At 40.2% G+C, this 228,967-nt stretch overlaps 2 protein-coding genes and 1 pseudogene across 3 annotated transcripts; 1 reads left to right on the top strand and 2 right to left on the bottom strand.

Moving 5' to 3' along the window:
* The first annotated feature begins 4,875 nt into the window (after positions 1–4,875).
* On the top strand, positions 4,876–35,851 carry tnfsf10l (TNF superfamily member 10, like). The gene is made up of 5 exons (XM_060832728.1): positions 4,876–5,538; positions 13,518–13,673; positions 18,590–18,626; positions 18,710–18,820; positions 34,206–35,851. The coding sequence occupies exons 1-5, from the start codon at positions 5,359–5,361 to the stop codon at positions 34,658–34,660; spliced, it is 939 nt and encodes a 312-aa protein (XP_060688711.1). The 5' UTR covers positions 4,876–5,358; the 3' UTR covers positions 34,661–35,851.
* Positions 35,852–43,593: 7,742 nt separating this feature from the next.
* clcn5b (chloride channel, voltage-sensitive 5b) lies at positions 43,594–200,389 on the bottom strand. 2 transcript variants are annotated; one of them, XM_060832729.1, is made up of 13 exons: positions 200,198–200,389; positions 132,872–133,032; positions 112,853–113,004; positions 98,724–98,823; positions 86,472–86,659; positions 83,418–83,540; positions 80,766–80,972; positions 73,704–73,784; positions 72,211–72,756; positions 65,060–65,246; positions 55,944–56,342; positions 49,472–49,688; positions 43,594–47,737 (listed from the first exon to the last, which is right to left on the bottom strand). In XM_060832729.1, the coding sequence occupies exons 2-13, from the start codon at positions 133,017–133,019 to the stop codon at positions 47,647–47,649; spliced, it is 2,439 nt and encodes an 812-aa protein (XP_060688712.1). In that variant the 5' UTR covers positions 133,020–133,032; positions 200,198–200,389; the 3' UTR covers positions 43,594–47,646. The 2 variants fall into 2 exon arrangements, with proteins under 2 accessions (XP_060688712.1, XP_060688715.1); XM_060832732.1 differs by lacking the exon at positions 200,198–200,389 and adding an exon at positions 165,729–165,794.
* Positions 200,390–221,933: 21,544 nt separating this feature from the next.
* Positions 221,934–224,059, bottom strand: LOC132820262 (gelsolin-like; annotated as a pseudogene).
* Between the last annotated feature and the right edge of the window lie 4,908 nt (positions 224,060–228,967).

The raw sequence follows: 228,967 nt of genomic DNA on the forward strand, positions 1-228,967 counted from the left end.
GAAATTTTTCCATTAGGCGAGGAGACTAGGACCCATGGACACAGCCTTAAAGTTAGAGGGGTCAATTCAGAACAGAAATGTTGAGACATTTTTTCAGCTATAGAGTGGTGGGCCTGTGGAATTCATTGCTGCAGAGTGCAGTGGAGGCCAGGACGCTAAATGTCTTCAAGGTAGAGATTGATAGATTCTTGATGTTACGAGGAATTAAGCGCTACGGGCTATGGGGAGAATGCGGGTAAGTGGAGTTGAAATGCCCATCAGCCATGATTGAATGGCGGAGTGGACTTGATGGGCTGAATGGCCTTACTTCCACTCCTATGTCTTATGGTTTCGGGCATCAGGAATGTGGAGGAGGAAGGGGATTGGGAGATAAATAGGGAGGGGGTGAGGCTGAGGGCAAGGTTGCTGGAAGGTGATAGGCTGACACAGATGGGGATTAATTGAGATAAATCAGTGGGGAGGATGGAGCAGATAGCTGGGAAGGAAGATGACAGGTAGGACAGTTCAAGAGGATGGTGCTGAGTTGGCGAGTTGGATCTGGGTCACCTCTGTTTGGAGATATTTTTGCATAAGAAAATAAAAGGCTTTGCATTTTACAAACAGTTCAACACAACAACAAAGTCTGACAACAGTTTTATGTTTTTGGATGATTTCATGACATCAGCAGATACCTACTTAACAAATTGCTTTGGAGGCCTGTATACAATTGAGCAGAAGGATGCAATGTGGATATCCTGCTTTCCTATAATCAAACACAGAACCAAAAGCCTTGCAGGAAACCTTTATATCCAGAGGCTAATTCAGGTCCTTAAGTGGCCTCAAGAATGAATTAAGTACATCATTCTGTTGCTGCTGCTAATATTCAACCAGAAATGTTGACTTTCCATTGTCTGTTGAACTGAGCCCTGTCTGCTCTGTTGAATAGCCATAAAAGTTCATATGGTACTACTTGAATTATAACAAAGAATTAGTGACAAAGAATAACAAAGGGAATAACTTTTTGAAGAATACCAACCTTCTAGCTACTATCTATGCCTAATCAATACTACTAAAACCAGACAATCGTGTTATTATCACATTATCATTTGTGGTACTTTGCACAAATTGCTGTATTTTTATAGGACAGCAAAGCACTTGTTGAGAGGTATTGGACAATTTTATATTTTTATGCTAAGTTTAGACATCTAGGACCAAATTCTGGAATTCCCTCCCTATAACCCTTGGCTTCTCAACCTCACTTTCTTCCTTTAATGCAGCTCTTAAAAACTACCTTTTTGATTAAGCTTTTAGTCATTTGATCTATTATCTCCTTATGAGACTTGATTGTCATATGTTGTCTATTTTGCTCCTGTGAAATGCCTTGGGCACATTTCATTATTTTAAAAGCACTGCTATAAAAATGTGTTGTTGTAATTCTTTCTATTTGATATAAGGGAACTAACTTCAACAATTTATCCTTTCCTATTGATTTTAATGTAGAAATATATCCAATATCACTTTATAACAAGGCCCATTAGATATCCTACAGGACTTGGGGGGGATAAAGGGAAGATGGCCAGAGATATGGCTAATCTGTTATGTTCTTGATGATAGCAAAGAGGTTTCAGAGGAGAATTTTGGAATGTAAGATTTTAATGATAAAATACCACAGATGCTTTATAATATATGTACAGGAAATGGGGATGCTTTGTAGTCCATAATTCAGATTGTTGTAGTGTGATCAATTTTTTTTTCAGTTGTAATTATTTGTATTGAGTAAGCCAGCAAGCTGTGAAGTCTGAAACATTCAGAGAACTTGGTGATCCAATATTAATGACATTAGATTTTTCATAGAAATAGGGTTTGGGATTGTGCAAGGTATTCAGTGTAAAATAGTGGAAACATCACTGAAGAGCTGTTGAAGGTTAGATACAGGTAGTTTTATTAAGTTGGTTACAGAGATAGAAAGTAAGGAACAGGGTCCATGCAACAGAGATATTATGAGCCGAAGTGCTGAAAAGGCAGCTGAATATCACTAGCTGTCTGTATTTGGAGGTCAGGAAGATAACCCAGGGGCCATTTGATAGCTCCAAGTAATTATGACTCACAGCAGTTCCAGGAAGCTAGTAAGTAAAGGGAAGTTTAGAGAAAACCTCCTGGAAGTCGTGCAGGATCAGAAGATGCCTGTTAGCTATTAATAAGAACATACAAACATAGAAGTTTGGAACACAGGTTCAATGCGGCTGTCAGAAGGAGTGGGGAGAGGCTACAAACAGTATTCAGTGCAGTTCAACAAGATTAGAGCTTGGAGGAGCAATCCCAATTTGGTGAAGCTAACTGTCTATAAGTAAGTTAAAATTGTACCCATGAATAAATACTGGAGTCCACTTTCCAGAGTCCAGCACATCTCTGATTAGGCAAGTGAACAACCAGATTGCGAGCAGTTATTGAGACAGTACATGATACAGCAGCTGTGAGGGAGCTTCAAAGCTAGGTCTTTGAAAGAGAAGACTTGGAATCCCTTGTAAAGTTTTAATGAGATTTCATGACCCATAGTCTGGGGAGTTGCTAAGAAATCCATGAGATCTGTCCCGATTACATTTGCTAATTGATGTGCTCTGAAAACAGTTGTCTTACCCATATTTACCTCACATTAATTATGGATGGTAGATTATGCACTACATTGATTTTGAAGTTAACCGGTTTCTAGCTGAATTGTACATAAATTTGATCTGCTCCAGGATCATAACAAAAGAGTGTGGGATAGAATTGGGAAAAGTCAGGTGTTCTACTTATAAATGAGTACAAATTTCTTGAAATCAATGCACTGGAATGATGAGCCAGTTGAGATCTGTGTACTTCAGTGATAAGCACTTTATTATAGGAGAGATGTGCATTGAAATATTGGATATGTTTAAGTTTGTTTGTGGCATGATTTGGAGACTAGCCAGGAAGGCATTGAGGCTTTCAGCAATGGTGGGATGTCAGCAGAGGATTAAGGCATAAATGGAAAAAAGGTTAAGAAAACAAATCAGAACAGAATGAAAACAATGTTCCCTTTGTGTGTTTTTGTGGTGTGATTGGATATGTTTATGCCAGGAAATGCAAATAGATTGTAAGTGATGAAAATGAAGAAGACCCGATTTTAAAAGAGTCGAAAGAAGAAATGAGAAAATAGCATGAACAAATAAAATCAGAGAAAGCAACTTAGTCATAGAATAGTGGAAGGCACAGAATAATGAAAGAATTACAACACATATTTATCTAGCAGTGCATTTCACAGGAGCGCAATAGACAAAATATTACATTTAAATCTGCATCTGAAAGTATGACAGATTTCTGATTTAGCTAACAAAAGCCTCTTTCCCATTGTATTCAATATTCATTTACACTAAAAAAAATATATTTTCAGTACTCAAAAAATATCCCTCAAGTCCATGGACCCTTGAATGAACAATCAGCTTACCTACAGTTATCCACCCAGAAAGAACTAGCAGTTCTTGTCTCATCATTACAGCACATATGATTTCCACTTATTTACATGTTAGAAATTGATTGTTTGGTCCTCTGACTTGTAGTTTTACCATTAGTTATACTCATGCTTATTTGGATCACTGTTTTAAATACTTTAATTAGGCATCATTATAAATGCTGTTGATTCCAAGCTTTTCTGGTTTCGCACAGCCATCCTGTAATAAAGACCAATTATTATTCAAATATTCTTCATTGTTACTTGGCAATTGACATTAATAGATCTAATACACTTAAGAAAATGTTGAACCATATCCTGGCAGAGGTTATTGTTAATGGAGTAGTATTTCAAACAACTGAATTAATTATCCAGATAACGTCAATTAAAAAATTCAGCATGGCAATGTGAGATAAAATAGAGTGGAAGCTGGAATTCTGAAAACAAACAAGTAGTATTAAAAATACACAACAGGGCTAACAGGATCTGTGGAGAAAACAAAACAGAATTATTGTTTTCAGTCCAATATAAGTTTCTTAACACTTATCTTTAATCTTCAAGACTCAAAACATTAACGCTGCTTCTCCTCCATAGATGGAGCCAAGCATTCTGTCCATTTGCAGGACCTTTCTGGTTTTGTAAAACTTGTGAGAATTCAAATTCAGTTTAACAAAGAGCTGAAAATAAGGCTGTTGTAAAAAGCAAACTAATGCACTTAAATTCTTTAGGGAAGGAAAGCTGCCATTTTTATCTGGCCTGTGATTCATTTACTAAATAGTTAGCTCCTACAGCTTTGGAAGAAGTCTAACAAGACAGTCAGATGTATTCAACGGCAGTAGGTGTTCAAGAAGATGGTCTACTACCACTTTCCTAGTTCCACTAGGGCTAAGTAACAAAGGCCAGCCAGGCCTGAGATGCTGACGTCTGAGAATAAATAAATTTCGAAATGTGTGGATTTAATTACTATATTAATTACTATTACTGTATCTTTGGTACAGATATTTCACTGAATCATATGATGATGAAAAGACAGAAAATTACTTGACTCATTTAGTGCATGCAAGCCTTTTGCTAGATTATCCCATTACTCTGCTGTACCCTTTTTCTATATTATTGTAAATTTTGTTTCCTCGAGTATTTATTCAATTTGTTTGAGAATTTTACTATTGAATCTGTCTCCAGCATCCTTTTATGCAGTTTATTCCAGATCAAGACAAGTCGGTCTCTGTGAAAACATTGTTAATCTTGTTGTCTCAATTAACTGTGAATAATTAACTGCCTTTTGAACAACATACAAAAGTACCAGGCGAAAGTGAGGACTGCAGATGCTGGAGATTTGAGTCAGGAGTGTAGTGCTGGAAAAGCACAGCGGGTCAGGCAGCAGGAAAATCGAAATCAGGAATTCCTGATGAAGGGCTTTTGGCCGAAACGTCGATATTCCTGCTCCTGGGATGCTGCCTGACCTGTTGTGCTTTTCCAGCGCCACACTCTCGATATAAAAGTCCCAGTTATTCTTCGGCAGGAGGACAGAAAGAAGAACGGTGTACAATCCAAGTCTTAGTCACGACTATGGAGACTGCCAGACCTACTGAGATTGCATCAACACGGTCTGATATTTAAAGACATGCAAGGAAGTTTTGGTTAAAAAATAAAATCGGATCGTGCATTTGGGACCCGTACAATTCCGTGCTAATTTCCCTGTTGGAAGCAAGCCAGAAAGAAGCCAAAGGCAATATTGAACAGTTGAACTTTACAGCGGCAGTGATTTCCAGTAACTAGTAGAATGAAGCTGCTCCTATTCTGGACCCACCCACAGCCGCTGGAAGATTTTTTTTCTCTCTCTCTCTGGAGGTTATTTCCTTCCAGGCGGGTGGATGCTGTGAGTGTTGTTCTCGAACCCAGGGGATGTCATGGCTGGACAGTATTGCCGGTCTAGCAGCTCGGAATCCGCCGTCCCTATGATCAGGGCGAGCCCCAGGGCAGGAGCCTCGGCAAACTGCAAGCTGGCTTTGGTCGGCGGGGTCAGTGTGCTCTGCTCACTCGCCATAACTGCGGGAATGGTTGTGCATTTCACAAGAGAAATCGCCAAGGTAAATGCTGTCAGCGGGCGGGGGGAATAATCATAACTGTGTGCAAACCAATCGGATTGCTAACAAATAATGCGTGAACTTCGGGTCTGGTTGGGATCTAGAGAAAGTAGGGTTTTTTTAAAAAACTTTTCACAGCTGAGTGTTAGATATTTATACAGTCGATGCTGTGATTAAACGAGGAATTGTAATGTTTACAAACAAAGTTGCATAAACTTTGTTACTGTTTATTGGGATTGGGGGGGGGCGGGGGAGGAGGAACGTATCATTTTGAATAATTAAAGTTTCAACCAAGTTGAACCGAAAATGAAACAAAGTTTACACAGTTTGGACTTTAACAAGAGTCCAAGCCGGTCAAAACCTTCAGGTATCAGTGTTTAAATGGAAGCACTTCAAGAATTTAAACGGATTGTCTCTCTTATTGTATTCGGTAAAGGGAAGCGAGAATCATTAAAAATAAGTTTGAACATGCCACATCATTTGTTTGGACAGATCATTAAAGAAATCTGTGACTCCCTTGAATGCAGAGAGGAATCTCTAACTCCCATTACACGGGAACATGTTTAAGGTGATAATTGTGCCTGAAAGCAAATAAACAGCAACTGATTTCTCCAGGACTGTGATCCTTTTCACTGTTTCTGAACTTGGAAGCGTTTCAATGGTTGCCTTTCGCTTGGATTTGACCTCCTTTACACTGGGTAAGGAGCTGGAGGCTGCAGCGCCTGCCCCAGAAAGGGCGGTGTTTGTCCATCCGGAGCTTTTCCCACCAGAGACACAGACCAGAACTTCCCAAAAATGTGGTCACGCAGGTGGCCTGATCGTGGCTGGGTTCTTGGTACATCAGGTGCAGTGCCCGAAACATCTTAAACATCTCCAGCACGCCCTCTGTTTACACAAAGCTAAGGTCAGGCTATCGCTGTTGGGGACTGCTCAAGAGATTTACCAGGTCCTGCCCGGCTGCTCAGGGCTAGGTTAATAATACAGTCCCTGAGAGCACTGACCCTCACTGGGGGACTGACCCTCACTGGGGGACTGACCCTCACTGGACTCTCTCCCTGAGAGCACTGACCCTCACTGGGGGACTGACCCTCACTGGGAGACTGACCTTCACTGGGGGACTGACCCTCACAGGGGGACTGACCCTCACTGGAGTCTCTCCCTGAGAGCACTGACCCTCACTGGGGGACTGACCCTCACTGGGGGACTGACCCTCACTGGAGTCTCTCCCTGAGAGCACTGACCCTCACTCGTGTCTATACCAGAGGGCACTGATCCTCACTGGGGGACTGACCCTCACTGGGGGACTATCCCTGAGAGCACTGACCCTCACTGGAGTCTCTCCCTGAGAGCACTGATCCTCACTGGGGGACTGACCCTCACTGGGGGACTGACCTTCACTGGGGGACTGACCCTCATTGGAGTCTCTCCCTGAGAGCACTGACCCTCACTGGAGATGGGCCCTTTTTTTATAGAATTTCGACAGTATGCAAGCAGTCCATTCTGTCCATCTAGCTTCAGTCACCCCTACAAAGGCCATCCCACCCAGACCCTATCCATTCCTCTAATCCAACATTTCCTATGGCCAACCCACCTAACCTTCACATCTTTAGAATGTGGGAGGAAACTGGAGCACCCGGAGAAAACCCACGCAGACACAGGGAAAATGCAAACTCCACACAGTCGTCCAAGGGTGGAGTTCACGCCAGGCCATAGAGTCATAGAGTTATGCAGCTTGGAAACAGATCCTTCAGGCCAACTTGTCCATACTAACAACATATCCTACATAAATCTAGTCCCATTTGCCAGCATTTTGCCCATATCCCTCTAAACCCTACCTATTCATGTACCCATCCAGATGTGTTTTAAATGTTGTAATTTACCAGCCTCCACTACTTCCTCGGGCAGCTCATTCCATACATGCACAATGCTGTGCATGAAAAGATTGCCCTTAGGTCCCTTTTATATCTTTTCCTTCTCACCTTAAACCTTTGCATTCTAATTTTGGACTCGCCTACCCTGGGAAAAACATCTTGGCTATTCACCCTATCCATGCCCCTTATGATTTTATAAACTTCTGCAACATCACCCCTTGGCCTCCAATGCTCCAGGGAAAATACTGCTATTCAGCTTCTCCCTTTGGCTCAAACCTCCAACCCCAGCAAGATCTTTATAAATCATTTCTGCATTCTTTAAAGTTGAACAATATCTTTCCCATGGCAGGGAGATCAGAATTGGACACATTGATCTAAAAGTGGCCGAACCAATGACCTGTACAGCCCCAATGCCTATACTCAATGCACAGTTGCTGGTACTGTGAGGCAGCAGTGCTAACCACTGAGCCACTGTGCCTTCATGCCACCATGGTGCGGCTCTGCTACCTCACAGCATCAGGGACCTGGGTTCGATTCCAGCCTCAGGTGACTGTCTATGTGGAGTTTGCATATTCTCCCCGTGTCTGCAAGGGTTTCCTTCGGGTGCTTTGGTTTCTTCCCACAGTCCAAAGATGTGCAAGTCTGGTGAATTGGCCATGCTAAATTGCCCATAGAGTTAGGTACATCAGTCAGGAGGGAATGGGTCTGGGTGGGTTACTCTTCAGAGGGTCAGTGTGGACTAGTTGGGTCGAAGGGCCTGTTCCCACACTGTGGGGAATCTAATCTAATCACCCCAAACAGCTACCATGCTGCTCTTGACAACTAAGGAATTCTAATAAATGTCTGTGTAGAAGTACTAAGCCATTTGATTATACAAAGCTATTGATCTGATCTTTTTACTGTTAACTCTGTTCACCTATCATCCCTTGCAGGCTCTTTGTTCAATAATGTTTCAAATCTGCAGCCCTCATTATTATTTCAGTTTCCTTCCAGACATCATCCTTTCCAACTTTTCATCTCAAACAGCAATACAAACCTTTCAACTATCTGCTGTCCTTTATTTTAGTCCTTCTGTATCTCTGATTTTAATTGCTGCCCATTGGCAGCCAGACCTTGAGCTGACTCAGCCTGACCTTCTGAAATTCATCTCTTCTCCTTACAACCTCATTCGTCCTTTGAGGTTCTCCTTAAAACTTACCCCTTCATTCCCGCCTCAGGCGACTGACTGTGTGGAGTTTGCACGTTCTCCCCGTGTCTGCGTGGGTTTCCTCCGGGTGCTCCGGTTTCCTCCCACAATCTAAAGATGTGCGGGTCAGGTGAATTGGCCATGTTGAATTGCCCGTAGTGTTAGGTAAGGGGTAAATGTAGGGGTATGGGTGGGTTGCGCTTTGGCGGGTCGGTGTGGACTTGTTGGGCCGAAGGGCCTGTTTCCCCACTGTAAGTAATCTAATCTAATCTAATCTGAAACCAATGTCATCAATCCTGATATCTCCTGCTGTGGCTTGGGTTAAAGACATATGAATGCAAGTTGTTACTTTTGTTGTGTTCTTACTCAATGTCCAATGCAGGAACATTTTAGCTGGAGTAATGATTGTTTGGAGAATAGGATCAGTAACCTTGGCTGATATTCCTCTTGTTGCTTTGAAGTAATAGCCTCAGTTACAATGCCATAACTGTTATCTTCAGAATCAGTTAACTCAGCCCAGAGTAATCAGCAAACATGGGAGCTTCCTGAGCATGTCATAACAGCCCCTGGTTTACCTGTTTGCCAAAACATTCTGGGAAAGAGGTTTTTTTTGCATATGATGTACAAATTTCTTTGTTCTTCATATGTTTAAGAACCTTCTTGTTTAAGTTTTTGAAAATCCTTAGTTAACAAACAGCATTTGAAAAATACAAATTGATTTGCGGAAATGTTAGTTTTCAATGTGGTTTGAGACTGCATTTTTCGAAGATGATACATCCTAATTAACCATCTGCTCAGAAATCGAAGGAGGCGGCCAGTAAATGCAAGAAACCACTTTCTTCTGAACAAATCAAATCAGCAACATCATGTTGCATTGAGATATTAGAGGAATGTTTAGGATATGATGTTATACAGAGACATAGCAGAGGAGGAAGTATTTTGGATCATCATGTCTGTGTTCCACACCCCCATGTCAATGCTGGAATTTTTCTTTCTCAAATCATTGTTTAATTTCCTCTACAAAATTAATGTTGAAACTGTTTCCACCACCCTCTCAGAAAGTTCATTCCAATTCATTGGCACTGCATAATTTTTTATTTCCTCAAATTGACTCTGGTTCTTTTACAGCCTGTCTGTATTAGTTAGCTCATATTGAATCTCCATATTCTTCTCACGAAAATGATTCACTTTATTTGATTTATTGTCACATGCAATTTGTTACAAAATTTAGTGAGAAGTATTGTGTAGTGTTGCCATTCTTTGCACTATCTTAATACACAGAAAAATAAACTAAAACATAGAATATAAAGGCAGATAAATAAAGAAATTAAGTGCTCAAATTTGCAGTACTTCTTGTTAAGATTGGTTATCAGGCATGAGTCCCTTTCACTGTGTTGCCACTCTTCAGCTCCATCTCGCCTCCACTGATAACCTCACCACTATGTGTCCTGTATGGACCTTGCCATTACAGACGCCACTGGGTACTGCACAGTCCAAACGCAACTTCACCGCCACCACAAGTCCAATTTGAGCCCACCTCACTGATGCAACTGTTGCAGATGCCGTCGAGTCTTGTACTGGGCCCAAGCCCACCTCTGCTGTCACCTCCAAGAATCTGCATCAGACATAGATGCCATCAGGAACCCAAACTCACCTCCAACATGGCTGCCATGTGTCCACGCTGCTGGACTCACTTGCTACTGCTGATGCAGTCACTGTGACCGATTTGGCAATGCCAGCGTTGGACACTGGGGTGTATAAAGTTCAAAACACACAACAACAGACTATAGTCCAACAGGTTTATTTTGGAAGCACTAGTTTTCAGAGCGCCGCTCCTTCATCATACTCCACAACCACCTGATGAAGGAGCAGCGCTCCAAAAGCTAGTGCTTCCAAATAAACCTGTTGGACTATAACCTGGTGTTGTGTTATTTTTAACTGTGACTGAGCACTTCAACAAGAGGTTTAAAAAAAAGGGAAGAGTAAAAAAAGAAGAAAAGAAATGAAAAGAAGAAAAGGAAAGTGGAGGGAGTGGACGAGTCCCAGGCTCAGAAACCCTACTCACTGCCATCTTATTGGAAGCATTTAGAGAATTGAGCATTAAATATTGTTCACCATATGTTTCACATTTCATCCACCTGCCTGTGCTCACTTGAAGTATGTTGCTATCTTTGTAACTTTGCAAGTTTTGTGGCATTTACAATTTTTAAAACTTTCCCCTAAATGTTACCCAAATTTGGAACATTATTGATATCAAAATGATCCTGAATCTTGGGTCATGCCACTGCACATTGCCTTCTAGTTTGATAGATAACATCACATCCCCACACCTTGCTAATGAGTGCTTTCTTTTCCTTAGCCAGTATAGAATCCACATAGTCACTGTCTCTTTCACCTCATGGTCTTATGTTTTGCTAACCAGACAAATGTGGCATTTGTCAGATGCACTTCAAAAATCCACTACCTTTATCAACCATCCCCTAAATCAAAGAACTCATACAAGCTAGTGAATCACATTTGCATTTACTTAACTGCATTTATGCTGGTTATGCTTTATTAAGACAAATATATTTAATAGATGCTATTAAACATTGTTTGCAGTTCTTAAATAAAGATATCACCACACATTTAAGAAGGGACCAAATGAGTTGATCACATGGCTGTATAACCACGGTAACTTGAAGAGGTATTATAGCAGCCTGATTGTTGTACTTGAATGGTTTTTGTTCTAATCTATTTTAAAGTGCCTTGCTATATGACTTGAAAGCTGCCCAGGTGTGTCTGTGTGTAATCCAGAGGTTGCATGTAACCTTTCAGAACATAAATGTACCAATATTTTGTTCCAAATCACATTCCTTCAGCAATTAAGAGTGAAGTTTGGCTTAGAGTATCTTTAAGCTCATCTCCAGAATCTAGAACACATCACCTAATTAATGCTTCAGTGAAAAGCGAGAAAATGCTGCACTGTCAGACTTTGCTTCTTTTGGATGAGATATTAAATCAGGACCTTCCAAGTTGGATGCAAAAGATTGCATGGGGCTACTCGAAGCTGAGCAGGTGGGTTTTCCAAAGTGTACTTTGGAAGTGATATTTGTCTAATAATGTACAGCCAAAGCAAATAATAGGGCATTGTCATTTTTAGGAGCTGGTTGTGCACAAATAAGTTACCATGATTTCTACATTAAAACAGTTACTACACTTCACGACTACTTCATTAACTGTGAAGTGTTTTGGGTTATGAAAGGACAAATATAATTGCAAGTGCTTCTGTTAACAAAGATTTATTTCAGAGGTTCCCAATCAATTAATCTTCAACAGTTCAGTGACACTCATTATTGAAGCAATATATCATTAGTTGGAAAGCCACTCCTGTTATATTTTGTAAATGGGAAAATAAATTTCACAGTTATAATCTGAGTTTGTCTTTTTCTCTTGTTTATCCATAATTGCCCTTTTCTCATTTTGTTGACTCCTAGTGAGCGATGGTTTCATGGCTGTTTGCATCTATCCCTATGATAGTTCACCAAATGCAAGAATGAATTATTGACCTGGAAGTGAGGGGCACTTCAGCTAAACCTGATCCTAACCTTACCCAAGGTCTGTCACAATGTTGGGAAGGTCATGTAACGTAGCAGATGATCAGTAACCTTACCTGATATTTATCCATCCTTGCCCATTGAGACAAATTATAATGTCTTGACTTGTGTTCCTGTTTGTGTTAGTTAGCACAGCAAAACTGAGACAAGCAGAATTTATTTACAAAAAATATGAATTGTAAAAATTATAGATTTGAAATGAAGGGGAGGCAATGGCCTAGTGGTGTTATTGTTGGACTGTTGACCCAGATAACTGGGTTCGAATCCTGCCATGACAGGTGGTGAAAGTTGAATTCAATAAATATCTGGAATTAAGAGTCTAATGGCCATGAAAGTATTATGGATTGTCAGAAACCACCCATCTGGGTTCACTAGTGTCCTTTAGGGAAGGAAACTGCCATCCTTACCTGGTTTGGCCTATTAGATTACTTACAGTGTGGAAACAGGCCCTTCGGCCCAACAAGTCCATCCCGACCCGCCGAAGCGCAACCCACCCATACCCCTACATTTACCCCTTACCTAACACTACGGGCAATTTAGCATGGCCAATTCACCTGACCCGCACATCTTTGGACTGTGGGAGGAAACCGGAGCACCCGGAGGAAACCCACGCAGACACAGGGAGAATGTGCAAACTCCACACAGTCAGTCGCCTGAGTCGGGAATTGAACCCAGGTCTCTGGCGCTGTGAGGCAGCAGTGCTAACCACTGTGCCACCGTGACTCCAGACCCACAGGAATGTGGTTGACTCTTGGATGGGCAATAAAGACTGACTAGCTCATGACGCCCTCATGAATAAAGAAAAAAATATTCATTAAACTGAAGAATTTGTTAATGACCATATATCTTGTTGAAAAAAATAGAGCCCATACAGTTCTGTGCAGTTACACTGCTAATTACCGCAACCATTAACTCTCCGTTATCGCAAAATATCCATTTTGAAAGAGACAGAGAAGCGGTATGGAATTATGTCTGTATCTTAATTTTCTTAGCCTTCCTGCCCTGTAGTAACTTGTTCTAAAATACTTCCATTTTCAAGATCAGCAAAATGTGAGATCCACATCTGCCTATTCAGAACTTGATTGTGTTAATTCGCTCTGCTAGTTCTCTGTTTTGAATGATAAATGCAAATAAATTATAAAGTGTTATTTCAATCCACATTGCATTGCTGTTTATGGGATCTTGTTATGCATATTATAGCTGCCACAAAACAATAGAAATTGTACTTGGAGATTATTAATTGTGAAAAAATAATATTAAAGTCGTCAAAAATCCCAATTGTGTTGTTCTACGTCCAATCTCACAAAGCTTGTGTTCTGTTTTATTTAGATTAAAAATCAGAATGTTCCCCAGGATCTGTGGTGTCTGAATAATCCCACCAAATTTGAAGAACTAATCAGTACTGAGACTGAAGACTTGAGTGATCAGTTCACAAAAGATCCCTGCTGGAAACTCACTAACAATATTAAATTGCTTGTAAACAAGGTGATTGGAATAACCACTGTGTTGCTGTGTTAATTCTGAATTTGTTTCCCCAGCTTGCTTGTGTGATGCACTAGTTACAAACAGCCTGTTCTGCTCATTTTCAAAGAATTTCACTAATCCTTAGTTCCTCCAAAGGACATTTTAATAAAAGAAATAGGATTCCAATATAATAACTTCACATATTCTTCCACTCTGACTTCCAATTCAACTGAGGACCTGAAAAATTAGCTTAAAAATATTTGATAGTGTGTAAGCTATTACCATTTTCCGAAGGCCTACTAAAATAGCTTTATTAGAAATTAAGTGAGACTTGCTAAGCACACTCATATACAAAAGTTAATGGATAAGTCCAGAAACACCGGCAACCTAAAAAGACAAGTAACTTTAAACAGTCCTGAATAAAAGCCTGTGACTAAGGAATTTTTATTTTTATTTACTTTGGATTTCAGGATCTTAAATAGTGTTTTCAGCGCACATTCTACAATTGAATTTGTCTGTGAAAATTTAGATCTGTACATAGCATATGATTCACTAACAGGAAATTTTAAACTCCTGAAAACAAAGTAATGCATGAATGTATGTTTACTAATCAATAAGAACTACTAAATGGTCTGGGAGAAAGTGAGGACTGCAGATGCTGGAGATCAGAGCTGAAAGATGTGTTGCTGGAAAAGCACAGCAGGTCAGGAAGCATCCAAGGAGCAGGAGAATCGACGTTTTGGCCATAAGCTCTTCTTCAGGGCCTGAAGAAGTGCTTGTGCCTGAAACGTCGATTCTCCTGCTCCTTGGATGCTGCCTGACCTGCTGCACTTTTCCAGCAATACATTTTTCAGCTACTAAATGGTCTGCCCAAGCCACACAGAATGTCAATAGAAGCAGGTTGTCTGAATGAGTGTCAAAGCAGCCAACAATAGCAATGTGTTTTATTTGCTACATTTTATTGTTATAAGACCATAGCTCCAAGAAACCAATTTCTGCAAGTCTATATATGAAATTAGTAAGAACCATTTATGTGTACATTTAAATTTAATTAATTTCATCACTCATACTGCAGTAAAACAATTCCCCTGTAACTTGTTTGTCCTGTTGCATAAAGGGACATTAATTCTCTGCACTTCCCATTAAAATTCAACTCAGGTGGGACTTCAGTTATTATTGGTAGTACTGTATCAATTGATGATACGTACTTGTACAAGCTGACTGTAAGTCACCAATTTAAAGAAACACCATATACAAAATGCTGTACCTACATCATCAATGAAGGATTTCTTTGAATAAAGACACACTTAAATCAGCTGGTGAACGTGGATGATTTGCAAATCTTCCACTTTGAATCATTGTTTGAATGCAGCATAAAATATTGTTTTCTCTGTAACCCCCTGCAGATCCTACAAAATAAAACACCTTTTCCTCTCTCCTTTTATCCTTTATGTCATACATTAAACTGTTGACTGATCTTCACCTGAATACAGATGGCATGTCAGATGTGCCATCCCTCTTTGACACAATCCCCAGGACCTAGATTTGTTACCACGTAGACTTTGGCCGATGCAAATTATCTCAACAGAAGTAACAAAAAAAGTTTTCTAATGCAAAGTTTGCTAATTGTTGTTTAATGATGGATTGCTTCAAGAAGAGAGAGAAAAAAAAGAATCATTCCATACTTTTAAAGTTTGATTTGTCCTCTCTCCCAGTTCAACAGAGTGGAACACAAAATTGACATGGAGAATTGAAACTTGAATTAACCAACAAATCGTGTATGGTGATAGGTTAGAGGCTAATTTATGAGGATATAAATAGTAAAGGAGTAGTCCAAGGAAAGGCATGGTCAATTAGGGATCAAAAGACTAATCTTCTTCTGAAGCACAGCTGAGGTGCTAAATGAATACTTTGTATCTGTCTTCATTAAATAAGCAGATGTTGAAAACATCACAGTTCATGCAAAGGTGGTAAATAACATGGGTCAGATAAAAGAATAGGTAAAGAGGAGACACCTAAAGGGTTGTATCATTCTAATTGGAAAGACTGCTTGGTCCAGATGGGATATGACCTAGCTTGCTGAGTATGAGTGGAAATAATGAAAGCATTGGCCATAATCCTCTCATCTTCTTCAGATATGCAGAGTGCCAGATGCCACAGATTTAATGTAATTGGCAACAGAGTAAATCGACAGAGTAATCTGAATGATATTCCTGAAGGGCAATGAGAGAACAGGGGAGTGAACCCAGTTAATAGTTAGTTCAAAAAATGGACAGAATGGCCTCTTGCTGTCTTGCATCATTCTGTGATTCTACCTGGTAAAGGGATATTAGCAGTCATCAAAGACATTAATTAAATATCTAATTGAGAATAAACTCAATATGTGGCAGTATTAAAGTCTATTTCTTCTGTGATTGTGTATGTTCAGTAGAGACAGGAACAAGAAGAAAGGGCATTATGAGGAGTCACAAAATGAGTTAGAAGCAGCATGATTTTGAAATTCGGAGTTATTAGCATGAATTATAGAAAATAGAAAAATACAGCGCAGTACAGGCCCTTTGGCCCTCGATGTTGCGCCGACCCAAGTCCACCTAACCTACACTAGCCCACTACCCTCCATATGCCTATCCAATGCCGTTTAAATGCCCAGAAAGAGGTAGAGTCCACCACTGCTACTGGCAGGGCATTCCATGAAGTCACGACTCGCTGAATAAAGAATCTACCCCTAACATCTGTCCTATACCTACCTCCCATTAATTTAAAGCTATAAATTGAGCCAAGAAAACTGATCACCCAAAAGTAAATACTTGACAACTATGTGATTGTCTTTCATCTCAAAGTTTGAAATTAAACCACAAAACACTGAGGATCAAAACCAAGTACCCATGAATAATTAACAAAAATAATCTATAGTCTATGTCAGTAAAATAATTCTATGTGGGCACGGTGCAGGAGGGTAGTAAAAGAAATCTGAGTAATGACCTATTCATTGAGACATTTTCATGCTTCAACATGTCTCAAAGTTCATCAGGACCACAGAGCCCTGCTTGTTTTCAACAGTCCCATGGGATCTTTTTTGTCCATTTGAGAAGGTAGATTGGACTTGAATGATAGCATTTCAAAACCTGCAGCTCTTCCTCCGTGTAGTACTGAAGTGCTACCTTAGATTATGGCTTCAATGTTTGAATTGGGTCTTGAACTTATTGCCTTCTAACTCAGAGGCAAGAATCATACAAGTGAACAGTAGTTGACATACTAAATAAGGCAGTGAACAATTTTAATTGGATCCTCTCATGTTCTTGTATTAATTGGTGTAATTCATGAATTACAAATCTATAAAGAGTTATCAGGGTACACAGGGCTTTACAAACCAGTTAATCTGAGATCTCTCATTATAATTGAAGGTACTAAGGACATGCTGGAGCTCAGCAAAAGGGTCTGCTTGCAGGGCAAGAGAGATTCCGAGAGAATTTTAGGGACAATAACATAAAATAATGATTGTTTTAAGTTTTAAGTCTTAGAGAAACCAAAGGCCCATTGACTTTATAGATCAGTGAAGTCAGAAATCATTGAGTGAGTGGGATGTGGGATAGGATACAGGCAGCATCATTTTAGAAGAGGTGAGGTTTAGAGAGGGTGTAGAATGGGAGGTGAGTTAGATGAGCATTTAAATGGAAGTTTACAGGTGAAATGCATTTTGAAGATGTCAGCAGTAAAGGAACTAAGGTAAAGATAGATAATATTATGGAGATGGAAGTACAGAGTCTTTATAACAGAGAGATTATGGGGTTAAAAACTCAGTTTGAGATAAATAGATTGCCAAGTTTCTATGTGGCTGGGTCAGACTTCATCCACAGTATGGCCAGAAGAAACTGTGGCTCATTCAACACCGAAATTTAACAAATCAGTCAGACAACAAGAGGTAGTGAAGGGGATGAATGTTGTCCTGAGGTGTTAGAACAGACGTTCTCAATATGCAGGTCGATGTATACCCCATAACTACAAATAGCATCCTCAACCAGCAGCATATAGATGAGCAATGAGTGGAGACAAGGGCTGATTTTTGATGAAGCTGATGTAATTGTGTGGAGTTGATATGAAGACATTGGTGGGGTGTCATCTTATATATGTTACGCAAGGGTGGAATAAAGTAAAGACGGATACTGAGCTGGATGCCAGAGGAGAAATCTAAGGAAAAACTGGTAGTTGACTGTATCTAAAGAAGCGGATATATCATGGAAGGAAACTATAGATGGTCAGCATGTAAAACGTAACTTTTCCCAAAAGGAAGGACCAGTAAAACCAGGGAATGACGTGCATTGATCTGACTCACCAGCACAATTCAAAATGGAGGACCAGTGCAACTAGTGTGTTAATTTCCGGATTTTTTTTAAAACTGCCTTTCCCAATGTGTAGACCAATTTTGTTGTTGGGTACGATGGAAATTTGAGGGATACAAACCAACTGACAGAACATAGAACTTTTGGATTTGACATCATATTCAAGTATTTGAAAAGTAAGAGAAGATTGGCAAAGGATATTAGTTTGCAAGAACAAAGGGATGTGAGATGCATATACTTTAAAGAATGGGATGATGGTGGTTGCTCTGAAAGGGATGAAGACAGCACCTAAGGGGAAGAACATGTGTTAGCAACAACCACAAATTTGTTTTATAATGCCTTTTAGTTAGAAAACAATGGTGCTATCAACAAGAGCTCTGACTCAACTTGGAAGCAAACAGCTATAAATGCAGAAGATTGGAAGGATTTGTTGAGTTTCTGATGTTTTTTGGTAGTGTTGTTACTCTGATTTTAAAAAGCCTCTACTGAGCCAAAGGTCTGAATAGTTGGAAAATGCCATTTTTGTAAATTTATATGATATATGTTGGTTTGTGACACTTAAAATCTCAATTTTCTTCCCAATAATTTTGACTTCAGGTAGTGGACCATACAAACAAGAAACGAGTAATCAAAGGTGAGCTTGTTTCACATTTAATCGCATTGACGAACACCAACTAAAAAATTTCAGTTAAGATACACAATTGTTTTTCTTTTCAGATGTAATGGACAATTTACCTGTAGATGTCTTTAAAACTGCAGCAGAATTTGATGACAAACCAGCATACCACTCCTCTGCTCATCTCACTGTACAATCTGAGTCTCAGCAAGGTCAGTGCAGGCTTCTTTTGACCAGTTGTATTTTTCATGCAAAGGGCTTCTTTTCTTCCACCTCAAAGTTCTGGCTGACAGATAATAACATGATAGAAAATACACTGTGAAATGTCACAGTGCTGCAGGAACACTTTGGAATACTCGAGAATAGCACTATGAGGAAGGAATCTGAATATATACCTACCGTTTACCACTAATTTCCTGATCTCATATACATTGATATGGGAAAGTAGAAAAAAGATGGCAGGCAGTTCTCTTCAATTCGAAGGTGCATGGGAGACGTGCCTGCATGATTTACAGTGGCCAGAGTAGTGCTGGCAAAGATTGATCTGCATCACAATGTCTGCCTGCTACTGGGACCCAGTTCGGAAAAGCAAGGCTGTTCTTTAGAAAGAGGGACTTGCGTTCTTAACAGTTATCACATGTCTACGATGTCAATAAAAGAGTAACGTCGGTTATAGGAGAACACACTGTTAAATTTGTTACTTTCTCTATAGAATAGAAACGTGGTGAAAACGCAATGTTAGAATGCTAGTTAAAATACTTTAGCTGGTTTATATATACACAGTTGTTGCAAGCAGAAACAGAAAGTATATTTGTGTTTTAGAAAAAAATCTGTGAAAGCAGTTTCCTTTCCCTCTCTCATTTTCTCACTATTTCAAAATTCTTTATTTGAACTTCCAAGGCTGAGATGATGAGATAGTCCAATTTGCATGATTATGTATAAACCCATCAACCTTTGGCAGGAATTCAAACACCTTCTTGACATTCTCAAATTTCAGGTTACACACCTCCTTTCATTTTCTTGCAGTGTAATGGTTGAATAATTGCAAACGTCATTTCTTCCATTTCCTACAAGAAAAAAGTTCCTTTCAATCCTTCAAGCTTTATAGTTTTTATTCTTGTCAACCTATTATTATTCATTGATTTATTCTTTGAATGGAAACTGTGGTCCATTAAGTATCTCTTCTGGTTCTTAAAAGTTTGAAATAATCACACCTTTAAACTCAAAATGGGCAACTTCATCACATGCAGTGCTCCATATAGTTGGTAAACCAGTTCATTGTTCCTTAGTACGTATTGCAGTGCAGCAGTAAGTGTGGCACCATGGACAAACATCATGTAACAAGTTCCTAATTATTTATAAGTAATAATAGCATCCCTTTTTCTTTTAAAACAGTACCTCTTTAATAATATATCCGTTGTAATCATTAACTTTTTTTTAGATGATGTTGCTGATAGCCTTCTCTGCTTTTCCAGCTCAGGTGCTGGTTGAACATGAAATCTGTTCCTTGTCATTTGCTGATTGATCTTTGTCTCCATGATGTATGGCCCAGCAATCTTACCTTCACCAACAACTTTTACTGGGTTCCAGGATTTTACGATTGAATCCCTGACATGTAAAGCTAAGGCAGTAATGAACTAAGTTTGTTGAAGAGATGACCTCCATGTGGTTGGTGGACCAAGAAGTGACCTGTGCATCAATTAGTTGTTTTTCATAGTCTCGTGGTCACTTGCAGAAAGTATCTTACTTGACAGAGGTCTCTTAAACTTTCTTCAAGTTAGCAGCTCTGTCAGTGATTTCCAGTCAGTCTTCTGATGTGCAATTCCGAATGACAATAAGGCAAGCTTTGGCTCTTCCATTATCTGTTTCTGTTTTGTGAGGGTTCTTTTGATCATCTGAACATGTCTTTTTATAAACCCCTGTCCCCTAGGGATATTAAATCTGTATTGATTGGTGAATTTCTTAATATTTTTTAAGATGAATTGGATTCACATTAATTCACTCAAAGATCCCTTGCTCAGCAAACAAAACTTGTTCTGCTGAAATGAATTTGCAGCTCTCAGATCTTTTAACTTTTGGATGAAGTTTTTTTTTGAGTAGTAACCTGCAGCAATGAAATATCAATGAGAATAAATCGGTTCCCAATATTCTATAATCTGCATGGTACTTCATTAATTACTATCTCTTCTTCCCTTGCATGTTTCTGTACCTGGCATGTATTGCATGTAAAAACCTTTCAGGTTAGACTTCGATCACTTGATGGGAGAACATCTATATTGCTTCATCTCTACTGGTCTCACTTCTGACTTAGTTCAGTTATTTTATGCTCACTAGATGATAGATTTTTATATCATAATATTTTATCTCTTGAGTTCTCCTGTGATGATAAACAGGTTAGGGGATCCAATAGCACTATCTCTTTGCTCGTTTGTAAATCAGATCAAAACTGTAACTTTGAAACCTCAAAATATCTTTGCAATCTTGCTGGTGCTCGACACAAACTTTCCTTGACGATTTACTTTAGTGGGAAGTGATTACTCTCCACTGTGAACTTCCTCCAATGAGGAAACGTATGGAATTTCGCTCATCCATACACACCTGGTTAAAAGCTATTTGTTGCTCTATGTGTTCTTGGCTGCAGCTAGATATTTGGCTGTGAATGCTGTAAGTTTTCCCTCTTCTGCCGGCGCTGTTTCCAATCTTTTCGATGAAGCACTAATGTTCAGAATGCTGGTTTTCTTTCTGTTGTGGTATGATAGGTTGGGTCTCTTTGCATTTGAGTTTGTGGTCTTATCATGTGACTCTGACCGCTTGGTATGCTGTGTCATCTCTCATCAGTTCTTGTGGGTTCATTACGTGCTATGATATTAGAGGTTTAAAAGAACTCCTGTATTGGATCAATAAGAGAAACATCTCAACTCTTTCCTGCCTATTGAAGCTTCTAGCTCTGACACAGTTGCGACTTTTCTAGCACTTTTGCTTGACTCTGTCAGTTTTGTACATAATGCCAAACAACTGACATTCTATCACTTTAACAGTATGTTTTATGATGAAAGATATGTGATTTTGGTATACTTTCCCAAGTTTGTATTTCAAAATACTTGCATATAACAATTGGTTACTTTGTGAAGGGCTTGCCATAAAGGTAAAGACAGGAAGAGCCATTTCTAGAATATTGACCAAATCTAGTATGTGCCAGGGTGCAGGGTCACCTGGAGTATTAATAGAAGATTGTTTATGTCTGGCTGAGTTTATGACTGGGAGTGTAAACATTGAGACTATTAGCTTGTTCTGGGTTAGAATTATTGAGGATTAATTTTAGTTTAGGAAACCCAGAGATTGGAGATTTTTGGACAGTTTGGAGGAAATCTGATTGAAATGAGAAACATAATCTAATTTATTTTCTACAGAGGACTATTGAATAGTTCAAGAAATAAGTTACCCTAATAGAACATTAGCTGGTGCACCTTTCACAGCAGCAGTGCTTGGATAGAAATCTGTGGACTATCGAAAGCTGAGGTAGCTTACAATCTCAGTTTGTGAATATTCATGTAAGAAGTCATCACAAGTCACAGGAAAAAGTAGCTGGGCAGAATCAATTCAAGATTTGAAAAGAAGGATAATCTGTGTGGACTCAAATCACCATAATGTGGTAATGTTGGGAATAGATGACACTTTGTTTTGCTGTGTATTCTAAGATCTTTCAAACTGTTCTATGTTTGGATAGTTTGGTTTGTATAATAAACTTTTATTATATTGTTAAAGGAAATTGGCAGCCTTGTGTGCTTATGTTTCAGTGAATGACCACATTATATAGATAAAAAGAACACATTTCATTCTGGGATCAGACTCGTCCAGTCGTAACATTAGCCAGGATTTTAACTATTTGCCTGTGTTTAGCTTTACCCCAGCTTTCCTGGTAATCTCCATATCTTCACACAGATGGCAGGCAGGCTCTTTGTCATCTATACCCTTGATCTGGATATCATCAGCGATACCAACTGCTGCTTTGCATATTTGGTATACCTCATCTATTTTTTGCTGGAATATAATGTCACTCATTTTAAGGCCATAAGTTAGAAACTGGAATTTTTTAAAATCAGTAAAGGGTGCTTTGAAAAGTGTCAACAGTGAAAATTCCTCATCCAGCTTTATTCTCTAGTACAGTATTGGCTTCTGATACTGAGCTTGCTAAAGATCTTTGCACCTGGCAATGCTGATATCATCTTGTCCAATGTTAAACTCTTACAGTCCCAGTGACAAGTCAGATCTTGGAATGAAACTTGGCTTGATAAATCATATTATTTATTAGTTAGTTATAAGGCGGTTAGTCATTTCAAAGATATTCACATGATGCTGCAGATTTTCTTTGGCAACAGAAATTTACTGCACTAAATACATAAGCCAATTAGAATGATCTTTAAAATATGTAACAAAATAATGTTGCATCTCATTTCTTGACAGTATCTATTACTGAAACTCAAACTAGAGAAATTACACTTCTATATCTACACTGTTTCAGTGATGTTGGAGATGCAGTTGACATCTTTTCCTTTGCGTGGTCCCCTGGTTTCCATTCCTTCTACTGTTCAACCTCAGATTCTCCTGTATGCCTTCAGCATGATGTTGGCTGGTTTCAGGGCATCTTTCCATTTTCACCTACTCCTAAGCCTATCATCACATTATATAGGTAACTTTCAGGAGAGCTCAAAGATTCTCTCCTACTCTTAGTTATTATTATTTATTCAGCATTTCTTCTATACTTGCCTGCTATCCACAATCTCCTTGTTTACCTACTCCTTTCATATCTCTACTGCTCTCTCGTCTCCATCTCCACCTATTCACTCATCGTCCCCTCTACTATCCACCAACTTCGGCATCAGCATAAACATCGCATTTTCCTAGCTGTTAACAGTTCTGATAAAGACTCACCAGAGTTGAACTGCTAATTCTGTTTTCTTCCCATAGATGCTGACAAACATGCTGCATTTTGTCAGCATTTCTGCTTTTGTTTCCTTAAATAACTGTTTTATTTTCTCTGAAAACCTTATGGTGCAATCTTTGCAGAATGTGGTTACTCTGTACTCCAGAATCAAGCTTCAACTGCAATTTATTGTTGTGAACTTATTTCTCACACTCTTCCTGACCTGAATGATTGCATAAGTTTCTTTATTGTGGGAACTGTCATATCCACACATTATGTTTTTGTATGTCTATTGTGTTTCAGAAAGCAGCTGGAATTCTCCTCAGCATGTCATAGAGTTGTAGAGATGTACAGCACAGAAATAGACACTTCAGTCCAACTCGTTCATGCCGACCATCTAGTCCCATTTACCAGCACTTGGCCCATATCCCTCTAAACCCTTCCTATTCATATACCCATCCAGATGCCTTCTAAATGTTATAATTGTACCAGCCTCCACCATTTCCTCTGGCAGCTCATTCCATACACGAACCACCCTCTGCATGAAAATGTTGCCCCTTAGATTTCTTTTAAATCTTTCCCCTCTCAACCTAAACCTATGCCCTCTAGCTCTGGACTCCCCAACCCCAGGGAAAAGACCTTCCTTTTAGCCTATCCATGCCTCTCATGACTTTATAAACCTCTATCAGGTCACCCCTCAGCCTCAGATACTCCAGGGAAAACAGCCCCAACCTATTCAGCCCCTCCCTATGGCTTACATTTTGATCTTACATTTCCATCAGCAGTACTCTGAGATGATATTCACTGGGACGACATTGAGACCTGTACAGACATCTATGTAATCTTTTAACATCGATTCAATAGTCAATGGCATTGTGACTGAACAAATGCTGCAGATCTGCTCTGGCATGTTTAGGATTATTAGTCCAATCTTTAAGTAAAAAATGAGGTCTGCAGATGCTGGAGATCAGAGCTGAAAATGTGTTGCTGGTTAAAGCACAGCAGGTCAGGCAGCATCCAAGGAACGGGAAATTCAACGTTTCGGGCCAGAGCCCTTCATCAGGAATCCTGATGAATGGCACTGGCCCGAAACGTCGAATATCCCGTTCCTTGGATGCTGCCTGACCTGCTGTGCTTTAACCAGCAACACATTTTCAGCTTAGTCCAATCTTTAGACTTGCTTCAGCTTAAAGTAGATTTTGTTTAGTACCTACTATCTGGATTATTTCTTTTGACTTCTTGACATGAAAGATCAGTTAATCACAGAGTTTCAACCTAACTTTTGAGGGCTTCATTTTCCAGTCACCAGCTTGGATGACTTTATACAGATCTTCAAAGCTCATGATGTTGTCTGAAGCTCTGGTGTCTGACACTTCACATTCACTTGGCTCTCCTTTTAGTCATCATTTTAATAATGACAAACCATTTGTCATGTTTAGAGCCAACAATGCTACACTGTTGTATGATGTACAGTGATTTGCCAGCATCATTGGCTGACATCTGTCCAACTGCCATCTTTATAATCTTGCTGTGCTTCTTTCTAGCTAAACACTTGTCTGCAAAATGATTTAGCTTTTTGCAGTTAGAACACTGCTTCCCCCAAAGCTGGATGTGTTTTCCTTCATTTACTATGATGTTGTCTGCAATGTTTACATCCTTGCTCAGTAGTTTTTCTGCAAATATTTAATCAATTTATTCCCAATAATTTGCTCTCATTCAGCCAACAATGTCTATTATCATAATGCAAAACCTCGTTTGTCCTCCCACTAATACTCTCTTGCTGATGATTGGCCATCTCAGAGTTCTGCATATTCTGAGAGCTTTCTTGAGAGCAGATTTCTTCTCTGTTAGACGGTCTCACAGTAGTAGCTCTTATGCCTAAGATTGTCCCCATACTGATGAGATCCTCTCACTGTTGTTCAAAGCTGTAGGATTTAACTAAATGTATCCATGTGGTAACATACTGATCAATAGTCTCCCTCCTACCTTCAGTTCTGATGTTAAACACATACCATTGATACATAGGTATCCTCAAATTTAAAACATCTTTGAAGCCTTGCTTTAGTCATTATTAAAATGATGACTAAAGGGAGAGCCAAGTGAATGTGAAGTGTCAGACACCAGAACTTCAGGCAACATCATTAGCTTTGAAGATCTGCATAAAGTCATTCAAGCTGGTGACTGGAAAATGATGCCCTCAAAAGTTAGATTGAAACTTTGTGATTAACTGATCTTTCATATCAAGAAGTCAAAAGAAGTGAGATCTCAGCTACAATACAGTTTGGGGCACTCTTTCCTGAAGCAATGATAACCTTGTTATTGTTTTTACTTCTTCACATTTTTAAATTAATTCTGTGGTTATTTTTTAGCTTTGTCACTGAAAACGGAAAAAAAAAGTACAATTCTCTCTTGTATCTCCTGTGATTGTCACGGTATCAGGGAGGGTAAGCTGCAATCCTCTTCCCGACCTCTCCGCCCCCACCCCACTCCGGCCTATCACCCTCACCTTGACCTCCTTCCACCTATCCCACCTCCATCGCCCCTCCCCCCAGTCCCTCCTCCCTACCTTTTATCTTAGCCTGCTTGGCTCTCTCTCTTATTCCTGATGAAGGGCTTATGCTCGAAACGTCGAATTCTCTATTCCTGAGATGCTGCCTGGCCTGCTGTGCTTTGACCAGCAACACATTTGCAGCTGTGATCTCCAGCATCTGCAGACCTCATTTTTTACTCGAAGATTTTAACCTACTGCAAATCCTCTTACAAGGATGCCTTCCTTGAAGAAGCTTTGGGAGGGTTTAAACTAACTCCGCGGGGGCATGGGAACCAGGACTGTAGCTTTAGGGTACAGGACCTTGAGTGTAGGGAGGTTAGGAATAATGCAGCGATCTCTAAGGAGGGTGCCTGTAACCAGAAAGGTGGATTGAAGTGTGTATACTTCAATGCCAGAAGTATAAGGAATAAGGTAGGTGAACTTGCAGCGTGGGTTGGTACCTGGGACTTCGATGTTGTGGCCATTACAGAGACGTGGGTAGAACAGGGACAAGAATGGCTGTTGCACGTTCCAGGGTTCAAATGTTTTAGTAGGATCAGACATGGGGGTAAAAAAGGGGGAGGCGTGGCATTACTTGTCAAAGACAGTATCACAGCAGTGGAATGGACGATGGAAGAGGACTTGCCATCTGAGGTAGTTTGGGCTGAGGTTAGAAATAGGAAAGGTGAGGTCACCCTGTTAGGTGTTTTCTACAGGCCTCCTAATAGTCCTAGAGAAGTAGAGGATAATATTGCGAGGATGATTCAGGAAAAGAGTGAAGGTAGCAGGGTGGTTGTTATGGGGGACTTTAACTTCCCAGATGTTGACTGGGAGAGCTATAGCTCGAGTTCATTAGATGGGTCGGTGTTTGTACAATGTGTGCAGGATGGTTTCCTGACACAATATGTCGACAGGCCAACAAGAGGGGAGGCTATATTGGATTTGGTTCTAGGTAATGAACCAGGCCAGGTGTTAGACTTGGAGGTAGGTGAGCACTTCGGGGACAGTGACCACAACTCGGTGACTTTTACTTTAGTGATGGAGAGGGATAATCGTGTGCCGCAGGGCAAGAGCTATAGCTGGGGGCAGGGAAATTATGATGCAGTGAGGCATGACTTAGGATGTGTGGATTGGAAAAACAGGCTTCAAGAGAAGAACACTAATGAGATGTGGGGATTGTTCAAGGAGCAGCTACTGCGTGTCCTCGAAAGGTATGTACCAGTCAGGCATGGTGTAAAGGGCCTTGTGAGGCAGCCGTGGTTTAGTAAGGAATTGGAGTCCCTTGTGAAAGGGAAGAAGGCGGCATATGTAAAGATGAGGCGTGAAGGTTCAGTAGGGGCGATTGAGAGTTATAAGGTAGCCAGGAAGGAGCTAAAGAGGGAGCTAAGAGAAGCGAGAAGGGGACATGAAAAGTCTTTAGCTGGTAGGATTAGGGAAAACCCAAAGGCTTTCTATAGGTATGTCAAGAATAAAAGGATGACTAGGGTAGGTATCGGTCCAGTCAAGGATAGTAGTGGGAAGTTGTGTGTGGAGGCGGAGGAGATTGGAGAGACATTAAATCAGTACTTTTCATCAGTATTCACTCAGGAACAGGACACTGTTGCTGATGTGAATATGGAATCACAATTAATTAGAATGGATGCCCTGGAAATATGCAGGGAAGAGGTTTTGGGAATATTGGAAAGGATGAATATAGATAAGTCTCCTGGGCCTGATGGCATTTACCCCAGGATCCTATGGGAAGCTAGGGAGGAGATAGCAGAGCCATTGGCCTGGATTTTTATGTCGTCGTTGTCAACGGGAATAGTACCAGAGGACTGGAGGATAGCGAATGTGGTCCCATTGTTCAAGAAAGGGAGTAGGGATAGCCCGAGTAACTATAGGCCAGTGAGTCTGACTTCAGTGGTGGGCAAAGTCTTAGAGAGAATGGTAAGGGATAAGATTTATGAACATCTGGGTAGGAATAACGTGATCAGGGATAGCCAGCATGGTTTTGTGAAGGGCAGGTCGTGCCTCACAAACCTTATTGAGTTCTTTGAGAAGGTGACCAAGGAAGTGGATGAGGGTAAAGCAGTAGATGTTGTGTATATGGATTTTAGTAAGGCGTTCGATAAGGTTCCCCATGGTAGGCTAATGCTAAAACTTCGGAGGTATGGCATTGAGGATACATTAGAGGTTTGGATTAGGAATTGGCTGGCTGGAAGGAGACAGAGGGTAGTAGTTGATGGATTATGTTCATCTTGGAGCGCAGTTACTAGCGGTGTACCACAAGGATCTGTTTTGGGACCATTGCTTTTTGTTATCTTTATAAATGATCTAGAGGAAGGACTTGAAAGCTGGGTAAGCAAGTTTGCGGATGACACAAAAGTCGGTGGAGTTGTGGATAGTGAGGAAGGAAGTGGTAGGTTACAGCGGGATATAGATAAGTTGCAGAGCTGGGCGGAAATGTGGCAAATGGAATTCAATGTAGCTAAGTGCGAAGTCGTTCACTTTGGTAGGAATAACAAGATGATGGATTACTGGGCTAATGGTAGGCTACTTGGTAGTGTGGATGAGCAGAGGGATCTTGGTGTCCATGTACACAGATCTCTGAAAGTTGCCACCCAGGTAAATAGTGCTGTGAGGAAGGCATATGGAGTACTGGGCTTTATTGGCAGAGGAATTGAGTTCCGGAGTCCTGAGGTCATGTTGCAGTTGTATAAGACTCTGGTGCGGCCTCATCTGGAGTATTGTGTGCAGTTTTGGTCGCCATACTATAGGAAGGATGTGGAAGCTTTAGAACGAGTGCAGAGGAGGTTTACCAGGATGTTGCCTGGAATGGTAGGAAAATCTTATGAGGAAAGGCTGAGGCACTTGGGGCTGTTCTCATTGGAGAAGAGAAGGTTTAGGGGAGATCTGATAGAAGTGTATAAGATGATTAGGGGTTTAGATAGGGTAGATACTAAGAACCTTTTACAGCTAATGGAGTCAGGTGTTACTAGGGGACATAGCTTTAAATTAAGGGGTGGTAGGTATAGGACAGATGTTAGGGGTAGATTCTTCACACAGCGGGTTGTGAGTTCATGGAATGCCCTGCCCGTATCAGTGGTGAACTCTCCTTCTTTATGGTCATTTAAGCGGGCATTGGATAGGCATTTGGAGGTTATTGGGCTAGTATAGGTTAGGTAGGATTCGGTCGGCGCAACATCGAGGGCCGAAGGGCCTGTACTGCGCTGTATCCTTCTATGTTCTATGTTCTATGTAAGCTCTCTTCCTCCCTCTACAAGGATTTCAGTGAGTCCCTCTCTCACTGCACCCCCCAGGTCATCTCCTCTGCACAGAAACTCTTCAGCCACGTTCTCAAACAGACTCGTTACCACAGCCACATCTCCTTCCTCAGCACCTGTCTACGGAACCGACTGATCCCACACGGACTCCTCATTTCCCCTCCCCCCACCTTGTCTCAGTCGGTTCCCTCAACTCAGCACCGCCCTCCTAACCTGCAATCCTCTTCCTGACCTCACCGCCCCCACCCCACTCCGGCCTATCACCCTCACCTTGACCTCCTTCCACCTATCCCACCTCCATCGCCCCTCCCCCTAGTCCCTCCTCCCTACCTTTTATCTTAGCCTGCTTGGCTCTCTCTCTCTTATTCCTGATGAAGGGCTTATGCTCGAAACGTCGAATTCTCTATTCCTGAGATGCTGCCTGGCCTGCTGTGCTTTGACCAGCAACACATTTGCTGCAGGGGGAAGTAGGTGGCCATTTTGACTCACTCAAGTAATTCAAAAGTCACAGACTGCTTTTTGTTTCATCATTTCCTTGCTACTTGTTTCAATAGCTGGTTCTCTACAGCGTGAACATATACCGTCCTATCACATCACTGTTGAAATTAAGGCATCACACCTTTTTTTTTAAACCCTTTCTTTCTCAGGATCCCAAAATATGGATTTTAAAAAAAATATTTCTTCAGTCTTTATTCACACAAACTTCCAGTTTTGAAAACCTAAGTTTTGTGTCATCTCATGACTTATTTCTTGATGGTTAAAAGTCCCTTCAAGTCTGATGACATGATGATATTCTCTTTACCCATTCCTTAATTTGGACAATAAAATATCTTCTTCCTTTACTAGATTCTAGAAATCACATAAGTCTGGATTAGGATATTCTTTGACAAACTGTCGCTGAAATCAAAGTAGTGAATCAGAGGAAGAGAGAGTAAAGAATCAGAAATGAATCTTGTAAATGAGGGTGGAAATTGGAAACAAGGGGGCAGCAAGGTGGCTCAATGGTTAGCACTGCTGCCTCACAGCGCCAGGGACCCGGGTTCAATTCCTGCCTTGGGTGACTGTGTGGAGTTTGCACATTCTCCCTGTGTCTGTGTGGGTTTCTTCTGGGTGCTCCAGCTTCCTCTCACAGTCCAAAGATGTGCAGGTTAGGCAAACTATCCATTGTTTTAGGTGTATTAGTCAGGCGTAAATATAGCGTGGGGGAATGGGTCTGGGTGGGTTACTCTTCAGAGGGTCGGAATGGAATTGTTGGGTTGAAAAGCCTGTTTCCATACTGTATCGAATCTAATGTTAAAGGTTATTTTTCACTTCAAGGTGAAAGTACAAAATATCATCAAGAGAATCGGATATAGAGGGGACCTGAGGAGAAATTGGAACAAAGAATGTTCCACATATCCCGAAAATGGCAGGCATTGCTTAGGTCAATATAGATGCTCATAGCTGGAGGAAATGAGAGGAGTAAAAGGCATTGTTTTTCAAGAAATAACACAGTTAAAAATCATACAACACTAGGTTATAGACTGACAGGTTTATTTGGAAGTACAAGTTTTTGGAGCACTGCTCCTTTCTCAGGTAGCTCATGGGGCATGATCACAGGACACAGAATTTACAGTAAAAGATCGAAGTGTCATACAACTGATGTGATATATTGAACAAACCGAGATTGCTGTTAAGTCTTTAATCATCCAGAATAGGTTTGCAGGTTTCAATTCATTAATGTGTAAATCCCAGAACTTCTTTCAAGTTCCTTTCCTGAAATAACTTAAGGTTTTATAAAGAAAAGTGACATCCCAGCTCAGATAATGTATTAAAGGTGTGAAGTTAGAGCCTATCTGTATCCCAATCTTGAGTCCATCCGGTTCTGTTTCCAAAGTAGCAACTTACGGAATGGCACCTGGACTGACTGCCTACAGTTTGTGTGCTTTTTGAACAAAATAGAATGTATCTGCAAATACAAATCTGCAAATGCAAATTCACCTCATAGACTTATATGTGTGTGTGAGCAAGAGAGAGTGAGTGTGTGAGTGCGCATGTGTGTGACAGAGCATGTACTTTTGAGAGTGTGTGCACGTGAGTGAGACTGGGGGAGTGGTCTGAGTGTCTGAGAGAGAGAACATGTGAATGAGGGTCTGTGTGAGTGTGATTGTGTGTAAGACTGTGTCTGTATGTATGTAGTGTAGTGGGGTCACCAGTATTGTGACATGAACCCAACATTTTAGTTGACGCCATCCTCATGTGTCTATCAGCCTCTGTTCGGCGACTCTGTATTGTTGCATATCCTGAGGTCTGCCTTGGAGGATGGTCACCCAAAGATCCAAGGCCGAATGTCCTTCTCTGCAGAAATGCTCTCGACTGGGAGGGAACATGCCTTCTGGTGATTGTTGTGTGGTGTCTATTCATCTGTTGTCATAGTGTCTGCTTGGTCTTGTCAACATACTATGCCTCGTGGCATCCTTGCCTACAGTGTATGAGATAGACAACTTTGGCCAAATCACACGAATGCCTGCTGCGTTCATGGTGGGTGGTGTCCCCACGTATAATGGTGGTATCCGTGTTGACATTCTGACACATCTTGCAGAGATTGCTCTGACAGGGTTGTACGGTGTTGCGGTCAATGTTGTCCTGACAGTTGGGCAGTTTGCTGTGAACAATGGTGGTTGTTTAAAGGCAAGAAGTGGAGGCGAAGGGAAGATCTTGGTGATGTCCTTATCCTCATCGATAACATATTGCAGGCTGCGAAGAACATGGCGTAGTTTCTCTGCTCCTGGGAAATACTGGACAACGAAGGGTACCGTATCGGTGGTATCCTGTGTCTGTTTCTGGAGGACCACCTGTTTACTAGTGATCGATGAGTTGGGCATTATATCCTGTTCTTATGAGGGCGTCCTTCAGCATCTTCATGTGTCTGTCGCTGGTGCTGAAGGATACCCACGTAAGAACAGAATTCATCGACTGCCAGTTCCAACATGCCACAGAGAGAAACTGCAATGACCTCCTGAGGAGACAGACACAGAATATGACCAATACGGTACCATTCGTTGTCCAGTACTTCCCAGGAGCAGAGAAACTATGCCATGTTCTTAGCAGCCTGCAATATGTTATTGATGAGGATAAGCACCTCACCAAGACCTTCCCTTTGCCTCCACTTCTCACCTTTAAACAACTACCAAACCTTAGATAGACCATCGTTCGCAGCAAACTGCCCAGCCGTCAGGACAACATTGACCACAACACCGTACAATCCCGTCATGGTAACCACTATACGACGTGTCAGAGTGTCGACATGGAAACCACAATTACATGTATGGACATCACCAACCATGAACGCGGCAGGCATTCATGTGATTCAGCCAAAGTTGTCTATCTCATACGGTGTAGGCAAGGATGTCCCAAGGCATGGTACATTGGCAAGACCAAGAAAAGGCTACAACAATTGTTGTGTGGTGTTCATTCATCAATCACTAGATAGGCATGTTCCCTCCCAGTAGGTCAGGGAGATTTGTCCTCAGAACTTCGGGTGACCGTCCTCTAACGTGGACTTCAGGATATACAATAACACAAAGTTGCTGAGCAGAGGCTGCCCTCAACTGGGATCTTGGGTTCATGCCACACTACAAGTGACCCCACTGCACTTTGCGCATGTACACACACACACACACATTGTACGCAGACCCTCTCTCATACACAAGCTCTCTCTGAGACACAGAGATACAGTCTCTCGCTCCCTCACATGCACAGATATGGGGTGAATTTGATTTGCAGATTTTTATTTACAGATACATAAATTTCTAAACTTTGTCCACCCAGGTCCAGCATCGACACCTCCACACCCAAAAATAACACATTCATCCAAGTGGAAAAGCGTGGAGGATGGGGACTTTTTGGGAGAATATTGTTGAATTTAATTCAAGTACCTTTGTTTTGGTTCTGTCTATCCAATACTGAATTCATTAAGCTTAAAAGCTTTCTGTCTGCATGCTTAATAGAATCAGTGGAGGTATCATTTCTGAGCCCTGAAAATGAAGAGTCACTCACTAATTCTTTTTGAAGCAGTGTTTGATGTGCAAACTATTGGAAGAAACAGCTTATACTTGTCTATTTCAGCAATTATACATAATGTGTGGCATACACATTTCAAAGGTCTTGGAAGTATAAACTGGTCTTGTATTTTTCTCCCAATCTCCTCTACCTTTCTTTAGCCGCACTTATATTTTTACCTTAAATAGGTAGAACCTCTGCCTTTTCTTGACGTTTAGAGGGCAGCTTAACCTTTTCCAAACAGTTGACAATACCTCTGTATTCATATGCACTGGGATCTGTTCTCTTATTCCCATAAAAAACAAAGCTACCTAGGGAAGAGCTTGGATTCCATTTACTCTGCCCTGTGCCATGAGAAATCATGGTGCATCCATAATGAGGAAGAGTTCTATGAGCTTGCATCATCAACACCATGACAAAATTTGTGTACCAAGAGGAGCTTCGAAATGCTATTTTTTTCAGAACTAACCATGGAACCAATGTGATACAATTCCATTTCACTGTTTTTATAATCAGTTGACAAAATAATAAATCCAATCTCCTTTTGGCTTATTGTACATTTAGTGAATGTTCAGAAAAAAATACTGGTATAATTCATGTTACAGTAATTGTTTTGATGTAATAATTTAATCTGAACTTGCTACACTATAACAACATGATTATTTTATTTGATGAATGAATGGCTTTGCTTTTGCTACCAGCATATTAGTTCCTATGACACTTTATGAATTACTGAAATATTGCTGATTAACACATTTAACATTCACTATGTTTTGTATGAAAGATGAGAAATGTACTTGGAATTTTATATTCTGAATTCTTACTTTTTCCAACAGGTATGTCGCACTATGCAGACCAGTCATGCCGTCACCTTGTTAAATGGGGTTTTGAGAAAGGTTTAGCCTATGTTCAGAACATGACGATCAATCATGGAAAATTGCGAGTCAGTGAAACAGGCAAATACTACATTTATGCTCAGACTTACTTCAGATATCAGCACAAGGCTGTAGCTGATGATGCGGACTTTTCTGAAATACCTAATGAGCAACAACTTGTGCAGTGCATATACAGGATGACACCTATCTATGCATCGCCAATCCTCCTGATGAAAGGTGTAGGAACAAAATGTTGGGCAGCGAATGCTGAATATGGTTTGAATTCCATCTACCAAGGAGGACTTTTTCAGTTGAATGCTGGTGATGAAATATTTGTTACTGTTTCTGATATAAGATTAATGGATGATGATGATGGATCATCTAGCTACTTTGGATCCTTTAGACTGAGTGTGTAAGGGGTTCTAATGATCCCTGCTGACAATAATGCTGCACAAGTCAGATTCCAGAATGAAAATTGGCCTGAGAGACTTTTTTTTTAATTTTGCAGTTGGTTAATGTAGTGGTTAACCACTGAAATATATTAGACAGTTACAAACTTGTACTTCAAAGCAAAGTTCTCAGTTGTTTCTTAGCATTATCCATTACAGAGATTCAATCCCAGACAAAGATCACTGCTAAATTTATCTTTATTTAACTGACTCTCCCCAATTTATTTCTCTTGAACTATGAAGACAATCTTACAATTCTGTGTCTGTTGACATAAACCTCCAAAAATGCTGATGACCTAAAGTTTCTAAGTGGTCTTGGCTTGGAAGCTTTGCATATTAGAAACTACTTCCACTGACTGTAGATGGTTCCCCAGAAGTGACTGGAACAAAAAAAACATTTTTACCTTCTAAATTCTGTGTACATTTGAATTAAAACTTTGAACCATTTCCGTTCTGTATCAAATAAAAGTAATTGCCTTAATATACTTACACTGTCTGTCATAAGACCAACAGTATAAACGTTTTATCCATTAACACCCTTACTGGAATTCTCCTCAGCACTTAGTGCAGTCTCATGGTTTTTTTGGAACTGATGAACATAGGTCACCAGACTGTTCCAAACTGACTTGCTGACCTTTAGCAAAACATGTTCACAGGACTGACCCACATCATCTGCTTCAAGTTTAAAATCAAAGTCTAAATATCTAATATATAGATATAATACACTTTTCATCACATCACCACACAGTGGCAGCAGCGTGAACCATACACAAGATGCACTGCAGAAACTTATCAAGGATCCTTTTACAGCACGTTCAAAACCCATGACATCAATACCAAGAAGAACAAGGAGAGTATGGGTGTAAATACCACTGCCTGCAAGTTCCCTTTTCAACAGACCACCCCAATTCGGAAATGGATCAACATTTCTTCCGTCACCAAATAAATATTCTAGAATCCTCTTCCTAACAATACAGCAGGCATACCTACAACACAACCTCAAACAGATAAAAGATAGCAGCTCACCACCACCTACTTGGAAGCTTACAGGGATGTGCAATAAACTTTGCTCTCACCAGCAATGCTCACATCCCATGAACAAGTTAAATGAAAACTAAATTTTAATTTCAGATAATAAAAGTTTCCTTTCAAACAAAAGTACTGTTAATGGCTCTGTTGTTGTCATTTACAGCTTTTCAAACCCATCTTTCGTTTCTGTACTTATTCTATTTTCTTTCACCTTGCACCATCATCTTTCTACCCTACTTCACTTTTGTTATTTTCCCACTTACCCCTCATAACTCTGTCCAACACAAACAAAAACAGAAACTGATGGAAAAGCTGAGCAGCATCTGTGGATGAAATCAAATTAACACTTTGGGCTGAGTGACTCATACCTCTGTGCTTCCTGAAAACCTGTTAAATTTCTAATTTCTTCCAGTTCTAATGAAGTCCATTGATTTGAAATGCTAAATGTTTCTTCTCCTTCAGGTGATGCCTGACCTTTTGACCTGAATTTTCTACTTAAAACAATATAGTATGGAAATGGTGTATTGTTGAAATTAATTCAAGGGCAATGTTTGATAACTTAAGTCCAAGTAGATGAAAAAATTATAAATAGCTTCCCTTATGCACAGCAACTAATCAATATACTAGTTTAAGCACAGAGCCAAAACAAAATAATTTTCACAGATTATAAAAGATAATTAATGATGATGGAGATTGATGACGTCTGTAACAATAGCAATGCTACAGCTTGTATTTCCTTCACTGTCATCAAATTCTGCATGCCTTTCTCCAAATATCAATTTTTAAAAAATGGTTTGAATATTTATCACTCACGCTTGTTGCAGCATGTCTCATTATCATGGAAAAAGATCCAAAAAGTGTGTTGTTCACAGCAGAAATAAGCAGACAGGTTTCAGTGATGCAAAATCAGGTATTTGAACCTGCAACAATTGTCAGGCAGCTCCTTTGTAGAATATGCAAGAGATTAAAACTGTGTCACATATCTTTCTGTCCAGCTGCAATATTTTATGCCTAAATCACAGAGACATTGCTACATCACAACTTATATGCAAATTATTTATTTGATTATTTGCCAAATTTAACCTTTATTTTCAAAAATAATTAATTAGTTGTTCTCCACCTGACCCACTGGGTGGATGAACTTCTCATTGTGAAACTGAATCAGAGATGGAAATGATTCTAAGAATCATCCTGGTCTGCCCTAAGTTAACTGGTGGTAACGATGATGGCTGTCGCATAATATAATTGGTTTTATTATTCCAAACTGAGATGGGGATGTTGGGGGAGAGAGTGAAGACAGAATATTAAGTAAGATTCCAATTTACAGTTCATCCAGTGCATTAATGGACAAAAACAGTGTGTTGACTTTGCCATAAACCTATATCCTGCATTTCAATTCAAATAAATAAGCCTTGTCCAGAGTAATATGATGAGCGTAGCATGTTGCCAGAAATGGTGAATTTTAGGTATGAGGAAAGGTTGGATAGGTTGAATTTTTTGTCTGAATCAGATGAGGCTGAGGTAAATTTAATTGAAGTGTATAGAATTACGAGCAGCCTAGATACAGTGGAAAAAGAATGACTTATTTCCATTAGCAGAGGTCAATAATTTGGGGGGAGGGGCATCACTAATTTGAAGCGTATGGGTAGACAAACTGTGGGGTAACTCTTTCTGCTCAGAGAGTGGTGGGTTCAGAAACTCATTGCCTAAAAGTGTATTGGAGACCACAATCACAATTTAAAAATACTTGAAGCTACTGGACTTTGAATCAAGAGCCAGAAAGTGGTACTGAGCTAGAAAACATTTACTGAAATAGATATAAAATATCAAATGGCCACCTCCTGTGCAAGACATGTTTCTATATTTAAACAAGAGAGGATGCTGGTATTTAAAAACTGTCGACTGTAAATTATATAACTTTCCCAGCTGCCAGAAAAGATAAGGATATAGATCAGAAACGAAAGATTAAATTAAAAATTCAAAAATCTGGGGTATTTGAGTACTTATCAAGGTAACAGGGACAATAACCTGGACTCAAGAATTTATATTTGGCCTGAGAAGAGTTGTTTCTGAATTATTTTGTGGTTTTCTGGACTGTATCGTGAGATTACAAATAGTGAATGCTGTTTCACATTTACCTCACAAATTACAATTGTCCCTTTATTTCAATTGTTAAAATCTCACATCTAATGAAATAGTTCAAATTCCAATTAATTCTGTGAAGTATCATGATTGGAGGTTGCACAATTGCAATATTAAGCTGAAGCCTTCTATTTCTGCGAAAGGAACATCCATGGTATTATTCAAGAAAATGAAAACTCTCTCAGTAACCTGATCAACATGCTGAAGGCATTATAAAAATAAATTGGTCTTTCTTTGTATCTGCTGTTGATGGGATGATTTTTGACTTTGTAATAGGAATGTAACATGGAGTTTCATTTGAGATGTGTACATTCAGCTTTCAAGTCTAGGCAACTCAATCAATATTTGATGGATTATTCTCTTTGAATTTGGTGTTCTTGGGAAAAGGATGGTTTGTAACATTTTTGACCCACTCCTGGATAAATCCTAATCAGAGCATCAACATCATTTACAATCAAGAACTTGAGGTGGGAGTAAATTAATGAACTTTGTATTTTGAATTCTTAAATTACACACTTAACATTGATCACAGCTTGGATTTCAAACAACTAAAATAAATGTTGGAGCTTCAAAATTTCTTAATTGATTCTGTAGTGCTTTTAAGAGATCTTGAAGATATGAAAAAGCATAAATGAAATTTCACAGAGTAAATAAAGAAGACTGGAATATTCAATGTTTTACAAGGTTTTCAGTTAAATGATTACAATGCTGAAATTAATGATAATATGTGATTTGTTATGACTGAAATGGTAGAAGTGCACTGTTTATCTCTACTTCCACTGGCTAGATCACAACATAAATTTTATTGTTTTACCCAGTTCCTGATATGGTGAAATGTGTTAGTCTTAGAATAAAAATATCCATCAAACAGATTTCATTAATAAACATAAATTATTGATTTACAAAAAAAACTTATTCTACAAAGATGCAGAAATCAGAGTTTGTAACATGAAAATATATAACCCCTCCAAATAATTAACACACACACACACACACACACACTATCAAACAGGCAAAATACCTAGATTTTTCCCTGCAGGCATTAACGATGGGTATAAAGGTAAACATCCTTGGTCAATAATGGCTTGCTCTTGAAGAAAGTAAAAGAATGAGGTGTGGAATTTTGACCTAGTGTTCTGGCATACACAGGTTACTAGATTCAGAAGCTCTTGCTGGGGTCACGGCAGTTGCAGTTTGCTCAGGAAACATAGTTTGGAAATGTCTTCCAGTTGCTCTTTAAGTGGACAATCAAACTTCACACTGAAGTTACCATATGGGTATTTCAGAAAGAGAAGAGATAACTTAAATAGTCCAGTCTTCAACAGATTCCTCCAACTGAAACAAAAATGCTAACTCCTTATAAAAGACTTGTTCACCAAGACAGCCATAAAATCCAGTCACATGACCTTCAGGAAACATGTCCAGCAATTCGTGGAAACCACATAGCTTTCAAGAAATGCTTTGTTAATTAAAAAGTTCCAATATGTATTTTAATTGTTCTTTCAATAAATCCAAATATCTCCATATTCTTGAAAATGCTCAAACAAAAATTAAATAAGAATTCTTCCTAACACCCCACCATTGAAGAACTGAAATACCAAAATACAGAGAAAAAACAAAATACATACATAAAAATGTATAAAGACTGATGTATCTACTTATTCATAGTCACATTATTCATATGAATGTATGAACTTATCTCTGAGATAAAACAACTGCAGATACTGGAAATCTGAAACAAACAAAAACAGAAATTTCTGGGGAAACTCAGGAGGTCTGGAAGCATTTGTGAAGAGTAAACAGCATTAATGTTTCGAGCCCAGTGATTCTTTTTTAGAACCAGTTCTCCAGAAACTCATATTTCTCATTTAGGTTAAGGGATAGGGATGTCAACAAAAGTCTATATTTTCACTGCTCAACAGCCTTGGACCTTGCCCTCCTATATGCCCTAGGTAGGTTACACTGACCTTTGCAAATGCACTTACGGCAAGAGTTATTATCAAATCAGCAGATTATTTTGAAAATTACAAAGCTCTAATTGTTCTAAGTGGCCCTTCTACGTGTCATTTTATCTTTTTAGGAAATACAATCGAAAAGGAGGGATCATTCCTCTGTTCAAAAATAACCCTTTTCGTTGATTAGTTTTAGAGGACCTAATTTCTCATGTCCATTAACTAATGTAAAATGTCTAAAGCTTTATGAGATGACTTGAGGGTGCTAACCAAAGAAATTCCAGCCCTTTCTTCCAAGCAAGGGGATCGTCACAATTTTATATCTCATTGTCACTTTGAGGGTTTGGAGTTAGCTTTCTGAAGGTTCCTGAGTCGATGATAAAAAAAATTAATTGTGTTACACCCAGATTACCTAAAATTTTCCTGGTAAATATTAGGCATAACATTGAACTTGACCTGACTGGATCTTCATTTGCCCATTTTGAGGAAAGGACTAGTTTAACTCTTTTCAGCACTAGTTGTTTATGAGGAGATTTCCTCTGGTAATTGAATGGTTATATCCATAACAATAAGGAAATACTCATTTCCTGCTTTTTTATTATTGATCAAAGTCCCGCACATACCAGCACTCAATGAAATAGTTCCTCAAAAAAAAGGGTATGGGAACTAAAGGTGCCAGTTTGACAACAGGTTCCCCTTCTTCCACAATCTGGCATATATTCATGGGATGTGGGCATTATTGCCCTCCCTAATTGCCTTTGAGAAACTGTTGGTGAGCTACTTTCTTGAACTTCTGAAGTCTATGTGCTGTAGGTAGACCCACAATGCCGTAAGAGAATTCCAGGATTTTGACCAGTGATACTTTAGGAACGGTGAAGTCTAGATGGTGAATGACCTAGAGGAGAACTTACAAATGGTGTTGACCCATCTATCTGCTACTCTTGACCTTCCAGATGGAAGTCTTTAGGAGTTTGGAAGGTGCTATCTTGGACAATTTCTGCAGAGCATCTTGTAGATTGTACGCGCTGCTGGCCTGAGCATTGCTGGTGGAGGGAGTGAATACTTGTGGAGATGGCAACTTATGTGAGGTAGGATCTCCCAGTTTCCTACATATCCTGTTGTAGAGATTTCCACAGACTATTTTAAAATATTTTTAACACATTTGGGCAACAAAACTGTCTGGTGAACTACAATCTTCTTCTCAGCTGCAGGTCTATGAGGAGATCTGACTTTCTCATTGGAATCCTATACTTAATATAGTCCCATTCAAACATTTATTTGCTTCAGCTTCAAGTTAAGCCAAACAGCTTATTTAATTCTGGATTGACATGCTGAACTTCAATGAGAGATGGATTGGTAAATGTTTCCTTTGGATTATACGAATCCCCAATGAAGGTTTCAGACAACCAAATATCTGCGGTACCTAATTGAATTTCAATGATATACTTTATTTAGTCATTGCTCAGATAACTACAAATGAAGGAAAAAGTTCCTGGAGCCTCGTCTTATAAATACTCCATCTCTTTGATTTCTCTTAGCCTTTTGGTGAACACTGGAAAAACTACTTCCTTCACTCTGCAGTACGTCGATTCCATCTGTAAACAAACCACAGGAAATCCCTGTGAAAGACATTAGGTTACGCTCCAGGTATACCTAATAGAAAATTACGAGTATTCTCAGTCAATACCATTTACTAAAACCTTGTCATTTAACCTGCTCTCTGGTAGTTACGTTATGCCTTTCCTCAGCAAAATAATTTGTGTGGTTCCTTTATCCCTTTATAGAACTATAGGTTTACTGGCCTCATTAAAGGCATATGGGGTTATGTATCATTTTGATAAGAACTCACTGCAACTTAGTACCTTGCTTGCACTCCATGTACACTGTACAGCTGCAGTTAGAGGTATAACTTGGCCTGTTATATTCTCAGTCAAGACTCCTTTCTTTATGTTGATGTTGTGTACAATAACTCCAAATGATTTACCCTGCAACATCTAGCATTCTGTGCAAAGATGTCCATCTTGTGACAATTGAAACATGATCTGCAGACATCAGTTCCACTCTCAGCACTGGCCTTTCTTGGCTGAAGAGATCGGGACATTCCCAAGGGTCTCCTCTTAACTTGGGCTACTTGCATTCTTGTCATCTTCCTATCTTCTATCCTTCTTCAGTTTGCGAGTGTAATTGAAAGGAAGTTTGGATTCATGGACCATTTTCACATTCATCAGGCAGATATCTTAGATGCCTGCCTTGCTATTGCAATCCTCCCATTATCTGCACAAATTCATTTTCATGGAGGAAGTAATTTTTAAAGTTCTTCTAGAATTATTTCCTTGAAGGCCTCAAAATAGTGGGCGGCATGGTGGCACAGTGGTTAGCACTGCTGCCTCACAGCGCCAGGGACCTGGGTTCAATTCCCGCCTCAGGCGGCTGACTGTGTGGAGTTTGCACATTCTCCCCGTGTCTGCGTGGGTTTCCTCCGGGTGCTCCGGTTTCCTCCCACAGTCCAAAGATGTGCGGGTTAGGTGAATTGGCCATGCTAAATTGCCCGTAGTGTTAGGTAAGGGGTATATGTATGGGTGGGTTGCGCTTCGGCGGGTCGGTGTGGACTTGTTGGGCCGAAGGGCCTGTTTCCACACTGTAAGTAATCTAATCTAATGCATGTCTCATTTAACACATACAACCAACAGTCAAAATTATTTTGCTTTATCCTCAAATATTCTTGGTGTACACAGGATGCAACTGGATATTCTTGTAAGTCTCAGGGACCAACTGATGTGCATTGAGAATAGTCTCTATTGCCATCTCATTATTTGTTTTTCTTAAAAAAAAACTCCTTAGAAAGCACAATATAATCTCACAAGCTCTTATCAGCCCACTGTGCACAAATAATATCCAGTTTTTTTTCTGGCCTCATCAGATTTAGTTATCTTTTTGAAGGAGGTGTCAATTGCTTCTATGTCCCTTTCATAACACATTGGAACGGGTTACACAATTTTAATCATCTCCTCCAGGGGACTTGGTTGAACACAGACCCTTTCCCACCAGAAGGTTCCTCAGAATCTGAGTCAACCTTTTTCTATTCCAGCTTTCTATCTTCCTTTGATTTCCATTATCCTCTTTTTAAACTTCATTTTATTTCTTTGGTCAAGCCAATTGATCTGCAACTGAATTCCAGCTAATTCAATTGAACCATCAACCAAATTGGCTTACCTCTATTCCAACTTCAAATACAGTGCATTACCCCAATTATGACAATTTTCCCAGCTCTTCTTTCAATTTCAACTTCAACTTGCCCACCAATTCCAATGGCTGAATTTTTTTTTTGTACATCAATCAAGGATAAATCTTACACCTCCACAGGTCTTAGTAACTGTAAAAGCCACAATGGTTAGACAATGAATAAGAAAACTGATGTTTCATCTTTTTCATTATTATGCTTCATTATTTCACTTTTAATTATTATCATCTCAGTTCGAATTACAGGTTGGCAGTACCTATATTGGGTATCCTGTTGTGAGACCCTAATTTTACATTACAGCTGAGATGGAAGGAGTGCACCATCCTTCTCTCAACCCATTACTTGACGGTTCACAACAAAAATTTAATATGGCCTATTGTATGTCTTCTCTATATTAGAATAAAAAAGATCCAGTGACCAATTTTCTTTAATAATCACAAAGCTATTGATTTATTATAAAACAAAACTTATTGTACAAAAATGCAGAACTGGTCAATACACAGTTTGTAATTTACAAAACAAACATTCCCCTTGTAAATAACACAAAGCACATAAACCAGACATACAAGGTAAAGAGAGAAAGAAAATAGATTTTGCTTTGTAGCCATTCATTATGGGGGGAAAACATTTGGCTAATAATGGTTAATTCCTAGTGAAACAAAAGAATAAGACATTAGGAGGCCATTGGTCGAATATTAATGGTACATACAGACAAGTAGTGAGACATTGCAGTTGTCTCTAGGGTCTTGGCAGATGCAGGCTGTTCAGAAAACACTACCAAGAAATCTTTCAGCTGCTTTCAACAAGATAATTAGGTTTCACAACAAGGATGTTTCCGAACCCGGAGAGATGAGCTAGACTGCTTATTCTTCATCAGGCTTCTCATAGAAGTAAAATACTGTGATGCTGGAAATCTGAAATAAACACAAATTGCAGGAGAAACTCAGCAGGTTTAGCAGCATCTGTGGTGAGAGAAACAGAGTTAAAGGTGAGTCTGAGAAGAATCATCAGGTTCAAAGCATTAACCCTGTTTCTCTCTCCATCAATGCTGCAGACCCCTGCTGAGTTTCTCCAGTATTTTACGTTTGCTTCAAAACAACTCCAATTGCCTATAAGACACTTAAAACAAGACAGTTATAAAACCCAGTCAGGTGACCTCCAGCAAACAAGTTCGACAAATAGTATCAACTAGTGGTTCCAGGAAATACCTTGTTTTAAATAGGATTCCAATATATTGTTTCATTAATTACTTTTAAAAAACCCAGAGATCTCCATAAAACTTGAATTAAATCCTCTCAACCCACAATCAATCAAAACTCAAATGCCTAAAAAAACTCAAAATATGAAGCCTTCATAACAGATTATTTTAAAAATTCTGTGCAGATTAACATAACAAATGTTTGCTGATCAACAAAACAATGTTTGCTAGATATAACAACAATGTGCAACAATGACTTGCATTCTGGGCTCAGGGACAAAACTATATTAGAAAAGAATAACAGTAAAATCATTTTTATTTAATGATATAACTTGTACAACAGACGACTACGTTTAATTTCAAAAGCACTTGCCAAAAAGGCATGTGTGATAATCTACTCCAGAAAATACATATATTGGCATTTTGCCAGTATTTAAATCATTCATGTGCCTCAGCAATGTATTGGCTGCTATTTCTCTCCCCCATGTTATCTCTCTTCCCAGTATTGTGTGTGTGTGTGTGTGTGTGTGTGTGTGTGTCTCACTTCCAGAACAGTCCTACACTGAAGAGTCAGACAATACTAAGGGTTCAAATAGGTGGGATTTACAGAGACAACTATTTCATTCAGAGATGTGATGAGTTACCATTGTACCAAACCTGATTTGTGTGTGACTGGACAGATTTTGATTAACATCAGTGTATGCATTTACAAGTAAATAGAATTCACAACTCCAGCCAGCCAGTCTCCAATGCATCAAAAATAGAACCTGAGGATTATGTTTAAGATTTCTATTTGACTATAGCTTAGGTCACTGTTTAAGTTTATAAATTAATTTTTAAAATTTAGCTTTTCCTTCACATTTTGCAATTCAGAAGCCCCGCTCCCCCCACCACCGACACACTAACAATGGATTCCAACCTAACATGTTAAAAGGCCCATTGTATAAGAGTAATATTTCCATTTCTCCCATCATTAACTGTGACAATTTCTTTGACGAGTAGGAATTCGGATCAATTGTCAAATTATGGGTAATGCAAATTGCAACTGATGATTCAAGTATAGTTTTCTTATGATTTATCTTAACATCTAACTCGTTCCCTTCCTCAGTCTCATTCCCATTGGTCATGCATGTGGGTTTCTTTCTTCAATTTGCAATCTGCACAAAAATTGCTGCCAGGATTTCCCTGATGCAAAGCATTTTGACAGGATGAATAATTATATTTAAATAAGTGTTGAGAAGAAAATATGTAGTTAGAGTCCAGTAGCTGAAGCATTTCAATGGTGGACTCTTAACAAGAAGATTGTGAAGTGAATTTTCTTCACGGAGAAGTAGTGGAGAAAGGTCATCCTGCAGGAGATGTATAAAAGACATGATATTTGTGATTGCTTTCAATTGGAAACCTGTTAAGTCAGCATCATATACCAGTCTGCCCTCAGTGCTGAAGGAAGCACTATAACAATGAGTAACTGGTGTGCTTTTTATTTCAATCTTCCAGATTCAGCATGCACTACTGAGTTATAAATAAACAGAAAAAAGGAAAAAAAGTTCCAAACCTGGATAACTGAAATAAATCTCAAAAGATAGTCTTGAAACTCTTTGTAAACACAATTTAAGATTTAAGCAACCATTCTGAACAATGGTTTCTCTCCACCTGATACACAAAAATATTAGTGGAACATACATTCTGACAAGATGTGAAAATAAATGACACTATTTGGATTCATACAAATTCTGCACAACATCAGAATGATGATAGACTGCACACAAGTCCTTTAAATTCACTGAGATCCACCTCCTGTTGTGGAAGGGAAAAGCTGGCATCAGAGCCACGCTTAGAGCTGAACATGCTCAGTCATGAAAAGTATGGTAAGAACCATGGACCATGGGAATGTGCTTTCTTAACCTCTTAATTGCTGGTGGTATGTGCTAGTGAAATGAAAGGTTTGATGTCAGCATAGATTTCCAAAAACCCTCCTGTCAAGCTAGACTGCATCTCATGTTTTAGCTATAGGGGAAATGGAACGTTTAACATTTAAGCTTATTGAGATTTCTTTAGGTTGTTTTTAAAATCTACGACAGATGAGGTTGTCATATTAAAATCACTTTGTAGTGTCGTAGAAAGTAAAAAGATAAAGTGCTTACAAATGAATGCCCCAGAATAACAGGACAAAAAGCAAATAAATCTCAAGCTATTAGCATCAAAACTGCACCAGGAAGTAGTTATGAGATATCTTCTATATATCTTTACCGGAAGTCACAAAATGTTTTGAATGATGTTTGTGTCATAGATGCCCACATCCTTATTGTGGAAAAACAGAAAAAAGAAATAGTGAAAGTTATCATTGACTAGCAGCAAGCTACCCAATAATGTCTAGCTTGCATATGGGCAACAATCAAGTATTTCAGTGAAATTATCCAAAACCAACACACAATTAGTATATAATAGTTGGGACTTTTAGATGTGATCATTCCATTCCATTTAACAGAGCTTCTTTGGATAGTGATGTCTTCCAATACAGCAACAAAAGCTTGATCCTCTGTAATTTCCGAGGGTAGCATGTGAAAGGATCAATGAGTAACTGGAATTATTTCAAAACAAAAAAAAACCAGTCCCTTAGAACAACTGTATTTATTTACTGAACTGTTTATTTGATGGAAAAGTAGCTGATTTCTCTCATATGTACACCGAGCCCTGCACATTATATTTAACTAAACTAAGTTGCGCAGAATGTGATTATTTTTATTTGGTAGTCCTGTAAACATCAAGTTAAAACAGAGTTTTCTGACAAGGGACCTCATAACTGCTGGTGTGTTAACCTTCTTAAATTGGGAGGATTATATGTATCAAGTATAATTGCAATTTTAAAAGTACTTACACATTTGTTTTTCTTCAGACAAAACACTGATAAATCTTAGCTCAATAACATTGCTTATATTAATCATTCAATCACAGGAGAATGTGCCAAAATAACTGAATTCATACTTGACTGCATTATCAGATAATGTTGGAAAATCTAATCTCAAACAAGTCCAAAGACAAAACAATTTATTGAGGTTATCTGTTTATAAATCTGAAACAATTAATGCACCCAGTACTCAATGACACCCCTATTGCAATGAATTTAATACAAATTGTGGATGGAAGTACACACTTAGATCAGTTCTTCATTCAGTCATCTTACAGTTCCACAGTGTTTATCCAAGAACCTAAGGTAAAGATCTTGCTGATTGTGTAGTGCAATTGGAAGTCAGACACTCGTTGAACATGAGGTACACCATTCTCGATCCTCAGAAGGAACTTATGGTACAATGCTGACATTAGTCAGAGCACATTACCAGCAATAAACCTTCCTCTCTGCAATCTCTACTGAGATGAACAAAATTTTATTTTAGTTAAACATAATGGAGTCAGGATCTTGGTTAGCCATCTGAGCAATATGTTTCAGTATATCCTTTTTTGTGATAATGCCAAGGAGCCGCCTGCAATAAAGAAGAAACAGTTAGCACTGTACTATAAAAAATAATTCATAAGTTGTTATTTTAAAACTGCTGCTGCAAAGGGACGTAAACTGCTATGGTTCTATAAAAATGTATTGTTTTAGACTGTGCAAAAAACTCAATACATCAGATGCTTGATTTCATTGGCACAGTTTATTCAACAACTGGGCCAAATGATGTTCTTTAGTTAGGGCTCTGAAAATAATGTGCATTTTTGCAATCATTTCAGCTTGTAAGTGCACAGATTTGTGCCTGAGTTGCCAGTTTTCAAATACAAGTTATCAGCAGTTATCCAATTACTCATCAGCCTATCCATATCTCTGCTCTGCTAATTCCCACGGTGAAATTCTTTTACAAGGGAGTGTCATTCCTATAGAGTGCTATTGCTGCGCTAACTGTTGTTGCTGATCCATTTCTACCTTTGGGCAACAATGGATCCCTGGGAGGTGGAGGTATCCTTCCTGTTATGCTGTCTGCAATGAAGATACAGCTCATCTAGTTGTATGCAAATATCTACAATTGCAATTATATATATAGTCATTCATTTTCACTGTGTGACTGAGGGACCAACTGCTTTACACAGGTCTCAAATTGCCATATGGGATGACATTTCAGGAGATAATTGAACATTTGCAGCCAAATTAGCTCTTCCATGCTCAGCAATGGCAACGATGTGGCTGTTCTATCAAAGTGAAAATTGGTTTTAAGTCATTTCACCTTGATTTTTTCATTCATTTCTGGTGCCAGTTTTTTTTTCTAATGGAAGAGTAGTTTGGGTGTAATGTGGTTTTAGCCTTTAGTTGGCCAATTTGCACAGCTTCAGTAGATGCATTTCTCCATCCAGGGATTGTCTTGTACATGTCTATGCTGAATTTGCCACTGAATGATCCACTTTGGTGGGTCTCCTCAGCCTTTCCATTTTAATAGCTCTCACAGACTACATTGCAGCCAGTACTTTAAGATTACAATTGCATTTCACCAAATGCCCATCTCAGAACAGAACATCTAATTCAGTAATTCAACTCATGATTGGACCCAAGAATTTTTCTTCTTTTGGTTTTACTCATGTCCCTTCCTAGTCAACAGGTTAAGGGTTAAAGTGTAATGTTATCAGTGTCAGTCTGTAAGTTACAAATGCCTGCTTTGTGATTAAATTTATTGCTTTATGTATTTTGCTATGCAATCAAATTTTCTATGAACATAAAATATTTCTAAAAAAAGTCATGCGAATATTATGGCAAACTACCCATAACGATACTGCCAAACCTATAGCTGGTGCCCTCTTCAGAAGAGTTATGTGCAGAAATTCAACAATTGGAAGCAGTAGTGGAGATTATTAGCGACCAAAATTCAATGACAATTCTTCAGGAAAAGAATAATTACTTGAGTAGATAGAAAATATATGAAATGAAGGACAAAATGCTCTGTTCATGAATGCAAGTTTCCATCTGCACTGCTATATATTTCACAGTTACTTAAACCACAGCCAAACTATAGTTATAGAATTTTATGGCAGTGGATGTCATTCACCTGAGCACAAGATAATTGGGATGCAAATAAATTAACATTTAATTTTGAGTGGTTAATGTATTCTTGGCAACTCTGTACAAATTATATAGTTAATTTCAGGTTAGTGAGCAGATGGAATTTCCAGACCTTGAAAGCATGAATGTTTGGATGCTTTGCCCCTTAAGACAACACAATTGTAACGCTCACCCATTATGAGTAACAAGACACTGTCTTAAGCCTAGTTTTCGGAATATGTCTACCACTATTTCCATGGGAGTGTGATCGGTCACTGTGAAGGGACTCAGATCTAGGACGGAGCGCAGTTTGAGTGCAGCTGGGCTGTTGGGAGGCTGCACAGGAGCATGCTCAGTAAAATAAATAGTCGAAGTACTGACAATCCCATCTTGCCGTTTCCTTCCGTTTTCTGTAAACAGATGCAGGACAAAGAGACACATTAGATATCACTTCCCTTGTTTTTCTCCACTGACTCATTAATTACAATTATTAATATGTGTGGAAAGGCAATGATCAAGCTATCTACAATTATAGCTATATAATATCTTGATTATAAGAATGCTTTTAGTAATGGAATAAATAAAAGGCAAAGGCACAACAAACTTGCAATCACATTAGCAGAGTATTTCAAAATTAAAATGTGTACGATATTTAATTTATAAGCTTTGCATCTGCTTATGTCTTTTGACTACTGCTATTTCTAAAACAAAGAAACATACTCTCATCATAGTAATATTACAGATTGCAGACAATGTGATTGATCAATGGGAGAGTCATCACCTCATTGATACATTATATTGCAGTCAATAGGAAGTCATTACCTCAGCAAAACATTATACTTTGCTAAAAAAAACACAGGGCTGAATCTTACAAGTGCCAATTTTGTCAGGTTTCAGGGAAGGTATCTCTTTGCAAGGCGTAACAAGACCATCCACTCCACCTTATCTCATTAAATACCTACCCTGCCTCAATGGCACAGCTCATGACCAATTCTAACCCTATACCACTAATTGCTGTTCCTAAAGAATTTGCCACTCACTGGATATCCACTGAATGATCAGCATCCAGAACCATTTTTTACAAGTTTCTGTGCACTTGGAAGTGCACAGCATTCCATACCTACCCTACTTATCATTGGTCTGGGGAAACAGCCAGCATTGCTGCAAGATTGATGATCTTCTCCACTGGGCAAGGATAAGTGGTCCTCTTCCCTCTGCTACCTTACATTCAATCTATCTTTGCTATTACACTCACAGCCCAGTGAGGTTCATGCTGTGCCATTCTCATTACTGCATGCAACATCTTCCTGTCATTCCCCTTCAAACCCCACACCTCTAACCTCCCTTGGTTTCTGCACTGCCTACTCACTCACCCAGGATACATCACCACCTTTTGATCATTTGCACTGGTCACAGCTGTGCCAATCACTTTTACCCCACTCTCTCTCTCTCATTACAGTAGAAACAGCCCACTTACTATTTAAGGAAGCAAGAGAGAGAAAGGAAATTACAGACCTGTTAATCTCACATTAGGAGGAAGGAAATGCTGGAATCAACTATAATGGATAGGATAGTTGGACTCATGGTTGGTAATTATCTGTGTGGACATAGCATGGATTCACATGTGGGAAATTAGATTTGAAGAACTTAAGAGTTCTTTGAAGGTGTTATTAACAAGATTGATAAAAGAGAGCTAATGGATGCAGGATAGAGAAAATAAATCACATGGGAAAGGAGATAGTGGCAAGAATTAATGATTGGCTATTAGCCAGAGAACAGTTTGGCAGACCAAGTATCAGTACTTGGTTATCAGATGTTCATAATGCAATGATTTGGAGATGGAGACCAAATGTAATATTTCCAAATTTATGGAAGATACAAAGTTAAGTGAGAAAGTATGTTATGAGGAAGATAAAAAGCGGCTTCAGAGTATTCGAACAGGCTTAATAATTGGGCAAATACATGGCAGATGGAATTTAATGGGAAAATTGTAAGGTTACCCAATTTAGTAGGAGAAAGTGATGTGCGGAGTATTTCTTAAATGGCAAGAGGCTCGAAAGGGACCTAGATGTCCTTGTTGAGAAGATGTGTAGGTGGAGCAAGCTAATAGGAAGGCAAGAATGAATTGCAAGAAAAGTAAAGTAGTGAAGCCTTGTTTCAATTATTATTGGTTTGACAACACTTGGACTAATGTACAGTTTCGGTTTCCTTATCTCTGGAGGGTATAGATGGAGTGCAATGATGGTTCAACAGATTTGTTCCTATAATGGCAGGAGTACAGACAAGGCAAACTGAGTCTGTACTCTTTAGAATTTTAAAGAATGAATGTAAGTTTCAAATGATATCACCAAATACTTAAAAGGGATAGGTAGGGTAGGTGCGGATAAAACATTTTTCCTGTAAAAAGAGACTAGAATCAGAAGGCACAATTTAAAAATAAGAGGGTATCACTCATTTCTGAGATGACTGAATTTTTTTCATAGAATTACAGAATCCCTTACTGTGGAAGCAGACCATTCAGCTCATCGAATCCACACCAATCCTCTGAACAGCATTCCACCCTGAACCCCCTCCCCTGCCACCTTATCCAAGAAACCCTGCATAGTTCATGGTCAATTCACCTAAGTTGCACACCTTTTGAATTTGGGAGGAAATCCACACAGACACGGGGAGTATGTGCAACTCCACACAATTCCAGAGGCTGGAATAGAATCTGGGACCCTGATGTTGTGAGGCGACAGTGCTGACCACTGAGCCATCATACCATGCTTTCTTCTCAGTGTTACGAGCCTTTGAAATTCTCTACCAGAAGGGCTTTGACCATGCATAAGTAGAGATTTACAGATTTTTAATTACCATTTATGTGCAGGATTATGGGGATAGGGTGGGTAAAAGGCATTGAAGTGCTCAAACAGCCAGCACTGTATTGAATGGTAGCACAGACTTGATGGGATGAATCACTACAGTTCTTGCATTTTGATAACAGGATGCAAAAAGGCATGACTGGTGGAGGGGCACCTGACAATATGTGAGGAGAACTCTGTCCCTTGCAGGAAACTGGGACTAGTCCTACAGGATGCCAGGCCATACATGCCTCCTCAACTTGGCCAGTACCTTTCTTTATTCCACTGTAATTCTCAAATTTACTCCCCTGTCATTGCCATTCATTGCACACCCCTCCCTTCTGTCTTGTAGGAGCCAGCATCATGGCCACAGAATGTCATTGTACCATACTTCATGTCCATATAGGATCTACCACAGATTAAAGTCTGTGTTGAGAGCCTGCTGAACAAGGAGTGTTTACAGAAATAGGTTCTGTTGGCAGCATTGCCCCTTTTGGTCAAATATTCTTATTCTTTAATAAAAGCAACTTACCACAAAAGCTGGAAATCGGAAACAAACACAGAAAATGCTGAGAAACTCAGATTTGGTAGCATCTGTGAAAGGGGAAAGAGAGCTGATGCTTCTCATCTGATTTGATTTTCCTCACAGACTTCCTGACTGAGAATATCCTCACCATGGCTAATCCCCAAAACTGGTATCAGAGGGTGCTCTTGAGAATTACCTGAGTAATTGGAGTAATTTCATGGACTTCACTGAGGATTACTCCCTTCAGACTTCTTGCTTTCTGCATATGCAGTGTGTTTGTCACTTAAGGTACAAGTACATGGTGTACCTGTGAAACTTATGGAGCATGGTGCCTTGCAGGAAGATCAATGCTTCCTTGACTGAGGATTGCTGACCTCGTTGTGTGTCTGTGCTAGCAGAAAAGACAAGGCATGAATGCTGTGAGCATATAGGAATGCAATAAATGAGCAAGCAAGCAACTCTGTGATACAATCTGGCCTAATCTCTCAGATGTGCCTGCTCCTGTCTGCATAGTGTCCTTGAAATAGCCTTTCAATGTTACTTGTTGGGGCACCCTGCAAAGCAGGCCTATGATTTCTAAGAAGTCGACAAGTGGGTTGGAAAAGTGCCATGAGGATCCTCAGAGGTTGGCAATTGTTTGACGCCAATGTTTGTGACCAAGGGATGTGTGTAGCTGGTGCTTATGACTAATGCAAATGTGTGGAACATGGAGGCATTTTGCAGCCAGCTGTGAGCTGAAGTTGCAGGTACCCACTCTTACTTCCACGTCAAGATTTTTTATTAGCATCTAGTTTGCTTGTGGTGAGAAGTAGGATAGGAGGCCACATATTAATGAGGTGCGATGCACAGTTCACAAATCATTAACAAGCAATAATCCCATTTAATAGTTAACACTCTGCTGCCTAGCAACCTCGAGCTTAGTTAGAAGATGGAGTAGGTTGCTTCCAATGTCAAGATAAGCCTCGCTGGACTTCTTGCATGATTCTGCCATATTTCGCTCCAAAGCCCAATTGTTCAGATCCCTGTACGATGTTATTTGTAAACGTATCAATATTTGATCATTCAAGAAAGACAGTGGTTGTGGAGTATAAGACTGTAGGACACAGAATTTACAACAAAAGTTTATAGTGTGGTGCAACTGAAATCATATATTGAAAATGAACTTTATTGTTTGTTAAGTCTCATCTTTTAGAATGATCACGTTGGGTTCAGTTCTTTTAATAAAAAGTCTTGGGATTTATATATGAAAGTTACATTCTCAAGTGAACTTTAACAATATGTGCAATGTTAGCTCAGATAATGCAAAAAAAAGGGGTTTACAGAATCTTACATGGATTCATGCAGTTTTTGAGCAAAATAAAATGTAATTCTGCGTGTACAAATTCACCCCACAAACTTACATGTGTGGGGTGGGGGAGGTGATGGTGGTATGAATGTCTGTGACAGTGTGTGTGTGTATGCTGGTAAAGGGGTATAAAGTCTGTGAGAATGTGTCTGTGTGTCTGTTAGTGCAGTCACCTGCAGTGTGACATGAATCCAAGGTCCCAGTTGAGGCAATCCCCATTGGTACCAAACTTGGCTATCAGCCTCTGTTCGGCCACTTTATATTGTTGCCTGCGTTGTCCACCTTGGAGGATAGTCACCCAGAGGTCTGAGGTCAAATGTCCCGGACCGCTGAAGTGTTCTTCGACTGGGAGGGAACACTCCTGGCTGTTGATTGTTGTGCAGTGTCCATTCATCCATTGCTGTAGCCTCTGCTCAGTCTCAGCAATGTACCATGCCTCAGGGCATCCTTGCCTGCAGCGTATGAGAGTTGGCCGAGTCACATTAATATCTGCTGCATACATGGTGGGTGTTGTCCCCAGTTGTAATAGTGTTGACACTCTGATGTATCTTGCAGTGTCTGCCGTGACAAGGCTGTATGGTGTTGTCTCAAAGCGGGGCAGTTTGCTGCGAACAATGATCTGTTTTGAAATTTGGTGGTTGTTTAAAGGCAAGAAGTGCCTTTCTCAGCAAACTACCCCACTTTCAGGATAACACTACACAACCCTGTCACAGCAGACGCTGAATGACATGTCAGAGTGTCGACATGGATACAACCTTTACATATGGGGCCACCACTCACCATGTGCGGGGCAGGTACTCATGTGACTCGGCCAACGTTGTCTCTCATCCACTGCAGGCAAGGATGCCCTGAGGCATGGTACATTTGCAAGACCGAGCAGAGGCCACGGCAATGGATGAATGGACATTGCATAACAATCACCAGCCAAGAGTGTTTCCTCCCAGTCGGAGGACACTTCAGCGGTCAGGGACATTTGACCTCAGACCTTCGGATGACCATCCTCCAAGTTGGACTTTGGTACAGGCAGCAGCGAAAAGTGGCCGAGCAGAGGTTGATAGCCAAGTTCAGTACCCATGGGGATGACCTCAACCTTGACCTTGGGTTCACGTCACAATACAGGTGACCCCACTGCACTACACACATACCTCAACCCGGACCTTGGGTTCATCACACACACACACACACACACACACACAGTTAGTGGGATGAATTACATTTTATTTTGCTCACATCCTGCATGAATCCATGTAAGGTTCTGTGAATCAGCCTGAACACTGGGGCACAGACAGCCTCACACAGGACACCTCACACCTTCAATGCATTATCCGAGTTGACATGACTCCTATAGTTACAACTCACTTGAGAGTGTATCTTTTAAAAAAAAGTTCTGTGATTTACATATGAAAAAACTAAAACCAACAAGACTAAACAAACAATTCAGGTTTTTTTAAATATATAATTTCAGTTGCATCACACTGTAAACTTTTGCTATAAATTCTGTGTCGTACGATCTTATACTCCACAACCACCTGAAGGAGCAGCACTCCAAAAGCTAGTGCTTCCAACTAAACTTATTGGACTATAACCTGGTTTTGTGTGATTTTAACATTGTACACTCAGTCCAACACCAGCATCTCCAAATCAAAATATTGTGATGGTGGTTAATACCTCACAAATACCTGATATTAATTAGACTGTAATGTAAACACTCAAATGAATGCTGTATATGTTGCACAAATAAATATAGAAAATGTGAATGTAACTGCTGTAGAAGATCATTCCCAATTCTTTACCAATTTATAACATTATTTTCTCTCGCTCTCTAAATACACAGACAACATCTCATGTCAAGTGACAGGCAAGTTAACACAAAGTCAGCATCTTAACTTTAAATATTATACACTATTTTAGTAAGAATGTCCTATTATTTGATACAACTCAAAGCTCTCACCAATTGAAATTATTAGGTCTCTTCGGAGGACAAAACCTACAAGTCGCTGGGATTCTTTTGACACTATCACAGGGAATCCACTGTATGTTGTTTCATTAATGATTGTCTCCACATCTTCCACCTTCATCCCTTCCTGAGTGAGGCTGGTCAGAGGAGGGTCATTGCGTCGAGGTCTCATTACATCCATTGCTAATGTTCTGTGTGTAAATTCTTCCTTTGCTTCCAAGAATGGGTAGCCATTCAATCGAATGTGTGCCTCATAAATGCCCTCACGTCCAATTGCATCAGAGACCCATTTGCTAGTCATTACAGCAGCCATTAATGGTACAATATACTCCAATCCACCAGTTAGTTCAAACATTATAACCACTAATGACACAGTCATCCTGGTCACACCACCTGCAGAAACAGAATATTACAGATTTGACAGGATAATCAGCAGACCCTTTCTTCCACAGAGTAATCCTTTACAATCAATAGTATCCAATTCTAAAAGGATTTAAAAGCTTTGGAATAACGATGGATCAATTTGAAATACAGTTGTATGCAATCTGCTCACTGTTCAAATACAGAAACATAGACATTTGAAAAGAAATGTACTCACTGCCTTCAGCCAGGTCATTACCTTTCAACACAAACCATTCAGCATAATTTTAAAAGAAGCCAAAATTTTATCTGTAATGGAAACACTACCCATTACATAACATTCAGTGTTCAGCTTCCAGTGTCTGTGAACATGAATAAGTTGATGTCTCATCTGATTTCATCTAGGTTTAAATGATGCTCTCCAAGTCATTCTCACTTATAATCCTTGAGGTAAGAGGTTGGATTAGGCAAATTAGTGTAAGTAAAATTTAGGCACTATTGTCCAGTAAAAATAAATACTTCCAGTTTATCATAGCATCTTGAAGGACTTCACAGATTGAATTACATTCCAGTTTTTAAAATTATTACGTAGGTAAATGTGAAGACATCCTCGTACATGAGATCTCCACAAACTGGTTCAGTTGACAGTGCTCTTCAGCTCAAAGTTATAAATTTAAAGTCCCACATGACATCTTAAGTGATTTAATAGGTCTACTTTGGAACCCCCATCTAAGTTGTGAAAAATAGGATTCCTAAGAGCTACCAGTTGAGATGAATATTAACAAATCAAGGAACTTTTAAAGAAAGTGTTATTTTAGTTTCAAATATAAAATATACTGCAGCATTTTTACTTGAGGTCTCCTCTTAAAGGTACATAGAGGTAGAAATAGCTTTGTTTATAGCAATAAGTTAGTATGCACACTGTATAGATGCAAGACTGTGGTTGGGGTGGCATAAAACGGACATGCAGTTTCAAGAAAATGATAAAAAGTCAGATACCAGAAAGATGGATGAATAGTCAAATGTAACATTCCCAAGTTTGCTGATGACACAAAATGAGGGAATAAGACTAGTGAGGAGGATACAAAGACTTCAGGGTGAGTTAGACAAGTTAAGTGACAGCAGGCAAATGCATGGCATATACAGAAGAATAATATTGATAAATGAGAAGTTTTCCTACTTCGGGAGGAAGACCAGAATGGCTGAGTATTATTTAAATGGTTGGGAAATATTGATATACAACAGGAATTTGGTGTCCTTGTACATTAGTCTCTGAAACAAAACATACAGGTGCATAAGCAATTATGAAGGCAAATATATGTTGGCATTATTTGGAAAATGACTTGAGCGTAGGAACATGGAAGTTTTATTTCCTTGGTGAGTCCACACCTAGATATCATGAGTTTTCATCTCCTTACCAAAGAAAATATATATCTTGTTGACAGAGGGACTGCAGTGAATGCTCAGAAGATTGATTTCTGGGATGACAAGCTTGTCATCTGAGGAGAGATTAGGTCAACTGGGACTGAACTCACTGGAGTTTAGATGTGATCTCATTGAAATGTATAAAATACTGACAGGGCTGGACAGATTGAATGATGTTTCCCCTGGCAGGGGGCTCCAGAACAAGTAGTTACAGTCCCACTTTACACGGCAGGCCATTTTGGACCGAGTTGAGGAGAAATTTCTCCACTCTCAGAATGGTGAACCTATGGAATTCTTTATAACAGAAAGCTGTGGAAGCAAAGTCACTGAACATGTATATGAAAGAACTGGATTTTGAGAGGCTAAAAGTTAGAAATGGTTTTTGATACAGTATGTGGATAGGCAAATGAGGAAGGGGGTCACACTGGACCTGATACTGGGAAATTAGCTGGCCAGGCGATCAAAGTTTCAGTGGGGGAGCATTTTGGGAACAGTGATCATAATTCTGTAATTTTTCAGAGACTTATGGATAGGCCAAGAGTGGACTTTGAATGAAGGTGTTAACTGGGGGAAGAATAAGGCAAGAATTGGAGAATGTGGATTGGGAGCAGCTGTTTGAAGGTAAATCACAACTGACATGTAAGTCTTTGAAAAACTAGTTGATTAGACTGTAGAACAGGCATGTTCCTGCAAAAACGAAGGAAGGGAATGGCAGATTCAGGAACCTTGGATGATTGTGGGAATTATCAGCTTAGCCAAAAAAAGGAAACATATCTAAGGTCTAGGCAACTGAAAACAGGCAAAGTCCTTGAAGAATATAAAGTAGCAAGAAGCTCAAACTAGGAATTGGGAGGGCTATGAAAAGTCCTTGGTCAGCAGGGTTAAGGAGAATCCGGAGGCATTTTATGCATATTTTGGGAGCAAGAGGGTAGCTAGGGAAAGGGTAGGCCCACTCAGGGATAAAGGAGGGAAATTACGTAATACATCTAAATGATCTGAAGGAAAATGTAAGTGGTCTGATCAGGTAAGTTTGCAGTTGACACCAAAATTGGGTGAGTTGCAGATCGTGAGGAGGATTGCCAAAGGATACAGTGGGACATATGTAGACTGCAGATATGGGCAGAGAAATGGCAGATGAAATTTAATCAACACAAATGCGAGGTGATGAATTTTGGAAGATCAAATTCAGATGCAAATTATACAATAAAATAGCAGAACCCTTAGGAGCACTGACATCCAGAGGAATTCTGGGTGTACAGGTTCACAGGTCCCTGAAAGTGGCAACACAGGTGAATATGGTGATCAAGAATGCATATAGCATACTTGCCTTCATCAGCTGAGGCACCAAGTATAAAAGTTGGCAAATTATTTTATAACACTTTAGATAGGCCACATTTGGAATATTGCATCCACTACCAGATGGATATGGATGCTTTGGACAGAAAGCAAAAACGGTTTGCCAGGACGTTGTCTGGTCTGGAGGGTTTTAGTTGCGAGAAGAGGTTGGATAAACTCAGACTGTCTTCACTGGTAAGAGAGAGGCTGAGGGACAACCTGATGGAGGTTAAAAAATTATGAGAGACAAAGATAGAGTGGATTGTCAGAGGCTTCCCCCACCACCCCCCAGAATGGAAAGGTCAACTACAAGAGGGCACAGGTTCAAAGTGAGAGAGGGAAAGTTTAGGGAAGAAATGAAGGAAAATGTTTCATACAGAGGGTAGTGGATGCCTGGAATGCACTGCCAGCTGAGATGATGGAAGCAGGCATGTCAGCAACATTTGGGAGAAAGTGAGAACTGCAGATGCTGGAGATCAGAGTTGAAGAGAGTATGGTGCTGGAAAAGCACAGCCGGTCAGGCAGCATCCGAGGAGCAGGAGATTTAGCAACATTTAAGGCTTATCTTGACAGACAGTCTAAATAAGAACTAGGAATCAGTGCAGGCTTGGTAACTGAATGGCCTGTTACTGCACTGTCCTGTATTGCGTAAGTATGGCGTTGAAATAGAAAATCAACCATGATCACACTGAATGAGAGTGGGATCGATGGGCTTAATAGCCCCGTTCAGATTTTCTGTTACAATGTTGCTGTATCTGAGATTTTCACCGAGTTAGGATCACTAATGCTTCCCTCTTTCATGGTTCATACAATGCTTTCAAAATTGTTTCTGGAAGCAACATGTTTTGGAACTGATTAGACAATATTATACTGGATTTGGTGTGGTATGAAATGACTCCACTGAGGCCAGTATCCCATCACCAAGTCACCCTGTATTTACAGATATGTCCAGCTCCCTCAGAGCATCAGGATGTCTTACTCTCCTGTTTATATCGGTCAGCCAGGGCCCCCTGATATGACCAGATTGACAGTCCCAATCAGAGCATTCATATTCTATGAAAAACACCTGGTTGATCTTGTTACAATTACTATCTCCCTCCCCATTTGAATCTGAGGATGTAGACTGGTCCTTCTCCTGGGGCATTTTAGTACTGGGTCAGATTCCCCTGTCTCAGACATAGGCAGCATTTAATACACAGTAGTTTGCCTCTTGCGAGCATTTCCGAAGAAATTCACTCTCTTTTACAGTCAAGACAGCCACATCCATTGTGACTGTTTCAGATTCCAAGATCTTTTCCATGCTTGACGGAGATGGAGAACCCACAGGTTTCACCAACCTTTCTGACTTTTCCAAGGAACTGCATTCATTTTGCTCTCACCCCACTTGCAAGTTCAGGACCTTCACACCTACCCGAATTTTATATGTCACTAAACCTGACCTGACTTCAACCATACCAATTACACAAACAGGTTCATTCCTGTGGTTCCTACACCACACTTTGTCCCCTGAAGTAACCTGTTTCTCTTCCTTGGCAGAGTCTGGCATATCCCTGATGCCATTCCGTCCTCCCCTAAGATCTGGGAAGATCAAATTTAAACTGGTGCAGAATCCTGCAACCCCTTAACAACTCTGCTGGAGCTATCCCTATAGCTGGTCCTATAATCAAATAAGAACTGGGACAGTTTGGTATCTAGTGAAGCTGTAGACTGTTTCTTTAAGCCTGCCTTCAAAAAGTTTGGAATGCTCTTTCAGCCAGACTGTTGGATGGATGGATGGTATGGAGCTGTCCTTGTACATCAAATACTATTTGACGTTAGGAAATACTCAAATTTCCCGTTGATAAATGATGGCCTGTGACCCATGACTAACACTTCCGGAAGGGTGTATACTGCAGAAGATGTGCGCAGGTTTTCTATCGGCAACCCAGTGTTTGACGAATGAACTCTATGCATGTCTAGCCATTTGAGTGGGCCTCCACAATGACTAGATACATTGAGCCCATGAAAGGACCGGCATAGCTGACATGTCTTGGGCTTAACCAGCCATTCCCATGAATTGGCAGAGTGGGAGCTGCTGGTAGTAAACTTTGTCCCAGTTGGCACTCTGGCACTGCCCCAAAGCGTGGCTATATCTATAAGCAAGCCTGGCCAGCAGATATAACTTCTTGTCAATATCTTTATTATGGACACCCCTGGTTAACCCTGGTGTTCAGCCAGTATCTGGCAGCGACTTTTGCTGGGGACAATCACACTTGCTCCCCATAATAATGTGCCATTCTCTCTGATGATCTGGTCTCAAATCAAAAAAAGATTTTGATTCTGGTTGTGAAGACCCATTGATTTTTTTTTTACCATCCCTACCAGCTGTTTCATTTTGCCAGCATCGGATCTTTCAGTGTTCAAAATCTGAAATTGTCAGCTGTAACTGGAAGTTTTCTAGAAAATTAAAAACCTTTATGGGTTCTTCCCATGGCAGTACACCCAGTGGTGCACGTATCCACATTTGCTACTTGGCTTCCCAGGTAGTGTTCCAACTTGTAATTACACGCACTTAGTAATAGTCATGGGCAGCACTGCCATGTCCTCCTTAAGTAGACCGGACAGTGATTTGTGATCATTATTATTATAAATTTACACCTATAAAGGAGTTGGCGGAACTTCCTGACTCCCAATATGATTATGAAACCCTCCTCCTCTATCTGGGCGTACTTCAACTTTGCATGAGCCAAAGTCCTGGATGCCAATGCCATACAGGGAGGCATCACAAATTAATACCAGATCTCGCTTGGGATCATAGTGTGTGCCAACACCTGAGAGGATGATAGCTGTTTATTCACTTTCCTGAAAGCAAAAGGCTCAGCCTTTTATAAGAATTAATGTAAAGGTGCCAGGATGGAGGTCAGTCTATTTAATAACTTCCTGTATTCATTCACCAGCCCAAGGAAAGACCCATGCTCCTGTGCAGACATGGGAGTTGGGGCACTTTTGATCAGCCTCACTTTTTCTTCCAATGGTGTAACCTGGTCTTGGTGACTCCATAGCTGAAGTAAGCCATTTGGGGTGCCTGGAACATATATTTTTCCCTTTTAAGGCATATGCCTGCTTCGAAGAAATGTCTAAGGACTATATCTAAGTTCTCTAAGTATTCCTTTTCGGTATTACCTGTTATTAGCACATCACCTGGATAAATGACTAAACTAAGCTGCTGAACACAACCAAAAGACAACAAATCAAGATACTGCAGTTTATAGTCAGTATGAGCTTAATTATATTAATTGCTGTCAAAACATAGTTTTTACGTATAGAGATTTTACTGTTGTCATCTATATATCGTATGCTGTTCTGAATGTTCCGTTTGCTCAATTTCTACCTAAAAATGTTATTTAGTTAATGTGGAGATATGAGCACAATTTAACTTTGGTGCATTGTTAATAGACTTCCAGAGTAGCTTGGAAAGAAATGTTGAGGAGAATACTTAAATACAGGCTACTAGACTAGGTGGGATTGAGGTTCAAAAGAGGTATTAGAAATCCTGCAGAGTGTGAAAATAGATAAGTCCCTTGGGCCGGATGAGATTTATCCTATGGTCCACTGGGAAGCCAGGGAGGAGATTGCCGAGCCTTTGTCATTGATCTTTAAATCATCACTGTCTACAGGAATAGTGCCAGAAGGCGAGGATAGCAAATGTGGTTCCCCTGTTCAAGAAGGGGAGTAGAGTCAACCCTGGCAATTATAGGCCAGTGAGTCTTACTTCAGTTGTTGGTAAAGTGTTGGAAAAGGTTATAAGAGATAGGATTTATAATCACCTAGAAAAGAATAATTTGATTAGGGATAGTCAGCGCGGTTTTGTGAAGGGTAGGTCGTGCCTCACAAACCTTATTGAGTTCTTTGAGAAGGTGAACAAACAGGTAGTTGAGAGTAAACAGGTTGATGTGGTGTATATGGATTTCAGCAAGACGTTCAATAAGATTCCCCACAGTAGGCTATTGTACAAAATGTGGAGGAATGGGATTGTGGGAAATATAGCAGTTTGGATCAGTAATTGGCTTGCTGAAAGAAGATAGAGGGTGGTGGTTGATGGGAAATATTCATCCTGGAGTCCAGTTAATAGTGGTGTACTGCAAGGGTCGGTGTTGGGTCCAATGCTGTTCATCATTTTTATAAACGACCTGGATGAGGGCATAGAAGGAAGGGTGGGTTAGTAAATGTGCAGACGACACTAAGTTCGGTGGGGTTGTGGATAGTGACGTAGGATGTTGTAGGTTACAGAGAGACATAGATAAGCTGCAGAGCTGGGCTGAGAGGTGGCAAATGGAGTTTAATGCGGACAAGTGAGAGGTGATTCATTTTGGTCGGAGTAACCGGAATGCAAAGTACTGGGCTAATGGTAAGATTCTTGGTAGTGTAGATAAGCAGAGAGATCTCGGTGTCCAGGTACACAGATCCTTTAAAGTTGCCACCCAGGTTGACAGGGTTGTTAAGAAGGCACACAGTATTTTAGCTTTTATTAATAGAGGGATCGAGTTCCAGAACCATGAGGGTATTCTGGAACTGTACAAAACTCTGGTGCGGCCACACTTGGGAGTATTGTGTACAGTTCTGGCCACCGTATTATGAGGAGGATGTGGAAGCTTTGGAAAGAGTGGAGAGGAGATTTACTTGGATGTTGCCTGGTATGGAGGGAAGGTCTTACGAGGAAAGGCTGAGGCTGTTTTCACTGGAGAGAAGGTGGTTGAGAGGTGACTTTTAGATTAGATTACTTACAGTGTGGAAACAGGCCCTTCGACCCAACAAGTCCACACTGACCCGCCGAAGCGCAACCCACCCATACCCCTACATTATCCCTTACCCCTTACCACTATGGGCAATTTAGAATGGCCAATTCACCTGACCCGCACATCTTTGGACTGTGGGAGGAAACCGGAGCACCCGGAGGAAACCCACGCAGACACGGGGAGAACGTGCAAACTCCACACAGTCAGTCGCCTGAGTCGGGAATTGAACCCGGGTCTCCAGGCGCTGTGAGGCAGCAGTGCTAACCACTGTGCCACTGTGCCGCCCCGCCGACTTAATAGAGACATATAAGATAATCAGAAGGTTAGATAGGGTGGACAGGGAGAGTCTTTTTCCAAGTAAGGTGACGGCGAGCACGAGAGGGTATAGCTTTAAATTGAGGGGTAATAGATATAGGACAGATGTCAGAGAGTAGTAAGGGTACGGAGTGCTTTTCCTGCAATGGTAATAGATTCACCAATTTTAAGTCATCATTGGACAAGCATATGGACGTACATGGAATAGTTAGATGGGCTTCAGATTGGTATGACAGGACGGCACACCATCGAGGGCCGAAGGGCCTGTACTGTGCTGTAACGTTCTATGTTCTAAGGTCATCAGTAATCTGGGATTGAGTGTGTCCACGAGGATATGCACCTATCACAGCAGCAGAAAACTGCTTGACTACAGTATTTAGTTTATAGGAGATGCAAGGCCAAATAGATGCATTTTAATAGCAACACTGAAAAGAGAAAAATAGGAATGGTTTATTGAAATTATTTCAGATTGTGAACATGGCACTCTCTCAGTGTTCTCAAAAACATTGAGGAAGTAGAATACGATTTTGAGTTTTGTTATAACTACCGGATGAAGGAGCAGCGCTCAGAAAGCTAATGCTTCCAGATAAACCTGTTGGACTATAACCTGGTTTTGTGTGATTTTTGAGATAGATTATTTCGTAATTAATTTGATGGCTTTGGACCACATGACTGTACACAATTTCCAAACCAAATTGTTGAAAAGATAGCATAATAATATTTAGACAATATGATAAGGCACAAAATCTTATTTTGACTTCACTCCAGGTAAGGCAAAATAAAGATTTTACCCAGAATGTGCGACATATTATTCGACATAAAACTAATTGGGCAGTGGTGGACCAACTATTAATTTTTAATGATTTAAAAAAAGTTAATATTTGAAATTAATTTTCTTACCTAGGCATGCAGCAGCACCGACCATGGCATATAACCCTGGAGTGATGCAGTCAGCTCCAGGGCTACACCATCCTTTAAAGATGATCCAGTCATGGTGATAGTAAGCTAGCTGTTCCATTCCTATTCCTAGAAGTCTTCCAGCTATTGCACCCACAGCCATGCTTGGAATGAAGAGTCCTGAGGGAACCTACACAAATATTCAAGAACAACAGTCATATCATAGAGGTTGAACATACATAACTATAATAGCTTTGAACCTTATTAAATATATTCACTTTCATTACAATGTTAAAGCACATGTTTAATTGGAGCCAGCAAATCCTCAAACAACACCGACAAAAATGAAGCACCAAAGTACCAATCAATCCTATAATGGTAGTCACAGCCCTTTTGCGATCTAAGCTCATTACATTGTTCACACCATATTGTGCTGATCTTTTGAAACACATTGTACAGTCCTGTTCCAGCATTTATTATCGTTTCAGCAGTATATATTTGGTTTAAAAACACTGAAAGGAACAATTGCAATGTTATATATTTTTTATTTTATATTAAACCACTTGGTTTTTCTGTTCAGTCAGAAATTTACCCTCTTATTTTGTTACATGTTCCAGTTGGATCCATAATTATGATGCTTTACAGCAATTTTTTATTTACTCATGTTTTAACTCAAGATTTCCATTACATTATTCCAATTTCCATTTGAAGGTTCAATAAAATAAATATCCAAACCTACCTCTATTTGTTTGCTTCATCCATTTCAAAGTTTTCTATCTCCAATAGAACAAACGTAATTTCTATGATTATTAGCGTTTATGTTTTGTTCATTTGAATTATTTCTGTTGCACCTAAGTACTATAATGGGGAAGCAGTGGTAACATCATTGGACAAGTGATGCAGCATCCCAGGCTAATGTTCTTGGGACATTAGCCTGAATCCCACCATGACTGATGGTGAAATTTGAACTCAATAATATCTAGAATTAAAATCTAATCTAATGATGACCATATTAACCGCTGCTGGTTGTTGTAAACACGTCTGGTTTACTAGAGACATTTTCGGACAGCAAATCTGTCATCTTATATGTGGATCTAAATTCACAACAATGTGATTAGATTAGATTACTTACAGTGTGGAAACAGGCCCTTCGGCCCAACAAGTCCACACCGACCCGCCAAAGCGCAACCCACCCATACCCCTACATTTACCCCTTACCTAACATTACGGGCAATTTAGCATGGCCAATTCACCTGACCCGCACATCTTTGGACTGTGGGAGGAAACTGGAGCACCCGGAGGAAACCCACGCAGACACGGGGAGAACGTGCAAACTCCACACAGTCAGTCGCCTGAGTCGGGAATTGAACCCGGGTCTCAGGCGCTGTGAGGCAGCAGTGCTAACCACTGTGCCACCATGCCGCCCAAAATGTGGTTGACTCCTATTGCGTTTTGAAATAGTCTAGCAAGCTACTCAGTTGAATGGCATTTAGAGATGGTAAATAATGCTGGTCCAGCCAGTGACACTCACATTTGATAAACGAATAAGGACATACCTAAATGTGATTGGAGCAAGATCCTGAATCTCTGGAACAGAATTCCTCTTTGATTATATGAGACTTAAACTTCAAACAAAATTAACCACATCCATCCTGGGCTCTGGTGATCTGTGGGGAAGATCTGAAGACTGGATAGAAGAGCACTGACGTGACCAGAAAATTCTGAAGAAAGAGGTGGGTGTTGAATGCCAGCCTAACAACTGACCAGCCAGGAGGGTCCATAAATTTGGCTAGAATATTCCCAAATTCCCTGGTTGTAGGAAAGGAAATGCTTATATAATGTCTTCATTCAAAAAGAGAGAGATGCAGTAAGTCAGGAACTGTAGATTACTTAGTTTGGCATTTGTTATTGGTAAATTGTTAGAATCAATTAAAAATATTTGGAATATTTGGATATTTGGAAAGGAAAAATGCAATCCATAAGAGTGAGCATGGTTATATGAAGAGTAAATTGTGTTTAACTAGAGCTCTTCAAAGATGCAACAAGCAAGGTGGAAAATTGGTATCCTGTAGATATGGTTTACCTGGGCTTCTCGAAAAAAAAGGGAAGGTGCTGTACAAAGGTAATACATAAGGTAAGACCACAAGATGTTACGGGTAATTTATTAGCTTTGACAAAGGGTTTTCTGCTTGGCAAGATGTAACTAGTAGGGTGCAAAAGGATTGGGTCCTTGGGTATCACTATTTACTACCTATTTTAATAACTTGGATGGTACAGAAATTATGATCAACTAAATAGAGTGAACTCCAGAGTGCTTCAATGCAGAGGCATCTAGGTGTCCTCATGCACTAATGGCAAAAACTATATTGGAGGTGCTGGTGTTGAACTGGAATGGACAAAGTTAAAAATCACATAACACCGAACAGGCTTATTTGGAAGTACAAGCTTTCAGAGCACTGCTCCTTAATCAGGCAGCGAGAGGGGCAGGATCATAGGACACAGAATTTATAAGGAAAGATCAAAGTGCCAAACAACTCAGTCATAGAGATGTACAGCATGGAAACAGACCTTTTAGTCCAACTCATCCATGCCGACCAGATATCTTAACCTAAACTAGCCCCATTTGGTCCATATCCCTTTAAACCCTTCCTATTTATATACCTGTCCAGATGCCTCTTAAAATGTTGTAATTGTACGAGCTGCCACCACTTCCTCTGGCAGCTCATTCCATACAAAAACCACCCTGAGTGTGAATGCCTTTTAAAGCATTCCCCACTCATTCTAAGCCTATACCCTCTAGTTTTGGACTCCTCACCCCAGGGAAAATACTTGTCTATTGATCATACTATCCATTCCCCTCATAATTTTGTAAGATCTATAAGATCATTCGCAGCCTCTGATGTTGCTGGGAAAATAGCACGAGTCTCTTCAGCCTCTCCCTATAGCTCAAATCCTCCAACCCTGGTAACATCCTTGTAAATCTTTTCTGAACCGTTTCAAGTTTCACAACATCTTTCAATATGAAGGAGACCAGAATTGCATGCAATATTCCAAAAGCAGCCTAACCAATGTCCCGTACAGCCGCAACCTGACCTCCAACTCCTGTACTCAATACTCTGACCAATAAAGAAAAGCATAACAAAGGCCTTCTTCATTATCCTGTCTACCTGCAACTCTACTTTCAAGGAACTAAGAACTTGCACTCCAAGGTCTCGGTTCAGCAACACTCTCTAGGACCTTACCATTAAGTGTATCAGTCCCACTCTGATTTGCTTTTCCAAAATGCAGCACCTCACATTTATCTAAATTAAACTCCATCTGCTACTCCTCTGGCCATTGGCCCATCTGATCAAGATCCCGCTGTACTCTGAGACAATCTTCGTCGCTGTCCACTACACCTCCAATTTTGTCATAATCTGCAACTTATTAACTATACCTCCAATGTTCAAATCCAAATTATTTATATAAATGATGAAAAGTAGTGGACCCAGCACCGATCCTTGTGGCACACCACTGGTCACAGGCCTCCAGTCTGAAAAACAACCCTCTACCACCACCCTCTGTCTTCTACCTTCAAACCAGTTCTGCATCCAAATGGCTAGTTGTCCCTTGCATTCCATTCTAACCTTGCTAACCGGTCTCCCATGCTGAACCTTATCGAATGCCTTACTGAAGTCCATATAGGTCACATCTAATGCTCTGCTCTCAACAATCCTCTTTGTTGATGTCTTCAAAAAAACTCAATCAAGTTTGCAAGACATGATTTCCCACACCCAAAACCATGGTGACTATCCTTGATCAGTCCTTGCCTTTCCAAATATGTGGAAATCCTGTCCCTCAGGATTCCTTCCAACAACTTGAGAGTGGTACGGTGGCACAGTTGTTAGCACTGCTGCCTCACAGCACTAGAGACCCGGGTTCAGTTCCCACCTCAGGCGACTGATTGTGTGGAGTTTGCTTATTCTCCTAATATCTGCGTGGGCTTCCTCCGGGTGCTCTGGTTTCCTCCCACAGTCCAAAAATGTACAGGTTAGGAGAATTGGCCGAGTGTTAGGTGAAGAGGTAAATGTAGGAGAATGGGGTTTGGATGAGTTGTGCTTCGACAGGTCGGTGTGGACTTGTTGGGCCTGTTTCCACACTGTATCTAATTTAATCTAATCTAAAACTTGCCTTGCACTGATGTCAGGCTCACTGGTCAATAGTTCCCTGGCTGTTCCTGACCATCTTTCTTAAATAGTGGCACTACGTTAGCCAACCTCCAGTCTTCTGGCACCTCACCTCTGACTATCGATGATATGGATATCTCAGCAAGGGGCCCTGCAATCACTTCTCTAGCTTCCGACAAAGTACTAGGTCCACCTGATCAGGTCCTGAGGATTTATCCACCGTTATGAATTTCAAAACATGCAGCACCTTCTCTTCTGTAATATGCACATTTTTCCAAGATGTCACCATCTATTTCTCCACATTTTATATCTTCCATATCCTTCTCCACAGTAAACACTGTTGCAAAATACTTATTTAGTATCTCTCCTGTCTCCTGAAGCTCAAACATAGGCTGCCTAACTGATCTTTGAGGGCTTCTATTCTCTTCTTAGTTGTCCTTAATGTATTTACAAAATCACCTTAAACCTATTTGCCAAAACTATCTCATCTCCCCTTTTTGCCCTCCTGATTTCCCTCTTCAGTATACTCCTACTGCTTTATACTCTAAGGATTCACTCGATCTCTCCTGTCTATTCCTGACATATGCTTCCTTCCTTTTCTTAACCAAAACCTCAATTTCTTTAGTCATCCAGCATTCCCTACATCTACCAGCATTTCCTTTCACCTTAACAGGAATAGACTGTCTCTGGATTCTATTTTCCAGTCATCCCTTTATCTGTGAACACCTGCCCTCAACTAGCTTTTGAAAGCTCTTGCCTAATACGGTCAGAATTAGCCTAATTTCAATTTAGAACTTCAACTTTTAGATCTGGTTTATCCCTTTCCATCACTATTTTAAAGCTAATAGAATTATGGTTGTTGGCCCCAAAGTGCTCCCCCACTGACACCTCAGTCACCTGCCCTGCCTTATTTCCCAAGCGTAGGTCAAGGTTTGCACCTTCTCTAGTGGGTACATCCATATACTGAGTCATAAAACTGATGCTATATATTGAGTACATCAGATGTATAACACTTTAATCTTTTATTAAAAATTCTGTATCTTATGATCCTGCCCCACTACTTGCCTGATGAAGGAGCTAGTACTTCCAAATAAACCTGTTGGACTATAACCTGGTGTTGTTTGATTTTTAACTTTGCAAAAAACCAGTTTGCAAGTACAGCAGATAATGGAATTTTGCAATTTATTGCTAAAGGAATAGATGATCAAAGTACGGAAGTAACATTGTACCTGTACAGGGCATTCGTGAGTCTGTACCTGGAGAATTGCATACAGTTTTGGTTCACTCACATGAGGAGGAATGCAGTTGCGTTCGAGGCAGCTCACAGAAAGTTCAGAAGATGAAGAAAAGTTAAGCATCTTAGGCCTATACACTCTGGAGTTTAAGTTTGAGAGGAGACATAATTGAGATACACAAGATGCTAAAGGAGATTGACAAAGTAGATACAAAGAAGATGTTGCCTCGTGTAGGGCAATCTAGAATGAGATGTAATAAGGTTTAGGATAAAGGATAACAGGTTTAAAAAGAGAAGAGAAATTACTTTTCTGAGGGCTGCGAAATTGAAATTCATCACTCCAGAGTGTGATGGGTGCTGGGACATTGAGTAGATGGACAGGTTTTTAACTGACTAATGAGTTGAAGGGTGATGTAAAGTGGGCAGGAATGTGGAGTTGAAGCCAAGATGAGATCAGCCATGATCATATTAAATGGTGAAGCAGGCTCGAGAGGCTGAATTGCCTCATGCTGCTCTTACTTCTTACATTCTAAGATGTGGAACCAGCTATTAGGTCTATATGTTAATGGTTCACAGAAAGATCCAACAAACAACAAGGTAAAAGACTAAATAATTCAGATTATTGAGTACAGGAGTTGGGAGGTCATGTTGCGGCTGTACAGGGCATAGGTTGGACCACTGTTGGAATATTGCGTGCAATTCTGGTTTCTTTCCTATCAGAAAGACATTGTGAAACCTGAAAAGGGTTCTGAAAAGATTTACAAGGATGTTGCCAGTGTTGGAGGATTTGAGCTCTAGGGAGAGGCTGAACAGGCTCGGCTGTTTTCCTTGGAGTGTCGGAGGCTGAGGGGTGATCGTACAGAGGTTTACAAAATTATGTGGGGCATGGATAGGATAAATAGACAAAGTCTTTTCCCTGGGGTGGGTATAGGATTAGGGAGAGAGGGGAAAGATGTAAAAGAGACCTAAGGGGCAACCTTTTCTCGCAGAAGGTGATACGTGTATGGAATGAGCTGCCAGAAGAAGTGGTGGAGGCTGGTACTTTGCAACATTTAAAAGGCATTTGGATGGGTATATGAATAGGAAAAATTTGGAGGGATATGGACTGGGTGCTGACAGGTGGGACTGGATTAAGTTGCGATATCTGGTTGGCATGGACGGGTGGGACCGAAGGGTCTGTTTCCATGCTGTACACCTCTATGACTCTATAACTTAAATTGGATGAGCGATAAGTACTGAATCTGACACCATTAAAACTATTGCTCTTTTCTTCAAATAATAGCACTTGATCTTGAACACTTATCTGAAGAGCCTGATTGGTCTTGGTTTATTACTGAACCAGACGACCATAATTTTTGACAGTGCAGCGCATCCCCAGTATTGGGATGGCTGAGCTCAGCTGTAGCAATGATGAGGATCATACATTTATTTTCCTATTAATTGGCGTGTGGACAAGGGGCAAACAAGTACCAGAGTTGCTACTTCTAATTAGTATCTTTAATAGGAACGCATGGGTGTAGATGTCAACTGACAACAGATTTGACTTTTGCGATAATGCCTCCAGCAACTGAATATCTGACAACATGCTCAGAAGCACTGCTACACTATAAACATTATTAATGTCACTTTTTACATGTTCTGCTGCGTATCATTTTTCAAATTTAAAATGCAATTAGTAAATCCATTCATTCATTGTTACCCCAGTATCTTTCAAGAATGTAAACATGTATTTGTCCTCAGGAATTTGTCCTTACCTTCATACCAAATGTGAATATTGTGATGAAGACTTTAAACACCAGTGCTAGAGCCAGCTGCCAAACTGCCATGTAGACACCTTTACCTGCTGCACGATCTGGCAAGTCATCAATGGCTTTGGTGCTATTGACATCGTTAATGTAATCGCAGAGTTGTGATGAATCCAAAAGTCCACAGTCATTGAACAACTCTGAAATAAGCCCACTGGTACTCATCTTAGTATAGTCATTAGGGAAAGCTAAAATACCAGTGATGGCAGTCACAACAAGGACCTCAAGAACTGGGTACTTCCCTAATTTGGTGGTCTTGCGTCTTCTGCACCAGGCAATGTTGGCACGAATAAAAAAAGCTCCCCATAATCCTCCAAAGATTCCCAAGAGGATGAAAGGGATTAATTCCAGCAAATGCCAGGGGCTGTGGAATTCTACATAGAACAGCACAAGGCGACTATTCCCAAATGGATTAATAGACCGGAGTGTGAAGGCTGCAACCAATGCAGCAAAAAATGATCTCCATAAAGTTTTCAGAGGGAAGTAATAGCTGACCTGGAGGGAAAACAGAAGTGTAATCAAAGATATAGTTATCTAGCCTTTTGGAACAATTACACAACCAGTGTCAATCTTTGCAGTACCCCTTTTTAATATTTGGCAATTATTTAACTAATTCAACAGTGTGCTCCAAAAAAAAAAGAAAGGTTTTGCACCTTCCGACTGCACTTATGTTAGCTTACATATACAACAAGGTTATCTCTGATGTTAAGTTAATATAATTTGCGGTCCTATAGGTTGGAACCATTTCTACATTCTCGTGGACGATCACCGTTAAAATTTCCAAAGAGAAAAGTTAACTCTGGACTGATTGGTCGGGAGAGCACAGAATATCCACTTTAATACAACCATACAATCTAAATTCGGCTAACAGTTATGTTTCAAAGACAGGGTACCTATATTTCCACAAGACCTGATGTTATGGTGGTCAATGTATTTGAATATTGACTCCTTTAGTTTTTAATCTGTCACTGTGTAGAAATATATAACATTGAAAGTTAATGCTAAAACCAAAGGAATATATTCACTAACTATTTTGGAAAAACTGATAATTAATTCAATGTGCATGATCTTTGACAGACTGCATTCAATACTTAATAAATAAAACAATATATCTTAACATAAACATCAAAAGATGCCCAAAATAAATTCCTTCCAATAAATTGTCTGGTAAAAATAAAAATAAAAATCAATTGACTAGATTAAACCCAGAAACAGCTTCAGAAAACAAGTGGAAGAATGATTCCAGCTTGGCTGGGTAAACAACATACACAGGAGTCCAAGTTCTATCCAATACGCCCAGCAATTCTCAGGGCAATGTTCAGTAATAACCTTGGTGAATTTCTCCCATCATCCCAGCAGTATAAACCTGTACTGTTGCTTGATTATTAAAAGTTCTTGTGGTCCAATTTTGATAAAAATTAAGTTATGACAAAATCTCCTACCTCTTCAAGGCTAAACAAAACTCCCCCGATGGGGGCACCGAAAGCAACAGAGACACCTGCTGCTGAAGCTGCTGACAGAACCTGGAAAACAAAGTCAATGAAGGTGAGACTATGCAGAGTTAGGCAAACAAAGACGGCACACTTACATTGTGCATGTGTAATGGAATTCAAACATAGCTAATGGAAGCTTATGTGCTGTTTTGAGGTCAAAGATCTGAGGTACTACGGGAACTATGCAATTAGCATTCAGGGAGATGACAGAGCATCAACATACTGAAATTGGGGTAGAGTTGAAAATTCAGATAAAAAATGATAATTTATATTCTATGTCTGTATTCTTCAAGGATGGGTGGAAATTGCACACCACCTGTCTAAATGTGCATTGTTGTTTGATTACATTTGGCTATAACGAAGACAGGCCAAGTACTAGTCTTAGTAAAGTATTTGTAAAGTAAAGCTTTGCAATACAGTTCAGTTATTTGCAATGCAGACTTGAAATTTCCTTAATTTTTCTGGAGATAGTAATTGTATCTGCATGTAAAATGAATTCATAAATCACATAGAAGACTCCACATCTGGCCACAATCTGATCTCATTTTCTATCAATGCTTCTCTCTGACCCTCAGGGATTAGGATTCTAAATCTACACAAATGTTTCATCAGTTTATTCCCATGGAGCTTAATTATCATTCTTTCAACATGCTAATTTTTCCATTATGAACTAGATCAGAACTTATCCTCAATGCAGAACTCCTTTGCAGTTAAATTTCTTTTTAATCCTATTCTCCCTTGGCACACTTCTTCATAACATATTCTGTGTTCTGACTACATTTTAGCAAAGCTGTGTTCATTAAAATGAGTGGTAGTGGTAGTGGCAAATTGATTATGGCCACTTTTCTCAACAAGTAGCAGCATTGAGTATTCTTTGTCCAGCAAAAACAACTAAATTTGTTTTATTCTGCATCTTCATTCCCACGTTTGTAGCATTACTTGCAAATAAGCAGATGTGTCAACCACACCCTAACTGCAGAGAGACATTATATTTCCCACAAATCATCCTTGTGGCCTGAATGAAAATATTCATTAGTGACTTTTGAGAAGATTTGTAGCTTTAGTTTTTAATCTGTCACTGTGAAGGAACACTTCTGCAGCCATATATAATATTGAAAGATGAATGCTAAAACCAAAGGAATATATTCACTAACTATTCTGGAAAAACTGATAATTAATTCAATGTGCATTATCTTTGACAGACTGCATTCAATACGTAATAAATAAAACAATATATCTTAACATCAACATCAACGTTGTGGATGGAGGTTTGCGCGCTGAGCTGTGAGGTTCGTTTTCAGATGTTTCATCTCCATACTAGGTGACAGAGTGATAGAGATGTACAGCTTGGAAACAGATCCTTCGGTCCAACCGGTCCATGCCAACCAGATATCTCAACCCAATCTAGTCCCACCTGTCAGCACCCGGTCCATATCCCCCCAAACCCTTCCTATTCATATACTCATCCAAATGCCTCTTAAATGTTCCAACTGTACCAGCCTCCACCACATCCTCTGGCAGCTCATTCCATATATGTACCACTGCGTGAAAAGGTTGCCCCTTAGGTCTCTTCTATATCTTTCCCCTCACCCTAAACTGATGCCCTCTAGTTCTGGACTCCCCGATCCCAGGGAAAATACTTTGTCTATTTATCCTATCCATGCCCCTCATGATTTTGTAAACCTCTAGAAGGTCACCCCTCAGCCTGCGACACTCCAGGGAAAACAGCCCCAGCCTGTTCAGCCTCTCCTTACAGCTCAAATCCTCCAACCCTGACAACATCCTTGTAGATCTTTTCTGAACCCTTTCAAGTTTCACGACATCTTTCCAACAGGAAGGAGACCAGAATTGCACGCAATATTCCAACAGTGGCCTAACCAATGTCCTGTACAGCCGCAACATGACCTCCCAACTCCTGTACTCAATAATCTGACCAATAAAGGAAAGCATACCAAACGCCTTCTTCACTATCCCATATACCTGCAACTCCACTTTCAAGGAGCTATGAACCTGCACTCCAAAAGGTCTCTTTGTTCAGCAACACTCCCTAGGACCTTACCATAAATCCTGCTAAGATTTGCTTTCCCAAAATGCAGCACCTCACATTTATCTGAATTAAACTCCATCTGCCACTTCTCAGCCCATTGGCCTATCTGGTCCAGATCCTGTTGTAATCTGAGGTACCCTCTTCGCTGTCCAATACACCTCCAATTTTGGTGTCATCTGCAAACTTACTAACTGTATCTCTTATGCAAGGTTGGTGAAGGTTTGTAGCTCTGGTTGAGGTTTAGGGAGTAGGTTTGCTCACTGAGCTGTAGGTTTGATATCCAGACGTTTCATTACCTAGTTAGGGCTTCACTTGGAGATTGCCACTGATGATGTTACCTAGCCAGGTAATGAAACGAATGGATATCAAAGCACAGCTCAGCGAGCAAACCTACACCCCCCACCACCCAACCCGTATCTCTTATGCTCGCATCCAAATCATTTGTGTAAATGACAAAAAGTAGAGAATCCAGCACCAATCCTTGTGGCACTCCACTGGTCACAGGCCTCCAGTCTGAAAAACAACCCTCCACCCCGATCCTCTGTTTTCTACCTTTTAGCCAGTCTGTATCCAAATGGCTAGTTCTCCCTTTATTCCAGGAGATCTAACCTTACTAATCAGTCTCCCATGGGGAATCTTGTCGATTTCCTTACTGGAGTCCATATAGATCACATCTACTGCTCTGCTCTCATCAATCCTCTTTGTTACTTCTTCAAAAAACCTCAATCATGTTTGTGACAGATGATTTCCCACGCACAAAGCCATGTTGACTATCCTTAATCAGTCCTTGACTTTCCAAACACATGTACATCCTGTCCCTCAGGATTCCCTCCAACAAATTGCCCACTACCGAGGTCAGGCTCACTGGTCTTTAGTTCCCTGGCTTGTCCTGACCACCCTTCTTAAACAGTGGCACCACGTTTGCCAACCTCCAGTCTTCCGGCACCTCACCTGTGACTATCAATGATACAAATATCTCAGCAAGAGGCCCAGCAATTACTTCTCTAGCTTCCCACAGAGTTCTCTAGTACACCTGATCAGGTCTTGGGGATTTATCCACCTTTTCAAGACATCCAGCACTTCCTCCTCTGTAATCTGGACATTTTGCTAGATGTCACCATCTATTTCCCTACAATCTATATCTTCCACATGTCCTTTTCCACAGTAAATACTGATATAAAATATTCATTTAGTATCTCCCCCATTCTCTGTGGCTCCACACAAAGGCCGTCTTGCTGATCTTTGAGGGGCCCTATTCTTTCCCTAGTTACCCTTTTGTCCTTAATATATTTGTAAAAACCCTTTGGATTCTCCTTAATTCTATTTGCCAATGCTATCTCAGGTCCCCTTTTGGCCCTCCTGATTTCCCTCTTAAGTACACTCCTACTTCTTTTATACTCTAACGATTCACTCAAATCTATCCTGTCTATACCTGACATATGCTTCCTTCTTTTTCTTAACCAAACCCTCAATTCCTTTAGGCAACCAGCATTCCCTATACCTACCAGCCTTTCCTTTCACTCTGACAGGAATATACTTTCTCTGGATTCTTGTTATCTCATTTCTGAAGGCTTCCCATTTTCCAGCCGTCCCTTTACCTGTGAACATCTGCCACCAATCGGCTTTCGAAAGTTCTTACCTAATATCGTCAAAATTGGCCTTTCTCCAATTTAGAACTTCAACTTTTAGATCTGGTCTATCCTTTTCCATCACAATTTTAAAACGAATAGAATTATGGTCGCTGGCCCCAAAATGCTCCCCCACTGACACCTCAGTCACCTGACTTGCCTTATTTCCCAAGAGTAGGTCAAGTTTTGCACCTTCTCTAGTAGGTACATCCACATACTGAATCAGAAAATTGTCTTGTACGCACTTAAGAAATTCGTCTCCAACTAAACCTTTAACACTATGGCAGTCCCAGTCTATGTTTGGAAATTTAAAATCTCCTACCATAACTATGCTATTATTCTTACAAATAGTTGAGAACCCCTTGCAAGTTTGTTTCTCAATTTCCCACTGACCATTGGGGGGGTCTATAATACAATCCCAATAGTGTGATCATCCGTTCCTTATTTCTCAGTTCCACCCAAATAACTTCCTTGGATATATTTCCAGGAATATCTTCCCTCAGCACAGCTGTAATGCTATCCCTTATCAAAAATGCCACTCCCCCTCCTCTCTTGCCTCCCTTTCTATCCTTCCTGTAGCATTTGTATCCTGGAACATTAAGCTGCCAGTCCTGTCCATCCCTGAGCCATGTTTCTGTAACTGCTATGATATCCCAGTCCCATGTTCCTAACCATGCCCTGAGTTCATCTGCCTTTCCTGTTAGACCCCTTGCATTGAAGTAAATGCAGTTTAATTTACTCGTCCTACCGTGTCCCTGTCTGCCCTGACTGTTTGACTCGCTTCTGTTCTCAAATGTACCAGTCTCAGATGGATCGCTTCCCTCACTATCTCCCTGAGTCCCACCCCCCCCGACCTTACTAGTTTAAATCCTCCCAAGCAGTTCTAGCAAATTTCCCTGCCAGTATATTAGTCCCCTTCCAATTAAGGTGCAATCCGTCTTTCTTGTACAAGCCACTTCTACTCCAAAAGAGATTCCAATGATCCAAAAATGTGTATCCTTCTCATATACACCAGCTCCTCAGCCATGCATTCATCTGCTCTATCCTCCTATTCCTGCCCTCACTAGCTGGTAGCACTGGGAGTAATCCAGATATTACTACCTTTGAGGACCTCCTTTTTAAATTTCTGCCTAACTCTCTGTAATCTCCCTTCAGAATATCAACTTTTCCCTTCCTATATTGTTGGTTCCAATGTGGACAATGACATCATGCTGGGCTGTTTTCCTCGTGAGAACATTCTGCACCCTCTCCGAGACATCCTTGATCCTGGCACCAGGGAAACATCACACCATTCTGCTTTTTCTCTGCTGGCCACAGAAACGTCTGTCTGTACCTCGGACTACAGAATCCTCAACACAATTGATCTCTTGGAAGCCGACGTACCCCTCGTTGCATTAGAGCCAGTCTCAATACCAGAAACTTGGCTGTTCGTGCTATGTTCCCAGGAGAATCCATCATTCCCTACATTTTCCAAAACAGCATACCTGTTTGAAATGGGTATATCCACAAAAGACTTCTACCCTTGGTGCCGAACTCTCTTACCCTTCCTGGAGTTAACCCATCTATGTGACTATATCTGAGATTTTCCCTCCTTCCTATAACTGCCATCCATCACATAATGTTGCTATTGCAAATTCCTCATCGCTTCTATCTGTCTCTCCAACTGATCCACTTGATCTGATAAGATTCGCATCCAACAGCATTCATGGCAGATATAATCCGCAGTAACCCTTAAACTCTCTTTAAACTCCCACATCTGACAAGAAGCACATATCACTGCAAAGGCCATTTTTACTCCTTCACAATCTACAGAAAATAACATCGTCTTATTCCTCTACAAAAAACTGCACCAGGTTAAATTAAGAGCTATGGCTTATATTTTAAGTTTAACCAAGAGACTGATCTCCAAAAACATATAATCAAGAACGAACCCACTGTACTCATTAATACAGCCTTTCTCTTGGCCAGACTTAAAACAACAATTAACTTACCTGATTCTGTGTTGTGAACTTCACCCAAACCGGTTCCTCCAAGATTATTTGTGAAATTGTTAATTTGTTAATTTTGTTTGTTAATTTTCCCAGATGCACTCCGACGTCCAGTGACACATGAATTCAAAAACAGCAAAGGCAGTAACTGTGCAGGTTCTTTCTCTCTCTCTCTCTCTTGCACTGTCCTCACCATGTGCATCTTCAGTGAGCCTCCGGATGAAGGACTAGTGGTGTAGCCCGTTTTCTATTTATGTGTTTGGGTTTCCTTGGGTTGGCGATGCCATTTCCTATAGTGATGTCATTTCCTGTTCTTTGTTGGCTCCAACCATAACTCTATCAACAAACACATTGACTTGGATCCCATTTACCATCAACTGAGAAAAAGAACAGGAAATGACATCACCACCAGAAATGATGTCACCACACGAAAAGACATCATCAACATAAATAGAAAGCGGGCTGCACCATCAGAGCTTCATCCGGAGGCTCACTGAAAATGCTACCTAGTATGGTGATGAAACATCTGAAAACGAACCTTCCAGCCCAGTGAGCAAACCTACATCCTGAAAATACTCATACATTGCTCAATAGTTGATAGCTCTAAGTTGGAGCCAAATCCACATAGAACAGCCACATTGGTCAAATTAAATAGGATTCTTGATACCTACTTTGTCAAAATATCCAGGGAAGTGACTGTTTTCCTGAATAGAACATATTTGCAGGTTTGCAACTTAAATTGGGAAATAAGACCTCCAACTTTACAGTAGTAGCTACTCAAGTATTAGGTGTTATGGCTGCAATAACAGTCCACACCTGTTTTCATAACTTTTAATGCAAGTTACTAAATTTTACACAGGTGATCTTCATTCTTTGCCAATATTTTGGATATCTTCCAATTTTCAGGAAAAAAAACACAAATTTGCTGAGACATGTATATAACATACAATTTGCCTTTCTTATCTCTAGAATTTACTTTTCTAATGCTTATCTGACTTTGCTTCAAGTTCATCCTCAAAAATTTACAGGTATTTCCAAATTCTATCCTAATGTGTAACACATCCCACACAAGAATTACTCTTGCTTTTGTTGAATTAATTAATCCCAGTCACCCAATGTCCAACATGTAAAATTCTCACCTTAATATGCAATTTTTTTCAAAATTCTCATCTTTCACTAAAACCCCACCAGTTCTACAGTTCTCCTTAATGTTATATTTCTAGGATTCAATGTTTAACGTTTTTTTTTCCATTTTTGCCAGATGATTAGCAGCTCTGTACTAATCTGTTTAGGATGAACACTGTATCATAGGTGCTATAATACTAATTACATGACAATATCCACTTACCTCTCTCCTTTTAGCTTCATTTTTTCTATATTTTGTACACAAATGACAAACAAAATTGCCGCAGCAGCAGGCCACATGCACTAGGGGACCTTCCTTTCCCAGACTGAGGCCTGAAGACACAGCCAAAACCAGGGTAACAGTCTTTATGATCAGAGTCCACTTTCCTAGATAGCCCCTAATGATAAAGCCACTTAATATGGTTTTAATCTGGAAGTAAATGACAGAACAGTTGTAAACATTATTAAGTTTTGAAAGATCAAATATGTGTAAAGTTCTTAAAGAACACAAATTGTCCACCTTAAACCTTATTAGCAGCCAATAAATTAAAGGCTCAGAATTGAGCCTTGAGCCATCCAACCTGGTACAAAATGGGAAAGTAGCACTCCTAAATTGTGCACAATGACTTACAGCCATGCCCTCGATCTGGTTATCCCTATCCTCCTCAGGGCCTGCAAAGTAACTAAGTGTCCACCTTAACCAGGTTGAATTTACATATTGTCGTGTTATGACATATACAGGTCCCTGATTATTACTTCAGGCCAACACACAGAGGGTCCGTGCTGACTCCACGTATTCACTGGCTGACAAGTCGAGCAGCAATCCATTATTACGTCAAACCTTGAATGTTAGAGGCATTGTGCCAGGAATTGCTTTGTTCATTTTTGGTCTGCTGGCATCATATCACCTGGTGGGGCTGTATGGCAAGTTTTTTTTTTTACACATGTTCGAGCTCATGCAGGGGATGCTTCTGCATGTTTTCATATCAATGGTGGGCATTCTCAGTGTATCAAGGTAAGTTTAGTTGTGCAATGATAAAGAATCTTGCAGCCACAGCCTTTTTTGGGGTAATCATTAAGCAAATATTATTGGTATATTTGCACTTTCAGAAAGCATTTGACAAAGTCCTGTATAAGAGATTATTGTGCAAGATTAAAGTGCACAGGATTGGGGGGGGGGGGGGGCAGAGTGCAATGAAATGGATAGAAAACTACTTCGCAGAGAGGAAACAAAGCAGCAATTAATGGGTCCCTTACAAATTGGCAGGCAGTAACTACTGGGCTGCCACAGGGATTGGTGCTAAGACTCCAGTTATTCAGAATATATGTTACTGATTTGGATGAGGGGACAAAATCTAACATCTCAAAGTTTGCAGATGATACCAAGTTGGGTGGGAGGATGAACTGTTATGAGGTTGCAGCAATTCTTCAGCGTGATCTTGGGTGAGTGCAAAAATCAATGGCAGATGCAGTATAATTTGGATAAATGTGTGGTTATTCACTTTGGAAGCAAAAACAAGACGGTAGATTACTATACGAATGGCTGTAAATTGGGAGAGGGGAGTGTACATTGGGATGTGGGTGTCCTTGTGCATCAGTCACTGAAGGTAGATATGCAGGTGCAACAGGTGGTAAAGAAGGCAAATGGTATGTTGAGGTTTCGAGTATAGAAGCAGAAATGTGTTGTTGCAGTTATACAGGGCCTTGGTGGGGTCACACTTAGATTACTCTGCAGTTCTGGTTTTCTTTTTGGAGGAAGGATGCGCTTATTCTCAAGGGAATGCAGCAAAAGTTTACCAGGCTGATTCCGGGGATGGTAGCACTGACGTATGAGGAGAGATTGACTGGGCTGTGTTTGTTTTCACTGGAGTACAGGCGAGTGAGGATGGATCTCAAAGAGACTTATGAAATTCTAACAAGACTAGACAGGGTAGATGCAGGTAGTGCCTGATGGTGGGTGTATCCAGAACAAGGGGTCACAGTCTAAGGATTCGGGGTAGTCCATTTAGGATGGAGATGAGGAGACATTTCTTCACCCAAAGAGTGGTGAGCCTGTGGAATTCATTGCCACAGGAAGTCGTTCATGTCAAAACATTGAATGTATTCAAGGGATATAGCACTCGGCATGAATGGGACCAAGGTTTGTGGGGAGAAAGTAGGATTGGACGATCAGCTATGATTGTGATCAATGGTGGAGCAGGCTCAAATGGCTGAATGGCCTCCTCCTGCTCCTATCTTCTATGTAGATAATAATTTGGTGGCACAGAACTTGAACATTGTTGAAAAAGAATCAGAGTGTTGAAGCTTTCCATATTACATTTAGCAGGAAAATTCAGAAGAATTCCAGTACAGAGGAAAACCAACATTTGAGAATGCATTGCTGATTATTTGGTAAATGGATGCACTGTTAGAAGCACTGTGATAGAGAATGCAGCACTTAATGATGATTGTCTGTTAACTGTCAGGCTTTGTTTAGAATTCAAATCAGATTCATTAACACTTTATGGCCAGGGTCTTGTCTTGAGAAATGACTGAAAGTCATCTATTATCTGCAGAAGGGTCACTGGACCTGAAGCATTAACTATTTTCTATCCACGTATACTGCTAGGATTGCTGAGTTTTTCCAGTAATTTGTTTTTGTCTGACATATTTTGTTGAGTTGAAATAGGCACAGAATGTCAGTCACACTCACTGTGTGGCACACTTTCGCGTACTAGAATTTGTATTTAAAGCTTTGTGATTACTATTTTTGAGACAATAGCATTAGGGGACAAAACAAAACTACAGAATCATTTTAAAGTATGTCTATTAGTTATAACATTGTGCTCGCTGTAGAAGAAATCTCAAATTCCCGAAAACTAAACTTGAGGCTTACCTCTGGAATTCCAGATCCACAAGCATAAGGTGCAAATACACGGACCAAAGCCACAGCCAGGAAAGCGAAAGCCATAGCCCAGCTAATATATATGAAGTAATTCAATATGTATGCACCAGCTCCCTGGAACATTCAACACAACATAAATATTATAATTCACATCTATGCATAATAGGACATTGACAATCAAGAAAAATCATTTAAAATTTACATTAAAATTTCAGTTACTTAATGATGTGAAGGAGCCGGTGATAGACTAGGGTCGACAAAGTTACAAATCACACAACACCAGGCTATAGTCCAATAGGTTTATTTGGGTGCACTAGCTTTCAGAGAACTGCTCCCTCTTGTAGCAGGACCATAAGACACAGGATTTATAGCAAAAGATTACAGTGTCATGCAAGTAACATATTTAACAAATCTCAATTGTTGTTAAGTCTTTCATCTTTTAGAATGGGTTACAGGTTTCAGTTCATTAATATGTAAATCCCAGAACTACCTTTGAGTCACATTCTCACAATAAGTTAAGATTTTATAAAAAAAGGTGACATCTCAGTTCAGACAATGCATTAAAGGCATGAGTTCAGAGTCTGACTGTTTCCCAATCTTGACTCAGAATGGTTCTATTTCCAAAATGGAATTTACAAAATGTTATACGGATCAAGTGTCTGCATTGCTTGCCTACCGGTTGTGAAATTGTTGAGCAAAATAGAATGTATCTGTAAACAGAATTCTGTAAAACGCAAATTCACCCCATAGACTTATATGTGTGAGCATATGCCTGGGGATAGAGAGAGATAGAGAGAGAGATAGAGAGAGAGAGAGAGAGAGAGACATGTGAGTGAGTGTGTGCAAGCTTATAAAATGTGTGTGTGCATATGAATGTGATAGGGTCCGTGTGTGTGTGTGTGTGTGTGTGTGTGTGTGTGTGTGTGTAAGTAAGTGAGAGTGAGAGAGAGAGAATAGTGTAGCTGGTCGCAGTTGCAGTCAGGGAACACTTTAGCTGTCAGGGACATTCAGCCTCAGATCTTTGGGTGAGCATCCTCCAAGGTGGACTTTGGGACAGGCAACAACGCAGAATGGTCAATAGCCATGTTCGATACCCATGAAGATGGCTTCAACTGGGACCTGGGATCCATGCCACAGTCCAGATGACCCCAACTCGGACCTTGGATTCATGTCACAGTACAAGTGACCCCACTACACTATTTTCTCTCTCTATTTCACACACACACACACACACACACACACATAAATCTATGGGGTGAATTTGTACTGGCAGAATTATATTTACAGATACATTCCATTTTGCTCAAAAAATACAGAGCCGGTAGGCAGGCAATGCAGACAGTCAATCCATACAATATTTTGTAAATTCCTTTTTGGAAATAGAACCACTTTCAGTCCAGATTGGGATACAGACAAACTCTGACCTCACATCTTTAATACATTGTCTGAGCTGAGATGTCACATTTTTTTAATAAAACCTTAACTTGAGAGAATGTGACTTAAAAGTAGTTGTGGGATTTATATATTAATGAACTGAAATCTGTGACCCATTCTAAAAAATGAAAGACTTAACAACAATCGAAGTTTGTTAAATATATCATTTTACTTGCACGATACTGTAATCTTTTGCTATAAATTCTGTGTCTTATGGTCCTGCTACACAACCATCTGAAGAAGAATGGCTCAATGGGCTCACAGCACCAGAGATCAGGATTTGATTCCAGCTTGGGGGACTGTCTGCGTGGAGTTTACACATTCTCTCTGTGTCTGTGTGGGTTTTCTCCGGGTAGGCATTTAATTCTCTTGAGGAAGAGCTTCAACATATTCTTCAGAACATTGTTCTATTCACACATAAGTGTTTCTGAAATCTTTAATAACAATCCAAACGTGCAGTTTAGGTGAATTGGCTATGCTAAATTGCTCATAACGTAAGTTAGTCAGCGGTAAACGTAGGGGAATGAGTCTGGGTGGGTTACTCTTTGGAAGATCCGTGTTGGGCCGAGAGGTCTGTTTCCACACTGTAGGGAGTTTTATTTAAAAAGGAGCGGCTCTCCGAAAGCTCGTGCTTCCAAATAAACCTGTTGGACTATAACATGGTGTTGTGTGATTTGTAACTCAGTAAATTTAGTCAGAAAACATTTGGTAAAGTTTGAAGTATTTTCCAGAACCTATTCATTACATGAACATATAACAATAGCTAATCATTCCATTTATTGCGTTTCTTGCAAAGAATATTCCTGAAGCATACTCTATGGACTCATCCTTATTCAACTGTAGCATTTTCCATTCACATTTACTTAATTTACTCAAAATTTAACGTGAACTGTTTTTGTTACAGTGTAAAATCACATATGAAGGTGATATTTTGAAAATCTTTGCGTTGTTGTAACAAATTAGGCACAATCCATATCACTGAATTGTCAGGCACATTAAGCCAGTGTGGTGACTTCTTGCTCCAGCCAGTCATTATTGTATCAATCTTCCAAATAGATTTACCCACCAGTTCAGGATTGTTTGTAATAAGGCATCTACACAGAACTGCTATTTTATGGCTCAGAGACTTCTCATCTTGAACTTGTGGAGTAATATTTCCAGTGTAAAAAGTCACCGGTAGGCATTTAATTCTCTTGACGAAGAGCTTCAACATTTTCTTCAGAAACATTATTCTATTCACACATGCGTGTTTCTGAAATCTTTAAGACTATTACTGGAAATATTTAGTGAGAACAAGGAATATATGCTGAAGTCTTTACTATCTCTTCATTTTCAGCAACATTAACATTGTATACATCCACAGAAGCTGTTACTGAACTTTTGGAGTTGTTGAATCCAAAATCACCATTTATGTTGAAGGAAATCATCGATACCAAATATTTCTCAAAATGGCCTAGGAGGAATTCTGTGTACACTGGTTAGGGATGGAAAATTATCTTTAATTTCAAAAGAAAAGACATGTTCAAATTTATCAGATGGTAAAATAAATATTGGGCAAGTCAAAGCTTAAGGACTATCAAAAGTATTAAAGAAATAAAGATATCTAATTACATCTGACTGGTTGAGAAACAGCTCCGACCAAGACTTCCATTGAGGGCATTTGTCACGTTGCTCAAAAGTAGTTTCACTGGACGTCCAGCAACAATGTTCATGGTTGTACCAGAACCCCTGTAAACAGACACCTTCTTTCAGATCTGTCATCCAGTGAGAGGCCATATCGATCAAACCAGCAATAGCACCTAGGCAGAAGATAGAGTACTTGATTACTTTAACAGTCAGCAAAAGGATTTTTGCTTTTGTTTAAATCATTAAATCTGTCCCTTCTCCAGTATATTGATCTTTTGCAGGCTTCAAACATTTTTCCAAATACACTTAACTGGAAAAACCATATTGAGATAAAAACAGTGAAACTAAAATGAACAGAAATAGGTAGTAATTAGAAAAATTGAATAATACAAGTAAAAATATTTTACAGAAAATATTTTTAAGAAAATAAAGACTAATATTTATGGATCAGTTGACAAACAAAATGAAATTTTAAATTAACAACACTTTACACTTACAGAACAGGTAACAGAAAAGCAAGCCAAAACAATAAAGAATATAGGAAATTTGAAAAAACAGCTGAAAGCGAAAATAAGGGTGGAAAAAAAAGGAGGGTTTAAAAAAATCATCCTGTAGGTACATTACTAGTTAGAGGATTATCAAAGCATTACCAAAGTTACTTTAGGAGATAAAAGAGGTAGGCTTGAAGTGCAGTGGAATTGTACCACTTTGTAAGTAGTTTGCTATTGTTTTCCCAGAGAAGGTGTACACTAAAATTTTGGAAAAAGTGGAAACACTTCTTCCAAAAAATGTAGAGAGATCACAAATGGGGTTATCAGGACTTTCCTGATTGATCCAGGTTAACAACCCCAATCAAGAACATTGTAGTCAACAAGGTCCACTTGGTACCAATCTACAAAACACAATCACAAGGCTAAGTCTTACTTTTTATCAGCTAAGTATGACTTGTGTTGAATTTTCTGGAGGGATTCTTTTTACAAGGCCCAGCATAATTTCTCACTATATCTGAGCAAATGCTAACTTGCTCACTAACCACCTATCCCAGCTCTGCAGCAGCCTGGTGTCTGATTCTAGCCCCACCTTACCACATGCCATTCCCAGAACAACTTGCCACTTACCAGATATCCACCAAACTTAAAAGCATTCTTTGTGTCTGAACCGTATTTAAAAGGCCACTGTGCACACTGGCATTCTGAAGGTGCCCTTCTCAGTCAAAGACAGAATCGAAAGAGTTGAAGTAGAGAGGGGCATGGATAGGGTAAATTGACAAGGTCTTTTCCCTGGGGTAGGAACTAGAGGGCATAAGTTTAGGGTGAAAGGGTAAAAATTTAGAAGGAACATAAGGGGCAACTTTTTAAAGCAGAGGGTGGTGCATGTATGGAATGAACTGCCAGAGGAATTGGTGAAGGCTGGTACAATTACAGCATTTAAAAGAACAGGAAGGGTTTAGAGGAATACGGGCCAAGTGCTGGCCAATGGGATTAGATTAGGTTAGATATCTGGTCAGCATGGACAGATTGGACCAAAGGTATGTTTCTGTGCTGTACATCTCTATGACTCTATAATTACCATCTATTAGATGACTCCGTGGTTCTCTAACAAGAAGTAGAGAACCTGCTTGTGGGGGTCATGCAAAGGAGAGCAGTCCTCTTTCCAAAGGACTGACAGAGAAGGCTAGCAGCTTGGTCAGAGATCACCACCTGGGTCAGTGCTGTTGTGGGGTGTTGTAAGAAAGCTGATGACCTTTTTCATTCTGCCAGTGTAAGTGCTACATTCTTTTCTCTACCATCTTACACTTTCTTTCTCTGCTACTGCACCTACCTCCCACCACAAGGCTCATACTCCAACTACTCACTGTTGCCAGCAACTTCTTTGTTCAAATGCTTTTACCCACAGCCTCTTCCAACCTGCCAACCAAATAACTACCACATGTCATTCCACTAGAACTGTCATAGTAACCCTGCAGTAGTTGCATTCACTGCATGCCACTTTTTACCATGAACCAGCATTTCTACCAAGACATGGTAAACAGGCTTGTTCCCCAAGAACCCACATAAATGGACCTCTGAAAATGTGGAGAGATAGTCAGAGAAAAGGAACCTGGTGTGCAATTTAGCTAGTGGCTTGTATCCTCTGCCTGTGTTTCAGTGAGACCTAGGACATCTAGATCGCCTTGCTGTAAACCTTTCCATGAATCTCATAGGCTTTGCAACTCACCAGATCTCTACTCAACCCATTGATATGAACCTCCACCTGCCCCCTTTCTTCGCCATCTCATACCATATGAGGTGATCATATCAGATGTGGCTGTAATTGTTCCGTCCAACACCACACCTTCCTGACTGTAATCAAACCATGCACCCTCCCTCACCTCACCCACCCCACCTGGAGCCCCAAATCCAGATAATTTGTTGCTGAGTCTTCTTTCCGTAGCAAAGGCCTCCTTTTTCCCCTCTTATGTCCTGGTTTTACTGGATGGACCCAACAGACTGGTCATAGTTATTCAGAATTCTAACTGAACATCGCTAGATGAGAAGTTCCCAGACCCTTGACTGACAGCTGCAAGTCTGCCTCAATGCATTAACCCTATACCCTTACTCCAACCAGCTGCTGAGGAGTCACAAGACTGACTATAACTTACTCCATGACTGCACAGATGTAGACCCTGACCAAGAACACTCTGACTGGATGGCTGATCATAGCTAATTCCCTGCAGTGGTTTAGAGGCTGGTGTTAACTAACTAAGCTGGAAACCCCGACTTTGCTGGGGTCTACTTCCTTCAGACTTTGAGACATGGCTGCTTGCTTGCTGCAAGTGCAGTGTGTTTGCTACATTTGCTTCTGGCACAAGGTGCAAGGTGTTAACATAACGCACTGCCATACTGCAAGATATACAGCGCCTTAATAAAAGTTTGCTAACCAGCAAGACAAACTGTCTGCTTACGTGGCTGTGCTAATTGGCACGGTAAAGGGAAGGCAAGACAAGGCAAGGCAAGGAATGGATGTTGCAAGCATGCAGCAAGATGTTAAGTGAGTGAGTAGCAAGACTGCAAGCAAGCAGTCTTAAAATATAGTCTGGTCCAATTTATGAACTGGGTGCCCGTCCATGCTCATAAAGTGTCTTTGCTAAAATATTTCAAAATTAGTTACGCATCTGCCCATAATGTAGGTATGTTCTTCCTAAGCAGCCTGTAAGTGGTGTTGTGCTGGTTGTGACAGACTGCAAGGGATTGCAAATGCTAGATGCCAGTTTCCAAGGACAAAAGCTGTATGGACTGCAGCCTGCCGATTGCGCTCCGAGATGCTGTTTGGCGCTGAGCCATATGGGAGTTCATAGCAGCCTGGAACTCACTTCACCACTCAGCAAAAAGAGTGAAGGATACAGTGACACAATCTCAACATCAAGATAGGACCTGTTGCATTCTCTTCCAATTCTACCACAGAGCTTGTCATAGCCTGCGTCAATCAAAACCTTACAAGATTCCACCCACAATAACCACTAATAAGAAACATTAGCCATCAAACTAACTACTTACACAAACTACTAAAAATGCTAACCAATAAACCACATACTTATCTGTAACTTACACCCGCTGCTTCATAGGGTCCTGTATCAAGGTCACAAATATTTCTGAAATTTATAAGTAGTTTATAATTGAAGGAACAATATTACAATTTTGCTAGTGACTACAAATTGTGAAAGACTGCACGTTTTGGGTAGATTAGCAAGCTTTCAGATAATGTGGCAGATGTCATTCAATTCAGAAAAATTTGAATATATTTTGAATTAAGGTTACAGGAAAATTGTATACCTTAAAGGCAAGGATTTCATGGTGGAGTAGAAGTTAGGGCCTTTAGCGGGCAGATATATGGATCATCAAAAAGGTTGACAGAGCAAAAAGACCAGAAATATTGTGAAAGAAAACTGGTTAAGAATTGATGAGCAAATAACCTGTTCCTCTGCTGGAACATTATGAGCTGCCAAGTTCTGGGTTTCGAAAACAAAGCAGCTACAGAGAAAGCTCTGCCTTTAATCGCTGCTTAACCTACGGCAGGCAAAGCAGACAGACAACCTATTGCTAGGCTTATGGCACTCTAACATTTAGTTAAGTTTAGGTAATAAGCCCAGATGCATCTAATCAAACATCTCAAATCTCATGGTTAATGCCAAGCCTTTTAACCACACTCCCACGTTCTGCTTTGGACTGGAAGTTTGTTGTGTTTGCAAATGCAAGTACAAAGCAAGGGCATAGTGAGTTCAAGCAGCACAAGGCATCACTTGGTTACTCTGAGCTTTTATAATGTATTAAAAATCAAGAATACTACTTAACTTTGTACAGGCAACATAAAAACATTGGCCAGAAATCCTACATATTACAATACTATAAAGGCATTTGATAACAGCATCCTGAAATCACACAGCATCACCAGTTTATTCTACACCAGAATGTGTAGAAACCTCACAGAAAGTATATTATAAATATTGTTTTGCATTCAAATACATTGTTGACCAGAATACAATGTGTGATACCATCGACAACATTCTGGTTGTTGGAGAGTCCTCCCTCAAAGTTGTTAGCCTGAGACCCAATGCCTTTAATTCATTGAAAATATGAAAAATTAAAATTATTCTTGGTAATTATACACGAAAATGGTCAATGAATCAATGATTGCGAATCAACACAATGAGTTCAACTATAGACGAGGGGTTGAACACAGAACATTTGTAACAACAGACTGTGTGGAGTTTGCACATTCTCCCAGTGTCTGAGTGGGTTTCCTCCGGGTGCTCCGGTTTCTTCCCACAGTCCAAAGATGTGTGGGTCAGGTGAATTGGCCACGCTAAATTGCCCATAGTGTTAGGTTAGGGGTAAATGTGGGGGTATGGGTGGGTTGCGCTTCGGCGGGTCGGTGTGGACTTGTTGGGCCGAAGGACCTGTTTCCACACTAAGTAATCTAATCTAAAAATATCAAGGGTGATACAACTGAGGTGTCAAAGAGTTTAAAAATGTGATTGGGGGGGGGATCCAAGATGGCAGCGACCCAGCAAGTCTGACTCTATAGTGCTTCTTCCAAGACCTAGGCAAAGTGGGCCACCCTCCTCCACCACACTCACCAAATCATTTAAAATAGGTTTTACTTAATGTAGTGGTTCAGTACTAAATTTAAACAGTTCAGTCTCCTGTAAAAATGACTAGGGGGAAAAGGAGCCCACAGCTCTCAGCAGGCAGAAGCCCCTCCCCCACCCTCCCCAGCTGCAGCAGAGGCGCCAGCAGCCGCCCAGGGGGACTTACCTACGGTGGCGAGCCTCGCGGAAATAATCTCCAAACGCGATGCGAAGATCGATGCTTTCATTGAAGAGCCCCGAAGTTGATGGAATTCATTCTCAGCCGCGCTACAAAAGCATGGCCGAGACATTGAAAAAATTGAGTGCTGAGTCGGAGGGCGGAGCTAAAGGCCGCGACCTCTGAGGCCACTGCAGAATCGGCCATGGACTGAGGTCGTCGAAAAAAATTCGTTTACTGGACCTTCCCAAACGCGAAGAGGAAGGCCAGCTTACAGCGTTTCTCGAACAGTGGCTTCCACAGCTTTTAAATCTGGAGGCTGGATCAGGCCAGGTAAGGGTGGAATGGGCCTACCGGGTGGCAATACGCGGGCCCGGCCCGAACCAGCGCCCCCACCCGGTACTGTTCCCGCTGCAGAGCTATAAGGAGAGGCAGATGCTCTTGGAAGCCTCCAGAAATCTTGGGAAAGATCCCCAAGCCATGATTTATAAAGGATCCAAGATTATGTTATTTCAGGACTTTTCCCCAGCTCTGGTCCGAAAGAGGAAGGCGTTTGACAAAGTGAAGAAGTGTCTAAGGGATTTAAACATTCAAAATTCCTTGCGCTACCCAGCTATACTACGATTCAGCCATGAAGGGTCCGTGTATAACTTCAGATCACCGGAGAAGGCCAAGGAACTTTTGGACTCTCTTGGATAAATTATAAGAGTTAATTGATGTTGTTTTGCCCTACCCCCGGTTTACCCCCCTTTTTTTTCCACTTTCATCACCTTACTATTTAACATAATCTCCGGGGGGTGGGAAGAAGGGTGTATTTATTCATTCTTTACTTAGCAATTTTCTTTCCCTTTTTTTAATATAAAGAGAGGCCAGGGGCTAAAGTTAATGTAGATGGGGGGGGGGGGGGAAAGGTGGCTATCTTATCTTATTTTATCTTTGTCCTAGGGAGCGGGGTTGTTTTCCCCTGTTATTTTGTATTAATATATTTAATTATTATTTGTTGACTCTGTAATTTTATAGTCATATATGTTCATATATGGTATTAACATTACCATATTCATCCAGGTGTTGCTGTGGGTGAGGGGGCTGGTGGGGGATAGGGTACTCACTTAGTTCTAGTTCAGTAGTATACTTGAATTTTCTTTATTCTGGATCAGTGGTGCTGGAAGAGGGCAGCAGTTCAGGCAGCATCCAAGGAGCAGCAAAATCGTCCTTTCGGGCAAAGCCCTTCATCGGGAATAAAGGCAGAGAGCCTGAAGTGTGGAGAGATAAACTAGAGGAGGGTGGGGGTGGGGAGAAAGTAGCATAGAGTACAATAGGTGAGTGGGGGAGGGGATGAAGGTGATAGGTCAGGGAGGAGAGGGTGGAGTGGATAGGTGGAAAAGGAGATAAGCAGGTAGGACAAGTCCGGACAAGTCATGGAGACAGTGCTGAGCTGGAAGTTTGGAACTAGAGTGAGGTGGGGGAAGGGGAAATGAGGAAGCTGTTGGAGTCCACATTGATGCCCTGGGGTTGAAGTGTTCTGAGGCAGAAGATGAGGCGTTCTTCCTCCAGGCGTCTGGTGGTGAGGGAGCAGCGGTGAAGGAGGCCCAGGAGCTTCATGTCCTCGACAGAGTGGGAGGGGGAGTTGAAATGTTGGGCCACAGGGCAGTGTGGTTGATTGGTGCAGGTGTCCCGGAGATGTTCCCTAAAGCGCTCTGCTAGGAGGCATCCAGTCTTCCCAATGTAGAGGAGACTGCATCGGGAGCAACGGATACATAAATGAATTTTCTTTATCCTATCGTGGGGTGCCTGGGTCAAGGGTGGGGCACTGGTTGGGAGTGGTTATGATGGGTTTTTTGGAAAGGAAGTGATGCCCTGTAGGAATAAGGGGCAAGATCTCCGTTAAATAGGTTTTATACTTTTTTTATTATTTAGAAATAGTTTTTTTATTACATTGATCTGAATGTATTAAAGAGCTTTTATTTTGTGAATTTTATATGTTCTATGCTCGGGATGTTTTGGATAGGGTTTCTTCTCCCAGGGAGTCTCGGACTTGCCCGGTGATTATGGATGTTCGGTCGATTAAATGGTGCACCTGGAATGTCATGGGGAGTAATTCACCAATCAAAAGGAGGAGAGTATTATCAAACCTCAAGAAAGAGAGGATCGATATAGTTCTCCTATAGGAGATACATTTATTGGATAAAGAATACCTGAAATTACGACAGGGAAGAGATTATTTTCTGTTCTCTCTTTCTGTGCAGGAAAAAACATTTTGGTAAACTGGGTGGCTGAGGGCCCTCATGGACTTTCAAGTTGGCACAGAATATACTCCCCCTGACTTCCTTACAAATATGATGCATCAGGAGAAAAAGCCAAATTATTCCATAAAAATATGGCAGCCGTTCTTGCATTACAGAAATACAGATATCTTGGTCATCTTACAAGGGCCTTTATTTAATTGAGAGGGTGAACTTGGCTGGTCCGGGGCCCCCTGGGAGAGGAATCCCGCATGAATACGGGTTTTGTTGTGATCTGATGTTAACACATTCCGAGCACGTATACCACTGCTCAATTTGTGTGTTTTCTGTTGGGTTTTTTTTTCTCTTGAATAATGTAAGAATTTTAATCATACACTCTGGTTAGTTGTAAGTTAGATGAGTAGTTAGTAGAGTTTTGTCTTTTTATTCCTCGGTATTTCTTTTTTCTTGTTTTGGTTATCATTTAAGATTTAACTGTATATCAATGTTTATACTTTTTTTTAAGTTTTCTTTTGTAAACTTGTAAAAACAAGTTTTGAATAAAAATATCTATTTAAAAAAATGTGATTGGGCACCCATGGAGAAAGAATTCCTTCCGGTGATGGAATTTAGAATGGCAGAAGTGGTAGTGGTGGTGGTAGTAGCAAGTATAACTTTAAAATTAGATCCAGGTAATCTCGGATGATGTTAAGAAGTACTTGTTCACACAAAGAACAGTGGAAAGCCGGTCAGATTATTGAAAATTTTCAAATGAGACTGATTGTTGCTAGATCAGTGGCATTAAATATATAGGACCAAGACTGGCAAATAGAGTAGTGATACAGATTAACCATGATTTAACTGGATGATGGAACTGATTTCAGGGTGTAAATGGCCTATTCTGGCAATGTTTTTTCAGTAGTTAAGGAGGAACAGACAAAAAAGTTGAGGCCATAATCAGGTCAGTCTAGATCTGGCTTGAGGGGTCAAATAACCTATAATCCTGTTCATATTTCCTATGTTTTTATGGCCTCAATGGTAGGGAATAGAGTTGATGGCAGGAACTGGAATGTTTAATTGGAAGAAATTTTTACTTAGCCAATATTTGGGTGGCGGTTTTCAATGCTTCAGGGGGTCAAGGGTTGATAATTGAAGAACTGCACTGGATTTCAAAATGGCTTTCTTTTTAATGACATACACTTCTAACACATACTGCATGAGCAATCCATACCACTGCTCATCAAATTATATAAACTCTCTATAGGATTGCTCATTACAAGGCAGTTTTGCTGCTTTCAGGGTAGAGATCAACAGGGCTACTTGTTATAGTATGTAGACTTGGTAGTCTAATGAGAAGACATTCTTGTCTTTAACAAGCTTATTGCTTGATAAACAACTACGTACAATTTACATTAATATGACAGATATTGTCACAGAAGTTTAATAAAACCCATATGAGAGGTCTCACTTTTTTTGAGATCCTAAGTTGCCCCCACCAAGCCCACAGCTGGTAATGCTTAAGATACTCTTCAGCTTTAACCTTTTCAGACGCTTACACTCTAGTCACCAATTAGGTAATTCAGAAGATTTTAGGTAAAGAGAAAATGCATCATAAGAAGTAGTTTGTTGGTTAGATCTTACATTTCTCATTACTTTCAGTTATGATTAGAAAACATTTCAAGTTTTCTGTATTAGGTGATGCATTAAAAAAAAAATTTGATTTCTGGAATATTAATTTTACACCCATATGTCATTTACCGTGTTAACATTTACATTTTATTGATCTGTTCTGCTGCTCGTTGATACCATTGCCAGGGGATTTGCTGTCACTGCAAGCCATGTTCAGCTGTCTCCCACAATTTCACATATCCAATGTAGCTCATCTACAATCACTCTGATATCGGTCATTCAACTATACCTAGTTTGACTTCAGTTTCTAATGTCGCCCACTTTGCCCTCAAGTAAGTCTCTATAGTTTTTCTGCTCTGATCAAATGGTAGAACTAATGATGTTTTCGTTTCATGATGTAACTTTTTAAGAATTATTTCTGTTTTTGTAATTTTAAACTCTTTTTCATTTGTCTTATGTTGGTACATGGAATTTTTAGGATATGCCTTAACATCCACATTTTATCCATATTTTCTTCTATAGTTCTTTATTGTCTGTATTCCTGGAGCATGTAGGAAAGTGGATTGAATGTAGCATTCTCAAAAGTTGTTTCCCTTGTTACAAGCTTGAGTTTTCCTGTTAACACATCCTTCAACCTCAGGCCATCTTATCTTTCTAACTTCTGTATCACCACAGTTATTTCTCCTAAGTTAACAAACATATTTATTTGTTCCACTGTGACATCATTCTTTAATCTTCATTCTAGTTTCTTCTTCTGTATTCTTTCTTACCACCATTAGTTTTGTCTTTTTGCTATTCACTCTTGATTCAAATTCGAAACTTCGAAATTTCATTTGATCTATGATATTTTGGAAGGAATCTTCTGATTTTGAAATAGCACTGCGTTGTCAGCGCATCGCAGGTTAGTTATGTTCTCATTTTCAATTTCTACCCTAGAAGTAAGTCTAATTCTCTGAACGAAAAAACAAAAGAACTTCCGCTGCTGCAAATCAGGAACAAAAACAGCAATTGCTGGAAAACACAGCAGGTCTGGCAGCATATGTGAAGAGAAAACAAAGGTCTAGAGACCCTTCTTTAGAACTAACTCTCTGAATATTTCTCATGTGTACAGATCAGGCCTTGCTGTAGTCCTGTTGTCCCCTGATTGACCTTGAAAGCCACAACTACCTTACTTTGTGCTAAATATGGCCCCAAGTGGGGAGAATTTGAGGCGTTTATCAAACATTGGTCTTAAGTTAAATGTTCCATCTTTTGCTCCTTCTTCAGGTTGTTTTTCACCAATTTCTGATTCAAATGTGTTGATCATGTCAGTTGAATTTTCCACAGGTCAGTGTAATAAAACATGACCACAAGCTAAATTAGTTGTAAAGCTATTTACATCTTTGTATTTTAATTGATTCAAAGTAATTTTCCAGATATTTAAGTGAATTACTTAAAACATTACCAAATGATGGGTAAACTCCAGTTATACGGGGCAATTATTGGAGAACATGCTTCAGAGGACAACAAAGTTAAGTAAAAATTTTAAAAATGCTATCAACTACAGTCATCACCATTTGGAGTTTTATAAAAAAAAGTCATTAAACAAACAAAGTGAGGGTCTAGATATTTGTAACATATATAACAATTCTTTTAGCTCAAGATTAGCAATCATGGTGCATGCCGGGTCGGCCCAGTCTGTTCGGACCAAGTTATTGGAAAGGATAAGAGCCTTTTAGCCATATGGTTTTGTTTAGTGCAAATTTCATTCTCTTATTTATTAACTCCATCCCCTCAATAATGTGTCAAGGCTTTTTTTTAAACTCTTACATGCTGGAATCAAATGAGCTTACTGAAATAGTAAAATGACCTTTATTTTAGAGAGGATTTGGAAGTTTGATTCTTTTTAAAGCATAATGGTACTAAGTGACAGTGGCTAGATTTCAAAACTGTGTTAAAAAAGGTATTTTGGAATTTGGAGCTCCCCCTGAAAAGAAAACAATTCAATAAAATCTCAAAGAATTGTTAATTCATTATAATTGAAGATTAATTTTATTAGTGCATTTTTTTTGTACTTTCCTTCAAATAATGAGCACTAACATGCACCAAGAGTAGGGCAGAGAAGAAACCTCAGCTGGGAAGATTTAAAATCATTGAATCCCCACAGTGTGGAAACAGGCCATTTGGTCCAGCTGATCCTCCAAAGTTTATCCCACCCAGATCCATTCCCCTACCCTATTACTTTATATTTACCCCCAACTAATGCACAAAACCTACACATCCCTGAACACTATGGGCAATTTAGCATGACCAGTTCACTTAATCTGTACATCTTTGGATGGTGGGAGGAAACTGGAACACCTGGAGGAAACCCATGCAGTCACAGGGAGTGTGTGCAAACTCCACATAGGTTCAATTCTAGCCTCAGGCAACTGCCTAAGTCCTTGGTGCTGTGAAGCAGCAATGCTAACCACTGAGCCATTGTGCTGTCCAAGAGATGATCCATAGAAGGGAAATAAATTCTACACTGATGAGGTGATCTCTCCAATGCTCTAGATCGCTAACTGTTTGAATACATATTAATCAACTACTTGTCAGTAGAATAAATAATTATTCCAGCAAACTAGCAAAGATTGTGGGTGGCACAGTGGTTAGCATTGCTGCCTCACAGCGCCAGAGACCCGGGTTCAATTCCCGACTCAGGCGACTGACTGTGTGGAGTTTGCACATTCTCCCCGTGTCTGCGTGGGTTTCCTCCGGTTTCCTCCCACAGTCCAAAGATGTGCGGGTCAGGTGAATTGGCCATGCTAAATTGCCCGTAGTGTTAGGTAAGGGGTAAATGTAGGGGTATGGCTGGGTTGCGCTTCGGCAGGTCAGTGTGGACTTGTTGGGCCGAAGGGCCTGTTTCCACACTGTAAGTAATCTAATCTAAAAAAAAACAAATTATTTTTAAATGCAAATCACTGAATTCCAGGAAAAAAAATGCCAGTTAATAATTCCTTGAAACCTCACACCTTAGCTTGGACTTCTAATCAATTACTTTTTTAAAAAGGTACAATTGTCCCCCAGTTAAGGCATCCAGATGCAGCAACATGCAATAAAAAAAATTGTGTCCTTCTTACCTGCCATAAGTCCAACCAGTAACATCACCAGCCACCCAGAGAAGGCATCACTCAGACCTTTAATAAGGGCCCACAACGATTCTTTACTTTTGCTTGTAATCTGGAAAGATAGGCTGCAGAATTAGATAGCAGCATTTTCCAAAATCTTCCATTGCATGAATGATGTCACTGCAGACCACAAGTAAAGAGTAAATGTAACATCAGCACCGAGAAGGAATCGGCAGTAAATGCAAGGTGAACAAACAATGTCTATATCTCAAGATTAAATATATTAATAAAGAAGAAGGTACACCATTTGGGACTGAAATGAATTGGATTTTCTTCAGTCATAAATGGTGAATTTTAGAGTTCTCTACCCAAGGAGTGTTTGGAGGCTCAGTTATTAATTATTTCCAAGGTTTAGACTGACAGATTACGAGACAATTAAGGCATCAAGGGATGTGAGGATAGTGCAGGAAAACAGTATGAACAAGATCAGCTGTGACTTGGTTAAATGGGAGCAGAATTGATGGACTGAATGGTCTACTCCTGTTCCTATGTTCTATTAGAAGGGTTACATCCAAAACTTCTCCACCTCCTGATGCTGCCTGGTTTGCTGTGTTCTTCCAGCCTCCTGCTTGTCTACCTCGGATTCCAGCATTTGCAGTTTTTTGTCTCCAACCTATGTTCTAAGGGTGGCACGGTGGCACAGTGGTTAGCACTGCTGCCTCACAGCGCCTGAGACCCGGGTTCAATTCCCGACTCAGGCGACTGACCGTGTGGAGTTTGCACGTTCTCCCCATGTCTGCGTGGGTTTCCTCCGGGTGCTCCGGTTTCCTCCCACAGTCCAAAGATGTGCAGGGCAGGTGAATTGGCCATGCTAAATTGCCCGTAGTGTTAGGTAAGGGGTAAATGTAGGGGTATGGGTGATTTGCGCTTCGGCGGGTCGGTGTGGACTTGTTGGGCCGAAGGGCCTGTTTCCACACGGTAAGTAATCTAATCTAATCTATTTGGCTTAAATAGTGAGGATACATAAGCAATCAAAGCTTTTCAATTAAATATCGTTAAAAATTCCTGTTGTTACTTTCGTGCATAAATATGAAAGACAATACCAATATGTGAATATGAAGGGCAAATTTTGGTTTTACGTTGCATATGTCATTGAATCAAAAAAGCACTATTTAACTCAATCAGTACATTTTTTGAATCTATAATAGTTCTCTTTCTGTGGGATTCAGTTCTTCCTCAGAGATGGGAAATCAGCATCCTGAAAGTTATGAATAACTGCAAACATATAAGGCATTGTGTAGAGTTTGCAGATTCTCATGTCTGCATGGGCTTTATCTGGGTGTCCTGGTTTACTCCCACAGTCCAAAGATATGCAGGTTTGGTGGATTGGTCATGCTGAAATTGCTCATAGTATCTAGGAATATACAGGCTAGATGGTTTAGCCATGGGAAATGCAGGGTTTTAGAGATAGGATTGGTGGTGGTGGTTGGGGGTGGGGGCGGTTCTCTGGATGGGATGATCTTTGGAGAGTCGGTGTTGATTTGATGGGATGAATGGCTTGCTTCCACACTGTAGGGCTTCTATGATAGAAGTGTTTTAACAGTCTTCGGAACTTCCAGATGCATATATTAACTAATATTTGATGCAAAATAACATAGGGACAACATGAATGAGCTGAGATTTTCTAGGTCACTTAGCTTGCAACCACACAAATCATACATTTCAGCTTCTTGCCCATGGTACTAACTCTTTCATTCCCCGTTGATTTAAAAGACTACTAACAACGTAGATAGTTTCTTCTAATATTTAAGATCATTTGATATGTTTACATTACAATCATAATGCTAAAATAACTAGCCTGAATGGTGGTAGCAATAATCGTAAAACTGTGAGCACTTGCTACTGTTATTAGTTAAAGATTACAGCAATTTCTGACATCTTCACACAGAGAATTACATGTGGAAATTCTGATGGTCCTGCCTTGAGATATTCTGCTTTTCTGCAGGATGTGGTATTGCAGTTTTCACCAATGGAATCAACATAGAATCTCTGATTTGGCAAGAATTATTGATATACTATACCCATTTGAAAGATTGATGATAAAGTCAGGCTTTGTTCAATCTAAAGTAACTGGGTGTTAAATGCCATATTGCTGAACATTCTCTGGTCTTGAAAACCAAATTCTATTAATGTGGAGTCCACTTCCTCTTTAGAAAATTAACTGGATCCCTTAAAGATAGCGTTACACATTTGGAATTATTTCACTTTCTGTACAATGGTTTAAACACAATTGTGTACTTATTTCCTTCCGCGAGGATTTCTCAATATGACTGCTTGCTCAGTTTATTCTGCATTTCATGTTAATAGACCAAAAAGATTCATAATAAATGATGCCAATTACAAAGCTTCTTTGGAAAAAAAAAGGATATCTTCACTCTCTAGCCCATTAAAATTTTATGTATAGCTTTTTTCAAGATAAATGGCAAGCACAATTCCTTTGGCAGTGACTTCAAAATCCAGCTCACTGGTGTTCTAGCCATACTGGTATAAAAAGTTAAAATAGAACATCAACACCCTACCTTATCAAGCTTCAATTCTGTTAAAATGCATTGGCATTAGAAAGGCTCATAGAACCAGTGAGTTAAAGTTTAATGGATGTTCTGCTGCTTTTCTCCACTATTGCCAAATGATTTTGTATGCATACAACATATTATGCCCATTAGTATGCTATGCTTGCTTATCAAGGAGTTAATGATTTAAAATGTAATTTCAGAATTTGTTTCTTGGTTACAAGATAGCAAAGAAAATTTATATTAAATAAACTTAACGGAATTCACATCTTACCATGCTCTTGATGGTGATAAAATAAACCAAATCTTCAGTATATATAGAGATAATATAACACAATATATTGTATTGTCTCCATATCACAGGAGACAGACTAAAAAGCGTTTAATTCTGCACAACTTTACTTACTCTTTTTCTAGTCTGTGACTCAAAGTCAAATGTATTGCAGAGTTCCAAACATCAATCTACAGCAGACAACGATCAGAAACTTGTGTACTGGTTTTGAATTTTAAAGGCATTGCTGTCTCTCAAATTTTGGCATTTGCACACAGCATATGTACATTTGCTTAGGTATTTAAATTATCTGTAAGGACAATGAACTATTTCTAAGGTGATGGCAAAAGCACACTAAATAACTTTACATAAAGATGCTGCTCAACATTTATATTTCATGATGTTTCAAAGGCAGTAATGGGTTTGCAAGAATAATGGTTTTAGCCCTTTTGATGTTCAATGCTCGGAACATTCTTTGCAACTCTTTCTAAAGTTAGTCATATGCTGTAGGCCCTAAAAAGAAATGGCTAAAATACATATAATCATCCACATCTGAGGAGGCAGTAGTTCTCGGCCTTGTTTATTATTATACAAATAGTTTTCTGCATTGTAATTTTTGTGGATTTATGTCCCTGGTTAACTTAATATTTAGCTGACATTTGGGTTGGCAGTAATATCACCAGAGATGCACCAACAGAAATGGACCATTTGGCCCATCAATCAGCCAATTTTAATTGGGAACGATAGCATTAAGGAATTAACTGGGAAGTTCATTATCCTAAAAACACAAATGTAAAAATACAACACCACAGACTGGCAGATTTTTATAGCAGAAGCATTAGCCAAATGATGTGAGGAGGGATTGGCAATTGTTATGATCAGAAGGCATACATTTTTCTAGTTGTCAGGAAACCAATTACAGCCCATGGTGAGTAGGCTTTCCTCAAAACTTCTTAATTTAATTTTACTCCAATACTAATTCTACACAGAGACTGATCCCTCTGTAAATTGTTATGGAACGAGGAAATTCAAGACAGTTTTTTTATTATTATTCACAGCAACTGATTTCAAAGATGTGAAAAAAGATGTACAATAGTCTTTAATTCTTGATCAACTTTAATCTGTGTGTAGGTCGAAAATATATTTTTTGAGCTATATATGTCTTCTTGGACTTGATTCTATTGGGTTTTGTGCACTTCAGCCATCACTTTACTTGCACATAGCACATCATGACAACTTTTTAAAAATTCCATTCAGTTATTTTCCAACAAAATTTCATTCTGACATTTTTTTTTCACCTTTCTCCCAGCTCCATACCAGAGAATTAAATCCTTAATCTAAATGAACATTTCAATCCAGCACTGAGGAAGTGCTTTCTTTCTGACTTTTCGATGTTACCTGAATTTCCACCTTCCTTTCTATCGTATTATTATTTGAAGGAGAGAGGAGCCCTTCTGTTTTTTGGTCAACATTTATGATGAAATCAGCAGCATTAAAACAGAAAACGTAGTCACTTAATTTGTTATTATTTGTGGTAATGGGCTTACATGTAATCTTGCATTTAAACAGATCTATGCTTTGAAAATACTTAACTGGGTGCATTTTTCCTTCAGGACATTTTGGATATACCATGTAAGAGTACATTCCTTATTCCTTAAAATCAGAAATAAGTTTTGTTCTACACTTAGCTTTGGCATTTTATTACCTGAATTCCTGGTGGTCACTATAATCCTAGACTGTTGCCACTAGATGGCACTATTATGTCCCAAAGATCTCATGCTTTCTGAGAAACCTTCACAGGCCTCTTATAATGTCCAAAATCAGCTTTCAGGCAAAGTTTAAAAAAATCATAATACAATTACCTTTATTCAATCTATTGTCTCTTGTGCCCTTTTATTAAAGTTTTCATACAGCATTAGTCTGCCAAAAATTGTACCTGTATTTCATAACTTTAAAAGAAACTTTTATTCCCATGGATCTGATGAAAGGACACAATGGGTGTGCTATGTATTTTCAGCATTTTCTGTTTTAACTTATATAGCACCTTCATAACAACATAAATATTTGGTACTTCAATGCTTTAAAACATCTCAAGATGCTTTACTGGAACAGTATTACATTTTTTTTAAAAGCCACATAAGGAGAAACAAATACAGAGCGGAGAGACCACTTGAGGGCATGGCCACCACTGATCTCGGCTTAAGGGTGAGGGATCGGGATGATGTGAAGGGTTCTAGGCTGTTATGACTTCATCATTTTAAGGTCTACTGTCCTCTTTCTACTTCCAAATTTACTGCAGAATCATAAATAAGTAGTGAACTTGATTCTATTAATTAAAAACAGAATGCCTGAGGAATTCACAATAATGACGTTTCACATAGAAGAACTGCATTCCTATTGATAAAACAACAGATATCACTTGCCTTTCTTAAAAATCCTAACAAATTCACTGAATAGTGGGACGGACCAAACGGCAGAAACCACCCCCTCCTTCCTAAATAAATAAAGTAGATAAGAAAAAACAACGGACAGTAAATGATCTTCTGACCGCAGGTTGAATAATAGTTTGTACAGAAAATGTTTTCTGATATACGTTTGTGATTTCAGTATTTTTTGCATTCTCAACAGTGACAGTTTATACTTAATGATCCTTTAGACATTAACTACAGGAGTATGTAGATTTTAATAATGAACTAAGAAATTCTGAGGAAAAGTGTATGATCAAGTTTTACACCTTGGTCGTAATAATAACAAATGAAACACCTACAAAATCCATAGGGCAGAGCACTTTATCTGCTAACTGCTGTAGTGTGACCAATTCATAGAGTCATGGAGGTGTACAGCAAAGGGCATTGGACTTTTTCCAGAATGGCTCAATTGACCCTGGTGTTGCAACATTATTGGAAACAGAGGCCTGAAAATAACAGGACTCAGCAAGAATGAATAAAGTTCAGTAAATATTACATTATATCTTAACTAATGACTTTTCAACTTTTCTCTTTTTGGCCTCATTATATTATTGTAATTTAGTGGAAGCAAATTACTTACTTTTGGTTCCACAGAAGTGTTCAAACAGTAATCTTTTAACCTCCTCTCTTTGCAAGAGAGTCTCACTATGATAAAAAAAAGTAACATAAAATAGCATACACTGATAACAACTGAACAAGTGTGGGTGTAGCATGCATGTGACCTGTTGCCACCCTTGTAGTTCTTGTAGTTGTAAAGCACTTTGCAATACCCTAGGGACATCATGTGATATAACTTCAAATGACGTCTTTTACAACGTAACCATCAATAAATGCTATATACACCTCATCTTTCTGAGAATGCAAACTTCAAATAAATCATTCTTCTGGCTATGAACTTGCTCTCCTTGTTTCAGTTAAAAAGATTCACAAGGAAGTTCTGTGAACATAAACGCTGCAGGGAGTAAAGTGCAAATGGACAAACTGGGGATGAATCAAAGCGAAGAAGTATGAATAATCAACAGAATGCTTTATTCAAAGAAACAAAGCCATTGTAAATTTTTTAAAGATCATCAACGTAACTTAAAAATCTTAATGAGGTATGTCTCAAAAAGGAAACAGAGTTCTAAGCCAACAGGTTAAGTAGCCTTTGTTGAATGTGGAGAGTGAAGTAAACTGGGATAATGTAAGACACTCCTTCAGGGGAATATTTCAGTGTACTACTTGGGTTGTGCAAGCATCTGAATCTCAATTTGAGCAGGTGTAATCTGCTCAGTGATGGCTGTTGTGAAGCAGCTCCTCAGCAGCACTGCAGATTCCTCACTGGCATCAACAATCATGTGGGGTAACACTCGTCTTCCAGGAACCAGCCCTACAATTGATAGAAGACAATAGAAACTTCACCCATTTGTCAGCACTCCAGAATGTACATATTGTGAGAGCTCCTTAGGTTACACACAGAAGCTTGGAGCATGTATTTAATCTGATTACATATCAGCTAAGCATTAGCGCAGTGGAAATGTATTCTGTTGCTAAAGGCAGCTGGATGATCCCAGGGAGTTCTACTGGCACCATGTCTGCAATCCATAACACACTGTCAGTAAGAAACCTGCTGTTGCAGCAAATAACATGGCCCTGGCTGCCTTGCTCTTGACATACAAGGAGAATCTCAGAAATTCATGAAGTCTCTGGAAGACAATATCCGTAACCTTCCACATACATTTGTCAATTGACTGGGAGATGCCTCAGGGGTCTCAAGTGGAGAGCTGGACCGAGGTACTGTGAAGAAGTTCAGGTGTAGTGACTTTTAAAATATTAATATAATCTATAATTTGCATTGCATGATTTCTCGTGTTTGCAGGTCCTCATCCAACAACCACCTAGTAGGTGGTAATGACACCTGTTGATTAACTGAAGGTAGCTCCAACATCAGCTATATATTCTGCTACAGGCTGTTGGTTTTCAGTGCAAAGGCTCCGGATGGCCTGGATCCTCCACCTCTACAGGCTGGTCTGCTGCTTGTGGCTATTGATTGGTGCTTTATCTGCACATGTTCCTCCTCAGATTTACCATGGGAAGGAGAAGGACAAGGTTGTTCTCTTGAGTTCAGATGTCCAGTCAATGGTGCATCCAGTCAACATAATTTCCAGCCTCTGGCCTGCTCCTTCAATGATGTATTTATTCAGTTGGTCTTGTTAAGTTTCTAGCCTATGGTATATGTCAGGATGTTAGTAATGGGGATTTAGTAATGGGAATGCCATTGTGCACCAAGTGGAGAGGTTTAACTCACTCTTGATAGATAAGGAACCATAGCATTTACTGGAGTTTAGAAGAATGTTTGGGAATTTCTTTGAAACGGAGAGGACTGAATGCAGGGATGATGTTTCTCCTGGCTAGGAGATATCTAGAACAGCAGTCAGCCTCAAGTTACAGTGTAGGCTATTTACCACTGAAGTGAGGAGAACTTTCTTCAATGAATATTGTGAACCCATATAATTCATTATCACATAAGGCTGTGAAGGCCAAGTCAGTCAATGATTATATTGAAGAAAGCAGTAGGTAGATATCTAGACATTAAAAGTATCAAGTGACATGGGAAGAGTTCAGCAGCAGGCTAAGATGGAGCATCAGCAATGATCATGCTGAACGGTGAAGCAGGCTTGGCAGGTTGAATGGTTTACTCCTCTTATCTTCTCTGGTTTTTGTAATTCTATAAATGATAGAAAGGATACAGTGCAGAAATAGCAAATTCAACTCTTTGCCCACTTTCAAGCACTTGATCTACAACATTGCAGGCAACAGTTCCTCAGATGCAGATTGGGAGTCATAGAGCTATACAGCATAGAAACAAACCCTTTGGTCCAACTTGTTCATGCCAACCAGATATCCTAAATTAATCTAGTCCCATTTGCCAGCACTTGGAACATATGCCTCCAAACCCTTCCTATTCATATACCCATTCAGATGCCTTTTAAATGCTGTAATTACACCAGCCTGCACTACTTCCTCTGGCAACCACCCTATGCATGAAAAAGCTGCTTCTTAGGCCCCTTTTCTCCTCTCATCTTAAACCTATGCCTTCTAGTTTTGGACTCCCCCATTCTGTGGAAAAGACTTTGGCTAGTCACCAATCCATACCCCTCATGATTTTATAAACCTCCATTAGGCCACTCCTCAGCCTCCAATGCTCCAGGGAAAACAGCCCTAGCCTATTCAACTTCTCCCTACAAACTCTCCAACCCTGGCAACATCCTTGTAAATCTTCTCTAAACTCTTTCAAGTTTCACAACATCCTTTCTGTAGCAGAGAGACTAGAATTGAAAGCAGTATTTCAAAGTGCCCTAACCAATGTCCTCCCAACATGACCGCAACATGACCTCCCAACTCCTTTATTCAATACTCTGACCAATAAAGGAAAAGCATACCAATTCACCATTTTAATGAGACTGAAAAAACTGACAACCATCCGTAACTGTCACAGCTGTGTATTTTGTTTATCTAATTATTTAATGTGTCATAGCTTTGATATGTTTATTATTGTCACACGTAAAACAACACTTTTCACTGTATCTCATTACATGCTAACAAGACAAATCAAACCTTACAAAAGTATAAAGTGACAAAACATATCTAAACTGCTGCTTTATTACAAACAATCTACTTTCAGAAAATTACTTATAAACCTTTAACTGCCTTTATTAGCTAACTGTGATCACCAAGTCATAAAATCAATAACAGTCTCCCAAAACAGATTGCAATATTTTATCAGCAAAGTCAGACTTGAGCAGCCTTTAATTCTTCGTTCTATTCTTTCAATCCTTTAGTATTTGCCACTTATCAGTTCAAAGCTGACCGCTGTTCAAGGTCTTAAAGCACGTGGGCTTGGACTGTTTTATTATCAGAGTTTTGTTGGGTTGGAATTTAGAAACATGAAAGCTCAATTAAATGTAGCAAATGCAATAAATTGTTTAGAACCAAAAATCTGGTAAAGACCCACAATTTAATTTCGATATGTTAGTTAGAATATAGCTAACAACTAACAGTAGTACACCAGGAAAACACTTTTGATGAAAAGACCATTCATGTGACATCTTAAATGCAAAACTACTTGTCTGAAGACTTGGCTTACTCCTGCATTCATTCTCTTTCCATCAAGCCCTTTTATCAGCATTCCTCTCATCATCTGTCCAACACACGCATGCATCGCTTCTTTCACAACAGGTCTTCCATTCCCCTGATACTTACCATGCAATTACACCTTGTTCCTAGACAAAGTTAAAAATCACACAACACCAGCTTATAGTCCAACAGGTTTATTTGAAAATACAAGCTTTTGGAGCACTGCCCCTTTGTCCGGGAGCTAGTAGAGTAGGATTGTAGGACACTGAATTTATAGCAAAATTTTGTGTCTTATGATCCTACTCCACTAGCTATCTAACAAAGGAGGAGTGCTCCAAAAGGTTGTATTTTCAAATAAACCTGCTGAACTACGATTGGCGTTATGATTTTTAACTTTGCCCACCCGATTCCAACACCGGCACCTCCAGACCTTATTCCTGGCAACTATTCTTTATCTGACAAAGAGAAGCCTAACTGGGAGTAATTTTGCCAATTTCAAAAACATAAGCTTTCAGTGCATTACATGCTTCTGGAGGAGAAAACAATTCAGATTGTGTAAAATTACATTTCAGAGCCCAGTAAAACATTGATGGTTTACACTTATAACGGCATCAATGTTGCTTCTGGTTTCCTTCTTTTCTGGGTTCCAGTTTAATCTACCTTCCAGATGAAGTGTGTAGCACTTCACTCCACTCCGTAAAGTGTACATAAGTGATCATTAATTGGTTATTCCAAAATTTATTTCTTTAAGGATCGTAGGAAAGGGCTGTTTGTTTTATTGAGGTGGATTGCTACATGTTATTCAATATCTCATGTTAGGATTTAAAGCATAGGCAGGCAATGGGTAAAGAGCAGCAGTTTTACCTAAACTGGACACTGTCGAATCATAGATTACAGCACAGAAAGAGACAAGTTGGTCCACTGGCTGCATGCTGGCATTCCAGCTGGTCCCACTTCACTGCCCTCTTCTTGGGGTTAAATGACTTACAGGACTCCATGTGTTTATCCAATTCCATTTTGAAAGTTACAATTGATTCTGACTTCATCATGTGTTTTGGTAGTGCATTCCAAATCCTAACAAATCACTGCATAAAGGCATTTTTCTCTTATGATCTTCTTAATTGTTCTGTCACTCCTTTAAAAGAGCAGCTTCTGATTCTCAAAGTTCTGCCAGTGGGAACAGTCTCTCCCTATTTATTCTGTCTTGAGCACACGAGTTTGAAACCTCTGTCAAATCTTCACTCAATGCTTTATTTGTGGGCGGCACGGTGGCACAGTGGTTAGCACTGCTGCCTCACAGCGCCAGAGACCCGGGTTCAATTTCTGCCTCAGGCGACTGACTGTGTGGAGTTTGCACATTCACCCCGTGTCTGCGTGGGTTTCCTCCGGATGCTCCTCCCACAGTCCAAAAATGTGCAGGTTAGGTGAATTGGCCACGCTAAATTGCCCGTAGTGTTAGGTGCAGGGGTCAATATAGGGGAATGGGTCTGGGTGGGTGCGCTTCGGTGGGTCGGTGTGGACTTGTTGGGCCGAAGGGCCTGTTTCCACACTAAGTAATCTAATCTAATCTAATCTATTCTCCAAGGATAACAATCACATCTTCTCCGATCTAAACTCATAACTGAAGTCCCTCATCCTTGGAACCATTGATCTTTTCTATACTCGGTCTAAAATCTTCACATGTTTTCTAAAACTGGGTGCCAGATTGGATACAATATGCTAGCTGAAGCTGAATTGTGCTTTATAAAAGGTTCATCATAAAATGCCTGCTTTTGTCCTCTATGTTGCCATTTATAAAGACCAGGATGCAATACATCTTTTTAATCACGTTCCCTGTCACCAATGATTTATATACCTATAACGACTGGATGTCTCTACTTCTGCTGCTGCATTAGTGCCACATCCTGGAATTTATGTTGCCCATCCCTTCTCCTAAAATGTAACAGTTAAAGCTTCTTGACAGAAAATTTCATCTATATTTGTTTTCTCATTCAATCTGTCTTCTTAATGTCCATCACCATCCTATTAAATTTTGTGTAATGTGCAAATTTTCAAACTGTGACTTTAATAATCAAGACTAGGTCATTGTTTATAACCAGGATCCTGTGATTGACTCTTGAGGAATCTCACTGTTTACATTTCTCTAATTTGGGGTAAAAAAAAAACAAAATCACCATTACTCGCTAATACTTGTCACATAGCCAACTTTATATCCAACTCGTCACATCCTTTATATTCCATTGACTTCACCTTTACTGGCAACTCTATTCTGTGAGACTTGCATTTTTCAGAAGTCCATTTTCAGCCAAATCAATGGAATTATACCTCACCAAAAAGTTTTTCTCACTTGTGCAAATGAATTTTAACTGTATGACAACTATTCCGCTTCGAAAGCTGGAATGTAATGTTCCATTGAGGTTTCTCCTGTCAATCTTTAATTCCAAATTGCCTCAGTCAGATCTACTTTCAGGCACTGAAATTCACACTTGTGAAATAAGTATTTTAACTCTGGATTTCTCCTTCTCCTTGCCCATGCAAACCTACACCTCATAAACCCATGCACATTACACCCTAAATTATCCCTCAATGACACGATATACTTGTTTCACTTCATTTGCCAGAACTAAATCCAACAAAGCCACCTTGCCCCTTGGATCAGAAACAAAGTGATTTAGAAACTGTTCTTGAAAACAATTCTGTTCTCTGTTCTTTATATAATGAATATCATAATATAGACGATGAAAATATTAAATAATTCTCAAAAGGTCTGTTTATAATATAAAATATTGTGGCATTTCAACTGACAAAGGTGATGGCATAGTGAAATTGTCACTGGACTAGTAATTCAGAGACCTAGGAAAGCTGTAAGGATTCAACTTTAAATCCCAGCATGGTAGGTGGTAGATTTTGAATGCAAAACAAATTTGTAACTAAAAGTGTCAATTGTGAAATCATCATTGATTGTCATAAATACCAATTTGATGCTCTAATGTCCTTAAGGGAAGGAAATCTGCTGTTGGTCTGCTGGCCAGACATCTGCTGATCTGGCCTAGATGTTTGACTCAAGACCCACAAGCAATGTAGTTGATCCCTAACTGCTCTCTGAAATTGTCAAAGAAGGCACTCAGTTGTGTCCTACTTCTATAAAATGACATGGTCTGAAGAGTAGCAAGTGAAATTCAATCTGGAAAGTGATAAGAGGATGTGCTTGGGCAGGACAAACAAGGCAAGGGAACACAAGATGAACAGTAGGATCCTGGGAAGTAGCACAGAGCAGATGGACCTTGGTATATCCACTGGTCCCTTAAGATAAGAGCAGGTGCATAAAGCAATTAAGAAGGTATGTGGGATATTTGCCTTAATTAACAGTGCATAGCATTTAAGAACTGGGAGATTATGCTGGAAGTATACAAACATTTGATAGGCTGCAGTTAAAGCATTGTGGGCAGTTCTGAAATCAGTGTTATAGGAGGGATGTGATAGCGCTGAAGAGGGTGCAGAGACTTACCAAGATCTTGCCTGGGCTGGTGAGTTTTAGTCATGAAGACAGTTTGGGCAGACAGGAGTTGCTTTCTTTTGAGCCGTGGACATTAAGGGGACATGATTGAGATGTATAAAATTACCAAGGCAAAGACAGGGGAGTCAAGAAGGAACATTTCCTCTTTGAGAGATCAATGATCTGGGGACAGACACTTAAAGTAAAGGATAGAAGGTTTGGAGGAGAAGGGAGAAAACAAAACCTTTTGATCTGGAACTCTCTGCCTGTAAAGGTGGTAGAGACAGAACCTATAATAACATTGGAGAAATACCTAAATGTGCATTTGTGATGCTAAGTCATCCAAGTGTTGAGAAATAGGATTAAAATAGTCAGGTGGTTATTTTTAACTGGCACGGATATGATGGGCTAAAGGGTATTCTTCTGTGCTGTATGTCTCCCCATCTCTCTTTCAAACAAGCAGTCTATTTGACTGGCACCACATCCATAAACATTCACTCCCTGCACCACCAATGCACAATAGTAGCAGAGTGTACCATTTACAAGATGCACTGTAGAAATTCACTATGGTTCCTTAGACAGCAGCTTCCAAAACCATGAAAACTCCCATCTAAAAGAAAGTGAGAGGGCAGCAGATACATGTGACATGACCTCCAAATGGTTACTTATTCTGTCTGGAAATATATAAATGTTCCTTCAGTGTCACTGGGTCATAATCCTGGAACTCCATCCCTAATGGCATTTTCGGTGTACCTACACCAGCTGAAATGCAATGGTGCAAGAAAGCAGCTCGCCACCACTTACCCAAAGACAAATAGAATGAGGAATAAATTCCAGTTAAATAAATACAGCCATTGACACCAACAGCGCATGAATTAAAAAAAAACCTGCTTTATCCATATAGCTTAATCCTCTCAGTCCATACACTCAAAATTCTTTACTGTTCATATTGAGCTAAATGCGCTTTCATTCGCAATAAGATGCATTGAATAGAAAATACTCAAATATAATATCAATCTGCCCCATCTAGAGCTGATTCCACAGCACTAAGACAATTCAAACAACGGAAATAGAAAATGGATTCTTTCTAAATAAAATAAACCTCAGATAGACATTGTCAAGTATTGTACAAGGTTTAGCATTTAAATAGATTCTGTTACAATGACATGCACTTTGTTCAAGTGTTTCATACAACACTGTTCATCCTGATATTAACATACCTCTCGGTGTCTGTCTCTGTCCCTGGATTTCTCACGGACCCAGTCTATTGTATTGAAATCTTCATATGTCCCTAAACCAGGTATTGGCTCATCTAGAAAATCCATTATCTTGCTTGAACCATTCATTCCTGTTCCATTATAGGATGTGTACCCTGTATAAGAAGAAAATAAATACGTACCATTAACATTAGCAGATAAACTCAGGAGTTTTAAAACATACTTATTTTCAGTTTTTCACAGCCAGGCTATGCCAATGGGGTCATCCACTGATCTGGTGTGACTAATTTAATTGTGCTGAGTCACCAATATACATTGATCTGCACTACTCACTATTACTGGTAAGATACTTACAAGGCTGCAGAGGCAAGATAAAGAACAGACCTCGCAAATGCACAGTTACACAGGCAGATGAAGTGTGGGCAAGACTAACTAATTTCCAGATCATGCTGGGTGGCTACAACAAGTTTTATAAATTACAGTTGGATGAAAACCAGAAAAAAACTACACAAAATTGGAATACCGACAATCTGATCAAAATGCCTACAAAAGGAAAAGCATTGTTGCAAGTTTAGGATTCTTTAATATTTTAAATGATAGGTGCCTTAAATCAGTTTCTGTTTTTTGCTCTTGCATGGGTGTAGTAGGGAGGGGAAGGTGGAATGCACTTAGTGAAATAGTATTCCTACAAGGACCTATATTTTTCATGACTACAAGATTTCTGCCCCACCTAAATAACTGATATAACCATCATCTGACCTTAGACACCCATCACAGATCATTGATACTCTCCATTGTAAACTCCACATACATACTTAAGGATCATTCACTTTAGCCTCCTCTGTCCACTTCATTTAATGCCGACAAAACTTTATTGTGGAAGCAGAGGACATCAAATCATCCCGTGAATCCAGATGAAATACTCAATAAATACTTCCATCTGCCACCACAAAAGAGGATTGTAGTACAACCAAGAGAAGAGATATTGCAAAATGTTTAATCATATCCAAAGAGAACACTAAATAAGTTGGTGTCACTCAATCTAGATGATATGTTTTCTAGGTTGCTGAAAGAAGATAGAATAGCAATAGAAAAAAGCTTGGCTCCAAATACTTCAAAGCTACTTGAATATGCAACTGATGCTACACACACACACATCAGAAAAACTGAGATGGATAAACTTAGTAACTTAAGACCATTCTTAAACTGTGGGCTGGTACAGTGGCTCAGTAGTTAGCACTGCTGCCTCACAGCAACCAGGGTTCCAGGTTCAATTCCAGCCTTGGGCCACTGTGTGGAGTTTGCAGATCAAGTACACACCAGCCAGTCTCCATATTCTAAAAAGGAAACTTCAAAGTTCTTTTGATCTTAATGGAATACCAGGAAGGCGGATATAAATACGTCCAACACCACATTATTATTCAGGAAGGCACATCGACCTAAGAAAGAGAGAGATAATTCCCTACTTTCCTCAAACCCACTAGGCATTCTAAATCAGAATAGTTTACGTTTATCTAGTGACCTATAAGAAATAGAAGCAGCAGTAGGCCATTCAGCCCTTCAAACCTGCCCTGCCACTCAATAAGATCATAGCTGATCTGCTTCAGACCTCAACTCCTCTTTTGTGCCAGTTCAGCACAGCTGTTGCTCCTCAATATTTCAAAAATGTGTCTATATAAACATTTTCAGTTATCCAATCTCCACAACTATAAGGTAGAAAATTAGACAACACATTCTGAGAGAAGAAATTCCTTTGCAGCTTGGTTTTAAGCCAGTGTCCCCTTATTCTATAACTATGTCTCCTAGTTAGACATTGCCCCACTTCTCAACATAAGATAATACCATAAGACATAGGAACAGAAGCAGGCCATTCAGCCCATCGAGTCTGCTCCACTATTAAATGAGATCTAATAATCCTCAACTCCATTTTCTTGCTTTCTTCCTCATAACTTGTTATTCCCTTACTGAATAAAAACTGGCTATATCAGCCTTGAATATACTTAACGACCCAGTCTCCACAGCTCTCTGGTTAAAAAAAATCACTAATTCACTACCCACTGAGAGAGGAAATTCCTCATTAGTTTCTGAAAAAAAAATGGTGATCCCTTATTCTGAGATTACAACCCCTGGTCTTGGTGACTCTCTGACAAGTGGAATCATTTCTGCATTTATCCTGTCAAATTCCCTAAGAATTATATTAGATTAGATTAGATTACTTACAGTGTGGAAACAGGCCCTTCGGCCCAACAAGTTCACACCGACACGCCGAAGCGCAACCCACCCATACCCCTTCACCTAACACTACAGGCAATTTAGCATGGCCAATTCACCTGACTTGCACATCTTTGGACTGTGGGAGGAAACCGGAGCACCCTTGCATTTCAATAAAGTCATCTCTCATTCTTCTAAACTCCAAGGAGCACAGGACCTACTTACTCAACATCTAGTCATAAAATAGTCTCTCCATTCCAGAGATCAGCCTAGTGAACTTTCTCTGGACTGCCAGTATTTCTAATGTTAGTATTTCTTTCATTAGTTAAGGGGATCAAAACTGTTGTTAGAATTTGAGCTGTGGTTTAATTTTACCAAGAGTTGCATATTTGCATACTTAATTCAATTTAAGAGAAAACATTCCAGCTACCATCCCGCTGAACTTGGATGCTAGCTTTTTGTGATTAATGCATGAGGGCTGTCCCAAGCCCCACTGTGCTGAATTCCTCTTTATGGTAACTTTTATGGTTTATGCCAACTTCAAATTATATTCAGCTAGTTTATTGTTGCTGCCAAACTGAATAACCTCACATTTTACCAGATTGTATCCCATCTTTCAGGTTTTTGACCACTCGCTTTATCTGTCTACATTACTACATGGACTCTCAGTATTATCCTCACCACCTACCTACCTGCCTATTTTGGTAATATGGAGATGCCGGTGTTGGACTGGGATGTACAAAGTTAAAAGTCACACAACACCAGATTATAGTCCAACAAACTTATTTGGAAGCACTAGCTTTCGGAGTGCTGCTCCTTCATCAGGTGGTTGTGGAGAATATGATTGTAAGACACAGAATTTCTAGCAAAAGTTTACAGTGTGATGTAACCGAAATCATACATTGAAAAAGACCTGGATTGTTTGTTGAGTCTCTCATCTTTTAGATTGACCTGTGTGAGGCTGTTTGTGCCACAATGGTCAGACTGATTCTAATCTTAAAAAACGGACTTACAGAACCTTACATGGATTCATGCAGTTTTTAAACGAAGTAAAATGTGATTCTACAAGTACAAATTCACCCCACAAACTTGTTTATTTGTGTGCGTGTGTGTGTTGGGGCGTGGGGGGGTGGTGGTGGAGAAGAGGAGGTTATGGATGTCTCGGAGAGGGTGTATGTATGTATTTGAGTGTGTGTAAAGGGGTTCAAGTCTGTGAGGGGGAGTATGTAGGGGTGTGAGAGTGTATGAGAGAGGGTCTCACAGAGTGTGCGCGTGTGTGCGTGTGTGCGCGTGTGTGTGCGTGTGTGCGCGTGTGTGTGTGTGTGTGTGCGCGCGCGCGCCTGTCTGTGTGTGTGTGTATATAGTGCAATGGGGTCACCTGTAGTCTGACATGAACCCAAGGTTGAGGCCATCCTCATTGATACTGAACTTGGCTATCAGCCTCTGCTCAGCCACGTTTTGTTGTTGCCTGTCCCGAAGTCCTTGGAGGTCGGTCACCCGAAGATCTAAAGCTGAATGTCCCGGACTGCTCAAGTGTTCTCCGACTGGGAGGGAACACTCCTGTCCGTTGATTGGACACTGCGGTGTCCATTCATCTGTTGCTGTAACCTCTGTCTGGTCTCACAAATGTACCATGCCTCAGGGCATCCTTGCCTGCAGCGTATGAAGTAGACAGCATTAGCTGAATCACATGAGTACCTGCCATGTGCATGGTGGGAGGTGTCCCCACGCGTAACAGTGGTATCAGTGTCGACATTCTGACATGTCTTGCAGAGTCTACCATGACAAGGTTTATGGTACTGTCCTGAAAGCCAGGCAGTTTGCTACAAACACTCATCTGTTTGAGGTTTGATGGCTGTTTAAAGGCAAAAAGTGGAGATATGGGGAAGGTCTTGGCGAGGTGCTCATCCTCATTGATAATGTGTTGCAGGCTGCGAAGAACATGGCGTAGTTTTTTGGCTCCTGGGAAGTACTTCCTCAGCAAACAGACACGAGCTGCAACTGAGAGGGTACCCTTGTCCAGTACTTCTGAGCATTGTGGCACAGACAGCCTCACACAGGGAAGCTAACACCTTCAATACATTATTTGGGCCAACATGACTCCAATCATTAAAGTTCACTTGAGAATGTAACTTTTTAAAAAAGTTTGCGATTTACATTTGAAAGAACTGAAACCAACATGGTCATTCTAAAAGATGAGAGACTTAACAAACGATCCAGGTCTGTTTCAAAATATAATTTCAGCTACATCACACTGTAAACTTTTGCTATAAATTCTGTGTCTTACAATCTTATTCTCCACAATCACCTGATGAAGGAGCAGCACGCCGAAAGCTAGCGCTTCCAAATAAACCTGTTGGACTATAACCTGGTGTTGTGTGATTTTTAAGTAAAAAATGAGGTCTGCAGATGCTGGAGATCACAGCTGCAAATGTGTTGCTGGTCAAAGCACAGCAGGCCAGGCAGCATCTCAGGAATAGAGAAGGGCTTATGCTCGAAACGTCGAATTCTCTATTCCTGAGATGCTGCCTGGCCTGCTGTGCTTTGACCAGCAACACATTTGCAGTTGTGTGATTTTTAACCTATTTTTGTGGCATTCACAAACAAATAGTGAACATTCAGAGCTCAGGTGCAGAAGTAACTGGGTGCACTAGGGCATAAATCGTACAGGTTTAGATGCAACAAGTAGTTAAAAAAGCTAAATAGAATGTTCTGTTCTGAAGAAGTCATGCTGGACTTAAAATGCTGCCAGTCATGTTCAATTCTCCGGTATTCAGCATTTGTTTCAGATTTTCAGCATGCATAACATTTTGCTTTTACAAAATAGCATGTTAATAATGAAGAAGGGAAATAAAGACAAAAGTAGGCTATGCAAGCCATTTGAGAGATCAAATCTACCATACGTGTAAAGTATCAATCTTCTCAAATAAAATACAAATGTTTTGGAAAGGGCAGAGAGAGAAGGAATAGCAAAATATTATCTCGAACGATCAGGTTGTCTTATGAAGAAAAGTTAGACAGACTAGATTTGTATCCACTGGAGTTTAGAAGAGCAAGAACCAACTTGATTGAAATATACACGACTCTAAGGGGTATTTATAGCGTGGAAGTAGAAAGGTTGAATCCAGTTGTGGACAACCTTCAAGGAGGGATCACTGAAATAAAGAGCAACCAGTTTAAGATGTATGAGAAGACATTTTCTAAGAGTTGTGACTATTTGATACACACTTCCTCAGAAGGAAGCAGAGACTTTGAATATTTTTAAGGTCGAATTAATGTAACAATCCAAAGAATGGTATTACTGGATAAGTCAGATACAAGAATGAAACCTGGCTTGATATTTTTGACTTGTTTAGTTAACTAACGTGGTGGCTCATGTCAAACATGTACACAAGGCTGCAGATATTCTAAACAACTGAATACAATTTTATTACACAAAAGAAAACAAACAAACAAACAAACAAGATTCATCAGAATTACAAAGATTGCTTTAGCACAAATGTCAAATTGAAGTTCTACCTGTTTCACAATTATCTGTCATGGAGACTCAAGTCCAAGGAAATTATATCCTTTTCTCAAATTTTTCAGTTTCTTAAATAACAGACTCCGGTTTCTTTCCAATTCCAGATCTGCTAATATTAACTTTTCTCAAATCTGAGAGCCTAAATATTCTCATTTCAAATGACTTGCAGATTTCTATTTAAACTTGATGACTTAGAAGTTTTATAAACTAGACATCTACCCTGTCAAGCCCCTTCAGAATTTTGTATGATCTTGTATAAGATCACTCCTCAATCTTCTAAGACCTAACTGGCTTAACCTTTGTTGACAAAGTCAAGCTTTTCATTCTAGGAATCAGCCTAGGAAATCTCTTTTGACCTGCCTCCCTTCACAGAGATACAGGAGTCAAAACCGTATACAGTATTCCAGATGCAGTCACATCGGTACCTTGTAGAGTATTAACAATATTTTCTGTTTAAACAATTCCAATCCCTGGCAATAAAAGCCAAAATTCTATTTTCTTTTGCCTTAATTACATGCTGCATCTACATGGTAAAAATAATGACTGCAGATGCTGGAAACCAGATTCTGGATCAGTGGTGCTGGAAGAGCACAGCAGTTCAGGCAGCATCCGAGGAGCAGCAAAATCGACGTTTTGGGCAAAAGCCCTTCATCAGCAATAACAGCAGTGAGCTGGAAGCATGGAGAGATAAGCTAGAGGAGGGTGGGGGTGGGGAGAAAGTGGCATAGAGTACAATAGGTGAGTGGGGGAGGGGATGAAGGTGATAGGTCAGGGAGGAGAGGGTGGAATGGATAGGTGGAAAAGGAGATAAGCGGAAAAGGAGATAGGCAGGTAGAACAAGTCCGGACAAGTCATGGGGACAGTGCTGAGCTGGAAGTTTGGAACTAGGGTGAGGTGGAGGAAGGGGAAATGAGGAAACTGTTGAAGTCCACATTGATGCCCTGGGTTGAAGTGTTCCGAGGCGGACGATGAGGCATTCTTCCTCCAGGCGTCTGGTGTTCAGGGAGCAGCGGTGAAGGAGGCCCAGGACCTCCATGTCCTCAGCAGGGTGGGAGGGGGGAGTTGAAATGTTGGGCCACGGGGCGGTGTGGTTGATTGGTGCGGTTGTCCCGGAGATGTTCGCTAAAGCGCTCTGTTAGGAGGCATCCAGTCTTCCCAATGTAGAGGAGACCGCATCGGGAGCAATGGATGCAATAAATGATATTAGTGGATGTGCAGATAAAACTTTGATGAATGTGGAAGGCTCCTTTAGGGCCTTGGATAGAGGTGACGGAGATGGTGTGGGCGCAGGTTTTACAGTTCCTGTGGTGGCAGGGGAAGGTCCCTCCGTGACCGCCTTCCGCAAAGACCGTTCCCTCTGTGACTACCTGGTTAGGTCCACACCCCCCTACAACCCACCCTCCCATCCTAGCACCTTCCCCTGCCAGCGCAGGAACTGCAAAACCTGCGCCCATACCTCCTCCCTCACCTCCATCCAAAGCCCTAAAAGGAGTCTTCTACATCCATCAAAGTTTTACCTGCACATCCACTAATATCATTTATTGCATCCGTTGCTCCCGATGTGGTCTCCTCTACACTGGGGAGACTGGACGCCTCCTAGCAGAGCGCTTTAGGGAACATTTCTGGGACACCTGCACCAATCAACCACACTGTCCCGTGGCCCAACATTTCAACTCTCCCTCCCACTCTGTCGAGGACATGGAGGTCCTGGGCCTCCTTCACCGCCGCTCCCTCACCACCAGATGCCTGGAGGAAGAACGCCTCATCTTCCACCTCGGAACACTTCAATCCTAGGGCATCAATGTGGACTTCAACAGTTTCCTCATTTCCCCTTCCCGTACCTCACCCTAGTTCCAAGCTTCCAACTCAGCACTGTCCCCGTGACTTGTCCTACCTGCCTATCTCCTTTTCCACCTATCCACTCCACCCTCTCCTCCCTGACCTATCACCTTAATTCCTCCCCCACTCACCCATTGTACTCTATGCTACTTTCTCCCCACCCCCACCCACCTCTAGCTTATCTCTCCATGCTTCCAGCTCACTGCCTTTATTCCTGATGAAGGGCTTTCGCTGCTCATTGGATGCTGCCTTGGATGCCAATTTTTGTGTTTCATGAACAAGAACACCCAGATTCCTAAGGTGCACTTTCCATTTCAATAAAGTTCTCCTTTTCATTCTTTCGAAAGTTACAGATTTCCTATTACCTCATCACAACATGATCTCCTTATCATCTTCTCATTAACAAATTCAGATACTTTATTCTCTGCTCCTTCCTTCTTGGCAATCCTAGACAGTAAATAATCAAGATCTGGGGCCAATCCTGCTTGTACTCCTCTGGTCACATCTGTCTAACTTGAAAAAGACCCATTAATCTGAACTGTCTTCTGTAAGTTAACCAATCCCCATCCATGTCCTCCAATAACAGGAGTTTCTATCTTCTGCAACAACCTTTGGTGTGGCAAGTTATTAAATGTCTTTTGGAAATCCAAATAAAGTAAATGTACTGTTTTCACTTTACCAATTCTGCTTGTTTTATTCTCAAAGAACTCTAGCAAATTTGTAAAACATGATTTTTCTTTCACAGTACCATGTTGACTCAATTTGATTGTGTTATGCTTTTCTCAACAGCCTACAATTTCTTCTTTATTAATTAACTTTGATAGCATATTCCTAATGACAGCCTATGGTATCCTGTTTTCTGTCTCCATGAACTGCAGTTAGCCCCTTCAGTCTCTGCACTTAGCATACAACCCATTTAAGTGATTCTTTAACCATGTGAAATTTGTTGCTAATATTTGCCATAATGGTTTCTGGAAACTGACCAGAATACTGAAAGTACTATAAGTGATAATATAAATCCCACAAGTATTGTACATTATATTTAGTGGTTAATTATTTATCTGAAAGGATTTGCTCTATAAGCTCAGTAGTTGTTAGCTACAACAATAAACCCAAAGGCTAAGTGCACTGTGACTGCTTATGTTCTGTTCCAAGTGTTCCATTACTGGAAATGATACATGGACAGTTATTAACTGAATTTGAGATGCATAGACAACTCTACACCAGTTTATGAGTAAGTAAACAGGAAGATGGCAATCAACATCAGAGTTTTTTTATATTTGTTGACAGGACGTGGGTATCACTAGCTAGGCCGGCATTTATTACCCATCCTTTGTTGCAAAGAGAGCAATTAAGAGCCAAATGTAGGCAGGACCAGGTTAAGAAAGCAGATTTCCTTCCCTAAAGATTGTCAGTGAACCAGATTTTATTTATAAACAACAGCTTTTTTATTCCAGATTTTTAATTGAATTCTAATTTCACTTTCTACGATGGTAGGATTCAAACAAGAGCATAACATGGCGCTCTGGATTGCTAAACCACTGACATTGCCCAACGCCACCTAGACTTAGAAATTCAATTGAAAACATAACCAACATCTGTTATCACAGAAAGCTGACTTCTATATTTACAATAATGATCAATGAAAATAATAATGATAATTACCACATAATGTTGACATTGTAAATGCATTATACTTTCAGGTTGTAAAGTACACATTCTGTTGAGAACTTTTACATTGTAAACACATCAACATTTCAAAATAAAAGAAATAAATATGAAGCCAAAATAAACGAGCAGCTATTTTGCAACAAAGTAACTTGAAAATGCAGCACGATTGATAAAAGCAAATACACTTCATAGCCACAGACCTCAGAGACATCTTCACAAGCTGAAGTTGAGGACCTAATATTCTGTAGTTTATAGCCTTCAAAAACACAACATATTGAATGCATTACAAATGCTAAATTTGAAGCTTTCATATGGCATATAGGCATGGATTTAATCCAGATTTCAAAACAGTGAGGACGCCAAAACTCCTTTGACTAGAATGTATCTTGTTGTTTTAAAGTAAGCATTGTCTAAACATTGTGCAATTCAAAAATAAGACCATTAGAAAAATATGTTTCAATTGTGGAAACTGTAATTTTTGCTGCAACAAAACTGATATTGTGAAACACTACAAGACATAGAAAAGGTGTTAAAATGTTTTGCTGGTCTCAGTCTTCTTCAGCATGTAAGCATACACAGGAAACCCACCACGGACTGCCAAGCATGTGAACTAGATATGTGTTTAGTATGTGTTGTGCATTTCAAACATGCAAAGACCGTGGAATTGGGATAGCAGTAAGAGTGGGAATTCAAAAACAAATCAAGCTGCACCTTCCTGTCTTATGAGTTCAGAAAAAAAAATTATGATGCTCTTAAAATGTTCTTTTCTCAGACTGCAATTTTCAGTTAAATAGAATCTTGGACAGTTACATGCAATGAAAGTAGTTAATTCTGTTACTACAAATTAGTGATTTCAAATGTGCAATCAAATGTAGCTCATTTGCTGTTTGTGACTAATGGGTCAAGATAGGAGGTTTAAAAAAAGTTTGGTTACGGTGGTCTCACACAAAACAGGAAGTTTTCTTTGTGACACGAATTGTGTTTTTATAGGACATAATGCTCACCCCAAACCAAGATACAGAAAGTCAATGCAGAAATCTTCTACTGACTTGTGACTCTTAAGCACGGCACTAAGATTTGAAGGTGACAGGTTTCCAATACTTAGAACATGACAATATAGCTCAATACAATATAAACCTCCCCTACAAACTTTGGCTAACGATTGGTATAAAAAGAACTTGCATTAACGTAGCACTTGTCACAAGTCAAAATATTCTTTAGTCAATTAAATACTTTTGAAATGCCCACACTATAACAAAGCAAGTAAGAGTGCGATTGTTCCCTCTGAACACAGATTATGAGATTAATTGTACCATTCAGATCAGATAGCTCAGCACAGACTTGCAATCAAATTGTAAATCTTTTACTTTGTACTCCATGAAGAACTTTCATCCACCTGATCAGTCAGGAGTTCCAGACTATGTTTTACAAAATGAAACCATACAGTGATCTGTTTGAGCCATTCTCCTGTTTTTCATATGCTCAGTGCGTCAAAGAAGCTTGTCAGTACTAACATCCTGCAACATAAAGTAGTGGGTTGTATGTGAGATTGTACAGCATGCTGAATGTGTGGAGAAGTGCCAAAAGTAGCTGGTTGCTACACAAGATGCGTGTGCAAGGAAAAAATAAAAAAGGTAATCAGGAAAAAATAAAAAAGATCATGGATCTCAAAAATATACTGCCCAGGACCTGCAACAGATCAATTATTTGAGCAGCGATGTTGGGCGAGAAGATAGGGGAATGGGATGTATAATAAGTAATTCATCCCTGAAAATAAAAATGTATTAAACGTAAAAACAAAAAAAAGGTACAATTCTTAAAATAGTGAAATGATACTAAAAAATAATTTTTTTTAGAAACAGCAATGCAAAAGTAAAACTTGTCCAATGTTAGTACTACATGCAAAAAGAAAAAGTACAGCAAAATAAATGTAAAACACAAAAAGTCTTTTTCATTTCTAAAAAAATACAAGGCAGAATTTTCCCCATTTTGTGATTAAGAATGGAGCCAGAAAGTCTGCCGAATCAGGCCTACTATTTGGGAGTTTCAGCAGCCAAAGATTGTGTACTTCACAGTCACAGAGATGGGACTACAGACAAATGGAGAACACCCCTCAAATTGGAAGGCAGGTCTCCTGGTTCTAGCCACATTTCTTGCCTGCCAAGAACACAATAATGGAGGTGGTGGCAATTGAGGCATCCAGCAATTAATAAATCGACCACTTAAGAATCTTAAATTGTGGCAAATCAGCAAAGTTGCCTATGGACATACTTGCCCAGAATTTAATCGAGGGAGTGGCAAGTTTCTCTCTGGGCCAACTCACCAGTTACGTTCCCTCCAGCAAGGGAAATCTGCTATAAGTTTTAAAATTTACAATGTGATAGATGCAGTGCAATTAACAAACATTTACAACTCACTTGGAAATGAAATGTCTGAAAGTACACGGCAAGGCTGATCAAGAATACATTTGACATATTCGGAGATAAATACTTCTGCTTCACTTGCACACTATTTTAATGATCCTTCTGTATTGCAGGATACTAACTATTATATAGTCTCATTCCAAGTACAGAGTTAATAAATTTGTATTAAAAGAAACAAATCAAAATGCTCATCTTCAGCCAATGGTCTGTGTACCAGATTAAATTAGTACAAACATTTGCCCGTCCTAAAAAAAACTATTGTTCACAAACAAAGCAGATTCAGTAGGAGGGTTAAAAAAAATTGCGCTGATGCATCAGAATCCCTCTATGTCACCAGCAGCTCTGGTATTGATTTCATTATCAGCACAAGGTTGATTTTTGCCCTTACCCAATCTCCTTCCAGGCACCACGTACCTCCACATATGCTCTGTAATGTGATTTTACAGGTTCAGGAAAGACATGTGAAGCCACAGAGTTCATTAACATAACTACACCAACTGAATCTTCTCAGCTGTAAATACTGCTGCCAGATAACAGCTTAGATTTGATTGACTGGAATCACCTGCACAGCTCTGCTTACGCTGCTTGTGAAGTCATCGTCAGTCAGACCATGTGATCTAAACCTTGGATTAATATTGGGACTAGTCCACTTATTCTCCCTTTTGTTCTCCTTTCATGCTTTGGATAACAGAAATTGAAGGAGAAAATTTGATACTGCAGCCTCATAAATCACTAGGGAATATTACAGGAAGCAATGCTATTCGGAACTAACTTAAACATTTAAAACGCGTGAAATGTACAACAGAAGTAGGTTGTACTCAATATTTCTTTAGAATATAAAATGAATCTTTTAAAATATTATGTATTAAACATTTGACCTAATAACATTTAAAAACTGAAGCTTACTTGACAGTGCAGCAAGCATGATTTTTCTAGAATTGTTTTTTGTATCTTCAGCTTCATGCTGTTTTCAATATCTGGTAAAATGTACATGCCATCGTCTTTCCTTTCTTAATTCCATATGGGAAGAAACATAACACCCTTCAGCTACTTTTATTCTGCACAGTAATGGACTGCAAGTTACAAAAGCTGGACTTTTGAAAGGAGTACATAGATCAACACTGGTTAAAAATTAAGTTCAGTATTGCTAAATGAGACGAACCTCTGTTCATATGCAGATAGGAGCAGCATGCTCTCTGCATAACACAAATGATTCTCAATTGAAAGTGTAGCACAGGAAAAGCACAGTAGGCCAGGCAGCATCCGAGGAGCAGGAGAATGGACATTCCTAGTGAAGAGCTCTTGCTCGAGGCGTCGATTCTCCTGCTCCCCAGATGCTGCCTGGCCTGCTGTGTTTTCCCAGGACCACACTCTCAACTTTGATCTCCAGCATCTGCAGTCCTCACTTTCTCACAAATGATTCTCACCTTATTTTATGGTTCTGACAGAGAGTACGTATTTTTTTGTTTTTGCTTAGACTAATCAAAATGCTTTTTTTTGTAGAGCACATGCATGACTTGCTTACTACAAAGCTTTCACTAATGCCATCAGTCATTTACTTCACAATGTTTGCAGCAACATTATGGAAAACACACAGGTCATTATAGGTTCTGAAGAGAGAATATCTTCGAATTCATTGGACCTTATTTCATGGAGATGATGGGGTTCTCTCGGGAGAGCGGATGAGAGCCTTACATTACCTCTTTAAGAGAGAATCACTCAAGCACTTAACTGGGTAGAAGTTAGTCTTCAAGTCCTACCTGCTTAGAATTGCAGGAGCCAGCAGCTCTGTTGAAAGGCAATGTGGGCTTCTGCCAGTTTGACACTAAATCAAGGTCTAGTATTTTTGATCTCAGGCCACAAGTTACTGCTAGTGGGTGAATGGCCACAGTAAAATGGAGGAGGAGGCTCGGCAGGAAGGGCAGCGAGGTGGCTCTCAGCAAGGCTTGCACTCCTCCTCTGATGCTGGGTCACTGGACCAGACACTAAATGCCCAACACTGTTGGATACCTTTCTCTCTTTAGGAGCCTGAATAGTTTTGCTTGCTTGCTGTGTCATATGGTTTGCTATATATTGATACACATAACAAATACCAGAAATACTTGGGTTCTTAAATGAGACAGATCTGAGAGTTTATTAAAAACTGTGTACAATAAAATGACATCTCAGACAATTTATTATATATTCTTATATTATTACATTATATACATAGTTGACTAGCTGACTAATTGTCTAACCATTGACCATTCAATAGATTGGCTATACAGAGAGCAAGATGTAAACATCTTAAAGTATCACATTCGATAATGGCATCCAGTTGGCTGGGCCTTTTTGAAATTTATGCAATAATATAATTGCAAGCCAGCAACTTGTTTAGTCAAAACCACTGGCTGTGGGATAAGGTTCTGAAAAGCCATGATGGACTAAATCGGGGTGGGGAAGGGCAGAAAAGCTGATAGGGTTCACTCAGCTGATTAAATGTGCTCCTGCCAAATTCCAGATGGGAATGAGCATTAAATTCCACACACACATGAAATCTTGAGGTCATGGAGCTGAATTTGGATTAGATTAGATTAGTTACTGTGTGAAAACAGGCCCTTCGGCCCAACAGGTCCACAATGACCCACCGAAGCGCAAACCACCCAGACCCATTCCTCTACATTTACCCCTTCACCTAGCACTACGGGCAATTTAGATTTGATTCGATTCAATTACTTACAGTGTGGAAACAGGGCCTTCGGCCCAACAAGTCCACACCGACCCGCTGAAGCGCACCCAACCAGACCCATTCCCCTACATTTATCCCTGCACCTAACACTACGGGCAATTTAGCATGGTCAATTTACTTAACTTGCACATTTTTGGACTGTGGGAGGAAACCGGAGCACCCGGATGAAAACCACGGGGAGAATGTGCAAACTCCACAGAGTCAGTCGCCTGAGACGGGAATTGAACTTGGGTCTCTGGCGCTGTGAGGCAGCAGTACAAACCACTGTGCCACCGTGCCGCCCACAAATTACCACACAGGTAATTCAGACAATGCATGTCTAATAATGTTTCTGAGAAATTTATTACCATAGAAAGTGGTTCAGGCCAAAACATCATCTGTTTTTAACAAGGAGGTAGATATAGCTCTTGTAGATAATAGGAGCAAGGGATATGAGTTGAGGGAATGATTATACAGTGAGCTGGATATCAGCCATGATCATATTGATTGGGGGCGCAAGCTCTTGGGATCGACTGGCTTACTCCTGCAGTTTTCTTCAATGTTTCTAGGGCACAAGCATACACATGAATTTAGGAGAAATAGGCCATTCAGCCCCTTCAGGCTGATGCATTATTCATTGACATCATGACTGATCTTGACTGACCTGTTTGTATTCCAAATTCCATATTTTCGCCTATCCCCGATAATCTGATCACCATTCCTAATGAGAATCTACTTCCAGCACGAAAATATTCAATAATCCCCTCTCCACTGCCTTCTAAGGTAGCAAGGTCCAAAGTTACATTACCATCTGAGAGAAAATAATTTTGCTTGACACTGTCTCAACCATACCCCTTAGTTCTGGACTCATCACAAGAGTAAACATCTTCTCCACGTCCATCATGTCAAGACAATTCAAGATTTTATAAACTTCAAGCAACCAATAACATTCAAACAAAAGGTACAGCAATAGACACTCTGGTCCATCAAGTGTGCCCAGCTATTCAACAAGATCATGGGTGATCTGTCCCAGGCCTTAAATAATTTTTCATGCCAACTCCTTGTGGGCCTCAGTCCGATTTTTCATAGATTTATCTATCTCTATTTTAAGTACTTAGTGATCTAGCCTCCACAATTCTTTAACAAAGAGAATTCCCCTTATTCTCTAACTACGGTCTCGAGTTTGAGATTCCCCCACTAGTGGAAGCATCCCCATTACTGTGCTATAAATTTTTGCTATAAATTCTGTGCCTTACAATTGTGTCCTCCACAACCACCTATGAAGGAGCGACGCTCCGAAAGCTAGTGTACTTCCAATTAAACCTGTTGGATTATAACCTGGTGCTGTGTGACTTTTAAAATTTGATAGATCATATTTACCATTATTGTAACATACTTTCTCAAAGATGGCAACTTCTGTGAAACTGCAGATTGATCATATAAAATTGGTCCTGTGAATTTATTTTGGGACTGTAGACTTTTATTGACATTTTCCCTGATCTGTCAGGTTTATTATTCTGGCTATCAATAACCCAAGGCAGTTCTAACAACAGAACATATCCAATGTTCTTCACTGCAAAAAATACTGAAGTCTTACCTATACAATGCTCACGCTCACAAGTGAATCGGTTTAAGTCCAAAAATCAGATCAGAATGGCTAATCGGCCTACTCTTTCATAACTTCCAGCCATTGATTAGATGATCTCCTCCTGAGCTAACTAATTATGCTGTGAGGCAAGTCTTTGTTTATATTCTTTCCATTGAAAGAAACTGTGCATTTACACCTTTACACTGTCGAGTCTCCAGCAAACGATCAGTTTGACTACCGACAAATGTAAACATGTCATCTACTATGCTTTAGCTTTATTGGCAAAAGGAACAGGCAATTTGAAGACCATAAAACGTCATTCTAATGTTGAGGGATAAATGTGACATTGGAGACACCTCCCTGCCCATCTCCATTGGAATGGAGGTGGCAGAATCAGAGCAGAACAAATTGCCCTCCTTCACTACTTCACCAACGCTGACATTTTTTTTAGATATTATTGTCAAGTGCACTCAAGTACAGGAATACAGGAGTACAGTAAAGTGTACAAAGTCACCATTTCTCTAGCACCATCTTAGTATACAAAATACAGCAGTACAAACAGAAGCAGAGATAAAAGAAACAGCCAAAAGAAAAGGAAATGTCCAGATCATTCCCCCACCTTCAATATGAATCTTTGCTGCCAGAAAAACAAAGCCACAAAGTCCATCCCATAGCCTGCAAACACTCAGGTGCCCCTATAAAAGTTGGCAAGGGTATTTGCCATCACGCCAAATTTCCTCAGCTGGAAGAGACGTTGTTGGACCTTTGTAACCAGTGCGTCCACATGAAGAGCTCAAGAAAGCTTGTTGTGGATGACCACTCCCAGGAGCTTTATTTTCTCCACTTGTTCCACCTCTGTGCTGTTAATGCAATAATGAGTTCCTTATTTTTGCCGGAATGGAGAGCTAGGTTGTCCTCAGTGCACCATTTTTAGAGGTCTTTCGCCTCTCGCCTGCAGTCCAATTAAGATAGTATCATCAGCGAACTTGTAAATGGCATTAGTCTGGTATTTGGTGATGCAGTTATGGGTATACAGTGAGTACAGTAGGGGGCTGAGTACACACCCCTGGGTGGGGGTGGGGGTGTTTTAGTGTTAATTATTAGTGAGGATGAAATATTGTCCCCAATCTTCACTGATTGTGGGCGGTGGGTCAGGAAACTAAGGATTCAGTTGCAGAGACTGGGGTTTAGTCAGAGATTACTAAATGTAGTAATCAGTCTCGAGGGGATAATAGTGTTGAAGGCTGAATTGTAGTCAAATCAGTAGGATTCTTATGTAGCTGTTCTTGGTGCCAATGCTTCGGTTATACAGGGCATCAGTGAGACCACATCTAAAATACTGTGCATGGTTTTGCTCATTGTTTAGGGAAGGTTGTAAAAACATCGGATGAAGTTCAGAGGAGGATTAATGGATGTAAAGGTTGGACCTGTTTCCACTGGAGGGTGAAAGTATTCAATTTACAGTTTTTGTCCTTTATTTAAAAAAGGATATACAGTACTGGCATTGGAAGCAAGTCAAAAGCAATTCAATCAGCTGATTCCTGAGTTGATTTATCAAGAATGGCTAAGCCAGTGAGGCCTTCATTAATTGGAGCTTAAAAATGTTTCTGGAAAAGCGCAGCAGGTTTTTTGCCCGAAACCTTGTTTCTGCTGTTCCTTTGATGCTGCCTGGCCTGCTGCGTTTTTCCAGCAACACATTTTTAAGCTCTGATCTCCACCATCTGCAGTCCTCACTTTCTTCTTTATTAATTGGAGCTTAGAAGAATGAGGGGTGATCCTATTGACACATACAAGATTCTGAGGATAATATATTTCATGGGGTGAATTTGTACTTGCAGAGTTACATTGTACTTTGCTCAAAAACTGCATGAATTCATGTAAAACTGTGTTAGCTCACTTTTTAGATTAGAATCAATCTAAACATCATGACATAGACAGAGAACACAGGGGGCTAACACCTTCAACATATTGTCTAGCTAGCACCAATTGTTACAGTTAACCTGAGAATGCAACTTTAAAAAAAAGGTTTTGTGATTTACACATGAAAGAAGTGAAACTACCATGGTATTCGAACAGATGAAAGACTCAACAGACAATCAAGGTATTTTTCAAAGTATAATTTCAGTTACATCACACTGTAAATTTTTGCTATAAATTCTGTGCCTTATAATTGTATATTCCACAACCATCTGATGGAGGAGCGGCACTCCAAAAGCTAGTGTGCTTCCAGTTAAATCTGTTGGACTATAACCTGGTGATGTATGATTTTTAATTTTGTACACCCCAGTCCAACACCAGCATCTCCAAATCATATTAAATTTTAGCTTGCTACTAACAGTTAGAGTATTCAACTTCCTTTTAATCTCCTCTTGATCAGCTACAACAAATATTGTTTTTTTTTCAGCATGCAACCTTTAAAGGTCAATTTAAGACATAGTTAACGAGATGAAAAGGAAAGAGCCAATTGTGAAAGTTTTCTTAAAGAAAGTGGATGTTTGTTACCATACTAACTGTGGGACAAAAAAAACATGACATCAAACACAAACAATAAAAGTTTAGCAAGGAAAGATAGTCTTGTACAGACAGGAAGAATTAAAGTTACGCATGTTTAAGTCGTTATAGCCTAAGAGTGCGTGTGATGAAGTCTTCCAGGTTTTGTTGTTATGATTCCAGCACTCCTTCTCTATGCTCATCTCTGCCAAGCAGCTATTGACACACAGTCTGTTTGAAAATTTCTCAGCAGTGATGCAATTGCCCGGCTTCAAGGTCTTAATTTTGGTGCAGAGATTTCATTTATTTCAAAAGGGTCTCCTGGACTCCCCTCAATCTGTGGTCAGCTGATCACAGAAGTCATTTTGACTGGTAACTGTCCTTTTTTAAAAAACCATTTTAGACCAAGGAAGGTCTCAGAAAAAGCAATCAAATGATGGAATGACGTATCGGTCATTTGGTATTAAACAACTTCAGAATTACTGAAGAAAGGACATTTTGTTTAAGCGTTTATCTTGCACCCATTAGGGCAATTCGCAATAAACATCAGGTAAAAGGAAAACAACATCTATACTGTATAAAGGAGAATTGTTGATTAGTAAGCAAATGGACTCTGATTGATAATGGTGTTGTCCCAGCGAATTCACCATTAACAATGACTGTTAGTTAATAGCCAAGTTTTGTTTAAAATTTAAACCAGCCAAGTTAACTGATGGTTCAAGATATTGCCCTGAGGAATAAATTTTGCCGTTGCCTATTTTGTTGAATTTATACAGAAGCAATGTGTGAACATATTCTTTCTGCAAAGAATATGGCCCTGTGTAATAATACACATAAATTCATGTACATGCTTCTAATAACTGCATTTGTAAAATCCACAAGTATACAAACTTAGTTGTTTTTCTGTGATCAGGCAACATTTGCTAACTAATACAGAATATGAAAACAATTACACTAACAAAGTTACGATTGCCAACTGGGCTCGTAGACACAATTATTTTTAATCAACCTGTTTGCTCATGTTATAACCCATCTCCAGAGCAGCATCAGGACCATCTGTTCCAGAGGTAGGGATCTTACCACTGCACTACAATATCCTGAGATTGTAGAAATACCTTGCAAAATGTTCTAACAAGTGGAAGATAGAATAATTGCAACAAAAATGTTTTAATTCAGCAATATTTACAACTGTCATCACAAAAGCAATTGAAAATTGTTCAATTACCATTTGATGGCAAAATTAATTACTAGAAATTGCACAGCATGAAAATTAAAATGGAAGCACACTATACTAAGACAAGTTAAAATAAAGTTGTTTTATGATGATTTACTTCACAATAAGTCAATGTTATGATCTCAGAATCACAGGAGGAGGTGCGGAAGGAGGTGGTTTACTTCATCACAATTGCAACAGTTTTATTATCTAGAGAGTCAATCGCCTGCCTTTTCCCCATATCCCTGCACATCATTTCTATCTAATGAATCATCCACTGCTCTCTTGAATACATGGAAACATAACATTCCCTCATACATGTTCGTTGAAACCTTTGCAGGTTTTCTGGATCCATACCTTCTTGTGGCTCCCTGTCTAAAGGGGGAACATCATCTGCCAAAGAAAAGTCCAGAGGTGCACCTGCAATTTCCACCATATCTTCATCACTTGTGTTGCTCTGGTAGCTATTGAAACTACCTCTTCGGTACAATTGATCCTTTGCCATTTTTACTTAAGATCTGCAAAACAAATTCAGTAGAAAATACTTTTAGATCATGGAGTATAAAAGTCCTAAGCTAATTCTGTATGATTTGGTAATCATTACAGGGTCATGGCTGCAGCATGACACCTATTACAAACTGTAATATTAATGTATAGAAGACCTTTAAGAAGGACACAAAAGGTAAGAAAAAGGTGGAGAGAAGGTTCTGTAATTTATTGAGCTCAATGAATAACCTAAGTCCAGGAAACCAGAATACCAAAATTGTTTTGGTAGAGATGGGAAATGATAAAGTAAGTCACTTATGACAGTGTGTACAAGCACCTGACAATGAACAAATTATAGATTTGAGCATAAACGAAGGAAAAGTGGAATAGTTTCAGAAAGGAACAGCAATAATCATGGGAGATTTCAACTCACGTATAGACTGGAAAAGTCAAATGAATGGAATGTTTTCAGGATAGTTTCTCAGAACATCATGTTCTGGAGCCAACCAGTGAGTAATTTCTATGAGATCTATGTTGTGCAATGAGATAGAATTAATTAAAGTGACTGTAGCTGTTTGAATTTTAATTCAGACTGAAAGAAAGAAGACTTGGGTCAGGGAATTTTTAAAAATTTAGTTGAGGGCAGTGAGGGCATGAAAACGGAGTTGGTTAAAGTGAATTTTTCTTTTTTTTTTGAGTGTGAGCAGTGGCTGAGTTTAAACGAACCCGGAAGACTAAAGCTAAGGTAAGACAGTTTGTTTTAAAATTACTTAGCGGTAGCGGGCAGCGGCGGGTTTTTTCTCTCTTCACAGAAAGAGCGGGAGAAGTAGGGGGAAGTGACGTCGACCAGAGGGGCAGCCGGGAAGGAAAGCAGTGAGTATAAATACTCACTCTTCGATGCCAACGATCATTTTGAGTATATAAATCAGAAAGGCAGCTAAACTCGAGGCTCTACAACTGTAGTATCTCCCACCCACCCTCCTCCTCTAACCTCCTTAAGTACTCTGGCTTTTTAAGGTAAGGATTTTCTATTTGTTTACCAGTGACTGGTTAAAAATTAACTTTTTTTTAATCTATTAATTCTTTTTTAGGAAAAGACTATAGCAGATAGGTATCAGAAAGTATTTTAACTCAAACCTGTACAAAGTAACAAAGTAATTAACTAAGCAGAGATGGCTGGGCAGGTGATGTGCTGTAGCTGTATGATGTGGGAGCTGGCTGATCCCATTGTGAATGGCAGTGACTACATCTGCAGCAAGTGTTGGTTGCTGAAAGAACTCCGGATCAGAGTTGATGGTCTGGAATCTAAGCTTCAAACGCTGCGGCACATCTGGGAGGGGGAAGAGTTACCTGGACGCTTTGTTTCAGGAGGCAGTCACACCTGGGAGATTAAGTAATTCACATTCAGTTAGTGATCAGGGACATCAGAATGTGAAAGTAAGTGAGGCAGGTAGGGGAAACCTGAGTTCAGGAGTGCAGGAGCCTCAGCCCTTGACCTTGTCCAACAGGTACGAGATTCTTGCTCCCTGTTCGGATGAGGAAAAGGGCTCTGGACAGGATGAGTCAGGTGACCATGGCACCATGATACAGAAGGCCATTCAAGAGGGGGAAGCTAATAGACAAGTAGTGGTTATAGGGGATTCTATAATTACGGGGACAGATAGTATCCTTTGCAAGCCGGATCGGGAGTCTCGCGTGATGTGTTGCCTGCCCGGTGCCAGGGTGCGGGACATCTCCGACAAGCTTGAAAGGATATTGGAGCGGGAGGGGGAGGATCCAGTTGTTGTGGTCCACGTTGGTACTAACAACATAGGCAAAGCTAGAGTGGAGGACCTGTTTGGGGATTATGAAGCACTAGGAAGGAAATTGAAGTACAGGTCCTCAAGGGTCATAATTACTGCCCGAGCCACATGCCAATTGGCATAGAGATAAGAAAATTAGGGAAGTAAACACATGGCTAAGGGATTGGTGTGGGAAAGAGGAGATTCCACTTCATGGGGCATTGGCATCAGTTTTGGAACTGGGGGGGGATCTGTACCATTGGGACGGTCTCCACCTGAACTGATCAGGTACCAGTGTTCTAGCGAAGAGGCTAAATAGGGTGGTCAGTAGGACTTTAAACTTCGGAGTTGGGGGGAGGGAGGGAAAGTGAAAGCGACAGGGAGTATGGAGTTAAATGGAAAGATAAGCAACAGGATAGCATGTGTGCAGGCGGATTTAAACTCGAGGCAGACTGGGATGCAGCAAAAAGGAAGGATAACTTAGGACATCTTATGACTTCCAATATCTCTAAGCATTCGTAACAAAGCAGATGAACTAATGGCACAGATGATAGTGAATGATTATGATGTGGTAGGCATCACAGAGACGTGGTTACGGGGGGGGGGGGGGTCAGGACTGGCAGTTAAACCTCCAAGGATTTTCAACTTATCGAAAAGACAGGGAGGTGGGCAGAGGGGGTGGGGTTGCCTTGTTAGTTAAGAACAAAATTAAATCTATGACACTGAATGACATAGCGTCGGATGATGTGAAGTCTGTGTGGGTGGAATTGAGGAACCACAAAGGCAAAAAAAACCATAATTGGAGTTGTGTACAGACCTCCTAACAGTGGTCAGGACCAGGGATGCAACATGTACCGGGAAATAGAGAAGGCATGTCAGAAAGGCAAGGTCACAGTGATCATGGGAGACTTCAATATGCAGGTGGACTGGGTAAATAACGTTGCCAGTGGATCCAAAGAAAGGGAATTCATGGAATGCTTACAGGATGGCTTTTTGGAACAGCTTGTCATGGAGTCCACAAGGGAGCAGGCTATTCTGGACCTAGTGCTATGTAATGAACCAGACTTTATAAAAGATCTTAAAGTAAGGGAACACTTAGGAAGCAGTGATCATAATATGGTAAAGTTCAGTCTGCAGTTTGAAAGAGAGAAGGCAAAATCGAATGTAATGGTGTTACATTTAAATAAAGGTAATAATGAGGGCATGAGAGAGGAACTGAAAAATAGACTGGAAGCAGAGCCTAGCAGGGAAGACAGTAGAGCAAAAGTGGCAGGAGTTTGTGTGTATAATTGAGGACACTGTACAGAGGTTCATCCCCAAGAAAAGAAAGATTATCCGGGGAGGGATTCGACAGCCATGGCTGACAAAGGAAGTCAGGAAATGTATTAAAGAAAAAGAGAGATCCTATAAAGTGGCCAAGAGCAGTGGGAAATCAGAAGATTGGGAAGGCTACAAAAATAAACAGAGGATAACAAAGAGAGAAATAAGGAAGGAGAGGATCAAATAAGGAAGGAGAGGCTAGCCAGTAATATTAGAAATGATAGTAAAAGTTGCTTTCAATAGATAAGAAACAAAAGACAGGCAAAGTTAGACATTGGGCCACTTCAAACTGATGCTGGAAGCATAGTGATGGGAGATAAGGAAATAGCAGGAGAACTTAACAAGTACTTTGTGTCAGTCTTCTCAGTGGAAGACATGAGTAATATCCCAACAATTAAAGGCACTCAGGGGGCTGAGTTGAGTATGGTTGCCATTACAAAAGAGATAGTGCTAGAAAAGCTAAAAGGTCTTAAAATTGATAAATCTCTTGGCCCCGATGGAATACATCCTAGAGTTCTGAGGGAGGTGGCTGAGGAAATAGCGGAGGCATTGGTTGAGATCTTTCAAAAGTCACTGGAGTCAGGGAAAGTCCCGGATGATTGGAAGATCGCTGTTGTAACCCCCTTGTTCAAGAAAGGATCAAGACAAAAGATGGAAAATTATAGACCAATTAGCCTAACCTCGGTTGTTGGTAAAATTCTAGAATCCATCATTAAGGATGAGGTTTCTAAATTCTTGGAAGAGCAGAGTCTGATTAGAACAAGTCAACATGGATTTAGTAAGGGGAGGTCATGCCTGACAATCCTGTTGGAATTCTTTGAAGAGGTGACAAGTAGGTTAGACCAGGGAAACCCAGTGGATGTGGTCTATCTAGACTTCCAAAAGGCCTTTGATAAGGTGCCACACGGGAGGCTGCTGAGCAAGGTGAGGGCCCATGGTCTTCGAGGTGAGCTACTGGTATGGATTGAGAATTGGCTGTCTGACAGAAGGCAGAGAGTTGGGATAAAAGGTTCTTTTTTGGAATGGCAGCCGGTGACAAGCGGTGCCCCGCAGGGTTCAGTGTTGGGGCCGCAGCTGTTCATATTATATATTAATGATCTGGATGAAGGGACTGGGGGCATTCTAGCGAAGTTTGCAGATGATACAAACTTAGGTGGACAGGCAGGTAGTACTGAGGAAGTGGGGAGGCTACAGAAGGATCTAGACAGTTTGGGAGAGTGGTCCAGGAAATGGCTGATGGAATTCATTGTGAGCAAATGCGAGGAAATGCACTTTGGCAAAAAGAATAAAAGCGTAGACTACTTTCTAAATGGTGAGAAAATTCATAAAGCCAAAGTACAAAGGGATCTGGGAGTGCTAGTCGAGGATTCTCTAAAAGGTAAACATGCAGGTTGAGTCCGTGATTAAGAAAGCAAATGCAATGTTGTCACTTATCTCAAGAGGGTTGGAATATAAAAGCACCCTTGTGCTACTGAGACTTTATAAAGCTCTGGTTAGGCCCCATTTGGAGTACTGTGTCCAGTTTTGGTCCCCACACCTCAGGAAGGACATACTGGCACTGGAGCGTGTCCAGCGGAGATTCACACGGATGATCCCTGCAATGGTAGGTCTAACATACGAGGAACGGCTGAGGATCCTGTGATTGTATTCATTAGAGTTTAGAAGATTAAGGGGAGATTTAATAGAAACTTGCAAGATAATACGTGGCTTGGAAAGGGTGGATGCTAGGAAATTGTTTCCGTTAGGCGAGGAGACTAAGATCCGTGGATACAGCCTTAGAATTAGAGGGGGTCAATTCAGAATAGATATGCGGAGATATTTCTTCAGCCAGAGAGTGGTGGGCCTGTGGAATTCATTGCCACAGAGTGCAGTGGAGGCCGGGACGCTAAATGTCTTCAAGGCAGAGATTGATAAATTTTTGATGTCACAAGGAATTAAGGGCTCCGGGGAGAATGCTGGTAAATGGGGTTGAAATGCCCATCAGCGGAGTGGACTCGATGGGCCGAATGGCCTTACTTCCACTCCTATGTCTTATGGTCTTAATATGTTTCCTCATATGGGAGAATTTAGAACTAGGGATCATTTCCTGAAAGTAAAACATTATTTATTTAAACCTGAGACAAGGTGAAATTTTTTTTCTCACACTTTGGAAAGTTCTTCTTGAAAAGATGCTGGAACCCAGTCTTTGAATATTTTTTAACGGCAGAGGTGGTTAGAGTATTGTTAAGCTCGATGGTGAAAGGTTATCTATCAAGGGCAAGAGACAATGTGGATTTGACGTTATAATCAGATCAGTCATGATCTTACTAAAAGGAGCAAAATTGCTTACAACTGCCCCCTGGTTACGTATGCATACATCTCTTTATTTAAGGATATAAATGTGTTTGAAGTGGTTCATAGAAGGACTACCAGAATATCTGGAATACCTGAGTTCTATTATGAGCAAAGGTTGAACAGACTGGCCTCATTTCCACTGGAATTTAGAACAGCGAAGGTGATTTAACTGAGGTACAAAAGATCCCCAATGGTTTGATAAGGTTGACATGAAAAGAATTATAGTTCCTTGCAGTGTTTTAATTAGAGGCCTCCTTTTAAAGACAGATGAGAATTGTTTTTTTATTTGCTCTCACAGGGTTGTGCAACTTTGAAACTCCTGCCTTAACAGGCAGCAGTGGCAGGATTATTACATGCTTTAAAGACAGATGTAGATAGATTCTTGTTAAGCAACAGAATCAAAGGTTATTATGAGTGGGTGGAAATGTGGAATTTGAAACATAACCATATCAGCCTTCAGGAGCCAAGCTGTTACTCTTCTCACTTCATATATTTGTCAAACAGAAAAATGAAAGCTCGGAGAAGTGACTAAAGGCTTGCTGGAAATAGTGGCTCAGAATTTACTTCCAAAATAGCAAGTTCAGTGTATACATTGCTGTTAAGCTATAAAACCACTCAGTACCTCATCATGAGGGAGATACCCTCTGAACTATGAATCATTGCAAATGGCTGGATGATATATGACCTTCTAATAAAATACTCATTGGAATAATCTACTCACCCTCAACTGTCCTTTTAGTTAATTCATGTGTTAACTGCCAACTAAACACATCGCAGAAATTAGGACTGGTGATTTTTGGTCAGGAGATTTATATTTCTGCTGAGCAACCTCCCTGGCCCAGAAGAAAATAATTTAAACTGCATTATAAACAGGTGAGGAGGGAGGATCAGTTTCCTATTTTTACAAATCCTCTCTGTTTGGTTGCAATAAATATTTTTATTTTTAATTCAAGCATGCAGCCATTATTCTTCAAGTAAAAATGTAGTTATCATAGAATCCCTACAGTGTGGAAACAGGCCTTTCAGCCCGACAAGTCCACACCGACCCTCTGAAGAGCAAACCACCCAGACCCATTCCCCTACCCCATTACTCTACATTTTAGCCGACTAATGCACCTAAACCACACAACCCTGATTACTATGAGCAACTTATATGCACCTAACCTGCACATCTTTGGTTTGTGGGAGGAAACTGGAGCACTTGGAGGAAACCCACGTAGACACGGGGAGAATGTGCAAATTAAAATGAGGGAATCAACTAAAAGATTTACTTGAGTCAGAGAAAGAAGAATTTTATTACTTGGACCAGGAATAAATAAAGATGTAACACCTAATATACACATACACACACTCTGACATAGGTAACAATGGAGAGTGACACAGACAGCAAGAAATAAGGATATGAAGGTAAGAAGACCTTAAAGTATGAGAGATGTTGGATCATAAACCGGAGGCCACAATTGGTTTTCAACAGCAGCAGTAGAATTTGTAGTATCTTTTGAGTTCTGAGTGGTCTGTTTTCCCAAGTTACTCTTTTACCATGTTCTGATTTCCAAGATAATGAGAGAAGCAGACAGGTAAGAGATTATCCAACTCTTGCTGTCATAAAATTTATTTTCTTTCTCTTTGCTCTGCTGTACAATAGCAGCTGCCTGAACTTAGTGCAGTCTAGAGTCCAGTTCCATTGTCTCTCCAAGGTGGCTAACTGACAGCGAGTCTTTCATCCCTCAATACACTCATATCCACTATCACACTACCATTTACACATATGAAAGACGCTTTCCAATGCCTCCATGGAGCCATGAAGTCTAAGCTATCATATTAATCTGCACAGAACAAGAACGTTCCAGATATTATCTGTAAAGAAACATCAACACAATGTATACAGGTGATGCATGGTGATGTAATGATCATACCTAGGTCACATAATTATGTAGAATAACTGGAGATGGTGTTTGAATCTACTGGGTTGTAAATACTGAGCTTTAAGGAAAACATCTTAGACTCAGGCATAGGAACAGAAGTAGATCATTCACCTCATTGAAGTTCACCATTGAATTAGTTCATGGTTGAAAATTTACATCAATGTCATTTTTCCACATTACCTCCAAATCTCATTTAACAATCTCTCAAATTTATGAACCTGTTCAGATGATTGAGTTTCCACAGTCCTTTAGAGAACAGCATTTCAAAGATTCACCACTTCTGAGTGAAGGAATTTCTTTTCATCTGTCTTGAACGGCCTGTAACTTGTTACGATTACGTCTGCTGAATTTAAACTTACGAGCCGAGGAAATAACTTATCTATATTACCCGGTCACATAATGTAAGGGGTTTCTTGGTTTCAGTGAAAATATTCCTCGTTTATGAAATTCTCGGAAATACAGATCCAGTCTCCTTAATCTTTCTACGTGTGTGACATTCCTGCCATCACAGGGATAACTCTATGAAGCTGTGATGCACTCACTTGATGTCAAGTATATCCACTCCTTAGATAAGCTGACCAAAACTGTAAATAAACTCCAGTTGAGATTTCACATAGACACTACACAACAGCAGCAAAACATCCTGTACTCTGCCACATTCTAGCCCATCCACTTAACCTTCTAAGTCTTCTTGACATCTCCTTGTATCCTTCTCAATATAGTATTTAGCTTCACTCCCAGCTGGGTGTCATCAACAAATTAAGGAATATTGCAATTGATCCCACATTCAAACCATTTATACAGAACTTGAACAGCCGTGGACCTAGTACTAATCCTTGCTGTACTTGCTAATGATCATCTGTCACCCCGAGAATGGTCTGTTTATCCCAACTATCTACTTTCTGTCAGTTAACTAATTACGTTAACCATACCTGTATATTTACCCCAATCCTATACACTCTAATTTTAGTTATTAACCTCCTATGTGGACCTACTTAAAGATTTTCTAAAAATCTAAATACATTGCATGCTAAAGTGATATCTTCAAAGAACTCCAACAAATTTGCCAAACATGATATTCCTTTCATTTCAAGTTGACTCTGCCCAACTTTACCATTCTTTTCTAAATATGTTAACACATTCTTTACAATAAATTCCAACATTTTCCCTATCACTGATGTCAAACCAACATATGTAGTTTGCCATTGTACATCTTCCTCCCTTTTTGAAATGGTACAGTTACATTTGCTACATTCTGCAGCAACCTTTCCAGGATTTACAGAATTTTGAAAGATATCCATTATTTATATATCTATTATCTCTCTAGCCGTCTCATTCAACATGTTGGGAGGAAGCTCAGCTGGTCCAAAGCATACATCAATCTTCAATCCAATTAACATTTGAATTACTACCTCCATACTAAATGTCTTTTAGTTTCTTAATTCCCAAGTCTCATGGGTTGCCTTATATTTCTGGATCTTCATCTGTGAAGATATACACAAAGTAACTGAAAGCTTCTCCCCCATTTCCCTGTTGTGCACTATAAATTCTCCAATCTGCACCTGTAACAGGCTCACATTCTTTTCCATTCAGTCCAATTTTATATTCTTGCTAGTGTGTTTTTGATTTTGGACTGAAAAGAAAAAAGGATTGCTGCTTGCTTTGAAAGCAAGATACCTGACATGCATTGCAAGCATCATTTACATTGGTTGCAGTAGCTGAAGTATAGTTTTGTAGATGAGCTGAAGTCCAAGCTGATGTACCAATGGAGCTCTGGTTGGTAATAAGAACCTGATCACTAGCTCACAGACCAATCAAAAAGGCCTTCTGGCTGCCAACAGTTAGCTGACTGGTACTCAGTTAGGTGAACAAGATAGGGAGAAGACTTCAGATCTCAGACCTCCACTAGCTCAAGAGCTCTCTCTGCTTTCTGCAGTGAAAACTACTTTTATCCTGAAGCAAACCAGCCACTTTTCCTTCAGCAATTGTTACAAGTTATGACTTTTGATTGATATGTCAGAGACCTTATATAAGTAGGAAACAGTCATCTGCCTCCTGCAACCCAGTGAAAGCCTCCAGAGTAGGAAGACAGAAAAGCAGTATTTAGCATTCTGATTATCAGAAAAATCATAAAGGGTCAACTTAGCAACTCTGTATAGGAACCACTGAACAGCCTTCCCAGTCTTTTCCTCTGTTTATCATGCACATGATTTTTCTTTCCTTATCTTTGTATTAGGATGAGTTTTTAAAAGGGATTAGAAGTTAATTAGAAGAGTCAGACTTTCATAAATTCATAGTTGTTTACCTGTAGCCGGAGTCTAATCACATGTAATAAAAAGTAATTTTGTTAAGTGTGAAATCTGGTCTGTGTTTTCAACCAACCTGGGTCTGAAAATCAGGTAAATTAAAAAAAATTAACTTTGGTCTCAACTTTGGGAATAACAGCACGTGATTTCTGATGCGCTAACACAGAGAGGGGTGTTAGGAATAGTTATTTTTGTCTTTCTGAATCAGATTCTTTGCATTCTTTTGCTGGATTCTAAACTGCTCCTAATTCACAGGCATTCTTAACAGCCACTTCCTTTGATCTAATGTGATTTTTAATCTCTTTAGTTAACTACAGTTGGTTGACCATTCCCTTTCGATATATAAGCCTTAGAGGAATGTACATCTGTTGTACACCCTAAAGCACTTCTTTAAATATTAGCCATTGTCTGTTAAGAAGCAGTACATAGGAAATTAAAATTAGTTTGATGATTGAAAAAAAATCCATGGTTAGGTTATGCCTGCTGGTTACAGGCAAAGGTAATTAAGCATGACAATTAACCTAGATATTCTTAAATTGGCTAGAAAGAAGAACTCTTACTGCAACATGTAATAACTCCATACAAACCTGTCACAGTAGGTGCTGCAAGATGTGTCAGATTGTGGACATGGATACCACCATTACATGTGGGGACACCTCCCACCTTGTACATGGCAGGTACTCATGTGACTCAGCCAACATGGTCTATCTTATACGTTGCAGGCAAGGATGCCCTGAGGCATGGTACATTGGGGAAACTGAGCAGATGCTATAGCAACGGATGAATGGGCACCACACAACAATCAACAGACAGGAGTGTTGCCTCCCAGTTGGGGAACACTTCAGTGGTCCAGGATCTTCTACCTCGGACCTTCGGGTGACCATCTTCCAAGGCGGACTTCAGGACAGGCAGCAGCGAAAAGTGGCCGAGCAGAGGCTGATAGCTAAGTTTGGTACACATAGAGAGGGCCTCAACAGGGCCTTAGGTTCATGTCACATTACAGTTGACCACCATTGCACTATACACACACACACAGACACTCCTACACACACACACATACACAGACATTCACACACACAGACATTCACACACACAGACATTCACACACACAGACATTCACACACACTCACACAGGCATCCTCTCAGAGATTTAGATCACTCTACACTCATGCACACACATATACACTCTTTCACACACAGACACTCACAACTCCCCACCCCAGACACCGCGCGCACACTCCCACACACACGCATGCACCCCCTCACAGACTTAAGACACTCTACATTCACTACACACACATTTACACTCTCTCACACTCAACCCCCAACCCAGACAGACACACACACAGACAGTCACGAAGACCCACATACACACATGTACACATACGCTTGTGGGGTGAATTTGTACTTGCAGAGTTACATTGTACTTTGCTCAAAAACTGCATAAATTCATGTAAAACTCTGTTAGCTCACTTTTTAGATTAGAATCAATCTAAACATGGCATAGACAGAGAACACAGGGGCTAACACCTTCAACATATTCTCTAGCTAACATCAATTGTTACAGCTAACCTGAGAATGCAACTTTTAAAAAAGGTTTTGTGATTTACATATGAAAGAAGTGAGACTATCAGGGTATTTGAACAGATGAAAGACTCAACAGACAATCAATGTATAATTTCAGTTACATCGCACTGTAAACTCTTGCTATAAATTCTGTGCCTTATAATTCTGTCCTCCACTATCACCTGATGAAGGAGCGTCGCTCTGAAAACTAGTGTGCTTTCAATTAAACCTGTTGGACTATAACCCAGTGTTGTGTGATTTTTAACTTTGCAATATGTAATGAAGTGTAAATGAAAACACAAAGTATAATTGCATTATTGAGGAATCAGAGGAAAAGGAGAAAAATTGCATGTAAAAGATGTCATAGAAGCATAGAATATGTGCCAGAGTAAGCCATTCTAGCTTGCTCAGCCTCTCAATATGATGCTGATCCTTAGATTAGATTAGATTTACAGTGTGGAAACAGGCCCTTCGGCCCAACAAGTCCACACCGACCCGCCGAAGCGAAACCCACCCATACCCCTACCTTTACCCCTTTACCTAACACTACGGGCAATTTAGCATGGCCAATTCACCTGACCCGCACATCTTTGGACTGTGGGAGGAAACCGGAGCACCCGGAGGAAACCCACGCAGACACGGGGAGAACGTGCAAACTCCACACAGTCAGTCGCCTGAGTCGGGATATGAACCCGGGTCTCAGGCGCTGTGAGGCAGCAGTGCTAACCACTGTGCCACCGTGCCGCCCACTAGTATCTGTTCCTTTTTCTCATATTAGTGGATCCCTTTAGCCCTGAGAACTATACTTAATTTCTTCTTGAAAACATTCAATATTTTGGCTACGCTTTAGTGAGGAAGGTTATCAAAGGATACAGCAGGATACAGAAAAATTGCAAAGTTAGGCAGAGAAATGGCAGATGGAGTTTAATTTGCACAAATGTGAGGTGTTACATTTTGGGAGGTCAAATTCAATAGGCAAGCATGCAGTAAATGGCAGGATTACTGAGAGAACTGATATACAGAGGATCTTGGAGTGCAAGTCCATAGCTCTTTGAAAGTGGCAACACAGTGGATGAGGTGGTAAAGAAGGTGTATGACATGCCTGCCTTCACCAATCAAGGTACGGAGTATAAAAGTTGGCAAGTCATGTTGCAGCTCCATAAAACTTTAGTTAAGCCACGTTGGATGTAATGTTTGCAGCTCTGGTCACCACACTATAGAAAGGATGCAAAAGAAGTTTACCAGGATGTTGCCTGGATTTGAGTGTGTTAGCTATAAGGAGAGGCTGGACAAACTTGGATTGTTTTCACTACAGCATCAGAATTTGAGGGGCAACCTGATAGAATTATATAAAATTATAAAAAAGCATGGATCAGGTGATTGGTCAGAGTCTTCTTCCCTGAGTGGAACTGTCAAGTACTAGGGGCATAATTAAAATGAGAGGGGGAAGTTGAAAGAAGATGTGCAAGGTGCAAGTTTTTTTTTTACGCAGAGGATGATAGGTGCCTAGAATATGCTGAGATTGTAGAAGCAGATGAGATCTGAAAATATGTTGCTGGAAAAGCGCAGCAGGTCAATCATCAACATTCCTGAAGAAGGGCTCATGCCCGAAACGTCGAATCTCCTGCTCCTTGGATGCTGCCTGACCTGCTGCGCTTTTCCAGAAACACATTTTCAGCTCTGATCTCCAGCATCTGCAGTCCTCACTTTCTCCTAGAAGCAGATGAGATATCAATATTTAAGAAGTATTTAAACAGACACATGAACAGGCAGGGAATTGAGGGATTTACACCACATACAGGCAGACAGGATTAATGTGGAATGGCATCACGGTTGGCACAAACATGGTGGGTTGAAGGACCTGTTCCTGTGCTGTACTGTTCAATGTTCTAACTGCTTTGTGGGGTAAGGAATTCTGTTAGTTCACCACTCTGGGTGAAGAAATTAATCATCTCAGTCCTAAATGGCTTACTCTGTATCCTTAAACTCTGACCACTGGTGTCTTTCTTTATCTGTTGAAAAGCTTGCAAGCTTGCTGCTTTCATTAAGCTTTTCAAATAAGTTGATAATGCATTCAAGCACAATTTAAACAATAGATTTAATTCATGACAGAATTTGTTTAGGATTGTTTTTTATTCAAAGCTGTAATTACAAGCTACTTAGCTAGTAAAGTTCTACAGCCAACAAATTTGCAGGACAACTTTGCAGATACCGTTACAACAGATAATTCATCTAATACTAGTTTCCTGGATGCTTGATAACACTAAATATTCAATGTGCCCATAGCTTGTGTCAAATGCATATGAAATACAGTACTTGCATCCCTGGTCAGATTTCAAACTAGGACAAAACTGATCCAGTTCTATGCAACTCCAGGTAAGTCTTGAAAATGCAGCAGAACTGCACCTTCAATTCATATTTCAGCATCCTCATGCACCCAATATACATGAGAAAATCCATTTCACTGCAGGAAAACCTTTAAAAGAAAAACTGTATGCATTTTCTGGCAGAACATCAAGCTCCTAAAACAGAGTACACACAGTGATGAACAAATCAAGATAAGGGAAGGAAGGTTATGTTTCCAGTAAATAAAGTCTCAAAGCTAAAGCATTTCAACATATCCAATAAATCTAAATTGTGTGTGTTTTAAAATAGAGCATTCTGTTTGTGCTACAAAAACACAGCCCAATGCTGACTACCAGCTCCTCTGGAGAGATCATTTCCTCCTCTCTAAAAACATTGCTTTGATTTTTGATGAATATTCTAATCAGTAATTATACATGCTTCATCTTACTCTTTTACCTAATTTTCCAAGAATCCAACATCAGAGAATTTCACCTACATCTATGTCTGCCACTGGTCTGAGCAACAAGTATATTCCAAGATAAATGCTGACTGATGGCTGGCTGACAACAGGACTCAGAAATACCAATTAAAAGAACAAGATAAAAGTAGCTTAGAAACAGGACTCAGTCCACATCACATTTTTCACTTCCTATGATTAAAAACTGGAAAGCTGAAGGATGAAGTTACGAAACATAAAGAGCTATTTTCATCATACTTTGTATGTGAACTTGTCTAGTATACTTGTCAAAGTAGAGAAATTGTAAGGAGAATATTTGAAATGATCCAGATGAGAACAAAGCAAAACAATCATATGAGATTCAATATTTAGTGAGTTTATTTGATGAATCACTGGGCCCAACCAGCCACTTGCCTATGGTGAGTTAACTAACCTCAACCAGGGTGGCCGTATCCTCAGCTAGAGTTTATACTCCTGATCATGATCCAGTGATTCAAGGTGGAAACCTTTCTTTTGTGAACTTCTAGGGTAGGAAACAAGATTTTATTGAACTACAATGGCTTCTACATTCAAATATCCTGGTCTGTAACTTGTCTGAAAATTTCTGCCATGTATTATTACACTGGAGACAACTAATCCCAACAACAGTTCGAAACTTTAAGAAAATAAGGAATTTAGATAAGACGTCACACAAACATCAGAGATTTTCAAAGTATGCATATTTACAGCTTTTAATTGATTTTTTAAAACATTAAAATTTTGGGTATCTGAAAACTGGCTAGAAAATACAATCCAAAGCAAATAAATTGACTGGCAAAATAAAATCAATCAGTAAAGTGTCCTTGGTTCTGTTATAACAAAAGCATTAATGCATGCAATTCCCCCAGGTAAACTGCTAGATCTAAGCCATGTCATCAACCTTAAATATTTGTTGAAGTATAACACTATTGGTCATTACAATAAGTGGTTCAAATATCCTAGTTTCAAGAATGTGAACATAGGAAAGTGACCATATCTAACTTCCATAGACAGAAACATTTTGGTAGGACTTTTTGCAACTCTATTTGTATACGATTTGTCAATCTTTCGAGAAGGAAGGCCTTCCACTTCCAGCAACCTTGTAGAGGCAAGATAAAATAGTCGATTTGCATAATTTCTATTTGTTTGCATTCTATAGTTGTTTGATGTTCTTAGAACATAGCCCGAACATTTTCATAGATTTCTGCAGGAAAATGTGTTGTGAATAATATAGTTTTGCCTGACACGGTAATTTTCAGATATGTCATGACGATGTTAATCAAAAATTAGCTGTACTTATTTTCAACAAAAGTTGAAATGGTTAAAACTGCCTCATCAACTTGTTCGCCTTCAACTCTGGATCAAGATTTGGCTCACACCATCCTTTGTTCAAAAGGTGACTGACTCCCAAATATCTATAAACCAACTTTCATCAGTTTCTTAGATTACAATTTCTAAAAGTGCTCTACTGCATTTTCCCAGTTTGTCCATCTCTATTGCAAGTACTTTGAGAACTTCTGTAACAGTACTTCTGCTACATCTTCATTTTTCTTTAACTGAGGGGTTCCTTACACTGTAGTAGGAGAAAGTGAGGTCTGCAGATGCTGGAGATCAGAGCTGAAAATGTGTTGCTGAAAAAGCTCAGCAGGTCAGGCAGCATCCAGGGAACAGGAGATTCGACGTTTCAGGCCTAAGCCCTTCTTCAGGAATGAGGAAAGTGTGTCCAGCAGTTTAAGATAAAAGGTAGGGAGGAGGGACTTGGGGGAGAGGCGATGGAGATGTGATAGGTGGAAGGAGGTCAAGGTGAGGGTGATAGGCCGGAGTGGGGTGGGGGCGGAGAGGTCAGGAAGGAGATTGCAGGTTAGGAAGGCAGTGCTGAGTTCGAGGGATTTGACTGAGACAAGGCGGGGGGGGGGGGGGGTGGGGAGGGGAAATGAGGAAACTGGAGAAATCTGAGTTCATCCCTTGTGGTTGGAGGGTTCCTAGGCAGAAGATGAGGCTCTCTTCCTCCAACTGTTGTGTTGTTATGGTCTGGCGATGGAGGAGTCCAAGGACCTGCATGTCCTTGGTGGAGTGGGAGGGGAAGTTGAAGTGTTGAGCTTCTTCAAGGACCGCAGATTCCCCCCAGACGTGATCGACGATGCCCTCCACCACATCTCCTCCACTTCCCGCTCCTCCGCCCTTGAGCCCCGCCCCTCCAACCGCCACCAGGACAGAACCCCACTGGTTCTCACCTACCACCCCACCAAACTCCATATATAGCGTATCATCCGCCGTCATTTCCACCACCTCCAAACAGACCCCAACACCAGGGATATAATTTCCCTCCCCTCCCCTATCAGCGTTCCGAAAAGACCACTCCCTCCGTGACTCCCTCGTCAGGTCCACACCCCCCACCAACCCAACCTCCACTCCCGGCACCTTCCCCTGCAACCGCAAGAAATGCAAAACTTGCACCCACACCTCCTCCCTTACTTCTCTCCAAGGCCCCAAGGGATCCTTCCATATCTGCTACAAATTCACCTGCACCTCCACACACATCATCTATTGCATCCGCTGCACCCGATGTGGCCTCCTCTATATTGGGGAGACAGGCCGCCTACTTGCGGAACGTTTCAGAAAACACCTCTGGGACTCCCGGACCAACCAATCCAACCACCCCGTGGCTCAACACTTCAACTCCCCTCCCATTCCACCAAGGACATGCAGGTCCTTGGACTCCTCCATCGCCAGAACATAACAACACGACGGTTGGAGGGAGAGCGCCTCATCTTCCGCCTAGGAACCCTCCAACCACAAGGGATGAACTCAGATTTCTCCAGTTTCCTCATTTCCCCTCCCCCCACCTTGTCTCAGTCAAATCCCTCGAACTCAGCACCACCTTCCTAACCTGCAATCTTCCTCCTGACCCCTCCGCCCCCACCCCACTCCAGCCTATCACCCTCACCTTGGCCTCCTTCCACCTATCACATCTCCATCGCCCCTCCCCCAAGTCCCTCCTCCCTACCTTTTATCTTAGCCTGCTGGACACACTTTCCTCATTCCTGAAGAAGGGCTTTTGCCCGAAACGTCGAATCTCCTGTCCCCTGGATGCTGCCCGACCTGCTGAGCTTTTTCAGCAACACATTTTCAGCTCTTACACTGTAGCAGACAGGACCCTGAATCAATATTTTTAGTCTCTCCCTTTCTCTCTGTAACAGAGCCACAATAGGGTTCTTCTTAACTTCAAACCAACAACCTCCAGAATCAATAGACCATTTTCTGTTAGTTCCAACAATTCCAGATTAATTCCGCCATCAAACACATCTTCCAATGCCTTCTCAGTATTTCCAAGCAAATTTTGCATCCACAAAAAGATTCTCTCTCATTTATGGATTTGGCAGCAGACTTTAAAACAAAATGACTACCGTAAATCATGATAGATTTGTCATAATAACAGCACATTGCATCCACATGAACGACTGTGGATGAACATGATTGTTCACTGTATGATAAAAGATAATCTGTTGCCCAGCTTTCACACTAAAACTATCTGCATTATTAAAACCCCAAAATTCCCTTCTGCCCAAAAGAGGTAGCGTTCAGTTTTTTTTATATAAAGGAAGAAAAGAGAAAAGACTAATTAAAGACTTTTTTTGAGAGAGTTGTTTAAAATAATGAATGGTACATTACTTATCTTTTAATGATTTGGTTAGAGACCTGGATGGATTAATGTTAAAATCTGCAGAGGATACCAAAATTAATGTACATTAATTCCTTAAAAAAAAGGAGAAACAAACAAAACCAAATAAGCAAATTTAGGTGGATATATGGACTAAAATATACTGTTGGAATTCAATGCCAGTTACTGTTAAGATGATACAGTTTAAAGGGAACAACAGCATTAAATTACACAAACAAAATAGGCCCATTGTTGTAGAAGAGAGGATTAGGATATTAAGTCAAAAAGGGTTTCTTTCCATGAGGCCCGATGAGATTTCTTACTACATGACCCCAAATTCAATTGATTTATCACTTACCTCATCCCTATGGTGCCCTTCTTATCTGATGCTACCCTCATTCTATAACACGGCATAGCAAGAAGAACTTGCCATTCACATCACAGTATAGCCTACCAATCCTGGTTCTTGTGCCATCTTTTAAATACCACTGTCAGTTACAGAAAAGTTTTATCAGGATGTTGTCTGATCTGCTGGACATTAGCTATTAGGAGAAATTAGGAAAACTTGGTTTGTTTTCACTTGAACACTGGAAGCTAATTGGGGGGCGGGGTCATGATAGAAATTTACAAAACTATGAATGGCATGGATAGAATGGAGTCTTTTTTCCAGCACTTGCTAAGGGACATAGAAGGCAAGTTTAAAGGAGATGTGAGAGGCAGTTTTGTTTTTAAAACAGAAGTTGGAGTGTGTCTGGAATACACTACCAGAGGACGTGGTAGGAGCAGATACAATAACGTTTAAAAAGGATTTGGAGATGCCGGTGTTGGACTGGGGTGTACACAGTTAAAAATCACACAACACCAGGTTATAGTCCAACAGGTTTAATTGGAAGCACACTAGCTTTCGGAGCGACGCTCCTTCATCAGGTGATTGTGGAGGGCTCGATCCTAACACAGAATTTATAGCAAATAATTTGCAGTGTGATGTAACTGAAATTATACATTGAAAAATTGATTGTCTGTTAAGCCTTTCATCTGTTAGAATACAGTGATAGTTTCACTTCTTTCATGTGTAAATCACAAAACCCTCCTTTTTAAAGTTGCATTCTTGGGTTAGCTGCTAACAATGGTGATAGCTAGACAATATGTTGAAGGTGTTAGCCCCCTGTGTTCTCTGTCTCTTCTATGACCTGATGTTGAGATTGTTAACTCACTTATTAGATTAGAATCAGTGTTTTACATAAATTCCTGCTGTTTTTGAGCTCAGAGTTCTACATGAATGTATGCAAAGTGCAATGTAACTCTAAGTACAAATTCACCCCACAAAATATATGTGTGCACGTGGGTCTGTGTGTGTGTCTGTCTGTCTGGGGTGGGGGTTGTGAGTGTGAGAATATGTGTGTAGGTGCAGAGTGTCTTAAGTCTCCCCCACCCCAGACAGACAGACAGACACACACAGACAGACAGACAAAGACCCACATGCACACATATTTTGTGGGGTGAATTAATATTGCAGAGTTACATTGCACTTTGCTCAAAACCTGCATACATTCATGTAGAACTCTGAGCTCAAAAACTGCAGGAATTTATGTAAAACACTGTTATCTCACTTATTAGATTAGAATCAATCTCGACATCAGGTCATAGACAGAGAACACAGGGAGCTATCACCATTGTTAGCAGCTAACCCGAGAATGCAACTTTAAAAAGAAGGGTTTTGTGATTTACACATGAAAGAAGTGAAACTATCACTGTATTCTAACAGATGAAAGGCTTAACAGACAATCAATTTTTCAATGTATAATTTCAGTTACATCACACTGCAAATTATTTGCTATAAATTCTGTGTTACGATCGAGCCCTCCACAATCACCTGATGAAGACAGCTGGATGAATAGGCAGGGAATAGAGGGGTAAGGATTGCATACAGGCAAAAAGTTTTTTGTTCAGGAAAATGTCGTGTGTTGGCGCAGGCTGGATAAGCCGAAGGGCCTGTACCTGTGCTGGGTTTTTTTGTACACCTTTTTCCTGGGCACGACAAACAAGGGAAATTTTGCACCAGCATGGTGGACAAGGACTGGGATATCCTGGTCAAGCTGTCGCCCTAGGGACTGGCAGAGGAGGCTACACCATGCCACAAGGCCAGCTTGGTCCAATGTCACTGTCAGGGTAAGTGCAGTCTGTGACTGCGCAGTGATAAGTGAGAGAGAGCTGAAAGAGCAATTCAGCAATCCTGAGATACAGCCCGTCCGGCGCTTGAACTGGGTGGTGTGCCTGCACACAAGGTAAATTTGCAATGGCATTGTAATGATAGGAGCTAGTGTGTAACTGAAGCTTCAGCATCGAACCATCTTGCAAGTGGATTGGAGAATGCCGTGAAGGTTCTGACAGGGTTGAAAGGTCTGTGGATATAGGGTGCATGAAGATGACTGCAAAGGTCTATGGATATACGGTGCATGAAGTTGGTGCCCTGAAGCAAACCTTTGATATTGTTGCTGCGGTGTCCAAGACGGTGGCTCAGAAGCACAAGCAATGCATTGAAGTTGCCAGGTTTCTGCTCAGACAATCCCGAAAATAAACGACCATGTCTAGTTTCCTTGTGATGAGTGGTAGCATAGAAGTCACACATTACGGAAGCAAAATTAGTTGTTGATGTTGTTCACAGGCAATGGTCCGCTTTAGTAGGTATGTTGCTGCTACTTAGCAAGAATCGTATTTCAACGCCCAGACATTCAGGACGGTCTCATCCAATTGCTAATGTGAAGTTCCCATATTTCTCACCATAGCCAACCTCATTCAAGCTCCAAACAAGATTGTATCCTATCTATTTAAAAGGACTCATCAGCTTCATATAAATGATTTTAAAGAATAACTGACAAAATTCCAGGTTTCAAAAGGCTATAGATTCTAAAAGCCAATGTGTCACGACAGAGTGTATAAGATTTTGAGGAGGTTGGACAGGGTTATAAATGCAGGTCTTCATTTCTATTGACTAAGAACAAGAAACCATAGACAGAAAGTGAAAGGCAAGAAATTTAGGACAACAAATTTAGTGTTTGTCACAGTCCTTTTACAAGATACCATGCAAAAACAACAAACACTACATCAAACAGGCAGAAAACTAGCCACCAGGATACATGTACACCAACTAGCCACCAAAATACATGACCCACTATCACTAGTATTCTTACATACAGATGAGGAGGAACACCACTTTGACTGGGACAACACATCCATCCTCGGACAAGCTAAGCAGAGACACGCATGAGAATTCCTGGAGGCCTGGCATGCTATCAGAACTCCATCAATAAACACATCGATTTGGATCCCATCTACCACCCTCTGAGAAAAAAGAACTGGAAATGATATCAACCACCTTAAATTACCAAGACACAAATAGAAAGCGGATATAACACCAGTGCTACACCGGAGGCTCACTGATGATGTTACCTAGTATGGTGACAAAATGTCTGAAATCAAACCTTCCAGCTCAGCGAGTAAACTTACCTGATCCTCAACCTGAGCTACACATCTTCTCAAAAATCGCACAAACCCTTCAGTCCAACTTGCTCATGTCGACCAGCTATCCTAAATTAATCTAGTTCATCTAAGCCCTTCTTATATACCCATCCAGATGCCTTAAATGTTGCAATTGTACCAGCCTCCACCACTTTCTCTGGCAGCTCGTTCTATACACGCACCACCCTCTGCATGAAAAACATGCCCCTTAGGACCCTTTTATAACTTTCCCCTCTCACACTAAACCTATGCTCCCTCGTTCTGGACTTTCCCACCCCAGGGAAAAGACTTTGTCTATTCACCATAACCATGCCTCTCAATCTTATAAATCTCTGAGGTCACCCTTCTGCTTCCATCGCTCCAGGGTAAACAGCCCCAGCCTATTTAGCTTCACCCTTTTGCTCAAACCCTCCAAACCTGGGAACATCCTTGCAAATCCTCCAAACCGGAGAACATCCTTGCAAATCCTCCAAACCGGAGAACATCCTTGCAACATCCTTCCGATAGAAGGAGACCAGAATTGCATACAATATTCCAAAAGTGATTTAAGCAATGTCTGTACGACCACAGCATCACTTCCCAATTCCTATACTCCATGCTCTGACCAATAAAGGAAAGCATGCCAGCTACATTATTCTACTTCTTGGTTTTTCATTCTTTATCCATAAAAGGCTTGCTTTGAAACGTCAAAATCTCCACGAATGGAGTTAAAAATCACACAACACCAGGTTATAGTCCAACAGGTTTAATTGGAAGCAAGCTAGCTTTCGGAGCGACGCTCCTTCATCAGGTGATAGTGAGACTATCACCTGATGAAGGAGCATCGTTCCGAAAGCTAGTGTGCTTTCAATTAAACCTGTTGGACTATAACCTGGTGTTGTGTGATTTTTAACTTTGTACACCCCAGTCCAACACCGGCATCTCCAATCCATGAATTGAAGAAGCAATCTTTTAAAAGGCACAAAAACATACTAGAACCAAGCCTTAAAAAGTACCGCTATTTGTCAAAAATCAAGGCAGGCAGAGACCATAGTTTTTCAACATTTTATTCTAAAGTTTTGTTGGATGGTCCAGTAGGCAGGTCTGTTCTATGCTTCATGATCACAATCTCTGAATGAGGCACTTTAGGTTCAAGCTGAAAATGTGTTGCTGGTTAAAGCGCAGCAGGTCAGGCAGCATCCAAGGAACAGGAAATTCGACGTTTCGGGCATAAGCCCTTCTTCAGGAATGAGGAAAGTGTGTCCAGCAGGCTAAGATAAAAGGTAGGGAGGTTTAACCAGCAACACATTTTCAGCTCTGATCGCCAGCATCTGCAGACCTCACTTTTTCCTCCACTTTAGGTTCAAGCCTTATGTCAATGTTTGAGAAAATATTTCAGCCGACACAACAATTGAATAGAAAGGAGATCCTCATTTCAAAAATGTCGTTGATCAGACTTTAAATCAAATATCTTGCTGTCTGCTCTGGTGGTTTTAGTTGATGTTAGAAGATTTACATACGAAAATCAAAAGATTTCAGTATCATGGCCAAGAATCTCCCTCAATGAATTCCCACAAAAGAGTCAATGTTTTAATCATGCATTGCTTTGCTGACTGTGGCTCATAATATCTTCATTATCATACATTATATACACTAATATAGTATTTTGCAATTTTTCAACACAACGTAGCATGATATAAATTTATATATTACTATTAACCATCTATGAAACTTGTTTCTAGTTAAAACTCTGTCTTTAAGAATTTAATGTTTTTCATGCTTTCTCCTATGCTTAATAACAAGGAAACAGGTACAAAATTTATTCCAATTTGCAGCAGTGGCACTACAGACCTCCAGCTAATTTTGGCAATTTGATACTTCTGTATTTTATTTCTGCTTTAGCTGTTTTTCAAGAAAAGGCACTTTGCAGGCATTGAACTATGTAATCAACAGTACTTTTAGCTGTGGACTTGCATTTACCATTCGCCCTCTTCAAGGGGCTCTGCAGCTATTTTGTCTAAAGAACGGTTTTCCCCTCTTTTAGCTGACATAGAAAGATTCTATGCTCCTTCCAGGTTAATGAAGGAAGTTAAGGAAGATGAAAAATGAAGATCGGAAAATTGGAATGCAATAAATAACTAGTAAGAAATTTATAAACAAATCGTAAATGTTTCTGAGTATAAAAAAGAAAAACAGTAATTAGAGTTGAATGCTAGTCCCTTAGAGAATGAGACATGAAAAACCATAATGGAAACAATGAACCAGGACAGACAGTGAACAATTTTTTTTTCTTCTACTTTCAACTGATTTTTTACAAATCGACCTATTCAGAGATGTTATTACAAATCTCTGGAGCAGGTGGGACGTGAACCCAGACCTCTTGGGTCCAGGGGCAGAGACACTACCATTGTGCCTTGTTCAAAAGGAATAGGAGTGTCACTAGCTCGGCCAACATTTAAAAAATAATGTCTACTTATTTCCGTGTTTTTTTAAATTGTGGGGAACAGGAAGTGTTTTAATTCTAGAGTTATATGCTGATAGTTCACAGTTAAATAACTGCAGCTACAGTTTCTTCAACTTGGGTCTAAAAAGACAAGAACATTGGGGAATTCTTTACGCTTTTCAAAACATTTAACTGTAGATAATGAGACGTGATTTCCAGAGCATTCTCCAGAACAAGAAGCTGGAATTTCTGGATTACTAGTTCAGGGACATTACTACTATGCCATCACTTGCCCCAATGTGTTCAGTGGAGGTGATATGATTCATCAGTTGAATTGGGAGAGGGGTGGGGGGAGCAGAAAGTGGTAAATCGACATGATGTTTCCTTGCTGTGTTTCACTTGATGCCATAAAACAATGTCCATAGTTGATGTTTAGGACATCCAGTGCAACTCTTTTCCAACTGTTTACCACTGACTCACCACCTCTGGTAAGTCTGTCCTGCTAGTGGGACAGGACAAGCCCAGAGGTGGTGATGGTAACATTTGGGACATTGTGTGTGTAAGACTATCAAATACTAACGTGGTCAGTCGTTGCTTGACTAGTTTGTCACACATCTATCCCAATTTTAGTATGAGTCTCTACATATTGCTTGGAAAGACTTTGCAGAGTTGACAGGGTTGTTTCTGTAGCTGTTATTTTCAGTGATTAGGTTGGCGCCAGGTGGATTGTTCCATTTTATGTCCTTGTTTAGAATTCAAAGCAATTTGATACATCTCAGTGGCTTGCTACGGTCATTTTAGAGTGCAGCTAACAGTCAACCACATTCCTGAGTCTGGAGACACATGTAGACTAGCCCTCATAAGGCCATCAGATTTCCTTCCCTAAAAGAGATTAGTGAGACAATTGTGTTTTTATGTCAATCAACAATGGTTAGATGATTAGGCTAATTTTAATTCCCGACATTTAATTTAAAATTTCACCAGTTGCCAAAGGTTGGATTCAAACCCATGCCCCCGGAATATTAATCTGGGATTACTCGCACAGTGAATTTATTATTTTGCCAACATTTCCCTTGGTCTTTGCAGAGGACGACAGCAAAGCATTTCAAAAATTGAGGAAAATGCGGGATGACTGGGAGAAATGTAAAACAATCACATTTTCCACAGAAAAAGAAAAACTAATGGGATAGAAAACTGGAAAGACTCCTGTCTCAGATGGTCTGTATGCTTGGGTCTGAAAAGAATGGAAGCATTGAGTTCAAACTTCCAACTTCCCTAGATTCTGGAAACATGCCAACAGATTTGAAATTTATAAAATGGGATGCTTTTATTGAAATAAAGAGGGAATTCAGAAAGCAGGAAAACATAAACCAGTCAGTCAATGTAACATGGGTTATTGGGAAAATGTTAAAATCCATGATTAAAGGAGACGGTAATGCAGCTGTATGGCATTTAGAAAGTTTTAATACAATCAGGCAAGGTCAATATAGTTTTGTTAAAAACGAATCATGTTTGACAAATTTATTTGAGTTCTTTTGAGATGTAACAAACAAATTGTATAAAGAGGAACCAGCAAATTTACTACATTGGGATTTTCAAAAAAAAAGATTCAACAGGAGCAGTTGAGAACAGAAGTGAGTCAAACAGTCAGGGCAAGCAGGGACAAGGTAGGACTAATGAAATAAATGCAGTTTAATTTAATGTAAGGGGCCTGACAGGGAAGGCAAATGAACTCAGGGAATGGTTAGGAACATGGGACTGGGATATCATCGCAATTACAGAAACATGGCTCAGGGATGGGCAGGACTGCCAGCCTAATATTCCAGGATAGGAATCCTACAGGAAAGATAGAAAAGGGAAGCAAGAGAGAAGGGGAGTGGCATTTTTGATAAGGGATAGCATTACAGCTGTGCTGAGGGAGGATATTCCCGGAAATATATCCAGGGAAGTTATTTGGGTGAAACTGAGAAATAAGAAAGGGATGATCACCTTATTGGGATTGTATTATAGACTCCCTCATAGTCAGAGGGAAATTGAGAAACAAACTTGTAAGGAGATCTCAGCTATCTGTAAGAATAATAGGGTAGTTATGGTCAGGGATTTTAACTTTCCAAACATAGACTAGGACTGTTATAGTGTTAATGGTTTAGATGGAGAGAAATTTGTTATGTACAAGACAATTTTCTGATTCAGTATGTGGATGTACCTACTAGAGAAGGTGCAAAACTTGACCTACTCCTGGGAACTAAGGCAGGGCAGGTGACTGAGGTGTCAGTGGGGGAGCACTTTGGGGCCAGTGACCATAATTCTATTCGATTTAAAATAGTGATGGAAAAGGATAGACCAGATCTAAAAAGTTGAAGTTCTAAATTGGAGAAAGGCCAATTTTAATGGTATTAGGCAAGAACTTTTGAAAGCTGATTGGGGCCAGATGTTTGCAGGTAAAGGGACAACCTTCAGAAATGAGATAACGAGAATCCAGACAAAGTATATTCCTGTCAGGGTGAAATGAAAGGCTGGTGGGTGTAGGGAATGCTGGATGACTAAAGAAATTGAGGGTTTGGTTAAGAAAAAAGGAAGCATATGTAAGGTATAGACAGGATAGATCGAGTGAATCCTTAGAAGAGTATAAAGGAAGTAGGAGTATACTTAAGAGGGAAATCAGGAGGGCAAAAAGGTGACATGAGATAACTTTGGCAAATAGAATTAAGAAGAATCCAAAGGTTTTTACAAATACATTAAAGGACAAAAGGGTAACTAGGGAGAAAATAGGGCACCTCAAAGATCAGCAAGGCGGCCTTTGTGTGGAGCCACAGAAAAGAGGGGACATACTAAATGAGTATTTTGCATCAGTATTTACTGTGGAAAATGATATGGAAGATATACACTAGAGGGAAATAGATGGCGACATCTTGCAAAATGTCCAGATTACAGAGGAGGAAGTGCTGGATGTCTTGAAACGGGTAAAGGTGGATAAATCCTCAGGACCTGATCAGGTGCACCAGAGAACTCTGTGGGAAGCTAGAGAAGTGATTTCTGGGCCTCTTGCTGAGATATTTGTATCATTGATAGTCACAGGTGAGGTGTCAGAAGACTGGAGGTTGGCAAACGTGGTGCCACTGTTTAAGAAAAGGTGGTAAGGACAAGCCAGGGAACTATAGATCAGTGAGCCTGATGTCGGTGGTGGTCAAGTTGTTGGAGGGAATCCTGAGGGACAGGATGTACATGTATTAGGAAATGCAAGGACTAAGTAGGGATAGTCAACATGGCTTTGTGCGTGGGAAATCATGTTTCACAAACTTGATTGAATTTTTTGAGGAAGTAACTAAGAGGATTGATGAGGGCAGAGCAGTAGATGTGACCTACTTCAGTAAGGCGTTTGACAAGGTTCCCCATGGAAGACTGGTTAGATCTCATGGAATACAGGGAGAACTAGCCATTTGGATACAGAACTGGCTCAAAAGTAGAAGACAGAGGGTGGTGGTGGTGGAGGGTTGTTTTTCAGACTGGAGACCGGTGACCAGTGGAGTGCCACAAGGATCGGTGCTGGGTCCTCTACTTTTTGTCATTTACATAAATGATTTGGATGTGAGCATAAGAGGTACAGTTAGTAAGTTTGCCGATAACACCAAAATTGGAGGTGTAGTGGACAGTGATGTGGTTACCTCCGATTACAACAGGATCTTGACCAGATGGGCCAATGGGCTGAGAAGTGGCAGATGGAATTTAATTCAGATAAATGCGAGGTGCTACATTTTGGGAAAGCAGGACTTATACACTTAATAGAAAAGGTCCTAGGGAGCGTTGCTGAACAAAGAGACCTTGGAGTGCAGGTTCATAGCTCTTTGAAAGTGGATTCACAGGTAGACAGGATAGTGAAGGCGGCGCTTGGTATGCTTTCTGTTATTGGTCAGAGTATTGAGTACAGGAGGTGGGAGGTCATGTTGCAGCTGTACAGGACATTGGTTAGGCTACTGTTGGAATATTGCATGCAATTCTGGTCACCTTCCTATCAGAGAAATGTTGTGAAACTTGAAAGGGTTCAGCAAAGATTTACAAAGCTGTTGCCAGGGTTGGAGAATTTGAGCTATAGGGAGAGACTGAACAGGCTGGGGCCGTTTTCCCGGAATGGAGGCTGAGGGGTGATCTTATAGAGGTTTTACAAAATTATGAGAAGCATGGATAGGGTAAATAGACAAGGTCTTTTCCCTGGGGTCAGGGAGTCCAGAACTAGAGGGCATAGGTTTAGGGTGAGAGGGAAAAGATATAAAAAAGACCTAAGGGGCAACATTTTCACACAGACAGTGGTACGTGTATGGAATGAGCTGCCAAAGGAAGTGGTGGAGGCTAGTACAATTGCAACACTTAAGAGGCATTTGGATGGGTATACGAATAGGAAGGGTTTGGAGGGACATGGGCCGGGTGCTGGCAGGTGGGACTAGATTGGGTTAGAATATCTGGTCGGCATGGACGGGTTGGACCAACAGGTCTATTTCCTTGCTGTACATCTCTAGGACTCTAGGAGCTATATTAAAATGCTTATTGGACAAAGTAAGGGTTCATGTTCTTTGGACTGACACATTAGCATTGAGAAAAAAAACCCAACGAACCATATACATTGGATATCAGAAACGCAAACAGAAATTGCTGGTAAAACTCAGCAGGTCTGGCAATTTCTGTGGTGAGAAAGCAGAGTGAAAGTTGAGTCCAGTGACATAAGGTTGGGATAAATGGGTCATTTTCAGGTTGATAAACTAATACAAATGGAGTTCCAAAGGGTTCAGAGGCGGAGCCTCAATTATTCACGACATACGAACGGTTTGAAGGGGCAGACTCTACAATAGAAAAAATAGATAGGGAAACAAGTTATGAGAAGTATACAAAGAGTCTTCAAAAGGATAGAGACAGATTTAGTGAGTAGGAACATAACAGTAAAGCAAAGCGTAATTCAAATTAAGAGGAAGTGCAGAATGCTGTGGTATACAAGAATCTGTATCCTCTACTTAACACATCACAAGAAGTTAGCAGGTAGGTACAAGTAATTCAGAATACAAATGAAATGTTGGTCTTTATTAAAAAGGGCATTGTAGTGGGGAAGTAGGGAAACCTTGCCAAAATCAAGTGCACAAAGCGTGCTAAGCAGTTTTTGATTCTCCTACCACAAAGGACGATATACTTGCATTAGAAGTAGTTTGACTAAAAACTTGATCAAAGAAATAGGTTTTAGCATAAGTGCTTATTGGTGCCTATCTCCTCACAATTTTTGTGTAGTATGAGCAGTTAACATACAAATATAGAAGTTAGGAGTACAGGAGGCCATCTACCCTCTCAACATTTGGTAAGATAACAGCTGATTTAATTGTGGACTCCACGTTCCTGACTATTGCCTGTACTCACTCATAGGATGTGGGCATCATTGGCTGGGCCAGGACTTATCGCCTGTCCCTAGTTGCCCTTGAGAAGATGGTGGTGGACTGTTGTCTTGAACTACTACAATCCATTTCCTAAACCCTTTGATTCCCTTGTGCTGGGAATATTTATTTATATTTAAAGCACTATCTGCGGAAATCTGGAATATTACACTACTTGGCCTTTCATTGAATTGAAAATGTTTGTAAAATGTGATTTCGTAAAAAATAGCAATCAGATTAATGTGTGATATAAGTCACCTGTTTTTACTGGAAGTCAGGTGACTTTGGAGAAGCTGTTAAATAAAATTCAAGATAAGAAATGGTGTTTATTGCATAATTTCTGAAAAAAGATATTTTGAATAAACAAGGGGTTTAAGCTAATTAGTGTTGCCCAGCAACCTTCTCTGGACTTAGAATTCGGTTTTACAGACCCAGCAATCAGAAGATAAAGAAGCCATTCCAGTTTATAATAAACAGAATTTTTGAGTTCATTAAAAAGAGCTTTGTGGACAGTTATTTTATTTTTTGGAAGTAGTACTAAAAGAGAAGCCATTTGCTATTTTGCAGTCTCTCTGTTGAAATGCTGTTTCCTGAAAGTCCTTAGGAATATCTTGTTTCCAAATGCCAGTTATTCTGTCTACCTGGTAAAACCCAAAGTTGTGGACAATGACAATCTCAACAACTCGGATGCAAACATATTGATTATAAATGTTGATCAGACATTTTCACAACAGTTTCTACCTTACTGTGATTAGAATACTGAATGGACTCACAAACTCTTAACATTCGTCTGTACCTGTTTTTTGTTTTTGTCGCTGTTTACCTACTATTTACTATCTATGCTACTTAACGAGGTGATCTGCCCGTATTGCTAGCAAGACATTGCTTTTCACTGTGCTTCAGTACACGTGACAATAAATTCAATTCAATCTAGAATGGTCAGAAATTCAGCTTTGTTGACAGAAAATTCAGCAGACTTGAACAGTTAGCAAAATCTGTTCTTCGTTTCCAGAGCTTTGGCCCACAGAATGTGTTTTTCTCCTTTTTAGCATTTGTAAAAAGCCATAATTTTCTCAGACTTGTCTTGTTTACAGTTGTGTGTGGGGTTAATGGGACTTAGTTTTAATTCAGGATCATAGCTCAGGTATTAACAAGAGTTTGCCACTTACTTTAAGATTAAGTTTTGTTTATAATAAACAGAAATTTTGAGTTCATTAAAGGAGCCTTGTGGTCAGTTATTTTATTTTTTGACAGTAGTACTAAAAGAGAAGCCATTTGCTATTTTGTTATTTGAATCAACAATCAATCAATTAATAATGCAATGGGTGGAGTACAGGGGCTTAAATATCAATGCATTCCTCCCATCACTTATCTGTCAAAAGTTTAAATAATTCAGCCTCAAAAACATCAATGAGCTTACCTGAACTGCCCTCCACTGTCTCATTTTCATAATATACTTTATGTTATATTGTGATCACAGCACCCTTGAAGTTTTCTCATGCTTCCTTCCTTTATCTGATTAGCTCAGTTCCCATCGTTAAGTCTGACATTACTTCCTCTGTTGTATGGCTTCTTAAATATTGAGTCAAAAGGAATCGTATACTATAGAAGCTTCCACATTTTCCTTCCATTTCCTCCCATCTTATTTGGAGGCAATTGAAATCCCTCATCACTACCATTTTTTTATACACACACACTATCTATATTTTCCTCCAACTATTCCATTACTAGGTGATCTATAGCATACTCTAATAGTCTGAAATGCCTTTCTATCCTTTATCTTCTATCAATTTGAATAATGTTTTATCACATTGTTACTTTATTTTTTAGTACTTCCATTTATGTTATTTCTAAATAATCCTTTCACCCTTCTTCACAATTCTATATTATTTCCTGCAACATGTGGTATACCAATCCTATGCTGTTAATGTCTGGTTGCATTTAGAGTCATGGAGATGTACAGAAGGAAACAGACCCTCCGATCCAACCCGTCCATGCGGACCAGATATCCCAACCCAATCTAGTCCCATTTGCCAGATCCCGGCCCATATCCCTCCAAACCCTTCCTATTCATATATCCATCCAAATGCCTCTTAAATATTGCAATTGTACTAGCCTTCACCACTTCCTCTGGCAGCTCATACCAGACACATACCACCCTGTGCATGAAAGCGTTGCCCCTTCGGTCTCTTTTATATCTTTTCCCTCTCACCTTAAACCTATGCCCGCTAGTTCTGGACTCCCCCCACCCCAGGGAAAAGACGCTGTCTATTTAGCCTATCCATGCCCCTCATGATTTTATAACATTTACAAGGTCACTCCTCAGCTTCAGATACTCCAGGCAAAACAGTTCCAGCCTATTCAACCTCTTATTTTCCTTACATCCATTTCCTGTACTTTATTCCAAAAACTCTCAGTGCAAACAAATTACTGTTAAGATTCAACACAAATGCATAGTCACGTAGAGATCAAACATGATTAAAGTATCACCCAGCAGATATTTTAGTGCTCAGTATAAACCTTGAAGTCAAGTAGTTTTTAAATAGATCTTAATCTGGAGTGAAAGCTGCTGCAGCAAAATTCTTATGGAGGGGATACAACAACTTGAAAGTCATATTCTGAAAAATATCAATTGATCTATTAAAATACAGCAAGAATCAAATAGACCCAAATGCTGATTTTAAAAATGAATCAACACATCAGAACAGATAACACTTTGCAATGAGTAGTTTGCTTGTTCACATTTTCAGCAATTTCATGCTTTGGTTAGGTGTCATAGCTCAGGTTGTTAGGTGTATGGAGAACTTTGAGTCAGACCATTATGCAGAAAAAAAAATAAAAGTATTGTCATGTGGCTAAGCTACAGCTAAACTGGTGAGTCATTGCTTGGAAACAGCATTAGTCACAAACACCTGATCCCTAATCTGTCATGGTTCAAGGAAAACTAGAAGGAAAGTTCCTTTACAGAATTAAATTAGTATCTTATGTACATTTTTAAAGTTGGCTGTAACATAAGAAAAGTAGGAGACTATTTAACTTTGCAATTTTACCCTTGCTACTCAGAGATCATTATCCTACTTTGCCTCATATCACTTAATTCCATTCATCAAAAGTCTATCAATTTCAGATTTAAAATTAACAAAATCAAAAGACAAAATCAAAATTTACCGCCCTTTAAATGTACAGAAATATTTCTTAATTGTTCTCCTGAAAAGTCTGGCAGGAGTTTTCAGAGCGTACCCCAAGCTTTGAATCTCTCCAGCCAGCAGAAGATGTTTCTATTTACTTCCTTTTGCATCTTAAAACTACAACCAAATCACCATTTTACCTCTTGATTTCAGGTAGTCAAGTCCTAGTTTGTGTAAACTCTCATTACTGTAGTCATCCTATGTGTTGTGGTAAAGAGCTCCGTAGCTACCAAATCTTTAAAAGTATTGCTGAGTGTATGACATTGCAAAAAGAAATCAGCTGTCTGCAATCAGAAAACAAAGACAGACTAAAAGAACATACTGTCTTATTAATTACATTATCAATGTGCACAAAAGTCTAGTAAAACTGAAACTAACTAAAATTGCAGTGTCTCGACCCCATTTCTGCAAACATTTAGTATAATGAATACTTTTAACAAGAAAGAAGAAAGATTAAGATAAATAACCAATTACCTTCTTAGTTAATTGCGAATCAAACCCTTCTTTCTGGATAAATATATTTTGTGGTTTTATTTAGTGATCAGCTGCTCTTCCACAACAGGATATCTCATTACCAGGAAAACTTTGCAATTGTTTGGAGGTGGAGCAATGGAAGAGGAGGGAAGGTAATGACATCGGTTCATTTCCATTCAAAGTTGGTTTTGTACTGAGACTGCAATGACACAATTGACTGTAGGGGACTGTTTAATCTTAAAGTTACAAAATCAAACTGCAGTTGAACCTGGAGTAAATAATTCATTCCAAATTCACTACATTCTTCCCTTTATTTGCTCTCCCATTTTACTAATCATATTCTATGCAGCTGACTATGTTTGTGGAGCTGAACTTGATAACTTGGTTTTGAAATTGAATAACAAAGTCAATGATCAGCTAGTTGGCATTCAAAATTGTTGAAGTATTTACCACAGGTCAAAAATCAGCTTTTTCAGTCTCATGAAGAAACCTTTCAAATGGATAGAAGTTGATTTGATTTACACAAAGTAATTATGATTAACTGACTCCGAATTCACCTAATAACAGGGACAAGGCTTTGTTAAACATAACTTGGAACTGATGATGATGATGAAAGGCACCAAAAGGAAAATATTATTCATATTTTATTTACACTGCATTTTAACAGTACAATATCACTTAAACTAGATTTTGAAGTAAAACACAAGAACACTTGTTAAACGATCAATCATGTGATGACTTCTATCTGCACTATCGTAAAATCTAAATGACAGTAATACAAACCAAAGCTGCAATACTAAATCAACTTGATATTTATTTTTAAGTCAAATATGTACATTTTAGCCTTGTGTACTTTCAGTACAGCTAAGAGTTAAAGAAAGAAGAACTTATATTCATTTAAAGCCTTTTGTGACCACAAGTCCCAAAGTATATATTAGCCAATGAAACACTTCCAAATATTTGCCACTGTCATGCAGGGAATTTCCATTTCTTTTAGCACTGACTTCCTCTTTGCAAATTTGCTGGTGACAAACACAGCCAACGTAGTATACTTTCATTCAATTAGATTTACATTAAGAATTATTAATTGATTCACGAAGGCAACTGTACTCACCAGCTGAGAACCAGAAAAATGTTCTTGACCTTATTTTTTAATTCATTTAAATGGCAAGGTAAACTACCCTAGATCGCCACCATTGCTTCTGTGAAATAGCCAGCAACAAGGTTTAGAAAGTTTCGAGTTAATGTTAATATTCTTTTGTCTCTCTCATTTATGTGTCTAGCATCAACTTTCAGCTGTCCTCATATCAACTAGTTCAACATCAAAACTATTCAATGTATGAAAATCATTTATACAACAGTAATGCAACATGCTCTGCTGCAACTCTTTGCTGGTAGTATCAAGGTGGTCTGAGGGTATCAAATCATAGAATCTAAACAGCGTGTAAACAGGCCACTTGGCCGAAATGGTCCATACTGACCCTCCAAAGAACATTCCACCCAGACCCATCCCCGTACTCTATATTTCCCATGGGTAACCAACCTGGCCTGCACCTCCCTGAATAGTGTGGGCAATTTTATATGGCCAATCCATTTAACCTGCACATCTTTGGACTCGTACGACCTCAGACTGAAATGTTAAAAAAAGTGTGATGCGGGAAAAGCACAGCATGTCAGGCAGCATCCACGAAGGAGAGTCAACATTTCAGGCATAAGCCCTTCATTAGGAATCAGATTGAAATGGCCAATATTAGGACCTCACCTGTGTAAAGTCAAATAAATATAGGGTAATCATATTATTTGCCAGTATCTGATTACAATTTCTTTTTGATAATCTTGAATCAATTACATTGCAATCTGATATTTCAGGGTGGGTGTTATCATCTGTGGTCAGCAAAGTTTTGGAAAGAATTCTGAGGGGTAGGATTTATGACTATTTAGCAAAGCATAGCATGGCTTTGTGAGGGGAAGGTCACGCCTCACAAATCTTATTGAGTTATTTGAGGAGTTGTCAAGACAGGTCGACAACAGGCGAGCAGTGGATATGGTGGATATGGATTTCAGCAAGGCATTTGATAGAGTTCCCCATGGCTCATTCGTAAAGTCAGGATGTATGGATACAGGGAGATGTGGCTATCTGGATTCAGAATTGGCTGGCTGACAGAAGGCAGAGAGTGGCTGTAGATGGAAAGTATTCTGCCTGGAGGACAGTGTTGAATGGGGTCCCGCAGGGCTCTGTACTTGGGCCTCTGCTCTTTGTAGTTTTGATAAATGACTTGGATGAGGAGGTTGACGAGTGGGTTAATAAATTTGCAGATGCCACAAAGGTTGGGGGTGTCGTCGACAGTATAGAGGGCTACTGCAGGCTGCAGCACGACATAGACAGGATGCAGAGCTGGGCTGAGAAATAGCAGATGGAGTTTAACCTGGATAAGTGCAAAGTGATGCATCTTGGAAGGTTGAACTCGAATGCTGAATATAGGATTAAAGACAGGATTCTTGGCAGTGTGGAGGAACAGAGGGATCTGGGTGTGCAAGTACATAGATCCCTCAAAGTTGCCACCCAAGTAGATAGGGTTGTTAAGAAAGCATATGGTGTTTTGGCTTTCATTAACAGGGGGATCAAGTTTAAGAGCCGCGAGGTTTTGCTGCAGCTCTACAAGTCCCTGGTGAGGCCACACTTGGAATATTGTGTCCAGTTCTGGTCACGCTGCTATAGGAAAGATACAGAGGCTTTGGAGAGGATGCAAATAACGTTTACCAGGATGCTGCCTGGACTGGAGGGCTTGTCTTATGAAGTAAGGTTGAATAGGCTCAGACTTTTCTCTCTGGAGAGAAGGAAGAAGAGAGGAGACCTGATCGAGGTATACAAAATAATGAGAGGAATAGATAGAGTCAATAGACAGAGACTTTTCCCCAGAGCAGGACTGACTGGTACGTGAAGTCATAGTTTGAAGATATTAGGAGGAAGATATAAAGGAGACGTCAGAGGTAGGTTTTTTTACGCAGAGAATTGTGAATGCATGGAATGCGTTACCAGCGGTTGTGGTGGAAGCAGAGTCATTGGGGACTTTTAAGCGACTGGTGGACACGCACATGGAGAGCAGTGAGTTGAGGGATGCGTAGGTTGTTACTATATTTTACATTAGGATTAAATCTCGGCACATCGTGGGCCAAAGGGTCTGTTCTGTGCTGTACTTTTCTATGTTCTATACACCAAATGATGAAAGTGCCTGCGCATACACTGCTCACTGGCATCATTAAAAGTTAGGATAGAGCGAGGACTGCAGATGCTGGAGATCAGAGTCAAAGCTGGAAAAGCACAGCAGGTCAGGCAACATCCAAGGAGCAGAAAAATCGCCATGAAGGGTTTATGCCCGAAACGTCAATTCTCCTGCTCCTCAGATGCTGCCTGACCTGCTGTGCTTTTCCAGTAGCACACTTTCGACATCATTAAAAGGGAGGATTCTTTGCAATTTTATTCAACTCTATTTATGTACACAGTTACATATAACATATAAAAACACATTCATTGCTGACAGGAAAAATTTCTGGCTGTAACAGCTGCTCTTTTAGAGGTATTTTAGGTGTTGGAGGCGACTTCCTCAAATTCCAGCAGCAGCAATTACGGTTTTGTACGCTGTTGCATTGTTTTGGAACTTTGGAGAAAAAAAGTCAAAACAACAGCAGTTTTAAAAGGGACAGGTACAGACAAAAGAAGCACATGGTGAGGTCAGTGCAGGAGAGAAAAAAAAAACTGATGGGTATATGAATAGGAAGGGTTTGAAGGGATATGGGCCAGTTGCTGGAAGATGGGACTAGATTGGGTTGGGATATCTGGTCAGTGTGGACGGGTTGGACCAAAGGGTTGTTTCCGTGCTGTACATCTCTTTTACTCCATATGCAGAAATAGTTTGTTTTCTTTTAAAAACAGGCATGTATAACTGAATAACTAATTACAATCAAAATTCAACTAGCAGTTTAACAAAGATGAATCTCTGGTTTGTTTATTTTCTGACCTTAACCACAGACAATGGACAATAGGTGCGGGAGTAGGCCATTCTGCCCTTCGAGCCTGCACCACCATTCATTCTGATCATGGCTGATCATCCTTAATCAGTATCCTGTTCCTGCCTTATCTCCATAACCCTTGATTCCACTATCCTCGAGAGCTCTATCCAACTCTTTCTTAAATGAATCCAGAGACGGGACCTCCACTGCCCTCTGGGGTAGAGCATTCCACACAGCCACCTCTCTCTGGGTGAAGACATTTCTCCTCATCTCTGTCCTAAATGGTCTACCCTGCATTTTTAAGCTGTGTCCTCTGGTTCGGCACTCACCCATCAGTGGAAACATGTTTCCTGCCTCCAGAATGTCCAATCCTTTCAGAATCTTATATGTCTCAATCAGATCCCCTCTCAGTCTTCTATACTCAAGGGTATACAAGCCCAGTCGCTCCAATCTTTCAACGTAAGATAGTCCCGCCATTCCAGGAATTGACCTCGTGAACCTACGCTGCACTCCCTCAATAGCCAGAATATCTTTCCTCAAATTTGGAGACTAGAACTGCACACAATATTCCAGGTGCGGTCTCACCAGGACCCTGTACAGCTGCAGAAGAACCTCTTTGCTTCTATACTCAATCCCTCTTGTTATGAAGGCCAGCATGCTATTAGCTTTCTTCACTACCTGCTGTACCTGCATGCTTGCCTTCATTGACTGGTGTACAAGAACATCCAGATCTCTTTGTACTGCCCCTTTATCTAAATTGATTCCATTTAGGTAGTAATCTGCCTTCCTGTTCTTGACACCAAAGTGGATAACCATACATTTATCCACATTAAACTGCATCTGCCATGCATCTGTCCACTCACCTAACCTGTCCAGGTTACCCTGTAATCTCCTAACATCCTCCTCACATTTCACGTTGTCACCCAGCTTAGTATCATCAGCAAATGTGCTAATGTTACTATTAATACCATCTTCTATATTATTCATATATATTGTAAAAAGCTGTGGTCCCAGCACTGATCCCTGCGGTACCCCACTGGTCACCGCCTGCCATTCCGAAAAGGAGCTGTTTATTACTACTCTTTGTTTCCTAGGTTTGCTCACTAACTTCCAATGTGGGACTTCATCAAAGGCTTTCTGAAAGTCCACTACATCCACTGGATCTCCCTTGTCTATCTTCAGAGCTACATCCTCAAAAAATTCCAGAAGACGAGTCAAGCATGATTCCCCCTTCATAAATTCATGCTGACTCTGACCGATCCTTTTACTGCTATCCAGATGTGTATTAATTTCATCCTTTATAATTGACTCCAGCATCTTTCCCACCATTGAGGTCAGACTAACTGGTCTATAATTTCCTGCTTTCTCTCTCCCACCTTTCTTAAAATGTGGTACCACATTAGCCACCCTCCAATCCGCAGGAACTGATCCTGAATCTATCGAACTCTGGAAAATAATCACCAACGCATCCATGATTTCTAGAGCCACCTCCTTCAGTACCCTAAGATGTAGACCATTAGGCCCTGCGGACTTAACAGTCTCTCCAACACTAATTCCTGGCAAATATAGATTCCCTTCAGTTCAGGTCCTTCAGTCACTGTTACCTCAGGGAGATTGCTTGTGTCTTCCCCAGTGAACACAGATCTGAAGTACCAATTCAACTCTTCTGCCATTTCTATGTTCCCCGTAATATATTCCCCTGTTTCTGACTTCAATTTTAGTCTGAACCATTTTTTTCCCCTTTCACACACCTAAAAAAGCTTTTACTATCCTCCTTTATATTTTTGCCCAGTTTACCTTCGTAGCTCATTTTTTCTCTGCGTATTTCCTTCTTAGTAATCCTCTGTTGTTAAAAGCTCCCCAGTCCTGTTTTCCCACTCAACTTTGCTATGGTTATACTTTTTCTCTTTTGACTTTATATGTTTCTTAACTTCCCTCATCAGCCATGGCCATCCTGCCTCCTCATAAGATCTTTCTTCCTTTTTGGAATGAACTGATCCTGCATCTTCTGCATTATACCCAGAAATATCCGCCATTGTTCCTCCACGGTCATCCCTGCTAAGGTATTGCACCATTGAACTTTGGCCAGCTCCTCCCTTATAGCTCCATAGTTCCCTTTATTGAACTGAAATATTGTCACTTCTGATTGTACCCTCTCCCTTTCAAATTGCAGATTGAAGCTTATTGTATTATTGTCACTACCTCTTAATGGCTCCTTCACTTCGAGGTCCCTGATCAATTCTGGTTCGTTGCACAATACCAGATCCAGAATTGCCTTCTCCCTGGTAGGCTCCAGCACCAGCTGCTCTAAGAATCCATCTCAGAGGCACTCCACAAAGTCTCTTGCTTGAGGTCCAATACCATCTTGATTCTCCCAGTCTACCTGCATGTTGAAATCCCCCATAACAACTGTAGTAACATCTTTGTGACAGGCCAATTCCAGCTCCTTATTCAACTTACACCCTACATCCATGGCCCTGTCCACTTGAAGCCACGTCTCAGTTATCCCCACAATATCGTAGCTGCCAATTTCCAAAAGAGCCTCAAGCTCATCCATCATATTTCTAATACTTTGTGTATTCATATATAGTATTTTTAATTTGTTACTGCTCTCACCCTTCCTTCAACCCCTATTTCACTCAACCTTATGGCATGATCCGTTTTTGAGTTTTCTGCTTCATTGATACTGTGATCTTTCTTGTCTTCCCTTGTTCTAACTTTCCCTTCAATTTCCTTCTTAAACTTCCAGTTTGTCCCCTCCCCCCACTACTTAGTTTAAACATAGTTGTGTTGCAGTAGCAAACCTGCCTGCCAGAATGCTGGTCCCCAACCTATTAAGGTGTAACCCGTCTCTTTTGTGTAATTTATGCTTAACACACAACATACCCCAGTGATCCAAGAATTTAAATCCTTGCTTCCTGCACCAGTTCCTCAGCCACACATTCAAGTCCATTATCTCCCTGTTCCTGGCCTCTCCAGCCCGAGGAACTGGAAGCAAACTGGAGATAACCACTCTGGACATCCTGCTTTTCAGCCTTCTTCCTAGTTCTCCGAAGTCCCACTGTTGTATGTTCCTTCTCTTCTTCCCGACATCATTTGTGCCAAGATGTACCCCCACCTCTGGCTCTTCACCCTCGCCCTTGAGGATTTCCTGCACTCTGTCTGCGATGTCCTTAATCCTGGCACCAGGAAGGCAACACACCATTCCTTAAATCCCGCCTGTTGCCACAGAAACCCTGTTCCGTTCCTCTCACTATGGAGTCCCCTATCACCATGGGCCACGTGACACCCCCCCCCCCCCCCGACTTTTGCACCCTCCTGCAATATCAGCTCAATACTTTGTTGCAACCAGTCAAGTTTTTTTTTCCATTCGACATTTATTTTGTGTGAACTTTCGGCGCAAGGGGGGAAAGATTGTGTTAGATCATGAGCACTTCTCACTGCAGATCCTTTTGTATTAAAATTCAGCAGTCTCGGATAAAGGGAATCGAACATAGTTGGATAGAGAGTAAACTTCCTTTGTATGTACATACTTCAGAGGCAAACTCAAGGGAAATAACAAGTACACGAAGCATCAGTATAACAACTAATACAGAGATGGTTTAATTATTAAATATCTTTTGCTTTGCACTGTATAAATCTCATAATTTTATGATGGAAGATTCATGTTAATTTTACAGTGGGAAAAATCTTAAAAGTATATCAAAATGGCATGAATCTCCGAACCATTTTCAGAAAAATAAGGCCTGTTACAGCTTTGAGCAATTAAAAATGATCAAAATGTGAACTATAAAAGTATCCGTTCTTTCTACCACCTACAAACACACAAATAAGGAACAAGAATAGGCCACTCTGCCTTTCGGACCTTCTCTGCCAATGAATAAGATCATGTCTGATCTTATTTTGACCTTAACTCTACGTTCCTGCATATCTCCAATAACCTTACATCCCCTTGGTAATCAAGGATCTACCTTCTTCTGCCTTTATAATATTTAAAGATTCTGCTTCCACTACAATTTGAAAAGGGAATTCCAAAGACACTCAACTCTCAAAATAAATTCTACATATCTGTCTTGAATGGACAATCCCTTATTTTTAAGTTACGATTCCTCGTTCTAGATTTTCCCAAAACAGAAAATATCCTTTTGACCAAGTTTAACATGCTCAGGAATGTCATTCCTTAACAGTTCTGCTGCCAACCTCCTCTTTGTCATTTGAAATCCTCCTACAAATCAATCCTGTTAGCCAGAATTTTTGGTCACCTGCTAAATATGTCTCTTTGATTTGATCTTCATTTGGCTACAATGTATCTGTGTGAAATGCCATGGGATTTTTTTTAAGTAAAAGGCAATATCTAAATGTTACTGCATGAGCAGGCCATTCAAAGTCAGCATTGTGCCTGATTTTGGTCCTGTGTGCAGGCACACATGTACATTGCAACAGAGATCATTAAATAGCCATCATGTATACACATCAAAGCTTCTTTTTCTCCACTTTAATATGCCAACACGTAGCACCTCAATTGACCTGACTGAGACCTATTAACACACAAAAAAAAGTTGCAACCTTTTCTGTGTGATTTAACAAGTTATATCTTTAATTGCTAGATCATTAAGAGAGCGGAGTTTGATATTTTATATAACAGTAGGTTAGGTGCATTAGTCTGGGATAAATACAGAGTAGTAAGGGAATGGGTCTGGGTAGGTTACTCTTTGTAGGGTGGGTGTGGACTCGTTGGGCCAAAAGAACCTGTTTCTACACTACAGGGATTCTATGATTCTAAAGTCTAATATTGTCATATTTATTAGGTGAGTTTCTGCAGCATCTTTCGATCTAGTGGCCGTTCGATATTGTGAGTAGAATTCCTCATCTAAAACACTAACTACTCAAGTGAAACTCCAAAGTCTTCACTCCTTAAATAAAGAACTCAAGGAAATCAAGTTACCAAATTGAACATCTTTCTTAGATGTTTGGATATTTATATTTGATGGGAAAATGTTGATGTCCAAAGCGGTGCTTGTAATGGAAAACCAACACATGCTTCAGGGTTACCTTGGTTGACAGAGGTTAAAGTTCAAAGACTTCCAAAAGAAGTACCTGAAAACTTTCACCATTGACTTATCAACTGGGAAGTTGTGGTTAACAACAAGTTGAACTAGGAAGCCAAGGTGACTGAAGCTATGAAAAAAGGAAACAAGGAAGCACAAAGGATTTTAAGACCAATATTGTGCAGGTTTCAACGCCTGTCTTTGTGATTTATTTTCTGTACCATGTGTGGTAAAAAAAAATGCTGCTCAAGAATTTAGGCTGTTCAGCCATTTGCAATATTGCAAAATGGCAAAGTAACTAGATTGTTTTTGTGCTTATTCCATCATGTTTTGGACAGATGGTTGCATCTTTATATTCATGTGCTTGTTGCTAAATGTATGCTTAGCCGATAGTCAGACAGCTCAAAATTTCCTTTTCCATTAAATTGCTGGTGATAGGAAAAACACATTAAAAATACTAAATGTAAATTAAAATGCTGGTGATGCTGGCAATGTCCATTGATGGGCCACCGAGACATGAAAGTAAAGGATGTTATGCTCCATGCTCATGTTGTTAAGTTACACATCAACCAATCAATAATTAATTTTCTTCCCTCAATAGTTGCTATAGCAGATGATAGAGAATTGAATACTGTACTGTATTTTATCTAAGGTCACCTCAACAAATATCAAAACTCAGACCTGAAGTAAAAGACAAGAATCTTAGATGTTCAAAAGTTTGATTTCTACTACTGATAATTTCCTACAAATATGTTGAACAATTTTATAAAAATGCAGAAAACGTTACTGAATTTCAGATCCTTCAAGTAAACTTCATGCAAATTTAGATTTAATTCCCTACAGTGTGGAAACAGGTCCTTCAACCCAACAAGTCCACACCAACCCTCTGAAGAGTAACCCACCCAGATCCATTCCTCTACATTTATCCCTGACTAATGCATCTAACACTATGGGCAAATTAGCAAGGCCAATCCAGCTGGCCTGCACATTTTTGGATCGTGAGAGGAAACCAGAGCACCCAGACACAGTCGCCTGAGGTGGGAATCGAACCCTGGTCCCGTGAGGCAGCAGGGCTAACCACTGAGCCACCTTGCTGCCCATCTCTTCTGACACAAGAAAGAATGTAGGCTACTGAAAGGACATCTATCTGAAACACTGGGTTGAATTTTCAGTCTCTGAATTACACAAGCATTGGTGTGGCAATGGGGAAAGTATTGCAAGATCAAGAATGTAAAATACTTCATGTCAAGAAAAAAATTGCGATTTTCCATGAAAAGGTTTGAATCGTAAAATGAGAACCCTGCTAATGATGCCAAGAGGCCTATTTGCATATACCAGCACGTTTTGTGCAAAGTAATTTTATCACACTACTCCCTGTATGCGTGTGATAGGACTGGTTCTGCACACATCAAAATAACGTCCACCATGTCAAAAGTCCATGTACATTTTTGATGGCCTTCCTTTTCAGAGTTCCCCATTTTTCACTGTATTAAAGGACTGTGCTTTTTTTTAAAAAAATCACTTGTGGGATGTCGACATCACTGGCTGACCAACATTCATTGACCATCCCGACTTGTCCTTGAGAAGATTGTGGTGAGCTGTCTTCTTGAACTGCCACAGCCTGTGTGTTGTAGGTAGCACTATAATGTCACACAACCGTTGCACTTCATTGAAAACACTGAATTAACACACTCCAAATACAAATAAGTTTTTCAAAAGAATGAGTGTTTTACGCATTTCCACTTTTGATAATGCTACCATTAACTTGAATCAACAGTAGTGTCTTGTCTGAGTCAGAGTAAATCCAAAGAAATATGCACAAAATTTAGACACAAATGATAATTGTGGGAGTGGTGCACTGTTAAGATTGTCATCTTTCTGATTGAGGCACTATCCATTAGTTCAGATAAATGCGAAATATCCCAGAGCACTGTAAGAAAGGGAGAAGAGTTTCTTCCACGTCCTCAACAACATTTATCCATCAACTAACACTAAAGAAACAGAAACTGGTGAGGATTGGTCACATTTGCCTGCAAAACAATGGCTACATTTCAAAATGTAATTGATTCGTGTAAAATATTTAGTGTGGCATTTATAAGGTAAGAAAGAAGCAATATAAGTGCAAGTTCATTCTCTTTTCCATCCCCAAAAACTGTTGTATGTAAGACCAGGTCATGTGTAAGTTTAGTTTCATTTTTTATTACTTCATTTATATGTATCATTCCCATAATATTGATCATGGTTATCAGTAAATGCTTGGTAAATTAGGATGGTGGTTATAAATCCTATAAAGACAATTCCATGTTAAAATTAAATGCAAAAATGCTTGCCAAAGGTTTGTACAAAGTAATAGATTATGCATTAAAGACCTGGACTGATCAAGTGGACATTTCCAAAGGCTTCAATAATGCTGTTCTAAAATCAGTGGAGTAAACATGTGGTCCTAGTGTCTGCAGATCCACACTTAATGTAGAAAGCTGAGTTGAGTTGAATTGAGCAGAGGAGAGAAGAATGGAATTAACAAAAGATGAAAGAGCAGCTAGTTTAGAAGAAACAGAACAGGCCTACTTCATAATTTCTTAAGTGGCAGAGTTAACAGGATGTGTTATGGAATAGGAACGTTCAGAAAAATAAAACTGCAAATTTGAGTAACCTTAGTATGGAGTAGCAATCTTCAAGAAACAGTGTGTATCACTTGATGCACTTATGTACCAAGTTACTGATTTGAAAACCCCATGCTAAACCAATTGCCTGCTCTGAAATCTCTGAAGTTTGTTCATTCAGATTGATATTTCTATCATATAAACACAAATTAGGTGTTGGAGCAGCTGAAAATGAGAGATGAGGAAGTTGAATCCCTAAACCAAAACCCTGTCTCTACTCCTAGGAATCCTCCTTCAATTAGCCCAACACATAGAAACGACAGCAGAGAAGTTAGGCAAGTAACCCATTAGATATAAGTTTGTTACAGATCCAGGATCAGAAGAAAGAATCCTTCAATGGTCATTGCTGAAAAAGTAGAAAAGCCAATACAGAATCCTATCTCAATCTGGAGAGCTGCTTACTCAAATCACCATCTTGGTAAAGTCTTTGAGAATGAAAAGTCTTTGAGGTGATTCTTATTTTAATAGACCACCTCCATTTTGTTCAGGGATTTCTCTTCATGCAGTTATCCAGCTCAGCATACATAATAAGTCTGATAAAGGTAAATAGGTTGGGCCTATGATACTTCCCCAGCTGCCCTTCAGCAGGGAACATATGCTGGAGGAGAAAGGGATATGGGCATTGTTTCAAATAACAATATACTACTCTCTTTATTTACATAAATTAATCTATTGGGTCAGGAACTCATTTGACAATTTGGACTTCATTCCCCAGTCGATCAGGGGATACTTTGAAGTTAACATTGGAAGTGAGGAGGAAAATTAATAGGCTCTTGTGTCTCATCCTCTTTGTCATAACTGCTGCGTGAGACAGTTTCGTTGTAGGGCTATTTGGATTCAGATTCCTTGCAGCAGTGATAGGACTTCCTTGGTAGAGTTCCTCATTCCACTTTTTCTGCTGTATCAGCATCAAACTTTTTTATACAAGAGAAAAATCAGGTCTTAGCACTCTAAGTTCAGAGATCTCACTACAGAGTAATAATGAAATATTAAACTTGCATGTTAATGAAATACAGCATCAATTTAGCTCTGCAAAGTAACAGAGGAGTTCTGTTGCATTCAGCATCTAAAACTGAAGAATTTCTATCATGCTTCATGACAAGAAACAGACTTCAGAAGGCTTCACAAAATTAATGCAGTTGAACTCAAAAAACTAATACCTGGTTACTTCCAGTAACATCCATTCTAGCATATAAGTCATTTAAGTCTTTAAGCACTTGGAGATGTTTTAGATTAAAAGGTGTTAATGTAAAATACTTGGGGCATTGAATGTAAAAGTTGGCAAGTCATATTGCAACTGTATAAGACTTTGGTTGGATCACACATGCAGTACTGTGCATGGTTCTGATCGCTGCACTATAGAAAGGATGTAAATGCTTTGGATAGAATGCAGAAGAGGTTTACCAGGAAGTTGCCTGGATTGGAGCATATCAGCTATAAAGAGAGGTTGGTCAAACTTGGATTGTTTTCACTACAGTGTCGAAGACGGAGGGGCAACCTGATAGAAGTACATAAAATTCTTAGAAGCATGGATAGCGTGGATAGTCAGGGTCTCTTTCCCAGGGTCGAAATCTAAAACAATAGGGGGCGTAGATTTAAGGTGAAAGGGGGAGAAGTTTAAAGGGGATATTCAAGGAAAATTTTATTTTTACACAGAAGGTAGTACGTGCCTTGAACATGAAGCTGGGAAGATGATCCAAAGAGGCATTCAGATGGACACATAATCAGGCAGAGAATAGAGGGTTATGGACCCACGTGGCAGATGGGATTAGAGTCACAGAGACGTACAGCACGGAAACAGACCCTTCAGTCCAACTCATCCATGCTGACGAGATATCCTCAATTAATCTAGTCTCATTTGCCTGCACTTGGCCTATATCCCTCTAAACCCTCCCTATTCACATACCAATCCAGATGCCTCTTAAATGTTGTAATTGTACCAGCCTCTACCACTTCCTCTGGCAGTTCATTTCATACATGCACCACTGTGTGTGAAAAAGTTGCCCCTTAGGTTCCTTTTAAATCTTTCCCCTCCAAACCAATGCCCTCTAGTTCTGTACTCTCCTACTCCAGGGAACCGACCTTGTCTATTCACCCTATCCATGTCTCTCATGATTTTATAAACCTCTATAAGATCACCCCTCAACCTCCGTTCTCCAGAGAAAACAGCCCCAGTCTGTTCAACCTCTCCATATAGCTCAAACCCTCCAACCCTGGCAACATCCCTGTAAATCTTATCTGTATCCTTTCAAGTTTCAAAACATCCCTCCATAGAAGAGAGACCCGAATTGCATACGATATCCAAAAACGTGGCCTAACCAACGTCCTGTAACTCGCCCAACTCCTATACTCAATGCCCTGACCTATAAAGGAAAGCATACCAAACATGTTCTTAGTTTAGAATGGTAACATGGCTAGCACAGACATGATGGGCTGAAGGGCGTATTCCTGTGCTGTATTTAGATTATGTATACACAAACTAAATTATTTATGCAGATGAGCGCAGCCAACCTCCATCAAGTGATTACTTGACATAGCGGCTTCCTTGTTTTGCAAACCCATGAAAGTTTAGATAATCAATACTTCATTGGAAAATAATTGGAACAAAGACAGCCAAATATGGTGACTGATATGTTGAGGTTTGGTGGTGTTTAACATTTAATATAAATATTTTAAAATATAAATACACAGTATTTAAATATTCGTCATATGCACAGTCTCACAGGAACTTGGTAATCAATGTGCTTTTTGGGGTGGCGCAGCGACACAGTGGTTAGCACGGTTGCCTTGCAGCACCTGGGAACTTGGTTCAATTCCAGCCTCAAGAAGGTGTCAGTGGGGAGTTTGCACATTCTCCCTGCGTCTGAGTGGGTTTCCTCTAGTGATCCAGTTTCCTTCCACAGTCCAAAGGTGTGCAGGTTAGGGGGATTGGCTATGTTAAATTGCCCATATGATCCAGGGATGTGCAAGATAGATGGATTAGCCATTGGCAATGCAGGGTTACAGGAAGTGGGTAGCTCTGGATGGGATACTCTTCAGCGGGTTGGGGTTACTCGATGGGCCGAATAGCCTGCTTCCACAGTGTAGGGATTTGTGATATATTCTTCCTCTCAAGTTTGGTAATGGACATAATGAAGCAACACTACATCATCAAAAAAAAACATTTTTCCATCACTTCATAAATATTCCAGAAAAACAATCAGATAATTTAGCAATAGTGGAGAAGTTAAGAACTAAAGATGGGGTACAGCTGGGTATCAGTTTATATATGAAAATTGATGTTGTGATTAGAGGGGGCCAACTATGGAGGCTTGCAGGACATCTGATTCAACGGTGCAGGAAGCAGAAGAAAAGCCTATGCAAATTATTTTGTGGCTATGATTAGTGAGATAAGAATTGAATTCTTGGGAGATGACAGCGATCAACTTAGCTAGGCAAGAGTTGTATAGTCAGTTAATGTGAAAGATTAAGAAGAACAAGAAAGGAAGGTTTATCTCTATCACAGCGACATATTATTTATGTCTTTGATAGCAGTTTTCTCTGTAATTTAGAAGGGAAGAAAACCTGATTGGAAATATTCAATCCTGGAATTGCAGGAAAGAGGAAATCAGCTTTTCGAAGGCAGCAAGACATTCAATGACATCAGACAGGAAAAAGGATTGAAGATGAAATTGTAGTTTGCAAAGATGGTGGTTGGTTTTTGGAAGCACAAGCTAGTTGGCACATAGTCTCAGCCACAAGCTAGCAGAAAGCTTCTTCTGGTACCTTCTGAAGTCAATTATGTTTATTCCATGGTATGCAATGCTGCTAAGCAAACCAAAAGACATTAATGAGAATTTTGATTTTTTTAAACTTGATGAATGGTTTCATAAAAAAAAAACCATGTCCTATATTGGACATACACAAACAATCCAGTTCATTGGGAGGTAATTAATTCCTTCAAAAGTGATCTAAATTGTCAGGAGTGAAATCTAACAGAACACTGTAACCACACTTCTCAAATGTACACTTTATTTTCTGAACTCTGTTTAGTTCATGAAGATATTCTATTTAAATTGTATAACTGCAGATTCCTCTATATTCTCGAGAAAATAACCAGTTTTGAACATGCTGATGAAGAGGTGACAAATAACCATCCAAATTGAACACAATATTTAAAACATGTTGAATTTTACATGCCTTTTTTTTAATTTATCCTGCCGATGGAAATCCTGGACAGTAAACTAGTCTAACGGCACGTTTCTGTCCAAAGCAGCTCATCAGGTTATTGGTTACTGACAAATAAACATAATCGACACTGTATTTGGACATTTAGAGTATCATGGTGGTCAGCAAATCATAAGCTATTCACTAAGCAGGTACTAATGATATTGTTTTCGGAGTTACATGGGAGTCAGTCCCAAGAATGTTATATGTTTATACATACTTATCATTTATTGCATCCGCTGCACCCGATGTGGCCTCCTCTATATTGGGGAGACAGGCCACCTACTTGCGGAACATTTCAGGGAACACCTCTGGGACACCCAGACCAACCAACCCAACCACCCCATGGCTCAACACTTCAACTCCTCCACCAAGGACATGCAGGTCCTTGGACTCCTCCATCACCAGACCATAGCAACACGACAGCTGGAGGAAGAGCGCCTAATCTTCTGCCTAGGAACCCTCCAACCACAAGGGATGAATGCAGATTTCTCCAGTTTCCTCATTTCCTCTCCCCCCACCTTGTCTCAGTCAAATCTCTCGAACTCAGCAGCGCCTCCCTAACCTGCAATCTTCTTCCTGACCTCTCCGCCCCCACCCCCACTCTGGCCTATCATCTTCACCTCCTTCCACCTATCGCATTTCCAACGCCCCTCCCCCAAGTCCCTCCTCCCTACCTTTTATCTTAGCCTGCTGGACACATTTCCCTCATTCCTGAAGAAGGGCTTATGCCCGAAACGTCGATTCTCCTGCTCCTTGGATGCTGCCTGACCTGCTGCGCTTTTCCAGCAACATTTTCAGCTCTGATCTCCAGCATCTGCAGTCCTCACTTTCTCCTCGAACATACTTATCAGTGTTTGGTATATTCTATGATGCGATTTGCTCCTCTGACATTGTCAATAATTTTGTTGTAGACACGATTTTTTTTTGAATGCATTATTCCATCACAGAAATTGGGAAGTTATGTTGCAGCTATATAGGAATTAGTGAGGCCACACTTGGAGTATTGTGTTCAGTCTTGATCGCCTTGTCATAGGAAGACTGGAAAGAGTGCAGAAGAGATTTACAAGTGTGTTGCCTGGATTCAACGGTCTGAGTTATAGGGAACGATTGGACAGGCTAGGACTTTTTACTTTAGAGCTTAGGAGACTGAGGAGGTGGTGAGGGGAGGTACTTAGTGAGGTATATAAGATCATGAGAGACATGGATAGGGTGAATGCACTCAGTATTTTTCGCAGGGTTGAAGAATCAAGGACTAGAGGGTATCAGTTTAAAATTTATTGGGGAAAGGATAAAAGGGAACCAGAGGGCAACTTTTTTTTTTTAAACTGAGTGTGGTACGCATATGGAACGAGCTGCCAGTGCTTGAGGTGGGTACATTAACACCACTTAAGACATTTGGACAAATACATGGATAGGAAAGGTTTAAAAGGAAACGGGCCACGTGCAGGAAAATGGCTTAGCATGGATGGACATTTTGGTCAGCATGGACCAGTGTGGGCCAAAAGGGCCTGTCACTGTGCTTTAGAACTCTATGACTCCATAAATCCAAACATAAACCTCTGTCCTCAAAACCACCTCCCCCTTGCTGTCATTTAAAATCCTGAGATCATTCCAAAAAATAGTCTAATCACAAAGACATGAATGATATACACCATACTAAATGACCGTCATATTTTCAATTTAAGTTCCTCTCCCCTGCAAATATGCCATGACCTTTGCACTAAGGCCCGATGACAAATCATTGCCCTCATCCATGTTCCCTGTTACAATTCCTACAAGACAAGACAAGATGAGAATAGCAGTCAGTCAATTATTCTTTTTTACCTTACATAATTGAATTCCCCGCCAAACTCTTAAATGAAGAATGTTCATGAGTGCTGTTGATATTTTTAAATGTTTTCTTAGCATCAGTTGAATTTTTTAACAAATGAAACAAAAAAGGATATTTAGCAATAAATAATATGCAGTCAATGTATCAATAATGGGGGCATTACTCAACTATACATTTATTAAAATTTTTGGTTTAAACTGCTATAAGTACCTTTATTTTAGAAAAGATAAAGTCCAACCCGAACCATAGGATTGCTCTCTCATTATAGAGAAAAGGGCAACTGATGTTGATTTAACTTGAGGGTCACACACATCAGGCGAGGAGAGAAGTTGAAAAGTAGAGTCCTTCACAGTAACCAGTGTGGGAACTGAATCCATGATGTTGCCATCCATTTACATTGCAAAACAGCCGTCCAGCCAATTGAACTAACTGGTCTATAGCATTAATGACTGGCACAAAATTAAACCTGCTGAATAAGTTGTTATCGCTACAACCGGAAAATCTACTGTTTGTCTCATATCTTGAGGAAATCAAATAGGCTTCCCTATCACTGTAATCATACGTAAACTGCAACATTCAGAGATCTATATGTGGTTGTATTTGCGTTAAAAAAAAGATGTATTTAAAAAACATTTTAAAGTAAAACTTCTTTGTATGTGGGCTGGATGCACTAATACTATTTAAATGAATGGAAAATCCCATCGATCCATCCAGCTACCCGTCTTTTAAAAAGAATTCCTCTGTGGAAAGCACCAAGTTTTGTTAACGTTCATTCTCTATTACAAGACAAATTTGGAAAGAGAGCTCACTGTATATGTACCATATACAGAGGAACTTCTATTATCCGAAGGACACAGACAGGGAGCATTTCGTTCGGATAATCGAAGTTCCTCTGTATTGTGGTGGCATTCAAGACATGTTTTTCCACAGTTCTGTAGAAGTCAAAACGTACAACACACTATTCAGTGAAATCCGTATAACGTTTGCATCATTGTTCAGGACCCCAAGAAGATTGAAGAATATGCACACACCGGACAAACATTCCACCAGCAACATTTTTGTCTGAGGGTACCTTGTTTTGAATACACAAAAAAGGATTTTACAACACCTAGAAAGACTAGTCCTCAAAAGATCCAAAGGTTTCTTGCACCTCATATCACCAGTTCAAGAATAGTCACAAATGCCCTGATATAGTTCCTCGGAGTGGAATAGGATTGAACAGAGTCAAAAATTATACAGTGCAAGAGAGGCCCTTCACCCATCAAGTCTACACGAACACGAGAAACCTCAGACCTTAGATTAGATTAGATTACTTACAGTGTGGAAACAGGCCCTTCGGCCCAACAAGTCCACACCGACCCGCAATCCACCCATACCCCTACATATACCCCTTACCTAACACTATGGGCAATTTAGCATGGCCAATTCACCTGGCCCGCACATCTTTGGACTGTGGGAGAAAACTGGAGCACCCGGTGGAAACCCACACAGACACGGGGAGAACGTGCAAACTCCTAATAACAATTTAATCTCATAGCGAACAAGACATAATTTTGCAGGTTAGCCATTAGATGCAGGTTGCAGTCATTATTACTGAGGAAGACCAGATTTTGGCCTCTCTTCTTCAAGATGCTAAGTTGTTCTGCCCACAGATCCATAAGACATCATCATTCTATGGTACTCCTCACTAGTAATCCTTTCTGACTCATATATAACAAATTACAGTCAAAGTCTATTTCATTGATGCAAATTGAAATGAACTTTAGCAGGAAACTTCCACTTCTATTAAACTGACCTCAAAAGATTACTTTTCACTACAGTATTGGGTTGAGGGTAAACTGGTTCTATTGAAATTCTATATGGATTAGGCAACAAATAAAAGCTTGCTTTTAAAAAGTATAGAGAGAAAAGCATAGAGAAAAAGTTCCAAGATCACAAAAAAGAGATTGTCCACCCAGTCTTTTTATACATACTAACTAAAATTATTGTCTGCATATTATGGATACTGGAAGCATCAGTATACCAATTATTATTAGAGGCAAATCAAAATGGTCACAGCACAGGAGGTGGCTATTTGGCCTATCTTAGACATACTGGTATTGATGGTCCATAAGCAACTCAGTCTCATTTTACCAACGTAACTTTGCAACTGTTTACCTTTAGTTAATTATTAAATTTATTCCTGAAAACCATGATTTAAATTCCCTTCTACCATAGTAACAAGCAGTACATTGCAGATTGCAACCACCCTTTGTGTAAGAAGTTTTTCTTTCCTCATGACACCATTGATTCTTTTATAATTCACCTTTTCCATCACATTTTCAACACTTTTACCAAAACGAACAGCTTCTCTCTGTCTACACTTCCTATACCCCTCATATTTTTAATACCTCTATCAACTATTGTCTCAACTTTCTTTTTTTCTCCAAGAACAGTTCCAGTGTAGAAACAGACCTTTGGGTACAGCCAGTCTACTCCGATCACGTGCCCAAACTAAACTATTCCCACCTGCCTGTGTTTATCCCATAGCCTTCCAAACCTTTCCTAATCATGACTTTATCCAAATGCCCTTTAAATTTTATAACTGTACCTGCATCCACTACTTTTTCTGGCAGTTCATTCCATACACGAACTATCCTCTGTGTTTTTCCTCTCACCTTACCTCTGCAACTCATTATTTTATAAACCTCTATAAACCGAGCTGGAAGTTTTTGCTGCAAACGTTTCGTTCCCTGGCTAGGGAACATCAGTGCTGTTGGAGCCTCATGTGAAGCGCTGCTTTGATGTTTCTTCCGGTATTTATATTGGTTTGTTCTTGCCGCTTCCGGGTGTCAGTTTCAGCTGCAGTGATTTGTATGTGGGGTCCAGGTCGATGTGTCTGTTGATGGACGTTCTTGCCGTTTCCGGGTGTCAGTTTCAGCTGTAGTGGTTTGTATATGGTGTCCAGGTCAATGTGTCTGTTGATGGAGTTTGGGGATGAATGCCATGCTTCTAGGAATTCTCTGGCTGTTCTCTGTCTGGCTTGTCCTATGATAGTGGTGTTTTCCCAGTCAAATTCATGTTGCTGGTTGTCGGAGTGTATGGCTACTAGGGATAGCTGGTCGTGTCGTTTTGTGGCTAGCTGATGTTCATGGATGCGGATTGTTAGCTGTCTTCCTGTTTGTCCTATATAGTGTTTTGTGCAGTCCTTGCATGGTATTTTGTAAACTACGTTAGTTTGGCTCATGCTGGGTATTGGGTCCTTTGTTCTAGTGAGTTGTTGTCTGAGCGTGGATGTTGGCTTGTGTGCTGTTATGAGTCCTAAGGGTCGCAGTAGTCTGGCTGTCAGTTCTGAGACGCTCCTGACGTATGGTAGAGTGGCTAGTCCTTTCGGTTGTGGCATGTCCTCGTTCCATCTCTTAGGCATCGGTGATAAAGTTGCGTGGGTATCCGTTTTTGGCAAATACCTTGTATAGATGTTCCTCTTCCTCTTTTCGCAGTTCTGGTGTACTGCAGTGTGTTGTGGCCCTTTTGAATAGTGTCCTGATGCAGCTTCGTTTGTGTGTGTTGGGGTGGTTACTTTCATAAGCCTAGCCAGGGAACAAAACGTTTGCAGCAAAAACTTCCAGCTCGGCGAACAGAACCACAACAACGGATACCCGAGCTACAAATCTTCAACCAGACTTTAAACCTCTATAAAGTCACACGCCAACCACCTATGCTCCAGTGAAAGAAATGCCGGCCTATCCAATTTATTTTTATATCTCAAACCCTCCATCCTGGTAAAGCTGTTCTGAAATCTCTCCAATTTAATAATACCCTTTCTATAACAGGCTGACCCGAACTGCTCACAGATCTCCTGAAGAGTCCTCACCAATGTTTAGTACAACCTCAACATGAGATCCAAACTCCACTACTCAAAGGTCTGAGCAAAGACAGCAAGCGTGCTAAAAGCCTTCTTAATCACTCCATCTATCTGTGATGCAAACTTGAAAGAATTATGAACCTGAACCCCTAAGCTTCTCTTCGGGCGGGCGGGGGGGGAGCGGTTACTCAAGAGCTTACTATTAATTGTATAAGTCCTGTTTTCGTTTGTATTTCCAAAATGCAATACCTCACATATATCTAAATTAAACTCCATCTGCCGCTCCTCAGTCCATTGACCCAATTGATCAAGATCTCTTCATAATCTTAGATAATCATCTTCACTATCCACTACACCACCAATTTTCACGTCACCTGCAGACATATTAACTATGCTTCCTATATTCTCATTCAAATCATTTATATAAAACGACAAATAAAGGTGGACCAAGTACCAATTCCTGCGGAACACCACTGGTCACAGGCCTCTAGTTCAAAAAGGAATGCTCCACCTTCACTCTCTCTTTCCTACCATAAAGCCAATTTTCTATTCAATCAGCAAGTTCACTCCGAATCCTATGTCATCTAACTTTACTAATTAGTCTAGCATGCAGAACCTCGTCAAAGGCTTTACTAAAGTCCAAGTACACAACTCTGCCCTCATCGATCTTTTTAAATGCTTCTAAAAAAACTCAATCAAGTTTGTGAAACACCATTTTCCTTGCACAAAACCAGGTTGACTATCCCTAATGAATCTTTGCCTCTCTAAATGGATGCAAAGCCTATTTTTCAGAATTACCTCCAACAACCTACCCACCGATGTCAGGCTCACAGATCTATAGTTTCCAGGCTTTTCCTCACTGCTTCTCAAACAATGGCACATTTACTCCCCTCCAATCCTCTGGTACTTCACCTGTGTTTGCAGATGATACAAATATTTCTGTGAGGGGCTCTGCAATTTCCTCCCTAACTTCCCACAACATCCTGATATACACTAGATCAGGTGCCAGAGATTTATTTACATTTATGTTCTTTTAAGACATTTAGCACTTCCTCTTCTGTCATGTGAATTGTTTCCAAAACAACAATATTTATTTCCCTGAGATCTCTAACTTCCGCTTCTTTCTCAACAGTAAAAACTGATGCAAAATATTTCTTTAATATCTCTCATTTTCTGAGACTCAACACAAACAAAATTTTATTGAACACACTTATGGTGAAGAATTTGTTTAACTTTTAACACAATGGCAGTCCCAATCAATATTTGGAAAATTAAAATCACCTACTATTACAACCTCATTATTCTTACGCATATCTGAGATCTCTTTACACATTTGCTTATCAAGATAACTGGGGGGGGGGGGGGGGGGGGGAAGGGAGCGGGGAAGCTATATTACACTCCAATCAAGGTGATCATCCCTTTCTTATTTCTAATTTCAACCTATTTATTTTCACTAAATGATTCCTCAGAAATAACTTCCCTAATTACACTATTAATGTTTTCCTTAATCAAAAATGCCACACACCTTCATTTCTTACTTCTCTTTCTATCCTTCTTATAATAATCAAAAACCTAGAACACTGAAATGCCAGTCATGTCCTTCCTTCAGCCACATTTTTGTAATAGGAGAGGGAGAGGGAGAAGCCTGCACTGCTACCTGACACAGCAGTGAATCTGCGCAGTTACTGCCTTTGCTGTTTGAATTCATGTATCGCTGCACATCGGACTGCATCTAGAAAAACTTAAATAGCAAAATTCACAACTGATCTTGGAGGAACCCGTTTGAGAGAGGTTGCAGCACAGAAACAGATAAGTGAATAATTTTAAGTATGGCCTTGCTGTAAATATACAATAATGAGCAGAGAGGGTTCTTTCCTGATTAAATGTTTTTATTGGGATGTCTCGATTAAATTTTAAAAATATAAACCATAAGTATTAATTTAGCTTGGAGCAGAGTTATATAGAGAAATCAGATGGTGTTATTTTCTTGGTCTGTAGATTGGAAGGAGTAAAATGGCCTTTGGTAGAATGATATGCTCTTCCTGGTGGATGTGGGAGTTTCGAGAGAGTTTATGGGTTACTGAGGATTATATCTGCAATAAACGTCATTGGTTGCAAATCCTGTCATATCGAATGGGTCGATTGGAGCAACAGTTAGAGGCAATGAGGAATTTACACAAGCAAGGGGGTGTGATGGATGGCGGTTATAGGAAGGGAGAAAAGCTGCTAATACAGTCAGTTAGATGGATTAAAGCCAAGAATGGTAGGCAGGTAGTATTCTTCTGTAGCTACTCCCATTTCAGCTGTTTTGGAAAATGTAGGGGAGGTGATGGACTTTCAGGGGAATGTAGCACGAACAACAGCCTTGTTTCTGGTATCAAAACAAGCTCCAATGTAATGTGAGAAACATTGGGTTCCAAGCGATTGATTACATTAGCCTCTAGTCAGAGGCACAGATCGACGTTTCTGCGGTCAGCGGTGAAAAATCAGAATGGTGTGTAGCCTTCCTGGTGCCAGGATCAAGGATATCTCAAGAGAGTACAAATGTTCTCAAAGGGGAAATGGACCAGCAGGAAGTCATTGTACATATTGGTACCAACAACATAGGAAGGGAAAAGGTCAAGGTTCTGAACAGTGAATATGGAAAGTTAGGCAGGAATTTTAAAAGGAGGTTCTCTAGGGTAGTAATATCTGGATTACTCCCAGTGCTATGAGCTATTGAGGGTAGGAATAGGAGGATACAGCAGATGAATGGGTGGCTGAGGAGCTGGTGTATGGGAGAAGGATTCACATTTTTGGATCACTTGGAATCTCTTCTGGGGTGGAAGTGATCTGTACAAGAAGGACAGATTATACCTGAATTGGAAGGGGACTAATATAATGGCAGTGAGATTTGCTAGAGCTGCTCGGAAGGATTTAAACTAGTAAGGTGGGGTGGTTGGCCTGAGGGAAATATTGAGGAAAGAGATCAATCTGAGACTGGTACAGTTGAGAAAAGAAGCGAGTCAGTCAGGGCTGGCATGAACAAAGTCGAGAACAAGGTAGGACTAATAAATGAAACTGCATTTATTTCAATGCAAGAGGCCTTACAGGAAAGGCAGATGAACTTAGGGTATGGTTAGGAACATGGGACTGGGATATCATAGTAATTACTCATGGTAATATGGCTCATGGATGGACAGGACTGGCAGCTTAATGTTCCAGGATACAAATGCTGCAGGAAGGATAGAAATGGGGGCAAGACAGAAGGAGGAGTGGCATTTTTGATAAGGGATAGCATTACAGCTGTGCTGAGGGAGGATATTCCCGGAAATACATCCAGGGAAGTTATTTGGGTGGAACTGAGAAATAACAAACGGATGATCACCTTATTGGAATTGTATTACAACTGCCTTAATAATCAGCGGGAAATTGAGAAACAAATTTGTAAGGAGATTTCAATTATCTGTAAAAATAGTAGGATGGTTATGATAGGGAATACAGGCAGAGTGCCTGAAGGGTGGAGAGATAAATGAGAGGAGGGTGGGGGTGGGGAGAAAGTAGCATAGAGTACAATAGGTGAGTGGGGGAGGGGATGAAGGTGATAGGTCAGGGAGGAGAGGGTGGAGTGGATAGGTGGAAAGGAAGAAAGGCATGTAGGCCAAGTCATAGGGACAGTGCTGAGCCGGAAGTTTGGAGCTGGGGTGAGGTGGGGGAAGGGGACATGAGGAAACTGGTGAAGTCCACATTGATGCCCTAGGATTGAAGTGTTCCGAGGCGGAAGATGAGGCGTTCTTCCTCCAGGTGTTGGGTGGTGAGGGAGTGGCGGTGAAGGAGGCCCAGGACTTCCATGTCCTCGACTGAGTAGGAGGGGGAGTTGAAAGGTTGGGCCACAGGGCGGTGTGGTTGATTGGTGCGGGTGTCCCAGAGATGTTCCCTAAAGCGCTCTGCTAAGAGGCGTCCAGTCTCCCCAATGTAGAGGGGACTGCATCGGGAGCAATGGATACAATACATGATATTGGTGGATATGCAGGTAAAACTTTGATGGATGTGGAAGGCTCCTGTAGGGCCATGCATGGAGGTGAGGGAGGTGGTGTGGGTGCAGGTTTTACAATTCCTGCAGTGGCAGGGGAAGGTGCCAGGATGGGAGGGTGGGTCGTTGGGGGGTATTAGGCAAGAACTTTCAAAAGCTGATTGGGAGCTAATGTTCACAGGTAAAGGGACTGCTGGAAAATGGGAAACCTTCAGAAATGAAATAATGAGAGTCCAGAGACAGTATATTCTCTTAGGGTGAAAGGAAAGTCTGGTAGGTGTAGGGAATGCTGGATGCCTGGAGAAATGGAGGGTTTGGTTAAGAAAAAGAAGGAAGCATATGTAAGGTATAGATGGGAAGAGACCGAGTGAATCCTTAGAAGGGTATAAAAGCAGTAGGAGTATCCTTCAGAGAGAAATCAGGAGGGCAAAAAAGGGGGCATGAGATAGCTTTGGCAAGTAGGCTAAAGGAGAATCCAAAAGGGTTTTTACAAATACAGTAAATGACAAAAAAGATAACAAGGGAGCGAACAGGGTCCCTCAAACATTAGAAAGGCAGCCTTTGTGTGAAGCTACAGGAGATGGGGGATACTAAACAAATATTTTGCAGCAGTGTTTACTGTGGAGAAGGACATAGAAGATATAGAATGTGGGGAAATAGATGGTGACATCTTTAAAAATGTCCATATCACAGAGGAGCAAGTGCTGGATGTCTTGAAACGCATAAAGATGGATAAATTCCCAGGACTCTGTGGGAAGATAGGGAAGTGATTTCTGGGCCCCTTGCTGAGATATTTGTATAAGAATGTACCAGAGGTACCAGAAGGCAAAGTTGGCTAATGTGGTACCATTATTTAAAAAAAAGGTGGCAAGGCCAAGCCAGGGGATTCTAGACGGTGAGCCTGACGTTGGTGGTGTGCATGTTGTTGGAGAGAATCCTGAGGGGCAGGATTTACATGTATTTGGAAAGGCAAGAACTGTTTACGGATAATCAATATGGCTTTGAGAGTGGGAAATCATGTCTCCCGAACTTGATTGAGAGTTTTGAAAAAGTAACAAAGAGGAGTGATGAGAGCAGAGCATTGGACGTGACCTATGTGGATTCAGTAAGGCGTTCAACAAGGTTTCCCATGGGAGAGTGGTTAGCAAGGTTAAATCTCATGGAATACAGGAAGAACTGGCCATTTAGATACAGAACTGGCTCGAAGGTAGCAGACAGAGGGTGGTGGTGGAGGCCTGTGACTAGTGGAGTGCCATAAGGATCGGTGCTGAGTCCACTACTTTTCATCATTTACATAAATGATTTGGATATGAACATAGGAAGTTTGCAGATTACACCAAAATTGTAAGTGTAGTGGACAGCGAAGAATGTTACCTCAGAGTACAACAGGATCTTGATCAGATGGACCAATGGGCTGAAGAGTGGTAGATGAAGTTTAATTTAGATCAATGCGAAGTACCGCATTTTGAGAAAGCAAATCTTAGTAGGATTTATACACTTACTGGTAAGGTCCTAGGGAATGTTGCTTAACAAAGAGACCGTGGAGTGCAGGCTCATATCCCCTTGAAAGAGGAGTCGCAGGTAGATAGGATAGCGAAGGCAGCATTTGGTATGCTTTCCTTTATTGGTCAGAGTATTGAGTATAGGAATTGGGAGGTCATGTTGCGGCTGTACAGGACATTGGTTAGGCCACTTTTGGGATATTGCATGGAGTTCTTGTCTCTTTCGTATGGGAAGGATGGTGTGAAACTTGAAAGGGTTCAGAAAAAGATTTACATGGATGTTGCTGGGGCTTGTGCTATAGAGAAAGGCTGAATAAGCTTGGACTGTTCTCCCTGGAGCGTTGGAGGCTAAGAGGTGACCTTATAGAGGTTTACAAAATTATGAGGGCATGGATAGGATAAATAGCCAAAGTCTTTTCCCTGAAGTGGAGGTGTCCTGAACTAGACGGCATAGGTTTAAGGCGAGGGGGAAAAGATATAAAAAGGAATGTAAGGGGAAACCTTTTCACACAAAGGGTGGTGTGTTTATGGAATGAGCTGCCAGCAGTAGTGGTGGAGGCTAGTACAATTACTGCATTTAAAAGGCATCTCGGTGAGTATATGAATAGGAAGGGTGTAGAGGGATATGGGCTAAGTGCTGGCAAATGGGACTAGATTAGGTTGGGATATCTGGTCGGCATTGATAAGTTGGACCGAAGGGCCTGTTTCCATGCTGTACATCTCTGTGTCTCTATAACTCTAAGTCCCAGTCCCATGTTCCCATACATGCCTGGAGTTCATCAGCATAATATATTCATCAGTACAGCCAGACTATCTGCATAAATGAAATTCTTCTTCTTTGGAACCATTTTGTAAATCTCTCCAGCATACTCTTGAATTCCATCTCAGTCAGTATTCAGAATACAATACTCCAGCTGATGCCAATCCAGTGATTTCATAAAGGTTTACCAGATCTTCCTTGTTTGTACACTATCTTTGTTTTAATAAAAGAGCTTGTAAAGCTGTATAAGAACCTACCCTGACATCTTCAAATTTGTTTGGCACGTATATCATATCCTGCTTCTTCTGCAAACCTTTAGAATTGTATGCTTTATTGTATATCACCTCATCCTTTACACATACCACTTCACTCTTCTTTGATTAAATTTCATCCATTACATTTTATCCACTACTTAATGGTAAGATCCTAGGGAGTGTTGCTGAACAAAGAGACCTTGGAGTGCAGGCTCTTAATTCCTGGAAAGTGGAGTCACAGGTAGATAGGATAGTGAAGATGATATTTGGTGTGCTTACCTTTATTGGTCAGAGCATTGAGTATATGAGTTGGGAGGTCATGTTGCTGCTGTATAGAACACTGGTTACGATACTTTTGGAATATTGTGTGAAATTCTGGTCTCCATCCTGTCGGAAGGATGTTGTGAAACTTGAAAGAGTTCAGAAAAGATTTACAAGGCTGTTGCCAAGGTTGGAGGGTTTCAGCTACAGGGAGAGGCTGAATAGACTGGGACTATTTTCTCTGGAACAGAGGATGAAGGGTAAGAGATTTATAAAATCATGAGGGGCATGGATAGGGTAAACACCCTGAATCCCCAGGGTGGGGAGATTCAAAACTAGAGGGCATAGGTTTGAGGTGAGAGGGAAAATATTTAAAAGGGGCCTAACAGGCATCTTTTTCCACACAAAGGGTGATGCATGTATGAAATGAGCTGCCAGAGGAAGTGGTGGAGGTTGGTACAATTACAACATTTAAAAGGCATCCAAATGGGTATATAGGAAGGGCAAAATGCTGGCAAATGGGACTGGGTTTGTTTAGGATATCTGGTCAGCATAGACAAGTTTGACTGAGAGGTCGGTTTCCGTGCTGTACGTCTCTCTGACTCTATCTTCTTAAAAATAACTATCTGTCCAATCATTCCACCAGCTATGTGTTCGAGAAGTCATTATCTTCCTCATTGCTTATAATATTTTCAGGTTTTGCATCATCTTCAAATTATGTCCTGCACACGCAAAAGTAAAGCACGAGTATACGACAAGCAACAGCCCAGGATAAACATTTCTCCAATTCTAACTATTCTAAGCTGTTCACCATTTCTGCTTCCTGTCATTCAGCCAACTTTGTATCCCAAATATTTTTGCAGGATTTAAATTTGCCACCACTTCCACTGAGCCCCAGCACTTAAACCTTTCACTTACAATATGTGTTTCCTATGTAGTCGAGATATTCTTAGTTATTTATTCAAATTCCTCCAATCACTACTTTCATCAAGACAGCTATACCCACCAGCACTTCATATTCATGTTTTACACCTGAACATTCCTCTCTCATGCAGAACTTTTGAATATGTAATTGCATAATTACATAATTTGAATTGGCATAAGACAAACATTCACCTGGACATTGCTTTGACAAAATTTTACTAAGACGGTGCCTAGTATTTTTCACACTGCTACTATTTGGGATTAGGCTAGATAGGTTCTTATTTTTGACCAGTGCTGGCATGATGGGCCAAAGGACCTTTCTCTGTGCTGTCGCCTCAATGACCCTGACTATTACACTTCATTAAAATTCCAGTAGCAATGCACAACTGGCCGCAAATATTGTTTTTAAGTAACAATTTCTAAGTAAATACAAGATCCAGAAAAGCATACATGCACAACACTATAAGAACCACTTGGGAATGTTTTCTTTTATTTTGAGACTAAATTCATTTGTAGGGAAGGGCAGAAACAAAGCAGGCTTGCATTGGAGAAGGCAGTCAGAAAGAAACATTAGTTCCTTAAAAGGCAGAGACAGGGCAAATCATCATCAGGAATGAGGAAATGGCAGAGATGTTGAACAAATATTGTATGTCTATCTTCACATTAGAAGATGCAAATTACACAGTAGGGATACACAGCACCCAAGGGACTAATAGTTATCTAAGTTCCTTCAAACTATCAGCAAAAAGTATTACAAAAAACATAATTGTTTGAAACCTGACAAACGCACAGAACCTGCTAGCCTACATTCCAAGATTCTAAAAAAAGGTAGTTGCTGGCAAAGTGAACACATTGTTTACGATTTTCAAAATTCCCTAGATTCATGAATGGTCCCAGCAGATTATAAATTGGTGTTCCTAAGTCTGGTGTTCAAGAAAGAAAGGAGAGAGAAAACAGGACCTTACAAACTAATTCACCTGACATCAGCTATTGGGAAAATTCTAGATTATGTTATAAAGTCTTAACAATGCAGTTATAAACTTTTAGCAAGATCAGACAGCGTAAGTACGATTTTATGAAAAAGAAATAAGGTTCAACATTTTTAGCTTTTTATAGGTGTTATTAGAGGGTTGATACAGGGGAGCCAGTTGTTTTAAACTTACTTGAATTTCCACCTAATAAGATGGCACACAAAGGGTAATGAGCTATTTATAGTCCTGGGGGTAATATATTAGCATGGATGTAGGAATATTTAATAGCATAAAGCAAAACATTGGGGTAAATGGGACATTTTGAAGTTAACAACCGCAATTGGTGGTGGATCTCAAGGATGAGTGCCAGGGCCTCATATTTTCATTTATATTAATGATTTATGAAAGGAGGCCAAGAGTAACAATTCCAAGTTTGGCGATGATACAAGGTTAAATAGGAATATAAAAATGAGAGCAGGATATGTATATGGGCATATGAATAGGAAGGGTTTAAAAGGATATGGGCCAAATGCTGGAAAATGGGACTAGGTCAGATTGGAACATCTAGTTGGCACAGAAAAGTTGGACTGAAAGGTCTGTTTCCGTCCTGTAGGACACAAGGAGGTTGCAAAAAGATAGAGACAAGCTAAGTCGTTGGGCAAGAACTTGGCAGGTGGAGTATAAAGTGGGGAAATTGGAAGCTATTCAGTTCGGTAAAAAAACAGAATATTTTTACAAGACGTGAGAAGCTCATCAAATGTTGAGATTCAGAGAGACGTGGGTGTGCTTACACAAGGAGGGTTAAAATTTAGCATGGAGGTACAACAAGCAATGACGGCAAAAGGTATGTTGGCCATTATTCTCGTACTGCAGCCCCTTCTAATAAAGAAATCTTGCTCAATTTATAAATGACTTGGGTGAGATCACACCTGAACTACAATGTGCAGTTCCAATCTCAACATTTAAGAAAGGACAGAAAGCAATACAGTGAATATTCATCAGATTGTTTCCTGGAAGAAGAGAGTTGTGCGATGACAAGAGGCTGTATGAAAAATGAGCCTACAATTTCTGGAATTTAGAAGAACCAGGGATGAGCTCACTGAAACATCCGAGGGAATTTGACATGGTAGGCACAGAGAAGTCTTGAAATTAGAGGGGCACAGCCTTCGGATAAGGGGTCGAACATTTAGGACTGAGATGAGAACTTTTTTAAACATTGCGTGTTTTGAATTCCCACTCCCAGAAGATTTCACATGCTCCATTTTGAGTTGTATTTAAGGCTAAAATAAAATAGATATTTAATCTCCAAGAAAATCAAGGGACATGTAGAGTGCGAGAAAAGTGTAGTTGAGGCAGATTAACCATGATTGCAGTGAATGGTACAGTATCAGGGTCATATGGTTGACTCCTGATCTTATTTCTTAAGTCACAATGCTCTGAAGTCCCTCAACAGTGACGATATAAATACAGAACCAATGAGTTATTTGACAAATCCCATTTTGATATATTTTATAAAACCAGTATCACAAATTAACTATTTTCTACGCTTGTCCTTTTATTTCTGAAAATATAACAATCATTGAAAGTTGCATGGAAGTTTGACAAGATTGCTAAAAAGGTGTCCTTGATCCTGAGCTTTACAAATCGAGGCATGAACTACAAAACGTGTAGATAGTTTATAAAATATATTTATGAAAACTGGCTCAGACTTAACTGGAATATTGTGTTTAATTCTGGACATACTATTTCAGGAAGGAATGAAAGGCTTTGAAATGAGGCCAGTAAAGATTTCTGAACATGGTCCCTAGGATTTTAGTTAAGTGGACTGACTGGAGAAACTGAAGATATTCCCCTTACTGCTGAGAAAGTTGACAGGAGATTTAAGTACAGTGTTCAAAACAAATTAGCATGTAGACAGTGGAGAGAGAAATTGTTTCAATTGGTTGAAAGGTCAAGAACCAGAGGACACCAATTTAAAATGAGTGACAAAAGAGTCATGGCACCAGGGGAGAACTTTCTTATATAGTGTGAGATTAGGATTCAGAAGATACTTCCTGAGAACATGTTGGAGACCAATTCTATTATTGCTTTTAAAGTGGATCTGGATAAGCACCTGGGGGAGAAAACATCTCACATTCTGGTGAAAGGGCAAAAGAGTGAGACTAGCTGAGTTGCTATAAATTCATGCAATTTTTTTATCTAAAGAACAACAGAATAATTACCAAGTACCTGAGCAATATGGGTGTGTGCATAATTTGCCAGGCACTTCAGGAATGTTCTTTAACAGGCCACACAAGCTTTTCTTTTAAACTTCACAGCCAGTGACTCAAACTCAAACATTAGCTAAAGCAGTTTTTAGATCTCTTACCACACATTAATAAAACTTGTTTTCTCCCCTACATAATTTTACTGATTATTGATCTTAATGCAGAGAAACATCAAAAAACATTGACTAATCTTTTCATTATGATCAAAATACAAAGCCAATTTAAAATAAACATTGCAGACTGTTTGCAACCAATTCACTGCTTTGAACCAGAGTCTGTTCTTAAGGGGCTGTTATGGTGCAATGGTAATATCCCTACCTCTAAGTCAGGAGTCCCAGGTTAAAGTCCCACCTACTCAAGATGTGTACGACCTGAACATGCCATTTAGAAAATGTCTAGAACATGTTCTGATAGTTTCTGATATTGTCAATTTTGTAATTTTTAAATCAGGAACCGAAAGATCTAAGTTTGAAGTGAAAGTTACTTTCACATATTAATGCTTATTTACTGGTACATTAGTCATCCAAGGCTAAACCTTGGAAAGCTATATTCCCAAATCTTTCACAAGGCGGCCATGTGGAAGAAACGAGTTGCATTTTGTGAGATACGGGTTAAAAAGTCTGTGTGCAAGTATTCATTAGATTATGTGTCATTGTTCAATCAAAATTTTCTGTGATCCAAATGACTACAGTGAAAACATTAATGCATTTTGATAACTTACCCGAATAGTGTTTCCGAAATGAGATATCTAGGTCAAAAGCAATAACCTGATGTTTCATTTCTTAACATAAGTATAGTATGCCAAGAGCCCAGCTTTTTGGTCAACTTTGCACTCCCAAGAAAATCAAAAACATTATTCAGTCTGTATGACTGAAAAGTACACAGAATCAGACAGAAGTATTTATCTAGGTAGCTCGAAAAGTGTGGTGCTGGCAAAGCACAGCCAGTCAGGCAGCATCTGAGGAGCATGAGAGTCGATATTTCCAGCATAAGCTCTTCATCGGGAATGAAGAGGTAGCTCAAGGAGGCGGAGAGATAAATGGGGGTGGGGGTGGGGAGGGAGTAGCTGGGAATGTTATAGATAGATGAAGGTGGAGGTGAAGGTCATAGGTCAGAGAGGAGAGAGGAGCGGATAGATGGGAACGAAGATGGGCAGGTGGGACAGTTCAAGACGGCAGTGCTGAGTTGGAAGGTTGGATCTGGGACAAGATGGGGGGGGGATGGGAAATGAAGCAGCTGGTGAAATCTACATTGATCCCTTGTGGCTGGAGGGTCCCATCTGAGCAGCTGTCAAACCTAGAACGAGTTAATAAATGTACAGCAAATCCATTGTGAAATTATTGAGAAATAACCTGGAACTAAAATGATCCTGTAGTCACCACATTAATGTTATCAGGGACCAAGCATACAGAGGCACTGCCTTCAGGAACACAATCTTAACCGGTGAACAAGTTGTCCATAAAAAAAAAGTTGAAAATGTGTTGCTGGTTAAAGCACAGCAGGTCAGGCAGTATCCAAGGAATAGGAAATTCGACGTTTCGGGCATAAGCCCTTCATCAGGAATGAAAAAATAATCATGTGACAAATCCTTGCCAAATCACTTCACCAGCAGGATAAACTCGCATCTATTTTCTTAGGAATACTTTATACAAGATCTGGTTAGGGATGAAAATGTAATTCTGACAGTCCAAGACGGTATTCGGTAGAAGAGAGGAACACTCTAACAGTTCAATATCCTAACGCGCGTTTACAACGAAAATGGAACCTGTTACAGACACCACAAATAAAACTGATCAAGTGCAGCACCAAACTCAGAGCGGCCCACTGCAGATAGACTCGTGAAAACAAAAAGGTGAAATTTACAGGAGTAGGATCGAGGAGGAAGTGACTGGAGACAAAGTGAGTCACCGACCTGACAGCTGGAGGCCTGCGCCAGTCCCCGCGCCCCTCCCCCGGCTCTATCCCGTGATCAGAGCGGACCGGCCGCAGCAGCAGCAGCAGCAACATCGCAGGGACTGGCCAAGAGGGCCGTCCAGGGCCAGCCTGCAGCCCGCACTCTTAAAGCCCCGACACATCACAGCCTTCACCGAGACCTCTTCGCCGACACCCCGCCGGAAGTGATAGCGGGCTCCGCAGTCACCATGGAAACCGGGCCTAGTCCGGCGAGTGCAGCAGTACATCCTGATGGGGAGGAGATGGGCACAAAGGCAAGAGACACACTGTGGGGACCTATGATCGACATTTACATTCGTGTTCTTCAAATTTCTTGTTCAACGTCCAGTATTTTATTTGTATTTCCGTTAGAAAAATGTTAACGATTATAAAATCATTTTTTTTAAAAAAAAGAACATTGTCAAAGCTATTGGACACAGCAGGTGAGCACTGTGAATGGAAGATGTGATCTCTAAACAGTTAATTGAACATCATAACAGGATATTTTCACTGGAACTTTTACAGAGCTGATATGCTCCTTTTGTAAACGCTCAGTAAGAAGACAAGAACTAGGAGGAGCAGGAGGCTATTCAGCTGTATCTGGCAGGATCTGGGTTTGTAGTGTAAAAAAATGAGGTCTGCAGATGCTGGAGATCACAGCTGAAAATGTGTTGCTGGTTAAAGCACAGCAGGTCAGGCAGCATCCAAGGAACAGGAAATTCGACGTTTCGGGCATAAGCCCTTCATGGGCGGCACGGTGGCACAGTGGTTAGCACTGCTGCCTCACAGCACCTGAGACCCGGGTTCAGTTCCCGACTCAGGTGACTGACTGTGTGGAGTTTGCACGTTCTCCCCGTGTCTGCGTGGGTTTCCTCCGGGTGCTCCGGTTTCCTCCCACAGTCCAAAGATGTGCGGGTCAGGTGAATTGGCCATGCTAAATTGCCCGTAGTGTTAGGTAAGGGGTAAATGTAGGGGTATGGGTGGGTTTCGCTTCGGCGGGTCGGTGTGGACTTGTTGGGCCGAAGGGCCTGTTTCCACACTGTAAGTCTAATCTAATCAGAAATCTTTGTAGAGGGAGGAAGAGAGCTTCTTCAAGGAAGGCATCCTTGCAAGAGGATTCGCAGTAGGTTAAAAATACACAACAGGGCTAACAGGATCTGTGGAGAAAACAAAACAGAATTATTGTTTTCAGTCCAATATAAGTTTCTTAACACTTATCTTTAATCTTCAAGACTCAAAACATTAACGCTGCTTCTCCTCCATAGATGGAGCCAAGCATTCTGTCCATTTGCAGCACCTTTCTGGCTTTGTAAAACTTGTGAGAATTCAAATTCAGTTTAACAAAGAGCTGAAAATAAGGCTGTTGTAAAAAGCAAACTAATGCACTTAAATTCTATGCCCGAAACGTCGAATTTCCTATTCCTTGGATGCTGCCTGACCTGCTGTGCTTTAACCAGCAACACGTTTTCATCTGGGTTTGTAGTCTCCATTACCCGTCTTGGGAAACTGGATGTCCTGCTTTTGCAGGATTTTTCAGTCTCTGTCTCTAATTTCCCCATATCTGCCAAAGCTGAGGAAAATGCTCCCTAATGAGAAACCACTTCAACATCTGGAACTCTGTTGGAAAATGCAACTTGTTGCTCCGAACGACAAGAAAAACCTCACTTGATATCTCGTGCAATTGTATGCAATTTCTCGCTAGAGTCCATGGCAGTTAGGGGTTTGTAGGATGCTGCCCATTGTCGCATGTTCATCAGTTAGTTTCATAGAGTCATAAGTCATAGAGATATACAGCATGGAAACAGACCCTTCGGTTCCATTTATTTTTCTAAGTTTCAAACAACTCCTTCACTCTTTCCTTTTAAAAGCAGTGTCCAGTTTTCTCAATTTTAGTCCAAAATCTCAAAATAAAATGATGTATGCTCTTACAAGGAGCACTATAACATACAAATGCCTTAATAAAAGACCTCATATGGATCACATCTCAGACTGTGGACCATCATTGCTCAATTTCCAGGGGCTTGTTAGCCAAAAGGAAATTGTAATTGATTCAACAGTAAGGATAATTCTCCTATTAAGTCACTGGCGACCAGGTGACCCTTGGTGCAGGATACTGCCTCTGGGAAAAGCATACAGAGACAGGAACATGCCGTGGACACCCTCACTTGAGTCAATTGTTTATTCCTCTCCTCTAGAGGAGCTTCAGCAGATGTAGAAAACTGCAGTCTAGTGTATTTTAAAAATACTTAAGATGTGCGGGATGTTTATACGGAAAGAGAGACAGGCTGGGCTAGTTTTCATGAGATTTGATTGAAGTTGATATGGCCTTGACAAGGTGGACATGCAATGGATATTTATTCTGGAGGGTGGGTCCAGGGACACTTTTAAAGTTAAGGTTTACCATTTTAAGACAGAGAAAAGAGTTACATTTTTCTTTGAGTGTTTTCTAGTTTGAAATTCCCTGCCTCAGTAGGTAGTGAAGGTGGGGTCATACAGCAAAAAACAAATCCTTCAGTCCAATTCAGCTATGCCAACTAAGATTCCCAAACTGAACTAATCCCATTTGCCTCTGTTTGGTCCATATTTCTCTAAAACTTTGCCATTTATGCACCTGTCCAAATGTCTTTTCAATGTTGTAACTGTACCTGTTTCTACCACTTTCTCAGGAAATCCATTCTACATACAAACCAATGTCTGTGTGACGTGTGACCTAGGAATGAACTTGTGGTGATGCCTGCCAGTTTTCTTCCATGTGGTTCATGTCACAGATTTGGAAAATACTGTCAGAAGTGGCTTAGTGCAGTACATCTTGCAGTTGGTGCACAAACACTGCTGCGCACTCTGCAGTGGTGTTGAAGGAGCTTTGGGAGGTTTGCATTCAGCATTACTCATTGCTCCATGCATTAGTCGCTTTTGCTGAAATAAAACAAAGAACTTTGGATGCTGGAATCTGAATCAAAACCCAAAATTACTGAAGAAACTCAGCAGGTCTGGCAACATCTGTGGAGTGAAAGCAGAGTTAGCCTTCTGAGACCAGTGACCCTGCTTCAGAGCTCCTCATACCATTACTATACCATTGGCAATCCTTTTTAAACCTCCAAAAATCCATTTTTGCCCTTTTACTGTTATTCATTTTCTGCCTTACAATGCCATCATTTGGGTGAAGTTTAAAAATCACACACCAGGTTGTAGTCCAACAGGTTTATTTGGAAGCACTAGCTTTCAGCGCTGCTTCTTCGGTGTGAGGAGTGACCTGAAAGTGAACTCATGGTGATATTCCCCTGCTGCTATTTTCCTTCCACGTGGTTCACGTCACAGGTTTGCAAAGTACTGTCAGAAGTGGCTTAGTGCAGTACATCTTGCAGATGGCGCACAAACACTGGCACACAACCACCTGATGAAGGTGCAGCACTCTGAAAGCTAGTGCTTCCAAATAAACCTGTTGGACTATAACCTGATGTTGCTTGATTGTTAACTTTGTCCACCCTAGTCCAAGACCAGCACCTCCAAGTCATTGAACTCTATTACCACCCAAATAATGACTTGGAGGTGCTGGTGTTGGACTGGGGTGGACAAAGTTAACAATCAAGCAACACCAGGTTATAGTCCAACGGTTTATTTGGAAGCACTAGCTTTCAGAGCGCACTAAGCTGGGTGGCAGGGTGAAATGTGAGGAGGATGTTAGGAGATTACAGGGTGACCTGGACAGGTTAGGTGAGTGGACAGATGCAGTTTAGTGTGGATAAATGGATGGTAATCCACTTTGGCGACAAGAACAGGAAGGCGGATTACTACTTAAATGGAATCAATTTAGGTAAAGGGGCAGTACAAAGACAATAGACAATAGGTGCAGGAGTAGGCCATTCAGCCCTTCGAGCCTGCACTGCCATTCAATATCATCATGGCTGATCATTCCTAATCAGTATCCGCTCCCTGCCTTATCTCCATAACCCTTGATTCCACTATCTTTGAGAGCGCTATCCAACTCTTTCTTAAATGAATCCAGAGACTGGGCCTCCACTGTCCTCTGGGGCAGAACATTCCACACAGCCACCACTCTCTGGGTGAAGAAATTTCTCCTTATTTCTGTCCTAAATGGTCTACCCCGTATTTTTAAGCTGTGTCCTCTGGTTCGGCACTCACCCATCAGCGGAAACATGTTTCCTGCTGCCAGAGTGTCCAATCCTTTCATAATCTTATACGTCTCAATCATATCCCCTCTCAGTCTTCTAAACTCAATGTATACAAGCCCAGTCGCTTCAGTCTTTCAGTGTAAGGTAATCGCTCCATTCCAGGAATTGACCTCGTGAACCTACGCTGCACACCCTCAATAGCCAGAATGTCTTTCCTCAAATTTGGCGACCAGAACTGCACACAGTACACCAGGTGTGGTCTCACTAGGACCCTGTACAGCTGCAGAAGCACCTCTTTGCTTCTATACTCAATCCCTCTTGTTATGAAGGCCAGCATGGTATTAGCCTTCTTCACTACCTGCTGTACCTGCATGCTTACCTTCATTGACTGGTGTACAAGAACACCCATATCTCTCTGTACCGCCCCTTTACCTAAATTGATTCCACTGAGGTAGTAATCTGCCTTCCTGTTCTTGCCACCAAAGTGGATAACCATATATTTATCCACATTAAACTGCATCTGCCATGCATCTGCCCACTCATCTAACTTGTCCAGGTCACCCTGTAATCTCCTAACATCCTCATCACATTTCACCCTGCCACCCAGCTTTGTATCATCAGCAAATTTGCTAATGTTATTGCTGATACCATCTTCTATATCATTAACATATATTGTAAAAAGCTGCGGTCCCAGAACGGATCCTTGCGGTACCCCACTGGTCACCGCCTGCCATTCTGAAAGGGAGCCATTTATTACTACTCTTTGTTTCCTATCAGCCAACGAATTTTCAATCCAAGTCAGTATTTTGCCCCCAATACCACGCGCCCTAATTTTGCTCACTAACCTCCTATGTGGTACTTTATCAAAAGCTTTCTGAAAGTCCAGGTACACTACATCTACTGGATCTCCCTCGTCCATCTTCAGAGTTACATCCTCAAAAAACTCCAGAAGATTAGTCAAGCACGATTTCCCCTTCATAAATCCATGCTGACTCTGTCCTATCCTGCTACTACTATCCAGATGTGCCGTAATCTCATCCTTTATAATAGACTCCAGCATCTTTTCCACCACTGAGGTCAGACTAACTGGTCTATAATTTCCTGCTTTCTCTCTCCCACCTTTCTTAAAAAGCGGTATAACATTAGCCACTCTCCAGTCCTCAGGTACCGATCCTGAAACTATCGAATTCTGGAAAATCATCACCAACGCATCCACGATTTCCTGAGCCACCTCCTTCAGTACCCTGGGATGTAGACCATCAGGCCCCGGGGACTTATCAACCGTCAGACCTAACAGTCTCTCCAACACGAAATCCTGGCAAATACAGATTCCCTTACGCTCAGGTCCTTCAGTCACTGTTACCTCAGGGAGATTGCTTGTGTCATCCCCAGTGAACATAGATCTGAAGTACCCATTTAATTCTTCTGCCATTTCTTTGTTTCCTGTAATATATTCCCCTGTTTCTGTCTTCAAGGGCCCAATTTTAGTCCTAACCATTTTTTTGCCTTGCACATACTTGAAAAAGCTTTTACTATCCTCCTTTATATTATTGGCCAGTTTACCTTCGTAGCTCATTTTTCCGCTGCGTATTTCCTTCTTAGTAATGCTCTGTTGTTCTTTAAAAGCTTCCCAGTCCTCTGTTTTCCCACTTATCTTTGCTATGTTATACTTTTTCTCTTTTAACTGTATATGTTTCTTAACTTCCCTCGTCAGCCACGGCCGCCCATGCCTCCTCCTGGGATCTTTCTTCCTTTTAAGAAGGAACTGATCCTGCAACTTCTGCATTATACACAGAAATACGCGCCATTGTTCCACCAAGGTCATCCCTGCTAAGGTATTGCACCATTGAACTTTGGCCAGCTCCTCCCTCATAGCTCCATAGTTCCCTTTATTCAACAGAAGTACTGTCACTTCCGACTGTACCCTCTCCCTCTCAAATTGCAGATTGAAACTTATTGTATTATGGTCACTATTTCCCAATGGCTCCTTCACTTCGAGGTCTCTGACCAATTCTGGTTCATTACACAATACTAGATCCAGAATTGCCTTCTCCGTGGTCGGCTCCAGCACCAGCTGCTCTAAGAATCCATCTCTGAGGCACTCCACAAAGTCTCTTTCTTGAGGTCCAATATCATCCTGATTCTCCCAGTCCACCTCCATGTTAAAATCCCCCATAACAACTGTAGTAACATCTTTACCACAGGCCAATTTCAGCTCCTGATTCAACTTACATCCAACATCCAGACTACTGTTTGGGGGCCTGTAGATGACTCCCAAGAGGGTCTTTTTACCCTTAGAATTTCTCAGCTCTATCCACACTGACTCTACATCCCCTGACTCTAGGTCCCCCTGCGCAAGGGACTGAATATCCTCCCTTACCAACAAGGCCACCCCACCCTCTCTGCCCGTCAGTCTGTCCTTACGATAGCACATGTAGCCTTGAATATTCATTTCCCAGGCCCTGTCCACTTGAAGCCACGTCTGTTATCCCCACAATATCGTATCTGCCAATTTCCAAAAGAGCCTCAAGCTCATCCATCTTATTTCTAATGCTTCATGCGTTCGTATACAGTAATTTTAATTTGTTACTGCTCTCACCCTTCCCATCAACCCCTATTCCTCTCAACCTTACAACATGATCCCTTTTCGAATTTTCTGCCTCATTGATACAGTTGCTTTTCTTGACTTCTCTTGTTCTAACTTTCCCTTCAACTTCCTTTTTATACATCCAGTTTGTCCCCCCCCCCCCCGCTTCTTAGTTTAAATGTAGCAGTGTTGCAGTAGAAAACCTGCCAGCCAGAATGCTGGTCCTTAACCTATTAAGGTGCAAACCGTCTCTCTTGTAGAATTTATGTTTGCCACAAAATGTACCCCAGTGATTCAAGAACTTAAATCCTTTCTTCCTGCACCAGTTCCCCAACTACACGTTCAAGTCCATTATCTCCCCGTTTCTGGCCTCACCAGCCCGAGGAACTGGAAGCAAACCGGAGATAACCACCTTGGACGTCCTGCTTTTCAGCCTTCTTCCTAGTTCTCCAAAGTCCCGCTGTAGTATGTGCCTCCTCTTCTTCCTGACATCATTTGTGCCGACATGTACCACCACCTCTGGCTCTTCACCCTCGTCGTTGAGGATTTCCTGAACTCTGTCTGCGATGTCTTTCACCCTGGCACCAGGAAGACAACACACCATCCTTAAATCCCGTCTGCTGCCGCAAAAACCCTGGTCAGTTCCTCTCACGATGGAGTCCCCTATTACCACGGCTCTGTGCGATGTCCGACTCTTCCGCTCTGCCTCTGCACCAACTTTTGATTGACAGACCTGGCCGCCTCGCGGACTGGCAGTCTCCACTGTTTCCAACAGCTTCAACTTGTTCCTGACAGGTACTTCTCCCGGGGTCTCTTGCACCTGTCTCCTCTCTGCCTTCCTCATCGTCTGCTCTCTTTTGCTCTCTTCTGGCATGATTGGTGTCATAACCTCGCTGAAGGTCTTGTCCAGAAAGATCTCGTTCTCTTGGATGAGCCTAAGGTCCTCGAGTTCTTTCATCAGCGCTGCAATATGCTCAGTCAATAGCTGAATGTGCACACACTTTCCACACATATACGAGCCAGATACACCAGAGTCGTTGACCTCCCACATCAAGCACGTAGCGCACTGAACCAGCTGGGCAGTCATGTCTTCACCCTCTTCAACTGTGGCATAATCACTTCACTCAACCTCCTTGTCAAAGACTCCTGAGCTGAAGCCTCACTCTTCGATTAAAAACTTCCTTAGACCCTCGTTTTGTAGCAAGCCTGTGGACTCTTAATTTAGGTTAGAGGAGGAGGGAGGGAGGGAGACCCTACTTTGTAGGACCTGGGGTTTAGAACACACCCACTCTAATAGCAATCACTTACCTTCCCGACCGGCTTTGCGCTCCGCCACGACTTCCGCCCAGCTCCCGCCACTCTCTGCTGCGAAAAGACTGTTGGCTTCGAGATAAGTTCTTTATATAGCAAATCACTTACCTTCCTGACTGGCTTTGCGCTCCGCCGCGACTTCTGCCCAGCTCCCGCCGCTCTCTGCTGCGAAAAAGAGATCTGAGTGTTCTTGTACACCAGTCAATAAAGGTAAGCATGCAGGTACAGCAGGTAGTGAAGAAGACTAATAGCATGCTGGCCTTCATAACAAGAGGGATTGAGTATAGAAGCAAAGAGGTTCTTCTGCAGCTGTACCACACCTGGAGTACTGTGTGCAGTTTTGGTCGCCAAATTTGCGGAAAGACATTCTGGCTATTGAGGGAGTGCAGTGTAGGTTCATGAGATCAATTCCTGGAATGGCGGGACTACCTTACGCTGAAAGACTGGAGCAACTGGGCTTGTATACCCTTGAGTTTAGAAGATCAAGAGGGGATCTGATTGAGACATATAAGATTATGAAAGGATTGGACACTCTGGCAGCAGGAAACATGTTTCCGCTGATGGGTGAGTGCCGAACCAGAGGACACAGCTTAAAAATACGGGGTAGACCATTTAGGACAGAGATGAGGAGAAACTTCTTCACACAGAGTGGTTGCTGTGTGGAATGCTCTGCCCCAGAGGGCAGTGGAGGCCCAGTCTCTGGATTCATTTAAGAAAGAGTTGGATAGAGCTCTCAAGGATAGTGGAATCACGGGTTATGGAGATAAGGCAGCAACAGGATACTGATGAAGGATGATCAGCCATGATCATATTGAATGGTGGTACAGGCTGGAAAGGCAGAATGGTCTACTCCTGCACCTATTGTCTATTGAACTGTAATCTCATTTCTGCATTATTGCTGCGCTAGAATGTATACTTCTGGATTTCAAAGCAACAATTCCAACACAGACAGGACTTTTCTGAGTATGTTAGCAGTCAGTAATAAGGGAAAATTTGGTTTGCATCTCCTTAGAGCACTGGTCTCTCAGCATGACACAAATAAAATCCTTACCAAACAATATCTTGAGCTCAGATGTATTTTACTGAATGCTTTCAACTGTGAAACAAAAGCTTCTTGTATTTTCATTTTTTTTCCTGACACAACTGCTTCTCATTTCTTGCATATGTGTCTAGAAGCAGAGCCAAAAATAAAATTTGGATTCTTCCTGATTCTTGTTCATGCACATACTTATACAAGATGTGTCTTTAAGCTGCCAGAAATACCAAACCCCAAAATTTAATTATTAAAGTCTTTTGATATCTAAACAATAGCTTCTGTTATTGAAAGTTTAGTTCAAAATGGTGGCAACTTTTAAAATTCATTCATGGATTGTAGGCATCATTGGCTCAATCAGCATTTATTGCATATCCCTAATCTCCTAATTGAGATGGAGGTGCTCAATTGCCTTGAACTACTACAGTTCATGTCTAGTTGCATGCACAATGTTGTTAGGGAAATTGAGGATATTGACTGAGTGGTAGTGAATACATGTGATATATTTTGAAGTCAGGTTGGTGTGTGGGTTTGAGGGAATTTTGTAGGTGGTGATGCAGACCAGGCATCTGCTCAGTCATAGGTAGAGAGGACCCTGTATGTCAGCTGTCAGGGACTTTAAATAGACAGGATGGAGCAGCAGTGTCATACGGGCTTTTTGGAATATAATGGCCCTCTTTTCCCAGAAGTTGCATCAGGACATTTTCAGCTCTCCATGACAGCTGCCAATGTGTTGCTGGTTAAAGCACAGCAGGTAAGGCAGCATCCAAGGAACAGGAAATTTGACGTTTCAGGCATAAGCCCTTCAACTATCATGGAGAACCAGCCCCCTCAATGGTTGACTCACCTGACCAACTGTGTGTGTGTTCACAGCCATTTTCTTTTCCATTGCACACTTTCCATTTACATCATGATGGAAGGTGATATTGAGCACTCCTGTTCCAGTGGCTTTCAGCTGAACATTTCAGTGGGCCCTCAAACATCCACATCTCTTTCCTACTAACCTACTGCATTAATTCCACAGGCTTCACATTTTACCAAGTTTCAAACCGTCAATTTGTACCTACACCTGCCTACCATTCCAATGCCTGTTATGATTATACTTTTCCCCTGCACCAACTCCCCCCACATACCCTTAATGGGAACCTGACTGTGGATGTCCACCCCTGTCACATTACACCTTTCCCAGGTGTACTTTACTACATCCATTGGATTCAATTTAGGTAAATTGGTTGGACAGTTGATTTGAAAGCAGAGTGATGCCAAGAGCATGGATTCAATTCCCATCACAGGCTGAGGTTACCATGAAGAACTCTCCTTCTCAACCTCGCCTGATGTATGATGACCCTCGGGTTAAATCACCACCAGCTGTCTCTGTCTAATGAGATGGCAGGCCTATGGTCTGACAAGATGATGGTGCCTTGACTATATCCCTATTTTATAGATCCTGCTGCCCTCCTTCACAATAGTACTTCTCCCTTCTCAAAAGTGTTATGACACGACAGTGAACCTTCTGCTAATTAAACCAAACACCCAGGAAAACTCACCTCACCTCATAATCTGGTAAAATACGAGTGACATAGAGCTCCCAAATTCCACTATTTAAAGAAAATAATATAAATTTATTCCTTAACTCAAAAAGTGAAAATTAAACAACAACTATTCACAACTGTAAGCCTCCTTTCTCTGAACTGCTCGTTATCTGCCTCCATAGAACATAGAACAATACAGCGCAGTATAGGCCCTTCGGCCCTCGATGTTGCGCCGATCCAAGCCCACCTAACCTACACTAGCCCACTATCCTCCATATGCCTATCCAATGCCCGTTTAAATGCCCATAAAGGGAGAGAGTCCACCACTGTTACTGGCAGGGCATTCCATGAACTCACGACTCACTGAGTAAAGAATCTACCCCTAACATCAGTCCTATACCTACCACCCCTTAATTTAAAGCTATGCCCCCTCGTAATAGCTGACTCCATACGTGACTCCATACAGCTCTTTAACAATATACTGTTCCAATAAAAATCCATATTACAATTAACATCAACTTAATTTCAAAACCACACAGTGGCTGTTGTCTCCGGTGTCTGTCTTCTTTTGACTGAAGATCTCCCTGGGTTGTCTTCTGTCTTTTACTGCAAAGATGTTTCATATTAAAAAGGTACCTTTGATGGACAGTGTTTTGAATGACAGTTTTATTTTCGATGGCAGTTACTCTGTTGATGACAGTTACTCTGTTAAAGGTACAGTACACACCTTCAACTTCACAACACCTCCCCTTTAAGAAAAGATGAACCATGAAATATGGCTTCCTTTTTTCTAATTCTTAATCCCGTTTCAATAAAATACATAGGACATTAATCTAAGTTCATATTAATTTCTGCTCACATAAATATATCATTGATTTCGGTTTAATCTTATCTACACTTTATCTGTTAAATCCATGATAACGCATCTGCTACCACATCTTTATGACCCGCAACATGTACAATTTGTAAATTAAAAGTCTGTAATGTAAGACTCCACAAAATAGTCTTATGTTGTATCTTTAAATTATTCCAAGAATGTAAGAGGACTGTGGTCCATGTACACAGCTGTCTCCAACACATTGTTGGTCATATAAACATTAAAATGTTGTAAGGCCATTATCAAACACAATAATTCCTTTTCGATGGTAGACTATTTTCTCTGGCCAGCGTTTAGTTTCTTTGAAAAGTAGCCATTTGGCCATTCAATTCCATCATCATTTTTCTGTAGCAGTACAGTCCCAACTGTTGTATTGCTAGCATCGATTGCAACCTTGGAAGGGTTTCAAAAAATTTGGTGTAGCTAAAACTAGTGCGGTAGTTAATACTGCTTTTAAATTGTCAAATGCCTCCTGCCATTATTCCGTCCGCCGACATTTTGTGTCCTTCTTTAATAAATCTGTTAGCAGTGCCACGGTGCTGCTAAAGTTTGGAACAAACTTTGGTAGAATTTGCTTAGTCTCAAAAATCAAAGCAACTCTTTCTTGAATTTGGTCATGGAAATTCCTCGATCGCCTTCGTCTTTGCATTCCTTAGGGTCAACCTTCCATGACCAAAGTTAAGTCCCAAGAATATCACCTCTGCATTCACAAATTCTGTTTTCTTTAAGTTTATTACCGGTTTTGCTTCTATTAATCGTTCAAAGTGCTCTGCCAACTGTACCATGTGATCTTTCCATAATTCACTAAAGATCACTACATTATCCAGATAAACTGCACAGTTTTTTAACCCAGTCATGACTCTGCTCATGAGTCCTTGGAATGCGGCTGGTGCGCTCTTAATTTCAAAAGGCGCCACTTTTGGTAAATTTCTTTTGCTTCCTCTGATCAAGGTATCTGCCAATAACCATGCAGTAAATCCAACTTTCTCTATACAGTCCTCCAATCTTGGTATTGGTATAAGTCCGATTTTGTGACAGCATTGACCTTCTGATAGTCCACGCAAAATCATTAAGTCCCATCAGGTTTGGGAACTAACATGATTGGCGAACTCCACTCCCTCTGACTCGGTTCGATTATATCTTTGTTGAGCATGGCATCCATCTCCTTCTGGAATGGTGTGGCTTTGAAAAGATTAAGCCTGTAGGGGTGTTGTTTTATTGGAATAGCATTCCCTACTTCTGCATCATGCACAATAACATGAGTCCTGCCCATCCTATTTCTGCACATGTCTTCTTAACTGCTGCAAACATTTCAACTGCGTTCTTTGCTCCTAAGACAGATAGTTCACTAACCTATCCCACTTGTCAAGGAGTTCCTCATTGTATAAAATGTTTTGATGTACGTCAAACTCCATGACATCTGGATTTGATTCCTCACTCTGTAGGGCAGTAACTAACACCTGTTTCTCCAGTTCTCTCTCTCTATTATAATAAGGTTTCAACATATTCACATGACATACCCGATACAGTTTTTTTTCCCTATCTAGCATCTTTACCAGATAGTTTATCTGACTTATTTTTTATCAATTTGGTAGGGACCACTAAACCTGGCTTTGAAGGGATCTCCTACCACTGGGAACAATACTAATATATTATTCGCCATGGGAAAATGTCTGAATTTCAGCATTTTTATCTGTCCCTTCCTTCATTCTGTGCTGTGCCATCTTCAGATGCTGTTTAGTTAACTTGCCTACCCGATTTAATCTTGGATACTTAATCCAAGTGTGAGATCTCTGACTTTGGTTCTGTCAATTTCTCTTTAATTAATTTCAAAGGCCCTCTCACTTCATGTCCGAATATTAACTCAAAGGGAGTAAACTGAGCAGATTCATTTCAAGAATCTCTCATGGCAAACAATACGAATAGGATATCTTTATCCCAATCATTCGGGTAATCCTGACAATATGCTCTTAACATGGTCTTCAGGGTCTGATGCAACCTTTCTAAAGTTTTATTTAAAGTGCCATGTACCTAAGCTATCCATGACTTCCTTAATCAGCTTAACAGTGAAATTAGACCCTTGGTCTGATTGAATTTCTCTTGGTAGCCCATATCACATGAAAAAAGCTACGAACTCCCCAACCACACTTGTTGCCTTAATACTTTGTAATGGAATTGCCTCTGGAAATCTTGTTGACACATTCATTATGACTAGCAAGTACTGGTTCCCACTTTTGCTTTTCGGGAGGGGAACTGCACAATCAATCATAAACCACGTGACAGGTTCTTTGAATGCAGGAATTGCCAATAAACGTGCTGGTTTTCCTACTGCCTGTGGCTTATCTACCATTTAGCACTATGACATGTATGGCAAAGGTTAACCACATCGCTGTGCATTCCAGGCCAATGGAAATGCTTTTGTACCTTAGTCTAAGTCTTCCATACACTGGTAGTTCATGAACTACCCGTAACACTTCCTGTCTGTATGCTACCCGCAACACAATCTGGTGCATTTCTGCCTAGTTCTCCTCTGTACTAACCTGCCATGGTCTCTGTTTCCGTCTTAGGATTCTATCTTTCAGATAATAACCCTCAGGAACACGTTCTGACTTCTTTTCTGCGTATGTATCTATACATACATACATATATATCTTTTATTGCCTCATCTTTCTGTTGTAAGTCCATGAGCCTTGCAGGACTAAACACTTCTGTCTGACCCTTTGCCCGTTTAGATTTTTCCTGCACCATTACATCAAACAGGGTGTCTGCTAACTGAACCTCAAATCCTTCGTCTTTGTCGTGCTGTGACTTATGATAGTTACTACACAGTCTGGAAAAATTCCAGGGTATTTTTCTTTTAACTCCTCAATTCCCTGGTCTCCCTTTGGCTTCTCTACAACAAGGGTATCACTCCTACCGTGAATCCTTCTAATTCGTTCCCAACAATAAATTATATTCCTGGAACTGACAGTCTGTCAATCACTCACACCTTTACTTCCATAGTCTTGAGTTGGCACTCCAACCTGATCTTACATAGAGGAATGCTAAATTTCTGTCCACCTGTCCCACAAATTACCACCGTCTTGGGTAACAGGTCAGAAAGTGTGCAAATACGTTCATCTCTTACTATTAGAGACTGATTAGATCTGGTATCTCTCAAAATTATAACTTCTTTTCCTTCTCCCCCTGTTCTTTTTGAGTAAACTTTACCCAAAGAGGTGAAGTCTTTATAGAAATAACTAGCTTCATACCCAGTCCCTGCCCATGCTATGCACTCTCTTGCAGCTCCTCGACTTTTCTTTGGGTTTCCTTTACTACTTTCACTAATGCCATTGGCTTAACCTCTTTTACCACATCTTTTCCCAGAGTGCCTTTCTTTAATGACCAGCACTGTGACTTTACGTGTCCCATTTTACTACAGTGGAAACACCCAAGGCCTTTTACTTCCCTCTCACTCTCTTGAGCTTCTTTTTTAATTCATGATAAATTATTACAAGTGCTCTACTTTTTGTTTTGTACTGTAGGCTTTCCCCTTCTCCAAATTTCCATCCCTCATAGGATGGAATTCTTGCCAGAAGGCAAGTTTTGCCTTAGGCACCAATGCATTGTGTCTGCCATCTCTGCTGCTCTTCTCGCTTCTTGTACTTTCTGTTCATCCATGTAAATTCTTATAATCTGTGGAAGTGGGTTTTTAAACTCCTCCAGCAGAATAATCTCTCTCAGAGCCTCATAGGTCTTATCTATTTTTAAGGCCTTCACCCATCTATCAAAAAAACTATGTTTAATTCTTTCGAACTCAACATAAGCCTGACCTGATTCCTTCTTTGTGTTTCTTAACTGCTGTCTATATGCTTCTTGTACTAATTCTCTCTCCCTTTCTCTTTTTTCTCTCTCTCTTTATCTTTTCTCTCTCCCTTCCTCTTCTAACTTGGGAGGCTGACCTTGACTTCCTGTGTTGGAACTAGCATTTAGACTACTCCCCTAAGATTTGGATACATGGCTACCTGTTTGCTGCACATGCAATGTGTTTGCCATGTAAGTTGCTGGCACGTGGACATCTGCAATTTTAAAAGATTAGATTAGATTAGATTACTTACAGTGTGGAAACAGGCCCTTCGGCCCAACAAGTCCACACCGACCCGCCGAAGCGCAACCCACCCACACATTTACCCCTTGCCTAACACTACGGACAATTTAGCATGGCCAATTCACCTGACCTGCACATCTTTGGACTGTGGGAGGAAACCGGAGCACCCAGAGGAAACCCACGCAGACACGGGGAGAACGTGCAAACTCCACACAGTCGGTCACCTGAGGCGGGAATTGAACCCGGGTCTCTGGCGCTGTGAGGCAGCAGTGCTAACCACTGTGCCACCGTGCCGCTCTCTAGATTGAGGACTGCTCCCAATGCCACCAGCTGCCTGTTTTTGAGACTGCACTAATTGAAATGGCAAGGCAAGGCAGGAATTCAGTGAGCATGCAGGTAGCCGCTAAGTGAATAAGCTCCAGGAGAGCAATGAGCGGCACTGAGCTGGAACTGGGTCCCAACTTCTGTTTTTCACTGCAAGTTGCCTGTGCACCTGCAATACCAGTCTGTGCTTCCAGATCTCATTGGCCAAAGTATCAGAGAGGTACCAAAATGGCAGTGAGGGATTGGCAGATGCTGGATGCCAATGTCTGTGGACAAGGGGTATACTTGGCTGATACCCAGGTAATATGCCCTGGGCTGCAGTTTGGGCATAGGCAACATGGATGTCATTCAGAAAAAGCAGTGAGCTGAATCCAACAGATGATTCTTCTAATTTCCTTGTCACGTTTTCCTGACATCAAGTTTAGTTGTAATTCCATAATATGTATATTAATGAGGCGAGTTGCATTAACAACGTGTTTAACAAGCTTTAATCCTTGTCAAATGGCAATTTGCTGCAACCTAGCAAGAATTCACCATGTCACTTATGGAAAACATGAAAGGTAATGTGAACTGCTCCCAACATCATGATGAGCCTTACCCCAATTGTCACCCAATTCTGCCACATGTCTTACCACATCCACATTGCTCAAGCTCTTATAAGATTCCATATCTGAACAAGTTGATTTAATTTTTTTTAAGCACGCCAGTTGTTATTCATGGTTACAATCAACTCATTCAGCACATAATAACGTCTAAGATACTCTGAACCACAGTAGCACAGCAACAATGATAAAATAATGACTTACTTGCAATGTAGTAAATTCCATGTCATTTGGTTTCTGGGATTGTCCTTTGTACTGTTCAATAAAAGAAAATTCCACATGATAAAGCACAACATTGAATTAATCACAAGACTGAATTCTCAATTAGTTAGATTCTTCCAATAATGAAAAGAACTCACCTGGATTGCAGCTTAATAAATTAACAGCATACGGTCCCATACACATTATGCACATTAATTTGAAGGATGGAAATATGGTGCTGTGAGCCCACAATTTCCCAGCTTGTATGCCTTATAAATGTCTCTCTCTTCCTGGTGTTCAAATGTGGAATTAACTCTTAATAGTTCATTGACCAGTTCAATGATTAGCAGATTTATCAATAACTGTAGCAATTTATTTTGACGTTCAATTTCACTTTTCAGTCATTTACTAACATTAGAACAGACAGCACCTAAATTCAAAATTGAATTTATTCATTTTTAAATGGAACTTAGATTGAAACCATAACCAGGTTCAGGAAGATTTTCTGTTTACATAATGAAATGAATAAAACCATCTCTATTTCAGTGAATATGTAAATGTATGAATATGTTTATATTTATTCTACCCTTTGTCCCTGTGCTTTATACTTTAGGTATATTAGTCGGATTTTGATTGGTACACATATTTTATGTAAATTATATTTGCTGCCACATCACTGTCATCTTTGTAACATTAAATAAATTGCAGGTTTGAAGACATAGTTCGTGCTCATAGAAAACAATTATTATCTATGGTCTGGAAGACTGAGCTTTCTTTTTCAACATTTCTATTTTAACAGTTCCTCATGTCCTTTAGTTTTCTATCCAGTTTATTTTTGACAATGCTGGGTATTGTGGAATAATTTCAGGGCCACTTGCAGCCCTTTCGTACTTCATCCCAAAATGGTAGTTCTTCATATGAGTTGAGGCAGTGATTGTGAGCAGGCTATTTGTTCAGAGGAAGCTTCACAGTGGAGACCTATATTCCCTCGTTTCATGTCTATGCACATATACTTTTTAAAGGTGTAATGATCGGTATTTTTTTCTCTACTTATTATCTAAGGTTAATGAGACCAATTGTAGCAAAGCAGCCATACTTAGATCAAGTAAAGAACCACCAAATTTGGAACCTTAATTTGCATTATCACTCAATGCACAAATGCAAATGCAATGCATTTACTTATTTGGCCACCAGTTTACTCATGTGAAATGGCCAGTTTTGTTAAAATATGGTGAAAAATACATTTAATTATATAGGCTCAAATATTCCAATGGCTAAAAAGTTATTGCAGTAGCATAAGTTAGCTTTATAATCTAAAAGCCCTCAAAGTTGGAAACTTCAGAGTGGTCTGACTCAATTAAGCTTAATAGTTAGCCAGAAGAAAAAGGAATCAAAACCTACCATAATTCTCATGTGACTATTAAACTGTACCTCTGATTCATCATGACCTTCCTTCCCCTTTACACACCTCCCTCCCCCCAGAAAAAACAGGCTGAAATTTGGCTTTTGTTCCCTTTAGTGAAATAATGGACATTCACTATGTAGACCCAGGTGCAGAAAGGTCACTAGAATAGCTTGCAGATGAATAATTCAATAATGTCAAATAAAAATTTAACCACAGTACTCTCTGAAAATGTGTTTACGTGAATGTCTGCTGTAGACTCCATTTGGGGAAGGACTGGCATTGCAAAATAAATACATTGCACATCACAAACAGTGGAAATTACATATAATTAAAATAGCTGATGATAGATAGAGAATTAAATTTAGCAGTGCTTTTTAAACAGCTTTGGACCAGCGCCATCAAAAAGTTGTTAAACCCTTGTGAGGCCTTTTACCTATGGCTAATAATTCTACAGGTATGTAAACAGAGATAAGTGTATGCAAAACTTGTACCCAAAGTTCTCTCTTTCCTCTACTTTAACCACAGAATCAAATTAAAGTGAATACTTGTCCAGGCAAAATCACATGTTAATGTAGTTAACACAGAGGAATATTTTAAAGAATTATAACTTTAACCCAAATGAATAATGTTCATTTGGGAAGATGGGGCTAGGTGGAAGAACTATACTTTAAAGAGAGTGATAAATTCTTATTCTTGTAACATTTTTTGTGTTCAAAAAGTATCAATCTGTGATTTGTAATATTGAGAGCATTTTCAATCCCAAGAGTTGCTAGATGACTGCACTCAATGCTGCCCAGTAATAATGGAGGAGATACTTGAAAGGTTTTCAGTAGGTTACTCAGGACAGTTTGTGTTCACCAAGGAGTTCAAAGAATACAGTTAGTTGGAGGAAGAGAGACAGAGGTAGACTCCATATTCTACCAAGCTGCTATTAGTTGTACTGGGCGTTGAAATATTAAATCTTCTTTGAAGGGGTTTCAATGAAAGGCCAAGTGCAGTTGTACGAATTCAGGGAGAAATTCTAGGAACCAGCGGGCAGCTAACCGTTGGAATCATGACTCAGGGAAGACCTAAGATAGGGTTAGTGCTCAAAAGAAGCCTGTGCACATTTAATATTTTAATACAGAGAGTTGTTGCAAAGCCAAAAGTGGTATTTATTTAACGTAAATTAAGACCATGGAAAAAAAATCTAGGAGCATTTTTAACTTAGTGAAACTAAGGTATATTTGTATGTGAGTACTGGAGAGTAGTTTTGGTGTCCAGAGAAATGTAGACCCAAGATAGGAAGGTGATTGACCAGAATGAGAGCAGCTGTTTATGTAGGACTTTTAAGCTTTGTGAAGTTTAATGAGATTTGATGACCCATTGTGTTATAAATGTCTGGGGAAAATTGCTGAGAGATCTGTGAAGTCTGACTTGATGGCATTTCCTATTTGATCTGTGCTATGGGGTGTTCAATCACATTCTACCATCCATATTTGTAACACAGATTTATCATATTTAGAATCACAGAATCCCTACAGTGAAACAGGCCATTAGGTCAACAAGTCCACACTGACCCTCCGAAGAATAACCATCCAGACCCATTCCCTATTACTCTACATTTCCACTGACTAATGTACCTAATACACCCCTGAACACTGTGGGCAATTTAGCATGGCCAATTCACCTGACCTGCACATCTTTTGATTGTGAGAGGAAACAGGAGCACTCAGAGGAAACCCACGCAGACATGGGGGAGAACGTGCAAACTCCACACAACAGTCGGTCGAGTCTGGATTGGAACCCGGGTCCCTGCCGCTATAAGGCAACAGTGCTAACCACTGAGCCACCGTGCCACCGTGCCACTCTTATCATGTGGTAAATATGTTCCATTAGTGTTCTAATGGTAAATAGTAGTGTTTATTGTTTGCTTAATCTTTTGATTTTATTGTCCTATTTATTCCCCTGGATCTCACATTTTGTCTACTTTTAAAAAGTTGCTGCTCCCTAGCAGATTTAAACATAAATCTAGAGCCTGGTACAAGGTTGTAATAATGGTCAACATTTCAGAGTCCAAACGAAAAGTGAGATGTCACTATAAGCTTTGTCATCAGTCTGATTAAAAGCGAGTTTTGTGTGTGTTTTGAAGATTGTATTTTAAACTAATGAAAAATGAGGGTTGCTTTATTTTTGTGAAGGGTTTAAACAAAACTAGTTCAGTCTTTCTGGAACCACGATTTAAAACCAGTATGTGCTTCCTGGAGTATTAATAGAAGTTTGTTTATACTGTGGGGTTTTCAACTAGAGAGAGAGAACATCAAGCTTAGCAGAGGTTAAGGTGAGCAAGTTTTAAAGAATTTAGTTCAAAAGTTTTTGGCTTCAGTTCAAAAAGGCCTAATTTGGGTATATACCTGTTTACCCTAGGATGGAGATTGTTCAGAACAGTGAAGGAAATAAGTTCTCATTAAAAAAGTGTTTAGTTTATGTAACTTCCAGATGAGTGTTTAGTTAGAAACCTGAATTTGTTATTCAAAGCTGAGACAGTATAAGCTTACAGTAGGGTATGCATTCATAGAAATGACCTAACAGCTCACAGGATAGGAACTAAGAAGAAACAGTTCAGTCACACCTACACAACAGGGGACATATTTCTCTGGATACTGAGTAACTGTAATACAATGGTGTTGGGGAGTGAATGAGATTTTGTTTTGCAGTGTGTTGCAGACTGTTCCATTTAGATAGCTTGGATTGTTTTATTCTTCCTTCTTTTGTATAATAAACTTCTGATGTATTGTTAAAATCAACCAAGTAGTCTTTGTGCATACGTTTGTGAAAGACAACCATGTTAAATTAAAAATAAACAAAATATCATCAGATTTCAGTCTAGGACCTGACTTGTCCAAAAGTAACATCAGTAGGGATCATAATATCAGACATTAAAGAGGCCAATCTATATCATCACAGACTGCTTTAGTGCTTTTTATTTTACCATATTCAAATTAGAAACCTTGCTTAGCTTGCTCAGCCAGAACTGGGAAAAATGGACTTCCAGTCTGCTTCAGAAATTGGTGTGGTCTGAACAACCATTTCTGCACACAGGAAATCCAAAGTTTGTAAATATGTCTTCACGAATAAACTCTTTTCATGAAACTATAAACAATAACATTGGCCTACAATTATGTAGGACTTCCTTTTGTTGATACACTGTATAAAGTGTTCAATTTGTGGATGTTTCCAAAGATCTTCTAAAGTTTTTGTGAGATGGGTGTTTAAGATTCTATAGAACATGTGTATGTCATTGACTATATATTAACAATGTTTCTTCTCTCATTCCTATGGGATCATAGATTTGGATCTGGCTTGAACTTCATTTTGAGATGATCTTTTTTTTCCACTCTCAGATAGTCAATCTTTATTAATTACCAAAAGCAGGAGGCAGGAACATGTGGCATATACCAATGCACAGCCTAAATATTGCACAGAAAATTGCAGTAAGCAGCAGTGCTCATGGTTGGTGCAACCTTAATATTCATATCTTTTAAAGCTCCTTAAAGAGAGATCAAAAGCATGACAGTAGGGAATGTTCCAAGGGCTTTAAGATTCTTCATCCATGCCCATGGGTTGCTGCAAGGAATCAACACTCTAATAATCATGATCCCAACTCAAAAACCAACCAGTGAATGAGGGAGGCTCAGAACCTTGTTTGTCCTGTGTTACTGGTATCTCCTTACCCCTGCTGGAAGGGTCTGTCTCAATATATCCTTCAGCTAATTTTAAAGCCTGTTTTTTCATCTTTACATGCTTCATTACTGATCCACACAAACACCTGGTTCCATGTATCAAGAATCATGATGTCATCAGTGGCTAGATCTTCCTGGGTGTGTTCACCAGGCATCTCTTCAACAATGAAGTGCCCAGTCTTGTTTGAACATGCAAAGAGGCGAGGAGCATGGATGTCCATTTTGTTCTTCAGTCTTCGGGAAGTACAATATTCTGCCTTTCTACCTAAGTTCGACCAGAATTCATCTGGTTCACTGCCCTCCCTTATTTCAGAGGCATCAGTTCCTAGAACATCCAAGAGTTGCTGTGCTCCTCGCTTCTCAGTGTCACTTGCCTCATGGCCAACCCAGATAAAGGATGATTCAGGAGTCTTCAGAACAAAAACATCATTTGAATTCAGGTTGCAGGCAATATTATCAATCTCCAAGGCTCTGGTGAATCCAGAGCTACTGGCTTGGACCTTAAACAAGTGTGTCCCCGCAGGCACAGTCTGGCCACCTTCTCTGGGAGTCCCATCTTTGTAAACAACCAGTGGCTTTCCTCCAAACATATTCATCAAATGGGCTGGTTTCTTCCCCTGTATCACCTGGACCTGAACTGGGCCACCTCCCAGCTCATCATCAAGCTGGATAGTCAAGATGGCAGCAGTTCCCTTTTCTTCCTGGGTTGATATACTTCCCAGCCAGTAATAGATGACGTGGCCCTGTCTTCTCGAGGATGTGTAAGGATACAGGATAATGTAGCAGTCCCCTCCATAGAATTGGCCATGTGTACTGGGGTCTACAAGCACTTCCATTGTCTTCAATGCGCCAGATCATTTTCTCTCCAGAGCCATCATCCACCATTCCATGTTGAGCAGCCATGGAGGAGAGTTGTGCAAATTCACAGCATCAAAAGGCACTTGTTCAATTTTGACAATCCGCCCAGAGATGTAGCAGGTTCCCATTCTCTCAGTCTGATACATGTCAATCCAGTTCTTGAAGAATTACTTGAACAGCAAGGTCTCACCAGTCTCTGGCAGAATCTGAACCTGATTCCATTTTCATAATAAAATCTTCAGCAGCTTTCAGAGCAGCTTTCCATTCTTCTGGATTAGCATTCTTACTTTTCCACACGGAGATGTGCCCATTGGAACCATTGTTTTGCATAAAGCTGTCTTCAGAGTTCAACAAGCGCTGCTTTAATGGGTTTTCTGAAGCCACCACGTTTATTTGAACTTCACCACCAGCAGCATTTGAAACCTTGTAAATTTAGCCAGTTTCCTGTTGGATGCATCTATTTTAATGTCATCATCATGAGTTCCTTCTGGCAGGTCTGGCTTTGTTCCAAGAACTTCAATCAACGTTTCAGGCTCCATTCCTTCTTCCTCTTCACACACAGCCTGGCACGGCCACTTCTTTCATTATCACAGATACCCTTAGCAATGTATGTGACCTTTAGCCTTTCAAATTTATTGGACTTTGAGCCACACCAGTGAAAGATTTCTGTGCCAAGGTCAATGATGAAGCAGTCTCCTTTGTTGAAGCTGTCCCAGGACAGAGGGACCTCCTATGCTCACACCATTCTGCAGTCCTTCAGATGGAGCACATGTTGTACTGTTACATCATTGGGCACCACATGGGAGAAGCCTGATGCCACCCTCCAAGCCTTGTATTTGATGCCAGATTTGAAGCTGTCCAGAAAGACGTTGGACTTACAGCCCTGCACCTCTCTGTACTGAATAGGTTTGCCTTGAAGATAATCATCTAACTGTACAGTGAAGATGGCAGCAGCTCCAGTTTCATCTTTGGAACATGAATCACCCAGCCAGAAATGTAGATCATACTGTAAGGCTCCAGATTGCTGTTCAATGGTGTGCATTACAAGATAAGCATCTCCAGCGAAGAGGTCTCCATAGAGGTTTTTGGGTACAGCCACTAGATCCAAATTCTCCACTCTCCAGATCTCCACACTTTGCCAGCCTTTTCAAACTCAAGATGGTAAACCATTGTGGGATGCTCATGATTTCACTTGATACAGGGAAACAAATGGACCTTGTCTAACACACGATAATCAAGCTGGGTCTCGAGAAGATCTTTCTTTAATTTTGGAGTTTTTTATATTTACAGTAATTAAAGTATTAAATACATGCATTCATAGACTAAAGATTTGATTAATTTATCACAACAGGGTAGCCAAATCATCGAAGAAGGGCACTTTAAATTACTTTTATTAAAACATTTCAGACCAATAAAATGTACAATTTTATCTGTTTCTGGAGTTTGCTATCATGTTCCTAGTCCCGATTCAATTTAAGTCAAAGTTATTCAACAATTTTGACCATCTCACAGTTCTGTTTTGTGACATATATGGTACGAGCAGAGCTAAATTACATCTACACACACGAAAAAAAAATCAGACACTGTAGTTCCATGATTTCACAACCAATGCTCGCAAAGAGCATTGCCAGTGAGGCTAACTCTTTTATTCTAACGTTAAGCTCCTCAGTGAGGAAATTGTAATGGGAAAACTGGGAAAGTTTCCTATAGAGAGGTGATCTATTTCATGACACCATCCTTCTGAGCTTGCATAATCAGGTTCCAAGATCGGTGTTAATGCTGAAAATACTCAGCAGGTCAGGCATCATCTATGCAGAGTTGTAAACTTGCATAGCATGGAAACAGACCTTTCCATCCAATGTGTCCATGCCCACCAAACATCCTAAAATAACGTGGTCCCATTTGCCAACAGTTAGCCCATATTCCTCTAAATCCTTCCTATTCATGGACCCATCCAGATGCCTTTTAAAAGTTGTAATTGTACCAGCCTCCACCTCTGGCAGATTATTCCATACACACACTACCCTCTGCATGAAAACATTGCCCCTTAGGTCCCTTCTATACCTTTCCCTTCTCACTTTAAATCTATGTCTTCTAGTTTTGGATTTCCCTATCCTGGGGAAAAGACCATTGCTATTCATCTGTCCATGCCCCTCATGATTTTATACTTCTAAGTCAGGCCTTAGCATTCAACGCTCCAGTAAAAAAAAATGCCCCAGCCTCTTCCCTGTAGCTCAAACCCATTAATACAACAACATCCTTATAAATCTTTTCTGAGTGCTTTCGTGTTTAACAACATCTCTCCTGTAGCAGGGAGGTCGGAATCGAATACAGTATTCCAAAAGTGGCCTAACCAGACTCTTATATAGTTACAACATGACCTCCAACTCCTATGCTCAATGCAGAAACCAATAAAGGCCAGTTTACCAAATTCTTCCTTTGCTACTCTGTCTACCTGTGACTCCACCTTCACGGAATTATGAATCTGCAACTCAAAGTCTTTTTGGTCAGCAAAATTCCCCAAGACCCTACTATTAGGTGTATAAGTCCTACCATGATTTGTCTTATCAAAATGCAACACCTCACATTTATCTAAATTAAACTCCATTTGACACTCCTGAGCCCATCGGCCCATCTAATCAAAGTCCAATTGTACTCTGCGCTAACCTACTTTACTGTCCGCTATACCATCAATTTTAGTATTTTCTGCAAACTTACTTACCATTCCTCCTATATTCACATCCAAATCATTTATATAAATGATGAAAAACAGCGGATCCTGCACTGAACCTTGCAGCACACCACTAGTCACAGGCCTCCAGTCTGAAAAACAACCCTCCTCCACCATTACCCTCTGTCTCCTACCTTCAAGCCAATTTTGTATCCAATTGGCCATCTCTCCCTATATCCCATGTCATCTAACCTTGCTAACCAGTCTACCATGCAGAACCTCATTGAACACCTTGCTGAAGTCCATAAGGACAATGTCCACTACAGTGCCTTCATCAAGCTGGTCACTTCTTCAAAAAGCTCAATCAGGTTAGTAAGACACAATTTCCCACTCAGGAGAAAGTGAGGACTGCAGATGCTGGAGATCAGAGCTGAAAATTGTGTTGCTGGAAGAGCACAGCATCAAAGGAGCAGGAGAATTGACATTTCGGGCATGAGCCCTTCTTCAGGAATCCCCGAAACATTGATTCTCCTGCTCCTTTGATGCTACCTGACCTGCTGTGCTTTTCCAGCAACACATTTTTCAGCTACAATTTCCACTGACAAAGCCATGTTGACTATCCCTTATTAGTCCTTGCCTTTCCAAATACATGAAATTCCTGAGCATCAGAATTCCCTTCAATAACTATTAGTGTGAAGGACAAGGCTGGTAGGTGTGGGGAATGCTGGAAGACTGAGAAATTGAGGCTCTGGTCAAGAAAAAGAAGAAGAATATGGCGGGTATACACAGCTGGATTGTGTGAATTATGTGAGGAATACAAGGAGTATACTCAAGAGGGAAATTAAGAGGGCAAAAAGAATTCAAAGATATTCTACAAATACATTAAGGGCAAAAGAGTAATTAGGGAGAGAATAAGATCCCTTAAAGATCAACAAAGCTGTGTGTGGAACCAGAAGAGATGGGTAAGATACTAAACAAGTAATTCATGTTAGTATTTACTGTGGAGAAGGATATGGAAGCTGGAGTACCTGAAGAGATAAACAGTGATATCTTGAAAAGTGTCCATATTACAGAGATGATGGTGCTGAATGTCTTAAAATGCATAAGGATGGATAAATCCCTGGCACCTAATTGGTGTACCAGGGAACTTTGTGGGAGGCTAGGGAAGTGATTGCTGAAATATTTGTATCATTGATAGCCATAAAAGAGAAAGCTGGAGGATGGCTCATGTGGTGCCATTATTATTGTTAAGGAAAAGCCAGGGAACTATGGACCGGTGAACCAGAGTTCAAAGTTTGATGTCGAAGATCACACTTTGTATAATGAGATGTTTTATCCTCCACAGGTGATGCTTACCCAGCTGAGTATTTCCAACATTTTGTTTTTATTTCTGACTTTAATCAGCATCAGTATTTTACTTTCATGTCCAAAGCTCCATTCCATGCCTAAATATTTCCCAAGTAGCTAATGAAGTGGGAGAAATTAAATAATAAGAAAATTACTAGCGAAATTTGTAACTACCAAGCAAAATTATAAAGATCCAAATCGGTCTTTTCAAATGAACGGTTCAGTCTATTTGTATACAGTGTGTGTTCCATATATTTCTTAGGGCTAAAGGGATTGAAGGGTATGGGAAAAAAACAGAAACAAGGCACTGAGATGGATGATCAGCCATGATCACAGAGAATGGTGGATCAGATTCGAAGGTCAAACCGCCTACTCTTGTCCTATTTTCTATGTTTCTATGTTTATTCTGGGAAAGAATGCACATTTTTGCATTTTTATGTATAAGATATTAGTAAATCACTATATTGATATCAATAATACTGCTGCTATTTGGCACTGTTGACCTTCAAAAAGATTAATTTTCTACAAAGGTGCATTAAAATATTAAACATAATAATTCACACAATCATAATATACACAAAGCAGTTTAATCAGATGCTTGTATAAAGTAGGAGATATACAAGTGCATGTAAATACCTTTAAGCTAAATATCATACTAAGAGTAAATCAATTCGAATTACATTTGACCCTTATGAATTTACAATTACTTGTTTATGGCAGAGGCAGAGTTTATAATCTCTAATTAGGAAGCAGACATTCATATATTGAAAGTTGTGAACATCACCTAACAATGTACTATTTTATCACCAGAATTTCAACATCTACAATTTTGTTTTGATTTTCAAAACTAAATAAAGAAAATGTCATGAAGAAAAAAAAATCCAAACATTTATCAGTAATCAATTTGGATTTTGTTATGTACAATAAAAAAATAAATTATTCACAGTTCTTATATATTTTTCAATTAAATGTCTACAATTTTCTAGTAGGTTCCAAAATCATTGCAGTGCACTCTCATGCTGGATGCTGTATTATTGGCACCTTTAATTTGGTAAAGTCTTCATTTACTTTGGTTTTGTTTTAAGATTAAGCTTCACGATTCAGTGCTCCACAGGAACATGTAAGGCATGGTCTCCAGGTCAGTGCAAAGTATTAGAGATGTTGAGGAGTAGTTCAGTTATTTTATGCCATTCAAAATATCCTGGGAAATGTTCTAAAATATGTACTTAATAATAATGGCTTTAACTTTTAATCCTTTGGCAATTTTCGCTGCACGAAATATTTCTTGCAAGTTTTATTACTTTCTGCTCCTCTTCTTCTCCACCATCCACATATGGACAATGTGGTCTGGTTCAGCTCACTTGTGAAGACCCATCTATAAATCTTCCTAAAACTTTTATCATCTTGTTATTTTTCTTAATATCTATAAGAGTATGTTTTCTGCTTTATACCACCCATCAATATTAGGAAATGCTAATGTGAATCCATAACCCATAGTCTGGTCCTCACAAACCCTGTCCAACAGAATCAAGCAGCTGGTCAACACTAGATAGTGGTCTCCATTTTTTCAGAATATAAGGCATCCAAAGGAGTTAGGTATACTTAAAGGGTAATAAGGTGGCTTTGGGAAGTAAACGACAATGAAGAAACTCTTCATTTTAAACTGAAGGCTTGGAGACAACCTGAGAATTGATTGCTTTTAATTAAGGTAGAGATAGGTAGTCTTTTGCACACGTACAAAGGTCAATTGAAGGTGCTCATACTGAATGTTTTAGAAAATATTAAAATAACTGCCAATATCTTAATCCAGTAATTACGTCAATTCCTGTTTCAAGTACATGGTGAAAGTGAAAAGTCTTCATTTTAATTGTGCAGATCAGTACATTCCAAGAATCTTTTAATATTTCTTAGTCCTACTCCAACAATCCTCGAACTCTTCTCACCCCAATATCACAACGTAATTCAACAGAGGGAGGAATTTACTGGGAAGGATTAGGTAAAAGGACAGTCTGCTCAGCAGTAAATTTCTGCAAGTCAGATTAACTGGCAGCTTTCATATC

This window comes from Hemiscyllium ocellatum, chromosome 11 (assembly GCF_020745735.1).
Source record: "Hemiscyllium ocellatum isolate sHemOce1 chromosome 11, sHemOce1.pat.X.cur, whole genome shotgun sequence".
NCBI classification, from domain to species: domain Eukaryota; kingdom Metazoa; phylum Chordata; class Chondrichthyes; order Orectolobiformes; family Hemiscylliidae; genus Hemiscyllium; species Hemiscyllium ocellatum.

What these genes read in the sequence shown, in the direction of transcription:
- tnfsf10l (XM_060832728.1), top strand. Translation starts at nt 5,359, where the DNA reads ATGGCTGGACAGTATTGCCGGTCTAGCAGCTCGGAATCCGCCGTCCCT. An exon ending in TTAAATTGCTTGTAAACAAG is followed by an intron (nt 13,674 to 18,589) that starts GTGATTGGAATA and finishes TTTTGACTTCAG; the next exon opens with GTAGTGGACCATACAAACAA. An exon ending in CAAGAAACGAGTAATCAAAG is followed by an intron (nt 18,627 to 18,709) that starts GTGAGCTTGTTT and finishes TTTTCTTTTCAG; the next exon opens with ATGTAATGGACAATTTACCT.
- clcn5b (XM_060832729.1), bottom strand. Translation starts at nt 133,019, where the DNA reads ATGGCAAAGGATCAATTGTACCGAAGAGGTAGTTTCAATAGCTACCAG. An exon ending in ACTGGTTGGACTTATGGCAG is followed by an intron (nt 86,660 to 98,723) that starts GTAAGAAGGACA and finishes TCTTCTGCCTAG; the next exon opens with GTGCTATTGCTGGTTTGATC. An exon ending in TTTTGTTTAGCCTTGAAGAG is followed by an intron (nt 72,757 to 73,703) that starts GTAGGAGATTTT and finishes TTTTCCCTCCAG; the next exon opens with GTCAGCTATTACTTCCCTCT.